The following is a 288,358-nucleotide window of genomic DNA, read 5'->3' as shown; positions in this document are numbered from 1 at the left end:
AAGGATATTCCATGCAAGAAATTGCTAAGAAACTGAAGATTTCCTACAACGGTGTATACTACTCCCTTCAGAGGAGAGCACAAACAGGCTCTAACCAGAGTAGAAAGAGAAGTGGGAGGCCGCGCTGCACAACTGAGCAACAAGACAAGTACATTAGAGTCTCTAGTTTGAGAAATCAATTCCTCACATGTCCTCAACTGGCAGCTTCATTAAATAGTACCCGCAAAACTCCAGTGTCAATGTCTACAGTGAAGAAGCGACTCTGGGATGCTGGCCTTCAGGGCAGAGTGGCAAAGAAAAAGCCATATCTGAGACTGGCTAATAAAAGGAAAAGATTAATATGGGTAAAAGAACCCAGACATTGGACAGAGGAAGATTGGAAAAAAGTGTTATGGACAAACAAATCGAAGTTTGAGGTTTTTGGATCAAACATAAGAACATTTGTGAGACGCTGAACTACTGAAAAGATGCTGGAAGAGTGCCTGACGCCATCTCTCAAGCATGGTGGAGGTAATGTGATGGTCTGGGGTTGCTTTGGTGCTGGTAAAGTGGGAGATTTGTACAAGGTAAAAGGGATTTTGAATAAGGAAGGCTATCACTCCATTTTGCAACACCATGCCATACCCTGTGGACAGCGCTTGATTGGAGCCAATTTCATCCTACAACAGGACAATGACCCAAAGCACACCTCCAAATTATGCATGAACTATTTAGGGAAGAAGCTGGCAGCTGGTATTCTATCTGTAATGGAGTGGCCAGCCCAGTCACCAGATCTCAACCCTATTTAGCTGTTGTGGGAGCAACTTGACCATATGATACGCAAAAAGTGCCCATCAAGCCAATCCAAACAGCTAGAGTGCCAAAGGTCTACAAAGCTGTAATTGCTGCAAAGGGAGCATTCTGTGACAAAAGCAAAGTTTGAAGGAGAAAATGATTAGCTCAAGTAAAAATCATTATTTCTAACCTTGTCAATGACTGGACTATATTTTTGAATCATTATGCAACTCATTTGATAAATAAAAGTATGATTTTCTATGGGAAAGATAAAATTCTCTGGGTGACCCCAAACTTTTGAATGTGTGTGTGTGTGTGTGTGTGTGTGTATATATATATATATATATATATATATATATACACACACACGCAAAAAAATGTATTTATTTTCTGAAAATGAGAAATGGTAAGAAACAATGCATTGCTTTGAGACCTCAAATAATGCAAAGAAAACAAGTTCATAATCATTTAGAAAGAACGACACTAATGTTTTAACTCAGGAAGAGTTCAGAAATCAATATTTTGTGGAATAACCATGCTTTTTAATCACAGCTTTCATGCGTCTAGACATGATTTCCACCAGTCTTTCACACTGCTTTTGGGTGATCTTATGCCACTACTGCCAGTAGAATGAGGTGTACTCTGATTGGAATTCAACTGACACTGGAATCGACATGTAGAGAAGCTGACGTTTATAAAACTGTGCAGTGGTTTCTTCATTTTTGCCAGAGCTATATATATATTCAGTACAGATCAAAAGTTTGGACACACCTCATTCAAAGACTTTTCTTTATTTTCAGGACTCTGAAAATTGTAGATTCACATTGAAGGCATCAAAACTATGAATTAAAACATATGGAATGAAATACTTAAAAAAGTGTGAAACAACTGAAAATGTGTCTTATATTCTAGATTCTTCAAAGTAGCCACCTTTTGCTTTCATTACTGCTTTGCACTCTCTTGGCATTCTCTCGATGAGCTTCAAGAGGTAGTCACCAGAAATGGTCTTCCAACAGTCTTGAAGGAGTTCCCAGAGATGCTTAGCACTTGTTGTCCCTTTTGCCTTCACTCTGCGATCCAGCTCACCCCAAACCATCTCGATTGGGTTCAGGTCTGGTGACTGTGGAGACCAGGTCATCTGGCGTAACTCCCCATCACTCTCCTTAATAGTCAAATAGCCCTTACACAGCCTGGAGGTGTGTTTGGGGGTCATTGTTCTGTTGAAAAATAAATGCTGGTCCAACTAAACACAAACCGGATGGAATAGCATGCCGATGCAAGATGCTGTGGTAGACATGCTGGTTCTGTATGCCTTCAATTTTGAATAAATCCCCAACAGTGTCACCAGGAAAGCACCCCCACACCATCACACCTCCTCCTCCATGCTTCACGGTGGGAACCAGCCATGTAGAGTCCATCCGTTCACCTTTTCTACAAAGACACGTTGGTTGGATGCAAAGATCTCAAATTTGGACTCACCAGACCAAAGCACAGATTTCCACTGGTCTAATGTCCATGCCTTGTGTTCTTTAGCCCAAACAAGTCTCTTCTGCTTGTTGCCTGTCCTTAGCTGTGGTTTCCTAGCAGCTATTTTACCATGAAAGCCTGCTGCACAAAGTCTCCTCTTAACAGATGTTCTAGAGATGAGAAGGTGTGTCCAAGCGTTTGTTCTGTACTGTATATATAAGTTCAGACAGAAAGGGGCGCACTCCAAGGTTTTGGATGAAAGGAATCTTTAATCCATATTCAGATCAGGGATACAGGTGGTGGGGGAGGGTGAGGACGTGCAGCGCCAGACGACGGCAGGCCGTTTCGCAAACAAATTGCTTCTAAGGGACCCGTATTATTGATCAACAACTATGTTCTCAATCAACCCAAAAGACTCATAAATATCAAAGCTTAATATTTTTGGAAGTTGGAGTGGGTTTTTTTTAGATTTGGCTATCTTAGGAGGATATCTGTTTGTTCAGGTAACTATTGCGTGAGCAGCCACCACAGCCTCCCAGACACTGTTCTGAGAGGTGTACTGTTTTCCCTCCCTGTAGCTCTCACATTTTATGAGGGACCACAGGTTCTCTATGGGGTTCAGATCAGGTAAACAAGGGGGCCATGTCATTATTATTTCATCTTTTAGACCTTTACTGGCCAGCCATGCTGTGGAGTAGTTGCATGCATGTGATGGAGCATTGTCCTGCATTAAAATTATGTTTTTCTTGAATGATAACAACTTCTTCCTGTACCGCTGCTTGAACAAGTTGTCTTTCAGAAACTGGCAGTAGGTCTGGGAGTTGGGCTTCACTCCATCCTCAACCCGAAAAGGTCCCACAAGTTCATCTTTGATGTTACCAGCCCATACCAGTACCCCACCTCCACCTTGCTGGCGTCTGAGTTGGAGTGGAGCTCTCTGCCCTTTACTGATCAGCCTCTGGCCGATCCATCTGGCCCATCAAGAGTCACTCTCATTTCATCAGTCCATAAAACCTTTGAAAAATCAGTCTTAAGATATTTCTTGGCCCAGTCTTGACGTTTTATCTTATGTTTCTTGTTCAAAGGTGGTCATTTTTCAGTCTTCCTTACCTTGGCAATGTCCCTGAGTATGACACACCTTGTGCTTTTTGATACTCCAGTTACGTTGCAGCTCTAAAATATGGCCAAACTGGTGGCAAATAGCATCTTGGCAGCTTCACGCTTGATTTTCCTTAATTCATGGGCAGTTATTTTGCGCCTTTTTTGCCCAACACGCTTCTTGCGACCCTGTTGGCTATTTGCCATGAAACACTTGATTGTTCGGTGATCACGCTTCAAAGGTTTGGCAATTTCAAGACTGCTGCATCCCTCTGCAAGACATCTCACAATTTTGGACTTTTCAGAGCCTGTCAAATCTCTCTTCTGACCCATTTTGCCAAAGTAAAGGAAGTTGCCTAATAATTAAGCACACCTTATATAGGTTGTTGATGTCATTACACCACACCCCTCCTCATTACAGAGATGCACATCACCTGATTTACTTAATTGGTAGTTGGCTCTCAAGCCTATACAGCTTGGAGTAGGACAACATGTATAAAAATTATCATGTGATCAAAATACTCATTTGACTAATAATTCTGCACACAGTGTATATATATATATACACAGTATATATGGTGTAGTATATAGTGTATAGTAGAAGTCTGTGTGCATCAAATCTTGCCATGACTAAAAACGAAATTATTTGATATGCGTATTGTGTTGGCACTCCTGAAATTGTTCCAGAAAAATCAAGCATTTCTCCCATGAAATGATTGTAATTATATGTTTTGTTTTACACATTTCTTTCCTTTGTGGGTAATGGAACAACACAAAAAAAAACCAAAACATTAAAAAAAAGGAAAATTGGACATAAATTGATACAAAACCCCTAAAATGGGCAGGACAAAATTGTTGGCACCCTCAACTTAATATTTGGTTGTACACCCTTTGGAATAAATAACTGCAATCAGTCGCTTACTATAACCGTCCACAAGTTTCTTACTCCTCTCACCTGGAATCTCGGACTCTTCTTTTGCAAATTGCTCCAGGTCTCTCATATTTGAAGGCGTCTTCTCCCAACAGCAATTTTAAAATCTCTCCACAGGTGTCAATGGGATTTAGATCCAGATTCGTTGTGGTCACTTCAGAACTCTCCAGAGCTTTGTTTCCATCTATTATTCGGGTCTTGTTTCGTGCTGCACTACGTTTATATTCAACTGATGAACCATGATAAATGACCAATCTTGATATACAAGAACCCCATTTTGGGGAATATTGCTTTAATCTTAAAACTTTTTACAATTTACTATTTTTTATGTTGTATGCATTTTTTTATTTTTGTTTCTTGTTTTTTATTCTCACTAGACCCCATTGTTTTATTGGTTTCTTAATTTCCTTTTTATTCTTCCATTTATTTATTTTCATTTTCATGTTGCATATCACATTTTGGGTTGGTAAATATTCACTGTATAATAAAGTAATTTAACTTCTAGATGGGGCCATACATTTCTTATATTTGATACCTAAGATTGGTTATATTCATATATTTTATTCCCTGTGATTCCTCTCTACACTGAACCTAGGAGTATTTATTATATTTTTACACCTGATCCAGTCACCATCACTTTATATATATGAATCAATATACAATTTTCACATTATTCTATTGATATTTCCAATTCATATAAATTTTCTATTTTTATATATTATTTATTTAGCATATAATATTGTTATAATATTTTCTTAATGTTTATGTGGGAGCATTTCTTCTTCTATATTTATCTGTGTCTACACTTTTTCATACTAATTATGTATGCACTATTTATTGCATCTATGTAATTTTCGTTACAGTAAGGGCGGCGTCACACAGTGCGATCTATCGTGCGATCGCATGAGCGATCGTACCCGCCCCCCGTCGTTTGTGCGTCACGGGCAATTAGTTGCCCGTGGCACACAAAGTCGTGAACCCCCCGTCACACGTACTTACCTCCCGGACGACGTCGCTGTGGGCGGCGAACATCCTCTTCCTAAAGGGGGAGGGACGTTCGTCGTCACAGCGACGTCACACAGCGGCCAGCCAATAGAAGCGGAGGGGCGGAGATGAGCGGGACATAACATCCCGCCCATCTCTTTCCTTCCGCATTCCCGGCAGGACGCAGGTAAGCTGTGTTCGTCGTTTCCGGGGTGTCACACGTAGCGATGTGTGCTGCCGCAGGAACGATGAGCAACTGGAGCACAGAAGGAGGACCGACATTTTGAAAATGAACGACGTGTCAACGAGCAACGATAAGGTGAGTATTTTTGCTCGTTCACAGTCGTTCGTAGCTGTCACACACTATGATATGTCTAAATAATAATAATAATAATAATAATGTGCGTCACGGAATCTGTGACCCCCGACGACATATCGCCCGTGTGACGCCGGTCTTAGGCTATGTGCACACGGTGCGTTTTTCTCGGCGTTTTTGCGCGTTTTTCGGGTGCGTTTTTGGCCTCAAAACTGCATGACTTTGCTTCCCCAGCAAAGTCTATGAGTTTTCATTTTTGCTGTCCCCACACAGCGTTTTTTTTCAGCTGCGTTTTTGTGGTGACCACAAAAACGCAGCATGTCAATTATTCCCGCGTTTTTCACTGCGCTTTTCATCCATTGAGTTCAATGGGATGTTGAAAGACGCAATGAGAAACGCAAATAGCTGCGTTTTGGTGCGTTTCTAAGACCAAAAACGCAGCTATAAGCGCAGGAGGTGGGTAGTAAAGTGACGTGTACAGGAAGAGGATTCCTTCTGTCAGTATAGACAGAAGCATGAATCCTCCCGGTACCGTCACCGCCGCGTCCATCTCCCGTCCTGTGCATGTATGCTGCCGTGCGGCGCCATGTACAGGCAGGAGGTGGAAGCGGCTGCGAAAACAAAAGTTAACAGTAGAATAAAAAAAAAAAAAGTTATACTCACCTGTCTGCAGCCTCGCGGTGCCATGCCCGCTCCCAGCTCCTGTCACGGTATCGCCGCTCCCGCTCCGGCTGTGTGCAGTCTCCCCGGGGCAGGACCTTGCTTGCAGGACCTGGCGATGGATCACCTGATGCAGTCACCTGACGCATCAGGTGATCGAGTCTCGGGCTGACGCGGGCGCCCGGCCGGTATCAGCGGATGCGTCAGGAGACTTCATCCCTGATTACCGGCAGCTGCTGCAGCGATCGGACAGGATCAGACTCCCGCCCCATCGCTCCGGGAGCTGCCGGTAATTCAGCACATAAGTGAGTATTATTTTTTTTTTTTTTCTACTGATGCATCTGCTGATTGTATAATCGGCTTTTATACAATCAGCTGATGTGTGATGGGATTCACATCCTTTAACCTGACACATCATCTGATCGCTTTGCCTTCCAGCAAACCGATCAGATGATATTGGATCCGGATTGGACGGCGCGGGACCCTGACCCAGGATTACTGCGGAGGGGGGTTTATTTCAATAAAGATGGAGTCACTAATTGTGTTGTGTTTTATTTCTAATAAAAATATTTTTCTGTGTGTTGTGTTTTTTTTTTATCTTTACTAGAAATTCATGGTGGCCATGTCTAATATTGGCGTGACACCATGAATTTCGGGCTTAGGGCTAGCTGATAATATACAGCTAGCCCTAACTCCATTATTACCTGGCTAGCCACCCGGCATCAGGGCAGCCGGAAGAGTTGGATACAGCGCCAGAAGATGGCGCTTCTATGAAAGCGCCATTTTCTGGGGTGGCTGCGGGACTGCAATTCACAGCGGGGGTGCCCAGAAAGCATGGGCACCCTGCACTGTGGATTCCAATCCCCAGCTGCCTAGTTGTACCCGGCTGGACTCAAAAATGGGGCGAAGCTCACGTCATTTTTTTTTTTAAATTATTTCATGAAATTCATGAAATAATTTAAAAAAAAAGGGCTTCCCTATATTTTTGGTTCCCAGCCGGGTACAAATAGGCAGCTGGGGGTTGGGGGCAGCCCGTACCTGCCTGCTGTACCCGGCTAGCATACAAAAATATGGCGAAGCCCACGTCATTTTTTTTTTTTGGGGGGGCAGAGAAATCCTGCATACAGTCCTGGAAGGAGGATGCTGAGCCTTGTAGTTCGACAGCTGCTGTCTGCTCTCCTGCATACACTATTGGATGGAGGATGCTGAGCCTTGTAGTTCGACAGCTGCTGTCTGCTGTCCTGCATACACTATTGGATCGAGGATGCTGAGCCTTGTAGTTCTGCAGCTGTCTGCTCTTCTGCATACACTAGTGGAGAATGAAGAACACATTGAAGAAGGAAATGACATCAGACCTTTTTTTTTTTTGTTCACTGATAAAAAACGCATAAGGACGCAGTGAGCATAAACGCAGCAAAACGCAGCAAAAAAACGCACCAAATCGCGGCAAAACGCGTGCGTTTTTTGCCGCGTTTTTTCGACGCAGGTGCGTTTTTGTGCGTTTTTAGCGGCCAAAAACGCACAAAAACGCAGCGTCAAAAAAACGCAGCGTGTGCACATAGCCTTAGTCGTGACAGGTAGTTGTCCCACTATCTCACATTTATTTGTATCTCAGATTTCTCTTTTTCCTTTTATCCCCTTGTGAGTCTTCTTAGTGATATAAGCCGTTTAATGTCCATGGATCAGCAGTAAGAATGCAATAGTCTGAGTCTGGTATACATGTATACCTATCCCCCCTTCTATCCTGCAGTGTGCACTGGTGCCACTCAACCTGCCTCCGGTTTCCAAGTTGACGCATTTATCAGCCATAGTAGAAAAGATGTGATAACACACAATGGAGTTTTTATGAAAGCTTTATTAAGGATATCAAAAATCAACAACACAACAATGTGTGTATAGAGACGTACAAACAATGATAGGCTAAAAAAGAAGTAACCTCACTATGTGGAGATCCAGATATGAATCATACAGCTTGCATGAAAAATTATGGCATAATAAATAGTATCCCATAACACACGTGTGGCAGCCCTTGAGAAAGGCAGCCGAAACACGCGTCGGGTCCGCGATCCTGGATATTCCCCACCTGTCTAAACAACTACTGGGTATGTACTCACTGCTCTCCACTGGGTATGATGGTCCCTGTCCACCGTTAGTGGGTTTATTCACTGTGTACCAGTTTGACTAGACTTGTGGGGGTTTACTTGATAGCTTGCATCTCATAAGTATATTTACTCAATGAGTTATGGGATACTATTTATTATGCCATAATTTTTCATGCAAGCTGTATGATTCATATCTGGATCTCCACATAGTGAGGTTACTTCTTTTTTAGCCTATCATTGTTTGTACGTCTCTATACACACATTGTTGTGTTGTTGATTTTTGATATCCTTAATAAAGCTTTCATAAAAACTCCATTGTGTGTTATCACATCTTTTCTAGTATGATCAGGAGTTTGATCTTATAATGGTAAGAGATTGGGGGTGTTTTGTACCTAACAAGAACACTGTTTCTGAATATGTTGTATTGTAGTTCCCCCCTTTTCATGAAAACTGTTCTAATCTTAAAGCGTTTATCAGCCATGCCTCCTCCACCCATATTTCAACGCGTCTTTTGTGGGTGGGCTGGGGGGACATGAGACGCAGACTCCTGGAGTTCCGTTCTCGGCACAAGCGACATGAGAGCCGTCAACAGCTGCACTCTCATTGGTGAATTTGCATTACAAATAGGACATTATTACTGTAAAGGATCCAGGATGGGAACATTATATCAAGAATGGGTCCAGAATGAACAACATTATTACTGAAAGGGACCCAGGATGGGGGACATTATAGCAGAAAGGGGTCCAGGATGGGGGGACCTTATACCAGGAAGGAAACTAGGATGGAGGACATTATTACTGTAAGGGATCCAGGATGGAAACATTATATCAAGAATAGAGATGAGCGAACCGGTCCCGGTTCGGCTCGAGGTCGGTTCGCCGAACGGACGTCCCGTTCGAGTTCGGTTCGTCGAACGTTCGACGAACCGAACTCGAGCCAATAGGAAACAATGGCAGGCAATCACAAACACAGAAAAACACCTAGAAAACACCCTCAAAGGTGTCCAAAAGGTGACAAACAACTCAAACACATGGGAAAGTGACAAGGACATATACTCATGCGAAAACAAAACAGCTGGACAAGGAAAAAGAGGAGGACACACAGATATAGGCATGGCACGCCCTTCTAAAGTCATGTAAAACACCGCAAGGTGACTCCAAGCGGAGTCTCCCTTTTTTCCAAAAATTGGGCCCCACACACACCCACCCCTTCAGTGGCAGCAGTTGTGCCCCAGTTGTACACTTCACAGCTAGATTTGCATCAAGCACATTCAAAAATACGCCATTCTTATCTGTCCCCAGGATGACACCGGGGTAGGTAGCAAAGTCTTTCCTGATCCCAGCTCTGTTCATCTTGGCTTCTTTTAAAAACACATCAAGCAAGGGTTACTCCAAGCGGAGTCTCCCTTTTTTCCAAAAATTGGGCCCCACACACACCCACCCCTTCAGTGGCAGCAGTTGTGCCCCAGTTGTACACTTCACAGCTAGATTTGCATCAAGCACATTCAAAAATACGCCATTCTTATCCGTCCCCAGGATGACACCGGGGTAGGTAGCAAAGTCTTTCCTGATCCCAGCTCTGTTCATCTTGGCTTCTTTTAAAAACACATCAAGCAAGGGTTACTCCAAGCGGAGTCTCCCTTTTTTCCAAAAATTGGGCCACACACACACCCACCCCTTCAGTGGCAGCAGTTGTGCCCCAGTTGTACACTTCACAGCTACATTTGCATCAAGCACATTCAAAAATACGCCATAATTAACCGTCCCCAGGATGACTCTGGAGTAGGTAGATAAAGTCTTTGCTGAACCATGACTTGTTCATCTTGGCTCCTTTTAAAAAACACAGCAAGCAAGGGTTACTCCAAGCGGAGTCTCCCTTTTTTCCAAAAATTGGGCCACACACACACCCACCCCTTCAGTGGCAGCAGTTGTGCCCCAGTTGTACACTTCACAGCTACATTTGCATCAAGCACATTCAAAAATACGCCATTCTTATCCGTCCCCAGGATGACACCGGGGTAGGTAGCAAAGTCTTTCCTGATCCCAGCTCTGTTCATCTTGGCTTCTTTTAAAAACACATCAAGCAAGGGTTACTCCAAGCGGAGTCTCCCTTTTTTCCAAAAATTGGGCCCCACACACACCCACCCCTTCAGTGGCAGCAGTTGTGCCCCAGTTGTACACTTCACAGCTAGATTTGCATCAAGCACATTCAAAAATACGCCATTCTTATCCGTCCCCAGGATGACACCGGGGTAGGTAGCAAAGTCTTTCCTGATCCCAGCTCTGTTCATCTTGGCTTCTTTTAAAAACACATCAAGCAAGGGTTACTCCAAGCGGAGTCTCCCTTTTTTCCAAAAATTGGGCCACACACACCCACCCCTTCAGTGGCAGCAGTTGTGCCCCAGTTGTACACTTCACAGCTACATTTGCATCAAGCACATTCAAAAATACGCCATAATTAACCGTCCCCAGGATGACTCTGGAGTAGGTAGATAAAGTCTTTGCTGAACCATGACTTGTTCATCTTGGCTCCTTTTAAAAAACACAGCAAGCAAGGGTTACTCCAAGCGGAGTCTCCCTTTTTTCCAAAAATTGGGCCACACAGACACCCACCCCATCAGTGGCAGCACTTGTGCCCTAGTTGCAAACAGGATGTTTTGATTTGCATCAAGCACATTCCAAATCCACAAGCATTTACTCTCCCCAGGATGACACAGGGGTAGTAAATTCCTTCTGGATCCATGACTTGTTCATTTTGATGAACGTCAGTCTGTCCACATTGTCACTGGACAGACACGTGCGCTTATCTGTCAGCACACACCCAGCAGCACTGAAGACACATTCAGAGACAACGCTGGCAGCTGGACACGACAAAATCTCCAAGGCATAACTGGAGAGCTCTGGCCATTTTTCTAGATTTGAAGCCCAAAAGGAGCAAGGCTCCATTTGCAAAGTCATGGCATCGATGTTCATTTGGAGATACTCCTGTATCATCCTCTCCAGCCGTTGACTATGTGTCAGACTTGTTGTCTCTGGTGGCCTTGCAAAAGAGGGTCTAAAAAAATTATGAAAAGATTCCATAAAATTGCTGTTACCAGCACCAGATACGGTCCTACTGGTACGGGTAGACTGTTGAAGATGACGAGACCGTCCCATGTTTGTCAAGTTACAACTGGGAGATTCCCTCCCTGCATCTGCACGGTTGTTTGGTGGAAAAGCCGAGCTAAGATCGAGTAACAGCTTCTGCTGATACTCCTGCATACGTGCGTCCCTTTCTATGGCTGGAATTATGTCACAAAATTTGGACTTGTACCGGGGATCTAATAGTGTGGCAATCCAGTAGTCATCATCACTTCTAATTTTGACAATACGAGGGTCATGTTGGAGGTAGTGCAACAAAAAGGCACTCACGTGTCTTGCGCAGCCATGCGGACCAAGTCCACGCTGTGTTTGTGGCATAGAGGTGCTACCCGTTCTTTCTTCCTCTGACATCTCCCCCCAACCTCTTTCAACTGAAATTTGACCAAGGTCTCCCTCATCCGCTGAGTCTTCCATGTCCATGGACAGTTCGTCCTCCATTTCTTCATGTTCTCCTGCACCTTGCTCAACATTTCGCCTGCTACTATGCGCCCTTGTCGATCCCTGTCCCCCATGGTCCCATGCCTGCCGCATTGGTGATGATGAACGTCTGGACCTTGGTGATGTTGTTGTCCCTTGCGCATATGAATCCTCCTGTAGTTCCTCCCCTTCATGTTGTCCCACCCCCTGACTCCGAATAGTGTTTAGCGTGTGCTCCAGCATGTAAATGACTGGAATCGTCATGCTGATAATGGCATTGTCAGCGCTAAACATATTCGTCGCCATGTCGAAACTGTGCAGAAGGGTGCATAGGTCCTTGATCTGAGACCACTCCATCAGGGTGATCTGCCCCACCTCTGCATCTCGTTGGCCCAGGCTATACGTCATGACGTATTGCACCAGGGCTCTGCGGTGCTGCCACAGTCGCTGTAACATGTGGAGAGTTGAATTCCAGCGTGTCGCCACATCGCATTTCAGGCGATGAACCGGCAGGCCGAAAGACTTCTGGAGCGATGCAAGTCGCTCTGCTGCGGCGCTTGAACGGCGGAAGTGAGCAGACAGTTTTCGTGCCCTGTTCAGAAGGCCATCTAGGCCGGGATAGTGTGTTAAAAATTGCTGGACGACAAGGTTCAACACGTGAGCCATACAAGGTACGTGTGTCACCTTGCCCAGGCGAAGGGCCGCACCCAGGTTTGCAGCATTGTCGCACACGGCCTTACCAGGCTGCAGGTTGAGTGGAGACAACCATTTATTAAACTCGGACCGCAGAGCTGACCACAACTCCTCAGCTGTGTGACTCTTATTCCCAAGACATGTCAAGCTAAAGACCGCCTGATGCCGTTGCGCTCTGCTGCCAGCATAGTAATGAGGGGTGCGTGATTCCTTCTGCGCAGTGAGAACGCTGGTGGCCTGACCAGGCAGGCTTGGGGCGGAGGTGGAGGACCCAGATGAGGTGGAGGATGCAGAAGCAGTGGCGGAACTTGGACAGACAGAGGATTGACACACAAGTCGTGGGGACGGCAAGACTTGTGCAGCAGACCCTTCACCATCTATCACCATAGTTACCCAGTGCCCAGTCAGCGACATGTAACGTCCCTGTCCATGCTTACTGGTCCAAGTATCAGTGGTGAAATGCACCCGTTCACACACAGAGTTTCTCAAGGAAGCGCTGATGTTGTGTGCGACATGCTGGTGTAGCGCGGGCACACCTTTCTTAGAGAAGTAGTGGCGACTAGGCATCTGGTACTGGGGCACAGCGACAGACATAAGGTCTCTAAAATCCTGTGTGTCCACTAGGCGGAAAGGCAGCATTTCGGTAGCCAACAGCTTACAGAGGGATAGAGTCAACCTCTTAGCTTTGTCATGGGTCGCAGGAAGTGGCCTTTTATTTGACCACATCTGAGGGACAGAGATCTGGCTGCTGTGTGTAGACGGTGTTGAGTAGGGTGTCCCTGGAAAAATGCAGGTTTGTGAGGAAAGTGCAGGCGGAGACATGATGTTGCCTTCATCCAACGTTGGTGCTATCGATGTCTGAGAGAGCTGTACACACTCACTTGTTTCCCCTTCCAAACCAACTGACGACCTACCAAGCAAACTGCCTGTTGCGGTTACAGTGGTGGAAGTTGTGCGTGGAAAAACAGGTGTAACAGCTGTCCCCACAGTCCTAGAAGATGAAGAGCGCGCGGATGCACTGGAAGGGGCAGGCGGTGGATGGTTCGCTCCGCTAGGCCGCATTGCAGCACGGTGAGCTTCCCACCGGGACCTATGATATTTATTCATGTGACGATTCATGGAAGAAGTTGTCAAACTGCTGAGGTTTTGACCTCTACTAAGAGAACCATGACAAAGTTTACAGATCACATAATTTGGGCGATCTTTTTCTATGTCAAAAAAGGACCAGGCTAGGCAAGGCTTAGAGGCCATGCGACCTGTTGATCCACCCCGAATAATGCTCATAGGCAGAGTGGTGGCTGAGGATGCAGTTGTAGACGTGCTACCAGTGCTCCGACTCTGTCCAGGAAGGCGCAAGGTAACTTCGTCGTCGGTTGCATCCTCCTCCACCGCCTCTGTTGACCTCCTCGAGTGCCTGACTGGGGGTTGACAGTAGGTGGGATCTAGAACTTCATCATCAATTGTTGTGTTTGCACTCCCCTCCCCCTCAGACCGAGCCTCTTCTTGCCCTGACCGAATATTTAAGTTGTCATCCCAATCGGGTATCTGCGTCTCATCTTCATCAGTATGTTCCTCATTGTCTATAACCACAGGTGTTACAGTTTGTGACAAAGGGTCAACATTATGCTCAGAAACTTGGTCCTCACGGCCTGAATCAGAGTCACAAAGGTTCTGGGCATCACTGCAGACCATTTCCTGTTCTGTACTCACTGTAGCTTGGGAGCAGACCTCTGATTCCCAGGCTATAGTGTGACTGAACAGCTCTGCAGACTCAGCCATCTCAGTTCCACCATACTGTGCAGGGCTGATGGAGACTTCAGAGCTGGGAGAAATCAAGTGTGATTGGGATGACAACTCAGAGGACTGGTGTTTTTTGGATGCGGTACTTGAAGTGGCTGAGAGGGCACTTGTTGGACCACTTGAGATCCATTCAAGCATTTTCCTTTTTTGCCCATCATCTACCTTTCTTCCTGTTGTTCGTGTCCGTAAAAAAGGGAGCACATCGGATTGTCCACGGTAAGTAGTAGACATCTTACTTTTGCTGGTAGATGGTCTATCTTCAGCAGATGATAATGGAGCTTTGCCACCTTCCCCACGGACAAAACCTTTTTTGCCTTTTCCACCACGCCTCTTCCCCTTTCCACCAGCATCTGTCATTTTGCCACTCATGTTGATTGCGACAAGATTGTGGACTGAAAATGTGGTAGTAAAAATTGAGAGGTGGTGAAGATTGCAGTGGTGGTCTAGCTTTATTAACAGCAGAATAATAAAGAATAAATATCCCTGACAATGCAACTACGGCCCTTAAACTGGCAGCAAAAATTGCTAGTATAATGGCTTAGTTATAATGAGTTGGAGTGTGCAATGCAGGCAGACGCGCTCTGCAAATGTCTTTGCACTAGTGGGACTATAGCAAAATCCAATAGCCACGTATAGGAGGCCACTAGGTACACTGAGTGTTTGCTAGTATAATGGCTTAGTTATAATGAGTTGGAGTGTGCAATGCAGGCAGACGCGCTCTGCAAATGTCTTTGCACTAGTGTGACTATAGCAAAGTCCAATAGCCATGTATAGGATGCCACTAGGTACACTGAGTGTTTGCTAGTATAATGGCTTAGTTATAATGAGTTGGAGTGTGCAATGCAGGCAGACGCGCTCTGCAAATGTCTTTGCACTAGTGTGACTATAGCAAAGTCCAATAGCCACGTATAGGATGCCACTAGGTACACTGAGTGTTTGCTAGTATAATGGCTTAGTTATAATGAGTTGGAGTGTGCAATGCAGGCAGACGCGCTCTGCAAATGTCTTTGCACTAGTGTGACTATAGCAAAGTCCAATAGCCACGTATAGGATGTCACTAGGTACACTGAGTGTTTGCAAGTATAATGGCTTAGTTATAATGAGTTGGAGTGTGCAATGCAGGCAGATGCGCTCTGCAAATGTCTTTGCACTAGTGTGACTATAGCAAAGTCCAATAGCCACGTATAGGATGCCACTAGGTACACTGAGTGTTTGCTAGTATAATGGCTTAGTTATAATGAGTTGGAGTGTGCAATGCAGGCAGACGCGCTCTGCAAATGTCTTTGCACTAGTGTGACTATAGCAAAGTCCAATAGCCACGTATAGGATGCCACTAGGTACACTGAGTGTTTGCTAGTATAATGGCTTAGTTATAATGAGTTGGAGTGTGCAATGCAGGCAGACGCGCTCTGCAAATGTCTTTGCACTAGTGTGACTATAGCAAAGTCCAATAGCCACGTATAGGATGCCACTAGGTACACTGAGTGTTTGCAAGTATAATGGCTTAGTTATAATGAGTTGGAGTGTGCAATGCAGGCAGACGCGCTCTGCAAATGTCTTTGCACTAGTGTGACTATAGCAAAGTCCAATAGCCACGTATAGGATGCCACTAGGTACACTGAGTGTTTGCTAGTATAATGGCTTAGTTATAATGAGTTGGAGTGTGCAATGCAGGCAGACGCGCTCTGCAAATGTCTTTGCACTAGTGTGACTATAGCAAAGTCCAATAGCCACGTATAGGATTCCACTAGGTACACTGAGTGTTTGCTAGTATAATGGCTTAGTTATAATGAGTTGGAGTGTGCAATGCAGGCAGACGCGCTCTGCAAATGTCTTTGCACTAGTGTGACTATAGCAAAGTCCAATAGCCACGTATAGGATGCCACTAGGTACACTGAGTGTTTGCTAGTATAATGGCTTAGTTATAATGAGTTGGAGTGTGCAATGCAGGCAGACGCGCTCTGCAAATGTCTTTGCACTAGTGGGACTATAGCAAAGTCCAATAGCCACGTATAGGATGCCACTAGGTACACTGAGTGTTTGCTAGTATAATGGCTTAGTTATAATGAGTTGGAGTGTGCAATGCAGGCAGACGCGCTCTGCAAATGTCTTTGCACTAGTGTGACTATAGCAAAGTCCAATAGCCACGTATAGGATGCCACTAGGTACACTGAGTGTTTGCTAGTATAATGGCTTAGTTATAATGAGTTGGAGTGTGCAATGCAGGCAGACGCGCTCTGCAAATGTCTTTGCACTAGTGTGACTATAGCAAAGTCCAATAGCCACGTATAGGATGCCACTAGGTACACTGAGTGTTTGTTAGTATAATGGCTTAGTTATAATGAGTTGGAGTGTGCAATGCAGGCAGACGCGCTCTGCAAATGTCTTTGCACTAGTGTGACTATAGCAAAGTCCAATAGCCACGTATAGGATGCCACTAGGTACACTGAGTGTTTGCAAGTATAATGGCTTAGTTATAATGAGTTGGAGTGTGCAATGCAGGCAGACGCGCTCTGCAAATGTCTTTGCACTAGTGTGACTATAGCAAAGTCCAATAGCCACGTATAGGATGCCACTAGGTACACCGAGTGTTTGCAAGTATAATGGCTTAGTTATAATGAGTTGGAGTGTGCAATGCAGGCAGACGCGCTCTGCAAATGTCTTTGCACTAGTGTGACTATAGCAAAGTCCAATAGCCACGTATAGGATGCCACTAGGTACACTGAGTGTTTGCTAGTATAATGGCTTAGTTATAATGAGTTGGAGTGTGCAATGCAGGCAGACGCGCTCTGCAAATGTCTTTGCACTAGTGTGACTATAGCAAAGTCCAATAGCCACGTATAGGATGCCACTAGGTACACTGAGTGTTTGCAAGTATAATGGCTTAGTTATAATGAGTTGGAGTGTGCAATGCAGGCAGACGCGCTCTGCAAATGTCTTTGCACTAGTGTGACTATAGCAAAGTCCAATAGCCACGTATAGGATGCCACTAGGTACACTGAGTGTTTGCTAGTATAATGGCTTAGTTATAATGAGTTGGAGTATGCAGAGGACAGGAGGGTACAGTGCCAGGATTTTGGGGCTCTGGGTAGAGGAATGGAAGCCTGCCTTTCTATCCCTCCTAATAGGGAAATGCAGGGAGGAAATCCCTGACCTTGGCTACACAGACGCTGGCGCTGTTTTCAGGACCTGTCACCTTAACTCTGACCCTGCCGGTTTGAGCCCTTAAAGGGAACCTGTCAGCAGAAATGTCCCCTAAAACCTAACAGATTCCCCCTCTGCAGCTCCTGGGCTGCATTCTATAAAGGTCCCTGTTATGATTGTGCCCACTTTCTGACCAAAAAAAAGTGTTTATAAAGTTGTACCTTTTTGGCTTCTGATTCTGTAAATCTGTCACGGGGGCGGGCTGCCTGATGGCCGTTATTCTGCCCCCTGGTCCTGTATGCCGCCCCCATCGCTGATTTCAATACTTCTGGACGCCGCCCACTGCTCCAGCCATCCCCGCGCATGCCCAGTGCCCATCTCTCGGGGATGAGCACTGTGCCCAGCGTCACCGCTGGTGACGTGCACGCAGGGTTAAGATTATGGGCGGTGCTGTGATGTTTATTCCTAAGCAACCGCCCATAATCGCGGGACCGCGCTTTCCCCCTCGGTAATCTTCTCTCCGCGTCTCCTCCTGATCGGTGTAGTCACTGCTCCGCGCTCCTCCCATCTATTTCCTGCCTCGGGGCAAGATGGGAAGGAGGCGAAGTGAGGTCAGCAGCAGCGCGCTTGCGCAGAAAGAAGCAGGCCAAGGGGGAAAGCGCGGTCCCGCGATTATGGGCGGTTGCTTAGGAATAAACATCACAGCACCGCCCATAATCTTAACCCTGCGTGCACGTCACCAGCGGTACAGCTGATCAGCACAGCTGATCGCGCGACTCACTTCAGTTGCTGCATGGAGCTCACAGGAGCAGCAGTGTTCTACTGCCGTACCTGTCAGCTTCTGATGTATCAGAGCTGAAAGCGTCGTGGGACCTTGCGTGGATTATGGCGGACCTGGAGGTGTTTTTGAGGGATTAATAAAGTGGTGAAAGAGGGTGTTTTTTTGTCTTTCATTTCAAAGAAAGGATTTTTGGATGTGTGTGTTTATTGACTTTAACTTACAGGTTCATCATGGAAGGTATCTCGGGGAGATGCCTGCCATGATTAACCTAGGACTTAGTGGCAGCTATGGGCTGCTGCCATTAACTCCTTATTACCCCGTTTGCCACCGCACCAGGGCGGTTCGGGATGAGCCAGGTAGAGTCCCTGGACTGTCACATCTAATGGATGCGGCAATTCCGGGCGGCTGCTGGCTGATATTGTTAGGCTGGAGAGCTCCCCATAACGTGAAGCTCCCCATCCTGGGAATACCAGCCTTCAGCCGTGTGGCTTTACCCTGGCTAGAATCCAAATGGGGGGGTCCGCACATCATTTTTTTTTCATTTATTTTTTTTTACTGCTCGATATAGCCACGCCCACCGATGGCTGTGATTGGTTGCAGTGAGACAGCTGTCACTCAACATGGGGGCGTGTCTGACTGCAACCAATCATAGGCGCTGGTGGGCAGGGGAAGCAGGGAATACATAATGGATTAATGAGCATTTTCAAAAGAGAAGAAGCCACCACAGTGTGAACGCCGTGCAGTGCCGCACCGGTGATCGTAGATCGGTAAGTATGAGAGAGGGGGTGGGAGGGAGAAACCGACATGGACAGAGAGAGAGATGGAGACATAGAGAGAGAGACAGACCGACAGGCCGACCGACAGAGAGAGAAAGACGAAAGACCTGCCTTCGTTATGTTAAATAAAAACATGTGGATCGCAATAATAATGCAATGCAAGCGCACTGCTTTACATTTTGGTAGCGATTTACTACAACTCATTGATTTCAATGGGTGTAGGACGCAGCCAAAATGGCAAAAACAATTGACATGCTGCTTCTTTGAACACATGGTTTTTGCCCAAAATTATGCAAATTAAACGCAGCGTTTGGAAACGCAAAGTGCGGACAAGAAATTCACATTTTCCATAGACTTTGCTGGAAAATCAAAACGCATGCCTTTTGACATGAAAACGCTGCAGTTCAAAACGGACCTAAAAAGCAGCTGAAAAGCAGCTGGAAATGGAAAGTGCGCACATAGCCTAAGAGTATGTTCACACAGGGCATTTTTTCAGTGTTTTGTTTTGCGGCTTTTTTGCATGGTTTTATGCAAACCCATTGTAAAAAAAACGCTGCCTTCACAGTCTCAGCATAACCTGAGATTCCAGAAATCTCATGAACACACAAAATAAACACTTCTTTTTTTTTTCCTGACTGAAAAACCTCCTTGGTTTTTGCTGCGTTTTTGAAAGAATGAGCATGTCAATTCTTTCACAGTTTTTGCCGCGGTTTTGCTGCAGTTTTCCACCCATACAAATGAATAAGGAAGTGCAAAACTGTGGCAAAAGTGCAGGTTATTTCCTGCCACAAGATGAGGTTTTGCTGCAGAAAAAAATGCAGCAATAATTCCCTGTGTGAGCATACCCTAATAGTGCCAAATAATCCCATAAATATAAAATACAGTTTAAATAATACTTAGTACCCAAAATAACTAACATACTTAGCTAAAATAGTAGTGGAAAGGGTACGGTTCCACTTGCGTTTTTCACGGACGTGTGCAATCCGATAAAATATCGGGCAGTGTCCATCTGCGATTGATTTCTCATGCCTCATGGGCCTAAGAAATTAATCGCAGCATTCTGCGTTTGGCAGCTATTCTCGGCTCATGCACTCCCATACAAGTCTATGGGAGCGTGTCAAACATTGCACTGCACTCACGTCATCCAACTTGCAGTGCGATGTACGCAGAGACAGAATGCGGAGGAGAGGGGGAGAAAGTGCTCCCTCCATCTTCTCCGCACCTGTCATACGATCACAAAATCTCATCACAGTCGCATGACCCTCAGCTGAGGCACGCAGCATAGGGTCAATAGCATATCGCTTCCGATGCTCTAACATTGGAAGCTATACGTTAGTGGAACCGTACCCTAACTGATATTAACATGGGAACAACATATAATTGGCCAAAAATTCTGAGCCTCACATAAATTATGGTTTTCACAAAGTTTTCTGGTTCATTATTTTTAGATCTTTTAGTCAGAGTATGAATGGTTGCTGAAGAACAATTATAAATATTTAATACGTTTTTAAAATGTTATTGACAAATAGATAAAGTTTATGTAAAGATTCAATATTTACAGTGTTGACCCTAATTTTTCAAGCCTTTTTGCCTTCACCCTGGCATCTCGATAAGCTTTTGGGCCATATGCTTAGCCCCTTTCACATTGCATTCTGATCTCCATTCAGTGGTCCCGTCAGGGCTTCCGTCCGAACCCCCAGCAAACGGGATTTGGACGTATGCGCCGACGGGACCACTGACTATAATGGTGCAGATGGAGTCACCATGTGCTCTGTTGTGCACCATTTTTGAAAGTGTACACTTCTGGAGGCGGACACCCGGACGTAGTAGACTGCTTCTGGGTGTCCACCTGCAGAAAGCGTATACCGTGTTTTTCCAAAAATAAGACACTGTCTTATATTTGTTTTGCCCATTAAGAAAGCACTAGGGTTTATTTTTGGAGGAGGTCTTATTCTTGGAGAAACACGGTTGGGGGGTAAGTTTATCCCTCAAAAAAGCAGACCCCCCCCACTTCCCAGGAGACTCATACTTACCAGACCCTGACGTCTGCGTGGCTCCCAGGTCCTCCCTGTGATCTCTGGTGGGTGCTGCACGCTCTCCTCCCCTGCTTCTGGGTGACACACTCACACACAGCAGATTGCAGATCGCAGAACACACACACACATCACATCCAGCGTTACAGAATGCTTCCGGCCTCAGGGAATGATGGGAGGAAGTCATGTGTCCGCAAGTCCTGTAAGCAAGCATTGCGGCAGGTCCTTGCGCTCCACTGCACAGCCTCTCAGGATTCTGCCGGCGATAAGATATCAGTGTCGCTGGATGTGTCCGATCCAATGTGTGTGTGATTCAATGTTTGTGTGTGTGATCTGATTGTGTGTGTGATCTGATTGTGTGTGCGATCCGATATTTGTGTGTGTAATCCGATGTTTGTGCGTGATCCAATGTTTGTGTGTGAGATCTGATTGTGTGTGTGATCCGATGTTTGTGTGTGAGATCTGATTGTGTGTGTGATCCGATGTTTGTGTGTGAGATCTGATTGTGTGTGTGTGTGTGCTATCACTGCAGGTCCTCTGCTCGGCATTGGGTGAGTGTGATTGTGGGGTGTCCGCTGTCTATAATGAAGTGTCCTGCAATATCTGTAACTTTTTTAGCTGCATGGCCACTTCATTATTGAACCGCGACTAGGGCTTATTTTCGGGGGACGGCTTATATTTAAGCCTTGCACAGAAAAAAGGTGAAAATCCCTGCTAGGGCTTATTTTTGGGGAGGTCTTATTTTTGGAAAAACACGGTACTCCCGAAAATGGTACAAGACAGAGCACATGGTGACTGCATCTGCACTATTATAGTCAGTGGCACCGTCGGCGCATACGTCCAAATCCCGTTTTGCTGGGTGGTTCGGATAGAAGTCTCGACGGGACCAATGAACGGAGATCAGAACGTAATGTGAAAACGGTTTCTCATAACAAACTATTCTTGCCCTAACAGTGCTTGGTGTTTATCCCAATTTATATGTTTTTTTTTCGTCCACAGGCTTTTAATGTATTGATCCCAGGTTCTAAATGGTATTGAGATATGTGGAATTTCCTAATCATGGACCAAAAATGTAAATGTTTTGTTAACCGAGCCACTTAGTTATCACTAAGGATGAGCGGATCTGATGAGATTCTAATTTGCCAAATCACGCTGTTTTTTCCAGGGTGAATCTATTCACAGCTTATTCTTTGTGAATTGAATGTCCCTCAGTATGATCTTGGATATGTAGAGACCCCAGAGTATAAATAACATAAGATTTAGAAAAAATATTATTTTAAAATGCTAATAAAGTAACAAGAAGTTGCTGCTCCCCAGTTCTAAAACAGAGGCATCTGTGCTCTATTGGTGCTAACAGTGATGTCTTTAATTCCCATGTCAACAAATCTAGATTTATTACAAGATATTTTTTTCAGGCGGCTCAGTAACTCTGATGAAATTCCAACATAAACATATGTGGCAAATGCAGAATGTGGCAGCAACCCAACAGCTACAGATATCCAGCAGTACATACACAGCTGCTGTGGGCAATGTGGCTTAGGGCTGCAGGGGGGATTTCAAGAAGCTATAATTGTGGATTTTCATCTTATTTATACACATATATATTTAGAACAGTTAATAACAGGTACTTTTTCAGTAGTTCTCTTAAAGAGTACCTGTCACTTTTCTATTTTTGCCCAAATTATGATGCCTTTAATACAGGTTGTAATTCTCACAATATATAAAAATACATAGGAATAGGATAAATATTTTTTTTTATTTTTGCTATTAGATGTAAAAGAAGATGAGTGATATTCAGGCTGCTTCTTCTGAACCTAGCATGGATATTGTATTTAGAGTGTTTGTACCCAATGTATATAGCAATTACAACTACACCTCTTTACCGTCAAATCCCACAATCAAAAATCTTACAGATTAATGAGAATAGCACCGACTACTTGTAGCAGTATGTTAAAGTATGGAAAAATATAACATTAAAGGGGTATTACCAAAATATAAAGTTATCACCAACTGACCACTGGCACCACCATGATACGGATAATGGAGCTCAGCAGCTTCCTTCTTGAATGGAGTTTGGTGCACACGCTCTGCCTTCTGTCTATTAAACCATTGGAGAAAGCTGAGTGCTGTTTTCTGCTTTTTCCAGCAGTCTCATAAACAATGAATGGAGCAGAGACCAAGCATGCTCACCTCCACTCAATTCAAGACAGACATTTAGAGACCCAGCATGCTCACCTCCACTCCATTCAAGACAGACCTTTAGAGACCCAGCATGCTCACCTCCACTCCATTCAAGACAGACCTTTAGAGACCCAGCATGCTCACCTCCACTCCATTCAAGACAAGGCTTCAAGGACTGAGCATGCTCATCTTTACTCCATTCCAGACAGTGCTGAAGAGACCGAGCATGCTCACCTTTACTCTATTCAGGACAGGGCTGAAGAGACCGAGCATGCTCACCTTTACTCTATTCAGGACAGGGCTGAAGAGACCGAGCATGCTCACCTTTACTCTATTCAGGACAGGGCTGAAGAGACCGAGCATGCTCACCTTTACTCCATTCAAGACAAGGCTGCAGAGCCCTATTTTCAGTATTTGAGAACCCTCTCCTTGTGTTACCTGGAGTCCCAGTGGTTAGACCCCCAGTGATCAGCAAGTTATCCCTTTTCCTATGGATAGAGGATAACTTGTTATTTTTGGAATAACCTTTTAATATACATATAAATGTTATTAATCTGCACACTTACCACATTTTATATTGGCAAATATAAATGTCCTAAATGCCCATTCTCCTGTTGTACTTTTGCAAAACTCTGCCATGTTTGTGATTCAGTTTGCATTGTTCCAGCAAAATCTGGACTGTTGTCAAGAACATACACAATAAAAGTTCCACCTAGTTAGTAGTAAGGCTTTGTGCTTCCTAGCTATACTCTAAATGTGTCTGTAGGGTAAAATACGTTCAACATATGCCAAGACAATATGCTTTTGGTAAAAGTTAAATGGCATGCATTGACATATCTTAAATTTACTTTGTGGAAAAGTTACTAAATGAAGCAATTAAATAACATGAAAATACCCCATTACAACAGAGTGCATTTCAAACATCATACAATGAAGGCTAAACGGGTCCCTGAAACTTCACAAAGAGGGAACCACACTAAAGGGATACCCCATGAAGAAAAGTTTTCTGAGAATGTGATTTTAGGTATAATTATTTGAGAAGTTTTTATATCACAAATGTAAAATAAAAGCCACTACAATGTCACAATTGGTTACCGGCTATTATATTACAACCACATGTGTAGTTTCATACATTTACTAAGGTCACAAGAAGGGTGTTTCCAGTTCTGTGACATCTGATACTGACTGTACTGTTTTAGCTGTTAGCTCAATTGCCCTACCTGGACGCAATTTTGTCCACATTGTGTTACAAACATTAGCAGCTTATAATAAGTGGTAACAAACATTGCATGTCCTATTCATGGTATTTTTCATTGATAAAATAGGAAAACATGAACCATCCATTCAGTTAGCAACAGGGCTAGATGACATAAGGGTTCTGTGAAAACACTGGAAAGTTACAAATATTAAGGGAACAGAACTAACGTTGTAAAGGCGTGTATTATTTTTTGAAACATGAACATTTTCCTACATGCCTGGCTGTCTACCAGTTCACAAATAGCATACCTATACTACCTGTAGTAGTATTTTCTTTCAATTGTACACAATGTCTAACTATGGATTGGTGGAGGCCAAACTCTTTACAGAAGTTTTTTTAACCTTTTCCTGAAGAACATCAACAACTCTTTTGAAGTCCTTAGAAATATCCTTTGTGTGTGGCATGTCTGTGGATATCAGACTTTCATAGTGTCATGATGTGACTGTAGGTGTCACGCCAGGTACGAGAGGACTCCAGGGAAGCGGCGCAACACAGAGGGAACACCAGTACATAATATAACAAAAGGCCCTGGTGCTAGTGACAGGGGAGAGGGGTCACCTCCTGACACTCACCTGAGGCTGATCCCTGCACTCCAGAACGACACTAGATGGATCCTTGCCCCATGCACCATCATGTGCCTAGGCCCTCACTGGCCCTGAACTCACCCTGACTAGTGAAGGTCTGCGAGATGCTAGTCTCACCACTGAAATAAGACAACAAAAGGAAGGTATGACAAGCAGATAGGGAAAGACACAACACATAACACGCCAGAGCTTCTCCAGTAGAAACTTCTCAGCTGCAACAGAAGCGAACACCTCAGTTTCTCCAGAGACTGGCTCCTTCAAAGTGAACAGCATAGGTAAAAGCTATAGCCTGTATAGGGAGGAGTGAGGAGCAAATATTTATAGCAGAAGGGAGTGGCTGCTGCTGAGGTCACAACTACATGTTTGATCACTGCATGATAGTAATGAACCTTAACCCCTTCAGTACCAGATAGCATAAAATATGCTCCAACTCAGGGTAAACGATAAACAGGCACCAAAGCGGGTCTGCGATCAACAATACACTGTGACCTTCTGATCTCAGATCCCCCCCAAGATCACATCAGGCCATGACACACTTGTGGCAGACAGATCCTTGTTCTTTAAATAAAAAAAGGCTCACACCTCATTGTTATCCCATTGATTGCAATCACCAGACTCTAATCTCACCGTCAAATTATCTGCTAGTCCTAAAGGCTCACATACTTTTGCCGCTCATAACCATGTCATATTAGATCACTTTGCTCAATAAAAAAAATTACATCTATTATTTTTGACTATTTTCTCAATTATGGTTACGCTATTACCCAGCTTTTAAAAAATTGCTCTAGGTTAGAGGCTGAGAGGGAGGAAGAGGGGTCAGCAGCTAACTGCTGCATAGCAATCAATGGGTTGGCGAGAGCTTACTGAGATCTCAGGAGTAACCTCCTTAGCCTAATTAGGCTATGTGAGCACACAGCATTTTTTTTAGGCTGTGTTTTTGTGTGTTTTGGGCCGCAAAAAACGTGCCTGCGGCAAAAACGCATGCATTTTTACCGCGTTTTGGTGCGTTTTTGGCTGCGTTTTTGATCACTGCATTTTGCTGCATTTTTCCAATGCATTGCATGGGTGAAAAAAGTAGTAAAACGCAGGAAAAATTGACTTGTCTATTTTGTCTTTTTAACTCAAAAACGCAGCTAAAAAAAAAGTTTTGTGCAGACAGAAAAAATGAAAAGTCACAGACTTTGCTGGGGAAGCAAAGTCATGCAGTTTTGAGCCCAAAAACGCACACAAACGCACCCAAACAAACGCGCAAAAACACCACGAAAAACGCTCAGTGCGCACATAGCCTAACTTTACATACTCCGAGGCCATGGTAGTTGGTCTCATTGGCAACAAACTGTAACCTGTGTAATATGAAAGCTATCATTGCAGAAGAATGACAGCATATAGAAAAAGCAAATCAATTACAAACTTGCTTATTTTCATGTCTACCTAGCTATATGAATTTCAGAACATATTACACCTTGAAAGGGCAAAAGTTGTGTAAAAAAGAAAAAAACTGCATTCACAGGGGTGGCTGACATTGGTACTGATTTCTTTAGTGGCATAAATTTTCTGTTTCCTCCACTATCACATGATCCAAGGAAACCTCCATTGCGCTGGTTACTGACAGGGTGGACAGTAGCAGGTTAATCATCTGGGTCGATGCTGCCATTTCCTATGCCATGCGCAGCAGTTGACAAGAGTTTGTCCTTTGCTGCTGCGATCTGTATAGGCAATGACTGAGATGGCAAATTTATCAGTAAAATGAAGTGAGTGAGCTTTTTCATGCCTATGTTTGGAATTTTGTAAGTCAAGAGTAATAAAATTGCTACATTAAAGAAGTAATTAAATAAAAGTAAAAAATATATTATTACAATCGCATTTCAACAAAAAGCATAATAAAATAGAGGCCCAAAAGACAAACTATAAGTACATAAGTATTTAATTACAATACAATACATGTGCTTGAGGTATGAGGGGTTCAATAATAAACTGGTGGAAGAAGCAAACACTCCATGGGGTAGGTGACGTAAAAAACTTTCCTTGCCCTGGGAGCTGACAACCCACACAACGCCACTTTCATACATGTAGTTTGGAAGAAACCAGTGTATTGGGGTAGCACAGATGGTGGGAGCATTTACCTGTGTGCCGCTGCAATGGTTACTGCGATAGTTACATACTGCGCTCATGTCATCATGAATAGTAGGAAGGGAGGTTTTTGTTCTTTTTAAACACAGGTAACTGAAAAATCCCTTTAGTTCTTCACAAATAAGAGGGCTCAAAATCATATCACCTGAAGAACACCATTAATAAGAAGTATCCAATATAAGTAAAAGCCTAGTCAAATAATTATTCAAAGTGTACGCCAGTGTTTCCCAAACTCCAGTCCTCATGTCCCCCAACAAGTCATGTTTTCAGGATTTCCTTACTATTGAACAGGTGATGGAATCATTATCAAGTCATCACCTGTGCTATATTAAGGAAATCCTGAAAACATGACCTGTTGGGGGTCGTGAGGACTGGAGTTTGGGAACCACTGGTGTACGCTTATACTAGCGTATAGCTACAGTGTTTCCCCGAAGATAATCCCTAGCAGGAATTTTCAGTCTTTTCAGAGTAAGGCTTAAATATAAGCCCTACCCCGAAAATAAACCCTAGTCACGGTTCAATAATGAAGTGTCTATGCAACTAAAAAAGTTAAAGAATACTGCTGGACACTTCATTATAGAAAGCAGACACCCCAAAAGAGAAAAGATAGAACCCGCAACCATACTCACTAGACCTGAAGAGTACGTTGTGGAACACAAGGACCTGCGGTGGATTGCATTCAGGACCTGTGATGATACGTACACACTCATCCGGTGTTACCATACTGCTTTGGGGACCTGGAACGCAGTGGAACCCAAGGACCTGAGGTGGAACACGTCAAGGACCTGCCAACCTGTGGTGGATTGCATTGATGCATTCTACCACAGGTCCTTGGGTTCCACAGCATCCCAGGTCCCCCTGCCGGCCATAGGCAGTACAGTATTACCGGATGTCTGTGTGTATGTGATGTTACTGCGATCTGTTGTGTTTTTGAGTACCACCCGGAAGCAGGGGAGACCGCTGTGGAGCACACAAGGACCTGCTGGGAGTGCTTGCTCTGCATCGCAGGAAGATGACCAGAGGACCTGGGAGCGACACAGATGTCTGGTAAGTATGATTCTCCTGAGGGAGTGTCTGCCTTTTTCGAGGGGGTAAACGTACCTTTAACCCGTGTTTCCCCAAAAATAAGCCCTATTTCGTAAATAAGCCCTAGCGCATTTTTCAGAGCAAAAAAAAATATAAAACAGTGTTTTATTTTCAGTAAAGCATATATCTGTCTCTACATTATGCTGCTTTTACAGTAGGTGGCAAAAACCTGGTGATAGATTCCTTTTCAGCACCTGAAGCTAGAGATGGTTTATAATAAGGTAATTCCACATTTTACTTTATTTCAGCCTCAGGTCTGTTTCACTTGTTCTGCGATCATAGACTTTGCTTCTATCTGAAGAACCAGTCCAACCGGCAGGTCTCCTGATCCAAGCTAACCAACTCGTAAATGCTCCATGCAATTGGCCTTAGGATATGCTCACACTAGCATATAGCATCCGATGATTCTCTCATGAGAGAATCAGATGCGATATGTTAATGACACTGCTACGAGCGTGAACCGAGTGTCATTCACTGTGCTCTGATTCTCTCGCACACAAGAATTGGAGCTCAGGAGAGGGGAAGATGGAGAGATTAATTTCTCCATTTTCTCCATTGTCTGTCTTGGCATATATCGGACTACATGCAGATGATATCCGAGTGCAGTCTGATATTTTGCACGCACCCATAGACTTGAATTGTTGTTTGTCGTCTCATATACTTAGTCAATCACAGCATGCAGCGATTTTTTTCCTCATGCTAGCTCGACATGACAAAAAAACCTCTGGTCTGCTCCATAGTAAAACATTGGAGTGAGTGCTATCTGATAAAACATCGGATAGCACTCGTTCAAGTTATGTGCTAGTCACTGTATCGACCTACAAATCGTCCACTAATATTAAAAATTCACTGGCTGTGTGGACAGTACAATAAAATATAACCTTTATTATAAATAATAGTATTTAATAATAAAGGTTATATTTTATTGTACTGTCTACACAGCCAGTGAATTTTCAAGTTATATGCTACCCAGTTTCCCTGAAAATAAGACACTCATATTTTTTTTTTACTCAAAAAATGTGCTAGGGCTTAAATATTTGTACAGCAATAGAGACACACACACACACACACACACACAGCAACTCTGATTGGTTGCAGTCAGACAAGCTGTCACACAGGGTGGGGGCGCGTCTCACTGCAATCAATCAGAGGTGCGGTTAATGCCAGAGGGCAGGGGAAGCAGTGATTATGTATAAAGGATAATGACCGGCCTGGGAAATAACATTAGAGCCATGCAAGGACTCGGTAAGTATAACGTGTCTGCTCCAATTCCCCTATCCTTTCTACCACCATTTTAAAGCACGTGAGTCTAGTCCCCAGAGACTTATATGAGGACCAGCGTCCTGCCAGATATCCGGGAGCAATTCCAGGCACGAAACGGGGATTGATTTTCAACCCTGTTGGATCCGCCGATCCGGGGTATCTGCTAGATCACCCATCACTACTGTTGAATCGTCTTGTGAGGTCATTTTTACTGCACAATGAATGTATAAAAATAAAACCCCAAAACCAGCGGAATAGTGTTTTTTCACCATTTCAATGCATCTAGATTCCCCCCCCCCCTGCATTAATTTCAGTACATTATATGGTACACTAGATTGTGTAATTCAAAACTACAACTCGTCCAGCAAAACAAGCACAAAACATTGCCAGGTCATGAAGGGGTTACATAGGAATAAACAGTTGCCCTCTTAGGGCTTATGCGCATGTCACGTAATAGCATGCATTTACACTGCGTATTGCACTGCAGCGTAAATGCATGCGTCCTGCGTCCTCTGCACAATCTATGTAGATTGTGCATGATACGGGCGCACAATGCTTTATGAACGCAGCGACTTGGCTGCTAACATTTTGACCCAAATCCGTGCGTTCATAAAATGAGCATGTCAATTATTTGTGCGTTCTGGATGCAGCTCCCACTGTCTATGGTGGAGACAGCAGCCAGAGCGCATAAAATTCGCTTTTTTTTAACAAAAAAACTGCATTCATTATACAGTCTTTCTGCAGCGATTTGACGCGCACATGTGCTGTCAAATCGCTGCAGAAGATTATGCAGTTACGTGCGCATGAGCCCTAGGCTACTTTCACACATCAGGTTTTTTCCATCAGGCACAATCCGGAAAAAAACGGGTAAAACGGATCTGGTACCGCATCCGTTTTATCCCATATATTTGCATTGTTACCGGATTCTGCCTGATGGCTTTGCGTTGCATCCGTTTTTTTCCGGATGCGGCAAAATTAATTAAAGCGGCGGCTGGAGGCAACGTAAGGCTACTTTCACACATCCGGATTGAGCAGTGCGGCTCAATCCGGCTGTGAAAGCTATGCAACGGATGCATCCTTTGCATAAGTTTTTACATGCGGCCCGTCCGTTTTTTTCCGGTTGTGGCACGCTACTGAGCATGTACAGTGGAAGAAACCGCATACGGCGGCCGGATGCGTTTTTTGCCGCATTGCGCTGCATCCGGGGTCCATAGGCATGCATTGAAAAATGCGCCACAGCGGCCGGATGCGGCGCGATGCGTTTTTTTTTGCCGGAGCAGAAAACGTTGCAGGCAACGTTCCATCCGGCCGCAGCATCGCCTAAATCTGCCGCATGCGGCAAAAACCGGACCGAACGCAAGCCCATGCAGCACAATACGGCACTAATGTAACTCTATGCAAAAAAACCCGCAACCGGCGGAAAAAAAAACCGGTTGCAGTTTTTCTGCAGAGCGCCGTATTGTGCCGCAGAGCAAAAACCGGATGTGTGAAAGCAGCCTATCGTGCAACGTTTTTTTGTCCGGCAAAAAAACTGCATCGCGCCGCATCCGGCCGCTGCGGCGCATTTTTCAATGCATGCCTATGGACGCCGGATGCGAAAAAAACCGCATCCGGCCGCCACATGCGGTTTCTTCCACTGCGCATGCTCAGTAGCGTGCCGCAACCGTAAAAAAAACGGACGGGCCGCATGTAAAAATGTATGCAAAGGATGTGGTGTTTTCGTCGCATCCGTTGCATAGGTTTCACAGCCGGATTGAGCCGCAGTGCTCAAACCGGATGTGTGAAAGTAGCCTAAAGGCCCTGTCACACACACAGATAAATCTGCGGCAGATCTGTGGTTGCAGTGAAATTGTGGACAATCAGTGTCAGGTTTGTGGCTGTGTACAAATGGAACAATATGTCCATGATTTCACTGCAACCACAGATCTGCCAAAGATTTATCTCTGTGTGTGACGGGGCCTTAAGGCTACATTTCCAAGAAGAATTAAGAGGAACTAAGCAATGTAAAGTCCTAAGTTACTTCACAAAGATTAGAATGTTACTAAAGACGCTTTATGAGAGCGGACCGACATCCTTTAAAGCTATGTGCCCACGATGCGTCAAGGTAGTTGCAGTTCTAAACGCATTCTCTGGCAGAAATTGTCTGTGTCAAATTTGATTTTGACCACAAAAACGCTAAAAATACGCTTGCGTTTTTACCGCGTTTTAGCAGCATTTTTACCGCGATCTACATGCTTTTTCACTACTTAAAAACAGATGCGTTTTGACTACAAATACACTATTAAATAAAGTTTAAACATACAAACACTATTAAAAAAATGAAAAAAATTATAACAAATATCAATATTAAAATCATATAAAAAAAACGGCTTATTTTATTAAAATTCTAAGTCTACTTTCACACATCAGGTTTTTTCCATCAGGCACAATCCGGAAAAAAAACGGGTAAAACGCATCCGGTACCGCATCCGTTTTATCCCCATAGATTTGCATTGTTACCGGATTGTGCCTGATGGCTTTGCGTTGCATCTGTTTTTTTCCGGATGCGGCAAAATTAAGTAAAGCGGCGGCCGGAGGCAACGTATCTTGTAACGTTTTTTTTTCCGGCAAAAAACCTGCATTGCGCCGCATCCAGCTGCTGAGGCGCATTTTTCAATGCATGCCTATGGACGCCGGATGCGGAAAGAACGCATCTGGCCGCCGCATGCGGTTTCTTCCACTGCGCATGTTCAGTAGCGTGCCGCAACTGGAAAAAAACGGACGGGCCGCATGTAAAAACTTATTCAAAGGATGCGGTGTTTTCGCCACAGCCGTTGCATAGGTTTCACAGCCGGATTGAGCCGCAGTGCTCAAACCGGATGTGTGAAAGTAGCCTAACTGTGTGTAATATTTATGCATAAAATTACATTTATTTATTGATTTTCATACATTTAATTGTCAAACTATGTGTGTGTGTAAAGGAACATATCATGCCATTAATATTTTGTCAAAAACGCATGCATTTAATTGGTCCAAAACGCATGTTTTCTGCATCAAAAAAGCAGGTAAAACGCTAGAATTTTGAAGTAGATTGCGTTTTGCAACTTCTCATTGACTTCAATGTTAGCAAAACGCTGCCAAAATGGCAAAAACAATTGACATGCTGCTTCTTTAAACGCTGAGTTTTTGCCAAATTTTCTGCAACTAAACCGCTGCGTTTTTAACAGCATAGTGCGCACAAGAAATCCCTATTTCCCATAGACTTTGCTTGAAAATCAAAACACGTGCATTATGGCATTAAAACGCTGCCGTTCAAAACGCTGCGGAAACGCATGAAAAAAACGCAAAGTGCGCACACAGCCTAAGGGTCAGCATCCTGTCACTTTCCCACGCACTTTACAATATGACATTAATAATGTAGCTAAAAGTATAGACAGTTCTAGGCACACTGCCACTCCTGCGCACAGGCTGCTGCTGGTACTGCAGCTCTGCCTTACTCCGGTGAATAGAGGAGCAGTGCACAGTTTGTGGGGGAAAAGTGAAGCTTGTAATTAAAACATTATTAGGTGAATGGGCGGCTCTGGTGTGTCAGGAGGAGACCTGGGGCTGGAAGCAGCCGAGCCTGAGAACAGTGAGTGACGTGTGTGGAAACAATAGTGACTCCCGAGGACTGGCCCGCCCACTGCAGTGACGTCACAGCCAAGCATCAGTCACCCTCAGCTGTAGTGAGAACAAGGCGCGCTGTGTGCCCTCCGCGTGATACTGGAGGCTCACCAGCCTGTAACCAATCACAGCGCAGGGCGCCGTCCTAGCCAGCCAATCACCGGCAACTGATCACGCACTCGTCGCATGATATCTGTGTGTAGTGCTCGCTGCCTTTCTGTCAGGTTTGCTTTTCCCGCCTGACATGACGGCCTCGCATGTGTCCCCATAATCAATGCTCCCGCCATAAACCTTATCTGTCAGCCAGGGCGTGTACGGTATCAGACATTCTCTCTGGCATCCTGCCTGCAGGATATCCTCTTTCTAAAAGGTTCCTCTTAGTTAATATGTTGCAAAATAGTGAAGTAACTGGGCTCAGTAATATGTCAGCCTAATATGTAACCGACAAGTATAACATGGAAATAGCGCCACAAAGGAACAGGTCTCACATTGCGATCTGTACATATTAAAGGGAACTTTTCACCACTTTTTTGGTGTATAAGCTGCGGCCACCACCACAGAGCTCTTATATACAGCATTCTAACATGCTGTATATAAGAGGCCAGGCCGCTGTGAGAACATAAAAAACATTTCATAATACCTAAAGATCGTATGGTGGGCCATATGGGCGTCTCCATTCTCCGGTGCCGGCGCCGCCTCTTTCAGCCATATTCGTCCTTCTTCTGAAGCCGGGGTGCATGACGCGTCCAACGTCATCCACACTCGCCGGCATTCAGGTCCTGAGCAGGCGCACTTTGGTCTGCCCTGAGCAGGGCAGATCGAAGTATTGTAGTGCGCCAGCGCAGGATCGGCGAGTGTGTATGACGTAGACGCGTCATGCACACAGGCTTCAGAAGAAGGACGAAGATGGCCGAAAGAGCCGGCACCGGGGAACGGAGACGCCCATATGGCCCACCACACGACTGTTAGGTATTATAAAGTGTTTTTTATGTTCTCACAGCGGCCTGGCCTCTTATATACAGCATGTTAGAATGCAGTATATAAGAGCCCGGTGGTGGTGGCCGTAACTTATACGCTAAAAAAGTGGTGACAGGTTCCCTTTAAGTTTTTCCTCACAATACCTCTTGAGTCCTGCGTCCATATGTGTGTAGGCTCCTTTCACACATCAGTTTTTTGCCATCAGTCACAATCCGTTGGCTTGACGGATTCGTTGCAGATTGTGCAAAAACTGATGCAACAGATCCGTTTTTCGAAGGATCCGATTGGCTGACAATTTGATACTAAATAAAATAAATTAGAGCATGCTCAGTTAAAACGTAATCCGTCGCCAGATTCCGTCATTTGACGGATGACGACGGATCCTGCGCCCATAGGCTTCCATTCTACCAAACAACGGGTGGCGACGGATCCGTCGCTGTCTGATTTTTCAACATAGACAAAAAACGTTACTTTGTCCGTTGTCTCCGTTCAATGGACAAACAATTTTTGACGGATCCATCGACTGACGGATGAAACGTGAGGCCATCCATCGCAATCCATCGCTAATACAAGTTGATGAGAAAAAAACGGATCCAGCGGCATCAGTCGCTGGATCATTTTTTTTCAAAATTCGACATATTGTGACTAACAGCAAAAAACTGATGTGTGAAAGAGGTAAGGGACACCTGCAGCTCTCACATACCTGCCTCCTATCACTATGTGCACACAAAAACATTCGGGCTTGCCTCACACAGGAATTTAAGAGGATTTTAAGCAGATCTGCTAAAAAAAAAATAAAAAAAAAAAAATGCTTCAAATATTTTTTGAATACTCTTCCTATTGATGTGAATCCACTTTGCCGTCATATGGCGAGTTTTTGAGAGTTTTTTCTGAGAAGGTTTAGAAATCCTCACCGTGGAAACATAAGTGACTTGTTGCTTCTTTGAGGCGGATTTCACCTCAAACCTGCCTGAAAAAGTGCCACAAAACATGAGCATAATGCACAGCAATGTAAGAAAAGATATGGTAATTGCGTCAGGGATTGGAAACCGTGAAGTGACCTAAAAGAAGTAATATGTCAATTCTCCGCCCGCTCGCTAGTTATAGTTTGAACCACAGAAAAAAATATGGCGGTGCCGGAGGTGGTACAAAAACAGCAGCAAAACCGCTAGTGAAACCACTTTAGTAAAAAGACAGCTTCACTCAGGAAAGTCTTGTCAGGTCTTAAATGATGTGTGCCAATGGCCTAAGCTGAGGATCACGCTCCCCGTTGAGCACATCGAAGATTCTCCATCCAAGCCATAAACTATTACGCAGCCAACAGAGTCACTGTTGTTGTGAAGCCCCACAAGTGCAGTGTCGGTGCATTACCTTCAGGGACTCCACTCGGCTGGATCCTGTCACAGGTAGGAGATCTTCTATTTAGGATTGTCGTGACGCCACTCTCAGAATTGCGGTCAGTGGAGACCGCCACTGCAGATTAAGGGAGGCCTGGGGCTGATGGTGGGTGCAGTCAGTTGTAATAGCCTCCTGAGAGTGAGGCAAGCCCCAGGGCCCTGTGTAAGTGTGTGGAACCACAAGGCGCAGAATAACTCAACACAAGCAGAATGTCTTTCAGGGGTTTTACTCACAGAAGGTGGCAGAGTGAGTAACCCGGGCGTAGCTGGGATGAACCAGGCTGGAACCAGGTGTCCTTCAGGCTGACTGATGAGGGTGACTACCGACTCGCCTTCCTTAGCCCTTCTGTGGTTTGTGGTAACCCCGACTTTTAGTCCCTATGGGGGTCACCCAGGGAAGTAGCTGCTCCCCTCGTTTGTTTGCCGTTTGCTTGTCGCCTGGACCAGATCACTCCAGCTGCTTGCCTCCTGTGAACTATGGGCCCTAACTGTGGCTACGTGGCTGCGGCCTTTGGGGTGTTGTGGCGTGGGCTTTAAGGGCCCCACACCGGCAGGTTTAGCAAGGAAAGGTGGATCTATCCCCGCACCGGGATCTGCCGCCCGTTTGGGCCTGGTACTCCCTGACAGTCTCCGTACTTTCCACTACGCGGCTCTCTCTCCAGCTGTGTGTGGGGTTCGGGCAGCACTACCAGGTGACCGTTCTCCCCCGTCGGTAGTCACTGCGCGGACGCTGTTAGACTGCAACAGCCCCAGGGGTCTGCTCCTGACGTCTGCTCTCCCTGGACTGCACACTAAACTGACTCACTGTTCCCTCCTCTCCTGTTCTTGCCTACGCCACCTAGCAACCAGGCTCTCTACCACACCCCTTGAGTGGAGATGGAGGCTTCGCCCCCTCCACTCCTCAAGTGGAGGTGAAGGCTTTGCCCCCTCCTGGGATCCCCAGGGGTCCTCTCAAAGGTACATGTGTGAGACCTGATCACTATGCCCCTGTGTAGTCACACCTCGGTCAGCCTTCTGGATTACCTGTATTGTACTGTCCCCAGCATGGGTGCAGTACTCAGTGGTGCCTGACCAGGTCAGGGGCGCCACATTCCCCCTTAGTTATCACCAGCACGTCCTCGGGCTGCAAGACAACAGTTTAAAATGCATAAAACATTAAAACATGGTAAAACTTTTAAAACCACCAGGTACCATACATCACCACCCTCCACCCACAAGTCCGTTAACCCACCCAAAACCCTTTCAGGAGGCAGGTCACCGGTTTCTTTTGGTAACCAGGTCTGGGCCATCCACTTCCCCAGACCTTTCCTCCAATCTGCCTCTCCCGTTGGCCGCGCCTTCAGCCACTTCTGGCAGGATGTAGAGGCGGCTTTCATGGTCTAGTGGTCTTCAGGGCATACCTGGCCTGGTGGAGCCGCGCCTTCAGCCTCTTCTGGCAGGATGCAGAGGCGGCCTCCACAGTCGGTGCTGACCAGGTACCCTCTTTGTGGTGGAGAGCCAGGCCCCATAAACAGGCATGCTCCCTGGTTGCAGGCGAGCCAAGGCCCCATAAACGGACGTGCTCCCTGGTTGCAGGTGAGCCAAGCCCCTAAACAGGCTGGCTCTGGTGGTGGTACCTCTGGGGTAACTATTTACACTGCGAGAGTTTGTGGCTATAGCCAGTTCATAGCCTTAAGGTTTATGGGTTTCTCACACTAGTTCATGTGGGCACATGCTTAAACTTATAAACGTTGCAAAACTTTTCAAAACTTGTCAAACTGGTAACTTCTGTACTTCTTTCTTTACTTTACATAGATTCCTCCTCACCAGGGCTTGGGCCTGTAGGGCTGCGGCACCTGTTGCTTTCTCCATCTCTGTCTTTTCCTTCTTCTTCTGTATCTGTTTCTTTTTCTGTATCTGTTTCTTTTTCTGTTGAGACAGCAGGTTCACTGTAGGGATTGCTGGAACATGGTGTAACATCCAATGCATACCATCCTCTTTCTCCTTGGTGCATGGTGAATTCCACTGTATCTCCCATCCGTAGGTTCCTTCCTGGATGTCCTCTGGGCAAATGGGCTCTAACGTCTCTTCTGTTAACAAAGATGCCTTCCTTCATACCAGGAGCTACTATGAACCCATATCCACTCTTCAAGCTGAAGTCTTCCACAACTCCCCGACAAAGTGGGCCTCTGACCTGGGATTTGGCCCTTCTCAGGAACCGTTTCTCTTCCAAGTCTCTGGCCATGACTTCGTCTTTCTGCTCTGGAGACTGCGGTGCAGGGGAAAACCTTGTTCTGCTACGGCGCCGTGTCCTACGGGCTGGGTTCTGCTGGGTTGCGGTTTCACTGTTTGCAGGCTCCCAGGTGAGGTACCTGGACAGATCTTCTTTAGCAGAGGGTGTCGGGCTCTCTTCATCCCAGCGGGAATACGGCAGCATCTCTGGCGCGGGGCATGGATCCACTGCTGATGGCTCCGGGGTCAGCTCCTCAGCTTCCTGGCCTCCTCTCCCCCTTAGTTCTTCTGGGCACTCCTGTTGTGGCAGCGCCGGGGATGGGTGGTCATCAGCAGGCCCGGGCGGGGGACTCTTTGGCGTGGTTGCTGCAGAAGTCGCCTTGGGGGTGTGCGGAGGGAGCAGATACCGGTCCACCATCTCCTGTGGGAACTGGGCCTCTAGGTCAGCCTTCAGCTTCCAGTATTCGGGGTCCTCTCCTATCAGGGACTTCCTAGCAGGGACTTCCTTAGACTGGGGAGCGGTGTCTGCTCTGGCCTTGCAGGCCGGGGTAAACAGAGGTACATTCTTATCTTGGCGGGCCGCGCCTGACATGGCGGCGGCCTGGTCTTGGCGGGCCGCGCCCGACATGGCGGCGGCCTGGTCTTGGCGGGCCGCGCCCTGCATGGCGGCGGCCTGGTCTTGGCGGGCCGCGCCCGACATGGCGGCGGCCTGGTCTTGGCGGGCCGCGCCCGACATGGCGGCGGCCTGGTCTTGGCGGGCCGCGCCCTGCATGGCGGCGGCCTGGATCAGCGTCGCTGTCGCAGCTGGAGTCTTAGCGGGCATCGCTACTGTGGCCGGTTCTTGGCGGGCCGGGCAGGGCATCGCTGCGGCGGCCTGAATTGGCGTCGCAGCTGCGATGGGATCTGTGCAGGCTGGGCTGGGCGTCGCTGCAGCGATCGGAGCTTGGCGGGCCGCACCTGGCGTGGCTGCGGCCTGGTTCAGCACCTCGCCTGCGGCGTGGATAAGCGTCGCTGCTGCGGTGGGGTCTTGGCGGGCCGGGCCTAGCAAGGCGGCGGCCTGGGTCAGCGTCACACCCGCGGCATGGATGAGGGTCGCGGTGGCAGCCGGATCTTTGCGGGCCGGGCAAGGCATCGCTGCGGCGGCCTGGGCTTGACGGGCCGGGCAGGGCATCGCTGCTGCGGCCTGGTCCAGCGTCGCCTCGCCGGGCGCCTCTTCAGGGACCGCGGGCGTGGCAGCAGGGGTCGGGGCACTCGCGCTGGCAGGGGCAACACTGGACTCACCCATCGGTGGCACCATCGGGGTCTGAGTCGTCGCCGCTCGGTCTGGCACTCGTCGCGTGGCTCTCCCCTCGTAGGCCTGAACCGCTGCAGCCATCTCCAGAAGCTCCATGCGTTCCTCTCTGATCTGCTCTACGACCCGGGTCTCCAGTCGGTCGCAGAACTGGGCAAGCTCCCGATACCACCAGGCAGCGGAGCCTGGTTCTGGGTTCCTGCGTTCAGACGCCATTTCCTCTGCGCCTTCTTCTGCACGATTTCCCAGCAGCGGACTCGTCGCTGCCTCCAGTAGCAGGCTCTTCAGTTTCTGCTCTGCCTCTTCCAGCAGCAGGCTTCTGGCTCCCTTTCTGTCCCGACGTCTCTGAACGCCTCCGCTCTCTTCACTTGCGAGGTCAGGACTCTGCAGGGGATCTCTGGGTAGCCACACCTCTTCGTGGGCGGTAACCTCTCCCAGCGCGGGCTGCTGTTGTTTTTCAGCGCGCTTTTCATGGTGGCAATATGGCGGCGCTTCCAATTTTTCAAGCGGACCGCCCAGGCACATGGTCACCTGTCTGAACAGGTCTAGTCCTTATCCTGTTCGTGACGCCAGATGTGAAGCCCCACAAGTGCAGTGTCGGTGCATTACCTTCAGGGACTCCACTCGGCTGGATCCTGTCACAGGTAGGAGATCTTCTATTTAGGATTGTCGTGACGCCACTCTCAGAATTGCGGTCAGTGGAGACCGCCACTGCAGATTAAGGGAGGCCTGGGGCTGATGGTGGGTGCAGTCAGTTGTAATAGCCTCCTGAGAGTGAGGCAAGCCCCAGGGCCCTGTGTAAGTGTGTGGAACCACAAGGCGCAGAATAACTCAACACAAGCAGAATGTCTTTCAGGGGTTTTACTCACAGAAGGTGGCAGAGTGAGTAACCCGGGCGTAGCTGGGATGAACCAGGCTGGAACCAGGTGTCCTTCAGGCTGACTGATGAGGGTGACTACCGACTCGCCTTCCTTAGCCCTTCTGTGGTTTGTGGTAACCCCGACTTTTAGTCCCTATGGGGGTCACCCAGGGAAGTAGCTGCTCCCCTCGTTTGTTTGCCGTTTGCTTGTCGCCTGGACCAGATCACTCCAGCTGCTTGCCTCCTGTGAACTATGGGCCCTAACTGTGGCTACGTGGCTGCGGCCTTTGGGGTGTTGTGGCGTGGGCTTTAAGGGCCCCACACCGGCAGGTTTAGCAAGGAAAGGTGGATCTATCCCCGCACCGGGATCTGCCGCCCGTTTGGGCCTGGTACTCCCTGACAGTCTCCGTACTTTCCACTACGCGGCTCTCTCTCCAGCTGTGTGTGGGGTTCGGGCAGCACTACCAGGTGACCGTTCTCCCCCGTCGGTAGTCACTGCGCGGACGCTGTTAGACTGCAACAGCCCCAGGGGTCTGCTCCTGACGTCTGCTCTCCCTGGACTGCACACTAAACTGACTCACTGTTCCCTCCTCTCCTGTTCTTGCCTACGCCACCTAGCAACCAGGCTCTCTACCACACCCCTTGAGTGGAGATGGAGGCTTCGCCCCCTCCACTCCTCAAGTGGAGGTGAAGGCTTTGCCCCCTCCTGGGATCCCCAGGGGTCCTCTCAAAGGTACATGTGTGAGACCTGATCACTATGCGCCTGTGTAGTCACACCTCGGTCAGCCTTCTGGATTACCTGTATTGTACTGTCCCCAGCATGGGTGCAGTACTCAGTGGTGCCTGACCAGGTCAGGGGCGCCACATTGTCTCTGTCTGGCCTCTGCCCCAGCTATGTTCATCTTTTCACACGTACACAAGTACATGACAAACCAAGTCTTTGTGCATGTCCCCCCAAAAAATGACCTCTGATGTGTGGGAGGCCAGAGACAATTCACAGTGACCATGTGTAGCTTCCCTTCCCTGTGAAGGAGAACTAAATCTGAGTGTTATCCGGAACATTTCTTGGTAACCTTATGTAATAGGGAGGATTCCCACTCGTGCATTATTATGCCACAGATAAGGCAGCAACAAGGAAATCAGAAAATGAATGCATGACCTGGTAACTTAGGGCTGCTTCTCACTTGCGAGTTTCTCGCAGTAGAGCAATGCGAGAAAAACTCGCATTGGAATCGGACACATGTTAGTGAATGATTCAGCTCTCATCTGCGATTTTTTTTCTCAGTCCAAATCGGACCGAGAAAAAAATCGCAGCATGCTGCTTTTTTTGCGAGTTTCTACTGCGAGTTTCTCCAATGCAAGTCTATGGGAGCGTGTAAAAAATCGGATGTCACGGGACGGCACTCACACCATCTTAGTGACATCCGATTTTCTAAATACATTTCTCGCATGTTTCCTAAAACACTGGAAACGAGCGATGTCTCCCAATGTCTGTCAATCACTATTCCCTGTCAGTCGGTCTCTCCCTCTCGGTCTCTATTCTCTCTCTGTCGGTCCGTCACTATCTCTGTCCCTCTCTCAAAGTCTGTCGGTCATTTTCCCCTCCTCTCTCATACTCACCGTTCCCCGATCTCCGGCGCGGCGCTGCACGGCTTTCTCACTGCTCCGGCGGCTTTTCTGTTTTGAAAAAGCCGGCCGCTTATTAAACAATCTCGTATTCCCTGCTTTCCCCGCCCACCGGCGCCTATGATAGGTTGCAGTGAGACACGCCCCCACTCTGAGTGACAGGTGTCACACTGCACCCAATCACAGCAGCCGGTGGGCGGGTCTATACTGTGCAGTGAAATAAATAAATAATTTAAAAAAATGGCGTGCGGTCCCCCCCAATTTTAATACCAGCCAGATAAAGCCATACGGCTGAAGGCTGGTATTCTCAGGATGGGGAGCTCCACGTTATGGGGAGCCCCCCAGCCTAACAATATCAGCCAACAGCCGCCCAGAATTGCCGCATACATTATATGCGACAGTTCTGGGACTGTACCCGGCTCTTCCCGATTTACCCTGGTGCGTTGGCAAATCGGGGTAATAAGGAGTTATTGGCAGCCCATAGCTGCCAATAAGTCCTAGATTAATCATGTCAGGCGTCTATGAGACACCCTCCATGATTAATCTGTAAGTTACAGTAAATAAACACACACACCTGAAAAAATCCTTTATTAGAAATAAAAAACACAAACACATTCCCTCATTACCAATTTATTAACACCGACAAACCCTCCATGTCCGGCGTAATCCAGCATGCTCCAGCGTCGCTTCCAGCATGAAGGTGACAGGAGCTGCAGAAGACACCGCCGCTCCGGTCACCTCCAAGCAGCAACTGAGGTGAGTAGCGCGATCAGCTGAGGTGTCACTGAGGTTACCCGCTGTCACTGGATCCAGCGGTGACAGCGGGTAACCTCAGTGACACCTCAGCTGATCGCGCTACTCACCTCAGTTGCTGCTTGGAGGTGACCGGAGCGGCGGTGTCTTCTGCAGCTCCTGTCACCTTCATGCTGGAAGCGACGCTGGAGGTCCGTGGAGTACGCCGGACATGGAGGGTTTGTCGGGGTTAATAAATTGGTAATGAGGGAATGTGTTTGTGTTTTTTATTTCTAATAAAGGATTTTTTCAGGTGTGTGTGTTTATTTACTGTAACTTACAGATTAATCATGGAGGGTGTCTCATAGACGCCTGACATGATTAATCTAGGACTTATTGGCAGCTATGGGCTGCCAATAACTCCTTATTACCCCGATTTGCCAACGCACCAGGGTAAATCGGGAAGAGCCGGGTACAGTCCCAGAACTGTCACATATAATGTATGCGGCAATTCTGGGCGGCTGTTGGCTGATATTGTTAGGCTGGGGGGCTCCCCATAACGTGGAGCTCCCCATCCTGAGAATACCAGCCTTCAGCCGTATGGCTTTATCTGGCTGGTATTAAAATTGGGGGGGACCGCACGCCATTTTTTTTAATTATTTATTTATTTATTTCACTGCACAGTATAGACCCGCCCACCGGCTGCTGTGATTGGGTGCAGTGTGACACCTGTCACTCAGAGTGGGGGCGTGTCTCACTGTAACCAATCATAGGCGCTGGTGGGCGGGGAAAGCAGGGAATACGAAATTGTTTAATGGGCGGCCGGATTTTTCAAAACAGTAAAAGCCGCCGGAGCAGTGAGAATGCCGTGCAGCGCCGGGGATCGGGGATCGGTGAGTATATGAGAGAGGGCTGCTAACTTCAGTTACTCAGGAGATTAGCGGTCACCGGTGAGTCCTTCACAGGTGACCGCTAATCAGGGCGCGACACAGACAGAGCCGCAGCATGACAATGAAGTCGGGTGAAGTTCACCCGAGTTCATTCTGACAGTGCGGCTCTGTCTGTGTCTGCTGTCATCTGCCATTCAGCTCTGCTACATGGCTGTCTGTGTCTGCTGTCAGCGGCCATGTAGCAGCGCTGAATGGCAGATGACATAGTAAAAAATACGCATTACACACGCATTACACACGCATTACACATGCTAGTAAAATCTCAGAAATAGCATCGCACTTGCGTTGCACTCGCACCTAACGTGAACTAAAATCAGCCGAGTTTTTTTCAGCCCAGTCGGACCGATTTTACTCGCATAGATGTGTTTCCACCCTTAGAGGAAGGATTGCCAAGGAATTACATCTCCGCCACACCACCTGTCTATAAAATGTATTTAGTGTGAGGGCATAGTATGGTGGCGGCAGTGTGTAGAGAGGGAAAATATGTGAAGGGGGGTGCAGTATAGAGAGGTAGGAGCTTGGGGTGGACAGTAAGGAGATGTGGGCAACCACGTCATGCAACTCAGTTCACTAGTCAAACCTTAGGGGCACTTTGCACACTACGACATCGCAAGCCGATGCTTGCGATGCCGAGCGCGATAGTCCCCGCCCCCGTCGCAGCTGTGATATCATGGTGATAGTTGGCGTAGCGAACATTATCGCTACGCCAGCTTCACATGCACTCACCTGCCCTGCGACGTCGCTCTGGCCGGCGACCCGCCTCCTTATTAAGGGGGAGGGTCGTGTGGCGTCATAGCGACGTCACACGGCAGACGGCCAATAGAAGCGGAGGGGTGGAGCTGAGCGGGACGTAAACATCCCGCCCACCTCCTTCCTTCCGCATAGCTGGAGTGAGCCGCAGGACGCAGGTAGATGTTCCTCGCTCCTGCGGCTTCACACACAGTGATGTGTGATGCCGCTGGAACGAGGAACAACACCGTAACGGCGGTCATTTCCAAATTATGGAAATGACCAATGCTACACCGATGATACGATTATGACGATTTTGCACTCGTTAATCGTATAAAAAGGCTTTACACACTACGATATCGCCTGCGACGCCAGATGTGCGTCACTTTCAATTTGACCCCACCGACATCGCACCTGCGATGTCGTAGTGTGCAAAGTGCCCCTTAGGTCCATCAATACTGCACGCTGGGCCCTATCTGACTCACTACCAGGAAACTGTCACTGTTCCCTCCCTCTAGCAACCCCCCACCCTGGGCTAGACCCATACAATAACTCCATCTTTCCCTAATGTCAAGCATTACCCACTTCAACAATTTTAACGCAGGTCACAGTTAAAATTTCACATTACAACAACAATGGTGTCTTCACGGGTGAACATGGTCAGTATATCCATCTTCTTACATTTCCCCGTCCTTTAACGATAGTCGTCCTCGACCGACCATGTGGAAACCTGAAAGACACCAAGACACTTCTCAACACACAACATAATATTAACCAATATGAAATCTTCTTTCCTAGCTTATCCAGAGCACAGATCTGGTCCTACTTGGTTTAGGACCCTGAAACCGTAACTATCCAAATCCATTTTTGTCTTTAACCCGTTGACATTCCCTCTAGTTGATTTGGCCAATTTTAAAATACCCTCAAGCCAACAACTTGATACACCCAATTACCTTTAATGGTAGCCCTCTATGTCATGGGCACAGTTCATTTCCCCCCTTCCCCCCAATTAGTCCTTAGGACAGGGACACAGTCTTTTAATGGCAAAGTCCATCCTGGATCAGGCTCAGTCCTTACCGGCGGGTGTGTAACCCTCTCATGGCTGCAATCCCTCCATCGTTACCTATGTGGCACCTGTAGGGCAGCCAGCTGACTCTCACAGCCCCCTCTTTTATCCAGAGGAACTTGGCAAAAGTCGAGCCCCGGCGTATCACACTGACTGCAAACCACCCATGGGGCCCTTACATTTTAAGAAATGTCTTTCGAGGCAAGTGCACCGTTTCCACCATTCTTCGTTCCACAAAGACCCGATGACCGGTCTCGAACTCATGAATGAAGTTGGGTCCTTGCTGCAGATCATAGCTAATTACCTCTCCATTGGAAGCCAGTTCCTGGTGGTGTCCAGCAAGGGAACCTTCCAGCATTCCTTTGACTCAGGCACTAACCTGCCTTCTCTCCACTGCCAACATACTCTGGCCCCTTAAGTCACTGATGATTAGCCAGATCCTTGCTCGATCGTCTTCAGTTCATAGAAAGCCTAAGGGGGGCAGCCTGCGTCTCACTCAGTCCCCAACATGCTTGGTGAGCCATCCTGTACCGGGATTCTGTAGCAAGCCTATGTTTCCGTCTTGTAATTAGCCAACTGCAGATCTTCTATGCCCCCTCTGCTACTCGAGCTGAAGGGTCTGACTTGGCCATACTCTCTGGCAACAGCTGGCTGTCTGCTATGCGGGATTGGGTTTTCTCCGAATTCCAACAGGCAAATGTTGCCGACCTTCACTCCTCTAGGTGTTTTCTCATGATTCCACCTTTCACTGGGTGGAGTCTCCTTTGGGTCACCATCTCGTTTTAGCATTACCTCCTCCAGTTCTCCTGCGTCATACTGCACTAGGCAGGCCTTTTTCTTCCACTTTGCCCTACGGGGCAGACACTTCCCACTGTAAGCTAGCACTCCCAGACATGACACTCCATTTTGTAGGTGTACCCTCTCGATTGCTGGACAGATCTTTGTGCCCTTTCCTGTCTTTAACACCCACCATTAGTAGGACCTTCTTCCTGTGCTGTACCACATATTAAAATCCAGGCTTGACACCATCTTAGACCATGTAATGGTCACCATGCTCCATGCAACCTTGCCCGCATTATATCTTAAAGGGAACCTGTTACCAGATTTGTCCCATATTAACTATGGTAACTACCAGTAAATACCTATATACAGTATTCTAGAATGCTGTATATACTGTTGAAACCAGAATTTTACATACACTATCTAAAAAGACACATAAGCATGTTTTTCTAACTATCTGACATGAAATCAGAATAATCCATTCCTGTTTTAGGTCAATTAGGATTATCAAAATTATTTATATTTGCCAAATGCCATAATAATGAGAGAGAGAGAGAGAGAGAGAGAGAGAGAGAATGTTTTAAGGCATTTTTATTACTTTCTGCAAAGTCAAAAGTTTATATAAGCTAAGAGTGCTATGCCTTTAAACAATATGGGACAGCCTGTATGATGATGTCATGTCTTTGGAAGCTTCTGATAGGTTTATTGGCAAGATCTGAGTTAATTAGAGACACACCAATGGATGTATTGTAAAGCACACCTGAATCACACTGCTTCTTTGTGTAGCATCATGGGAAAGTCAAAAGAAATCAGTCAAGATCTCAGGAAGAGAATTGTGGACTTGCATAAGTTGGGTTCATCCTCGGGTGCAATTTCCAGAAACCTGAAGGTGAATCATTCATCTGTACAAACAATTATATGCAAGTACAAACAAGATGGGAATGTCCAGCCATCATACCGCTCAGGAAGGAGACGGGTTCTGTGTAACACAGATGAACAAGCTCTAGTCAGACATGTGCATATCAACCAAAAAACAAAAGCAAAAGATGCAGATGTGAAGATGCAGGCGGTAGCTCCCTATCTGATTCACTACCAAAAGCCATCACCGTTCCCTCACTCTAGCCCCTCCCACTCTAGCCTAGTCCCAAACGTTAACTTCATCTCTCCCTGTCGTCAAGCAATACACAATTCATCAATATTAAAACAGGTCACAGTTCACATTTCACTGTAATACTATTGTATGTTTTGAGGATTTCGATAGCGTTAGGGCAATGACAGCCAGAGACGAGTTTGTGGTACAAGATGTTTATGATATGTAACCACGGTAGATACACAACGGAAATACACAGTATAACAAACACATGAAAATACCTTTCCGAAACGGAGCGAAGGGGATTCCCGGGGCCACGCACCGGACTCCCCCAGGGAGACCACCAGAGCGAACCCCTATACAGGGACTGTCCGGCAATCAACCCCGGAAGGCCTAAATGCGCCGCAGCCGGGACACAAGGGGCAAGCGGTAAAGTCCAGAAGTGTCCGTACGGGATGAAAGTCCAAAATGGTGATGAACCGGAAGAAACCGGGCAGACGTGCTGACCAAAGACGGCAGACGGAGTCCGGGCACAGTTTGAAGAAACCGGGTATGGTCCAGAGTCGGTCGGTAGATTTTCAGGAGGATCCAAAGGTAATCAAGCAGCAGCAGCAGCAAAGCAGGAGCACACAGCAAGCAGTATACTCAGGCACTGGACTAGGCTTAGAGGCGGCCTTTTAAGCAGCTGGACAGGAAGTAGGGCAACAGAACATAAAACTCCATGTTAACCGAGGGCAAGCTCTTTCAAAAGAGGACTGGAAAACCCGGAAACCTGACATTACTCCCCCCCCCAGAAACGGCCTCAGGACGGGTCAGGGCCCGGCTTGTCCGGGTACCGTCGATGAAACTGAGCGATCTTCCGGGGTGCTCGAATGTTACCCACCGGTTCCCAGGAATCGTCCTCGGGGGCGTACCCCTGCCAACGTACCAGATACTGAAGCCGACGACGATGGAGCCGGGAGTCAATAATGTCCTCAACCACGAACTGCTCCTCGCCGTCGACCATCACAGGCGGAGGAGGAGGCACGACACGACCATGAAACGTATTGGGAGAGACGGATTTGAGGAGAGAAACATGAAAGACCGGGTGTACCTTTAGATGGTGCGGTAACCGCAGCCGACAGGCCACAGGGCTCACGATCCCGGTGATCTTGAACGGACCGATGAATTTTTGTCCCAGCTTCTGCGAAGGGACACCCAATCTCAGGTTCTTGGTGGACAACCATACAGAGTCCCCTACCTTATACATGGGTGCCGGTTTCCGGTGAGCGTCTGCCGACCTCTTGTAACGCTCCTGAGCTGTAGCCACAGTGTCCTTCAGAACCTCCAGATTTTGTCGTAGCTCTGTCAATCTGTCCTCCACCGCAGGCACTGAGACCGCAACCGGTGACCTAGGCAAAATAGTCGGATGGTAACCCAAGTTAGCAAAGAAGGGCGTTACCTTAGTGGAGCTGCTCTGAGTGTTGTTATACGAGAACTCCGCCAACGGAAGCATCTTCAGCCAATCGTCCTGCAGATGGCTGACATAACAGCGAAGGTATTGTTCCAGGGTTTGATTGGTCCGTTCGGTTTGCCCATTTGTCTGAGGATGGTATGCAGAAGACAAACAGACATCAATCTGGAGTGCCGTACAAAACCCCTTCCAGAACCTAGACGTGAACTGCACGCCCCGGTCAGAGATGATCTCGTCTGGTACCCCATGCAATCGGAATACGTTCTGGATAACCAGATCCACTGTCTCTGCGGCTGAGGGAAGACCGGCACACGGAATAAAGTGAGCAGCTTTAGTCAACCGATCCACCACCACTAAAATGGTATTGTGACCGTCTGAGACGGGCAACTCCACAATAAAATCCATTGAGATAGACCCCCAAGGGCGAGATGGCACGGGTAACGGTTGGAGGAGTCCTGTAGGAGCCACACGAGGGACCTTGCACCGGGCACAAACCACACATGAGTGGACATAGTCCTTTACATCCTTTAAACAGGTAGGCCACCAGAAAAAATGGTTCAGAAATTCCTGCGTCTTCTGTACCCCCCTATGACCAGCCAACACGGAGTCATGGAGCAACTTGAGAACCCGAAGTCTTACGGCCTCCGGGACATAAATGCGTCGCTCTCTCAACCACACACCATTCCGAAGAACAAGAGTTACATCATTCGGGGGGGCAGCAAGAAATACGTCACCATCATAGGCCAGCTTGATGTCCTTCCACAAGTCCTGGTCCTGGATTACTCCAACGAAATTGGCATCCGATAACACGGTCTGAGACGGGGTTCCAGGCACGGAGTCCACGGCGTGGATTCGGGACAAGGCATCGGCTTTCCCATTACGTGAACCTGGACGGTATGTAACGACAAAATTGAACTGGTTAAGGAATAGGCTCCAACGGGCTTGCCGTGGAGACAGGCACCTGGCAGACTTAAGAAATTCCAGATTACGATGATCTGTGAGTACTATCACTTGCTGCGCGGCTCCCTGTAAGTGGTGTCTCCATTCCTTGAAAGCGGAAATAATCGCTAACAATTCCTTGTCCGCAATGTCATAGTTCCTTTCTGCAGGGGACAACCGGCGGGAAAAGAAAGCACACGGATGTAAGAGACTCTTGTCCCCAGTCCTTTGAGAAAGGATGGCCCCTAATGCGTAGTCGGAAGCGTCGACTTCCACGATAAAGGGAAGTGCGGGATTCGGATGTACCAATATAGGCGCTGAGGTAAAACAAACCTTGAGACGATGGAAAGCTTCCTGGGCCTGGGCGGACCACACAAACTTCTGTCCTTTCTTGGTTAACAGAGTGATGGGACGAACGATCTCTGAAAAATTACGGATAAAACGTCGGTAAAAGTTGGCAAAACCGACAAAGCGTTGTACCTCTTTGATGTTCCCCGGTTCCGGCCAGTCTAGAATTGCTTGTATCTTGCCAGACTCCATGTTCAGTCCCTGAGGAGAGATGACATAACCTAAGAATTGTATTTGTGAGCAATGGAATTCGCATTTCTCCAGTTTGATGTACAGGTGGTTTTCCCTCAGCCGGGTAAGTACGGTCTTGACGTGTTCCTGGTGTTCCTGCAGGGAATCAGAAAAGATTAGGATATCGTCCAGATAAATCACCATGAATTGGTCCATGATATCCCTAAAAATATCGTTAACTAGATGTTGGAAAGTCGCGGGAGCGTTACAAAGTCCAAAAGGCATCACTAGGTACTCAAAATGTCCATACCGACATCGGAACGCGGTCTTCCACTCGTCTCCGGGACGTATACGGAGTAGATTGTATGCCCCACGGAGATCCAATTTGGTGAATATTTTTGCCTATTGGACCCTCTCCAATAGCTCAGGAATCAACGGTAACGGATACCGGTTCCGGATAGTTATTTTATTCAGTTCCCGGTAGTCAATACAGGGTCTCAGAGTCCCCTCTTTCTTTTTCACGAAAAAGATGGGTGCCCCTGCTGGTGAGGTAGACGGACGAATAAATCCCTTAGCTAGACTTTCATCAATGTATTCTTTTAGTGCTTCTAGCTCAGGTGCCGCCAACGGGTAGACATGACCAAACGGGATCTCCGCCCCTGGGAGTAAGTCTATGGGGCAATCATACGGTCTATGTGGGGGAAGCCGATCGGCTTTTCTTTTGTCGCATATATCCGCAAAGTCATTATACACCGGGGGTAGAACAGGTACCTGTACAGTGCCCTCCGCATTCGGTGTTACTGGAACCGGAACAGTTGGACTAATGGTCGGAATACTCTGCGGTGGGAAGGATATTTCCTTAGTTTCCCAATCGATGACCGGATTTGTAGACCGTAGCCACGGAATACCTAGAATAATCGGAAAATGAGAAGAAATTAACATGAAAACAAGGGTCTCCTGCTGACCTGGCTTCATGACGCATTCTAGCGGTACGGTTTCCCGATCAACTGGTCCAGAGATTAACGGAGATCCGTCAACCGTCTCCATGGTAACCGGTGAGGATCTTTGCTGAGTCCGGATACCGTGTTTCCTGGCAAAAGAGGAGTCCATGAAATTTCCCCCTGCCCCAGAATCTATCATTGCAGAGGTAGGTATTAGCTGTCCCTCCCACTGGATCTGAATGGGGAGCGAGCAATGGGTATATTTCCCTTCCGAGTCCTTCGGTGAGGTTGACATTACAGTCAAGGGAAATACCGCATCCAAGTGTCCGCTTGCCTCAGAGATATCGGACTCTGCGTCCGTGTTGTCACACTCTGCCATGGCTGCCAATACCTTATTTGGGCGATTCGGACGTTTCGGGCAGTCGATCAAGAAATGGTCCGATTGACCGCAATAGAAACACAAACGCTCACGGAGCCGGTGTTCGCGACGTTCATTGGTCTCTCGCTTTTGCAGAGAGTCCACTTGCATAGGAACGTCCTCGGCCTCCCGTGGCATCCTGAGAGCGGGTTCTCTGGAAGGAAATGCAAAGTTGTTCACACGGTTTACAGCTGCCCATTTTTCCTGTCTACGTTCCGTCAAGCGGGTATCAATACGCACACAGTGCTGGAGAAACAGTTCAAAATCCCCTGGAGATTCGGAACGGGCTAACTCGTCTTTGATGGTACCGGACAAACCCTTTCTGAAAACAGACAATAATGCATTGTTTCCCCAATCGGTGTCTACCACTAACCTCTTAAATTCAGTGGCGTATTCAACGACAGAACGCTTTCCCTGACGCAAGGAAAGGAGAGCCGATTCAGCGGTAGCACGGCGATTCGGATCATCAAACATCTGCGCCATTGCGGTCAGAAAGTCCTCCAGGTGATTTAAACGGATGTCCCGGTTCTCTATCATAGGATTAGCCCAAGCCAGTGCTCGTGAGGTTAATAACATAATTATACATAACACTTTGGACCGGTCAGAACGGTAATAATCAGCATGTACATCAAAAAACAGTATACATTGGTTCACAAATCCACGAAACTGACTACGGTCACCATTGAAACGGAATGGGGGTAACCTAGGCATACCGGCAGCTGATACGGACGTAGTGGGGCCGGCTTCCTGAGCCTCCACTCTGACTTGCAAATCCTGTATAGCCGGACCCAGTACCTGGTGATCATGGCCCAGCTGTGTCTCCACATCTCTAAGTTTAGTCTGCACCACCTCCATCTCCTGCTGCAAGGAGTTAATCATAGAAAAGAGCTGATCTACTCGTGTCTCAGTCATTGCCCCAGCGAAATCCTCTTAGTGGCCTGAGTATAATGTAATACTATTGTATGTTTTGAGGATTTCGATAGCGTTAGGGCAATGACAGCCAGAGACGAGTTTGTGGTACAAGATGTTTATGATATGTAACCACGGTAGATACACAACGGAAATACACAGTATAACAAACACATGAAAATACCTTTCCGAAACGGAGCGAAGGGGATTCCCGGGGCCACGCACCGGACTCCCCCAGGGAGACCACCAGAGCGAACCCCTATACAGGGACTGTCCGGCAATCAACCCCGGAAGGCCTAAATGCGCCGCAGCCGGGACACAAGGGGCAAGCGGTAAAGTCCAGAAGTGTCCGTACGGGATGAAAGTCCAAAATGGTGATGAACCGGAAGAAACCGGGCAGACGTGCTGACCAAAGACGGCAGACGGAGTCCGGGCACAGTTTGAAGAAACCGGGTATGGTCCAGAGTCGGTCGGTAGATTTTCAGGAGGATCCAAAGGTAATCAAGCAGCAGCAGCAGCAAAGCAGGAGCACACAGCAAGCAGTATACTCAGGCACTGGACTAGGCTTAGAGGCGGCCTTTTAAGCAGCTGGACAGGAAGTAGGGCAACAGAACATAAAACTCCATGTTAACCGAGGGCAAGCTCTTTCAAAAGAGGACTGGAAAACCCGGAAACCTGACATTCACATTACAACAACACTGGTGTCTTCAAGGGAGAACGTGGGTAGTATGTCCATCTTCTTCCATTGAGTCTAATCAGTACTGTGGTTCCTGTATGGTTGTCAGTCTGATGATGAATTTTAAAAACTAGTAGTATCTCCTTACCACTGTTATGGGCATACTGGAAGTTGCAGGTTTATGTAATTCAAATCTATATGCTTGGGGGTGATCTCACATTGTATTGATCACTGTACTTAGCTTGATACTGCATTCATGTACTGATGTTAGTTCTGATGATGTTGTTATGAACTGATGATGGTTGAGGTGCTGTATTCATGATGTTGATTATTGGTATGCATTCATGTATTGATGGTGGTTCTGGTGTTGTATTCATGTACCAATGATGGTTCTTGTGATATGTTCATGTACTAATATTTGTTCTGGTGATGCATTTTTGTGCTTATTGTTCTGGTGATGTATTTCTGTACTTTATGGTGGCTGTGGTAATGTATTTCGGTACTGATGATGGTGCATGTACTGTATTCAAGTACTGATATTTCTAGTGATGTAGTCATGTACTGACAGGGGTTCAGGTGCTGTAGTCATGTACTGATGGTGGTTCAGGTGCTGTATTCAAGTACTGATGGTGGTTCTACTGATGAATTCATATAATGACAGTTGTTTTGGTGATGTATTCATGTTCTTGTGGTGATTCTAGTGTTATATTCATGTACTGACAGTGCTTTTGGTGATGTATTCCTGCTCTGATGGTGTTCTCGTTGTGCACACCTGTAGAGATATATATTACAGTAAGTTGCGACAGCTATCAGTTATAGTGGCTATTATAATAGTTACACATAAGTTTGCCCTATTAAAAATACCCATTGATAGTCTTAAAATTATGCCAACGATGAAAGACGTTTTGCTCTGGTGACCACTGCCATTTTCACCTTAGAGGATATGTCTACAAACAAAATTGACATTAATCTTTTAGTGTACTTTACATAAAAGTTAATGAGCCAGTCATTAAGTCAATCTTTGTATGCACAGACGTAAACTTCATTAGCATGCAAGATGTGTGGGGAATACTGCTGAAAGGATCAGGTTCTAAAGCAACTGATACACAATAGATGACTGTTGGCTGAAAAATTGTTTGGCCGATCTTTTGGCCGTCAGTTATCTTGCCCAGTTTCCCGCTACACAGTAGCGCTCTGCCGGCTGAGAGCTCCCATGTTCTCTATGAAACAGCTGCTGCCAGACATATATTAGCGAGAACAAAAGGATCGACGGCCCAAAACCTGACATGCCAGATCCATAACTACCCCGATATTATCAGTTTGAGGTCCCCCTTACACAGTACTGTAGACTGTCAATATTGGGAGGGTCGGATGATATTAGTCTAATGAGTATCGGAGGCTTAAGGCATAGTTTAGAGGGTAAAAGATAAAGGGTCAGATCAGGGAATGTGGTAGAGTACCTACCTATTTTGCTTTCAGGACCAGGACCCCACTGATTGCTGAAAATAATGCTCTGACTTACATTATTCGGCAAGAAGTGCTGAGCTCTTGCACAGGGTGGTGTGTGCTCATGCAGGAACTCAGTGTTTCTTGCTGAGCAATTGGTGGGGTCTCTGGACCCAAACCCCCATATATCTGAAGCAGTGTGTGTGTTTAGTACTATTTGGCTCTTTTTCAAAATAAGAAAAAGGCAACTGCTTTATTCCGAATTGTATATATTTGTGGTTCTTCAGATATTTTGTTATACCATACCTGATGAAGAGACCTGAGATGTCTCGAAAGCTTGCTTTGTAACATCCTTTTATTTTATTTTAGTTAGCCACAACAAGATTATAATTTTGTTTCTCTCACTGAGAACAATCAATCATTTTTCAACTGGCTAAGGCCCCCTTCAAACGTCCATGAAAATCACACACGTGTTTCACGGACGTGTCAAAGGTGCGTTTTCCCCTCTGTGTGCCATGTTTATGGCACTACGTGTGTTCTCCGTGTGTTATCCATGATAACACACGGAGAACGAGAACTTTCAACTCACCTGTCCCTGGCGTCGCTGTCCATGGTGCTGATCTTTGGTCTCTGGTCCTGCCGACTCCCTGCTGCTGCAGCTTCCGGCCGCAGTGAAGTGAATATTAAATGAGCATAATGAGCGGTGGTCGGCAGCAAGTGACAGCAGCGGCAGAGACAGGAGGGCTGGAGAAGGTGAGTAAAGATTTATTTTTTTCTCTGACACGTGAGTTTTCTCTGGCGCGTCACACGGGACCGCATCCACACTACATCCGTGTGGTCCGTATGCGGGCCGTGTGACACCCGTGCTGCCGGAGAAAAATGGACATGCATCCGTGTGGAGCACACGGGCTCACATCTGCTCCACATGGAGGCACGGGCCAATGGCTGCACACATGCGTGCACATAAATCCATTGATTTTAATGGGTTTACGAGTGCCTGTGTCTCCGGTACATGCGGGTGTCCTAGTACGACCTAGTACGTACCAGAGACACGTGCGTGTGAAGGGGGCCTAACATGGTACCAAGACCTTTTCTCTTGTAACTTTTTTATTTCAAGAACAGCACCACATCTGTCTGCAGGTTGTATGTCGTATTGCAGCTCATCCCCATTCACATCTATGCCATCTACAACACACAAAGAGGTGTGGTTCGGGCATGTTTTTTTTTTATTGCTGGACAAGCCATGAAACATTTGGTACACTTGGCTTTGTTATTTAGGTCAAGTGACATAGTTTGACAATGTAATTGGAGAACTGATACAATGATCTTTGCAAGTGCTGGGTCAGAGTTAATGTACTGGAACGAAGCATAACATTTAACTTTTTCTCAAATTTGGGACTAATCCAAGGTCATTCCTATTGCTTTGTATAAACTTGGCATTCGGCACCGCAGTCAAAGTTTACCGTGTCTCCTGCATGTGAAACATGTACCTACGTGTCGTTGTACTGCGGCTTCAGTACGGGGAGACGCGCACAGCTATAATCACAGACGTAATTGCTCTTACACATCTCTCAGGAAAAAGCAGTATTGTTATGTTCATAATACTGATTACTCTCCACCCAAACAATAAGGTGCTCATGACCGAACTTGTTTCCTTAGTCTGCACCATATGTCACAATATGAAGTGAGGGCTGATCTTAGTATTGTAACAAAAGAAAAGAAGCGGCCATTTTATAGCCAAAGGATGGCGATCTGTTGTCAGAGATGATGTAGATTCGTACAGAAACGACCATACGACACAGGAACAGACTATAATGGACGGAGATAATAGATTGCTCCAAGGATTGGAGAAATATATACCTAAAAACCTGTCTTGTGCTTTAACTATGAACAATTTGGGGAAAGCAAACTTAGTATGATGTGCAAGGGAAAAAAAATTGATCTGCATCCAGAATATAACATATGGTGCAGTTTTTGATGGAAATGCTATGTCTTCTTCTAAAACCAGATTGTAAACCCATTTGCACCAGCCTGCACTTTTTGAGTCAGAAACCACTATTTTTTTTTCCATTAAATTGACAGAGGAGCTTATAACTTTTTTTCTCTCTCATTTGTTGAGCTCCTTTCAGCTGATTTATGTCCGTAGACCACATCAGTGTTGAGTTGAACTTTGATGTGGTCATAAAATAGGCAAATGAAAGTGTTACACACTCTCCATCTTAATGAGCTCACTGGCGGACGTAAATAAAATCATTCTTCAGACGCCGATAGACAGTAAAACACAGAAGCTGTAGAAGGAAATGTTGCTAAATTGGTAACGATTTAATTTAAAAAAGATTTGAAGCCCAAAATAGTTGTAATTAGGTCTAAAGATAAAGAATTGCCTGCTAAGGTGTCAATATCCTATAGATTCATCTCACAATCGCGAAAGTAATACAATCTATTCTAAACTATGCTGCCCGACTAATCCACCTGTCCCCCCCGCTACTCCCCGACCTCTCCTCTCTGCCAATCCCTTCACTGGCTTCCCATTGCCCAACGTCTCCAGTTCAAACCCCTAAACATGACTTACAAAGCCATCAGCAACCTGTCTCCTCCCTACATCTGTGACCTAGTCTCCCGGTACTTACCTGCACGTAACCTTCAATCCTCACAAGATCTCCTTCTCTGCTCCTCTCCCATCTCCACTTCCCACCATTGCTTCCAAGATTTCTCCCGTGCATCCCCCATACTCTGGAATGCTCTGCCACAACACATCAGACTCTCGCCTACTTTGACAAGCTTCTAAAGGAACTCTTCCGACAAGTCTACAACCTGCCGTAACCCTCAGTCTGATACAGCGCCACACGACCAGCTCTACCCTCACCTACTGTATATCCTCACCAATCCCCTGTAGACTGTGAGCCCTCACGGTCAGGGTCCTCTCTCCTCCTGCACCAGTCTGTGCCTTGTATTGTTTATGATTATTATACTTGTCCCTATTATGTATACCCCTTTCATATGTAAAGCGCCATAGAATAAATGGCGCTATAATAATAAATAATCATAATAATAATAATAATAGCAGAGGCGTTAGCAAAACTGTTAGGCACAATTATCACCATAGCTCCTACGCCTGATAATATATTGACGTAAAGCCAGTTTGTGTATTAGCGCGTAGAATTAGGTTTGCGTCACATTTGGAATTGTGGGTGCTCAAGAAGAGTTCAAACCCGTCACTAGATACAGAAAAAACTTGGCACACCAAAATGAATATAAGGACTTTATTATACAGGTAATCCAAAAAATTTAACGTTTCGACCCCTATATTTGGGTCTTCATAAGACACAATAGATTCTTGAGTAGGAATATGCCTTTAAGATTGTGACTGTCAAAATCACTGTGAGATCTATAGATAAATCAGATTGCTGTTCTGTATAGATATAATGGCGCAGAGTAGCAGAGCGTCTTTCAGGCCTCCGTCACACTCACGTGCCTCCGGTACGTGTGTGCCTTTTTTTTCACGTACCGGAGACACGGGCCCACGTGGTCCTATGTATTGTTATTGTTTTGGACACACATAAGTATTCTGGAACGGAATGTGTGTCCGTTCCGTACTTACGTGTGTCCGTTTTTGAAAACCGCTGACATGTCCGTGTTGCTCCGGCAGCACGGGTGTCACACGGCCCGCACCCGTACCACACGGATGTAGTGTGGATGCAGGCCCGTGTGACACGCACCAGAGAAAGACACGTGTCAGTGTAAAAATGATAAAAACACATACTCACCTCCACCATACCTGCAGTCTCTGCCGCGGCTGTCCCCTGCATCCGTCCCCCAGTGAATTTGAACAACGCTTCTCCTCCACTGGGGGCCGGACGCAGCATCAGCGGGGCGTGGCTTTGGCCGGACGCTGTCATTCAGCACCACAGACAGCGCCGGATGATGCAAGTAGGCGGGACTTTCCGTTCTCCGTGTGTTATTACGTATAACACACGGAGAACACGTACGTGCCACAAAAACGGCACACGGGGAACGAACCACCCCTTTAACACGTACGTGACAAAAATGTTACGTTTTGTCACATAAGTGTGGCAGAGGCCTAAGACAAACAACCCTTGGAGAAGTATACGTGTGTACATACCTTTACATAGGAGTAATAATTGGCTTTGGACTTCCTAAAGCTGCATTTACACTGCAAGACATTTGTTGTTAATAATATAACAAATAATATATAACAAATAATATAATAATAATATAACAAATAATAATTTGTTGTTTCATGATATGCTAAGGGTGCCTTACATGCTGCGACATCGCGAGCGATAGCACCCGCCCCCTTTGGGTTCCTGCACCGCAATACAAGCCACAAGGCAATCTGAGGCTAAAAGCTGACGCTGGCATGCTAGGCTTTGGTGTCGTATAGCACTGACGTTACAGTCATATGAAAAAGTTTGGGCACCCCTATTAATGTTAACCTTTTTTCTTTATAACAATTTGGGTTTTTGCAACAGCTATTTTAGTTTTATATATCTAATAACTGATGGACTCAGTAATATTTCTGGATTGAAATGAGGTTTATTGTACTAACAGAAAATGTGCAAACTGCATTTAAATAAAATTTGACAGGTGCATAAGTATGGGCACCTCAACATAAAAGTGACATTAATATTTTGTAGATCCTCCTTTTGCAAAAATCACAGCCTCTAGTCGCTTTCTGTAGCTTTTAATTGGTTCCTGGATCCTGGATGAAGGTATATTTGACCATTCCTGTTTACAAAACAATTCCAGTTCAGTTAAGTTTGATGGTCGCCGAGCATGGACAGCACGCTTCAAATCATCCCACAGATTTTCAATAATATTCAGGTCTGGGGACTGGGATAGCCATTCCAGAACATTGTAATTGTTCCTCTGCATGAATGCCTGAGTAGATTTGGAGCGGTGTTTTGGATCATTGTCTTGCTGAAATATCCATCCCCTGCGTAACTTCAACTTCGCCACTGGTTCTTGCACATTATTGTCAAGAATCTGCTGATACTGAGTTGAATCCATGCGGCCCTCAACTTTTTAACAAGATTCCCGGTGCCGGCATTGGCCACACAGCCCCAAAGCATGATGGAACCTCCACCAAATTTTACTGTGGGTAGCAAGTGCTTTTCTTGGAATGCCGTGTTTTTTTGCCTCCATGCATAACGCCTTTTTGTATGACCAAACAACTCAATCTTTGTTTCATCAGTCCACAGGACCTTCTTCCAAAATGTAACTGGCTTGTCCAAATGTGCTTTTGCATACCTCAGGCGACTCTGTTTGTGGCGTGCTTGCAGAAACGGCTTCTTTCGCATCACTCTCCCATACAGCTTCTCCTTGTGCAACGTGCGCTGTATTGTTGACCGATGCACATTGACACCATCTGCAGCAAGATGATGCTGCAGGTCTTTGGAGGTGGTCTGTGGATTGTCCTTGACTGTTCTCACCATTCTTCTTCTCTGCCTTTCTGATATTTTTCTTGGCCTGCCACTTCTGGGCTTAACAAGAACTGTACCTGTGTACTTCCATTTCCTTACTATGTTCCTTACAGTGGAAACTGACAGTTTAAATCTCTGAGACAACCTTTTGTATCCTTCCCCTGAACAACTATGTTGAATAATCTTTGTTTTCAGATCATTTGAGAGTTGTTTTGAGGAGCCCATGATGCCACTCTTCATAGGAGATTCAAATAGGAGAACAACTTGCAAGTTGCCACCTTAAATACCTTTTCTCATGATTGGATACACCTGCCTATGAAGTTCAAAGCTCAATGAGGTTACAAAACCAATTTAGTGCTTTAGTAAGTCAGTAAAAAGTAGTTAGGAGTGTTCAAATCAAGAAATTGATAAGGGTGCCCATACTTTTGTACTGGTCAAATTTTGTTTAAATGCGGATTGCACATTTTCTGTTAGTACAATAAACCTCATTTCAATCCAGAAATATTACTCAGTCCATCAGTTATTAGATATATGAAACTGAAAAAGCTGCTGCAAAAACCCAAATTGTTATAAAGAAAAAAGGTTAACATTAATAGGGGTGTCCAAACTTTTTCATATGACTGTATGTGTCACAATATCAGGAACGCAGATATCAGCTGCCAGCCTCTGCGCCTGCTACAGAGATTGACGCAGCGTATCACAGGAGTGGGGGAAGATGAGAAGATTGAGGTTTTTTTCCTTAATGCATTAGAAATCAGCGGCAGAATGGGAACAATTACACCAGGAAGGGTCTCAGAATGAAGGACACATATAACTGGAAGGGTTCCAGGGTGGGGGAATATATACCTGTAAGTGGCCCAGGATGGGGGACATGTATACCAGGAAGGGGTCCAGAATAGAGGACACATATAACTGGAAGGGGCCCAGGATGGAGGACATATATACCAGGAATGGGTCCAGGATGGGGGACAGATATACCAGGAAGGGTCCCAGAATGGAGCACACATATGACTGGAAGGGACCCAGGATAGTGGACATATATACCATGATGGGGGACATATATGCCAAAAAGGGGCCCAGAAAGGAGGACACATATAACTGCAAAGTGCCCTTGATGGAGGACATATATCCCGTGAAGGGACCAAGAATGGAGGACACATATTACTGGAAGGAGCCCAATATGGAGGACATCTATACCAGGAATGGGACCAGGATGGGGGACATATATACCAGGAAGGAACTTAGAATTGAGTATGTCACAAAAGTGAGTACACCCCTCAACATTTTTGTAAATATTTTATATCTTTTGGACAACACTGAAGATTTGACATTTTGATACAATGTAAAGTAGCCTGTGTCCAGGTTGTAAATGTAAAGTAGCCTGTGTCAAGGGTGTTTTCCACTTGCGGAGACGCTAGTGTTCTGTGTGACAGGGTGTAGCGTACGTGCCCACGAGCAGCAGATTTTCGCTGTGTTCTCCAGTTGAGAATAAATTGACATGCTGCTTGGGAAGCCACATTGTATGTCAGTTTACGCTGCGTAGAAAAGAAGCACAGTGGGCATGAGATTTCTATACATCCTAGCCACTGTGTACAATGCAGCATTTTAGATGCCGTGAATACAGGCTGTTAACACTGATCCTGTGCACAGACCCTATAGTGTAAATATGATGTGCCCTACACGCACTATTTCTCATGACTTCCGCTCCTCGCGAGCAGCACCCGCCCACCCACTTATTCCAGGAATGTAAGCGGAGGAGCACTGCAGCTGAGCGCAGCACTCTGCGGAGGGATATGACATTTAGCACTGTGTCTCTATATAAACAGAGCCCGGCTCCCGCGCCACGTCAGTCTGCTGCAGGTGTAATGAGGGAGAACACGTAGATAGAGCAGCTGGTTACAGGCGCTATTTTGAGCTTCCTTTTTTCCTCCGGTGTAGACAGTGCGGAGCCAGAGCCGGTTACACTCCAGCAGCGCGGAACAGAGCCAGCAGCCATGGCTGTATAGCGGCAGCAGCGGCCAGCGGCACCCCATCCCCAGGCCAGCAAAGGCAGCAGCACCCAGCGGCGCTGTCAGCCCCCGGCATCTGCACCACCATGGCGTAAGTACAAAGATTAGCTGTGTGTAATGGCGGCGTTGTGAGAATGTGTGCGAGTCTGTCCTAGACTTCACCTTAGAGCTGGATATTCTCTTGTTTCCTATGATTTGCTCCCCTGAGTCGTTACTGAATGAGTGTGTAGTGGCAGCTGCGCGAGTTCTCCCTGCGGAGGCCTCGGCCCCGGGAGGCGCCACATTACAGCAGACGTCTGTCGGCATCTGAGGTAAAATGGCGGCCGAGCCCCTGAGCGCGCAGATGGCAGAGCTGTAAAATGGCCGCCGCCCTCATGCGGGGCGTGGGCGGGGAGTTACCTTATATGGTCATGAAGGAAGCAGCTGACTGTCCGCTCGGTGTGCGCGGAGAGACCCCGTTATGGCCGTCCTGCGTGCTGTATGCAGCCAGTTATCTACAATGATGCCTTTCTCTTCTTCCCTGCAGGCTTCCCAAGGTATCCCGCAGCAGCCTTGCTGTATACCACAAAGAAAGCTCAAAATCTACTTTCTACCTGAAAGCTTTGCTACCTGATAAAGATGAGCCTGTTGAGCGAAGAGATGTTGTTGGGGGACTTTATGTCCCCCTTCAACCAGTCGTTTTTGGCGGCTGAGGAAAGTTTGGGTCTCTTGGATGACTGCATCGAGGTGCCCGGGTACCTCCCGTCGCATGGGTTGTCCAGCGATAAGGCTAAGAATGGCGTCTCCGATCTGCTGCTTCCCGACGAATCTCTTGGCAGTTTCCAGGGTAAGGAACGTGGTGATATATACAAATCAGTGCTGTCTGACCCCTATCTGGCTGAATAGGGTGACCCGCTTCCCCCGATAATTGCTAAATATTGCGACCTGGTACGATGAGACTGGACCCTCACTGATTATAAGAATGTCCCTGACTTGTCCCTTTATGGCCACGACTTTACCTGCTGCTACCATAATTCTAATTTACACATTACTGCTCACAATTCAGAACTGTATCATTAAGGTTTACATGGCCCATTATGTCCAGAAACTTCATGAGATGTGACGGGTGCTCTAGAATCATGTTTCCCATTATAAGGTGCCTGGACACCCGATTACTGCAGGCACCATGGATCGGCCTGCCTCCCCATTGTAGCAATGTATTATGAGCTGGCATATTGAGGATAATATACTGTTAGATCTGGACATTGAGCAGATTAGTTTGGCTGTGTCCCAACACCAGAGAAGGTGATGGGGTCTTCTGGCAATGCTTGCAGGGGCTGTACTAGTCTGGTCTCCAGCACTGCAGCTTGCTCAGATCTCCAAATGTATATCTCTTAAGCTGCTTTCACACATCAGTTTTTTGCCATACGGCACAATCCGGCAGAAACATGAGAATGCATCCAGCGTCTGACGCCGGATGCGTTTTCCCCCATAGACTTCTATTAGCGCCGGATGGTCTTGTGTTCCATCCGGCTTTCGCCGGCTTGTCCGGTGGCTGGATGGAACGTTGAGGTGAACGTTTGTCTCTGGTGAAAAATCGTATCCCACTGGATCCGGTGCTGTACAGCGTGTTTTATAATGGAAGCCTATTGGCGCCGGATCCGGAGTAATACGGCAAAAAACGGATTACAGCCGACGGATCTGCTTTATTTTTAAACTGAGCATGCGCAGTATCAAAACGGATCAGTCAAACGGATGGAAAGACTGATGCGACTGATCTGGGGTTTTTTCACCGGATCCGTCGCATCACTTTTTTTCGCCGGATCATGCCTGATGGCAAAAAACTGATGTGTGAAAGCAGCCTTAGAAACCTAAACCTGGCTAAAATTGTGTGGCCGAACCAATCTATGGTGCTTGTGACTTAAACAGCACAATCTGTTAGGTTGATGTAGATGTGCTTTTATTATCTACAGACTTAAATTTTCTTTGGTTTTCAGGGGATGCCTTCTCCGGCATGCATTGGATGGTGGAAAATATGGACCTGAAGGAGTTTGATTTCGATTCCCTGCTTGGGATGGAAGATCTAGATGCCGCCGTCTCTCCTGATGAGCTCATGGCCACGTTGGATGACTCGTGTGATCTCCTCGAGGACCCACCTCTCCCTGTGGTGTTGGGGCAATATGTGCCATCACCAGACACAATCTCTCTTGCAGAACAATCAATGGAGGCAGATCAGGTGGCCCCTGCGAGTCCACCTTTGCAACAGTCCCAGGTCTCCATCCCAGATCATTCCTTTATCTTAGATTTAGGTAGTGAGGTTGATGTTGCTGAGGAGGATAAAAAGGCCTCGGCTTCATTTATCCTTGATGCTGTAAAGAATGAAAAGGAAGAGTCCTCAGACTATGACAGTGGCATATGTATGAGCCCGTCATATTTGGGATCTCCTCAGCAAAGTCCCACATCTACTGAGTACCCGAGTAGTGTCCAGTCCTCTCCCGAATCCCCTATTTCTGAGAGACCCAAACCCTATGATCTTCCCTCAAAGGATAGAGAAGTCTCAGCAAAGGTAAAAACTGTAGGGCCCAAAGTAGACAAGAAACAGAAGAAAATGGAGCAGAACAAAACAGCAGCCACTCGCTACCGGCAGAAGAAGAGAGCAGAGCAAGATGCGATTTCTGCAGAGTGCAGAGAACTGGAATCAAAAAATGACATCCTCACTGAGAAGGCTGAATCCATAGCAAAAGAGATCCAGTATCTGAAAGACCTGATGGAAGAAGTCCGCAAGGCCAAAAGCAAACGAGCAAAAAGCTCCTGAGCCAGGAGAAAGTTGGGAGCGTTGTGTATGTTGTACATAGGTTATGTGTTGTGCATGAATGTCTACTGAATAAATTATTTTCTAGTTAATGTATGAGAAGTGTTTGTGGTATAATACACTCAATACAAAAAAATGCCACGGATCGCATCGATAATCACGAGCATTTGTTTTTGCATATCTTGCAAAATTTCACATGCTTGCAGTAAGTATTGACCCCCTTTATGTCCTATGAAGTAACGATGTCCTAAATTGTGAAGGGCTGCTGCGATGAATCTGTGGTGATCCCTTCACATGTCTGCTGATTTGAACAGCAGATATGACTCGTAGGTGGATCTGCAATCCACCCTCGCCTGTTAACCCCTTAAAGGGGTGGTTCACCCATATTTTTTATTGTCTAGATCGATATTATATTGAGAAACAATGTTTCTCTCAAATACCTTATGTTGTCAATAGTGCCTGTGAGAGGCGCTATTGCAGACCGCTGCTCCCCGTCCAGTGACGTACCCGTCCAATGCTGCCACGTCACATCCGTGCGGCCGGCTGCATTCTGAGCCCATCTGCTCCCTGCTCCTCCTGCCTCCTCCCTCACAGCGCGTCTCTTGCTTGCAGCATTTTGCGAGGAGGAGCAGGAGACGTGCCGTGCTGTGCGAGGAGGGGGGAGCAAATGGGCTGTGACAGCAGTGAAGCACCGCTCACAGCTCAGTCTGGAAGACTGTAGCCGGCCGCACGGATGTGACGTGGCAGCATTGGACGGGTACGTCACTGGACGGGGAGCAGCGGTCTGCAATAGCGCCTCTCACAGGCACTATTGCCAACAAAAGGTATTTGAGAGAAACCTTGTTTCTCAATATAATATCGATCTAGACAATAAAAAAATATGGGTGAACCACCCCTTTAACTCAAAATGTGACAGCACGTTTTAAAGTGCCTCAGCAAGTAACACTTCCCTGCTGCCATCGGAGGCTCTGTGATGCGATCACGGGGAGCGGATGGTAGCACAGGGTCCTGTGATGACTCCTTTCGCTATCATGACGATAGTTCCTGTTACAGCCGACAGAGCCGGCTGTAACAAGAACACAGTATTTCTCCTGATCAGTACGTTATCAAACTGCTGATCCTTAGTCCCCCAAGGCGTATTAGTAAAATGAAAACCATAAAACGCAACGCTATTTAAAGAGGGAACCTGTCAAGTGCAGTATGCACGCCGAAGCACAAGCCGTTCTGGGTGCATATTTCTAATCCCTGCCTAAGGCCTAAGCCACACGGCGAGAAAAACAGTGCGAGTGGAGTGCTATAAAACATCGCATTCCCCTCAGACCAATTCTAGCCTGTGTCAGCACACATGAGCGATTAATTTCTCAGCCCTAATTGGACTGAGAAAACAATCGCACTATGCTGTGATTGTAAGCTGAGACTTTCTCTCGCACCCATTCAAGTGAAGGGGACGAGAGAAAAATCGCACTGCACTCGCGGTACACCGGTGTACTGCTAGTGCAGTGCGAGAATGGCAATAGCCGGCTACGCAGGAGAGAGGGAGAGAGATCCCTCCCCTCCTGAGAGCCAGCCCGCCCCCCGCAGCTGAGGTCTGCTCGCATGAACGGACCTCAGTTGCAAGGACACACGCATGACACTCGGCTCTGGTGTACTGCCAGCATGAGCAGAGTGTCATGCAAGGGGATGGCAGTAGTCCCCGTGTGGCCCCAGCCTAACTGTCCCAGCATCTAGTAGCATAGATAAAGGGATCTTAAAGCATTTTTAAGGATCCTCTGATATGCTAATGAGGGCAGGTACTAGTTGCAAGGGTGTTGGTTCCTGTTCTAATTCTGCCCTCAGGAATGTGCTAACATGTTATTCAATGCCCAGTGTCCTCAGCAGTGACTTGCCTACCCGTCCATTTTTCATTGCTTCAGAACGCCGGACTTGGAGTCAGTGCACATGATCAGAATGCCCGACGCGCAAACTAGACCTCTTTGAACCCGAGACACGTATACCTGGCTTCATAGGATGCATTACTGTAAGTGCTGGAACTTCTGATGTGCATGGACCCTAAGCCCAGCGTCTGAGGCAGTGACAACGGATACAGGTATATGCATCACCGCTAATGGTGCTGGGAATTGAATAGCCCCTGGGTGCGTACTAACATGCTAAGAGGGCGGGTTGAGCGCAGGAACTCATGCCCTCGCGCCTAATTGCTGGCCTCAGTATATGACAGTGATGGTGAACCTATGGCACGCATGCCAGACTGGGCACGCAGAGCCCTTTCTGCCGGCATGCGTGCTGTCGCCACATTCAGCCACTTTGAGCTGTCGGTGTGATCGCGCCGGCAGTTCAAAGTTGTGTTGGAGCAGAGGAGACATTTCTCCTCCCTCTGACACGCCTCCTCTCCTAGGCCGCAGACTTGTTGCCTAGGAGACGGCGTCTTGTGGCCGCGCAGCAGCTGACTGAGGGCGCAGCGGAGGAGCAGGTGCTGGAAGGTGAGATGGGGACAGTACCAGCACGGATGGGGAAAACATGGATAGCACGGATGGGGGGGGGGGGGGGGGGGAACAGTGCCAGCACGGATGGGGGAAACATGGCTGCAAGGATGGGGGAGAAATATGCCAGGATGGGGTACATTTATCAGGAAGGGTGACATTTACCAGGATGGGGGGAAAACATGCCAGGATGGGGAACATTTAGCAGGAAGGGGAACATACCAGGAAAGGGGACATTTACCAGGATAAGGGAACATGCCAGGATGGGGGTACATTTGCCAGGATGGAGGAACATGCCAGAATGGGGGTATATTTACCAGGATGGGGGAACATGCCAGGATGGGGTATATTTACCAGGATGGGGGCACATGAAATACATTTACAATAATGGGGTACATTTACCAGGATGGCAGACATTTACTAGGAGTGGGGTACATGCCGGGATGAGGTACATTTACCAGGATGGGGGAACATGCCAGCGATGAAATGCATTTACCAGGATGGGGCCATGATGTGGACAAATATACCAGAATGTAGGAAATATATATCAGGATGGGGGACATGTTTACCAGGAGGTGGCCCAGGAAGGGGGACATAACTACACAATGAAAGGGGAGGGAAGCAATTCGTACGTCTTTATGGGATTTCAGGATGTTCAGACTTTGAAATGTGGATGTGGATTACAGGGTGACATCTGATTGCATTCCAGGCAAAATCTCTGTCTAATATGCTGCAATTTTTTCCAGAAAGATCAATGCAACTGCTGTGTCTGGAAAGGGCAGTGGCAGGGGCTCAGCTTCAATGTGTGGTAAGCATGCATGAGCATGATGCCCCCCCGCTGAAGAGAAGACTTCAAAGGTAAGATTAAAATCAATTTTCTTTGTCGCTCCATTGGGAGACCCAGACAATTGGGTGTATAGCTTCTGCCTCCGGAGGCCACACAAAGTATTACACTTTAAAAAGTGTAACCCCTCCCCTCTGCTATACACCCTCCCGTGCATCACGGGCTCCTCCTGTTTTTATGCTTTGTGCGAAGGAGGCACACATGCACGCATAGCTCCACAATTTAGTCAGCAGCAGCTGCTGACTATATCGGATGGAAGAAAAGTGGGCCCATATAGGGCCCCCGGCATGCTCCCTTCTCACCCCACTCTGGTCGGCGGTGCTGTTAAGGTTGAGGTACCCATTGCGGGTACATAGGCAGGAGCCAACATGCTGTTTTCCTTCCCCATCCCTGCAGGGCTCTGGGTGAAGTGGGATCCATAATCTGTCTCCAGACACTGAGACCGTGCTCCCTCCGCAGCCCCTGGGGAATCTGCTGGACAGGAGCTGGGTATCGTCAGGGACATGGCCCTGCTACTGTGAGGTACTCTGTGTCCCCTTGTGGACGGCGCATGGAGCGCTTGTGTCATAACACGCTGCAGCACTGCTGGGCGTGTTAGTGCGCCGGGACTACCGCGCTGACCGCGCTTGTTTGCCGGCCGCGCTTATAACTCTAGTCCCCGGCTTCTGCGGCCTAGTACCGCATATTCCCACCCCCGGGCCTGCCAGTCAGGGGAAGGGAGGGACGCTGCAAGGGCAATGTGCTCTGTGTCCCCGTTGGGACGGCGCATAAAGCACCTTGGGCCCAGACGCTGCAGCGACTGCGGCGTGCGTATGGGTCCGGGACTACCGCGCCGACCGTGCACTGCCGGCCGGCCGCGATTTTAACTTTAGTCCCCGGCTTTTGCGGCCTAGTATGGGATTCTCCCGCCCCCAGGCCTGCCAGTCAGGGAAAAGGGCGGGACGGTCGGTATGACGCCGACAGTGAGGGCTGGAGTACACTGAGCTGTCCTCCGCCCCCCTCACTACCCACGCTGGGGCACCAGATTCCCGCACTTTTTTGTGACTACGCCCACGCCTCCCTCCTCCTCAGAGAACGCCGTCAGCCATGTTTTTCAGCAACTTCTGGCTGCAGCTGAGGGAGACCCGGGGCAGAGAATCTGGTGGCCACAAGCCACATCCGCAGCCCCTGGGGGAATCTGCCGGACAGGAGATGGAGTATCGTCAGGGACATGGCCCTGCATCTACAGGTACTCTGTGTCCCCGTTGGGATGGTGCATGAAGCACCTTGGCTCAGACGCAGCTGCGACTGCGGTGTGGATTTTTTGTCCGGGACTACCGCGCCGACCGTGCCTGTTTGCCGGCCGCGGTTTTTACTTTAGTCCCCGGCTTTTGCGGCCTAGTGTTTTAAACTCCCGCCCCTGAGCCTGCCAGTCAGGGAGAAGGGCGGGACGGTCGGTATGATGCCGACAGTGAGGGCTGGAGCACACCTCGCTGTCCTCCGCCCCCCCTCACTGATCACTATAGGCCACCAGTTCCTGCACTTTTGTGACTACAGGGACAGAGCCCTGCATCATAACGTACTCTGTGTCCCCTGAGGGACGGTGCATGCAGCATCTGTGTTACAAACGCCGCAGCGGTTGCTGACTGGTTTGTGAGACTGGGACTACCGCGCCGACCGCGCCATGTCTGCCGGCCGCGTTTTTAAATTTAGTCCCTGGCTCTTACGGCCTAGTGCCATATACTCCCGTTCTCGGGCCTGCCAGTCAGGGGTAACGACGGGACGGCCGACTGGACGTCGGCAGGGAGGGCTGGAGCATACGTTGGTATCCTCCTTCCCCCTCACTGAGCACTGGGGGGCACCAGTTTTTCAGGTGCTGTCCCCCCCTTGGTGCCGCAGTGTGTATATACATATATATATATATATATATATATATATATATATATATATATAATGTATATGTGTTTATTTATATGGTATATGATCTCACTGTTCGGCAGCATTATTTGATTTTGGCTGTATACCCTCACTGATTACTCTGCGGACGACATGCTGTTGTCTGCTCTTAAAGAGTAAGGGTGCCAAGGCACTGGCTTATTTTACAACCGGTACCTCTTGTGCGGCTATATTACGGGCACTGCACAGATGACAGCGACAGAGTTTGCATGATGAAATCAGCAAATCTCTGAATAGCTTTCACATCACAGGACTCTGTCTATGGACAGGGGGTCCGCTAAGATACTGGAAGCCTTGCAGTCCAGACCGATACCACAGGGCCAGGGAGCTGTGAGTTCATCGCTCCCGGGTCCCTCTTAGTCGGTACAACATCCTGGGGTAACACCCAGATCCCACGGTGAGAACTCCGTCACGGACCGCGGCCTATGATAGGCTAAGCGGGCCCGCTGGGAACCTTCCCCGACTTCATCAGGAGTGCGTGTTTCGATCACTCTAACTCCAGAGGGGCCGTCCAGTAGCACAGAACTTGACGGACAAGCGCTTACTAAGCGCCTTATTGACACGCGTTACCCTTTTCCCCCCTGACGTGCTTAACGGTTGGGCTCAGTGTCACAGAGTGGATCCTCCAGTCTCTAGGCTGGCGGCTAGATCCGTAGTAGGGGCAGATGTCCATCTCTCACGAATGCTACTGACAGGCAAATAACGCTTATGATGAAATCCATCTATGAAGCCATAGTGGCATCTTTTGCTCCAGCCTTCGCAGCCGTGAGGGCACTCCAAGCTATCTCAGCTTCTCCGGCTGAGATTATTGCGGTTGCACATAACTCTGCCATGCAGGTTGTGTCCTTCACTTCTCAGGCGTAGGTTTTTTCGTTCTACGCCATGAACGCCGTTCCTGGACTCTGCGAGCCGTACAGCGGTAGCATCCACTAATTCAGTGGCAGTCTGCAGGGCCATGTGGCTACGTGAATGGAAGGCAGGCTCTGCTTCCAAGAAGTTCTTAACCGGTTTGCCATTTCATGGCGACCGTTTGTTTGGCGAGCAATTGGATGAAGTTACTAGACAGTCTCGTCCTTGCCGCAGTCCAAGACCGATGGGTGAGAGACATCCTGTCTCACGGTTACAGGATACAGCTCTGCTCTCGTCCGCCGACTCGTTTCTTCAGAACATCTCCGCTCCCCGAGCGAGCCGATGCACTTTTTCAGATGAACACTCTGAAGTCTCGATGTCACAAGGAGACTTCCTAGCATCAATTGACATCAAGGATGCTTATCTCCATGTGCCGATCACACCCGAGCTTCAACGCTTTCTGCGTTTCACCATCAGGGATGAACTCCTTCAGTTCGTGGCACTGCCATTCGGCCGGGCGACAGCCCCACGGGTCTTCACCAAGGTCATGGCAGCAGTGGTGGCGGTCCTACAGGGCCACTCGGTGATCACTTACCTAGACGATCCTCTAGTCAAGACACCCTCCTGGGTGGCATGTCAACACAACCTGACCATTGCTCTGGAGACTCTCCAGGGGTTCGGGTGGATCATCAAAATTCCAAGGTCAAAACTGACACCGACCCAATCACTGACTTATCTCGGGATGGAGTTTTATACTCTCTCAGCGATAGTGAAGCTTCCGCTGCATAGTCAGCGTTCACTACAGACAGGGGCGCAATCTCTCTTTCGGGCCCAGTCACCCCTTGAGGCGCCTCATGCACTGTCCCAGGAAGATGGTGACAGCAAGGGAGGCAGTTCCCTTGCGCAGTTTCGTCTGCGTCCGATTCTATCGGACACCGCAAATGGGACAGGAGGTCGACGTCCCTAGACAAGAACGTCTCTCTTTCCCTTGCAGCAAAACCTCTCTTCAGTGGTGTCTTCTTTCCACTTCCTGGGCGAAGGAAAAATCCTGGGGTCACGATGGACGCGAGTCTGTCAGGGTGGGGAGCGGTCTTCCTTCACCACTCGGCTCAGGGAACCTGGACTCCGACAGAGTCCTCCCCTCGGTTCAATGTTCTGGAGATAAGGGCAGTGGATCTAGCCCTAAAGGTGTTCCAGCGGTAGCTGGACGGCAGGCAGATCCGAATTCAATCGGACAACGCCAAGGCAGTTGCGTACAGGGCGGCACACGCAGTCGTCAAGCCTTCCGAGCAGTTCGGCGGATTCGGCTGTGGGCGGAAGCCACAGCCCCCAACATCTCCACAGTTCACATCCCGGGCGTAGAAAACTGGGAAGCAGATTTTTCTCAGTCGCCAGGGCATGGACGCAGGGGAATGGTCTTCACCCGCACGTGTTTCTAGAGATCTGTTGCCGTTGGGGAACGCCGGACGTCGATCTAATGGCGTCTCAGCACTACAACAAAGTCCCGGCATTCATGGCTCGGTCCAAGGATCACACAGCTCTGGCGGCAGACGCGCTAGTTCACGACTGGTCGCAGTTTCGACTGCCTTATGTATTTCCTCCTCTGGCACTACTGCCCAGAGTGTTACGCAAGATCAGGTCAGACTGTCGCCGCACCATCCTCGTTGCTCCAGACTGGCCGAGGTGATCGTGGTACCCGGATCTGTGGCACCTCACGGTGGGTCAACCGTGGGCACTCCCAGACCGACCAGACTTGCTGCCTCAAGGGCCATAATTCCTTCGGAATTCTACGGCTCTAATCCTCACTGTGTGGTGGCTCCTAGCGTCATCAGAGATATCTACAGATGTCATTGCCACCATGAGACAGACCAGGAAACCAACGTCCGCCAAGATCTATCACAGGACTTGGAGGATCTTCTTATCCTGGTGCTCTGATCAGGGTTTTACTCCCTGGCCGTTTGCCTTGCCCACTTTCTTTCGCAAAGGGTGGCCTTCCTAGTGGCAGTCACATCACTCAGAAGAGTATCTCAGCTGGCAGCGCTGTCATGCAAAGCCCCCTTCCTGGTGTTTCACCAGGATAGGGTGGTTCTACGTCCGGTCCCGGCCTTTCTCCCTAAGGTATCCCCGTCTCGTCTTACCCTCTTTGGGTCCGCATCCAGTTCACCAATGTGAAAAGGATTTGCATTTATTAGATCTGGTGAGAGCACTCCGGCTCTACATTTCTTGCACGGCGCCCCTGCGCCGGTCTGATGCGCTCTTGTCCTTATCGCGGACCAGAGTAAGGGATTTCAGGTTTTCAAGTCAACCTTGGCTCGGTGAATCAAGAAACCGATTCTTGAAGCATACCATTCTTTTGGGCTTCCGATTCCTGCAGGGCTGAAGGCCCATTCTACCAGAGCCGTCGGTGTCCTGAGCATTGCGACACCAGGCTACGGCTCGGCAGGTGTGTCAGGCGGCTACCTGGTCGAGTCTGCACACTTTCACGAAACACTGTCAGGTGCATGCCGATGATTCGGCAGATGCCAGCCTAGGTAGGCGAGTCCTTCAGGCGGCAGTTGCCCACCTGTAAGAGGGGGCCGTTTTTCGGATCTTTTTATCGAGGTATTCTGTTACCCACCCAGGGATTGCTTTTGGACATCCCAATTGTCTGGGTCTGCCAATGGAGCGACAAAGAAGAAGGGAATTTTGTTTACTTACCGTAAATTCCTTTTCTTCTAGCTCTTATTGGGAGACCCAGCACCCGCCCCTGTTCCCTTCGGGCTGGTTGTTCTTTTGTGTACACATGTTGTTCATGTTGAATTGTTCTTTTGGTTCATGGTTTCAGTTCTCCGAACATCCTTCGGATTGAATTTACCTTAGACCAATTTATAAGTTTCCTCCTTCCTGCTTTTGCACCAAAACTGAGGAGCCCGTGATGCACGGGAGGGTGTATAGCAGAGGGGAGGGGTTACACTTTTTAAAGTGTAATACTTTGTGTGGCCTCCGGAGGCAGAAGCTATACACCCAATTGTCTGGGTCTCCCAATAGGAGCTAGAAGAAAAGGAATTTACGGTAAGTAAACAAAATTCCCTTCATTTATATAATAGGATTGGTTGGCACTTTGGGAAAAAAATTGAGTTTAGGGCTACAGTTTGGGCACTCGGCCTGTGAAAGGTTCGCCATGACTGGTATGTGATAAAGGATCTTTATAAATACTTTTTATAAAGATCTCTATGCTGCTATAGCCTGGGACAGTTAGGTAGGGATTAGAAATATGCACTCCGAACTGCTCGTGGGTCTGGGTGCGTATAGCACCTGATGATAAGCTTCGCAAAAAGTGGAGTAAAAAGCAATAAAAAAGTAAAAATGGTATAGCTGAAAACCTCATCTTTAGAGTTGAGTGAGTATCTAACTATTTGTACTCTATACTCATAACGAGTACTGTCTAAGACTCGCGTGTGTGATGCAACTCAATGGGGAAAAACTCACAAAGTAACGAGTAACCCGAACGTTGTACTATTTGCTATTTACACGAATAGTGCGGCATTTGGGTTACTCATTACTTTGTGAGTTTTCCCCCATTGGCTTGCATTGTACACGCAATTTGGAATGAACACGCAAGTATTAGACAGTACTCGTTATGAGTATAGAGTATGAATAGTTAGGTACTCATTCAACTTTAGTCATTTTGCTCCGCAAAAAAACAAGTCACCCTACAGCTGTCAGTGGAAAAATAAAGCTACAGTTCTCAAAATACAGCCATGTAAAAACACTTGCTATCATACTGAACCAAAGAATAGGTGTATTTTCTCTTTTGCAACATGGTGAACAGCATAAAAAAATTAAATTCTCATTTGCTGTTTTGTGCTCGTTTTGCAGACCAAAAATCAGAATAGAAAGCAGTCAAAAAAATACTGTGCCTGAAAATAGTAACAATAAAAATATCAACATCCCGCAAAAATCAAAGCCTCGCACATTACTTTGTTGGTAGAAATAGAGAGATTACAGCTCTCAAGCCGATGCAAAACCACCTTCTTTTGTAAAAACGATTTTTAGTGTGATAGTTGCCAAATATAAAAAATGCTATCAATCTGGTATTGCTGTAATCGTACTGACCGGAGGAATAAAGCAGTTTAATCGTTTATACCGTACGGTGAATGGCATGACAAGTGTTTATTATGCATCTCAAAGATCACAGTAAGGGCGGCTTTGCACGTTGCGACTTCTCAAGCCGATGCTGCGATGTCGCACGCGATAGTCCCCGCCCCCGTCGCAGGTATTGTTTTTGCCATTTGCGTTTTGAACTGCAAAGCAGAGTTTTTGCCCAAATTTCTGCCTGAAAAAGGCTGCAGTTTGAACTGCATAGTGGGCACAAGAAACCTAAATTCCCATAGACTTTGCTTGAAAAGCAGAACACATCCATTTTGGCATTAAACGCTGCAGTTGAAAAAGCAGCAAAAAAGCAGGTAAAAAGCAACGTGGACACATAGCCTAAGTGTGCTTGACCACTCCTTGTACAGGTCTTAAAAGCCAGAACCCGCAGAACAGAAGCCGCACAAAGTCCCGAGTATCTCTGCTGCCTCATTAGTGAATTAATCCATCCGGGGTTTCATTTGAATCACGTATTCTATAGATTTAGAAAAAAAACCCAAAGTAAGTGCTCAGTGTAGACCACAGGATAAATGTGAACTAATCCAAAATGCTGTGTACCCCAAAATGCCACCAATAAAGCGCCTACTCAAGCCCCCCAAAAAACAAGTCCCCAATCAGGTTCATCATCTATTAACAGAAATATAGGGGACTTCCACATTACTGGTTGCACAAAGGGCTATGGCTTCCACCCCCCCAAAAGAACTCCACAACATCTATGCTCCCAAATGCCCCCCTCCCTTCTGCGCCTAAACTGAAATTAGCGTCCACATGTTTGGCATTATAGTAGTGAGGAAGACTACTTAATTTGCGGGGTGCAGGTCTCGAGAAGCTCAAGCTGGGCACAATGTACGGGCACTACAATGTCAGATTTCTATTTTCACTCTGAAACATCCATTGCTGCTTGTTTCTGGAAAACACCCATGGAGTCACACCTGTAGATGAATTCCTAGAGGGGTGTAATTTCCTAATTGGGGTCACTTGCGGGAGATTCTGCTGTTCTGGCACTTAGGACTCTACCTGTATATGGAGTCCGGAAACTATTCTATGAACCTGCACTCCAAGAGTCAAATAGCTCTCCTCTCCTGAATGTCACCGTGTGGCCAAACGGTACTGTACAGTCACATATGGGGAACTGTCATGTTCATGATGAGTTGTGTAACAATTATGCTGTCATTTTTACCTATTTTCCCCTAGGAAAATTAATGTGTGTTAAAAATTCAATTTTTCTTCACCTCCCAATGGTAAAACACTTTGTGAATCGTATGGGGTGTCAATATGCTCACTGCTCCACTAAATGATTTAATTAAGAGGTGTAGTTTGTAAAATCAATGTACTTTGGGCTCACGTATGGGGGTTCTGTTGTCCTGACACCTCAGGGAAGAAAATGCAAAGAAGATCCAGAAACCGCAGAGATATTCAAGCCATATTAAAACATCACATTTATTGGAGAAAAGGGGTTTATTATTTTTTTTTCTCAGGACTTACTTGAAACAGGTAGACCTGGATTAACATCATGATGTAATTTTTATAATCAACTAGAATTTATTTATTTAGGGTCATAGAAGCCTGCAAACATGTAAAACCCTTTAAAACTAGGAACTTTATTTAAATGTGGGGCGTTTCACGGCATCTCAAAGGGGAGCTTACACTGTTTCCTTCTGGAATACAGTGTTGTGGGGTTGTATCTTCTGCGATAACATAACAGATGCATATAACTGCACGTTTGGTGCATTTATGGATAATGGGAAGGGGTTAAACCTGATGGGGTGGAGTTTTGGCATTATGGCACATTATTTAAGGGGCTTGGATGTGATGACGGTCCCTTAGCATCACACCTGTAACGCTGCCTCCCTGCTTCTCCCCTCCTGCATGGACGTTCTCACTCACCGCCGCGGCCGGCTCCTTCTTCGCTGCCCGGCATGCCTGCTTGGGTGTCTCCTTCCCCCTCCCAGAGTCTATGCCCGCGTCACAGGACATCTAGAAGGGCTCCTAGGGAGTGCGCACTTGCTGATTCCCCTCTCTTAAAGGGCCAGCGCGCCACTCCTAGGATTTTAAGACAAGCTCCCACTAGGGGAGTAACCTGTTTCAACATCATCAGTTTAGTCTGTTGAGTTCTGTCTAGTTCAGTTGTCAGATCACCATGTCCATCCCATCCTGTCCTGTACCTGGTCCCAGCCTGTCCTGCCCGTTGGTATCTGGGTCCAGTCCTGTCCATGCCCGTACCTGTTACCAGCCCATCCTACCTGTTGGAACCTGTTCCAGTAATGTCTCTGCCTATACCTGGTCCCAGCCCGTCCTACTTGTTGGCACCTGTTCCAGTCCTGTCTCTGCCTATACCCAGCCCATTCCACCTGTTGGCACCTGGTTTCAATCCTGTCCCTGTCCGTTCCTGGCTACCAGGCTGTCCTGCCTGTCGCCACCTGGTTCCAGTCCTGTCCCTGCCCGTACCTGGCAACCGGCCTGTCCTGGCTGTTGTCACCTGGTTCCTGTCCTGCCTGTACCTGCTGCTTGTCCATCCTGCCTTGTTGGTATTAGTGACTTTGCCTGTCTGTCCTGCCCTGTTGGTGCTAAAGACTCTGCCTGCCCATCCTGCCTGTGTTGTCGGCCTTGAGCCACCCTGGTGGTCCCTGTCTGCACTTGAGAATCAGTCCTGTCGCTCCTGTGTCCACTCCTGTCCTGGGGATCAGCTGCCACAGTCCTGGTCCTCTACCCCACGCAGGTGTAGGCCTGGATTCTTCCTGTGGTCCAGTGGGTCCACTTTTAGCTCGCTGCAGCACCATCCTCAGCGACGAGCATTACAACACCATTTCACTATCATGATATCTGAATAGCACAAATACTGATCGGCCTCCTGATGAACCACAGGGGAAACGCATCGAAGCAGGAATACATGCTTTAATCATTGGAGCGATAAGTATCCATTTTGGGCATCCATGAATTATGATCCTCTGATGTCAAGCACTGTGGGAATGTTTTGGTTTGTAGGCACTGGCACTTTATTTTCACTGTATCTTTGAGGGTAAGTTAGGGCAGCTCAGGGATAGTTGATGGTGAGTGGAGGTGCCATATCGGCAGTCACATGAGGCAGGAAATATTTGTAGGGAGCATTCATGAATTTCCTCCTTTTTCCTCTGCACTAGATATACAGCTCTGGCAAAAATTAAGAGACCACTGTAAAATTGTCGATTTTTTTTTTTTTTTCCCTGCCGCCCATGACAGCACCACCTGAGAGATAGGTTCCGCCCACATCAGGACAGGAAACCCCCTGATAAAAAGGCGGCACCTCTCCTCCACATCAGTTTGGTTTCCTGTCCTGGTATGGACAACCCATTGCTGTCCCAGGTCCGACCCGGTGTGGAAGCCTGGTACTTACCAGAAGCCGGTGCTCGGGCCTGGATGCACCCCCCCCTCGGTCTCAGACCTCTGCAACGGTGAGGCGCGGGCCTGGAGCGAGAGCTCGGCCTGGCGTCGCTCCAGGGTTGTGTGCACTCACGGCGGCCGCTGGAAGGCTTGTCCCTGCTGTGCAGCACGCTGGAGTGAAGCAGGACGCTCCGGCCGGAAGTGACACGTGTACCCTGGTGACGTGCGCAGTGCGACCAGGAAGTGACTGGTGTGCGCATGCGCACTAGGATCCAAGATGGCGGCGCCCATGTAACGAGGGATCTCCGTTTAAAATGTGGCCGGCGCCTGGGACTGGTGAGTTTTCTCCTCCATTCTTCTATATTATGGCAGGAGATTCACCCCGCATCAAGGAGCAGCGCAAGGAGTCCCCACAGCGTGGCTCAGAACGCGGCTCAGCGGATCGTTCCAGGAATGCTGTATCCAGTCCGGGCAGCGTCCGGTCGGTGGGTCCCAAGAGGTCCAAGGGAGATAAGAATCCGCCTCCTGATCCGGTATTGCCAGGAGTCGTGGGGGTGAGTGATCTTCGTGGTCAGCCGTGTTACTAAGACCCCGTTTCCATGTCCCCTCTCTTGTTAGGTACAGAAAAAATGTACCTCCAAGCAGCGTCACAAGGAATGTGCAATATGCCAATCCTCCCTGTCTTCTGATTACAACAAAGCCCTATGTGCAGGCTGTACCCAACAGACCCTCCTCAAAGAAGGGCCAGGGTTCTCATCTGAATTACGTTCCATTATCAGAGCAGAAGTACAGGAGTCCCTTAAATCCCTTAAGGGGGGAAAGAGACGCAAGAAATCCCGTCATCCTAAGCTGTCTACTCCCGATACCTCGGCGGGTTCGGCTCATGACTCTCGGTCGTCAGGCTCCTCGGGATCCTCCCCCTCCGATTCTGACTCCTCCTCCTCTTCCGATGAAGGTGGTCCTCCTTGTTTCCCTACTGCGGACGTGGGACCCTTGGTGAAGGCGGTGCGTTCGACCATGGGAATGGTGGACCCCAGGGGACCCGAATCTACCCAGGATGTCATGTTTGGGGGCTTGGATTCCAAAAAAACGTAAGGGGTTTCCTATTCCCCAGAAGGTTCAGGGTCTCATAGCTGACCAGTGGAGAAAAGTGGACAAAAGATTGAATCTTAGCTCTTCCCTTAAAAGGAAGTACCCAGTGGATGAGGAGGAGTCTACCTCCTGGGATAGAACCCCGAAGATTGATTTCGCTATTGCCAAGGCTTCCCGCTCCACTACCTTGCCGTTTGAGGACTTTAGGTCCCTTAAAGATCAGCTGGATAGGAAGGCTGATGGGATTCTGAGAGGAACTTGGGAATCCACAGCAGGTGGCTTGCGCCCTACCGTGACCAGCGCCTGCGTTGCCCGGTCTTTGATGATGTGGCTTCAGCAATTGGAAGACCAGTTGAGAAATGACACTCCAAGGAAGGATATTATCTAGTCCTTGCCCTTAATACAGGGTGCTGCAGCCTTTATGGCAGATGCCTCGGTTGATTCCTTAAGACTTTTCGCCAGGTCGGCGGCGCTTTCCAATTCCGCGCGTCGGGCCCTCTGGCTGAAAAATTGGAAAGGTGATGTCCAATCCAAGGGACGGCTATGCAGCATGCCTTGTGAAGGTACCTATCTTTTTGGCTCTGGCCTGGATGACCTCCTCACTAAGGCATCCGATAAGAAACAGGGGTTTCCGGTTTTCCCGGTGACGTCCTCTCGCAGCCGGCCCTTTCGGAGACGTCAGTTTTTCACAAAGAAGTCCCAAAAACCGCAAGATCAGTGGAAGGACCATAGAAAGAATACCTCGGGCTTTCTCTTTGGCAAGCACTCCGATAATAAGAACAAACCCTCCCTCCCAATGACGCCAGTCATCAGTTAGGGGGCCGGCTGTCCCTCTTCCTCCATGCCTAGAAGACAATCTCCTCCAACAAATGGCTCCTTCAGATTGTGGCGGAAGGGTTAAAATTGGACTTCAGTTCACCCCCTCGTGGGTCTCTAATAATAACGTCCTTGCGGTCCCCAGAGCGGCAGATGGCCTTGGAAGTAGAAGTGCTGACTCTCCTCTCGAGGAAAGTCATTCAGGAGGTCCCCATAGGACAAGAAGGGGACAGCTTTTACTCCACTCTGTTTCTGGTTCGGAAGCCAGATTCCACCTTCCGCACCATCTTCAACCTGAGGAACTTGAATTTGCATCTGGTGCAGCGAGCCTTCAAAATGGAGACCATCAACTGTCAGGCTGTTGTATCCAGAGTGTTTTATGGCGGTCCTCGACTTAAAGGACGCCTATTATCACATCCCTATTTTCCGTCTCACCGGCGGTTTCTCAGGTTCGCACTACACGTCTCCGGGAGGCTGAGACACTTCCAATTCGCAGCGCTGCCATTCGGGCTTTCCATGGCCCCACGGATCTTCACCAAAGTCCTTGCGGAGGTCATGGCACATGTCAGGGAACAGGACATATTGATCGTTCCGTATCTGGACGACCTCCTGATAGTGTGTCAGTCGGAGTCTCTATGTGTGGCTCACGTGACCAGGGTCATCACCATCCTGGAAAGCCTGGGGTGGGTGGTGAATCAGCAGAAGTCCAGACTCCAGCCTCTCCAGTGTCAAGTCTTCCTGGGTCTCGTCTTGGACTCCACAAGCCAGTTGTGCCACCTGCCAGAGGACAAGGTCGCCAGGATCTTGTCCTTGCTCTCTTCCGTAAGGAGTTGCCCAAGCATGTCCTTACGGCAGGCTATGTCGCTGGTCGGGACTCTTACCTCTTGCATCCCAGGAGTGTGGTGGGCCCAACTGCGTTCCAGAATCCTCCAGATGGAGGTCCTTCAGTTTCAGAGACTGTTTGGAGGCTGTTTGGAGAAACAATTGGCCCTGTCTGCAGACACCTTGCACTCCCTGGGTTGGTAAACAAAGGAAAAAGGCGTGCACTCTACTCAGCAATTTAAGGTGCAAGTGTACGGGTGTAGCTCCCAATAAACATTAATTATAGATACACTGCACACTATGGGTTTTTTTGCAAGTGAAATATATTTATTTACATAGGAGAGATCATTAAGCTTATTGCGACCAATTCCTACGTTTCGGCTAATAATAGGAACGTAGGAGGGTTCCTACGTTCAGGAACCCTCACTCTAAAATATACAAAGGAGAGCAATACCTGAAGCGACTACGTGAACAAGGCTATTAGCCGAAACGTAGGAATTGGTCGCAATAAGCTTAATGATCTCTCCTATGTAAATAAATATATTTCACTTGCAAAAAAAAAACATAGTGTGCAGTGTATCTATAATTAATCTCCCTGGGTTGGTGGCAGGACCCCTCTCACCTCCGGACGGGGGTTCCTTGCCTTTCCCCAGTCACGGACACAATAGTCACGGATGCCAGCCGTTGGGGGTGGGGTGCCCATCTGCGCCAACAGGTGCTTCAGGGTCCCTGGGACGCTCAGTTGGTCAGACAGTCCTCCAACTACAGGGAGCTCATGGCGGTTCTCAAGGCACTAGAGGGGTTCCTCCCCTTTTTGAGAGGTCGCCATGTTCAGATCCTTTCGGACAACAGGATGACGGTGGCGTACGTCAACCATCAGGGCGGCACCAGATCCCCTTCTCTTCTGACTCTGACTATGCGCATCTTCCAGCTGGCCGAACAACATCTCTCCTCCGTGACAGCTCTTCATATCAAGGGGACGGACAACGAGGAGGCAGACTTCCTCAGCCGGCACTGTCTCCGTCAGGGGGAGTGGTCCTTAGACCCGGAGGTCTTTCGCAAGATCACGCTTCTATGGGGTGTCCCTGTTCAAGACCTGTTCGCTACCAAGGCGAATCGGAAAGTGGACAGGTTCTGCTCTCTCAACTCCCGAGGCGATCCTGTTGCCCTCGATGCGTTTCAGATGTCTTGGTCTCACGGCCTCCTGTACGCGTTTCCTCCTCTGATCCTGTTGCCTTCGGTTCTCCGGAAAATCCGGGACGACAGAGCGGAGGTTATTCTCATTGCCCCCTTCTGGCCGAAGCGGGCATGGTTTTACTGGCTGCGGACACTATCTCTGTTGGATACTTGGGTTCTCCCGGATGCCAATCATCTCCTTTCCCAGGGCCCAGTTCGTCACCCCCCCGACCCGGCTCTCCATTTGACGGCCTGGCGTTTGAGCGGCAGCTGCTAGCTCGATGGGGTTTTTCTTCTGGCTTGATAGACACTCTTCTTCACAGTAGAAAAGCGGTCACCACGGCCATTTACGGGAGGGTATGGAAGCGTTTTCTCCTTCAGTCCGGGACTCGGGCGGAGGACCCCCCTCCTATCTCGGCTATACTAGAATTCCTCCAGAGGGGGTTGGAATTGGGGCTCTCCACCAGTACACTCAAGGTGCAGGTGTCGGCCTTAGGGGCACTGTTTAATTGTAGTCTGGCACAGAATGAGTGGATTTGCAGGTTTATTAAATCTAAGTCCAGGTCTGTACCTGTTCAGGCTCCCAGGGTTCCCCCATGGGACCTCAATTTAGTGTTGAATGCCCTTACAGGGCCACCGTTTGAACCCTTAGGGGAGGTCCCTCTCAAACTGCTGTCACTTAAGGTTTTTCTCTTCGTCGGTCAGGCGGGTGGGGGATCTCCAAACCTTGTCCGTAGTTCACCCTTATACCCAGATTCTGGATGATAGGGTGGTGTTGCGGACTGATCCCTTCTACCTGCCCAAGGTTTCTTAACCCTTTCATCGGTCCCAAGAAATTGTGCTCCCTTCCTTCTGTGACCCCCCTCATAACGAGAAGGAGGCTAGGTTGCACACGTTGGATGTCCAGAGGGCCTTACTCACATACCTAGATAGGACTAGGGAATGGAGAAAGTCTCAGGTCCTGTTTTTCACATTTCAGGGGCAATCCAGGGGGCATGGGGCTTCTAAGGCTACCTTGGCCAGATGGGTCAGGGATGCCATCAGCTTGGCATACTCGGCTAAAGACACCACTCCTCCTCAGGGCATAAGGGCGCACTCCACTAGAGCAGTGTCTACGTCTTGGGCAGAGAGGGCAGATGCCTCTATTGACCAGATCTGTCGGGCGGCTACTTGGTCGTCTACTGGTACTTTCTTTCGCCACTATAGCCTGGACTTATCCTCCACAACTGACCTTTCCTTTGGGAGACGGGTCTTACAGGCGGTGGTCCCTCCCTAAGGTGGTGGTCTATATAAATCTCTCAGGTGGTGCTGTCATGGGCGGCAGGGAAAAATCTTAATTACTCACCGGTAATGGGATTTTCAATAGCCCATGACAGCACCCTTAGTTCTTCCCCCCCTATTCACTGGTTGTTGGCACCCTTCGGGGAGTGTTAGAGTTATTGGTGTTTTTCCTTGGGTTGTGGTATGATTAATCTGTTTGTTTGTGTTTTGTTGGTCCTCTCTGGCTCTGAAAACCTACTGATGTGGAGGAGAGGTGCCGCCTTTTTATCAGTGGGTTTCCTGTCCTGATGTGGGCGAAACCTATCTCTCAGGTGGTGCTGTCATGGGCTATTGAAAATCCCATTACCGGTGAGTAATTAAGATTTTCTCTTTATACGTATATTTTTGAGTGAAATGTAAATGGTTGTTTTATTCTATAAACTACTGACAACGTCTCCAAATTTCCAAGCAGTAAATTTTGTATTTATTTTCTGAAAATGAGAAATGGTCAAAATAACAAAAAATTGCATTGCCTTCAGACCTCAAATAATGCAAAGAAAACAAGTTCATAATTATTTAGAAACAACAATACTAAGAATGTTTTAACTCAGGAAGATTTCAGAAATCAATATTTTGTGGAATAACCATGATTTTTAATCACAGCTTTCATGCGTCTGGGCATGCTTTCACACTGCTTTTGGGTGACCTTATGCCACTCCTGGTGCAAAAATGTAAGCAGTTCTTCTTTGTTTGATGGCTTGTGACTATCCATCTTCCTCTTGATTACATTCCAGAGGTTTTCAATGGGGTTCAGGTCTAGAGATTGGGCTGGCCATGACAGGGTTTTGATGTGGTGGTCCTTCATCCACACATTGATTGACCTAGCTGTGTGGCATGGTGCATTGTCCTGCTGGAAAAAACAGTCCTCAGAGTTGGGGAACATTGCCTGAGCAGAAGGAAGCAACTGTTTTTCCTTGTATGCGGTTTGATTCATACGTCTTTCGCAAAGTTTTATCTGCTCAATTTCTAGAGTGAGGTAATGTGGTGAGATATTATAAGACACACGAGGATTGTAAGGAGAACTATTATTTTAACATTAAAAACAATATTTTCCTCCTAAATTTGGAGTGCGTCTTATAATCCAGTGCGTGTTATAAAACTAAAAATATGGTACTTCATTTTCTGGAAGAATTTTAAGAGTGCCAACACTTTCAACCATGATTGCATATATGTGTTATCAGCGCTCTATAATAATAAATTCTGACCTCGCTCTTAACTGCAAAACTGCTCAATGAATTGTCAGTGCTGTGGATCATTCTCTGGAGCATTAGTGGATATGCTGCTCCACATAGAGGAAAAGACACAGCGCTCCATGCACCGCAGCAAGAGCAGAGTAACAGGATTACAGACACGATAGCTGTCATTCAACCTTTGCCATCTTTCAGCTAAGTGTTGTGGTGGTATTACCTATCTTTCAATTAAGCACACCCTATATTTTGTCTTTTTGAGAAAAAGCTGGCCATTTCAGTGAAACGTGCCTTCAGGGACTAGTGTTCTGACATGTAGAATTAGGGTCTATTCAATCAGTTGACAAATTTACACAAAATGGTGTATTAACCTTTAGAACTTTTTTTTTTTTAACTGAAGGCCATTCTGGATATCGCAGTCTGTACTTGTATCTTCACATTGGGCTAAGTACATGATTTTGGTCTCCTAGTCCAGCGTTTGGGATTCTTGATGTCCGCCATCAGCTGCTCAAACAAGAACGGTAGGAGCATTGTGTACAGACAGCCCAGATTACTCTTCAGATTGCACCTTCTGTGAAAACTAGGATGATAATACAGAACTGGATATCCAGTGTTACGTCTCAGCCGTCAGAGAATTTCCTAACAGGTGTATGACAAACAAAGCCACATGACGCCTGTGCTGATCACTCTGGCAGAGAACGATTGTCTAAAGGACTCACATGAACAGGTGTCTCCCACGTACCACTCCAACCGTTCTTGGATACTACTATATTGTCTGCAGGACTCTTACTACAAATTGTCAAATAATTCCATTGAATACAGCTCTCAACATAATCAGTCATTGTGAACAAATACTGATAAAAGTAAAGTGACAATTAAAGCATGGTATACAGGGAAGCACAAGGCAGTAAGGCTATGTGCGCACGTTGCGTACATTCACTGCAGAATTTTCTGCAGCGATCTGAAGAGCACATGTGCGCTTTAAATCGCTGCAGAAATGTCCGCAGTGGGAAAAAAAAAAAAAAGCCGATTCCATGCACTCTGCCTGCAGCTCCTGCCATAGACAGAGCAGGGGCTGCCGGGAAAGCGCACGGAAGAAGTGACATGTCACTTCTTAGAACGCAACGCTTCGGCAGTAGCCGAAGCGCTGCGCTCTAAAACGCCATGTGCGCACGGCCCCTGCACAATCTCCATAGACTGTGCAGGGGACGCAGGACGCATGCAGTTACGCTGCGCTACAAAGCGCAGCGTAACTGCATGTATTTACGCAACGTGCGCACATAGCCTAACAGATAAAGGAAAACCCTGATTCTTGGCTGCACACAAAATGCACAACATTCAGTAGTGTAAATCTCTGTCATTTTTCTTTTTAAAAGGCATTTGGCCTCATCTTGTGCCATAGCGACTTGTTACTTACAGCAAGATGGAATTGCAGCTGTATAATGCTTAGGCCAAAAGACTACTGCTACTCCAGCAGGATACAGCTAAACCCCCACTAGGTGGAGGCATCACAGGTGCAGGAGGCGCCAATCACACTCACTTCCAAATATGGAGGAGGTGATGGCTGGATGGCCTGAGCATTATACAGCTGCAATTCCATCTTGCTGTAAGTAATGATATTCTTTTTTGCTTTTTTATATTATATATAGTGTAGGGACCTACAAGCATGAGGTTCCCGTGATGAGGGTTGTAGGCTTACGTCTTATGGCCATAACGCTAAAAAAACCCTCGTATTTTTTTGTACGGGATACAACCAGGCCCCTTTTTGTTAGGCCTTGCTATTAGAGTTTCTGTCCCTATGTAGAGCGCAGTGGGGGTATGGCTTGGCAGCCAGCCTGATCTAATAGTATGGGCGTCACCTAATAGGCTGTGGGTTTGTGACTGTGCGTCTGCTAGTGTGAACAGTGCTCTATGCAAGCCATTAGTGTGCAGTTTTACCATCCAGCCATCACCTCCTCCATATTTGGAAGTGAGTGTGATTGGACCCTCCTGCACCTGTGCAGCCTCCACCTAGTGGGGGTTTAGCTGTAGCCTGCTGGAGTAGCAGTAGTCTTTTGGCCTGAGCATTATACAGCTGCAATTCCATCTTGCTGTAAGTAATGATATTCTTTTTTTCTTTTTTACATAGCGACTTGTTAGTTGAAGGCTCTGTAGGGATATCCATCTTGTGCAAGCTTATATAGGTCCAGCAAGGTCTTCTCTGCCGTTATCATGATTGTATAAAGCAGGGGTCTCAAACTCGGCTGGGTGTATGGGCCGCACAGAGGAAAAAAAATAATTTGGGGGGCCGCATTCTTTGCAGGACAAAGTGACATTTTTATTGGTACCATATATAATATATATATATATATATATATATATATATATATATATATATATATATATATATATATATATATATATATATATATATATATATATTACATTTTTTTTTACACACCTTGGGATCACTGATTTTGAACATTTTCACTTGTTCATTATAGCAAACGTGCACATTCTTTGTTTAAATATAAACATTTTTTTTTTTACATTTTATTTCTTTCTTGTAAGTAATAGTCTTACAATTAGCACTATATAGAAATTTTGACCAACATCTTTTAGTAATGTTCCCCATATTGTTGTAACGTGCCCATCCTTGTCCCCTTGTAGTATTGTGCCCCATCCTAGTCCCCATCCCACAGTAATGTGCTGATCCTTGTCCCCATCCTAAAGTAATGTTCCCCATCCTTGTCCCCATTTTGTAGTAATGTATTCATCCTTGTCCCCCATCTTATAGTAATGTTCCCCATCCTTGTCCCCTTGTAGCACTGTCACCATCCTATAGTACTGTCCCCATTCTATAGTAATGTGCCCATCCTTTAGTAATGTGCCAGCCTTGTCCCAACCCTATAGTAATGTCCCCAGCATTATCCCTATTCTATAGTAATGTTTCCCATCCTTGTCCCCTTGTAGTAATGTCCCTATCCTACAATAATGTGCCCATCCTAGTCCCCATCCTATAGTAATGTCCCCAGCCTTGTCCCCATTCTATAGTCATGTGCCCATCCTAGTACCTATCCTATAGTAATGTCCCCATACTATAGTAATAATGTCCCCATCCAATAGTATTGTGCCTATCCTTGTAATGTCCCAATCCTATAGTAATGTCCCCAGCCTTATCCCCATCCTGTAGTAATGTGCGCACTTTGTCCCCATCCTGTAGTAATGGGTCAGCAGCTCGCCTCACCTTCCACAGACGCCAGAGTGAAGCTGAGGGGAGTGGTCTCCTGCCCCAGATCAACAGTGATTGGAGAGATTGGTCACAAGGCCGGTCTCTCCAATCAGAGCTTGTGGCGGATGAAACACAGGTCACCCAGCTCCAGCCAATGATCAGGGCTACAGCTGCACTGATCATGGCTGGATTTTAATGTTTCAGCGATTTTCAATGGCTGAAACATTAGTGGCTGTGATTGGCTGAGCAGTGTTCGTCAGCCAATCACAGCCTCCGTAGGTCCGGGGAGGAGACACCACCCCTTCTGAGGTTCCCTCCTCCCCGAATCTAAGGTATTTGTAACGATCGCAGACACCGGGGCCGCGAGCTCGCCATGATGTACTGGGTATGTCATGGGTCCTTAAGTACCAGGGAGCCATAACGTACCCAGTACGTCATAGGTCGCTAAGGGGTTAATGTGCCATCCTACACACACACACACACCATTCTTCTCACCTGTCCCACGCTCCCTCCGCTGCCACATCTCTGCTTCGTGCGGCCCCAGGCACGTGCCCCTGTTCACTATCGCGGCAGGTGCACTGTCTCCGTCAGTGATTTATGTCAGATGATTGTATTGCCGGAGCGAGAGCGCAGCGCCGGCAACACATTCATCTGACAAAGTGCAGACAGTGGCTGCGGCCCCTGCACCTGCCGCAATAGTGAACAGGGGCAGGGCCATGGGGCCGCATGAACTACCCTGAGGGGCCGCATGCGGCCCGCGGGACGCGTGTTTGAGACCCCTGGTATAAAGCCATCGGGTTGCTGATCTTCCTCATTGCCTTTTTCCTTCTATTCATCCGACTGTGATGTCCTTCTCCAGTGATTGCTCTCTTTGTATGATGTGTCGAAAGTAAGCAAGTCATAGCTTGGTGATCTTTGCTTCGAGTGACATGACTGGCTTGATTGGTTCCAAAATTGATTTATTTGTTCTTCTTGCCCTCCATGGTATTGATAAAACCCTTCTCCAGCACAGTTCAAAGGCGTTGATTCTTCTTTTGTCTTGTTCCTTTATTGTCGTGTCCTTGTGGAAAGAGAATTGTTCCTCGATTTCAAAACCTTTTCCAGAGATTTCCTTGTTGAGTTGCCCATATCTATTCTATTGACTTCCGATGTCGTCGCTGCATCTTGAGCGATCATAAACATTTCGTAGTTGTGTAAATTATTTACTTATATCATGTGGATCCAGAGTAATTCTATCTTTTCTTCTCTATGGATGCATAAAGCTAAATTATGAATAAAGTGACAACTGGCACATGTAATTCCACCTGAGGATAGATATAATATGATCACAGAAATACAATATATCATAAATATAATTATGAATGTATATTTGTATAAAATACTGCCATGGGGCTCTTGTGGAAGAAAACTGCAAACACAAATATAGATAGAAAAGAGAACAAACATATAATAAAATGGAACTACTAATGCAGTGGAAAAAAACAAACACAACTAACACATCATGGAAAAAAACTACCGTACCCTATTTTTTGGATTACAAGATGCACTGTTCCTCCCATTTGAGAGGCAAATGAGGGGGGCGTCTTATAATGCGAATGTAGATTGCCAGGAGGTGGAGAATGGGCACTGTGCTGACTGCGGTGAGGGCTGTGTGGAGCAAGGCGGTGCGGCGGGTGAGATGCTCTGTCGGCGGTGTGGGCTTCAAATAATGCACCTGGAGTCGGCGCGTGCGCAGATGGAGCTCTCGGCTTAAGATCTCATCTGCGTCCCATTGATCTCCCAGCAGTGGACTTAAGAAAAATGGTGCCCAAAGGTGGAGCGTGTGCAGATGAGATCTTGGCTTGTCATTGAGCTGAAAGATCAATCTGCGCACGCACCGACTCCAGGCACCATTTCTTTGAAGCCTGCAGTACCGCCCTGCTCCACACAGCCAGCACAAGCTCCACCGCAGCCAGCACAGCCCCCACCGCAGCGCCAGCAGCATCGCCCTACTCCAGCACCGCGCCTCCCTCCTGTAACCCTGCTTCACCACTGCTGCCGCCCCCACTCTGGTAAGACACCACCAGAGTATAAGACAGACCCCCCTTTTTTTTCTCCTTTTTTATTCCTAAATTTGGGGTGCGTCTTATAAAATGAAAAATACAGTAAATGTATAATGTGCAAAAAAAATAACTGGATAATATACAAGTGGGATGAGACCACTGATTGCATGAATAGAAATTTAATTTAGTGAGTCAAGACTTGGATGTGATGTCCACACTCCACTAAAAGACCTTTGATATCTGCTTGATGGTGGAAGGAAGTGGCTGGAATCAACGATACTGGAACCTCTTCAAAACAGTCGCCATTTATGTACTGTAAATAGAGGATAGTTCAGCACTACTAGTGTTTGCTGTTAACATATAGAGATAAATATCCTGGTTTAAGTCCTGAGTCAGTTACAACATAGCCACATATGGTGCTGAACAGGAGACAGACAACATAAAAATGGAGACAGAGAAAAAGCTCTGGTGGCACTCACCCTGTGGCTAAACAAATATTCCTCTATTACATAGACAGAAAAAAGAGCGATGGTATTTGTTTGCTACCAAGTGCTTCATATATACTGTGTATGTAACTGAGACTGCTCCATGTAGCATGGGCAGTGGCTATGTTACATTGCTAGCCACTGTCTCACTTATGAGATCTGTTGTTTCAGGAAAATACACATGTAAATAGCCACAGTCATCAATCAGACTCTGACCCTCTATTTTTTTTATTGAAGCCTCTATAGAGTGTGTGAGAAGATCATTATGAAGGGAGGAGAATCAGGGTCAGCTGTCACATCGCCTATTGTGATTGGTGGATCTTGTGTGATCAGCTGTGTTTAGAGGTGTTACCTGTCATTGTAATCCTGCCTCTGCTGATAAGGAGTCTGATGAAAATTCTTCCTGAAAGCACAGGAAATATGAGTCTGAAAAATCCCCGGTTGCCAGTCTGAAAATTGAAAGATTACTATTTGGTTTTGTTATTAATTTTTTTGATGTGAAAAAAATGTTTAAAGGGAACCTATCACCAGATTTGATGACTATAAGCTGCAGCCGCCACCACTGAGCTCTTATGTACAGCATTCCAGAATACTGTATATAAGAGCTCATGCTGATCTGAATAACGAAAAAAGGATTTCTCTATCGCTTCATTGGGGGACACAGGAAACCATGGGTGTATGCTTCTGGGACTAGGAGGTTGACACTATGCAAATAAGAAAGTTGGCTCCTCCCACATAGTATACACCCACTGACCGGAGCTGAGGAGATCAGTTTTTTCTTAGTGTCCGAGGAGGTTGGACACGCAGGGGCTGCTCTCAGCCCCTCAGGTTTGTATTGTTGTGTTTTATTAATGTTTTCCCTTTTGTTTTTCAGACACAGCTCGTTGGGCGACAGGGTGTAATCGCTCACCCTGCTCTCCCACATAGAAACCGGTCGCACAGAAGTGGGGTCCGTCCGCCACTACTGTTGTCTTCCGTGTCTGTCTGGCAGTGTACCTGGCCCCTCCAACACAGAAGAGTGTTCAAGGTGCATCCGCAGTGAGGAAAAGGCGACGTCGCTGATAAAGGCGGAGGGTCCTGCCCCCCTCCCCAAACTTTCTCGCTCCCGAGCCTGATTGTGGGGTAGGAGGACGAAGACCGTACCTAGGATGGAGAGGTACCCTTCCGGTCTCCCCTCGACTATGCCCGGGACGACCATCGAGATGTCTTCGCTCGCCTTCCAGGATGGATCCAGGATCACCTCAGGACAAGCCAGGACCTCAAGATAAGTACTCTGCACCCCCCCTCCTTCTTCCCCGTCCCGGGTTCTCGGGGAAGGGATCCCTTCTCCACTTGGGTCAGGGGGTCCTATATCTCCCTTAGAGCCCCCACCACAGGCCCCTCTGTAGCTTGCTTCCCCCGTAGCGTGGCCTCCCTGCGCTCCCTTGATCGGCCCCCCTGCCGTGGCGTCCATTACCCGGCGTCCCCTCCGGCGGCCTACCTTTAAAATTTAGCCCCCGGCTCCATTGCGGCCCGGCGTCCCCTCCGGCGGCCTACGTTTAAAATTTAGCCCCCGGCTCCATTGCGGCCCCCTCAGTGTCTGCGCGCCCTCCAGGCCACGCCCCCAGCCAGAATTCTGTCCGCGCGCGCGGGCTTTTCAAATCTCCCACCTCTATTTTCTCACGCGGTCTCAGTCCTCTTCCCGGCGTCTGACGTCATTTCCTGGTGCCAATCCCCGGCGCGCGCCATCCCTGCGCCTCCACTGACCTAGGCCCTTCCCACCGGGTAAGCGGCGCTGCCGCCGCCGCGAGGCCCGATACTCTCTGCCCGGGTAGGTCGACTCCGCAGCCGCCACAGGACCCCAGCCTCTGCCCGGGTAAGCGCTGCTAGCGCCGCCACCACGCCTGTGCCTCCGCCCGGGTAAGCGCTGCTAGCGCCGCCACCTCGCCTGTGCCTCCGCCCGGGTAAGCGCTGCTAGCGCCGCCACCAGGCCCGATCCACCAACCGAGTAAGCGCTCCTAGCGCCGCTGCGACCCTCCCTTCCCAGGTAATCAGTGCCACCACCGCCGCAAGTTTGCGACACAGCGCTCACCCGCAGGCAGTGTTGGCCCCAGCACACCCTCACTGGCAGTGATTAGTCCACGACTCCCCAGACTTCAGTGTCAGTCAGCGCTTCTTTGCAGGAATCAGTGTGCCACAATCTGAACTCACCACCAGGCATCAAGCTGTCATCTCTCTCAGGGCCCATTCTCTAGGGTACTGTTGTCTCTGAACATGCAGGCCCATTCACTGTGGTGCTGTTTGTGAAGAAGCAAGTTCATTCACTGTGGTACTGGTTGTGAGGAAGCAGGCCCATTCCCTATAGTACTGTTTGTGAAGTGGCAGGCCCATTCACTGTGATACTGTTTGTGAGGATGCAGGCCCATTCACTATGGTACTGTTTGTGAAGGGGCAGGTCCATTCACTATGGTACTGCTTTGTGAAGAAGCTGTATGTCGCACAATTTTATTGTCTCCTGTTTTTGTGATGTACACTCACAGACATTCTCCTCACATCTTACCTAGCACAGATGTGCTCCTGAATTCTGGGCGTTCACTGTCTGTTGGCCATTCTGTCTCCCAGGTATTATACGCCTGTAGCACTAATTACTGATCCTATGTGTCCAGCTGTATTATACGCCTGTGGCACTAATTACGGACGTCACTACAGCATTCTAAATCTTCCCCAGAGTATTGTTCTTTGCGCCCGGTTATCCGTCACGTTACTGATAGATTATGGCGCTCTACCCAGCAGTCAGAAGCTCATATCTCGCTACGCACGTTGATTACCCGGCGGTCCATGACATGGCCTTTTCCGTGAACGCTCCAGTGTCTCCGTGAACCTGTCAGTTTTCCAGTGTGTTCCATGTTTACGCCCTGTGTTTCCATGTACCTGTCCTCTGTCCTACGTGTCAGTGTCTCTGCGTGCTACCTGTCTGTTACAGTGCGCAGGTGCCTTTCTCTCTACACTAGTCTTCACCAGTGTGCAAGTTACACCAGTGTGCCAGTGTTTCTTTATGTACTAGCTTTCATCGGTGTGCTAGTGTTTCCTCGTACTTGTCCACTATCCAGTGGACCAGTGTTTCTCTCTGCACTGACCTACCCCTGTGTGTCAGCGTTTCCCTGTACCTGTCCACTATCCAGTGTGCCAATGTCTGCGTCCAGCCTGTGTGCTCCAATACACAGGTGCTTTGGGGATCCTGCCCGCTGTTCCGTGGGCCAGCGTTTCTACATGCATTTGTTTACTTTGGTGTACCAGGGTTTTTACAAGCCCTTACACTACTCAGTGTAACAGTGTTTCTATGCGCACCTGTCTACACCACTGTAACAGTGTTGTGTGAACCTTCCCACTGTTTAGGGTGTCAGGTCCCTACTTGCACCTGTCAGTTTCAGTGTGCTAAAGGTTTTTTCTATCAACCCGTCCACCATCCAGATTGAAAGTTCCATAGACCTGTCCACTTGCTTGTGTGCCAGTGTCTCTATATGTTGGTCCATCTCCCAGGGTGCCAGTATCCACTATCCAGTGTTTCTCTATCCACCTACCCACCATCCGGTGTGCTAGTATTTCCAAAACGTACCCTCTATATTGTGTGCCAGCGTTTCCATATGCCCCTGTCTACTACAGTGTGAGAGTGATTTAATGAGCCTGCCCACTAGCCTATGGGCCAGCACTTATCAGAACCAGAAGCTGAATACAGCAACAGGCTTGAGTGCCTTGTTCAGCTTTTCCGCTCATCTTTGATCCAGGTGAGAGCTCCATCCAACACTGCCCCATGATGCGGCACGCTAGCAGCTGTCACATTCAGTGCCAGTACTCAAGATCGATGATCCTGCCTGCTATCCAATGGGTTAGCGTTTCACCAGACCAGAAGCTGGATACCGTAACAGGTATGTGTTGCTCTGCTCACGACCCAGTGGGTCAAACAGACTACCTCACCTAGCGGGTCATGTATCTCCTGCATCTTCGACTGAGGCGAGGACTGTGGTCTCCATGGACCCCTAACGCGGTACGGCAGCATCTGTCATTGGGATGCTTCCCAGTGACCCGAGGTTTTCTCCTACTTCAAACCACTCATCCGGGTAAGCAGGAGGTAAGCCATGGTCCTCCGACCAGTGCATTGTCTTCTTTTTTCTGCAGCAGTTATTTTCTCACTTCTCAACGATCTGCAGCCATCTCCTACCTCACACCATACGTGTATCAAGATCTTGAGGTAAGGTAACACGCGACCATCCGGCTGGAGGGTCGTGTGATTTACTCCCTGCAGCAACCACGGACCCCAGGACTCCGCACAGCAGCAGCTCTCATTTAGTCGCTTCCCAGTGACCCGGGACCTCCTTCTACCTCGCACCATTCACCTAAGGTAGCCACGAGGTAAGGCTTTTCTCTCTGACCGTACGTTGACTGCGCCGTTTTTTTGAGGCAGCAGTCATTTTGTTTCTCAAATGAAGTAAGCAGGGTACGGCTCTGTCTCCTAACCGGTATGTTGTCTGCTTGACTTCCTGCCACTCTCCTCGGGTGGTACATAGTACTTCTAGTATCCGCCTATTGTTTCGCCTAGACCAGCCTTAGCCACGCCCTTTACTAGGATTCCGGCCAGGTACTGCAGATGTTTAAATCCATAGGTCCTTACTTACATTCTCTCTCTTCCAGATAGAGATCAGGTGTTCTCAGTCCCTTCACAGATGACAGATGAAGTTAAGAACCGGACACAGGATCGTCTAGCAAGTATCGATGCCACGGAGGACCAGTTTCACCAACGGACTTCTGGTATCCTGACGGCCCAGTCATTGGGCTAACATTTCCGGACCAGCTGTAGGTTCTAAGCATCGTCTTCTGGCCATTTTCCGTGACAGAATTCTTCAGAGAGCCCTGAATGCTCAGGCCACTGGGTGTTTCCACCTGAGCACTCAACGCTACAGCGAGTGGTCCCCATCTGATAGGCCAGTCTTCGCTAACACCTAGACAGGACCTGCTTCAGTTTCAGGCCAAGAGGGGTCTGCCTCTCTTTCCCTTTCTTGTTGCCATCCTAGATGGCTCGTGGAGATGTGCTAGATCTCTTCGAATTCTCTGCCATACAGAATTCCATGATTGCTCTCCACCGCTTGGGCTCAGACGCTCGTGGATTTATGCACTCTCAAGCTGAGTCTCTGCCAGACCATTTAACCTCTCCTATTTTCGGTCATTTCTTCCCCTTCGTGGTCACTTCTGGTTGCGACGTGATAACGCGTTTCCACGTCACTCTTCTGTTTTCCTTGCCTCCTTCCCAGGATAGGCGTCACTCCTCTGGTCGGCTAGTGCTTAGGCCAGTGTCATAATCCAAGCCTTTCCTTGCGAACCCCTTGGAAGGGTTTTTTCTTTCTCCCATCCCAGGTCATACATCCCAGGTCTTGTGCCTATTTTCAGTCACAGGAGCATCCCCCCATAGGGGGTTCTCCTTCCAGTATTCCACTTCAGTGGTCATCTAGTACCCGAATCCGGAGTTCGAGTTTTCCTAGTCACGTCATTGTAGATGCCCGGACTCTCTTCTCCTGTCTGTCATGTGAAAGTGGAGCTTGGTTATTGGATTTCCCTCGGCTCCTTAACCTTCTCTTTTTGTCTCCGGACTTCGCAAGTTTTTCTGGACTTCTTTACACAGGGGAATTATCTCCCATATTTTTTTCCCGCCTGCAGGCTGTTCCGTCCACTAGGGTCAGATCACTTCCCTCGGTCCTGTAGAATCAACAGGTCAAGTCCCCCTACGGCGGAGTTCCCTTACCCTCTCCTCGAGTAACTCGTCTCTTCTCTCAGCCCAACTCCCCTGCACACTTTCAGGCAGTTGGTGTTCCCCTTTAGTCATTCTACGGCAGTAAAGGGCCAAGGCTCGGTGGGCCTCCGCTTACCTGGCACCTACCCCTACTAGGTGCCTTAGCTCTTCTTCCATTCTCAAAGGTAGCACAAGGGTCAGGTCAGGTTTTTTTCTCTTGTCTTGACCTATTGCTGTCAGTCGCCTTAGATTCCTAGGTGCAGATTTCAGAGGATGCAACTTTTTTCCCTGATCATTCTAATCCCCGCACATGCGGTTTATACTAGATCTAAGTACTCTCTAGTACTCTTAACTCTTCCCCCTATACCTTGGCTCCTGCCGGGTAGGTATTCCTTACGGTGTCTAGGGACAGGTTCCGGTCACAGAATCTCGTCTCTGCTAACCCTGTTTTCGGGTCTTTCTCTTCCCACCCTTAAGGCCCTGTCACACACAGAGATAAATCTGTGGCAGATCTGTGGCAGATCTGTGGTTGCAGTGAAATTGTGGACAATCAGTGCCAGGTTTGTGGCTGTGTACAAATGGAACAATATGTCCATGATTTCACTGCAACCACAGATCTGCCAAAGATTTATCTCTGTGTGCGACGGGGCCTTTAGGGACTGCTTTAGGACGTCCCATGGTTTCCTGTGTCCCCCAATGAAGCGATAGAGAAAAGTAGATTTTGGGTACTCACCGTAAAATCTCTTTCTCGGAGCCTTCATTGGGGGACACAGCACCCGCCCTTTTCTAAGACTTCAATGGTTCCGGAATGTTCTGGATTTCAAGCTTCTCCTCGTACTGCTTTTACACAAACTGATCTCCTCAGCTCCGGTCAGTGGGTGTATACTATGTGGGAGGAGCCAACTTTCTTATTTGCATAGTGTAAGCCTCCTAGTCCCAGCAGCATACACCCATGGTTTCCTGTGTCCCCCAATGAAGGCTCCGAGAAAGAGATTTTACGGTGAGTACCCAAAATCTACTTTTTATAATACTCACCTACCGTGTTTTTCCAAAAATAAGACCTCCCCCAAAAATAAGCCCTAGCAGGGATTTTCGGCATTTTCGGAGAAAGGCTTAAATATAAGCCCTCCCCCGAAAATAAGCCCTAGTCCTGGATCAATAATGAAGTGTCCGTGCAGCTAAAAAAGATACAGATACTGCAGAACACTTCATTATACACAGCGGCACCCGGCAATTACACTCACCCGACACTGAGCGGCAGGACCTGCAGTGATCACACACCCGCACACATCAGCTCTCACACACACACACACACTTACACACACACAATCAGATCTCACACACACACACCAGATCTCACACACAAACATCGGATCGCACACACAGTCAGATCGCACACATAATCAGATCGCACACACAAACATCGGCTCACACGCAAACAACAAATCACACACACACACACAAACATCGGATCGCACACACATCGGATCGCATACACACTCACCTCATCCAGTGACACCGATCTCTTCTCGCCGGGAGAATCCTGAGAGGCAGTGCAGTGCAGCGCGACGAACAGGACCTGCGGCCGGACACGTGACTTGCTTCATTCTCTGCTGCCGTAAGTGCTGGATGTGATGTGTGTGTGTGTGTGTGTCTGCGATCGGCTGTGTTTTTCTGTGATCGGCTGTGTGTGTCTGCGTTCGGATGTGTGTATCTGTGATGGCTGTGCGTGCCTGCGATCTGCTGTGTGTATCTGTGATCAGCTGTGTGTGTCTGCGATCGGATGTGTGTATCTGTGATGGCTGTGTGTGATCTGCTGTGTATATCTGCGATCTGCTGTGTGTGTATCTGTGATCGGCTGTGTGTATCTGTGATCAGCTGTGTGTATCTGTGATGGTTGTGCATGCCTGAGATCTGCTGTGTGTGATCTGCTGTGTATATCTGCGATCTGCTGTGTGTGTATATCTGTGATCGGCTGTGTGTATCTGTGATCGGCTGTGTGTGCCTGTGGTCTGCTGTGTGTGATCTGCTGTGTATATCTGTGATCTGCTGTGTGTCTGTGTGGGATCTGCTGTGTGTGTCTGGGATCTTCTGTGTGTGTCAGCGTGTCAGCTAGCAGCAGGGTAGGACGGCGTGCAGCACCGACCGGAGATCACAGGAGGCCCTGGGAACCACGCAGACGTCCTGGTCTGGTGAGTATGAGTCTCCTGGGAAGTGGGGGGGGGGTCTGCTTTTTTGGGGGGTAAACTTACCCCCAACCGTGTTTCTCCAAGAATAAGACCTCCTCCAAAAATAAGCCCTAGGGCTTTTTTGGGGGGCAAAAAAAATATAAGACAGTGTCTTATTTTTGGAAAAACACGGTAGAGTGCGGTCCAGTCCGATGGGTGTCGCTGTTATATGGTCAAGAACCTCCTCTGTCTCGTCCGGCTCCTCCTCTCTGCTGCGATCTCCATCCTCCTTCTACCCAGCCCAGTGTGGATGATGCATCTATGTCATCCACACAAGCTAAGTAAAGAAGTTAAACAAAGGAGCGCATGTGAAGGATCCACGAGATATCGGTAAGGAGAATGTAGAAAAGTGCTCACCTGATGTGGTTCTGCAGCCCCTGCACAACCACGGTGTAGGACGAAAGTAAGGAGTTAATGCGCCAGGATGTTAGCCCGTAGTGACCATCCAGAGGATACCATCCACACAAGCTGACACTGCGGTCCTGCACAGGTGCATTTTGATCTACCCTGCTGAGGGCAGATCAGAGTACAGTAATGCGCTAGCGCGAGGAAAGATTAAAGACCGCCCGAGCATGCGCACTACAATACTTTGATCTGACCTGAGCAGGACCTCAATGCCAACTAGTGTGCATGACGTAGGACGCGTCATTCATACGGGTCTCAGAAGGAGGAGGGCTGTGATCGCAGCAGAGAAGGGCGCCGAACTGGACAAAGAAGGCACCGGACCAGAGAGCAGCGACACCCATTGAACCAGACCACCTCTTAGGTGAGTATAATAAAAGTGTGTTTTATATTATACAGAGCAGCCTGGGCTCTTATATACAGTATTCTAGAATGTTGTATAGAAGGGCTCACTGGTGATGGCTGCAGCTTATAGTCACCAAATCTGCTGACAGGTTCCCCATAAAAATACATGTAACACAAATACCAAACAATAAGTCATTGTCTGATAATACGAGCGGCGATCCAAAAGTAATGATAATCGGTTATTTCTATTGCACACAGAAATTAAAATAAAATGTTTTCTTCTCTCTTAGGTACCCACTAGTCCTGGAAAAAAAATCACTTAAATAGGCCAGGATTCCCGGGAGCTACATTCATTTGAATATGAACTGCCGAGGAGTGAACATCAAAATGGAAAAAAACTAGCTCAGAGCTGTCATCAAATACCTCTGTTTGAAAAAAATGACTACCAAAGACATACACAGCGACTTGGTGGAAACATTGGGGGACTCTTCTCCTCCATATTCCACAGTTGCACGCTGGGCCAAGGAATTTAAGCTGGGAAGAACATTGACGGAAGATGAACATCGTGAAGGACGCCCATCCACGTCCCTCAATGAAGAAAACGTGAAAAAAGTTGAAGAAGTTGAATTGGCAGATCGAAGAGTGACTATCCGGCATGTAGCTGAGGTCACAGGGATCTCATATGGCAGTATTCAAAGAATCCTTGCAAAAGAATTGCATATGAGAAAGGTCTCCACGCGTTGGGTGCCAAAAATGTTAACCGACGAGCAAAAGAAGAAACGAGTTGACATTTCAATAGCAAATCTCGAAAAGTTCCAAGCAGACAAGGAGAATTTTTTTTGTCACGTTTTTTGACCATGGACGAGACCTGGATCCACCACTTTGATCCCAAAACTAAGCAACAATCGATGACATGGAAACGAGCCAACGATCCGACGATCGTTGAAAGAAGAAATTCAAAGTGTCAAGCTCAGCAGGGAAGGTTATGGTGTCCGTTTTTTGGGACGCTGAAGGAATTATTATGGTGGACTATTTGGAGAAGGGAGCCACTATTACGGGCTCCTACTACGCATAACAAATAAGAAGATTGCGGGAGGCTATCAAGGAGAAAAGGAGCGGCAAACTGCGGGCTGGAGTGCTGTTTCACCAAGATAACGCGCCGGCTCACAAAGCTGCAGTTGCCATGGCAACCATTCAAGAAGCGGGCTTTGAACTGGTGGAACACCCCCCCCCCCCCCTATTCGCCAGATCTAGCCCCCAGTGACTTCTTTCTCTTTCCTCGCCTCAAAGAACACCTCCGGGGCAAGAAATTTGACGACAATAGCGACGTGATAACCGCTGTTGGGGATTTTTTTTGAGGGTCAAGATCAAGATTTTTTTTCGAAGGGAATTCTAAGTTTAGAAAAGAGATGGACTAAATGTATAGACTTGTTATGAGACTATGTAGAAATTTTTTTTTATTTTAATATATTTATTGTGTTTATTATTGATTATCATTACTTTTGGATCGCCTCTCGTACATTTACTTTAAGGGTTTAAGGTTAATAATAATTAGGATTGTTGATTACGCCTAGATTTTGTCTTCAATATGAATAAATACTTATACTAACATATGTTATTGTAAAAAGGCTTTTTAGATTACTGTGATGTTTTATATCTGGGAGGAGACGCTTTAGATCAGTTTACTAGGTGGTTCCCAGCCCTGCAGATACAATGTCACAAGATTTTCAGACAATAGAATCAGAAAACTAGCTACTTATTATTGGTTAAAGGGAACCTGTCATGTTATACATACAGTTCAATCTGTGGACAGCCCGGTACAGAGAAAGAGAAGCTGAGCAGAGTGATATATAGGTTTGCGGGAAAGATTCAGTATTGTGATGTTACACATAGTTTTGCAAAAACTTCGCCCACTGTCATGGCGACGTCAGGCTCTATTCACATTGCAGATTCTGACACTGTGCCCAATGGTTTCTCTGGTGTCTGGGATCAACACAGGAAGACTCGGGCGTTGACCTTCATGGGCAGTGTAGCAGCAGTTAATCTCTGTAATCTGCTTGTTAAGGTCCTTTGATCACATGTGGTGGGGTTGCCATGCTCCCCCCTCCTATTCATGCTGGATGAAATTTTCTACCTATGCCAGCTATAGATTATTCTGTGTTGGTCTGTGAGATTTAGTGTCCCAGACTTTCTGGTGAAAGTCTTGCTTTTTGCTTGGAGCGGTTGTGGAGTTTACCCCTGTTGTCTTGTTGCTTCCTTCCTGCTCTAGTTTTCCCCTTAATCTCTTATTGTCTTATACATCTGTGTTTGTGTGTGCTGTGTGACAGTTTTGGTTTCCTCTGCCAGTCTATTTCTGTGAGTTTCATCTCATTCCTGTGCCGTTCCTCCTTGGGGGAGGGGGTATCAGATCTGGACTGGTCAGGAGCAGTGCCAGGAAGGAGACTCGGGCATCTCCACCATCAGGAGTATCCCTGAAATTAGGGATAGCTTAGCGCCCCCTAGCTTGAGATTCAGAATAGGAGCCCCAGTTTCCTGCTATCCTATAGTCATCTTGACATGAGATGCCTGTTTGTGTATGTATATGTGTATGTATATGTGTATGTATGTATGTATGTATGTATATATATATATATATATATATATATATATATATATATATATATATATATATATATATATATATATATATATATATATATATAGGGGAAAGGTACTCCACTGTACCATAGCAAAATAAGGGGTGGACCCAGGTTTTTCTGGAGCCCAACCCAATTAGCACAAACTCATAAACATATTGGAGAGAGGAGGACAAGAGTTTTTATAGTGCAAAAAAATTACAAAATTTTATTAGACATAGTGGGGAAAGGTATCCAAACAGTCATTAAAAACAGATTAAAACATTAATGGCAGATTAACCCTACAAGGGACATGATACAAAAATTAAGATGTGTACATATATGGCATGTGGGTAAAGCGTACTCAATTGTACAGAAATAACACGTGGGTATTATCTAACAATCTGCCGAACACTTTGTAATCACCCTGCCGGACGAAAATTGTTTATAGTATGAAGCACATAACACATAGATTAAGTGTCTACATGTGAGACATGTGGGTATAACACACTCAATAGTACAAAGACAGCATATAGAACATATAGAAAATATCTAGTGATGTGCCACACGCTTTGTGATCATACAATCAGACAGGGTTACTGCAGTATTAAGCACGGCTATGACTGAATTGAAGACCCCACAAAAAGAGCCTGCACAAGTAAATACCAATACCAGTGGTGCCCTATATCAGTCCAACCGAGTAAGGAGGGGAGCTCTGCCACTAGAGGAGCCTCTGGAAGACCTACGTACGTTTCGATATTGAAAATAAATAATCTTCGTCTTGTACTATTGAGTGTGTTATACCCACATGTCTCACATGTAGACACTTAATCTATGTGTTATGTGCTTCATACTATAAACAATTTTCGTCCGGCAGGGTGATTACAAAGTGTTCGGCAGATTGTTAGATAATACCCACGTGTTATTTCTGTACAATTGAGTACGCTTTACCCACATGCCATATATGTACACATCTTAATTTTTGTATCATGTCCCTTGTAGGGTTAATCTGCCATTAATGTTTTAATCTGTTTTTAATGACTGTTTGGATACCTTTCCCCACTATGTCTAATAAAATTTTGTAATTTTTTTGCACTATAAAAACTCTTGTCCTCCTCTCTCCAATATATATATATATATATATATATATATATATATATATATATATATATATATATATATATATATATATATATATATATATATATATATATATATATATATATATATATATACATACACACAGTCCAGTGTGCGGTCCTACTGGTGATTAACAAAAAAATCTGCATGCACAGTATAGGAATGACTGTCATTGAATAGGACTGCCCTTTGGATTCATGTCTGCAAGCACCAGTGATCTTAGTAACCAAACTGTCCAAAACAATCAGGCAGTGCAGGGATTGGATTGTCAAGGAATGGAGTAAAGATATTTTTTTTCTGATGAAGCCGTCTTCAATCTGTTTAGGATATATAGAAGAATGATTGTTTGGAGAAGAAAAGGTAAGTCTTGTGTCATGCCAACAGTAAAGATTCCTGAGACCATACATACAGTATGTGGGGGCTTCTCATCCATGGAGGGGACTCACTTACAATTTGCCTAAGGACACAGCCTTGAATTATTGCGATCTAAATATCCTCCAAGAGCAGCTTTTCCCAACGATCCCAGAGCAGTTTGTTGATGATCAATGCTTTTTCCAGCATGATGGAGAACACGTCACAACAAGGCCAAAGTCATAACTAAGCGGCTCGGTAAATAAAACATTGACATTCATGACCAGGACACTCCCCAGATCTCAATCCCAGTGAGAACCTGTGGTCAATCCTCAAAAAGGGGGTGGACAAAACACCGAAATTGTGATAAACTCCTAGCGCTGATTAGACAACAATGGGTCATCGGTCTGGATTTTTCCCAGAAGCTGATATACAGCTACCAGGGCCAAGGGAAAAAGTCTTGAAAAATAAGGGTCAACACTGAAAATATGGAGTCCTGGCATAAACTTTATGAATTTGTCAATAGAAATGTAGAAAATTATGAAATGCTAATTCTACTTCCGTAACCATAAAAATATCGGGCTAAAAGAGACAAAACGCTGTATGGATTGCAAAAAACAAAATTTGTGTCAGTCTGAAAGCTTCTGGCCCCGACTACAAGACTAGGTCAATGGAGTCTACAATAGCTAAGTCTCTTTCCAGTTTAGTAACAGGTACTTTCGAAGGGTCATTGGGATAGTCTCCAACTAGGGCTTGCTGAGAGGAAAGTTCAATTCTCTGCTTTGCTTTAAAGTCTTTTTTTTTTTTGCTGGTGACACAAACGCCCTTTGGATTATTCCCAAAATATCCTGCTGATCCTGTTTGGTGACATGTCACACTGTATTACTCTTAAAGGAAACCTGATAGTAATTTCATACTGTCAGAAACACGGCCAGCATGAATCAGACATCCGCGATATTGTAGCCAAATATGTTATCATCTGAAACACTAGACCATATCGGAGAGAACATACTTTAAAAGGCCGAATGGGTGCCATGTCTTGGATGAAAAATCTAATTTGTGTACATAGGGAGAGGCTGACAGAAGCTTCTGTGAACGTGTCTGTAACTAGTCATCTGAGACGCATAATCTCTATTTTTCAAGGAATGTTTTCTCTGAACTGCCGCAGTGTTATATGTATTTCCCCAAAAATAAGGCACTGTCTTATACTATTTTTGGTCCCCAAAAATGCATTAGGGCTTATTTTCAGAATAGGGCTTATTCCCGGGGAAACACAGGTTGGGGGTAAGTTTACCCCCAGCCCAAAAAAAAAGCAGACACCCCCCCCCCTTCCCGGGAGAATCATACTTACCAGACCCCGGACGTCTGTGTTGCTCCCAGGTCCTCCTGCAATCTTTGGTGGGCGCTCCCAGCAGGTATGCTGCATGCTGTCCTCCCCTACTTCTAGCCGACACACTCTCATACATCAGAACACACACACACACACATCAGATCACACACACACAATAAACATCCAGTGATACCTGTTGCTTCCGGCCTACAGGGAGACCTGGGACGCAGTGCAGTGGAGTGCAAGGACCTGCGGTGGAACGCATCGGAACCTGCGGTGGAACGCTTCGATGCATTCCATCACAGGTCCTTGTGCTCCACTGTACTGCGTCCCAGGTTCCACTGTGTGATGTGTGGGTGTGCGTTCCACAGCGGGTCCTTGATTCATTCCAATGAAACTTCAGCTATACGTTTATTTTCTTTCAGCCTGCCACTTTAATGTTGTGGGTAAATATAATGGTACTTTTTCAATTTCTTTTCTCTTTAGATTTACACCAGTGTGGTAAATTCTATGTTTTTCGCTTTCAGTAATTGCCTTTCCATAGCAGTTCTTAGGCAGGCTTTGCACGTTGCGACATTGCACGTGCGATGTCGGTGGTGTCAAATCGAAAGTGACGCACATCCGGCGTCGCAGTCGATATCGCAACGTGCAAATCCTTTTTGATACGATGAACGAGCGCAAAAGCGTCGTTATCGTATCATCGCTGCAGCCTCCGACATTTCCATAATGCCGGTGCAGCGACAGGTGCGATGTTGTTCCTCGCTCCTGCGGCAGCACACATCGCTGTGTATGAATCCGCAGGAGCGAGGAACTTCACCTTACCTGCCGTCGGCTGCAATGAGAAGGACGGAGGTGGGCGGGATGTTTACATCCTGCTCATCTCCGCCCCTCCGCTTCAATTGGCCGCCTGCCGTGTGACGTCACTGTGATGCCGCACGACCCGCCCCCTAAGGAAGGAGGCGGGTCGCCGGCCAGAGGGACGTCGCACGGCAGGTATGTGCGTGTAAAGCTGCCGTAGCGATAATAATCGCTACGGCAACTTTCACTATATATCGAACGTGCGACGGGGGCGGGACTATCGCTGCAGCATCGGTAACACATTGTTACTGATGTCGCAGCGTGCAAAGCCCGCCTTACACATTGATATGAACAATTTATATGAGACAATGTCTATGAATGTTAATGGTACTAATTACCGGTATATGTTTTAACTTTAATTTCTATTGTATATAGGCACAGGCCAAAACGTTATGTTATGAATGACTGATGATCACCGATTAATAAACAGTACAAGAATTATTCTCTATTTATGAGTGTCGGAGTTTTTTCATATGGACTTTTTGTTTCTCCTGAGCACCAAGTCAGTGAGCTAAATCATAATTATTAGCGTTGTTTAAATTATAAGACCTGCAATGTTAAAACGACCATATTTACTGTGTTTTTGAGTCATTTACCGTATTTTTCGCTTTATAAGACGCACAAATTTTGTGAAGGAAAAGAGAATTTTTTTTTTTAATGTTAAATGGGGTCCATCTTATAATGCCAGTGTCCGTCTAACAAATCATATAGGGTATATGTCCCTCATAGCCCCCCCATCCTAAAATTATCCCCCCTTAATCTGGATATGGCCCCTTATATTGAATATAGCCCCCTTGTGCTGGGACATGTCCCACTGTGCTGCCCATGGCCCCTATAGATGGTACACCTCCCCTGTGTTAGATATGGCCCCCATGTGTGCTGCCCATGGCCACTATAGATGGCACATCTCCCCTGTGTTAGATATGCCCCCCATGTGTGCTGCCCATGGCCCCTATAGATGGTACACCTCCCCTGTGTTAGATATGTGTGCTGCCCATGGCCACTATAGATGGCACATCTCCCCTGTTTTTGATATGGCCCCCATGTGTGCTGCCCATGGCCCCTATAGATGGCACATCTCCCCTGTGTTAGATATGCCCCCCATGTGTGCTGCCCATGGCCACTATAGATGGCACATCTCCCCTGTGTTAGATATGCCCCGCATGTGTGCTGCCCATGGCCCCTATAGATGGTACACCTCCCCTGTGTTAGATATGGCCCCCATGTGTGCTGCCCATGGCCCCTATAGATGGCACATCTCCCCTGTGTTAGATATGCCCCCCATGTGTGCTGCCCATGGCCACTATAGATGGCACATCTCCCCTGTGTTAGATATGCCCCCCATGTGTGCTGCCCATGGCCCCTATAGATGGTACACCTCCCCTGTGTTAGATATGGCCCCCATGTGTGCTGCCCATGGCCACTATAGATGGCACATCTCCCCTGTGTTAGATATGCCCCCCATGAGTGCTGCCCATGGCCATTATAGATGGCACATCTCCCCTGTGTTAGATATGCCCCCCATCTGTGCTGCCCATGGCCACTGTAGATGGCACTTCTCCCCTGTGTTAGATATGCCCCCCATGCTGCTGCCCATAATAAAATAAAACACTCTTTCCTTACCTTCTCAGCGCTGTCCCTCCGTGTCTCCCTCCTCGCAGTTGAGCTCCGGCTTCCTTACTTCCTGGTTCTTGCTGCCGGTCATGTGATCAGCACGGCAGAGTGATATCATCTCTGCTGCCTTATCACAGACTGCAGCAGCAGGAGACCGGGGATCAGCGCTGGAGGTAAGTAAAGCTTTTTTTATTTTACTATGGGCAGCAGCACTGAGGCCATATCTAACACAGGGGGGATCATGTGCGATCAAAGGAGGGCGCAGGCAGATATAATATGCCCCGCTGCCCCAGACCCTCAGCGTGATGCAGTTTCAGCACCACACTGCTGGACAGCGGCTGTGCATATTATATGAGCAGGAGCAGGAGATCAAACGCTGCCGCTTGCAGCTGTCACCTGCCCCCAGCAGCGCTCCAGAGCGGACCCTGCAGTGTGTGTGTGTGTGTGTATGTATATATATATATATAATATATATATATATATAATATACATAATATACCCACCCTATATTCGGTTTATAAGACGCACCCCCTACTTTCCCCCAAAATTTGGGGGAACAAGGGTGCGCCTTATAAAGCGAAAAATACGACAGGCGGACTATGCTTTTGATGCCCACAGTAAAGGATTGTTCTGTGCATCTACAATTCCATTTTCCTCGGCAGCACATATTCAGTTTACACAGGATGAGGTGCTGCTGAGGAATTAGTTTTGCTCACTTGTAGGGTGATTAACAGCCTGCTGATATCACATGATTTTTGGGAAATGAGCGTTTCTAGTTCCTCATAATTGTGCAGTGTAAATATACCCTAAAATATGTACCATTGCTACAACACCGCCAATGTCTGTTTCCTGCTGTCCTTGGTTGGGCAGTGTGACTCTACTGTCAGGCTCCCTATAATGCTACAATCACTTGCACAACACTGCCCGTATTGCTGAATACATGATCTGCTAGAGACTGTTATGCGGGCGTCACACGAGACGAGCTATCGCGCGATGCATCGTCGGGGTCACGGTTTTCGTGACGCACATCCGGCATCGCTTGCGTTTTGTGTGACACCTCCGAGCGACGCAGAATCGGTCACAAATCGTGAGTCGTGTACTCGTCACTTATTTTTAATTTTTTTTATTTTTAATGGTGCCGGTTGTTCATCGTACCCGGGGCAGTACACATCGCTCCGTGTGACACCCCGGGAACGATGAACACAACTTACCTGCGTCCCGCGGCACCCGCCAGCAATGCGGAAGGAAGGAGGTGGGCGGGATGTTTACGCCCCACTCATCTCCGCCCCTCCGCTTCTATTGGCCGGCGGCTGTGTGACGTCGCTGTGACGCCGAACGTCCCTCCCCCTTCTGGAAGTGGATGTTCGCCGCCCACAGCGAGGTTGCTCAGCAGGTAAGTACGTGTGACGGGGGTTTAACGACTTTGTGCGCCACGGGCAACTAATTGCCCGTGACGCACAAACGACAGGGGCGGAGACGATTGATCGTGCAATCGCACGATAGATCGTACTGTGTGAAGCCTGCATAAAAGCCGGGACAAGAGATTTGCTTCTTTCTTAATAAAAGGTGTAATGTGTGCGTATCTAGGTCATGCCGACCAGAATGATTACTCACTGTGTGTCCTGCTATTAAATTACAGGGTAATTATCATTTAGCTTCAGTTATATTCACGCTGTGTGTTTTAGGCTAGGCTCATGTTTTTCACAAAACACTGTAAATCTGCAGATTTAGGCTTAGTCTGCAGGTTAATAGCGTTTTGAACCTGCGAGATGCCGGCACTTAGAATCCCACTATCGGGAGGAAAGGAACTTTATTCCTCAAGATAGCGTTCATTATAGGGGTGGCGCTGTTACAAAGTTAAGTCAATGCTCTGTGTCTAATGAGCGGCGGCTGTAATCGCAACGCCCATACTAACTCCACAGCATTAGACTAGGGGGTGCAGTTACAACCGTCGCTCACTATATATACACAGATCAGTGACTAAACTGGTGCAACACCGATGACTGGAAGCTGAATGCTGCCAGGAGGAATAAAGTTATTTTCCTCCGGGCACTGGGGCTCTAAGAGCCAGCACAGGGCAAGTTCAAAATGTTATTAACCTGCAGGTTACACCGATATTGGCAGGTTAATAGCGTTTTTTCATGGCAAATTTCCTCTAATGGCTGCCCTATACAAGTGTCATGCTGGAGAGTGTAGACCCACTGCAGCATGGACTGGGCTTACCCTGGAGGGGTGTGAGCAAGTGTCTATCGGGTCTTCACTAGAGCCTCTGATGGTGAGGATAGGCTGCACTGCTGGTAGTCGCCAGGTACCACTGCAGGTCAGTCCCTGGGACTGCAACAGCTGACCTAAGGATCAGAGACGTAGAAACGAGGTACAGGAGGGAGAAACAGAGACATAGTCATACGGTCCAAGGTCGGGGCAGGCAGTGCAGGTTCAGGTTCCAGAGCCGAGGTCCGGATCACAGAGATCAGACAGGCCGAGTATACAAGCTGGGTCAATAACTGGACAATCAATACAGAGGAATGCAGGAACGGGACACTAGCAGACGAACTGACTAGCAACTACGATTGGGCAAGGTCTGGTGAGAGAAGCAGTCCAATAAATCCACTACTGACAGCGGCTAGGGCTGAGCCAGAACAGTCACAGGAGGCCGGAGACTACACTCCTGCAGAGTCTGGCCACGCCTTACTGCAGCCGGGTGGAGACTCTCCAGCAACAGGATGATGTTGCAGTGCTGGATATGTTGCCAGGAGCAACTCACAAGACAATCTGATACTCGAGGGAGCAGAGCGGCATTTACCAGCCCCACGGGTCACAGGCGTAGGAACAAGTTTCTCCTTACTGGGGTCATGTTAATGTAGGAAGTAAAAGAGGATCAGCTCCACCCTTTCAGGGATCAGCCGGCGTTGCAGCATTAACATTTTAAAATTGTGAGATATATGCATATAAGATCGTTATATATTCACATACAGTACATCACAAAAGGGAGTAAATTCCTTTTATTTTTGTAAATATTATATCTTATCATGGGACAACACTGAAGATTTGACACTTTAATACAATGTACAATAGTCAGTATACAGACTATATCAGGGTAAATTCAGTGTGCCTTCTAAATACCAAACACACAGCCATTAATATCAAAATTGCTGAAAACAAACGTAAGCACACCCTAAGGGGTACTTTGCACACTACGACATTGCAGCTGCGATGTCGGTGGGGTCAAATCGAAAGTGACGCACATCCGGCATCGCTGTCGATCTTGGAGTGTGTAAATCGTTTTTGATATGATTAACGAGCGCAAAAGCGTCGAAATCGTATCATTGGTGTAGCGTCGGTCATTTCCATAATTTCGGAAGGACCGATGTTACGATGTTGTTTCTCGTTCCTGCGGCAGCACACATCGCTGTGTGTGAAGCCGCAGGAGAGAGGACCATCTCCTACCTGCATCCTGCGGCTCACGCCGGCTATGCGGAACGAAGGAGGTGGACGGGATGTTTATGTCCCGCTCATCTCCGCCCCTCCGCTTCTATTGGCTGCCTGCCGTGTGACGTCGCTGTGACGCTGCATGACCCGCCCCCTTAGTAAGGAGGCGGTTCACCGGCCAGAGCGACGTCGCAGGGCAGGTAAGTGCGTGTGAAGCTGCCATAGCGATAATGTTCGCTACGGCAGCTATAACACAATATCATATGTGCGACGGGCGGGGACTATTGTGCTCGGCATCGCAAGCATTGGCTTGCGATGTCGTAGTGTGCAAAGTACCCCTAAGTGAAAATGGCGAAATTGTGACCAACTAGCCACTTTCACTCCCTGGTGTCACACGACTCATTAGTGATACAAGGCCTCAGGTGTGAATGAGGAGCAGGGGTGTTACATGTGGTGTTATCTCTCACACACTCTCTCTTACTGGTCACTAGAAGTTCAATATGGCTCCTCATGACAAAGAATTCTCTGAGGATCTGAAAAAAAAGAATTGTTGCTCTACATAAAGATGTCCTAGGGCAGGGGTGGGGAACCTCCGGCCCGCGGGCCGCATGCGGCCCGCCATGACCTTTTATGCGGCCCCCGGGCACATTCCCGGGGGCTGCAGTGCTGGGGCCGCCAGCCCTTTAAATGACCACATGCACTGTTTGGGAGAACCAATGGGCTCTCCCGCTGTCCAGTAGCGTAATCAGCGATGTGTGCCCGCCCCTCTGTCCCCTCGTGCTGTGTGTGTGCCCGCCCCTCTGCCCTCCGGAGCGATCTGCCCGCCCCTCTTTCCCCTCGTGCGGTCTGCCCGCCCCTCTGCCCTCGAGCGATGTGCCCCCCTCTGCCCTCGGAGCGATGTGCCCGCCCCTATGTCCTGTCGTGTGGTGTGACCGCACTTTTCAACTTCAGAGCGATCTGTCCGCCCCTCTGCCCTCCGGCCTGCACTGTCTTCGGCGCTGTGTGCGTGCGCCTGCACTCTGCTCCTCGTCCAGTACTTTGTGTACCCTCCCCCCAGAGTTGTGTGCAACGATCAGTGCTGTGTCCCTCACCCCATGCTGTCTATCACCTCAGGTTTGTGGCTCCCCAGTAATGTCAGGGCTCTGCAGGTGCTGTGTGCAGAGCCCTGACTTTACTGGGGGGCAGTGCTGTGTGCCCTCCCAATGCTGTGCATCACCCCCAGTGTTGTGTTCCCCCAGTGATGTCTGTGCTCCCCTCAGTGATGTCTTTGCCCCCAGCTCCTCTTGTGATGTGTATGTCCCCCAGCCCTTCTTTTTTTCTGTATGCCCCCCAGCCCCTCTTGCGTTGTGTATGCCCCCCAGTCCCTCTTGTGTTGTGTATGCCCCCCAGTGTCTCCTGTTATGTGTATGCCCCCCAGCATCTCTTGCGTTGTGTATGCCCCCAGCGTCTCCTGTTATGTGTATGCTCCCAGCACCTCTTGCGTTGTGCATGCCCCCCAGCACCTCTTGCATTGTGTATGCCCCCCCAGCCCCTCTTGTGTTGTTTGCCTTCAGCGTCTCCTGTGACTTATACATCACATTGGAGATGCTGGGGGCATATACATCACAGGAGACACTGGGGACATACACAACACAGGAGGGGCTGTGGGCATTTACATCACAGGAGGGGCTAGGAGCATATATAGCTCCTCATGAGATGTATGTGCCTCCAGTGTCTCCTGTGATGTGTATATACAGCAGTCCCAGCATTTCCTTTCTGTTGTGTATACGTCAGTCCCAGCATTTTCAATGTGATGTATATGCCCCCAGCCCCTCCAGTGATGTATGTGCCTTCAGTGACTCCTGTAATGTATATAGAGCAGTCCCAGTGTCTCCTATGTGTTGTGTGTGCCTCCATTGTCTCCTATGTGTTGTGTGTGCCTCCAGTGTCTCCTATGTGTTGTGTGTGCCTTCAGTGTCTCCTATGTGTTGTGTGTGCCTCCAGCGTCTCCTATGTGTTGTGTGTGCCTCCAGCGTCTCCTATGTGTTGTGTGTGCCTCCAGCGTCTCCTATGTGTTGTGTGTGCCTCCAGCGTCTCCTATGTGTTGTGTGCCTCCAGCGTCTCCTATGTGTTGTGTGTGCCTCCAGCATCTCCTATGTGTTGTGTGTGCCTCCAGCGTCTCCTATGTGTTGTGTGTGCCTCCAGCGTCTGCTATGTGTTGTGTGTGCCTCCAGCGTCTGCTATGTGTTGTGTGTGCCTCCAGTGTCTCCTATGTGTTGTGTGTGCCTCCAGCGTCTCCTATGTGTTGTGTGTGCCTCCAGCGTCTCCTATGTGTTGTGTGTGCCTCCAGCGTCTCCTATGTGTTGTGTGTGCCTCCAGCGTCTCCTATGTGTTGTGTGTGCCTCCAGCGTCTCCTATGTGTTGTGTGTGCCTTCAGCGTCTCCTATGTGTTGTATATGATTTATCAAATATTATTATCACAAAGAGTTGACTGCGCTTCAGACCAAGACAGAAAAGCAGTTGTGAGAAGAAACATGATTAGTATCATCCAACATCACAGCCGCACCAAAGAGAAGCCGCTCCGGCCGCCACAGTAGGGGTGAGTTAATTGACCAAATATAGTCGGGTAATTTTCACATTGATAATTTTGTGCGGCCCCCGAAGTTTGGTAGAAATTTCCAAATGGCCCCCGGCTGAAAAAAGGTTCCCCACCCCTGTCCTAGGGTATAAGATGATTGCCAACACACAGAAACTGAGCTGCAGCATGGTGGCCAAGACCATACAGAGGTTTCACAAGACAGGTTTCACTCAAAACAGGCCTAACCATGGTGATCAAAGAAGTTAAGTGTACATGATCAGCGTCCTATCCAGAGGTTGTCTTTTCAAAATAGACATATGAGTGCTGCAAGCATTGCTGCAGAGGTTACAGGTGTTGGGGGGGTCAGCCTGTCAGTGCTCAAGCCATACACCACACACTCCATCACATTGGTCTGCATGGCTGTCATCCCAGATGGAAAACTCTTCTTAAGATGATGCACAAGAAAGCACCGCAAACAGTTTGCTGAAGACAAGCAGACTAAGGACATGGATTACTGGATCCATGTCCTGTGTTCTGATGAGACAAGATAAACTTCTTTTTTTCAGTGGGTGTCAAATGTGTGTGGCGGCAACCAGGTGAGGAGTACAAATAGAACTGCCTACAGTCAAACATGGTGGTATGAGTGTCATGGTTTGGGGTTGCATGAGTGCTGTCGGCTGTGGGGAGCTACAGTTTATTTAGGAAACCATGAGTGCCAACAGGTACTGTGACAAACTGAAGAAGAGCATGATCCCCTCCCTTTATAAACTGTGCTTCATGGCAGTTTTCCAACATAATGACCACAAATACACCTCAAAGACAACCACTGCCTTGCTAAAGAAACTGAGCGTTAAGGTGTTGGAATGGCCATGCATGTCTCCAGACATAAACCTTATTTTGCTTCAGTGTGTCCGCAAACAGAAGGTAGAGGAGCGCGAGGTCTCTGACATCCACCAGTTCCGTGATGTCGTCATAGCCATGAAAGAAGAATACATAGACAGCATAGCACAAATATATATGCCCCAACTATGTAGCAGTTTGCCACCATGGGCTAGCTAGGCAGGTCTCGATAGATGGAACCTGGTACTCCATTCAACTTCAGGAAAGTCAATTTTGACCTTTGACCAGATAGGTATCACACATGATGTAGCTTTCCAGACTACAGATTACATTGCTGAGTCTAGTGGGATGCAGATTTCTTGGTCAAAATCAATTCGGGACTCCTCAATGACTACAGCAAGAAGGATGAGTCCACAAACTGATGGAATGGGAATATCAGAACTTGTGTTCCAGGTCAAGTGTGGTAAAGTATTCTGGGATCCCGTGGATCTTAAAGGGAACCTGTCAGCAGAAATTTCCCCTAAAACCTCACAGATTCCCCCTCTGCAGCTCGTGGGCTGCATTCTAGAAAGGTCCCTGTTAGTATTGTGGCCCCTTTCTGACCAAAAAAAAGAGTTTATAAAGAGGTACCTTTTTGGCTTCGGATTCTATAAATCAGACACGGGGGCGGGCAGCCTGATGGCCGTTATTCTGCCCCCTGGTCCTGTACGCCGCCCCCATCGCTGATTTCCATACTTTTGGACGCCGCCCACTGCTCCAGCCATCCCCGCGCATGCCCAGTGCCAGTCTCACGGGACTGAGCACTGTGACTGCTGGTGACGTGTGCGCAGGCAAGTGATTATGGGCGGGACTGTGACTGTTATCAGCAAGTACCCGCCCATAATCTCGTGAGCGCGCAAACCTCTCCAGCGTCACACTGTGCTCAGTGTAGATGCTAGACTGTATGGGCTGCTTCCAGGTATGACATCCCTTTGTCACGTGATAGTATTTTGAACACGCCCCTATCACGTGACAAAGGGACGTCATCCCTGGAAGCAGCCCATACAGTCTAGCATCTACACTGAGCACAGTGTGACGCTAGAGAGGTTTGCGCGCTCACGAGATTATGGGCGAGTACTTGCTGATAACAGTCACAGTCCCGCCCATAATCACTTGCCTGCGCACACGTCACCAGCAGTCACAGTGCTCAGTCCCGTGAGACTGGCACTGGGCATGCGCGGGGATGGCTGGAGCAGTGGGCGGCGTCCAAAAGTATGGAAATCAGCGATGGGGGCGGCATACAGGACCAGGGGGCAGAATAACGGCCATCAGGCTGCCCGCCCCCGTGTCAGATTTATAGAATCCGAAGCCAAAAAGGTACCTCTTTATAAACTCTTTTTTTTGGTCAGAAAGGGGCCACAATACTAACAGGGACCTTTCTAGAATGCAGCCCACGAGCTGCAGAGGGGGAATCTGTTAGGTTTTAGCCGAAATTTCTGCTGACAGGTTCCCTTTAATGGTCTTTCTTCAGAATTTGCTGTTTAAAAAGTCATGGTGGAAATAAAGCGTGCCTCAGATTGCAAATTAGGGTATTGGAAGCTTGAAGGGAACCTGCCCTATACAAATGTATAGTCAAAAATATTACCATGAATGTGTATGGCAGGTTTTAGGCATGAGCCATCTACATTTGCTATATAGTTCAGAAGGAAAACCAAGGCATGTTTGCTATATGTGAGAGGGTAACTGTAGACCTGTTTGTACTTCTTATCTAGTAACCACCTACAATGGAAATATATATATTGAAATGCACCAATGAAGTGACCTTCTAAACTTCTAAAATATTGTGAAAAGGACGGGCAATGAGAAACCGCTTGTGAAACATTTCCTGGACGCTCTCCAACCTCCTGGGGAATTTGCAAATCCAAAGCGCATTCAAACAAGTTTGTGCTTCTCCCAGGTCAGGAATATACATCACTCTGTCGTAACTTTATAACATTCTCACCGCCTTTACACGCTTAGGATATGTGCACACATTGAGTATTTGTAGCAGATTTTTTTTTTTTGTACTATTATCATCGTCTCTTGGTAGGACATACGCATGTATCCTCTTCAGAGAGGAAGAAGACTTGAAGTCTAGGGCCACCTATTGGAGGTAACATCCTAAAAGTCAATATCGACCCTTTAATGATCCTTGTCATATGACTTAGGATAAAAGCCAAACCAGACACTCAGTTTAGGCTACTTTCACACATCCGGTGTTTTGCTCCGCGGCACAATACGGCGTTCTGCAGAAAAACCGCAACCGTTTTTTTTTACGCCGGTTGCGTTTTTTTTTGCATAGACTTACATTAGTGCCGTATTGTGCCGCATGGGCTTGCGTTCGGTCCGGTTTTTGCCGCATTCGGCAGATTTAGCCGATGCCGCGGCCGGATCGAACGTTCCCTGCAACGTTTTTTGCTCCGGCAAAAAACACCGCATCGCGCCGCATCCGGCCGCTGCGGCGCATTTTTCAATGCATACCTATGGAGGCCGGATGCGGCAAAAAACGCATACGGTCGCCGCGTGCGGTTTTTTCCACTGCGCATGCTCAATAGCATGCCGCAACCGGAAAAAAACGGACGGGCCGCATGTAAAAACTTATGCAAAGGATGCGGTGTTTTCGCCGCATCCGTTGCATAGTTTTCACAGCCGGATTGAGCCGCACTGCTCAAACCGGATGTGTGAAAGTAGCCTTAAAGACATGTTTAGGGGTGTTTGAGTATTTGAAGCAGATTTTTTTTTTCACTATTGTCATCATCTCTTGGTAGGAAATACCCATGTATCCACTTCTGAGAGGAAGAGTACTTGAACTCTAGGGCTACCTATTGGAAGTAACAAGCCTAAGGGGTACTTTGCACACTACGACATCGCAGGTGTCGCTGTCGACATCGAAGTATGTGAATCCTTTTTACTACGATTAACGAGCGCAAAAGCGTCGAAATCGTATGATCGGTGTAGCACCGGTCATTTCCATAATTTCGGAAGGACCGATGTTATGATGTTGTTCCTCGTTCCTGCGGCACCACACATCGCTGTGTGTGAAGCCGCAGGAGCGAGGAACATCGCCTTACCTGCGTCCTGGGGGCAGGATGTTTACGTCCTGCTCATCTCCGCCTCCCTGCTTCTATTGGCCGCCTGCCGTGTGATGTCGCTGTGACGCCGCACGACTCGCCCCCTTGGGAAGGAGGCGGTTCGCCGGCCAGAGCGACATCGCAGGGCAGGTAAGTGCATGTGAAGCTGCCGTAGCGATAATTTTCGCTGCGGCAGCTATCACAAGATATCGCAGCTGCGACGGGGGCGGGGACTATCGCGCTCGGCATCGCAACCATCGGCTTGCAATGTTGTAGTGTGGAAAGTACCCCTAAGAGTCAATGACGATCCTTTTCATATGACTTAGGATAAAAGCCAAACGAGACACTCCATTTGCAGACGTATTTGCCCCTCATCAGTGCAAAGCAGAAGATCTGAATTTCTGGGTGAGAGGCATCTGACAGTGACTCTTAAGGAGGAACGTTTCCACTTGTGGAAGGTGCCAAATCGACGGAAGGATGTTGTGAGACTGTGACCGGGGTTATCTATGACGGCCGGTATGTCTCGCCCAGGTTGTGCTCACTCCATGATAGAAAGTGAATCCACTATAGGGTTAATGCTGTTTCCCTACAGACTGAAGGAAGGGTTAAATAGAATCAGGAACGAGGGCAGGTGTGCCGGGTGTGAGGGAGTGAACAGAACTCCCTGAGTTTTCTGCTGGAGAGGACATGTATTGTGTTATGGACTTTTGTTTGGACATTAAAACCGTGTGCTGTGAACCTTAATGCCTGGATCCCGTGTCTTCTGCTGCGCAGCCGACCGTGCTACCTCACATATGGTGGAGAATCGGCGGGCATGACAGCCGGTGAGGTGTAGCATCCATCCCTGGTGACCCAGCTGCGCATGTCCTGGATTCGAGCGGCTATACTACAGCCCAAACCCGGCGACGCCATGGAGGACATACTAAAGCATTTGGCTCAGGCTAATGCACAGCAGCAACAGACCAATGCACACCTGCTCCAATCCTTGCAAGTGCAGGAAAAAAAACTCCAAGAACAGTTGGATCAGGCCAATGCACGTCAGCAGCAATCCTTGCAAGTGCAGGTCAAAATGCACCAAGAACAGATGGAGCAGGCCAATGCACGTCAGCAGCAATCCTTGCAAGTGCAGGACAAAAGGCACCAAGAACAGATGGAGCAGGCCAATGCACGTCAGCAGCAAGCCTTACAATTGCAGGAAAAAAGGCACCAAGAACAGATGGTTCTCCTGGCCAAGTCGATCCGTGCCGGACCGGCAGCAACAACCCCGGGACCGGGTGACGACGGCAGCGTCCGGAAAGCGGTGAGACAAGCGCTGCAAAAGATGACCCCGGGTGATGATGTGGAAGCGTTCCTGGCGGTGTTTGAGCGGGTGGCCGAGCGGGAAAAGCTGCCGACCCCGCAGTGGGCTGAGGTATTGTCGCCCTATCTGACGGGGGAACCCCAAAAAGCGTACCTGGACCTCTGTGCCGAGGACGCCATTGACTATGTGACCCTGAAAGCCGAAATACTGGCTCGGTTGGGGGTGAATACCTATGTACGGGCTCAGCGGGTAAATCAGTGGTTCTTTGAGGAAGCCAAACCCGTACGCTCCCAGGCCTATGACTTGTTGCATCTTGTAAAAAAGTGGTTGCAGCCTGACACTCTGAGCCCGGCGCAAATGGTGGAAAGGGTAGTAGTGGATCGTTTTGTGCGCACTTTACCCGTCACCGTTCAACGGTGGGTCGGACAGGGTGACCCGAGTACCCTGGACCAATTAGTGTCCCTGGTAGAGCGGCATGTGGCTACGCAGGACTGATACGGGACACTGAGACTTTGCGTACCGCCCGTCGGTCCGGCCCCTCCAAGCCTAGGGCCAAGGACCCACCACTGACAACGGTACAGGAGTCCCCTACCGTCCCGTCTGAGGCCGCGGCCGCCATTCCTGAGGTCCGGAAGGTTCTGTACCCTAAACGACAACCCGTCAAGGGGTTTTCCGTCCCCATTAGATGTTGGCGGTGCCAGCGGGTGGGACATATGGAAGCCCAGTGTCCACTCACCACGGAGCCCATGGATTGTGGGGTTACCCGGCGGGGTTCAATGTATGCTCAGGTGGTGTGTACCGCTGACCTGGTCTCCCCAGAGACAGAGCCCCACTTGTGCCAAATACAGGTGAATGGATGTCCGGTTACAGGATTGTTGGATTCCGGAAGCTTAGTGACCCTTGTGCGATCCACCTTGAGAGCTAAAGTAAAGGCCACAGGACGCACCGTGGGGGTGGTTTGCATACATGGGGACCGCCGCGACTATCCCACGGGGATTGTCACCATCACAGCACCTTGCGGTCAGGTGCAACATGAGGTGGGACTTCTTAACACTCTCCCTTATGACGTGATCCTAGGAAGGGATCTGCCCTATTTTTGGACTTTATGGAGGGGACCCCCTAAGTCCCCTCAGATATTGGTCGGTCCGGGACCTGAGCCCTACAATCCTGAATCCGGGACACCTGCCGTAGGGGTCACCATGATAGGGACAGAGTGTGAACCCGATAGGTCGCCCCTAGAGGTATTGGCAGGAGAGGCTGAGACGGGCGAGCCCATCCCGGAGTTGGAGGCGTCCCCGGATACGTTTGGGACAGCCCAACTCCAGGACCCTACGTTAATACATGCCCGGAGTCGGGCGACAGTAGTTGACGGGGTGGCACAGCTGCCCGGTGCCCAGGTAAGGTACCCCCATTTCGCTCTTAAGCAGGATTTACTCTACCGGGTAGATGAAATACGGGGCGTAGGGGTAGAACAGTTGGTGGTGCCCCAGCCGCATCGCCGGCGGGTCCTCGACTTGGCTCATAAACACCTGATGAGTGGTCACCTAGGGGTCAAGAAAACGCAGGAGCGAATATTGCAAAGGTTCTATTGGCCCGGGGTCTTTGGGGAGGTAAAACGGTTCTGCGAAACCTGCCCGGAGTGTCAGCTTACTGCACCCCTGACCCATTTTCGCAGTCCGTTGGTACCGTTACCCATTATAGAAGTCCCTTTTGAACGGATAGGGATGGATCTGGTGGGGCCCCTCGTAAAGTCCGCTCGAGGGCACCAACACATCCTAGTGATCGTTGACTATGCCACCCGGTATCCCGAGGCGATACCTCTCAGACATACTGCAGCAAAGCTTATAGCTCGGGAGTTGTTTGCTGTGTTCTGCCGGGTGGGGTTGCCCAAGGAGATCCTTACGGATCAGGGGACCCCATTCATGTCTAAAGTGACCAAAGAGCTATGCCGGCTACTCCAGATCAAGCAGTTGCGTACGTCTGTGTATCATCCTCAAACGGACGGTTTAGTCGAGCGTTTCAATAAAACCCTGAAAACCATGCTAAGAAGGGTGATTTCAAAAGACGGGAAAGACTGGGATATGATGCTTCCCTATTTGATGTTTGCCATCCGTGAGGTGCCACAGGCATCCACGGGGTTTTCGCCTTTTGAATTGTTATACGGGCGACATCCCCGGGGATTGTTGGACCTGGCAAAGGAAACATGGGAACAAGAGCCCACCCCCCATAAAAGTGTGATCGAACACATTTTAGGAATGCAGAACCGCATAAGCGCGGTCATGCCAATTGTGAAGGAGCATTTACAGGAGGCTCAGGCCGCGCAAAGCGGCCGCTACAATAAACAAGCCACCGTGCGGACCTTTAAACCCGGGGATCGGGTGTTGGTATTGATCCCCACGGCGGAGAGCAAATTCCTGGCTCAGTGGCAAGGCCCCTACGAGATAAAGGAAAGAGTCGGGGTGGTTAACTATAAAGTATTGCAGCCCGGTAGGCGGAAACCTGAACAAATATACCATGTCAACCTATTAAAACCTTGGCAGGAACGGGAAAGCCTGATGGCTGTTTTTTCCCCACCTCCCTCCTCTTCGGGTCGTTCACATCCGGCTCCAGCGACCTCCGGAGAGGACGAACCGGAAGTAAGGATTGGAGAAGCCCTCACCAAGCAACAGAGGCGAGAGGCCAGACGGTTGGTTCAGCAGAACCCCGATGTCTTCTCCGAGCTGCCCGGTAGGACCAGTCTGATACGACATGATATTGTCACCGAGCCCCACCTGAAGGTACGCCTGAAGTCATACCGGGTGCCGGAGGCTCGACGACAAGCCATATCGGAGGAAGTAAAGACAATGTTACGCCTGGGGGTCATCGAAAAATCCCGGAGTGAATGGGCTAGTCCGATTGTCCTAATACCAAAACCCGATGGCTCCTTAAGGTTCTGCAATGACTTTAGGAGATTGAACGAAATATCTAAGTTCGATCTCTACCCCATGCCCCGGGTGGATGAGCTGATTGATAGGCTGGGACAGGCGCGATATTTTACCACGCTCGACCTGACCAAAGGGTACTGGCAGGTGCCACTAACGGAGTCCGCCAAGGAGAAAACCGCTTTTGTTACGCCGGAGGGTCTCTTCCACTATGTTGTCTTGCCTTTTGGGTTACATGGCGCTCCGGCCACGTTCCAGAGGTTGATGGACTTAGTGCTGGAACCCCACCAGGCGTATGCATCAGCGTACCTGGATGACATCATTATTTACAGCTCCGATTGGCAGACCCACTTGGAACAGGTACAAGCGGTGGTGGACGCGCTTCGAACAGCCGGATTGACAGCCAATCCCAAGAAATGTGCATTGGGACTCACGGAAGCCCGCTACTTGGGCTACGTGATAGGCCAAGGAGTGATTAAGCCCCAAATTAACAAGGTTGAGGCGATCCAGAAGTGGCCTAGACCCCTGACCACGAAGCAGGTTAGGGCCTTCCTGGGTATCGTGGGGTACTACAGGAGGTTTGTAAAGGATTTTGCGGGACTATCAGCCCCCTTGACTGACCTTCTCAAAGGCAAGAAGTCCGTCATGGTGCGCTGGACTCCGCAGGCCGAGGTCTCCTTCCGGGCCCTGAAGGGGGTCCTGTGCGGACAGCCCATTCTTGTCAACCCTGATTTCCGGAAGGAGTTCATAGTACAGACTGACGCCTCGGAGGTCGGCCTGGGGGCAGTGCTGTCTCAGGTGGTTCAGGGGGAGGAACACCCCGTCACCTTCTTAAGTAGGAAGCTCACCCCTCCCGAGCGGAATTATAGCGTAGTGGAGAAGGAGTGCCTGGCGATCAAGTGGGCCTTGGAGTCCCTACGCTATTACCTGCTGGGACGGCAGTTTCGCTTGGTGACGGATCACTCTCCACTGGTCTGGATGAGGTCCGCCAAGGAACGGAATGCCCGGGTTACCCGGTGGTTCCTTTCTCTGCAGAACGTCCGGTTTACGGTTGAACACCGGGCCGGTAGGTTGCAGGGCAACGCCGATGCCTTGTCCCGCGGCCCGTGTTTGATGGCTGGAGTTCAACCCCACACGCTTGAACTGAGGGGGGGGGTATGTGAGACTGTGACCGGGATTATCTATGACGGCCGGTATGTCTCGCCCAGGTTGTGCTCACTCCATGATAGAAAGTGAATCCACTATAGGGTTAATGCTGTTTCCCTACAGACTGAAGGAAGGGTTAAATAGAATCAGGGAACGAGGGCAGGTGTGCCGGGTGTGAGGGAGTGAACAGAACTCCCTGAGTTTTCTGCTGGAGAGGACATGTATTGTGTTATGGACTTTTGTTTGGACATTAAAACCGTGTGCTGTGAACCTTAATGCCTGGATCCCGTGTCTTCTGCTGCGCAGCCGACCGTGCTACCTCACAATGTGTAGAGCGCTGCCACCCCCCAGGCCCTTGGGATACTCGGTTCCGGGTGGTGGATAATAGGGATCACCGTCACAGGTGGCTGTGCCCGGTTCCATTACCTCTGGCGGCGCTCGGTAACCGGGTTATTTGGTATGTCACTTGTGACGCCACTGGCGGGTTGCGGTAATAAGATGTCCCGCCGCTGCTGTGGTTTTAGGGACAGATGGTATAGCAGCAAGTGTGTTCGCACCCTCCGCCAGTAGGGGCTTAAGTCCCATGTAGGTGTGCTGCGCCTTGTGGTGCGCCAGTAATAAACACGACACAGTTCTTGCAGATTAACTGGTATTTACTCACTGGATGTTGCAAGTGTAGTTTGGTACGGCTGGTCAACCGACTTTCCTTTGTCCCGGTGCTGACATGAGTCCCAGTTGAGCCCTCTGTGCACATGCAGAGCTGATGGTCCCCTTGCCTGAAGCTGTTGGTGACCTGCGGCGCTCCGCTCCTTTGTCTTTCCGGGCCCAGTATGACAGGCCTCGCGGTCCCTTGTGGGGTAGGCTACTTCTCTGTGCCCTCTCCCGGGTCCTATATACAGTGCCTACAAGTAGTATTCAACCCCCTGCAGATTTAGCAGGTTTACACATTCGGAATTAACTTGGCATTGTGACATTTGGACTGTAGATCAGCCTGGAAGTGTGAAATGCACTGCAGCAAAAAAGAATGTTATTTCTTTTTTTTTTTTTTTTTAAATTGTGAAAAGTTTATTCAGAGGGTCATTTATTATTCAACCCCTCAAACCACCAGAATTCTGTTCGGTTCCCCAAAAGTATTAAGAAGTATTTCAGGCACAAAGAACAAGGAGCTTCACATGTTTGGATTAATTATCTCTTTTTCCAGCCTTTTCTGACTAATTAAGACCCTCCTCAAACTTGTGAACAGCACTCATACTTGGTCAACATGGGAAAGACAAAGGAGCATTCCAAGGCCATCAGAGACAAGATCGTGGAGGGTCACAAGGCTGGCAAGGGGTACAAAACCCTTTCCAAGGAGTTGGGCCTACCTGTCTCCACTGTTGGGAGCATCATCCGGAAGTGGAAGGCTTATGGAACTACTGTTAGCCTTCCACGGCCTGGACAGCCTTTGAAAGTTTCCACCCGTGCCGAGGCCAGGCTTGTCCGAAGAGTCAAGGCTAACCCAAGGACAACAAGGAAGGAGCTCCGGGAAGATCTCATGGCAGTGGGGACATTGGTTTCAGTCAATACCATAAGTAACGTACTCCACCGCAATGGTCTCCGTTCCAGACGAGCCCGTAAGGTACCTTTACTTTCAAAGCGTCATGTCAAGGCTCGTCTACAGTTTGCTCATGATCACTTGGAGGACTCTCTGGTCTCTGGTCTGATGAGACCAAGATCGAGATCTTTGGTTCCAACCACACACGTGATGTTTGGAGACTGGATGGCACTGCATACGACCCCAAGAATACCATCCCTACAGTTAAGCATGGTGGTGGCAGCATCATGCTGTGGGGCTGTTTCTCAGCCAAGGGGCCTGGCCATCTGGTCCGCATCCATGGGAAGATGGATAGCACGGCCTACCTGGAGATTTTGGCCAAGAACCTCCGCTCCTCCATCAAGGATCTTAAGATGGGTAGTCATTTCATCTTCCAACAAGACAACGACCCAAAGCACACAGCCAAGAAAACCAAGGCCTGGTTCAAGAGGGAAAAAATCAAGGTGTTGCAGTGGCCTTGTCAGTCTCCTGACCTTAACCCAATTGAAAACTTGTGGAAGGAGCTCAAGATTAAAGTCCACATGAGACACCCAAAGAACCTAGATAACTTGGAGAAGATCTGCATGGAGGAGTGGGTCAAGATAACTCCAGAGACCTGTGCCGGCCTGATCAGGTCTTATAAAAGACGATTATTAGCTGTAATTGCAAACAAGGGTTATTCCACAAAATATTAAACCTAGGGGTTGAATAATAATTGACCCACACTTTTATGTTGAAAATTTATTAAAATTTAACTGAGCAACATAACTTGTTGGTTTGTAAGATTTATGCATCTGTTAATAAATCCTGCTCTTGTTTGAAGTTTGCAGGCTCTAACTTATTTGCATCTTATCAAACCTGCTAAATCTGCAGGGGGTTGAATACTACTTGTAGGCACTGTATGAGGCTGTGTCCCTGAGCCTATGGGTGGTGTGGTACCCTGGAAGTCACCACACACGGCTGGATCAGCAGACCGCCTGCAGCTGTCGTCTACTCTGGGGTCCAGTACCCCCTCGTGCGTAGTGCCTGGGATCTGTCTACCCTCAGGCTACTACCTCCTAGTCGCCTTTTGGGGGTCTCCTCACAATCCTTACACCCCTCTCACTCACTGGCTCCTTTCAACTCACACTCCTTCAACTGTCGTTTTTCCTCTCTGCCAACTCTGCCTAGCAACACCTGTTGCTTCCCACAAGCCACACCCCTTTCCCAGGCTAACAGCTCAGGGGTAGGTTCTCACGCCTGACCACTGTTAACCCTCTACATGCTGCATCCAGGTCTCAGGGAATGTGCCCCTACCTGTGTGTGAGGTGTGGGTTGTCAGCATAGGGTGTTCCAGAAAGCCTTAGGATCCTGCAGATCACTGGGGTAGCAGATCCCAGGGTGCTGCAGATGCTTATTGGCCAAAGAGTACTTGAACTCTAGGGATACCTATTGGAAGTAACAAGCCTAAGAGTCAATATAGCCCCTATGACGATCCTTTCCATATGACTTAGGATAAAAGCCAAACCAGACACTCCATTTGCAGACATATTTGCCCCTCATCAGTGCAAAGCAGAAGATCTGAATTGCTGGGTGAGAGGCCTCTGACAGTGACTCTTAAGGGGGAACGTTTCCTCTTGTGGAAGGTGCCAAATCGCAGGAAGGATGCTCTTGTAGACTGTGAGCCCTCGCGGGCAGGGACCTCTATCCTCCTGTACCAGTCTGTGTCTTGTACTATTTATGATTATTGTACTTGTCCCTATTATGTACACCCCTTTCACATGTAAAGCACCATGGAATTGATGGCGCTATAATAATAATAAATAATAATAATAATAAATAATAATTATTGGCCAATGCTCCTCTTGGAATTTATGCAAATATCGTCTTCAGGAAAAGGGTTGGAACTCTAGCGAGATCTATGGGGGGGGGGGGTGTCAGCACTTGGCAGGAAAAAAGCAGCAGTGTTTTTGATGTGTTTTTATTTGCATTTATTTGAATGGGAGAAAAACATTGAAATAATTAAGATGCTGCGAATTTGAAAAAAACACATTGATGGGAACCGCAAGCGAAAAAAAACCAACCAGCATGGGATTTCAGAAATCATGATGTAAAACGCAGCATTTTTTTGTGCACACCCCCAAAAGATGCTATGAAAACACACTGTAAATACTCAATTTCTGCATAACCTCATACCTTCCTCTCCTGAATTCTAAACTGGAAAACAAGCTTATCGACCTCCCTCACTTATGAACAAAATGACAGTCTTAGGCTAAGTTCACATTTCCGTTGATTTGTATCAGTCACATGCGTCGCTTGACGCATGTGACTGATGCGCTGTTCAACGCTGTACAACGGATGACAAAGAACAGAATTCTTTGTCGGATTCCGTTGTGTGCGGGGGGCGGAGTTCGGGGGGAGCCGAGCGGGGCCGTGGCACTGAGGACGTCAGTGCCGCAGGGACTGCAGGACAGGTGAGTGAGTGAGAGAGTGTGTGAGTGTGAGTGTGTGTGTGTGTGTGTGTGTGTGTGTGAGTGTGTGTGTGTGTGTGTGTGTGTGTGTGTGTGTACACATGCTGAATGCGGGAGGGGGCGGAGCCGAGCGGGGGGCGGGGCCAGGCGCTGAGGATGTCAGTGGAAGTGCTGCGGTCTGCATGGCTGGGGACAGGTGAGTGTATGTGTGAGTGAGTGAGTGTGTGTATGTGCATGTATGTATGTATGTATGTGTGTGTGTGCACATGCAAAGTGCGGGAGGGGGCGGAGCCGAGCAGGGGGCGGGGCCAGACGAGGGTGTCAGTGGCAGTGCTTGTCTGCATGGCTGGGGACAGGTGTGTGTGTGTGTGTGTGTCTACATACATGTGCGGAGTGCGGGAGGGGGCGGGGCCGAGCGGGGAAGTGTCGGCCTCCCTGCACACGTAACCAGCCTAAATATCGGGTAACAGCAAAGCACCCGATGTTTACCTTGGTTACCCGATATTTACCTTGGTTACGGGCCTACACCGCTTAGCGCTGGCTCCTTGCACCGTAACCAGGGTAAATATCGGGTAACCAACCAAAGCTGGTGACGTGTGCAGGGAGCCAGAGAGCATGCGCAGCGAAATCCGACGGATCTCGCTGCTCAAAAAACGTTACATGCTGCGTTCCCCCCGCCCGGCGGTCAGTCGTTCCACGACTGATCAGTCGGGCGGAGGGTGCAACGCAGCATCATCAGTCACAATCCGCTGCTCATACAAGTCTATGGGAGCAGCGGAATCCGCTAAACGGATTCCGTTGTTTACAAGAGCAGCGGATTGTGACTGATAGATTTTAGCGGAAATGTGAACTTAGCCTCACATGCCTCTCAACCCGAAAAATAAGGAAGAAGGGCGCATACTGTGGATATAAAAAGGCTATACACGCCTGTTAAAAAGAAAAGTTTTTGTCATGTAAAAAATATTTTTTTTCTTGGTATGGTTTGTAGACTTTTGAAATCCACTGTATTTTGGTGCTGCCACTGACTGCAGAACTGAGATTTCACCATAATGAGTAGACGGAAGGAGGTGTGCGTGTGCTTAGGCAATATTGGAAATAACATGCAAAGTGTGTTCCTCATACGTCCATGTTCTCTCTGCGTGTAATACAGGAGGGATCATAATACATTTACTGGAAAGAACACCTCATGAGTACAAGCCTCCCCCGCCCCAGCTGGGATGTGACTGTGCCAGCCTTCCCCTTACACCCACACACATTATAATCACAGGCAAGTACACAGATTCCCTATAATTAATACCCTAGGAATGATCAATAACAGACTTACTTAAAGGGAACCTGTCACATTGTGTATGCAGTCTGATCTGGGGGCAGCATGGTATAGAGAAGAAGCTGAGCAGATGTGGCGGGATGTCACGGGGTATGTAATGATGGGACAGGTGACCCTAGGCTGGCCCTCAGACTAGGGTCCCTTTGCTGTCCCTTATCTCGGAGGTAGGTTTAATGGTAACCAGATCCGAGCCCCCCCTAACTCCTCTCCGAGCCCTGATCTTACTCCCCCTCGGGGCATGCCGAAAACACAAAGACAAAACCCTAGAAAATGACACGGACAAGGGAGAATGGAAACTCGTACACACAGCAATCAAAACACACAGGAGAGACAGTATGTGTTTTGGGAAGTAGGAAAAAAGAGGGGAAAGTAAGGAACAACAGGGGAACGCTCACACCGCTTAGATGTGCAACACGGATCACCATTAACAGGAAAATCACTAAGATTGGGAATCGCTGGAGCTTATGCTGAAGCTATCATCGGCACATAAAGGAAGGAAGCCGTGCTTTAAATAGAGAGGAGACAGCTGACCTGAGCTCTTAGGTCCTACTCACCAGTCTGCCAGAATTAACTCTTGCAGAGCTGAAGACCAGTGAACCAGAAACAGCCGATGCCCGACTCTGGCTGAATAATACAAAAACCTCAGGTTGATTGTCAGACTCTGTGGTGTGAACAGAGTCTGACAATGTCATGCCCGCAGGTGTGTGCAGAGCCAAACATCACATGATAGCAGAATGATATATAAATTTGATGAAAAGATTCAGCATAATTTTCTTCATTGAGATCATTGACATTTGTATGTATGAGTCCAGTGGGTGTGGCTACTATGACTGACAGCTATCTATGCATGCACATTACAGGGAAGACTGTCAATCACTTCTGAGGACCGCCCACCTGACTCACACATACAAACACCAGGGATGTCAATGAATAAAATATAAGTTTTACTGAAAGTTTTCCCCAAAATATCTACCAATGTGATCAGCTTCTCCTGCTCTATAAGATCGTACCTACAGGTCACATACCATTTTTCACATGTCGGGTTCCCTCTAATATGACATCAGATAAAAGCAGAATGTATAAAACACTGCAATATAGAAATGTGCGGTTTCTGGTGAGGACTAATCTGTCACGTGTCCCTTTGCAGACCCAGCGGTGTAATCTAGAGGAACGATTGGAACCATTTTTGCATCAATGGGTTGGGTTATTTTCTTGTATAAATTGAGCAGCACTTCTTTTACCAATGTTTTTCTCCCAGAGAGATCCATATTACTCCACTTGGTTATTCCCTTAGCACAAATAAAGGCAACTATACAGTTAGGTCCAGAAATATTTGGACAGTGACACAAGTTTTGTTATTTTAGCTGTTTACAAAAACATGTTCAGAAATACAATTATATATATAATATGGGCTGAAAGTGCACACTCCCAGCTGCAATATGAGAGTTTTCACATCCAAATCGGAGAAAGGGTTTAGGAATCATAGCTCTGTAATGCCTAGCCTCCTCTTTTTCAAGGGACCAAAAGTAATTGGACAAGGGACTCTAAGGGCTGCAATTAACTCTGAAGACGTCTCCCTCGTTAACCTGTAATCAATGAAGTAGTTAGAAGGTCTGGGGTTTATTACAGGTGTGTGGTTTTGCATTTGGAAGCTGTTGCTGTGACCAGACAACATGGGGTCTAAGGAACTCTCAATTGAGGTGAACCAGAACATCCTGAGGCTGAAAAAAATGAAAAAATCCATCAGAGAGATAGCAGACATGCTTGGAGTAGCAAAATCAACAGTCGGGTACATTCTGAGAAAAAAGGAATTGACTGGTGAGCTTGGGAACTCAAAAAGGCCTGGGCGTCCATGGATGACAACAGTGGTGGATGATCGCCGCATACTTTCTTTGGTGAAGGAGAACCCGTTCACAACATCAACTGAAGTCCAGAACACGCTCAGTGAAGTAGGTGTATCTGTCTCTAAGTCAACAGTAAAGAGAAGACTCCATGAAAGTAAATACAAAGGGTTCACATCTAGATGCAAACCATTCATCAATTCCAAAAATAGACAGGCCAGAGTTAAATTTGCTGAAAAACACCTCATGAAGCCAGCTCAGTTCTGGAAAAGTATTCTATGGACAGATGAGACAAAGATCAACCTGTACCAGAATGATGGGAAGAAAAAAGTTTGGAGAAGAAATGGAACGGCACATGATCCAAGGCACACCACATCCTCTGTAAAACATGGTGGAGGCAACGTGATGGCATGGGCATGCATGGCTTTCAATGGCACTGGGTCACTTGTGTTTATTGATGACATAACAGCAGACAAGAGTAGCCGGATGAATTCTGAAGTGTACCGGGATATACTTTCAGCCCAGATTCAGCCAAATGCCGCAAAGTTGATCGGACGGCGCTTCATAGTACAGATGGACAATGACCCCAAGCATACAGCCAAAGCTACCCAGGAGTTCATGAGTGCAAAAAAGTGGAACATTCTGCAATGGCCAAGTCAATCACCAGATCTTAACCCAATTGAGCATGCATTTCACTTGCTCAAATCCAGACTTAAGACGGAAAGACTCACAAACAAGCAAGACCTGAAGGCTGCGGCTGTAAAGGCCTGGCAAAGCATTAAGAAAGAGGAAACCCAGCGTTTGGTGATGTCCATGGGTTCCAGACTTAAGGCAGTGATTGCCTCCAAAGGATTCGCAACAAAATATTGAAAATAAAAATATTTTGTTTGGGTTTGGTTTATTTGTCCAATTACTTTTGACCTCCTAAAATGTGGAGTGTTTGTAAAGAAATGTGTACAATTCCTACAATTTCTATCAGATATTTTTGTTCAAACCTTCAAATTAAACGTTACAATCTGCACTTGAATTCTGTTGTAGAGGTTTCATTTCAAATCCAATGTGGTGGCATGCAGAGCCCAACTCGCGAAAATTGTGTCACTGTCCAAATATTTCTGGACCTAACTGTACATTTGCACTGGCGTCTATGTGTGTAGACCGGCTTCAGGAGCTGAGCCCGCTCCACACATGAAAACAGACGTCACACGTACGGAGACACGGGCACACGTAGACCCATTAAAATCAATGGGTTTGCATACACATGCATGTTCACCATGGACCGTGAGGAGCATACGTGTGTCCGTATGCTCCACATGTAGACATGACCGCTTTTCTCCGGCAGCACGGGTGTCACACGGACCGCACACTGATGTGATCCGTGTGACATCAATGTGACATGTACTGGAGAAAACCACGTTTCTGTGAAATAAAATGAATTTTTACATTCACCTTCTCCAGTGCTGCTGTTTCTGCCGCTGCTGTCACTTGTGTCCGACCCCAGCTCATTCTGCTCATGAATATTTACTGCACCGCGGACCCGGAAGCAGCAGTGCCGGAGACATCAGCACCATGTGCAGGTAAGTATAAAAATTCATGCTGTCAGTGTACTATTCGGATGTCACACAGATAGCAATAATATATTATTGCTATACGTGTGACATCCGCTCAGGTACTCAAAACAGAACAGAATTTTTGCCCGATTGTTTTATATGTAAATATTCGGCAGCTATTCCAGTATTATAGAAAATACGGCTCTGCAGATAGTTCATGTACTGCACACTGCATGCATGATATGTAAGATTACAGCTTTTATGAACAACCTTTTTGAACATAAGTTAAATTACTTGTGCTGCCATCATCTGGCAGAAAACTAGCAATGCACCACAATTCCACATAGAATCATAGAATGGTTGAGTTGGAAGATCTCCTGGGTCATAGTGTCCAACCCCCTGCTCAAAGCAAGATTTACTAAATCATCCCACACAGATGTCTGTCCAGACCCTTTTTGAAGATTTCCATTGAAGGGGACCTCACTACCCCTCATGGCAGTCTGTTCTGCTCATTGATCACCTTCAGTGTCAAAAAGTTTCTTCTAATATCTAATCTATGTCTCCTCTCATTCATTTTCATCCCATTGCTTCTAGTCTTCCCTTGTGTAAATGAGAATAGAACTGATCTCTCTCCAGTGTGGCAGCCCTTGAGATATTTATACACGGATATTAAGTGTCCTCTCAGCCTTCTTTTTTGAAAGCTAAACCTTCCCTGTAATCTTGTAACAGTTTCTCATGGGACATGGTTTGCAGTACAATCACCATTCTGGGCACTCTTGTCTGAACTTGATCCACTTTTTCAATGTCTTTGTTAAAATGTGGTGCCCAGACCTGGACACAGTGTTCCAGATGAGGTCTAACCAAAGAAGAGTAAAGGGGGATAATGACTTCATTTGATCTAGACTTTATACTTTAACTCTTAATACATGCCAGAATTGTGTTTGCTTTTTTTTTTGCTTCTGCATCACACTGTTGACTCCTGTGTATTCTGTGATCTATTAGTATAACAAGTCTTTTTCACACTTGCTGTTGCTTAGTTCTATTCCTCCCATTCTGTAGATTTTTCTTGTCCAGATGTTCAATTTTGTATTTCTCCCTGTTAAATGCCATTTTATTAATCTCTGCCCATTGTTCCAGCTTACCTAGAGCTTTCTGAATTCTTTCTCGGTCTTCTTGAGTGTTAGTTATCCCTGCCTGCTTTACATCATCTGGAAATTTGATTAGTTTACCTACAATTCCCTTATCTAGATTATTTATAAAAAAAAAATGTTGAACAGCACTGGTGACAAGACAGAGCAGAGGATTTAACCTAGAAAAAAATACAGATGTGCATCTAAAATTCAAGTCAATTTGAATTCTACTCAAATTTTACAAAAATCTGCATTTGCTTAAATATGTATTATCTGTAATTCCCTGCTGCTCGGATTCAGTTTTATAATATAAATCTTTATACTCATCTCTTTGATGTTGATGGCACCTGTCTGGTCTTCGGATTGCTGATCACACATGGGTTGTGACTTTGGCAGGCTCATGAGCAAAACCATATTGGGCCTAAGAAAACCGGAAACCTGGGCCTGGCGAGCAAGGCTCGGGGATTTCAGTGATGTCAATACTGAACTAGTGATGTGTCAGTCGCGAACGATCTGACACAAATATCCGTCTCCCTGCTGTGACTGACAGGAGCCGCATCCCCAGTGAGAGCCAATAAATTCTCTAAACGGCTCTTTTTGCCGCTGAAACCCCGTCTACCTGCCGCTAAACTCCGCCCACTCAACAATTTAATTGGTCCCTTGTAAGTGGGCGTGGTTTAGCCATGGGTGGGCAGGGTTTAATCGGCGCTACTATAATCTTAAATATGTGTTCACCTGGGGTGAACACATATTTAATAGGGAGCCAAGAACGATCCGACTCTTTTTGGTGAGCAGAGCCATGGGAACCGGATCACCAAAAAGAGCCGAACTGCCCATCACTAATCTGAAAATGCAACAAGGAGCGGATGGTAGAGTGAGGAGCGGCGGGGCTGGAAAGATGAGCTGTTGTTATAGGGATTTATTTACATACTAATTATGTTCACTATGCTTTAGGGTCTGGAGAGACTCAGGACTTTAAATTTGCGGCTAATAACTGCTCTGAAAATTAAATTTCCTGAGAAAAAAAAAGGCACGAACAAGTGAATTGGAATTTTGCCTGATCCACTCATTTCTAATTATAACAGGAATTTATCATCCTGGTGTCAACGGGGCACAAAATCTGTCACAAGTGATACTTGTGTGCTGCCTAAGCTTAGGAAAAGGGCGAGTGGCTGATCATTATCCAACTAGTGCACTATAAAGCATTGCAGAAAATTGGTACATCAGCCACAATTTAATCTTCTGCAGCGCACACAGCTTAATATGTGTCAGATTCATGCCCTCGCTCCAGTTGTGCACATGCTGAAATCCCAGAGGCATGGAGGTGCCATAAGAGCCCATAGGAGGTGATAAGGATAGGGGTGATAAGGGTCCATGTGACCCAGATCTGCTCATGTACACAGGGCCATGGATGAAAAATAGAATATAATGAAGGAATGACACCTACACTGCGCTACTGAGAAAAATATAGTAATATCATTGAATAATATGTACAAGGTTCAGGTCCTGTTTCATAAATACACAACTCATCAAAGAAACTGCAAAAGAAAGAAGGAAGGAAAAGTCGTGTAATTATGGAAATCACATCACAGGATGGATAGATATGATATGCAATATGCAAATATTGAAATAATTTAAATATTTTTAATAACTCAATTTATTATCAACTATGAGGGCCATGTGCAGAGATCCCCGCATTTACAGCCCCGGGTGCTATCAATCAGGTTATTAATGGTGTCCGAGGAATATTCTGCCTCTGAATGCACTTGGGCAAATCATCAAGATCCACTGCTGGCAACTGCCTTTGACGTAGCCGACCACAGAAAGTTGTTTTGACTTTTCAATGCATATACTAATTCTTTTAATCGATTTTTCAGACGGAAAAGACATTTTGCGCAAATACCCTTAACATTGGTTGAGTTACAAATATTCCTGCCAACATGCGATATTTACCCACAGTTGGACAAAGTCACAAATGTTTGTGCAACAATGTGTGCAACTTAATTTGCAATTTTACTTAGCTATTGCCACTTTTGAACACTGGCTGTGGTTACTTGTGTAAGAATGATGTAAGGCCTCAGCCATCCAGTTTTGGTTTTTGCATGTTAAGGAAATGGACCTTCCTCAGTGGTTTGGATCAGATTTTCAGAGTTTGGTCCCTGTGGCCGTTGTTATTATTAGTTTTTCTTGTATGTAAAAAAAAACAAAAACCTGATAAAGGTTTCTAAGGCTACTTTCACACATCAGTTTTTGGCATTAGGCACAATCCGGCATGTGCCTGATGCAACGGATCCGGCGCAGAATATGTAAAAACTGATGTGCCTGATCCTTTTTTTTTTTTACGGTTCCAATATACCTGATCCGTCAAAAAATGGATCCGGCGCATCTGTTTTTGCATCCTTTTCGTCCGTTTTTTTGCTGGATCCGTTTTTTGTTTTTTTTTTTAATACATTGGAGCATGCTCAGTTTACAAAAACGGATCCAGCGGCCGCATCCGTTTTTTAACGCATTACGCCGGATCCGGCGTCCATAGGCTTCCATTGTAAAACACGCCGTATTGCGCCGGACAAAAAAACATTACAAGATACGTTCCCTCCGGCCGCCGCTTTAGGCAATTATGACGGATCTGGCAAAAGCCGGATGCAACACAAGGCCATCAGGCACAATCCGCCGCTAATACAAATCAATGGGGATAAAACGGATCCGGCGCCGGCTCAGTTTTACCCATTTTTTTCCGGATTGTGCCTGATGGAAAAAAACTGATGTGTGAAATTAGCCTAACCTTTTCTAAGCAGTCAGTAAAAAAAGGGAGGCACTAGGATGCAACTAGGATACGATCAGTGATTGGCCCCCAGACTTTTATCTGTAACTCAGATGAAAATTGGACATGTCTCAGTCTTTTTGCAGACATTTGGTCCCCAACAAAACACAGACAAGTGAACAGCCTGTGAGAGAATAGAATCCACTTTGTTCTCATTGTGTCCGTCTTGTCTTATAACTAATGATGTCCGCCAACACTGATGGGCGGGGAAGTTTCACATTTCTATCACAACCTTACTGATTTTATTGGTGCATAGTTCAGAGGGCATTTTTCCTTTGTCTATGACCCTATATAAACTGGTCACATGTACTAATAAAGCAGAAATCTTCAGTACACCCTGTTAAGCATTGTGTGCTGTATTGATTTCCCAAGCGCTCGTAAAACAAATCTCATTAATTTGTAGTTGAAGAGGCATAGATGATGTGTATTTCACTCACACAGCCCTATAGATTATAAAGGGTATGTGAGCTGACAGTGCGAAACATAAGCACAACACACATGCAACACGGACATCTGAACAAGGCCCGAGCCAGAAACATCGATGACATCTTTTCACTATAAGAGGCTGATATAAAAAGTGAAAAGAATAAAAAAAAGAGCATTTTGATAAATCTAAAAATGTGTCAAATTAATTAAACACTGTACAAAACTGTTAGAGGGAGAAAACTCCACAAAACCATACTGTAAGGTGAAGGGTGGGTCCAAGAAATATTGGATCCCCACCCCAGGCACCAACTCAATATATTATACAATTCAAGAGGACAAGAGTTTTTTTAGGTGCAAAAAAAATACAAAAGTTTATTCAAACACACAGTGAGGATGAACATCCGGGACATCATTAAAACATATTAATAAAATATAGTGCACGGACAATCCCAATAAAGTAAATAATCAATAAATAATCAAACAACCTCAATCATGTTGGTTCATAATCATGTAGTCATGCACTGCGGGTCACGAAAGAAAATGCAAAGACTGCGTGTCAGGCAAACCATATTGAGTGCACAGATAAGCTACTGTAGTGTAAAATGGCATTTGGCACAGACACGCATGCAATGCCTAAGATTAGGGACAGGGTTGGATATCAAAAACATGACATGTAAATTGCTATAGAACGGCATGACCTGAGGCCAAATTATGGCCAAACTCGTATTGCATAAGAGCACATTACCCCCGGTCCCAAGGGGACCCCTGCGCAGGCCGAGTGTGGATAGCTTGAGGAGATGCCTCTTCCCTGACGAAGATTTAACCAAATCGAAACGTACGTAGGCTGGCTCTTCTGAGGCTCCTTTCCCACGGATCCCCCACTCGAACTATTCCACCACCTTAAGTGTATGGTTCAAGGATCGCTATCCACACTCGGCCTGCGCAGGGGTCCCCTTGGGACCGGGGGTAATGTGCTCTTATGCAATACGAGTTTGGCCATAATTTGGCCTCAGGTCATGCCGTTCTATAGCAATTTACATGTCATGTTTTTGATATCCAACCCTGTCCCTAATCTTAGGCATTGCATGCGTGTCTGTGCCAAATGCCATTTTACACTACAGTAGCTTATCTGTGCACTCAATATGGTTTGCCTGACACGCAGTCTTTGCATTTTCTTTCGTGACCCGCAGTGCATGACTACATGATTATGAACCAACATGATTGAGGTTGTTTGATTATTTATTGATTATTTACTTTATTGGGATTGTCCGTGCACTATATTTTATTAATATGTTTTAATGATGTCCCGGATGTTCATCCTCACTGTGTGTTTGAATAAACTTTTGTATTTTTTTTGCACCTAAAAAAACTCTTGTCCTCTTGAATTGTACTGTACAAAACTGACAAAATATTCCCCATGATAAATCCATTCCACCTCCTGTCTCTTTTCTTCCAATCTTCGTCCCTCGTCTCTCTCTATAATGACAATCTGTAGATTTCCCCCACTTTTTGTTCTGCACCAGTCGTTCCGCTGTGTTCCCAGGTTGATGAAACCAGGCAGAAGACTCAAAACAACAAAGGAAATCATCAGTCCATGGGGCGACAGCGAGTCTACGATTTTGTTCCAAAATATTCTTTCTGGAACTTTTGGAAGTCCTGGTCTGTAAACATGGACTTTTCTGGCAGTTTTTTCTCCTCTTCTCCGTGTCGGTCTCTTGCTTTCCGTCCCGAGTGCTGAGTCAGGATCTGTATTATACAATAAGACGGGTTGAATCCTGGCAGAAAGTCACGTGTACACCGAGCATTATAGATAAGACATGACAGAAGCAATATTACATTTTGACATGAGAAGCTGTAAATTATTTTAAAAAGGAAATTTCTAACATATAGCAATGATGGGCTATAAAATCAGAGCGCTGAGGGATCTGTTCCCCTTCAATAGAGCACAGCTGTACAAATATGGATGGCACCATGTCAGGTAAGGCTATGTTCACATTTCTGTTTTTTTGCATCAGTCACCTGCACGGCGTAACGCTTGTGACTGATGCGTTGTACAACGGGTGACAAAAAATGAGAAAGCAGATTCCGTTGATAAAGAGAGAACAATCAGCTGATCGTAATGAAAAGCCAGCCGCCGGAAGATCATTTCAGTTTAAAACCTGCGTGGGGGGGGAGGGGGGGTGTGGCGGTAGAGGAAATGATTTTACATGATTTCGGACGTTCTGCTGGGCATGCTCAGTAAAACGTGACGGATTCCTGCACTGGAATCCGTTGTGTGACGCAGGATACCTGCACCATAGACTTACATTATGCCTTCTGACTGATTCCAACGGAATCCTGCGGGGTGCGTTTTTTTGCCGCAACAAAAAACATTGCATGCTGCGTCCCTCCCGCCCGACGATCAGTTAGTAAACAACTGATGCAACGCAGGGTCATCAATCATAATCCGCCACTCATACAAGTCTATGGGAAACAACGGAATCCGCCAAACGAATTGCGTTGTTTATCAGAGCGGCGGATTGTGACTGATCCTAAACAATGGAAATGTGAACATAGCCTAAGGCAACAACATTGCATTTAAAGGGACTCTGACAGCACAAAATGTCTGATCAAACCAAGTACAGGCACTGGTGCATCATACCGTGACCAACTATTGAAGCACCCTTTCCCACCTGCTTCTTTTCTTTATCTCCTCTCTTCTCCATGAAGCCAGAACTGACAATCAAATAGAGGGGTGAGGGAACAAGCAGGTGGAAGGTGCACTTAAATATTTGGTCCCGCCCTGATGCACAGAGTGCCTGTACTCTGTACAGTCATTCTGTGCTGACGGAATGTTTTTAAGAAAATAAGGCTTAATTGCAATACCAGACACAGCCACCGAGCAAAGTGGCACTGTGGTGGGATATATTGTAAAGGGAACTCAGTGCACCAATAAGTGCCACAGCCCTTTTTTTGCTGATTAGTGGGAACTCCGTTTGTTCAACTGCTGGTGAATACATATTGATGGCCATGGCTTGTTGGATCTCAGGAAACCTCTTCAAAGGGGTTGTCCCCTGCTTTTACATTGATGGCCTATCCTTAAGATCTCCTATTGATCTGAATAAGAGGCGGATGTGCAGTACCCGGCCGCAGCTACTATCAGAAGACGGAGCAGTTCCGGAACTGAGCATTTCCAGCTGTCTGCTGCCGCCATTGGCACCGAGAACAGCTGACAGATCTAACATTGATTACCCATCCTAAGGATAAGCCATAAATGTAAAAGTAGCAGACAACCCCTTTAAAGGGAATTTGTCATTTTTCTTTAATGCCCTTGCTCCTTTGTGCCTCTGCTCCACCATTTTGTACACGGCCAGGAGGGGCAGGGAGATGGTGATGTATCACTGCAGGCAGCTGTGCCTGCCCAACTGTGCAGCAATCATAATGCTTCTTCCATTACTATTACTTCTCTAGGTAGATGTGAGCAGCTTCTCCCTCTAGTGTCAGGGGGAAATAACAATTATTTTCATATTTTCTACAGTATAAAAAGGTAAAAAAAATATTATAAAAATAAATGTAATTAAACATACAGTATTTTTTGCTTTATAAGACGCACTTTTGTTGCCCCAAATTTTGGGGGAAGTAGGGGGTGCGTCTTATAGTCTGAATATACGGATTATATACTACAGGGCCTAGGGGAGGTGGGGGCAGCTCTGGAGCGGTGCTGGAAGCTGAGGCAGGCTGGTGGAGGCTGCAGGAGGCAGCGGGAGATCTCCTGCTCCCGCTCATATAATATGCACTGCCGCTGTCCATCACCGTGGTGTTGAAACCGCACCACGGTGATGGGCTGGGGGAGCAGCGTATATTATATCTGCCTGTGCCCCCTTTGATGGCACATGCCCCCCCTGTGTTAGATATGGCCCCCATGTTGCTGCCCACAGTAAAATAAAAAACTCTTTACTCACCTCCTCCAGCGTGTCTCCCCGGTCTCCCTGCTGCCGCTGTGGTCAAGCACGCAGAGATGATGTCACTCTGCTGTACCGATCACATGACCGGCACCAAGAAGCAGGAAGAGCAGGAGATCAGCATCACGTAGGGAGACACCAGGAAGAGAGGGCTGGAGAAGGTAAGGAAAGAGTTTTTATTTTACTATGGGCAGCAGCATGGGGGCTATATCAAACACAGGGGGACGTGTGCCATCCATAGAGGGCCACGGGCAGCACAGGGGCACGTGTGCCATCCAAAGGAGACCTGTGCCAGCTGTAGGAGACGTGTGCCATCAATAGGAGACATGTGGCAGCAATAGGGGACGTGTGCCATCAATGGGGGACATGTGCCAGCACAAGGGGGCTATATTCAATATAAGGGGGCCATATCCAGATTGAGGGGGCTAATTTTAGGATGGGGGGCTATGAGGAACATATACCCTATATGATTTGTTAGACGGACACTGGCATTATAAGACGGACCCCATTTAACATTAAAAAAAAAATCTCTTTTCCTTCATTAAATTTGGGGGTGCGTCTTATAATCAGGTGCGTCTTATAAAGCGAAAAATACGGTATATACCAGGTATATTTAAGGGAGATGAGAGGCACCCCAAGTGTCACATCAGACCAGTCAACACCATTTACATCAGCGTGGTCTGTGTCCTAGATGACCTGCAAGGATTCCTGATCCTGACCACTCCACCAGGCACAGGTGTCATCTAGGCTGGATGAGTGACCAGTGGCCTCAGTGCTGTCTACTGATTGAAGTCAATTCATGCAGAGCGGAAATGATGGCTGCCAACAATGTTGGAGATGTCAAGGAGAGCGCTGTGCATCAGCCACTGTTGTCACCAGATGAGCCTTTGGTGGTGGTTATGTTACAGTGTGGGCAGGTGAGTCTAGTCATTACAAAGCTGCCCTACACTACACTGTGTGAATGGGATACAGTGACCCCTACTACTTGAATAACATCATTAATCCAGTCATTGTGCTTCTGCATGAAGAACACAGGCCTAATTTCATTTTCATGGATGACAATCCGTGTCATCGTTAGGGAACAGCTGCTGTAGATCAGGGGACCTCAAATGGAGCGACTGCACTTTTTGCAGACCTGAATCCCATAGAAAACCTATGGGATCGGCTGAGTCGCAATGTACTCGTAACTCTGAACCCCAGAACCTCAATGACCTGAGTGGGAAGCCATGCCTCTGCAAACAATAACTCCACTTGTGACCAGCAGGAGACGTCGTCAGATGTAATGTAATGTTCTTGGTGGGGGAGGGGGGGGGGTTTACACCCACCATTTTTGTTTCAATAAATTGTTTGAGATGAGGAAATCACCATTGCATGATTCTACATAAATGACCTACTTTCCTCATAAAATATCATAAAATATCCTGAATAGCCTGAACTTTTTACGTTTCCCATAAATTTCACACGAAAGTCAAATATCCCTGACTGTTTGTGAGTAGTGTATATAATGTCTATATATTCTACAAATACTTTTCTACAATGCTCTCACCTTGCTGCACGAGACTTTGCTGGTAACAGCTTGTGATCCAAGCATGTACTTGAGGTTCTGTGCAAGATTATCCTGTGCTGTGCTCTTCTTGTACTCCTCTGTAATAAAAGAATCCATCACACGCTGTTCAAATACATCTTACACATCCTTTGTCTCATTTGTTCTATAAGTGCAAACACGAGCCTTGATCTGGTGAATCTAAAAGCTGCAGGGAAAATATATGACTGACAGATATGTCCCAGAAGAAGGGAATTTTGTTTACTTACCGTAAATTCCTTTTCTTCTAGCTCCAATTGGGAGACCCAGACAATTGGGTGTATAGCTATTGCCTCTGGAGGCCACACAAAGTATTACACTTAAAAGTGTAAGGCCCCTCCCCTTCTGGCTATACACCCCCAGTGGGATCACTGGCTCACCAGTTTTAGTGCCAAAGCAAGAAGGAGGAAAGCCAATAACTGGTTTAAAGACCAATTCAATCCGAGGAAACATCGGAGAACTGAACCATACCACATGAACAACATGTGTACCCGAAAAAACAGAAAAACCCCGAGAAAACAGGGCGGGTGCTGGGTCTCCCAATTGGAGCTAGAAGAAAAGGAATTTACGGTAAGTAAACAAAATTCCCTTCTTCTTTGTCGCTCCATTGGGAGACCCAGACAATTGGGATGTCCAAAAGCAATCCCTGGGTGGGTAAAAGAATACCTCATGATAGGGCCGTCAAACGGCCCTCTCCTACAGGTGGCCAACCGCCGCCTGAATGACTTATCTACCTAGGCTGGCGTCTGCCGAAGCGTAGGTATGCATCTGATAATGCTTGGTAAAAGTAAGTAGACTCGACCAGGTGGGTGCCTGACACACCTGCTGAGCCGTAGCCTGGTGCCGTAATGCCCAGGATGCACCCACGGCTCTGGTAGAATGGGCCTTCGGCCTTGAGAGAACCAGAAGCCCAGTAGAACTGTAGGTTTCAAGAATTGGTTCCTCGATCCCCCGAGCAAGGGTGGATCTGGAAGCTTGCGACTGTTTACGCCGACCAGCGACAAGGACAAAGAGTGCATCCGGGTGGCGCAGGAGCGCCATGCGGGAAGTAGAACCTGAGTGCTCTCACCAGAACCAACAGATGCAAATCTTTCTGAAATTGATGGACTGGACGAGGACACAAAGAAGGTGAGGTGATATCCTGATTGATATGAAAATGGGATACCACCTTAGGGAGAAATTCCGGAACCGGACGCAGAACTACCCTGTCCTGGTGAAGGACCAGGAAGGGAGTTTGTATGAGAGCGTTGCTAGCTCGGAAACTCTCCTAAGAGACGAGACCGTTACTAGAAGGCCACTTCCCGTGAAAAACGGGAAGGGAGACATCCTTCAAAGGCTCGAAAGGCGGCATCTGGAGAGCAATTAGAACCTTGTTCAGATCTCAGGGCTCTAACGGCCGCTTGTACGGAGTGCTGAGAAGACAAACTCCCCGTAGGAACGTGCGTACCTGAGGAAGTCGTCGTTTCTGAAAAAATACAGATAGCGCTGAGACTTGTCCCTAAAGGGAACTGAGCGACAACCCATTTTCCTACCTAGATTGCAGGAAGGAAGGAAACATAGACGATGCAACCGGCCAGGGAGAAACACCCTGCGCCGAGCACCGAGATAAGAACATCTTCCACGTCCTGTGGTCAATCTTGGCGGACGTTGGTATGCTAGCCTGTCTCATGGTGGCAACCACGTCCAGAGGTAATCCTGACGACACTAGGTTCCAGGACTCAATGCCACACCATCCGGTTGAGGGCCGTAGAATTCAAATGGAAGAATGGCCCTTGAGACAGCCAGTCTGATTGGTCTGGTAGTGCCCCCGGTTAGCCTACCGTGAGGCACCACAGAACCGAGTACCACAACATCCTCGGCCAATTTGTAGCGACGAGGATGGCGCGGCCGCAGTCGGTCTTGATCTAGCGCAGTACTCTGGGCAACAATGCCAGAGGTGGCACCTAAGGGAGCTGGAACTGCGACCAATGCTGAACTAAGGCGTTTGCCGCCAGAGCTCGATGATTGTGAAACCGTGCCATGAAGCTGGCACATTGTTGTTGTGCCGTGACGCCATTAGATCGACGTCCGGCCTCTGTCAGCGGCGCCAGATCTCCTGAAACCCGTCCGGGTGAGGAGACCATACTCTTTCGGCCACACCTCAGCGACTTAGGAAGTCAGCTTCCTAGTTTCCACACTTGGGATGTGAATTGTGGATATGGTGGATGCCGTGTCATCCACCCACATCAGAACCTGCCGGACTTCCTGGAAGGCTTGCCGGTTGCGCGTTCTTCCTTGGTGGTTGATGTATGCCACCGCTGTGGAGCTGTCCGACTGAAGTCGGATATGCTTGCTTTCCAGCCGCTGTTGGAAGGTTTGTAGGGCAAGATACACTGCTCTGTGTTCAAGAACATTGATCTGAAGAGTGGACTCTTGCTGAGTCCACGTACCCTGAGCGCTGTAGTGGAGAAAAACTGCTCCCCACCCTGATAGACTCGCGTCTGTCGTAACTATCGCCCAGGACGGGGATAGGAAGAACCTTCTTTTTGACCCAGAGGTGAGAAGAAGCCACCACCGTAGAGATTCCTTGGCCGCCTGAGAAAGAACGACGACTCTGTTGAGGGACGTCGACTCCTTGTCCCATTGGCGGAGAATGTCCCATTGTAGTGGACGCAGTAAAACTGCGCGAAAGGAACTGCCTCCATTGCTACCATCTTACGTAGGAAGTGCATGAGGCGTCTCAATGTGTGCGACTGGTTCTTAAAGAAGAGCTTGCAGCCCGTAGTGAATGCTGTTTGTCTAGCGGCAGCTTCACTATCGCTGAGAGAGTAAGAAACTCTATGCCTAGATATGTTATAGATAGGGTCGGGGTCGGATCTGACTTTAAAAAGTTGATGATCCACCCAAAACTCTAGAGAGTCTCCAGCGCAACGTTCGGGCAGTGTTGGCATGTTTCCTAAGAGAGTGCCTTGACAAGTAGATCGTCTAAATACGGGACCACAGAGTGACCCTGAGAGTGCAGGACTGTGACTACTGCTGCCCTGACCTTGGCGAAGACCAGTTGGACTGTCGCTAGCCGGAAGGTAGAGCTACGAACAGAAGGTGTTCGTCTCCTATAACGAAGCGTAGAAACGCTAGTGCTCTGGATCAATCGGCACGTGTGGATAAGCATCCTTGATGCCTAACGATGCTAGGAAATATCCTTGGGACCTTGAGGCGATGACATGGCGGAGGGATTCCATCCGGAACCGCCTGGTGTCCACGAGCTTGCTGAGCATTTTTAGATCCAGAACGGGACGGAACGGCCCGTTGTTATAGGTACCGCAAAGAATTTGGGGTAAACCGTGACCTTGTTCCTGAAGAGGAACGGGGGTCATCACTCTTTCTGCCTATAGAGTGCACCCTGTTTGCAGAAGAGCAGCGGCCCGGCCGGGAGGTGGAGAAATTCTGAAGAATCGAGTTGGGGGACGAGAAGTGAGCTCTATCCTGTACCCGTGAGACAGAATGTCTCACACTCAATGGTCATTGACCTATGGCAGCTAAATATCGCCAAGGCGGGAGAGCCTGCTACCGACCGAGGCCGCAAGTCATGAGGAAGCCGCCTTGGAAGCGGGTTTTCAGACTGTCGCTTTTTTGGGCGAGACTGAGCCCGCTAAGAATCTTAGCTCCTCTGATCCTTTTGAGTCCACATTGGACGAGGAAAAATGGGACCTGCCCGAGCCTCGAAAAGGCCGAAAACCCCGACTGCCTCTTGCTCTGTTGGGGTTTGTTGTGTCCGGGCTGAGGAAAGGATGAATCCTTACCCCTGGACTGTTTAATGGTTACATCCAACGCTCACCAAACAGTCGGTCAGCAGAAAAAGGCAACTGGTTAGGCAACCTTTTTTGGAAGCAGATCTGCCTTCCATTCACTTAACGAGCAGACCAGGCTCTGCTTAAAAACACGGAGTAGCGGAGGCTACCGCCGCACGGTTCGCAGAGTCCAGGACAACCTGAATCGCGTAAGAAACAAATGCAGACATTTGAGAGGTTAAGGATGCCACCTGCGGCACAGATGTACGTGTAACCGTGTCAATCTGTGTAAGACAAGCTGAAATAGCTTGGAGTGCCCCAAGGGAGAGAATGCCGGAGCCAACGCCGACAGCCTCATAGATGGCTTTCGACCAGAGATCCATCTGTCTGTCAGTGGCATCTTTGAGTTTGCAGTTCCATCTCCCACTGCAACTATGGATCTAGCTACAAGCCTGGAGATTGGAGGATGCCGCTTGAGACACTGGGTCCAGTCCCTGACCAAGTCAGGGGACAGGGATAACGTGTATCCTAAGCCGTTTGGAGAAGCGCATATCTGGATAAGCGTGGTGTTCCTGGACTGCCTCTCTGAAGGCAGAGTGGTCCAGAAAAATACGTGAAGCTGACTCCTCCACTGGAGGAGCTGTGAGAAATAACCCACATTCTATAGATGGACGCTATAAGATTATTTACTATGGCGTCACAATCAGGTGTATCCAGATTGAGAGCGGTCTCAGGATCAGAATCCTGAGCCGCTACTTCCGCCTCATTACACAGCGAGTCCTTCTGTTAGGACCCTGATGAAACCGAGGCCGCTCATAGCGAGCCCACTTAGGCTGTCTGGGACTGACGTCCGTGCAGAGCCGTGACTCTGGGATGCGTGTGACATTCCCGGAGCTGTTAGTTATTCACACTGAGGGGGGCCATGGATCAATGATTCAACAGTGCCCATATTGTGAGAGACATGTCCGGACTGCTAGGCTTCTAGTATCATAGCCATAGTCTCAGAAAAACTGTCAGTAAATACTGCAGACACCGTCCTCATCCCCTGGCCATTAGTGCATATAATGGGAGTCTATGTAACCTGCCGGCCGTATAGCCGTACATGCTGTACCAGCTGTATAGAAAAACATGTGGTTCTGCACCTTTGTTTTACACAGAGAATATGCTGATAACTCCTCCGCATAATCCAGGAGGGTATATACAACGTGCGACCAAACAGTGCAATGTATATAGTACAAGCATATCTATAAGTGCACTTCTGCACTAGTGGGGTTAGCACCACAGGTGCTGCTTAACGCCTGTTACAGCGATTGTGTGACTATCAGAATGCCAGGGTCTTCCACACTTGTCTCTGTATCGTACAGAAACTGACACTAATGGCTGCCAGCGTCCTTGTAGAGAAGGAAGCCGTGGGCGTGCCTGAGAAAGTGCGGGAATCCGGATTCACAGTGCACACAGTGAGAGGGGTGGAGTATGCAAAACATACTCCAGCTCTCAGCGCTGCTCTATGCAGCGTCACGCCCCTACCCTGACTGTCAGGGCTGTGGGCGGTAACGAAGGGAGACTAGGCCCAGAAGCCGGGGACTCGAGTTAACAGCGCGGCCGCCGTAAAAGCGCGGGCCGCGCTGAAGTCCCCGGCGCACCACAAGTGCCAGCCGCGCCGCAGTTCCAGCGGCCGGCGCGACCGATTCATAGAAGTGGCCAGCGTCCCGCCCCTCTCCTGACTGGCAGGTCTGGGGGCGGGAACGAACGGAAGCAGGCCGCAAAAGCCGGGGACTCTAGTTATCAGCGCGGCCGCCGTAAAAGCGCGGGCCGCGCTGAAGTCCCCGGCGCACCACAAGTGCCAGCCGCGCCGCTGCCAGCGGCCGGCGCGACCGATTCCTGGAAGTGGCCAGCGTCCCGCCCCTCTCCTGACTGGCAGGTCTGGGGGCGGGAACGAACGGAAGCAGGCCGCAAAAGCCGGGGACTCTAGTTATCAGCGCGGCCGCCGTAAAAGCGCAGGCCGCGCTGAAGTCCCCGGCGCACTACAAGTGCCAGCCGCGCCGCAGTCCCAGCGGCCGGCGCGACCAGTTCCCATAAGTGAGCCTGCTTCAGCGAAGCTGAATGAGGCCATGGCACAGGCGCCGCAGCGCTGATGTCCCCCGGCGCACTACAACACCCAGCATGCTGCGGTGTGAGCGCCAAATGCACGGGGACACAGAGTACCTTGAGGAAGCAGGGCCATGTCCCTGATGTACTCCGCTCCATCCAGCATCTTCTCCAGGGGCTGTAGATGGAGCACGGTCTCAGTGCCTGGAGACCGGTAAATCCCACTTCACCCAGAGCCCTGTAAAAAGGGATGGGGAAGGAATCAGCATGTGGGCTCCTGCCGCCGTACCCGCAATGGGTACCTCAACCTTACAAACACCTCCGACATACAGTGGGGTGAGAAGGGAGCATGCTGGGGACACTATATGTGTCCTCTTTTCTTCCATCCGACATAGTCAGCAGCTGCTGCTGACTAAAAAGTGGAGCTATGCGTGGATGTGTTGCCTCCTTCGCACAAAGCACAAAACTGGTGAGCCAGTGATCCCACTGGGGGTGTATAGCCAGAAGGGGAGGGGCCTTACACTTTTAAGTGTAATACTTTGTGTGGCCTCCAGAGGCAATAGCTATACACCCAATTGTCTGGGTCTCCCAATGGAGCGACAAAGAAAGAACTGATTATGAGTAGGAGTTCCTGAAACATGAACTGTGACCGGGCTACTGGCTTTAGTATTAAAAGAGATGATTAAAGGCAGTCAGCAGGTTTTTGCTGCCTCATCTGTGCGCTGCATGATGTAGGCAACGAGAGACTGAATCCCAACAATGTATCACTTAGGTTACTGGCTGCAGCAGTTCTGGTATAATCAAAATTTTTAGCTTTAGTCAAGTAGCAGAGCTGAGAGAGCTGTACCCGCCACACCAGGCTCTCTATAGAGATTGTACATTGACAGTGAGGTGCCAATCAGAAGAGTGGGCATTTTGGACTGCTGTGCATGTAGCTTTGTGTTGAGCAATGATAAGGGTCCTGCTGCGTAAACAAAGATAACAAATAAACAGGACTTTCTTTATTAACCATTGCAGCATGCTGTCTTCAGCTTACATAGCAAAAACCTGCTGACAGGTTCCCTTTTAAGAAATTCACTTCTTAGGGGTAGACTAAATAAAGGCACCTACAGCACTCAACTGTGCTCTCCAGTCCTATAGACATTGCATGGAGCAGTGGAGCACATCTGTGACCACTGCTCCAGTCATACTCCTCACTGCAGTCATGTAATGAAGAGCAACATGGAGCTCTGGTCCTTCACTTTGGTGAATGTTGGGATCCAGACTGTGGATAGGTGATTAATGAAATTTATGGCACAAGCCCTTTAGACCACAGGTTTCTCTTACTGCACTCAACATAGACTGATCTGCCTTAACATTAAAACCACCAGTCAAATGTGGTGTAGGTTCTCCTCCTGCACAGACCACCGAGGACGTCCTGTGGTGTCTCGCAACAAGACAGTAACAGATGAGCCTTTAACTCCTGTAAGTTGTGAGAGGCGGCCTCCACAGATCAAATTTGTTTTCTCAGCACATCCACGGATGCTTAAAGGGAACCTGTCACTAGATTTGGGGCCCATAAGCTGCGGCCACCACAACCGGGCTCTTATATACAGCATTCTAACATGCTATATATAAGAGCCCGGCCGCTGTGTAGAACATAAAAATCACTTTATAATACTTACCTAAAAAGTCGCTGTGGTGGAGATGGGTCATATGGGTGTCTCCGTTCTCTGGTGCCGCCTCTTTTGGCCATCTTTGTTGTCCTTCTTCTGAAGCAGGGGTGCATGACGTCTCCTACGTCATCCACACTCGCCAGCATTGAGGTCCTGCGCAGTGCGCCTGCGTAGGACGTGTCATGCACACAGGCTTCAGGAAGACAAAGATGGGCGAAAGAGGAGATGCTGGCACCGAAGACGCCAATATGACCCAACTCCACCGCAGCGACCGTTTAGGTGAGTATTATAAAGTGATTTTTACGTTCTACACAGCGGCCTGGGCTCTTATATACAGCATTCTAACATGCTGTATATATGAGCCCACTGGTGGTGGCCGCAGCTTATAGGCTCCAAAACTGCTGACAGTTTAACCTGACTAAGATCTGCCACTAACACCTCATTTACATGTCAGTGGTTTCTTTTGTACAGAGAAAAAAAAAAACAGAACAATGTTCATCACTGGTCAGAATAAGCCAAACATTGAGCTCTCCACTAATTGAAGAAACGCATAGAAAAATTTCCACTAGTCCACAGCTGATTGGCTAGCAATAGATTTCCTCCTGGTATATAGCGCTGTGTGTGCATTCTATGTTTCTATACAGATTTTGTTTCACAACACACAAACAAAAGGAGATTAGTAGAGAATCTTGTGTCTATGTTTAGTGCTCACTCATCAGATCCAATTTCCATTTCCTCCTCTGCAAACTACAGACTAGAAATATACAATGCGGGTCCCATTCTGTGCAGTTGGTGCCGGGCTCAGGACTCTCACCCACTGCTGATCTGATCACCCTGTTCTTGGCGGACGCCCTCTGGTTCTGCGGCACTCCTTGCTGCTTCAGTCTCCTGCGCTGCTTCTTCATTCCTATCTTGTGACTACTCAATGTTGCCTGTTGATTTTTACCTCCTTTTTTCTTCTTGAACTTCGAGACGTTATTGTCTGAGAAATACAGAAACATAATGTCAGAGAGGAGACGAGAACAACCTGCAGGTTATGACCATAATGACCGCACTGATCCTCCTGCATACACCACTAGGGGGAGCGGGCGATCACAGACAGTACATTACTGGTATTCTGCCATATTATGTTATATAATAAGGGTAGAAATACCACAAAGCAATCGAAGAAGGAAAAGAGCGCACACAATGAAAGCATTCTGCACACCAATGACAACAATAGATCACTGAGCAAAATACAAGCCCTGTGTGGTTACATGACAGCACACAGAGGTCTGGAAGAAGGGGGAAATCTGAGATCTTTCCTTCTAAGCCCAGCAGCAGTGCTGACGTCATCACAGGGCGACATCACGTAGCAAGGCATGCCGGGAAATGCATCCTGCAAGGTCAGCGCCTCCGCTACACTTCTCACCGCTAGGATCGGAGCTCAGAAGCTCCAGGCCCTTCCTGATCAGCGCCGCGGACATGTTCCCTCCAGTGCTGCAGCTACACGTGTGACTTGACTTCCTACACCGATTACTTACCACTTCCTGCATCACGTGACGCACTTCCGTACACAAGCTACCACACGTGTGCTGTGGCGCTGCTATACACACAGCCGGCCACTAGATGGCGATAATAGCGGTCCAGAGTCCTATAACAGAACAGGCATGTGATGGGGCCGTGCTGCTAATACGTCTGCACGGGAGAAGGCATTTTCACTCGAACTACAAGAGGGCGCTACCAGCAAGAAATGGCTGCTGCAGCTGCTAGAGAGAGAGGTGCTAGAGGGGTAGAAGAAAGAGGAGTTCCATCAGGTCGGCGGCTGCACAGTGGCCTGTGGCTACACGGTCGTCTATGGCTGCACAATGGCATGAGGCTGCACGGTGGCCTGGGCTTTCTGGGGCTGCACGGTGGTCTATGAATCCTGGGGCTGTGGCTTCTGGGGCAGCACAATGCCATGTGGCTTCTTTGACTGCAAGGTGGCCTGGGATTCCTGGGGCTGCATGATGAACTGTGGCTTCTGGGGCTGCACGGTGACCTGGGGCTGCACGATGGCCAGTGGCTTCAGGGGCTGCACGATGGCCAGTGGCTTCAGGGGCTGCACGATGGCCAGTGGCTTCAGGGGCTGCACGATGGGCAGGGGCTGCACGATGGGCAGGGGCTGCACGATGGGCAGTGGCTTCAGGGGCTGCACGATGGGCAGTGGCTTCAGGGGCTGCACGATGGCCAGTGGCTTCAGGGGCTGCACGATGGCCAGTGGCTTCAGGAGCTGCATGGTGACCTGTGGCTTCTGGGGCTGCACAATGGCCAGTGGCTCCAGGGGCTGCACGGTGACCTGTGGCTTCTGGGGCTGCACAATGGCCAGTGGCTGCACGGTGGCCTGTGGCTTCTAGGGCTGCACGGTGACCTGGGGCTTCTGGATTTGGAGGTTGCATGTGCCATGTTTGTGCCTTATGGTTACATCCAGCAGTGTGATCACGGTCACATTCACTATCTTTAGTTACAACATAGCAATATGGTAGTGATGGGTCACCCGCCATTGATCCGCCCAGAGTCGGCACCCTCCCGGGGGCAACACACTCCCCACTGATAGTCTCTGGATGGCTGTCACTCGGGCGTTAAATGGCGGTATTCAGGTGCCTCGCCCACCCCGCCTGAAAAATGGTTAGGTCGCATTGGACTCCAATGATTTTACCACAGATATTGTTAGCGGTGATCACATATTTAATAGGGAACCGTTTGTCTCTTTATCATCAGCCAAATGATTCAGATCACTAAAAAGAGGCTGTCTACCTACACTACAATACGGTGATTTATGTCCAATAGAGCCAGGCCGATGTTCCATTACTGCTGGAAGAAAACTGTATACTTCTTGATGAGGCCGGTGTTGCCTTGTGTTCATAAAAATACCATGGATAGTACAGAAGTGCTGGAGGTGCTGAGGCCGGGTACATGGGCAGTAGTGTCTGCTTGTGGAGCGGGGATGTGGGATACTTTACTGCATGGGATTTGTCTATGCAAACCCTGAGTACAAACCATGCCGTTACCCACAGCTAGCTTACCTCATGACAGGCCCTCGTACACATTACATAGCCGTCAGCTGAGATCGGACAGCCATCAGCTCCAACCCCAGACATGGGAGTGTTAAGCTGAGCCCCTGTTTTCCCTATAAGAGTTGCTGTCAGTCTCTTCGAGAGGTGGCTAATCCCCCCACTGAACAAAAGGATCGGCCATCAGGCCCCTATACTTATTAGATGGATGTCTGAAACTGGCAGCTTAGTGACTAGTGCAGTGGTCCCTAACCTTTCTTACCTTGAGAGCCATATAAAGCTCTTAGGGAGGTTTGCAAGTCAAATTCAAAGTACACCTGATTTCTGGATCTTCATCTCTTGGCCAGAGCAGATGGTGGTTGTAAAGAGCTTCTGTAGCTTTGGAAAGTCCATCCTGCTTTACACCTTCAGCCATTCATGAGAATGAGCGCTGTGTAATGCTTAAGCTAGGGTGAATTGGCGACGTGTTGTGCGACACTGAAATCACAGTGACATCAGTAACAATTTCCTATGCTGCCGCGTTGTGACCTCCAACATACTGAGTCACAAATGTTTCCAAATGGTTGCATTTTCTGTCGCTCGTTGCATACAACATACCGTACTTAACATAGACGCCAATGCAGGTTGCATACAGCATGTGACTTTTCTGCAACTTGGCTGTTTTATTTACAGTAAAATCACATCTCTAAAATAATAGCACGACACCAGCTCACACACAAATTGCATAATGTTTTGTTGGGGTTTTTTTGTGTGAAGTACTGTTACACGGTGCATGCCACCTTGTAGTTACAGCATAAATTCTAAGGTGGATCCGTTGAAGCGCCGATCGGTACGAAACAGCCGTCATCCGGCTCAGTGCTCCTGACTGTACCCTCTCCTCCTGTTTCCACAAACACTGTGGCTGCTGTTTGTATAAGTCTGGATCAATAAAAGAAAACTTTCATGATTGAAGTGTGTCACTGTTCGTCTGTGTTCCTGGATTACAGCCTAAATCTCCCCATGGCGGCACTACATGGAGCGCGAATACTTTACTGCCAGGTTTTCCTAAAGACTATAGCTACAATGGCATGTAAAAGTTTGGGAACCCCTGGTCAAAATTACTGTTATTGTGAACAGTTAAGCAAGTTAAAGGGAATCTGTCACCAGATTTGGCGACTATAAGCTGCGGCCACCACCAGTGGGCTCTTATATACATCATTCTAACATGCTAGGGGCGATCTCTGGACTAAAATACAGCAAAAAACTTTTTAATTATTGATACAGATATATTCTTCTGATATTGGTAGTTGACTACAACTAGGACCATCCCATTATTAAATGACAGAGAAACACTGACGATAGTACTCTCTATGACAGTGCATGTACCTTTTCTTGTGGGCTCTTCTTTGGTGATACACTTTACCCACTATTATACAGGAGCACTGGGTACTTATAGATAGAGGAGGGTCAGCATAGAGATTGGTCAACGAGGAACGGGGGCGTCACGTAATTTTAGGACGCCGACCCCTGTAATTCAGGAAGGGTAAAAGTAGGGAGTATATCAATTCCCACCTTATCTTCTTACAGTACAGACAAAAAGTTTGGACACACCTTGTCATCTCTAGAACAACTGTTAAGAGGAGACTTTGTGCAGCAGGCCTTTATGGTAAAATAGCTGCTAGGAAACCACTGCTAAGGACAGGCAACAAGCAGAAGAGACTTGTTTGGGCTAAAGAACACAAGGAATGGACATTAGACTAGTGGAAATCTGTGCTTTGGTCTGATGAGTCCAAATTTGGGATCTTTAGATCCAACCACCGTGTCTTTATAGAAAAGGTGAACGGATGGACTCTACATGGCTGGTTCCCACCGTGAAGCTTGGAGGAGGAGGTGTGATGGTGTGGGGAGGCTTTGCTGGTGACACTGTTGGGGATTTATTCAAAATTGAAGGCATACAGAACCAGCATGGCTACCACAGCATCTTGCAGCGGCATGCTATTCCATCCGGTTTGCGTTTAGTTGGACCATCATTTATTTTTCAACAGGACAATGACTCCAAACACACCTCCAGGCTGTGTAAGGACTATTTGACTAAGAAGGAGAGTGATGGGGTGCTACACCAGATGACCTTGTCTCCACAATCACCAAACCTGAACCCAATTGAGATGGTTTGGGGTGAGCTGGACCGCAGAGTGAAAGCAAAAGGGCCAACAAGTGCTAAGCATCTATGGGAATTCCTTCAAGACTGTTGGAAAACCATTTCCAGTGACTACGTCTTGAAGCTCATCAAGAGAATGCCAAGAGTGTGCAAAGCAGTAATCAAAGCAAAAGGTGGCTACTTTTGAAGAACCTAGAATATAAGACATATTTTCAGTTGTTTCACACTTTTTTAAGTATTTCATTCCACATGTTTTAATTCATAGTTTTGATGCCTTCAATATGAATCTACAATTTTCAGAGTCCTGAAAATAAAGAAAACTCTTTGAATGAGAAGGTGTGTCCAAACTTTTGGTCTGTACTGTATATCAACATAAAATAAAAAAATTGTGTGTACTGTTTTTGAGGCATAAATGTTCAATAAAATTATTGTTTTTAAGGTAATGAAAAATTTGGTAGCTGCTTAGAAGAACCCATGGCTGCTGATTTTTGCCACAAGTTTAGAGGAAGCTGGGTTTTTATAAAGCTGTGAAATGTATATCACCTGGCCTTTACTAACGATGATAGTGAACTAGCCATAACCGTAACTTTCTGATTAAGGTCTGAATCCTTGGTCACAGTTTTCTGAGCAGAAAAATCTCCAAGGGTGCCCACACGTTTTGTAATTTTTTTTAAATGTAAAAGATGAAAATATTTTTGTTATTGATTAGACCAGAACAATTGTCCAAACATGACATTACCTAGGATATACAGGTAGCGGAGGGAATGCGCATTCCCTCCGCTACCTGTATATCCTAGGTAATGTCATGTTTGGACAATTGTTCTGGTCTAATCATGCGTATATGGTGTTTTTCACCACTGCTGCGTGAAATACACATTGACCGCAGTGTGAGAGTGTGTATGTGTGTGTGTGTGTGTGTGTATATATATATATATATATATATATATATATATATATATATATATATATATATATATATATATATATATATATATATATATATATATATATATATATATATAACTAGAAGGTGGCCCGATTCTACGCATCGGGTATTCTAGAATTTACGTATTGTGTAGTTCATGTATGATTTTTGTTATATATATATATATATATATATATATGTAGAGAGAGATGTTGTTGTGTGTAGTTACCAAGTGTTTGTGTAGGCGCTGTACATGTTCTGGGTGTTGTCTGGGTGTGGCGGGGGGTGAGAGCGGTGTTGTATGTGTGTTGCGTGTGTTGCGTTGTTTGTGGAGCGCTGTGTTTCTGTAGCGTTGTGTGTGTTGCGCGGTTTGTGTGTGTGTGGTGTGTTTTGGGGGGAGGTATGTTTTGTGCAATGTGTGTGTTGTGCGGTATGTGCGTATATTTGTGTGTGCCGCGGTGTTTGTGTGTTGGGTGTTGTGTGTGTGCAGCGTTGTCTGTGTGTGTGGGTGTCTGTGTAGGGCAGTTGTTTGTGGTGTGGTGTGGTGTGGTGTGGTGTGTGTGTGGTGTGGTGTGGTGTGGTGTGGGTGTGTGTGTGTGTGTGTGTGTGTATCAGCCTCTCTTCTCTCAGCCTACCTCTCCCAGCCTCCCTCAGCATCAGCCTCCCTCTCCCAGCCTCCCCAAGCATCAGCCTCCACCAGCATCAGCCTCTCTCCTTCCAGCCTCCCCCAGCATCAGCCTCCGCCAGCATCAGCCTCTCTCCTTCCAGCCTCCTCCAGCATCAGCCTCCCTCTCCCAGCCTTCCCCAGGATCAGCCTCTCTCCTCCCAGCCTCCGTCCTCTCAGCCTTCCCCAGCATCAGCTTTCCCCTCCCAGCCTCCCTCAGCATCAGCCTTCCCCAGCATCAGCCTCTCTCCTCCCAGCCTCAGCCTCTCTCCTTCCAGCCTCCCCCAGCATCAGCCTCTCTCCTTCCAGCTTCCCTCAGCATCAGCCTCCCCTTCCCAGCCTTCCCCAGGGTCAGCCTCTCTCCTCCCAGCCTCCTTCCTCCCAGCCTCCTTCCTCCCAGCCTCCTTCCTCCCAGCCTCCCCCTCCCAGCCTCCCTCAGCATCAGCCTTCCGCTCCCAGTCTCCCCCAGCATCAGCCTCCCCATGCATCAGCCTCCACCAGCATCAGCCTCTCTCCTTCCAGCCTCCCCCAGCATCAGCCTCCCCTTCCCAGCCTTCCCCAGGATCAGCCTCTCTCCTCCCAGCCTCCTTCCTCCCAGCCTCCCCCTCCCAGCCTCCCTCAGCATCAGCCTTCCGCTCCCAGTCTCCCCCAGCATCAGCCTCCCCAAGCATCAGCCTCCACCAGCATCAGCCTCTCTCCTTCCAGCCTCCCCCAGCATCAGCCTCTCTCCTTCCAGCCTCCCTCAGCATCAGCCTCCCGTTCCCAGCCTTCCCCAGGATCAGCCTCTCTCCTCCCAGCCTCCTTCCTCCCAGCCTCCCTCAGCATTAGCCTTCCCCTCCCAGTCTCCCCCAGCATCAGCCTCCCCAAGCATCAGCCTCCACCAGCATTAGCCTTCACCAGCATTAGCCTCTCTCCTTCCAGCCTCCCCCAGCATCAGCCTCCCCAAGCATCAGCCTCCACCAGCATCAGCCTCCCTCGTCCCAGCCTCCCCCTCCCAGCCTCCCCCAGCATCAGCCTCTCTCCTCCCAGCCTTCCCCATGATCAGCCTCTCTGCTCCCAGCCTCCTCCAGCACGCCGTGCTCCTCTGCCGACACTCACACACCCGATCGCATCCACTCACACACACCCGATCGCATCCACTCACACACACCCGATCGCATCCACTCACACACACAGACACTGACGATATCGCACATACGCGCTTATACTCACAACATCCGGAGGTATCACATGCTTCTGGCCATGTGATCCTCCCGCAGGTCCTGGAAGCTAACAGCACAGTACCGCCGCCGAGAAGCAAGCGATATCCCAGGATGTTGTGAGTATGTGGATGCGATGTGAGGTGTGTGTGAGGTGTGTGTGATCTGATTTGTGTGTGTGTGTATGTGTGTGCTGTTATGTGTGTGTGCTGTTATGTGTCTGTATTTTCCGCCGCTGCAGGACCTTGATGTGTGGATGCGATGTGATGTGTGTGTGAGGTGTGTGTGAAAGTGAGTGTGAGCCGGTGTACACTGGTAACTATGATACACATCGGGTAACTAAGGGACCTTAGTTACCCGATGTGTATAATGGTTACCAGCTTTCACGGCCTCCGTCAAGATCCCAGCATCGCAAGGTTATGTCTGGCGCTGCCGGGATCCTGACGCAGCCGGTGTAGAAGCAAGCGATATCCCAGCATGTTGTGATGTGTGAGAGTGAGTGTGAGAGTGAGTGTGAGAGTGAGTGTGATGTGTGTACTCACCTGGGAGTCGCGGCTCCGTGTCAGTTGGGCCAGAGCGAGCGTGCATTGCGTGAGGGGGGCGGGGCCTGCAGAGAGCCGGGGCGAGAGGCCAATCCGTGTGGGGGGGCGGGGCCATGGCGAGCCCAGCGGCCAATCAGCTTTGTGTCACCGTAAGGACACAATTTCGGAGCATGACAGACAGACAGACAGAATAAGGCAATTATATATATATAGATATATATATATATATATTGAATCATTTTATTTACTCTCACTACATTGTATATTGCGGTCCTTGTGTCTTTTTGCTGCGGTACTGATTCTCACCATCAACACGGATATATACTTATATGGTGTTTTTTCTTCTACTGCTGCTGCATGAAATACACATTGACCCCAATGTGAGAGTATGTGTATATATATATATGTATATATATATATATATATAATTATATACATTCATTGAACTATCTTATTTACTCTCACCATAATTGTATGGTGTGGTCTTTGTGTCTTTTTTACTGCGGAGTTGATTTCCACCACAAACACAGATATATATTTATATGGTGCATTCTATATGATATAATTTTTCCACATTGAGAAGTTAGATACTACCATTCCTGGCTTCTCTTATATATACTAGGTTTCTAGTTTATTTGTATATTATATCTTACATTAAGAGTTGCCCTGGTATACCATCTCTGTGAGTTTGTCTTCTCTTAAAGTTGTGGGTTACTATTGCCCTGCTTGGATATGACCTTATACTATCTTTGTATATAACTGGTACATTGCTACCAATTTTTGCACGGTCTGCGGTGATGTATACCGTTCTCTCCTTCCCATCACCTTTCCGCATGTTCTAAATCATAATATGAATATCAATAAAAAAAGTTCAAGCAAACAGAAAGACAGAACCCAAAAGTGAGATAACAAACCATGTGCACGAGTGGAAATGAGAAACAATAAATGCTAGCAAGGGTTATCTTCTACAATCTAACAAATGGAAACAAGATCGGTGTAGGTAAAATAGAAGACAGAGCAAATACAGTGCCTACAAGTAGTATTCACCCCCCTGCAGATTTAGCAGGTTTGATAAGATGCAAATAAGTTAGGGCCTGCAAACTTCAAACAAGAGCAGGATTTATTAACAGATGCATAAATCTTACAAACCAACAAGTTATGTTGCTCAGTTAAATTTTAATACATTTTCAACATAAAAGTGTGGGTCAATTATTATTCAACCCCTAGGTTTAATATTTTGTGGAATAACCCTTGTTTGCAATTACAGCTAATAATCGTCTTTTATAAGACCTGATCAGGCCGGCACAGGTCTCTGGAGTTATCTTGGCCCACTCCTCCATGCAGATCTTCTCCAAGTTATCTAAGTTCTTTGGGTGTCTCATGTGGACTTTAATCTTGAGCTCCTTCCACAAGTTTTCAATTGGGTTAAGGTCAGGAGACTGACTAGGCCACTGCAACACCTTGATTTTTTCCCTCTTGAACCAGGCCTTGGTTTTCTTGGCTGTGTGCTTTGGGTCGTTGTCTTGTTGGAAGATGAAATGACGACCCATCTTAAGATCCTTGATGGAGGAGCGGAGGTTCTTGGCCAAAATCTCCAGGTAGGCCGTGCTATCCATCTTCCCATGGATGCGGACCAGATGGCCAGGCCCCTTGGCTGAGAAACAGCCCTACAGCATGATACTGCCACCACCATGCTTGACTGTAGGGATGGTATTCTTGGGGTCGTATGCAGTGCCATCCAGTCTCCAAACGTCACGTGTGTGGTTGGCACCAAAGATCTCGATCTTGGTCTCATCAGACCAGAGAACCTTGAACCAGTCTGTCTCAGAGTCCTCCAAGTGATCATGAGCAAACTGTAGACGAGCCTTGACATGACGCTTTGAAAGTAAAGGTACCTTACGGGCTCGTCTGGAACGGAGACCATTGCGGTGGAGTATGTTACTTATGGTATTGACTGAAACCAATGTCCCCACTGCCATGAGATCTTCCCGGAGCTTCTTCCTTGTTGTCCTTGTGTTAGCCTTGACTCTTCGGACAAGCCTGGCCTCGGCACGGGTGGAAACATTCAAAGGCTGTCCAGGCCGTGGAAGGCTAACAGTAGTTCCATAAGCCTTCAACTTCCGGATGATGCTCCCAACAGTGGAGACAGGTAGGCCCAACTCTTTGGAAAGGGTTTTGTACCCCTTGCCAGCCTTGTGACCCTCCACGATCTTGTCTCTGATGGCCTTGGAATGCTCCTTTGTCTTTCCCATGTTGACCAAGTATGAGTGCTGTTCACAAGTTTGGGGAGGGTCTTAATTAGTCAGAAAAGGCTGGAAAAAGAGATAATTAATCCAAACATGTGAAGCTCATTGTTCTTTGTGCCTGAAATACTTCTTAATACTTTAGGGGAACCAAACAGAATTCTTGTGGATTGAGGGGTTGAATAATAAATGACCCTCTGAATAAACTTTTCACAATGTAAAAAAAAAAATAAAGAAATAACATTCTTTTTTTGCTGCAGTGCATTTCACACTTCCAGGCTGATCTACAGTCCAAATGTCACAATGCCAAGTTAATTCCGAATGTGTAAACCTGCTAAATCTGCAGGGGGTTGAATACTACTTGTAGGCAATGTACAACCCTGATCTCTGTCCAAACAGCAATGGGGTTGGAACTCCTTAGAAGAAATCCACATAGGAAATAAATATAGGCAATGAAATGCTGAAAATGGAGAGTATATAACGCAACACCCAGAATGTGATTGGAAAGAGACAATGAATAATAGAAAACAGGTGATCACCGCACAACATAAGAAAAGAAGCAAATGTGATGGTAAATTAGAATGAAGTACTGGGCCAGGAATTGACCAAGATGTGGCTGAACAGGAAGGGAATCAGACCACAAAGTAGAAGGTCACCGGCTCAAACCCTAAGACATGATGTAACTTTCAAATAAAACTTACAGGGACATTAGCGCCTCAGAATAAAGGAGTTGTGTAACTGGTTGGGTACTTGCTGAATAAAGGATAGGTCTTTAGGTAATACCTTTTGACATATTTGCCAAATCAGAAAAGGTGGGGAGCTTCCCTTTAACCCTTCAGGTCCTATATTGATCCGGTCATCATCATCATTCAGGATACCTGGATCCTGCCAGGACTCCCTGACCTTTTTAACCCCTGTTTAATTTATTTATATGAAATAAATATATATTTTAAACTTCAAACAACTTTACATTTGTTTCCTTTTCTAATTTAATTCAATCTTATTTTTGACCCCTAGCATATTACCGTATTTTTCGGACCATAAGACGCACTGGACCATAAGACGCACCCTGGTTTTAGAGGAGGAAAATAGGAAAATAGAATTTTAAGCAAAAAATGTGGTCATGGCACATTGTTATGGGGCGAGGATCTGCTGCCTACACTATTATGGGGGTAATGATCCCAAATTCTCTACTAAGGTACTGATCCTCCTGCCTTGTATATGTACCCCATCCTGGTATATGCCCTTACCCTGCTATATACTGGCATCCAGCTAGATACCCTCATCCTGCTATATACTGCCATCCTGCTATATGCCCCCATCCTGATATATACTGCCATCTGGGATATGCCCTTATCCTGCTATATACCCCCATCCATCCTGCTATATACCCCCATCCATCCTGCTATATACCCCATCCATCCTGCTATATAGCCCCATCCATCCTGCTATATACCCTATATACCCTCATCCTGCTATATGGCCCCATCCTGCTATATGGCCTGTATCCTGTATCACACAAAAAAAATGTTTATACTTATCTTTCCTTGCTCCATGCAGCATTGCTCCTCCCCCTGTCTGTGCCGGTAGCAGTGCCACTGATCTGTGTGGAGCCGTCACCGGTCACGTCCCTGCAGCACCGCTCGTCCTCCTGTCTGCTGATCAGCTGATCTGCGTGACTAGCGGTGCGCACAGCGATGACGTCATCGCTGTGCTCACCGCTCTCTACACAGATCAGCTGACTGGCAAACGGGAGGACATCGCGACGCTGCAGGGGAACGGTGAGTATACCGTACTTATTCACTGCCATCCGCGTTGATGATGATGCGCGGGGAGCAGTGAATACAGCCGTACATGATCACTCCAGGCTGTAGTTGCCAGGGGTGATCATGCGGGCCAGCTGTTAATTATGTGGCACCCCCGCCCATCACACCGCCCACCTGTGAGTGCCGGCTTCAGCGCTGAGAGATGATGGGCGGGAGGATGGGCGTGCATATGTAATGAGCGGGCCCACGTGGTCACGGCAGACGCTGCTGCAGCCTGCTCGTGCCGCCGATGACCCGCTGCACCGCAGCACCCTTATTCCTGGCTGCAGCCCTATATTCAGACCATAAGATGCACACCCCACTTTCCCCCAACATTTGGGGGGGGGGGAAGTGCGTCTTATGGTCCGAAAAATACGGTAATTGATGTAGATTTGTCTACCTAGTGTACTCAACTAACCCCTGCCAGGTAGCGCGGTAGTTGTAATTTTTTAATTTATTAATGATGTAACTTTCATCTGCTGCTCTAAGTTTTCTTGGTTGACCACTGCTCCAATGTTCCTCTGTCTTGCGCATTTCCTACAGTGTTCAAAATAATAGCAGTCCAATATGACTAACCAGATTGTTCACTGTTTTTGGTCTAAATTATATTACCACATGTCACATATCAGTTGGTGCAGTAGATTCTTAGAAACCCCCAGGCTCGGCATTCATGATCTGCAGGTTTTTTTAATCTGTGTACTGAATAATTGAAAGGGGGGGGGGGTGTTTCAAAATAATAGCAGTGAGGAGTTACATTAGTGTGGTCAATCATTCTGTGAAGAAACAGGTGTGAATCAGGTGGCACTTATCTAAGGGTGAAGCCAGCACATGTTGTACATGCATTTTTCCTTCAAAACCTGAGAAATATGGGTCGTTTGAGACATTTTTCAGAAGAACAGCGTACTTTGATTAAAAAGTTGATTGGAGACTGTAAAACTTCTAAAGAAGTGCAGAAAATGATCGGCTGTTCAGCTGCAATGATCTCTAATACTTTAAAATGGAAAGCAAAAACAGAGACATGGAAGAAAACGGAAGACAATCATTCGAATGGATGGAAGAATAGCCAGAATGGCAAAGGCTCAGCCATTGATCGGCTCCAGAATTATCAAAGACATCTCGGGTTACCTGTGAGTGATGTGAAAGCTATAAGATGCCTGTGTGAGGCTAATCTATTAGCAAGAAGTCCCTGCAAAGTCACACTGTTAAGAAAAAGACGTACTAATGTGGATACAATTTACCAAAGAACACATCAACTGGCCTAAAGAGAAAAGGAGAAACATTATGTGGACTGATGAAAGTAAAATTGTTCTTTTTGGGTCTAAGGGCCCGCTGCACACTACGACATCGCAAGCCGATGCTGCAATGCCGAGCGTGATAGTCCCCGCCCCTGTCGCAGCTGCGATATCTTGTGATAGTTGCCGTAGCGAATATTATCGCTACGGCAGCTTCACATGCACTCACCTGCCCTGCGACGTCGCTCTGGCCGGCGACCCGCCTCCTTCCTAAGGGGGCGGGTCGTGTGGCGTCACAGCGACATCACACGGAAGACGGCCAATAGAAGCGGAGGGGCGGAGATGAGCGGGACGTAAACATCCCGCCCACCTCTTTCCTTCCGCATTGCAGATGGAACGCAGGTAAGAGATGTTCCTCGCTCCTGCAACTTCATACACAGCGATGTGTGCTGCCGCAGGAACGAGGAACATCGTACCGTCGCTGCAGCCAAAATAATGAAACTGACCGACACTACACCGATCATACGATACCGACGCTTTTGCGCTCGGTAATCGTAGTTAAAATGATTTACACACTACGATGTCGAGAGCGACGCCGGAAGTGCGTCACTTTTGATTTGACCCCACCGAATCGCACCTGCTTATGTCGTAATGTGCAAAGCGCCCCTAAGGGCCGCAGACAGTTCGTCAGATGACCACCAAACTCTGAGTTCAAGCCATAGTACACTCTGAAGACCGTGAAGCATGGTGGCGCAAGCATCATGATATCGACATGTTTCTCTTACTATGGTGTCGGACTCAATTACTGCATACAAGGGATCATGGACCAGTTTGCATATATCCAAATACTTGAAGAGGTCATGTTGCTTTACGCTGAAGAGGAAATGTCCTTGAAATGGGTGTTTTAACACTAGAACTACTGAGGTAGTCATTTTGACTACTTTGCACCATGTATTTCTATATAGGTGTCACGAGTCCAGTAGTTCTAGTGTTAACAAGACTACGACTTTAAGTACATCAGTAAACAAGCAAAATCTTGGTTCCAGTCCAACAAAATTGAGGTTATGGAGTGGCCAGCCCCATCCCCGAACCTTAATCCAATAGAACACTTGTAGGGTGACATAAAAAACGCCATTTCTGAGGCAGAGCCAACAAAAGCGAATAAATTGTGGATGTAGTCACAGCATCCTGGGCTGGAATAACAGGTGATGGGGCCAGAAATTGTCTGACTCTATGCAACACAGAGGTGAAGCAGTTTTAAAAATAAAAAAAAACTGGTTATACAGCTAAATATTAGATTAGTGAGTGACAGGAATGCTAAATCCTAAATAAAAGGAGTACATGTTTTGAGTATGTAAAGACAAATGCAGACACTGCTATTTTTTGATATTTACTGTAAAGTTGTTAAAAATTCTATATATTTCTCTGCATATTTTGATTTAGAAAACAGTGAGCAACGTTCCCAATGCATGGAAATAAAAACTATTATAAAGATTTTGGGCTTAACTCATGTTTTTGAACATACTGCTATTATTTTGAACACAACTATATGTACTCAAATCTGAGAAATACATGAAGACACTTATCTATCCCAAAGGATATCAGGGAGCCGTCTGACTGGCTCCAAATGTTTTCTGCAGCAGGACACCGACTGGTGATCCTCAGGTGACAACGACCCCAAACATACAGCCAATGTCATTAAGAACAGGGAGCCCTGGAAGTTATGATACGGCCGCCAAAGAGCTCTGATCTCAATATCTTTGAGTGTGTCTGGGATGACATGACGAGACAGAAGAATTTGCACAAGCCTCATACACAGATGATCTGTGGTTGGTTCTGCAGGATTGTTTGGACCTTCCTACTGACTACCCTCAAAACTTGTGTACAAAGTGCACCAAGAAGAACTGATGCTGCTTTGAATGCAAAGAGCCATCACATCTTTTGTTAATTGTTTATAATAAACTATTATCATTTTGTAAAGATCTCACACTGCTGGGAATGCCGGGTCATTCACTCCTATTGGGGTGAGGTTATAGCGACTCTTTCCACCATACTTCAAAAAACGGTTACTATGAGCCCAATTCTGTGTTTATTCGGTGTGGTAGATGTACACTCCTGGTCCCAAGATGAGAATCTATTAATAAAAAAGGTCCTGTTTTTGGCCCGGAAGGGCATTATACTAAATTGGATGAGCACTCATCCCCCAACTAGAGCCTCTTGGATTGCATTGGTAAATGCTATAATTACGTTAGAACAATTTGTATTTAAGACGAGAGGTTCTTTAAACAAATTTGACAAAATATGGGGCAGATGGTTGGGTTCGCCCTTGACCGCGGGATCACCCAGTTCCCTGACTGATAACCTACAGTCATTACTGTCGCAGTAATAATTGATACTACTCCAGTGATGGGGAAAGAGAAATATGTAATCCATAAAACTTCGTATCAGCAATGTGACGTGGTCCCTGACACTTAGGCTGTACATTCCTTGTCAATATGGGCTTTTTGCCCCAGGTTGGATATGTCTCGCGAGCTGACACCTTTGAAATATCTACTGTACCAATGCCATGCTGAAAGTAATAGATGTTGACCTGATTGTTGATGTGTTATCAATCTAGCTATTAACCGAGTTACTCATATTCTTATTGTACAAATTGCTGAATTGACTTTTGTTGTAATGATATACTTAACCTTCAAAAAAACGAGTTTAAAAAAAAAAAAGATCTCACACTGCTCAGTACAAGCTGCAGCTGTCAGTCAGGCCAGATAGGCAGACGATGAATACACTTGGTCTCCAATAACCGGATTCTTAAAACGCTCATCTGAAAATCAGGATTATACTATATAGTCACTTTGACGTGGATTTTCACAGTAGCTACACCAGCCTCATCAAGTGTAAAATATCTGTATAATAATGTATGTAGTTTGTATTTTAAAATCTTGTGACACATTCGCTTTGGTATGCTACATTATTTTTGCTAAGTAAATAGTTTAAGATTTTATTGAACCAGGTACTTACATAGTAATAAGGATGGTTAAATATGTCTACAAAGTATGCATGTGTAATATTGCTTTGCCGTCAGCTTGCAGACGCGGGAGTCACACTAATGGTGCACACTATGGTATAGGACGGCTACACAATATATGTTGAAAATATTTGTCTCTCTGCTTAGAATAATAGCATTATAGAAGGAAAATATTGATTTACACACAATGTACATTCACTGCTGTAATTATGTATATTACTTGTTCAGATGTAACATCATAAGGATGAAGAAGGGAATAAAAATTAGCCACTGTTATATAGTATCAGTATATAAATCATGTCTGTCCTCCTGATCGGTTTAGTCTGTACTGTTGCAGCCACATTTTAGAAAATCATGCCTATATTCTCCACTTTAATTCTCATCCCTTGCTAGTGGAGCAGCAGACAAACGGTTAACCACGTGTACTCTTCATTCACATTACAGGTTAAAAGCCTCTGTGAAGTGCACAGATTTACCGCTTTCTGTGCTGCAGGTTTTCAGCAAGTATTTCACATCAATCTGTGAAATTCTATCCAATGTCTCAGCCTTTTATGTTACAATCATCATTGGACATAGAAAACAAGAGTCCTGCTGTCTGCATTCAGCATCACAATTCACAAGACGACCCACAACGTAGGCCCGACGAAGTAAAAGTTACATAATATTAGGAAACTTAAAATTCTTCTTCTGAATTGCATGTGTATAATTTAACTCTCCAGGGTCCTCTTCTTCCCCTCAGCACTGGCCTCACGCCCACGTTTGGTTATATACTCTCTGTAGTTACGAGTCAATAATGTATACAGGAGTGGATTCACGCAACTATTAGCGTAGGTTAAGCAGGTAACTCCAAAGTTTACGTAAATCTGAGAGGATGTTGCCAGTCCTAAAACCTCATAGTGATAAGATTTTGCCAGCTGCCAAGCCCAGAAAGGAACGAAACAAGCCCAGTATACACTGATGATTGCAAATATGCGGAACATAACACACTGGTTGAGTTTCCGGCTTGACCGTCGAAGTTCTTGTCCTGAGATTCGGTATGCCCTCACAAGGCAGCTATAGAGACATAGTATGATCAGGCCAGGGCCGAGGATGCTTGTAAAGAAAAGGACTGTTAGGTAATGCCGGAATGACTCAGGTGTCCATGTAGGAAAGCAAATTTGCTTGCCTGAGCCATACTGGCTGTCCTGTAGCTGCATCATGCACATCATAGGCAATGTTAGGAAAAATGATATAAGCCAGATTGTCAAGCTGGTCATCTTTCGACAGCACTGGGATATGCGGGCCTTTAAAGGTTGGACAATCACCTGATATCTCTCCAAGCTCATTGCAGTGAGAGTGTAGATGCTGGCATGCATGGTGAACAAGTCCATACTTAGAAGAAGTCTGCAACCAATGTCTCCAAAGTACCAGTCCCTGGCCAGGTATGTGCTCACCACAAAAGGAATGGTTGACAGATACAAAAGATCCGCCAAAGCAAGGTTCACCACGTGGACACACATAGAGCCTACGGGTCTCTGTGATAATATAGTAATCACCAATACGTATATGTTTCCAGCCATCCCCAGGAGAAACATGACAGCAAGTACCACAGTCAACGTGGATGTGACCAGGACCTCTTCAGCGGAGCCTGGAGATTCCATAGACATGTTGGCTTCGTCTTGTGCATCCATTCTCCTATCCATACATGAAATAGAATAGACTCAATGGGATCTTGTCTCAAGTGTCTAAAGAATTCTTCATAAATAATGAAAATTAATTAGAAGCTCCATACATTATCTCAGCTAAATGATCTCCTGGAAGGCTTGATGTGGATCACTTCTAGTGTTAAAACCCGACACGATGATTTTTACCAGAAAATCGATCTCCGTTCTTGTTCCCATAACTGTTCCTTTCATTCCTCATGTGCATCAGACGGCGTGGGTATAAAACCAAAAGCTTCCTTCACATAGAGGTGTATAGAGTGAGCCAGTAGTGTGAATTACGCAGCCCCTTGTTGCCTCCCTGTTCTCCACCCCTTCACTACTTTTCCTCACCGATTTAATCTGTCTGTGGGCTCAGGCTAAACAGCCCAATTCTTTTGATCTATTTTCACATTCATTTCTATACTTAATGGATTTTGCATGAGTTTCAGAATAACCGGTGGTAAATTTTAATGCAATAGAGGGAGACTGCATCTGTTACATTTTCTTGGAATGGTTTAATAGGCAGAACAAACAGCTGCCTGGCACAGAGCTAGACAATGATTTACCACACAATAAAACAGACTTAGGTTCAACAACATGCTGAAACATGGCGCATGGATAAAAAAGCAGTCCAGTGTGTATATGGCTGGAATGGCCGTGAGCAGCCGGAGGATTTCTTGTGATTCTGACAGTCTTGTGTTAGGAACGGTGTTTAAACTGAGCTTCAACTAGAAGAAAAGATAACAAAAGTTAGGATCAATTCAGGGAAGGACAAATATACCGAAATATGTTTAAAAAAATGAAGTTTCAACATTTAAAGTCACATAAAAATGGAATACATAGATGACGGACCTCTGTATGCAGGGATCACTGGGAATGACAGCTTTTAAATGATAACATTACAGGGATTTTTTGAAACCTTAATATTGATCACCTGTTTTTGGGATGTCATCAATATCAAAAAAGATGGGATCCGCTTTCCAGCACCTAAGTGATCCACTGATTGAAAGAGACGCAGTGCAACAATAGTGGCAAAGCAACACACGCGCTCGCTGCCTGGGAGTAATCCTAGACTCTAATCTCTCTTTCAAGCCACACATCCAAGCCCTCTTCACCCCCTGCCACCTCCAAATCAAAAATATTTACCGGATCCGTACATTCCTTTACCAAGAAGCTGCAAAAACCCTAGTACATGCCCTTATTATCTTTCGCCTGGATTATCGCAACCTCCTGCTCTGTGGCCTCCCTTCTAACAGTCTCTCACCCCTACAATCTATTCTAAACTATGCTGCCCGCCTAATCCACCTGTCCCCCCGCTACTCCCCGACCTCTCCTCTCTGCCAATCCCTTCACTGGCTTCCCATTGCCCAACGACTCCAGTTCAAAACTCTAACCATGACCTACAGAGCCTTCCACAACTTGTCTCCTCCCTACATCTCTGACCTAGTCTCCCGGTACTTACCTGCACGTAACCTTCGATCCTCACAAGATCTCCTTCTCTGCTCTCCTCCCATCTCCTCTTCCCACCATCGCATCCAAGATTTCTCGCGTGCGTCCCCCATACTCTGGAATGCTCTGCCACAACACATCAGACTCCCGCCTACCTTGACAAGCTTCAAAAGGAACCTGAAGACCCACCATTTCCGACAAGCCTACAACCTGCCGTAACCCTCAGTCTGATATAGCCCGCACAACCAGCTCTACCCTCACCTACTGTGTCCCTACCCATCCCTTGTACTGTGAGCCCTCGCGGACAGGGACCTCTCTTCTCCTGTACCAGTCTGTGCCTTGTATTGTTTATGATTATTGTACTTGTACCTATTATGTATACCCCTTTCACATGTAAAGCGCCATGGAATTGATGGCGCTACAATAATAAATAATAATAATAATAATTGTGTAAAGACAAAGCTCACTTCTTTGCATTTGCATGGTAGGTAACTTAAAGAACCATTCATATACACTACTCTGCCAGTTTCTGTGTGCTGCGGTACTTCTAGCCAGATGATCTGTGTTGGTTCTAAAAGCTGGACATCCACTGATTTGATACTGATGACAGAGTTCATCAATATGCAAGTTATGGACACACCCTTAAGTGGCTGTTACCTGCAATTAGTTCAGAGCTTATATCAGAAATGCCTTCTATCCAAAACCCTGTGGTGACACTCCAGTTCATACTGTCTTTGTCTTGTTAGTTTTCTGTTGAAAGTCCTCTAATAGGGATGTCTCAAATTCCAATCTTCAGAAGCGTCTCACTTCCCTGCCTCCTTCCCTCCCGCTTGCTGGGTGTTGTTTGTGACGAGTCAACATCCGGCCACTTGTGCAAGGGTGAACTAATAATGCCCTGAAATGGGAGATGAGGGATACAAAAAGGGCCTGCTTCTGGCACCGGTGTGATTCTACAGGACCTCAGCCTAGGGACCATGGTTGCAGGTGGTGGATTACAGTAGTACTGCTCTGTCCAACACTGAGCCCATGAATTCATTTAGAGAATCCAGTCACACGGCCACAAACCTCTCTGTCCTTGGTAGTTTTCCTAAGCTTGCGGCTACCTCCTCTCAGTGTATGCCCACCAAAAGTGGGGTGCTGCTAGATAGGGTAGTTGGTCCTGGATCCCACAAAGTCACAAGCCAGCGGAAAGGTGAGTCTCTGTCACATGCACCATTTTGTGTCCTTGATGGGAATATACTATGCTCTTGACTGTTTGTGACCCAATAAACTCTTACCACAGCATGATACCCTCACTCTTTGTTGTCTGTGTAGTGTTCTGCCCACAAGAAAAGAACACAGGCGTTTAGTGGCATGAGTCACTTTCTAAAGACAGCAAAGCCAGCGGACGAGAGTACCCATGATCCTCATGTCTGCATATTGTCTACTCCTGATGATTGGCAGATCAGGTTGTCAGCATGGTTGAACTGCTGTCATTAACTGTTCTCTCTACCATTCTGCAGAATCAGCTTTGCTTCTGGAGCATAAAAAAGTGCAGGTACACTGAAGCTGACAAAATCCATCCAGCTTCAGAGCAGCACTTGCAAGCTGCATAGCAAACAGCTTTCAAGTGCATGCTCCTTGTCTAGGAAACCGACCAAGTTAGCAACCAACTGTACACTACAGAATTATAAATCCCCTCGTTCTTGAGAAAAGTTAGTATTTTTAACCCTGTAGCGCAAAATGTCCACCAGCCCATGGTCACCATGTGTGGAGGTAGATTAGTAGTTGAGCTCTCCTTATACGCAGTAGATTAAGTTACAAAGCTGACATCTGTCTCTAACAACAGTGGCCGAAGCTGAGCTCTAATTACTGCTATTAACCATTTAAATGCCGCTGTTAATCTCTGACAGCACATGTAAGTGGAGAGGCAAGTGCACTGGCTTACATCGCACAACGTGATTGCGGGGCACCAATAGGTTACAAAGTTAGTTTCTTGTTTTTGCCAGCTTGATAATCCTGTGAAGCTCAGTCACAGGCTGACCTTCATAGGAGATCTCTATTTTCACCACTATATACTACAATACTATGGTGTAGAGTATAAGTGATCAGACGATCCCAGGTTCGAGTTCTATGTATAGTAAAAATGTATGGTATCATCTAAAGGGTGCTTTACACGCTGCGACATCGCTAACGATATAACGTCGGGGTCACGTCGTTAGTGACGCACATCCGGCACCGTTAGCGACATCGCAGCGTGTGACACCAAGGAGCGACGATCAACGAACACAAAAACGTCAAAAATCGTTGATCGTTGACACGTTGCTCCTTTCCTTAATATCGTTGCTGCTGCAGGTACGATGTTGTTCATCGTTCCTGCGACACCACACATCGCTACGTGTGACACCGCAGGAACGACGAACATCTCCTACCTGCGTCCACCGGAAAAGAAGGAAGGAGGTGGGCGGGATCTTCCGCCCGCTCATCTCCGCCCCTCCGCTTCTATTGGACTGCTGCCGTGTGACGTCGCTGTGATGCCGCACAAACCGCCCCCTTGGTAAGGAGGCGGTTCGCCGGCCAGAGCGACGTCGCATGGAACGTAAGTCCGTGTGACGGGTGTAAGCGATGTTGTGTGCCACGGGCAGCGATTTGCCCATGTCGCACAACCGACGGGGGCGAGTACGCTCGCTAGCGATATCGATACTGAAAGCACAGCGTGTAAAGTACCCTTAACCAAATCATAGTGAAGGCAGTCATGATGACCTCAAGAGACACATTATATCACAATTGCTGCAGGGTTTGTAGTTCTAAAACATGAATACGATTGTATCACTAGAGTTTGACAAGGATAAGTCCAGGTATCCTATTTACTCAATGATTTTAGACATCGCTCACAGTGTATTTGTTCAATGGGATTACTGTATGCTTGATCTGTTTGTTTGTTTTTCTTGTGGCAGTCAGTTTTTTCTATTGCAAATAGAGGATGTGGACTTGAACTCTGACGCCACCTATTGAATGTAGAAATCCTGAAATATTGTCCCTTTAACAAGCCTTGTAACATGACCTAGTATAAAAAGCCCAATCAGACACTCCATGGCTGGGTGAGAGGATCTGACTGTGGGTCTATAGAAAGTGAATATGTCTGGCTCACTGTGTGTAGAGATTAGGTGCCCAGAAAAAACAGGAATCAATCAAAAGAGGAATAGATTCAATAAATTGATTCAGCATTCAAAAGACCTTTTCATGTCATCAATCATTTCAGTGTGCCAGAACTATTCCTCTTTTGACTGACTGTGGGTCTGTCAGGAGTAATTAATAGGGTTGGCTCATCACAGCCAGTAACATAACCCCTTACCAACATGTAATGTACATTTCGTCATGACGGCTCCTTGACTTTCCCGACAGATGATAGCTGTGATATTCAGCCACCATCTGGACTCTAACAGTGATGGTAGCTACAGCACACAAGCAGAGGAATGACCTGGTGCCCCACGACGCCCATGCTGCAAGGCAGCTTTTTTTTGTTCTCACTTCACAGTTTAAGCACACGAGGAAGGTGAGTCTTTCAGCTCCTTTCACTTGGTGTTGGTGCTGTGTGTTGGACATTGCTCATGTGATGCTGTGTCCATGGGGCGGTATGGCCTGAAGCCATGGGGACTTTACCAGAGCAGTTTGATTCCCAGCTAGTGCACCTCCGCACTATTTCCCACATAAAGTCCATTCCATGTTGAACAACCATCAGTCAAGCCTATGGGGTTAAACTTCAGTGCTGGAGAGGGAGAATGGGGTTAATGCCGTGCTGCTCCCAAATGAACAAACTGTTGATATATTAAAATATTCTTCTTTTATTTCATAAGTCTACACGTTTCAGGGATCAATGTCCCCTTCTTCAGAACAAAGGAAGAAAATCAACAATACCTAGGTAGGTATTGTTGATTTTCTTATTTTTCTTTTTCCTTTGTCCTGAAGAAGGGGAGTCTCCGGCACTGAAGGTTAACCCATATGGGGTTGCGGCAGCCACCATTATCTCAAGCTTTCATACGGGTTGTCACTTTCACAACCTCAATAGGTGAGCGTTATTTCATGCAAATACAAATACAAAGAAGGAATTCCAGCACCTGCAGTCCAATCTTCAATTTAAATAAAACATCCTTTTATTGGAAACATGTTTAAATACACATGTATAATAGAAAATCCTTACGCGTTTCAGGTCATGGTGACCCTTACTCATACCCAAACCTATTACCTATGAGTAAAGGTCACCATGACCTGAAACGCGTAAGGATTTTCTATTATACATGTATATTTAAACATGTTTCCAATAAAAGGATGTTTTATTTAAATTGAAGATTGGACTGCAGGTGCTGGAATTCCTTCTTTGTATTTGTATTTTCCTGTGGAGGTGGACTGCCCTCCTTCTTTCTTTGCATGCACCTGGATGAAAAGGTCTTATTGTGAATGGCAGGCTGAAAAAGTTTTTGTTCAGTTATTTCATACACACTTCACTGTTATACCTGATAAGACCCTATTTTGTGCTTTTTATCCTCAGCTTTATAAGCATATGGGGTTGGCGCAAGAGAGGAAATACTGCAAAGTATCTGGTGCACTTGCAGCCTCATTTACATAAAGATTCAAGCTTGATTTGCTCAGTGGTTGAAAAATCTATTAGCGCTAGATATGGGAGGAAGGTTTGAATGTGTGCTTAACTACCCTAAATTAGGCGATATTGAAGCGCCTGACAGGTATTACCTATAGTGGAGACCTAGAAATCCTCAGTCACATATGCTTTGTAGCTTGTATTCCTAATGGCAGTCACAACACTATGGGAGATGCAATGTATAACACCTCCCAACATCACCTGGCCAAAGACTTTTTTGCCCATTCACAATTTTGATGCATAGACTACAATCACACTGGTAGGTTTACAGCTTTATTTCATTTTCTCTATACAGTAACTCATATATGCAATTGCCTGTATAGAAGAGATTAAAAGAGATGATAGATTCTTTACCTGCAAATTCTCGCACAGTCATGGGTATACTGATAACTTTCTTGAAGACGCTGAGCCAGTTTTCCCGGTCTTGCTCACTCTCACAGGTAAACAGGTAGGTGCGATCAGGAGTACTAATAGATATGCCATAATTCCATATATTGCTGTAGGAGTTTGGGACAATTTCAGCCTTCACCTGATAGCCGTGCTCAGTGCTGCCTAAAAACACCTCACCTTTAGCAAAAGCATCCTGAAATAAGAAGATGCAGAGAACCTCGTTATGAATAATCTGTTTTTATTGAATTTTCACAACAAAACATAAACAGCCTTGTAAAAAAAATAGTAAGAAAGTAGTAAAAGAGAAGAGAGAAGATTAAATAGACAATTTGCTTGTGTGGTCCCACTCCAGGTCCACCCACTCTATATCCTCCATTACAGATAGTGACTAATCAAGGTCTTATTATTTACTCTACATTAACATTGCTTCCCAATTCGAATTCACTATCTTACTCTAATTTGAAACTTTGCTATTTTCCTATTGTTCGGTCTGGGGAGGATCATAAACATTGCCCCCTTGTTAACAGAATGTCTTCTGCCTGGCGAGGACAAGAGTGAAGATCGAAAAGAAAAGTGTACGTGATAGTAGGGGGTAAGCTTTGCGTCCACGGTGTAGGGTAATGAAGTTCCAGAGGGGATTTGATTACCGAATATGTGTATGAGGCAGAACAGGGAGTAGTGAGATGTTCTAGTGTAAGAGGAAAAAGTACCAAGAGAAGGAAGGAAGGGAGAAGAAATAGAACAAAGAAGAAAATTATGCAATAGATAGAGGAGAAAGGGAGAGGGAAGAGACAAACGCCCAAAAAAAAAGAAAAAAGGAGGGGGGGGGAGGAGTGCATGGTTTAGAGGGGGCTATATGAAAAAGGGGAGATTAGGGGAGAGGGGTAGAGAGAGGGGGAGGGAGAGGTGATGGGGTTAAGGGTAGATGTGACTTGCCCTTAGATTCTCCTTTACTGAGCCAGTAACCTCGAGAAATCCTGAGTTTCCTTAAACATGATCCAAGGTTGCCAAATCCAGGTGTAGGTGTCAGTAGTGTCATTGGCGATTGCAGAAAGTTCTTCCATTAGGGCTATGTGTGAGAATTCTTTAAACCAGTCCCCGACAGGTGGCGTCTCCGACCTCTGCCAGTATCTGGGAATTACTGGTCTAGCTGCAATCAGGCAAAACCTGAGGAGATCTCTTTTTTGTGCCCCGATGGAGCCTGGCAGCATGGAGAGAATCGCCACCTGAGGGGTAGGTCTGACCTGGGTTCCTGTAATTCTCGTGTAGGCCCCAAATACCGCATCCCAGAAGGGTTTGAGTTTATCGCATTCCCACCATATGTGGGACATTGTCCCCTTTTCAATTCCACAGCACCAGCATTCATCCGGGACTGAAGGAAATAGCTTGTGAATTTTGGTAGGGCAAAGGTACCACCGTGCCAGAATCTTGTAATTCTTTTCCTGAGCAAATCCTGCCTCCGACATTTTATGTGTAAAGAGGAAAGCTTTTTGTCTGTCCCCCTTGGAAAACGTAGTTCCCAATTCCCTTTCCCATGCCTGGACATAGTCCGGGCCCGGGTGATCAGGCTGTCCGTTAAGGTGTTTATATATCACTGAGATCAGATGGGGGGTGGTGAATCCCTTAGGAACAAACCTTCAAACGCTGTTGGCAACGTCAGGTGAGGGTGTTGGCCCTCGGCCCTCCATTTCCCCAAAAAGGATCGCAGCTGTCCATACTGCAACCATGAGAGTTTCATGGGAGGGTCCCTTGCCTCTAACTGTTCTCGCGTGGGGATATGTGTGTCCTGTAGTAAGTGTGCCACTCGAAGATCAGAGTTTTGGTGCCAGCGAAGGAACCTCTCCACACCCAATGCGGGAGGAAACTCCGGGTTGTTGAAGATAGGGGTCAATGGGCTGAGGGGTTTAGTCAGCCTGCTGTTTGTTCTCAACCTATCCCACAACGTCAATGTTGCCTTCACCAAAACCCCCTTGGGTTCAATATGTATCTTGTCCCGTTGTCCCACCCATGAGAGGTTCTTCAGAGGTGTCTGTGTGCAATTTTGCTCCAGTTCCACCCACTGTTTTGCGCCTGTCTGGAAGTGCCAGTCAAACAATCTGACCAACACCGGCGCCTGGTGATAAAGTCATAGATTTAGCAAACCCGCCCCCCCCCCCTCTTGCTTGTTGCTTGTGTCTAGTAAGGGTGAGGAACTTTATTCTGGGTTTTGCTTGTTTCCATATAAATTTTATAAGAGTGGATTTCATGGTTTTAAAAAAGCTTATTGGAGGGTTGATGGGTACAGCCTGGAATACATATAAGAATCTTGGAAGGATGTCCATTTTAAAGGTGTTAATTCTTCCAAACCAAGATAGAGGTTTTTTGTTATATGTGTTGAGGTCTCTAAGGGTCTTATCTAATAGGGTTTGGTAATTTAGTGTGTACAGTTTACTGAGGTCGGAAGGTATCTGAATTCCCAGGTACTTTAATGAGTGTGCCTGCCACTTGAATGGGAAGTTGTTTTGGGATCTTTGGACTTCCGACGCTGGCAATGAGATGTTTAGGGCTTCGGTTTTTTTGTAGTTGACCTTGAAGTTACTGAGGTCCCCATAACGTTCAAATTCCATCATAATTGAGGGGAAGGTGATATGGGGTTCTGAGATATATAGCAACAAGTCATCTGCATAAAGGGCCGTTTTGTATTGTTTCCCACCCACGCTCAGACCCCGTATACTGGGGTTCTTCCTGATAGCCACTGCCAAATGTTCCATAATAATGGCATAGATCAATGGGGATAGCGGGCATCCCTGTCTAGTACCATTGTGGATCTGGAATGGGGTTGAGAGGGAGCCGTTAGCTTTAATCCGTGCTGTAGGGCCATTGTAGAGGGCCATTATTTTAGTTAAGAAACCTCCCCTCAGTCCAATCTGTTTAAGGGCCACCTCCATAAAACCCCAGTGTACGCGGTCAAAGGCCTTCTCGGCATCTATTGATAACAGGTCCATTCCACCCGGGCACGCCCCCGCCCCGGCGATTAACGAGATAGTCTTGCACACGTTGTCCCTCGCCTTGCGTCCCTGTATAAATCCCACCTGGTCTGAGTGTATTATGTCTGGAAGTATCGGTGACAGTCTATTGGCTAGTAGTTTTGCAAAGATTTTGATGTCTACGTTAATCAACGAGATTGGACGATAGTTTGAGACCATCGTGGGGTCTTTCTCTGGTTTAGGTATTACGACTACGTGGGCCTCCAATGATTGTGGGGCAAACCCGTTGGTATATGTGACTGAGTTAAACACCTTTGTCATAAAGGGCGTAAGTTTGTCTCTAAAAATTTAAAAAAATAATGGGGAAAACCCGTCCAGTCCAGGGATCTTTCCGCTAGGTGTATTATTGATAGCTTCCTCTACCTCCGCCTCAGTGAACTGTTCCTCAAGCTGTGCTGATACTTCATCCCCTATTACCGGGAGGGCTGTGTCTGCCATGTATTCTTCTACCCGCCTTTGAAATTCCTGGGGATCCAGATCTGATAATTTTCCTTTGATATTGTACAAGTTGGAGTAAAATGTTTTCATTATGTCTAGGATTTCTACAGGGTTGTGTTCCTCTGTCCCATTTGGGTGCCTTATTCGGGGGATGTATTGGGTCTGTATACGGGGATGTAGCAGGCGTGACATTGGGCGACCACATTTACCCGAATAGTTGTAAAGGGTCTTTTTGAACTGATTCTTGAATCTAAGGTAACTGAGGTTTAAAATGGATTTCAGTTCATCTCTGCATTTAGTGAGGAGAACCTCGTTATTGTGGATCCAGGTTATTTAGTAAAAGGAAATCTGCCAGCAGGTTTTTGCTATGTAAGCTAAAGACAGCATGTGGCAAGGGTTAATGCAGAGAGTTCAGGAATGCCTGTATTGTCAAGGTCCGATCTGTTGTTTGTTTGCTATGTTTGTTTTAGGAACAGGACTTATCATTGCTCACTTTACCCTGTCATGCATGTCTTATTGACACCTCACTGTCAGTGTACAATCTCTATGGAGAACCTGATGTGGAGGGTACAGCTCTCTCAGCTCTGCTACATGGCTAAATCTAACAATTCTGATTATGTCAGAACGGCTGCAGCCAGTAATCTAAGTGATACATCGTTATATTCAGTGTCTCTTTGCCTTCATTATGCTGCTATCAGATGAGGTAGCAAAAACCTGCTGACAGATTCCCTTTAAGAGCAGCAAGTCTCTAGTTTAATCCTCTTACTGGAAACACTCAGCATACAAACAGCTGTTGCTGTTTTTTAAAGGGAAATTATGTTTTAGTAAACATTATAAATGGAATAGAAAGAATATAAAAAATACTCCCTGGACATAGTAAGAAATGCAGACCCATCACTGTACATATGTATATTGTACATATTAAACAGCAGAAAAGGGACTATAGTTTATTACAATTCTATGGTGCCTGGAATCCACCTAAAAAGTGCTGCAAAACTGCTGCAAAAAATGAACATAGTGCACGTTCCGTTTTTTGTCACTTCTTTTAACCGCTTCAACCTTCCGAATCTATGCAGCAGGTAAAAGTAGCAGCATGTTCAGGAGGCGGCTTCCGCTAGAGGGCAGCTCACCATTGTAGTTGACGGCACAGAGAAAACCACTGGAGGTGGTAGCATCATAAAAAACGTCAGCCAGCGAAGAAGTCTCTTCTGGAAAAAGACTGCCAGCGTTGACCTTAAGTGGCCACACCCAGAATAACTTGTTGGCTCTTACACCAAAAAAAGGAAGTAGTGTACACATGGGCTATGTGAACACAGAGTTTTTTGGAGCAGAAATTGAGTGGAAAGTCTCCAAATCCTTTACAAAACTTGTAGGTTCTGCTCAATTTCTGCTTATTTTCTGCTCAAAAAACTTAGCAAAAAGACTCTGTGTGCATATACCCTAAGGATATCTTTTAGACATCAGTCATCGACCAAGTTTTCTCTAGTGGAGGCGCTTCTTGAAAGTGCTGGTGTCTTCCACTCTATACTGTCAAGTATAGAGAACAGGCAGTTTCTGAGCGGGACCAGTCTTATGAATGAGTCTGTCACTTCTTTTAACCACTTCAACGTTCCCAAACCCTAACGTTTTTAAAAGAAGTGACATAATATAGAACATGTGCACAACAATATCATTTGGACATTGCTGTGCATTATTTATCTTAAGGGGCGCTTTGCAGCACTTTTTCAGGTGAATTCCGAGCAGAATCTGCCCGAAAAAGATGCCATGTAAATACCCTCAGGGTAAGTGCACACAAAGTCTTTTTGCAAAGTTCTCGGAGCAGAAATTGATCTTCCGGTCAGTTTTTTCCTCCAAAAACTCCTAAAAAAAAAAACAAAACCCCTTCAGTGTGAACACAGCCAAAGGCAATAGGGCAGCATTGAACCCAAGTCGGAGATACTACCTCTAACGGGTGAAAACCTGGAAAATTGGTTACTCTCCAGATGTGATTAGTTTGAAAATTAATAAGATGTAGAAACTTGGCACTCAAGATAATTGTGAATAGTGGTCTTTTATTGAGAAGAACTTGTAGGACCAGCACAAGCGGTCAAAGACCTTCATCAGTGTGCGTGCAGGGGGTTCTCAGAAGGTATAGCAAATTGGCAACTGGCGTAGTCAGGTATGGCGCGGTGTCCACTGCTGTCTATGTGGCAATGCAATGCCGAAATGTCTGTGCTTGTGTTGGTCCTACAAGTTCCTCTCAATAAAAGACCACTATTCACATTTATCCTGAGCGCCAAGTTTCTACATCTACTTGAGACGGTTTTAGACCCTACTTGAGCACCACCCCAGAAGTGCCGTGTGTGTATCAACTCACTAGTTTGAAAATTAAGGCACCATGTGCATTTCAGGCATTGTCCATATCACTTTTTATAATGGAAGCCACGTTATTTACTGGTTCCATCAAGGTGTGAGTAACTTTATTCTTAGAACAAAGTCTTTGACTTTTCGCCGCGCCTGCGCATTACAGTACTTTGCGCTGCCCTCAGCAGAGCAAAGAGAAATGCTTGTACGCAGGACCGCATTGATTGCATCTGTGTGGATGATGTAGGACGCATCATCCACACGGAGCAGGGAAGGAAGACGGTGATGGAAGGAAGAGAGGAGGCGCCGGACTGAGATCAGTGACGCCCATCAGACCGGACCGCCCCACAGGCGAGTATAATAAAGATGTTTTTTATGTTATAGAGAGCGGCCTGGGCTCTTATATACAGTATTCTGGAATGCTATATATAAGGGCTCACTGGTGGTGGCCGCAGGTTACAGGGGACAAATCTGGTGACAGGTTCCCTTTAAGCAGCTTTAGTTCTCTGGAGATCCAGCTAAGGCTGCCAGAACATGCTTTTTATTCCCTTCTATGAGCTTGAATATATTCCAAGAAGAAAGACGACAACTCCTACAGGCGCTGCACGTGGTTGTCAGATCCAGAGGAAACATTCAATGCGCTTGATTAAAGCGGAAGGTATTTTATTAGTTCTTCTGTACAGAAGAAAGTACCCCCCACTTTAATTAACCTCTTTGGATGTTTTCTGTGAGTTTGGCAATCAGGAGCAGTTGTCGTCTTTCTTCTTGGAATATACTTAATCTAATTGTAGGGCATGGTAAAACAAGTCCAAGCCTTAGATGTCAGATCTCAGAAGGAACTATTGAAACTCAGAAACTGACATCACAGTGTTTGACTGGTGAGAACATTTCTTCTCTAGTCTCTGACATTAAACATTAAGCTCTGACTGTTTTCCTCTCCTCCACTGGGCAGAGACGTGCATCCCTCAATAACACAATCTTACACATAATATTATATCCAAATCTCTGAACATGAGGATTTACCAAGGGGTCTTTGTAGTACATTAATCTCCGGTGATCTAGGGTGAACCATCTCTTTTTAAAAGCATCTGTGGGCTATAAAGAAAGAAATACATGGGGTTTTAAATGTATAAAATGTACAATCATTTCATATTCACAATTTACTTTTTGCTCTAAACAGTGACAATACAACATATTCAAATTGCCTCATCAGTGAGGAAGAGGACAGGAACTCTAGTGTCATCTATCTGATGTAGCAATCCTAAAAGTCAATATCAACACTTTAACGAGATTTGACACATGACTTAGGATATGAAGCCAAACTAGACACCCCATTTGCAGACATGGTGATTCAAGGTGTTTGCCCCTCATCAGTGCAAAGTAGTAAAAGTGGTTCAGCTGAGTGAGAGGCCTCTGACGGGAGTCTAAAGCTGGTGTCACACACAGCGACAACGACAACGACGTCGCTGCTACGTCACCATTTTCTGTGACATTGCAGCGACGTCCCGTCGCTGTCGCTGTGTGTGACATCCAGCAACGACCTGGCCCCTGCTGTGAGGTCGCCGGTCGTTGCTGAATGTCCAGCTTCATTTTTTGGTCGTCACTCTCCCGCTGTGACACACACATCGCTGTGTGTGACAGTGAGAGAGCGACGAAATGAAGCGAGCAGGAGCCGGCACTGGCAGCTGCGGTAAGCTGTAACCAGCGTAAACATCGGGTAACCAAGGGAAGACCTTTCCCTGGTTACCCGATGTTTACGCTGGTTACCAGCCTCCGCTCTTGCTGCCAGTGCCGGCTCCTGCTCTGTGCACATGTGGCTGCAGTATGCATCGGGTAATTAACCCAATGTATACTGTAGCAAGGAGAGCAAGGAGCCAGCGCTAAGCAGTGCGCGCGGCTCCTTGCTCTCTGCACTGTGACATGTAGCTGCAGCACACATCGGGTTAATTAACCCGATGTGTGCTGCAGGAGAGCAAGGAGCCAGCGCTAAGCGCGGCTCCCTGCTCTCTGCACATGTAGCACAGCGACGTTATGATCGCTGCTGCGTCGCTGTGTTTGACAGCTAAGCAGCGATCATAACAGCGACTTACAAGGTCGCTGTTACGTCACCGAAAATGGTGACGTAACAGCGACGTCGTTGTCGCTGTCGTTTAGTGTGAACCCAGCTTAAGGGTTTTCCCTTGTGCAGAGTGCAAGGTTGGCATAGGGTGACTTATGCAATGGTCTTCTGGAATACATTAAAAGGTAGAGAAAAAAGCAAAAAGAAAGACCAGCTCACCTGTGCACGTGCACGGATCCAATAACCCAATCAAAAAAAGGAAAAATAATGGAATTCAGCATTGTAATGCTATGTGCAAGCGATCAGGACCCGCTGTGTCCTGGACACAGCGGATCTGGACCTGCGGCGCCACGAGTCTCCCCTGCAGGAGACCAGAGCTACTCATGCCCATGATCCGGGCTCGAACAGTTGCGGTCTCTTGCTGTGTTTTCCCTGCAGAGCACACTCGCATCTCCGTACCAAGAATTGACATGCTTGCGGCTCGGGAAGCCGCACCGCAGGTCAGTTTATGCTGCGGGCAGTACACACACAGTGGGCATGGGATTTCTAGAAATCCGACCACTGTACTCGTACTGTACAATGCAGCTTTTCGGACGCAGCTGAAACACGCTACATCCAAAACGCTGCGAACCCTGATCGTGGGCACACATCATAAAAACCGTACTTTAATTGAAGATACATTAAAATGACATCTTGGATAAGATACAGACAGAGGTCAAAATGGTTTACGTGTTTCAGGGTATTCACCCCTTAATCATAACCTCAGGTAGGAAGATCGATCTTGTGCAAACCTAGATAGATCCACCAGGGTTACTGATCTTCTTCTTCGCCTTGTTCCTTCTATTCTTCTAACCATGATGTCCTTCTCCAGTTATTACTCTCTTCATATGATGTGTCCAAAGTAGGTAAGCTGTAGCTTGGTGATCCTTCCTTTGAGTGACATGTCTGGTTTGATTTATTCCAAAATTGATTTGTTTGTTCTTCTTTCCATCCATGGTAGTGATAATGTTCTTTTCCAGCTCCACATTTCGAAGGCGTCAATTCTTCTTCTGCTATCAAGTACGAAGTCTCCATAACATGTAAAGTGCAAAGTCTCCATACATTGCAGTATTGACTGAATAAGCTCACAGTGGTGAATAACATTATAAGATTTTATCCACATGTTCCATCACAACAGTCTCTAGAGCCAAAATTAGACTGCCATAACCGGCTATGTTATATGTGGGGTAGTGGTATTTTTACATTATGAGGACACCTTACATCATGAGGACATCTGTCCATGTCACTGCCAAGACTACCGCCTATTATATACGATTGTGGTTGTTAAGGAATCGGCAAAGCAGCAAAGAGGAGCAGGGAGTATGTTTTCTGCCAGGGATCAGCTACTGACAGTGAAATCTGTCAGCATCCATTTTCCAAACAATAAAGTATAGGGAAAGCTGACTGGAATAATCTTTGTTTCTGCCATGACAGCTGCCTACATCCACATTAAAATGGCAGGATGAGTCCAAATATAAGTGTGGACAGATTTAGTCCTACTGAATATACATAGCAATCCCATCCACAGAGTACATACACTTGGTATGGAAAGTATTCAGACCCCTTTACATTTTTCACTCATTAATGTACACTCTGCACCCCATCTTGACAGAAAAAAAACAGTAATGTAGACATTTTTGCAAATTTATTAAACAAGACAAACTGAAATATCACATGATCATAAGTATTCAGACCCTTTGATCAAACACTCTTATTTAAGTCATATGCTGTCCATCTCCTTGTGATCCTCCTTCATTGGAGTCCAGCTGTGTTTTTTTAAAATGATAGGACTTGATTTGGAAAGGCGCACACCTGTCTATATAAGACCTCACAGCTCACACTGCATCTCAGACCAAATGAGAATCTTGAGATCAAAGGAACTGCACAAGGAGCTCAGAGACAGAATTGTGGCAAGGCACAGATCTGGCCAAGGTTATAAAAGACTTTCTGCAGTGCTCAATGTTACTAAGAGCACAGTGGCCTCCATAATCCTTAAATGAAAGAAGTTTGGGACCACGAGAACTCTTCCCAGACCTGGCCATCCAGCCAAACCGCGCAATCATGGGAGAAGAGTCTTGGTGAGAGAAGTAAAGAAGAACCCCAAGATCACTATGGCTGAGCTCCAGAGATGCAGTAGGGAGATGGGAGAAAGTTCCACAAAGTCAACTGTCACTGCAGCCCTCCACCAGTCACCTTTATGGCAGAGTGGTCCAACGGAAGCCTCTCCTCAGTGCAAGACATATGAAAGCCTGCATAGAGTTTGCAAAAAAACACATGAAGGATTCCCAGACTATGAGAAAAAAGATTCTCTGGTCTGATGAGATGAAGATAGAACTTTTTGGTGATAATTCTAGGTGGAACGTGTGGAGAAAACCAGGCACTGGTCATCACCTGCCCAATACAATCCCAACAGTGAAACATGGTGGTGGCAGCGACATATTATGGGGGTGTTTTTCAGCTGCAGGGACAGGATGACTGGTTGCAATTGAAGGAAAGATGAATGCGGCCAAGTACAGAGATATCCTGGATGTAAACCTCTTCCAGAGTGCTCTGGACCTCAGACTTGGCCGAAGGTTCACCTTAAAACAAGACAATGACCCTAAGCATACAGCTAAAATTACAAAGGAGTGGCTTCAGAACAACTCGGTGACCATTCTTGATCGGCTCAGCCAGAGCCCTGACCTAAACCCAGTTGAGCATTTCTGGAGAGATTTTGAATGATACCATTCATTTTACTGTATAGTGTACTTTTCCAAGTGGGGTGAAATTGCAAAAAAGTGCAATCCTGCAATTGTTTTTGTTTATTTACCAAGTTCAATATATGATGAGGCTGATCTGGCAACATGATTCCCCAGGTTGGTACGAGTATGTAGATATCAGACATGTATAGTTTTTTAATTATGTGATGAAAAAAATTCAGCAATAATTTTCTTTTACTTGTGTTGCCATTATCCAAGATCATTAATGTTTTCACTTTTTGGAATCTCAGCTGTGTGATGACTTAATTCTTACGCCCTGAGCTGATGTTTTTATGGATACCATTTTTGGGTAGATTTGCTGTGTTGATTGCCTCTTATTGCAATGTTGAGGCAACAAAAAAAAGCGTAATTCCGACATTTTGTTTTTTGTTATGCTGTTTACTGATCTGATTAATTTATTTGATATTTTGATAGATTGTACACATCTGAAAGCAGTGATATCAAATATATGTATATCTATTTTTTTGTTTTATTTTCAAAAGGGCAAAAAGAGAGTGATTTGAACTTGTGGGGTTTTTTTATTTTTTTCATGTTTTTGAAAACCTTTTTCACTTTTTATTGTATTTAGTAATCTTCTTAGGTGACTTGAAGCTGCAATCGTCTGATTGCATTAGCTATACAGAGTAGTGCATCAGCACTGCTCTGTACATCAGAAATGATGCTCTCCTATGAATGTTGTCTTGCAGCTGGCATTCACAGGAGGATTGTCATGACATACACAGGGGACATCAGCTGACCCCTGACTGTCATGTCAATCCATCGTCGATCCGGGATCACATCATGGTCTCACCGATGGGTGTGGGAAATCCTGCTGTCAGAGATTGACAATGGAATTTAACTGGTTTGCAGCCTCAACTAATAAATTAACTTTCGTTTAGACCACGTTGGCATTATCAGAGAGTTTTCACTGCTGGTGTGTACTTCTTTAGCAATCATAATCAGGCAGCAACACTCAGGGAAAAAAACACAACACCACCGTAGCTTAGAACAGGCTACTCTTGTGTGAGACATATAATGACAGACAGCCTGATCTCACTGCAGAGCAATTACAGGTACTGTAGTTGTGAGCACAGCCAACCTGAGTGTCATTACTGACACCTTTGAGCTTTCATCTCCTGATCTCCTGTCAGTCTTTGTGGGAGGAGGGTCAGCATAGTTTATTTTAACTTTATCACATTACAAACCCTTCTATCAACTCTCTTCTTATAATGCAACCATCTAAGCTGTATTACCCCTCCCCCACATAGACTATCAAGAGATGAAAGCTCAAAGGTGTGAGTAATGATACTCATGTCTGCTGTGCTCACACCAAATTGTAACCACTCTACAGTGAGATCAGTCTGTCTGTCTGTCATTACATCTCACACAGAAGTAGCCTGCTCTAAGCTAATTGTGGGTGTATTCTATTTTCCCCTGTGTGTTTCTGCCTGCTTATGATTGGTCAATGTCATGCAGTGGGAAGATGTACACGCCCCTTGTGAAAACTCTCCAACGTCCACTTGGAGGTAACGAAAATCAAGCTTTTAGGTGGCAAATACATTGATTGCCAATTTTTCTGCTACAAGGAGGTAAAACTTTGCAATACTTTTTAAAATTGTGCTGAAGCTCATAAAATATAAAAAAATCAATCATTAAACAATTCATTATTATAACATGCAACACTACCAAATGCATTGCAATTGTTACCAATTTGATTGGACATTTTGTTAAAAATACATATGGCATTAGACTTGAGGTGAAAAGTCGTCTTCAATTGACCCCAAATGAGAAAAATTAACATCTTTTCTAGTGTCAATTTTAGTGTTCAGCAAAGATCCCAGTAATCAGATCCCAAGTGACGTTTAAAGAAATGTAATGTTACCAAATTATTTTCACTTACCTTTGGTCCAGTTTTTTCCATATATCCTTCCTTTAAGAAATTCCGAGGCAAACGACTTAAAATCTAGGTAATAAGAAATATACAGGAAATTTCACTAGATAACAGTTACATCGGATTATCTCTAAATAAAGACTATCTCTAAGTAAATCAAGGCTTTATGGAGCAAAAAATAAGCAGCATTTTTCAGCCTTTTTAGAGTATGCGTATAATATAAGCCCTACTCCAAAAATAAGCCCTAGTTGCGTACCGTACTATAATAGAACCCTGAAATAGGACTCGGGCAGCCCTTTCGGCATATGTAACTTTTATTGGTGTACGTTGCCCTGTTATGTTGCTGTAATACCAGGAAGTTCATAGCCACATGCAGACTAATTAATGGAAAATAATATTCACCCCTTCCTCCACGCACCCCTCTACGCTGGAACGTTTTAATGAAAAATGAATATTCACCCTCTTCCCCCGCCCATCCCTCTGCATCGGCGTCAGTGATTGAAAAAGTGTGTTAATGAAAAATGAATATTCACCCCTTTCCCCGCCCATATTCGCGCCCACTCTTCTGTGCTGGTTTCAGGGATTCAGTCAGACTACCGTATTACTGATTATGGATCACATCGCAATCCTTGAACTGGCTGGCGGCTCTCCTCACCTGAGCGTGACGATTGCATAGAAATACACGCTGACAACCTTGGTAAGACAAGCCGCCGGCCGGTCCGAGGATTGCAATGCGATCCTTTAGCAGTAATTCGACAGACTGACTGAAAGGTTTGGCGGGAATATGGGTGTGGAAAGGGGTAAATATTCATTTGCAATTAACACTCTTTCCAAGCAGTGATGCCAGCGCACATGGATGGTCAGGGGAAGGGGGTTAATATTCATTTTCTATTAATGGGTGACCCAATCACTGACACCAATATAAAAAATAAGCCATCCCTTGAAAATAAGCCCCAGAGCATTTTTTTAAGCCAAATATAATATGACTTTGTCTTATTTTCACAGAAACACGGTATTGAGGTTGTGGTGTGCTTTGATGATAGGGATCCTAAATCTCCCCCCCCCCCCCCCCGAAAACAACTGAGAGACTGCATCTTCTAAACTATAAGGCTATGTGCACACAGCGTGCATGATGCCAGCGAAGCTGCAGAGTTTTTCCATGCAAAGCTGCTTCAGGAAAATGCTGGCGGTCATTTTCCTGAGGCAGATTAACAGTTGCTTTGCCGTCATTCTTGCAGCAGCTCCTTGACCGGCATTACTTCCAAACGGAAGCAGCCCGAAGAAGCAACTTCGTTTAGACATTACTGGGCACTAGGTTCCCATTATGGGATAAGTAAACAGTAGTTACTTTTCTACAGTGTTCTGGAGGAGCCCGCACCCGGCTTCGCCAATGCTATTTTTCTGTGCACCTTTTCACTGAAATAAATCCAAGTTTTTTATGGACGTCGGAGTGAAGCCGCTCATTCTTTTTTTTCTTTGGATTGCATTGGACATTCGCTGTCTTTGGAGCGTGCACCTCCTGATACTTGGTGTTCTACTATGGACTTGAGCTGCTTTCCTATTGCCACTGGACTGTTGAAGGTAAAACCCCAGTTGTGCGAGATCATTTCGTACTTTGGCTTCCTGATGTGTGTAAATATAGACGCTTGTCCCTTCCAGTCCCTCCACCCCCATATCATACCGCATATCTTACACTTATTTACCTCTTTGTCATTTGCTGTGGGAAAAGCAACTTTCATGTAGTGAAATTGAGCAGCTCGGATGGCATTAAACCAGCTGACGATTTCCTATTAGAAAAATAAATTATAGAGGTTCTTAAAGGGACTCTGTCAGCAGGTTTCTGCAATGTAAGCTGAAGACAGCATGCTTCAATATATAACACAGAGAATTCAGCCCTGCCTCTCTTATCTCAAAGTCTTTTTTTATTTAAATGCAATGTTAGCTTAAGCTTCTCATCTTTATCATTAGTGGGTCTCAGCAGTTGAGCTCTAGTCTTAATCCACCCCCTTCTGTGGTTAGCAGCTTCTGTCTATGGAAATGTACATTGAAAGCCTGGTGTGAGCGGGGACAGCTGCATGCAACATATTAAATCTTTCACTGTGTCAGAGCGGCTGCACACAGAAATATAAGTGATAGATCGTTGAACTCAGGGCCTCTTTTCCTACATAATGCTGCTCTCAGATGAGGTAGCAAAAATCTGCTGACAGATTCCCTTTAAATCTAACATTACTGCACTTCCTCAGCATTAAGCATAAACTTAAATCTGCAACATGTATAGTAACCAAAGGTTAATCTGTAGGAAGAGTCATGGTCGCAGCTAACAGCTTTCACTCAGTGTCTTTCTTCTTCTCCAAAGAGGTACAGTAAGGGGTACTTTGCATGCGACGACATCGCTACTGCGATATGGTCGGGGTCAAATCGAAAGTGACGCACATCTGGCGCCGGTAATGACGTCGCAACATGTAAAGCCTAGATGCGCTGATAAACAATCACAAAAGCGTCGAAAATCGGTGATCTGTGTAGCGTCGGTCATTTTCATAATGTCGCAGCAATAGGAGATATGATGTTGTTCCTAGTTCCTGTGGCAGCACACATCGCTGTCTATGAAGCTGCAGGAGCGAGGAACATCTCCTTACCTGCCTCCACTGGCTATGCGGAAGGAAAGAGGTGGGTGGGATGTTTCCGTCCCGCTCATCTCCGCCCCTCCGCTTCTATTGGCCGCCTGCCGTGTGCTATCGCTGTGACGCCGCATGACACGCCCCCTTAGGAAGGACGCGGGTCGCCGGCCAGAGCGACGTCGCAGGGCAGGTAAGTGCGTGTGAAGCTGCCATAGCGATAATGTTCGCTACGGCAGCTATCACAAGATATCGCATGTGCGACAGGGGCAGGTACTATCGCACTCGGCATCGCTAGCTGATGCTAGCGATGTCGCAACGTGCAAAGTACCCCTAAAACTACAATTTTTTTGTTTTCACGCCTAGATCTTGTCTTGGCTCCTCCCAAATGGGATTGTATGACCTAGGTTCTCTTTAATACATAAATACATATATACATATTCTTTTTTATACTCATTATTCTATTTTATTTTTTCTCCACGTGACTATGAAGCAGTCATCTTGCCTGAGCTGTTGGTGACAGCATTTAGAGATATGCTTTACAGCAGCCACATGGACTATAGGCTGCAGGAGTCTGGAGCGGACTCACTGACTTCTATTGGAGAGTTTTCTAGGAAGTGAGGGAGAGGAGGTGAGCTGTGACCAACATCTATTGTGAATTGTATAGGTGATATCTTTTATTGTATTACCGTTTGGCATAATAATGAGATGACAAATGAAAAGTGATTTCTGCAAAGCAGGAATTTTAAGCCTAATTGTCAGACTGCACTACTGAAGTTACTGAAGCCACAGGTAATGTAGCTTCAGAGTGCAGTTTAGCAAGCAACCACTAGGGGTCAGCAGAGTAGTCAGTAATCAGAGTCAGCCGAAACAGGTCAAAGACAGAAGCCCGTGGAGAGGCAAATTGTGGTCAGAAGCTAGCAAAGGAGCCGAAGAGAAGCGTATAAACCAAAAGGGAGAGACGAATGCTGGAGTCAGGAGCGAGAATACAGGTCAATGGCTGGGAAATCCAAATACAGATAAGGGAGGAGGACAAACAGGTTAGGACAGGAGAAAACAGCAGACAGGCACAGGTAGTCAGGCAACAGGAGAACAGACGAACGAGGGAGGGTACAAGTCAGGACTCAGTAGCAGGGAGGCAGGACAGATCGGCAACACTCACCAGAGCCAGTATACAAGCTGCAAGGCAGAAATATCACTGGCGCTGATCCATAGGTGCAGCTGCGAGATATAGTGTCCTGGGATCCAGAACGAGGCAAGGGAAGTTAACCCGTGACATGACCAGGCCGGAGCTGGGTGAAACCACAGCAGGGAAAAGCCAACCTGGATCATGATACTAATGTCAGCTTTAAGGGGTTGTCCACTTTCTTTTATCAAATGTGTTGAGGCATTTCCTAATATTTAGGTATTACATGTACACCTCATTTATGAAGCCGCAGCCTTCCTCATAGACTACACAGTTCTGCTGTTCTCAGCATGACACTAGATGGAGACGTATGTGACAAGACTCGTCCATCAGCATTCTCCAAGTGAAAAAACTTTGTGAAAAACAAGTGAAAAAATTTTCCCATTTGCAATGTTTTTCGACTGGAAGTGGCTGATGGACAACATTCATATATGCTTAACAGGTATCAGTCAGCAGGATTTCATCCTCCAAAACTATTTATATGTGTATGTAGCTCCTGGAAAGACAAGTTCACCAGTACCTTTAAAAGGCTAGTTCGTTCCTCCGTTACCGAGAAATCGTAGTTTTGGGTTATTATGCAAATGAGGATAAAGTGCTTTTGACATGTGGAAGCTTTTTCCAAGCTTCTGCTCTTGCCAGCTATATTCTCTGTTGTTTACTACTTACCTGACAGTCACTATGCTGTGTGACTTCCAACAAAGGAGCTTTCAGTCAAGTAGGAGGAGGCGGTGCTCGACAGTGAATAGAGCTGGAGTGACAGAGGCTCGTGAAGAGCTTCTTCATGCCCAAAGAACTTTAACCTCATTTGTGTATCCATTCAAACTCTGATTTCTCAGTAATGGAGGAACAGACAAGCCCTGTAAAGGTACTGCTAGCCTTTACTTTGAAAGAGCTAAATATAAACAGTTTGGGGGTGAAATCCTCTGGGCAGTTTCCTTTAATGGGGAGAGGGGTGAAAGCCACTGCCTGAGAGCTTTGGCAGCTTCTTATGTGGGAGAAGAACTAAATGATCAGGTGTTTGAATTCATACTGTCTGATGCTTGTCGGCCATGAAAGTTTCGGTGAAGAGTTGGAAGACCAATATATACTGTAGATAAATGGACAGTCCCATATAAAACATTAGCTTTAGTAAATGTTCTAATCTCTTAAGTATCTAAAATAATATGGAACACAAAATCTATATACCAGATCAACCCCAGTTGCTGGCCCCCTGGGGTTGGGTGTACGAATGTTACCAGCACAATAAGCACTTCTAGTTTACCTGCCCATCATTGTGGTACACAAATAAATTCCTTGCTTTGTTGTCTTTGACATATGTAATTTGTAAACCATGGTTGTGTTTCATCTTTTCTGGTTGAAAGGTGGCATTAATACTGTCAATTTTAATTACAGCTTTTGGTTCCTTTGCCTAAAATACAAAAGATAGTTGAGTTAAACAGTGATAGTAGGTTCTGACACAATATACACAAATTGTTGTTTTCTATAGAAGCAGCGTTGTAGGTATAGGGCTCATATCGGTCACAGTTGCAACCAGGCTCCAAAAGCAGGGGGTCCCACAACCCTCCTCATCTGAGTAGCATGGTTGCGTTGCACTGACTCTTGGCTGCTGCAGTCTACTTCTAAATATTTCCCCTAACCCAGGGTTTCCCAACTCCAGTCCTCAAGAGCCACCAACAGTGCAAGTTTTTAGGATTTCCTTAGTATTGCACAGATGATAATTTAATCACTTGCACAGGTGATGATTCCAGCACCTGTACAATGCTAAGAAAATCCTGAAAACATGCACTGTTGGTGGGCCTTGAGGACTGGAGTTGGGGAACACTGCCCCAACCCAAATGACACAGCAATGAAGCTAAAACCATGAGTGATGGCCAGTGGCTATGAAATTGTCATTCTGCATGGCGACAGCAATGGAGAGAGCTGAGGAGTGGGGAAAAAGGTCCAGTTTATATACATATACCAGGAGCTGCACCCATTTTGTTTTCTACCCAACCAGCTATCTAAGCCTTTGTCCTCTTTCCAATGACCTATCACATCTGCATAGGGAAGGGAAAAACTGGTTTTCCCTGGTATCCTATTAGCTACTTACCTATATCTAAAGAGGGACACGGAATAGGTATCCACTTTTACATCACTTTTAGGGCTATGTTTAGCATATACAAGCATCCTCCTGGTATATTAAGTAAACCTATACCTCTGAAATATGCCAGAGTATAACAAATAGTGGCTTACATCATCTATTGGGATACACTTGTTGTGGTGGCCAACTATACAGGAAAGTGTAGCAGATTATGCTTTCTTAAAGGGAACCTGTCACCAGATTTGGGGACTTTAAGGCCTAGGACACACGGTGAGAAAAACAGTGAGTGGAATGTGATAAAAAATCGCATTCCACTCAGACCAATATTAGTCTATGGGGCAGCACACATGAGCGATTATTTTCTCAGCCCTAATCGGACTGAGAAAACAGTCGCAGCATGCTGTGGGTGGAATGCGAGCTTGTTTCACTCGCACCCATAGAAGTCTATGGGGTGAGAAAAACATTGCACTGCACTCGCGTTACACCGGTGTAATGCGAGAGCAGTGCGATTCTCGCATCAGCCAGCAACGGAGGAGATAGAGAGATAAATCCCTCCCTCTCCTCTGTGCCGTCAGCCCTCCCCTCCGCAGCACCGGCCATCCTTTCTGCCGCACCAGCCCTCCATTCCGCAACTGTAGTCTGATCGCACGATCGGACCACAGTCACATGACCCTTGCATGACACTCAGCTCCCACTGTGATGCGAGCGTGAGCTGAGTGTCATGCGAGGACTCGCACATATCCTCGTGTGGGCTCAGCATAAGCTGCGGCGACCACCATTGAGCTATATAGTATACCATGTATTCCAGCCTGGGAGATGTGAAGAGAACACACTTTTGGCAGCTATCAAGCCCGGGGAGGTCTATATAGAGCTAATCATCAACTATGGAAGGAGATATACCCTAAGCATATTCTGAAGGTACACACCAAATATGATGTGAATATAAAATAAATGTATTAAATATGATTTTTGTTGTTTGGTTTGGTTTGAAGGGTAGACTGAGCTGAATTGTTAGACTAACATTTTGTCACAGATGTGGTTTACAAATATAACAATTAACTAGTTAATCTAACTATTTCACCCATGAAAAATGTAACTATGTCCTTTTAAGCCTTGTTCAGACCTGGAAGATTTGCTGATGTGTGGATTCCTCAACAAAGAAAAGCAGATGTATCTGCTATGGATTTAGAAGCAGGTTTTTAAATACAAAAGATTAAAATAATTTAACATGGTTACTATGTGTGTTTCTACAGTGTGTAAGAAAGCCAGGTAAGACTGAATTAACTCCTAGCACTGCAGGACTTGACTAGATACACCTCGCTAACTTTGACTAAGGACTAGAGTTGAGCGCGGTTCGTGGTTCGTGGTTCTCCAGTTCGCGGCTCGAGTGATTTTGGGGCATGTTCTAGATCGAACTAGAACTCGAGCTTTTTGCAAAAGCTCGGTAGTTCTAGAAACGTTCGAGAACGGTTCTAGCAGCCAAAAAACAGCTAAATCATAGCTTGGTTTCTGCTGTAATAGTGTAAGTCACTCTGTGAATCAAACTATTATCACATTTCAGTGTATAGTGTGCGTGAACAGCGCCTTCAGATCACTGCTGTTTCTATAATGGCGATCGCCATTTTTTTTTTTTTTTTTTCTTGTCTTCCTTCCCTAAGCGCGCGCGTCTTGTGGGGCGGGCCAGCATGTCAGCCAATCCCAGACACACACACAGCTAAGTGGACTTTGAGCCAGAGAAGCAACGGCATGTGTGATAGGATCTGCATGTCACATGTCCCTGCATTATAAAACCGGACATTTTCTTCACGGACGCCATTATCTGCCTTCTGCGTCTTTGGTGTCAGACATCACTGTCGCAGCTCCGTCTTCCTGAGTCCTATAGCCGATACAGCTGTATGCGCTGCATACACAGCGTTAGACAGCTTAGGGAGAGCACTTTATAGCAGTCCTTTTAAGGGCTCCAACCGGCAGGGTCAGAGAGCCATAGGTGACAGGTCCTGCAAACAGCAACAGCGTCTGTGTAGCCCAGGTCAGGGATTTCCTACCTGCATTTCACCATTAGGAGGGAATAGAAAGGCAGTCTTCCATTCCTCTACCCAGAGCACCACAATCCTGCCACTGTACCCTCTTGTCCTCTGCACACTCCAACTGATAACTAAGCCATTATACTAGCAAACACTCAGTGTACCTAGTGGCATCCTATACGTGGCTATTGGACTTTGCTATAGTCCCACTAGTGCAAAGACATTTGCAGAGCGCGTCTGCCTGCGTTGCACACTACAACTCATTCTAACCAAGCCATTATACTAGCAAACACTCAGTGTACCTAGTGGCATCCTATACGTGGCTATTGGACTTTGCTATAGTCCCACTAGTGCAAAGACATTTGCAGAGCGCGTCTGCCTGCGTTGCACACTACAACTCATTCTAACCAAGCCATTATACTAGCAAACACTCAGTGTACCTAGTGGCATCCTATACGTGGCTATTGGACTTTGCTATAGTCCCACTAGTGCAAAGACATTTGCAGAGCGCGTCTGCCTGCGTTGCACACTACAACTCATTCTAACCAAGCCATTATACTAGCAAACACTCAGTGTACCTAGTGGCATCCTATACGTGGCTATTGGACTTTGCTATAGTCCCACTAGTGCAAAGACATTTGCAGAGCGCGTCTGCCTGCGTTGCACACTACAACTCATTCTAACCAAGCCATTATACTAGCAAACACTCAGTGTACCTAGTGGCATCCTATACGTGGCTATTGGACTTTGCTATAGTCCCACTAGTGCAAAGACATTTGCAGAGCGCGTCTGCCTGCGTTGCACACTACAACTCATTCTAACCAAGCCATTATACTAGCAAACACTCAGTGTACCTAGTGGCATCCTATACGTGGCTATTGGACTTTGCTATAGTCCCACTAGTGCAAAGACATTTGCAGAGCGCGTCTGCCTGCGTTGCACACTACAACTCATTCTAACCAAGCCATTATACTAGCAAACACTCAGTGTACCTAGTGGCATCCTATACGTGGCTATTGGACTTTGCTATAGTCCCACTAGTGCAAAGACATTTGCAGAGCGCGTCTGCCTGCGTTGCACACTACAACTCATTCTAACCAAGCCATTATACTAGCAAACACTCAGTGTACCTAGTGGCATCCTATACGTGGCTATTGGACTTTGCTATAGTCCCACTAGTGCAAAGACATTTGCAGAGCGCGTCTGCCTGCGTTGCACACTACAACTCATTCTAACCAAGCCATTATACTAGCAAACACTCAGTGTACCTAGTGGCATCCTATACGTGGCTATTGGACTTTGCTATAGTCCCACTAGTGCAAAGACATTTGCAGAGCGCGTCTGCCTGCGTTGCACACTACAACTCATTCTAACCAAGCCATTATACTAGCAAACACTCAGTGTACCTAGTGGCATCCTATACGTGGCTATTGGACTTTGCTATAGTCCCACTAGTGCAAAGACATTTGCAGAGCGCGTCTGCCTGCGTTGCACACTACAACTCATTCTAACCAAGCCATTATACTAGCAAACACTCAGTGTACCTAGTGGCATCCTATACGTGGCTATTGGACTTTGCTATAGTCCCACTAGTGCAAAGACATTTGCAGAGCGCGTCTGCCTGCGTTGCACACTACAACTCATTCTAACCAAGCCATTATACTAGCAAACACTCAGTGTACCTAGTGGCATCCTATACGTGGCTATTGGACTTTGCTATAGTCCCACTAGTGCAAAGACATTTGCAGAGCGCGTCTGCCTGCGTTGCACACTACAACTCATTCTAACCAAGCCATTATACTAGCAAACACTCAGTGTACCTAGTGGCATCCTATACGTGGCTATTGGACTTTGCTATAGTCCCACTAGTGCAAAGACATTTGCAGAGCGCGTCTGCCTGCGTTGCACACTACAACTCATTCTAACCAAGCCATTATACTAGCAAACACTCAGTGTACCTAGTGGCATCCTATACGTGGCTATTGGACTTTGCTATAGTCCCACTAGTGCAAAGACATTTGCAGAGCGCGTCTGCCTGCGTTGCACACTACAACTCATTCTAACCAAGCCATTATACTAGCAAACACTCAGTGTACCTAGTGGCATCCTATACGTGGCTATTGGACTTTGCTATAGTCCCACTAGTGCAAAGACATTTGCAGAGCGCGTCTGCCTGCGTTGCACACTACAACTCATTCTAACCAAGCCATTATACTAGCAAACACTCAGTGTACCTAGTGGCATCCTATACGTGGCTATTGGACTTTGCTATAGTCCCACTAGTGCAAAGACATTTGCAGAGCGCGTCTGCCTGCGTTGCACACTACAACTCATTCTAACCAAGCCATTATACTAGCAAACACTCAGTGTACCTAGTGGCATCCTATACGTGGCTATTGGACTTTGCTATAGTCCCACTAGTGCAAAGACATTTGCAGAGCGCGTCTGCCTGCGTTGCACACTACAACTCATTCTAACCAAGCCATTATACTAGCAAACACTCAGTGTACCTAGTGGCATCCTATACGTGGCTATTGGACTTTGCTATAGTCCCACTAGTGCAAAGACATTTGCAGCACGTCTGCCTGCGTTGCACACTCCAACTAATTATAACTAAGTTGCATTGTCAGGGATATTTATTCTTTATTATTCTGCTGTTAATAAAGCTAGACCACCACTGCAATCTTCACCACCTCTCAATTTTTACTACCACATTTTCAGTCCACAATCTTGTCGCAATCAACATGAGTGGCAAAATGACAGATGCTGGTGGAAAGGGGAAGAGGCGTGGTGGAAAAGGCAAAAAAGGTTTTGTCCGTGGGGAAGGTGGCAAAGCTCCATTATCATCTGCTGAAGATAGACCATCTACCAGCAAAAGTAAGATGTCTACTACTTACCGTGGACAATCCGATGTGCTCCCTTTTTTACGGACACGAACAACAGGAAGAAAGGTAGATGATGGGCAAAAAAGGAAAATGCTTGAATGGATCTCAAGTGGTCCAACAAGTGCCCTCTCAGCCACTTCAAGTACCGCATCCAAAAAACACCAGTCCTCTGAGTTGTCATCCCAATCACACTTGATTTCTCCCAGCTCTGAAGTCTCCATCAGCCCTGCACAGTATGGTGGAACTGAGATGGCTGAGTCTGCAGAGCTGTTCAGTCACACTATAGCCTGGGAATCAGAGGTCTGCTCCCAAGCTACAGTGAGTACAGAACAGGAAATGGTCTGCAGTGATGCCCAGAACCTTTGTGACTCAGATTCAGGCCGTGAGGACCAAGTTTCTGAGCATAATGTTGACCCTTTGTCACAAACTGTAACACCTGTGGTTATAGACAATGAGGAACATACTGATGAAGATGAGACGCAGATACCCGATTGGGATGACAACTTAAATATTCCGTCAGGGCAAGAAGAGGCTCGGTCTGAGGGGGAGGGGAGTGCAAACACAACAATTGATGATGACGTTCTAGATCCCACCTACTGTCAACCCCCAGTCAGGCACTCGAGGAGGTCAACAGAGGCGGTGGAGGAGGATGCAACCGACGACGAAGTTACCTTGCGCCTTCCTGGACAGAGTCGGAGCACTGGTAGCACGTCTACAACTGCATCCTCAGCCACCACTCTGCCTATGAGCATTATTCGGGGTGGATCAACAGGTCGCATGGCCTCTAAGCCTTGCCTAGCCTGGTCCTTTTTTCACATCGAAAAAGATCGCCCAACTCATGTGATATGTAACATTTGTCATGATTCTCTTAGTAGAGGTCAAAAGCTCAGCAGTTTGACAACTTCTTCCATGAATCGTCACATGAATAAATATCATAAGTCCCGGTGGGAAGCTCACCGTGCTGCAATGCGGCCTAGCGGAGCGAACCATCCACCGCCCGCCCCTTCCACTGCATCCGCGCGCTCTTCATCTTCTAGGACTGTGGGGACAGCTGCCACACCTGTTTTTCCACGCAAAACTTCCACCACTGTAACCGCAACAGGCAGTTTGCTTGTAAGGTCGTCAGTTGGTTTGGAAGGGGAAACAAGTGAGTGTGTACAGCTCTCTCAGACATCGATAGCACCAACGTTGGATGAAGGCAACATCATGTCTCCGCCTGCACTTTCCTCACAAACCTGCATTTTTCCAGGGACACCCTACTCAACACCGTCTACACACAGCAGCCAGATCTCTGTCCCTCAGATGTGGTCAAATAAAAGGCCACTTCCTCCGACCCATGACAAAGCTAAGAGGTTGACTCTATCCCTCTGTAAGCTGTTGGCTACCGAAATGCTGCCTTTCCGCCTAGTGGACACACAGGATTTTAGAGACCTTATGTCTGTCGCTGTGCCCCAGTACCAGATGCCTAGTCGCCACTACTTCTCTAAGAAAGGTGTGCCCGCGCTACACCAGCATGTCGCACACAACATCACCGCTTCCTTGAGAAACTCTGTGTGTGAACGGGTGCATTTCACCACCGATACTTGGACCAGTAAGCATGGACAGGGACGTTACATGTCGCTGACTGGGCACTGGGTAACTATGGTGATAGATGGTGAAGGGTCTGCTGCACAAGTCTTGCCGTCCCCACGACTTGTGTGTCAATCCTCTGTCTGTCCAAGTTCCGCCACTGCTTCTGCATCCTCCACCTCATCTGGGTCCTCCACCTCCGCCCCAAGCCTGCCTGGTCAGGCCACCAGCGTTCTCACTGCGCAGAAGGAATCACGCACCCCTCATTACTATGCTGGCAGCAGAGCGCAACGGCATCAGGCGGTCTTTAGCTTGACATGTCTTGGTAATAAGAGTCACACAGCTGAGGAGTTGTGGTCAGCTTTGCGGTCCGAGTTTAATAAATGGTTGTCTCCACTCAAACTGCAGCCTGGTAAGGCCGTGTGCGACAATGCTGCAAACCTGGGTGCGGCACTTCGCCTGGGCAAGGTGACACACGTACCTTGTATGGCTCACGTGTTGAACCTTGTCGTGCAGCAATTTTTAACACACTATCCCGGCCTAGATGGCCTTCTGAACAGGGCACGAAAACTGTCAGCTCACTTCCGCCGTTCAAGCGCCGCAGCAGAGCGACTTGCATCGCTCCAGAAGTCTTTCGGCCTGCCGGTTCATCGCCTGAAATGCGATGTGGCGACACGCTGGAATTCAACTCTCCACATGTTACAGCGACTGTGGCAGCACCGCAGAGCCCTGGTGCAATACGTCATGACGTATAGCCTGGGCCAACGAGATGCAGAGGTGGGGCAGATCACCCTGATGGAGTGGTCTCAGATCAAGGACCTATGCACCCTTCTGCACAGTTTCGACATGGCGACGAATATGTTTAGCTCTGACAATGCCATTATCAGCATGACGATTCCAGTCATTTACATGCTGGAGCACACGCTAAACACTATTCGGAGTCAGGGGGTGGGACAACATGAAGGGGAGGAACTACAGGAGGATTCATATGCGCAAGGGACAACAACATCACGAAGGTCCAGACGTTCATCATCACCAACGCAGCAGGCATGGGACCATGGGGGACAGGGATCGACAAGGGCGCATAGTAGCAGGCGAAATGTTGAGCAAGGTGCAGGAGAACATGAAGAAATGGAGGACGAACTGTCCATGGACATGGAAGACTCAGCGGATGAGGGAGACCTTGGTCAAATTTCAGTTGAAAGAGGTTGGGGTCAGATGTCAGAGGAAGAAAGAACGGGTAGCACCTCTATGCCACAAACACAGCATGGACTTGGTCCGCATGGCTGCGCAAGACACATGAGTGCCTTTTTGTTGCACTACCTCCAACATGACAGTCGTATTGTCAAAATTAGAAGTGATGATGACTACTGGATTGCCACACTATTAGATCCCCGGTACAAGTCCAAATTTTGTGACATAATTCCAGCCATAGAAAGGGACGCACGTATGCAGGAGTATCAGCAGAAGCTGTTACTAGATCTTAGCTCGGCTTTTCCACCAAACAACCGTGCAGGTGCAGGGAGTGAATCTCCCAGTTGTAACTTGACAAACATGGGACGGTCTCGTCATCTTCAACAGTCTACCCGTACCAGTAGGACCTTTTCTGGTGCCGGTAACAGCAATTTTATGGAATCTTTTCATAATTTTTTTAGACCCTCTTTTGCAAGGCCACCAGAGACAACAAGTCTGACACATAGTCAACGGCTGGAGAGGATGATACAGGAGTATCTCCAAATGAACATCGATGCCATGACTGTGCAACTGGAGCCTTGCTCCTTTTGGGCTTCAAACCTACAAAAATGGCCAGAGCTCGCAACTTACGCCTTGGAGATTTTGTCGTGTCCAGCTGCCAGCGTTGTCTCTGAACGTGTATTCAGTGCTGCTGGGTGTGTGCTGACAGATAAGCGCACGCGTCTGTCCAGTGACAATGTGGACAGACTGACGTTCATCAAAATGAACAAGTCATGGATCCAGAAGGAATTTACTACCCCTGTGTCATCCTGGGGAGAGTAAATGCTTGTGGATTTGGAATGTGCTTGATGCAAATCAAAACATCCTGTTTGCAACTAGGGCCCAAGTGCTGCCACTGATGGGGTGGGTGTCTGTGTGGCCCAATTTTTGGAAAAAAGGGAGACTCCGCTTGGAGTAACCCTTGCTTGCTGTGTTTTTAAAAGAAGCCAAGATGAACAAGTCATGGGTCAGCAAAGACTTTGCTACCTACCCCGGTGTCATCCTGGGGACGGTTAAGAATAGCGTATTTTTGAATGTGCTTGATGCAAATCAAAACATCCTGTTTGCAACTAGGGCCCAAGTGCTGCCACTGATGGGGTGGGTGTCTGTGTGGCCCAATTTTTGGAAAAAAGGGAGACTCCGCTTGGAGTAACCCTTGCTTACATTGTTTTTAAAAGAAGCCAAGATGAACAAGTCATGGGTCAGCAAAGACTTTGCTACCTACCCCGGTGTCATCCTGGGGACGGCTAAGAATAGCGTATTTTTGAATGTGCTTGATGCAAATCAAAACATCCTGTTTGCAACTAGGGCCCAAGTGCTGCCACTGATGTGGTGGGTGTCTGTGTGGCCCAATTTTTGGAAAAAAGGGAGACTCCGCTTGGAGTAACCCTTGCTTGCTGTGTTTTTAAAAGAAGCCAAGATGAACAGAGCTGGGATCAGGAAAGACTTTGCTACCTACCCCGGTGTCATCCTGGGGACGGATAAGAATGGCGTATTTTTGAATGTGCTTGATGCAAATCTAGCTGTGAAGTGTACAACTGGGGCACAACTGCTGCCACTGAATGGGTGGGTGTGTGTGGGGCCCAATTTTTGGAAAAAAGGGGAGACTCCGCTTGGAGTAACCCTTGCTTACATTGTTTTTAAAAGAAGCCAAGATGAACAAGTCATGGGTCAGCAAAGACTTTGCTACCTACCCCAGTGTCATCCTGGGGACGGCTAAGAATAGCGTATTTTTGAATGTGCTTGATGCAAATCAAAACATCCTGTTTGCAACTAGGGCCCAAGTGCTGCCACTGATGGGGTGGGTGTCTGTGTGGCCCAATTTTTGGAAAAAAGGGAGACTCCGCTTGGAGTAACCCTTGCTTGCTGTGTTTTTAAAAGAAGCCAAGATGAACAGAGCTGGGATCAGGAAAGACTTTGCTACCTACCCCGGTGTCATCCTGGGGACGGATAAGAATGGCGTATTTTTGAATGTGCTTGATGCAAATCTAGCTGTGAAGTGTACAACTGGGGCACAACTGCTGCCACTGAATGGGTGGGTGTGTGTGGGGCCCAATTTTTGGAAAAAAGGGGAGACTCCGCTTGGAGTAACCCTTGCTTACATTGTTTTTAAAAGAAGCCAAGATGAACAAGTCATGGGTCAGCAAAGACTTTGCTACCTACCCCAGTGTCATCCTGGGGACGGCTAAGAATAGCGTATTTTTGAATGTGCTTGATGCAAATCAAAACATCCTGTTTGCAACTAGGGCCCAAGTGCTGCCACTGATGGGGTGGGTGTCTGTGTGGCCCAATTTTTGGAAAAAAGGGAGACTCCGCTTGGAGTAACCCTTGCTTGCTGTGTTTTTAAAAGAAGCCAAGATGAACAGAGCTGGGATCAGGAAAGACTTTGCTACCTACCCCGGTGTCATCCTGGGGACGGATAAGAATGGCGTATTTTTGAATGTGCTTGATGCAAATCAAAACATCCTGTTTGCAACTAGGGCCCAAGTGCTGCCACTGATGGGGTGGGTGTCTGTGTGGCCCAATTTTTGGAAAAAAGGGAGACTCCGCTTGGAGTAACCCTTGCTTACATTGTTTTTAAAAGAAGCCAAGATGAACAAGTCATGGGTCAGCAAAGACTTTGCTACCTACCCCGGTGTCATCCTGAGGACGGCTAAGAATAGCGTATTTTTGAATGTGCTTGATGCAAATCAAAACATCCTGTTTGCAACTAGGGCCCAAGTGCTGCCACTGATGTGGTGGGTGTCTGTGTGGCCCAATTTTTGGAAAAAAGGGAGACTCCGCTTGGAGTAACCCTTGCTTGCTGTGTTTTTAAAAGAAGCCAAGATGAACAGAGCTGGGATCAGGAAAGACTTTGCTACCTACCCCGGTGTCATCCTGGGGACGGATAAGAATGGCGTATTTTTGAATGTGCTTGATGCAAATCTAGCTGTGAAGTGTACAACTGGGGCACAACTGCTGCCACTGAATGGGTGGGTGTGTGTGGGGCCCAATTTTTGGAAAAAAGGGGAGACTCCGCTTGGAGTAACCCTTGCTTACATTGTTTTTAAAAGAAGCCAAGATGAACAAGTCATGGGTCAGCAAAGACTTTGCTACCTACCCCAGTGTCATCCTGGGGACGGCTAAGAATAGCGTATTTTTGAATGTGCTTGATGCAAATCAAAACATCCTGTTTGCAACTAGGGCCCAAGTGCTGCCACTGATGGGGTGGGTGTCTGTGTGGCCCAATTTTTGGAAAAAAGGGAGACTCCGCTTGGAGTAACCCTTGCTTGCTGTGTTTTTAAAAGAAGCCAAGATGAACAGAGCTGGGATCAGGAAAGACTTTGCTACCTACCCCGGTGTCATCCTGGGGACGGATAAGAATGGCGTATTTTTGAATGTGCTTGATGCAAATCTAGCTGTGAAGTGTACAACTGGGGCACAACTGCTGCCACTGAATGGGTGGGTGTGTGTGGGGCCCAATTTTTGGAAAAAAGGGGAGACTCCGCTTGGAGTAACCCTTGCTTACATTGTTTTTAAAAGAAGCCAAGATGAACAAGTCATGGGTCAGCAAAGACTTTGCTACCTACCCCAGTGTCATCCTGGGGACGGCTAAGAATAGCGTATTTTTGAATGTGCTTGATGCAAATCAAAACATCCTGTTTGCAACTAGGGCCCAAGTGCTGCCACTGATGGGGTGGGTGTCTGTGTGGCCCAATTTTTGGAAAAAAGGGAGACTCCGCTTGGAGTAACCCTTGCTTGCTGTGTTTTTAAAAGAAGCCAAGATGAACAGAGCTGGGATCAGGAAAGACTTTGCTACCTACCCCGGTGTCATCCTGGGGACGGATAAGAATGGCGTATTTTTGAATGTGCTTGATGCAAATCAAAACATCCTGTTTGCAACTAGGGCCCAAGTGCTGCCACTGATGGGGTGGGTGTCTGTGTGGCCCAATTTTTGGAAAAAAGGGAGACTCCGCTTGGAGTAACCCTTGCTTACATTGTTTTTAAAAGAAGCCAAGATGAACAAGTCATGGGTCAGCAAAGACTTTGCTACCTACCCCGGTGTCATCCTGGGGACGGCTAAGAATAGCGTATTTTTGAATGTGCTTGATGCAAATCAAAACATCCTGTTTGCAACTAGGGCCCAAGTGCTGCCACTGATGTGGTGGGTGTCTGTGTGGCCCAATTTTTGGAAAAAAGGGAGACTCCGCTTGGAGTAACCCTTGCTTGCTGTGTTTTTAAAAGAAGCCAAGATGAACAGAGCTGGGATCAGGAAAGACTTTGCTACCTACCCCGGTGTCATCCTGTGGACGGCTAAGAATAGCGTATTTTTGAATGTGCTTGATGCAAATCAAAACATCCTGTTTGCAACTAGGGCCCAAGTGCTGCCACTGATGGGGTGGGTGTCTGTGTGGCCCAATTTTTGGAAAAAAGGGAGACTCCGCTTGGAGTAACCCTTGCTTGCTGTGTTTTTAAAAGAAGCCAAGATGAACAGAGCTGGGATCAGGAAAGACTTTGCTACCTACCCCGGTGTCATCCTGGGGACGGTTAAGAATAGCGTATTTTTGAATGTGCTTGATGCAAATCAAAACATCCTGTTTGCAACTAGGGCCCAAGTGCTGCCACTGATGGGGTGGGTGTCTGTGTGGCCCAATTTTTGGAAAAAAGGGAGACTCCGCTTGGAGTAACCCTTGCTTGCTGTGTTTTTAAAAGAAGCCAAGATGAACAGAGCTGGGATCAGGAAAGACTTTGCTACCTACCCCGGTGTCATCCTGGGGACGGATAAGAATGGCGTATTTTTGAATGTGCTTGATGCAAATCTAGCTGTGAAGTGTACAACTGGGGCACAACTGCTGCCACTGAAGGGGTGGGTGTGTGGGGCCCAATTTTTGGAAAAAAGGGAGACTCCGCTTGGAGTCACCTTGCGGTGTTTTACATGACTTTAGAAGGGCGTGCCATGCCTATATCTGTGTGTCCTCCTCTTTTTCCTTGTCCAGCTGTTTTGTTTTCGCATGAGTACATGTCCTTGTCACTTTCCCATGTGTTTGTGTTGTGTTGTGAGTTGTTTGTCACCTTTTGGACACCTTTGAGGGTGTTTTCTAGGTGTTTTACTGTGTTTGTGATTGCCTGCCATTGTTTCCTATGGGCTCGAGTTCGGTTCGTCGAACGTTCGACGAGCCGAACTCGAGCCAGACCCCCCGTTCGGCGAACCGCCTCGAGCCAAACCGGGACCGGTTCGCTCATCTCTACTAAGGACCAGGACAAATGTTAACCTTGACTGTCAGTCAGCTGGGGAAAGCTGAGTAGAGTGGATTATGTTGGAGCTGGGGACAGACAAACCGGAATCTCTCTAAAAGGGGTCTGCACAGGGCCGTGTGCATCAAACTGTAAGTATCAGAGGTTTCTATGGACAATAGCCATTTTGTTTGGCCAAACTGGGACTAGCTCAGCTGTGTATGAGTAGCCAGGGTCTGTTTAGTTTAGTTAGTGCCTGGACAAGGCTAGAGATTTTGTGTTTATGGTTTTGTTTTTTGGTGCTGGGCAATCTGTGGAGGTAAACATGTCATTGTTTTGACACAAGAATCCACTGCCTGTGTGAACACTGCCTACTGCTGAGCGCGAATCCCTATATTGGTGTTTGGATGCGGGCATGAAATCCCAAAGAGCACAGGTGATTGCAATCTAAAGACTGAATGACCTGAGTACAGCATTGTAAACACAGTTTGGAAGCATGGAGGAGATTGATAAAGGTAAGGTGTCACTTTTTTTATTTTAGTATTAATAATTGTGATTATGAAATCAAGTATTTTTTTAATACAAAATTAAATTCACTGTTTATTTGGTTTTTATTTCATTCTAGTTTTACTGAAGCACTGGGGGCTGCCATGTTGGATTTGCTGTAAGTAATGACAGTTGCTCACCTCAAGTACGGTGGCCCATGTGCATAACAGTCAGTTGTCAGACCACGACCCTATTCTCTAACACAGAGACCACTTCTGCTGTGAGCTGGACATGCCCCCATTGGCTGTCCAGATCACAGCAGTGGGAGGAGATCTCCACCATCTTTGTGGAGCTCACAGTGTGCATGCAGCAGAGCATTGCAAGCGGGCGTGCAGCAGAGCATTGCTGGTACGGGACGTGCAGAGCGCTATGTGTGGAGCACTATGCAGCTGGCCTTAGTGACACTTTAGATATATTAGGATCCCTTTGCGGTCACCAACAAAATAACTCTGCATTGTGATCCTAAACTTCATCTTCCCTTATCTTAAACACTCAGATTGGGAGGGGAAGTGTGACATCACACACAGGAAAGCAGACTCCACCCACTTTTGCTGCAGCTGTAATGTGAGCTAGTTCTACAGTAGCTCTACAGTAGGATTTCAGCAGCTGCTCCCCCTAATGTTTAAAAGTGGAAAATATCAAACTTTTTTTTTTATATATATATTTTGCTCAATTAAAAACAAATATTAATATGTAACAAAACATTAACACTTTACATTTTTTCAGTTATTGACATTTTTTATTTTGGACAACACCTTCCCTTTAAGCATTTGGTCCAAGCCTTATGCAGTTGCAGCAGCAGACCTAACAAGGAAACTAATAAACTACTGATCCAGCTTTTTCAAAAACAACAGCAGGAGTTAAATTCGTCTAATCTCTAATTCTGATTATTCTGTTTTTATTCATACTTACATCTGACTTTATGAAATATTTTAAGGTTCCATCCAACTCTGTCAGGACAAACTTTCTTGCTAAATACTGTCCATTATCTCTTCCTCGCTTGAATAAGGTTCCTTCCTTCACTCCTGTAATGAAGAATATTTCTTCTGTCATCTACTGTCCAAACTACTTTCCTCAGGCATTAGGTCCATTCCCTTGTATTGTGCTGTGATGTAGCAAGTGACACCTAGCAAACGTTGGCCATGTAAGACCCAAAGTCACCATGTAACCCCTACCTAAAACATTTTATTAAGGGGTTATTCCCAGAATTACATTATTTTTCGTAAAGCACAGTAAATGCAAACTTGTTAGCATACAGTGCCTACAAGTAGTATTCAACCCCCTGCAGATTTAGCAGGTTTGATAAGATGCAAATAAGTTAGGGCCTGCAAACTTCAAACAAGAGCAGGATTTATTAACAGATGCATAAATCTTACAAACCAACAAGTTATGTTGCTCAGTTAAATTTTTAATAAATTTTCAACATAAAAGTGTGGGTCAATTATTATTCAACCCCTAGGTTTAATATTTTGTGGAATAACCCTTGTTTGCAATTACAGCTAATAATCGTCTTTTATAAGACCTGATCAGGCCGGCACAGGTCTCTGGAGTTATCTTGGCCCACTCCTCCATGCAGATCTTCTCCAAGTTATCTAGGTTCTTTGGGTGTCTCATGTGGACTTTAATCTTGAGCTCCTTCCACAAGTTTTCAATTGGGTTAAGGTCAGGAGACTGACTAGGCCACTGCAACACCTTGATTTTTTCCCTCTTGAACCAGGCCTTGGTTTTCTTGGCTGTGTGCTTTGGGTCGTTGTCTTGTTGGAAGATGAAATGACGACCCATCTTAAGATCCTTGATGGAGGAGCGGAGGTTCTTGGCCAAAATCTCCAGGTAGGCCGTGCTATCCATCTTCCCATGGATGCGGACCAGATGGCCAGGCCCCTTGGCTGAGAAACAGACCCACAGCATGATGCTGCCACCACCATGCTTGACTGTAGGGATGGTATTCTTGGGGTCGTATGCAGTGCCATCCAGTCTCCAAACGTCACGTGTGTGGTTGGCACCAAAGATCTCGATCTTGGTCTCATCAGACCAGAGAACCTTGAACCAGTCTGTCTCAGAGTCCTCCAAGTGATCATGAGCAAACTGTAGACGAGCCTTGACATGACGCTTTGAAAGTAAAGGTACCTTACGGGCTCGTCTGGAACGGGGACCATTGCGGTGGAGTACGTTACTTATGGTATTGACTGAAACCAATGTCCCCACTGCCATGAGATCTTCCCGGAGCTCCTTCCTTGTTGTCCTTGGGTTAGCCTTGACTCTTCGGACAAGCCTGGCCTCGGCACGGGTGGAAACTTTCAAAGGCTGTCCAGGCCGTGGAAGGCTAACAGTAGTTCCATAAGCCTTCCACTTTCGGATGATGCTCCCAACAGTGGAGACAGGTAGGCCCAACTCCTTGGAAAGGGTTTTGTACCCCTTGCCAGCCTTGTGACCCTCCACGATCTTGTCTCTGATGGCCTTGGAATGCTCCTTTGTTTTTCCCATGTTGACCAAGTATGAGTGCTGTTCACAAGTTTGGGGAGGGTCTTAATTTGTCAGAAAAGGCTTGAAAAAGAGATAATTAATCCAAACATGTGAAGCTCATTGTTCTTTGTGCCTGAAATACTTCTTAATACTTTAGTGGAACCAAACAGAATTCTGGTGGATTGAGGGGTTGAATAATAAATGACCCTCTGAATAAACTTTTCACAATTTAAAAAAAAAAATAAAAAAAGAAATGGAGTGGAGAAGGTCGCTGTGATATTAAACTGAAGAGGTTGCTATGGGAAATGTAGTTCCACAAAGGTTTGTTTCTGCATATAAGGGTCAGGTTCCCTTTAATAATGCCTGTGTGCTGTGCAGGTCTGGAGAATCACCGACCTCCACCTGTGGGTGTGTCCAGTCTGATTTAGGAGACTCAGTGTGTGTTCTGCAGAGTGTGAGAGCAGAGCAGGGAGCTCTGGATGTATCAGCCTGTGTGGAGGTTGAAAACAGGGTTCTGGAATTGAGCCTGAGGTTAGTGTAGCCAGGCTGCAGGCCTGAACCACTCCTGGAGGAGAGACAGACAGGGGTCTGCAGAGTGGAGGGACCTGGGTGCTGGAAGGAACCTCGGCTAGAGGTGTATGCTGGCAGGTTCCAGAGAGTGGGGAAAGTTGCTAAACTTCCACTATGGACTTGTAATAGACTGGATGCCCACGGTACGTGGGTTGTTTATGTTTAAGAGCAGTTTATGCTGGGAGTGTTTTAAATAAACTGCTGGAATTTTTATAAAGAGACTGTAGATGTGTTGCTGAAGTTACCTCACACCGCTACAAGCGAGGTGAACCCCCAGGTTGCTGGGTGCAACCTTACACCTTTAATCCAAAACCATTAAAAGCATCGCATGAAAAAAATTGTATGACACCAGGTAAAAAACAGAGAAAAATAAATGCTAGCAGCAGACATGTTTCAAACTTTGTGTCCTTATTCATTGCATCGGTATAACACATAGACTCAGAGTTTTATCTCATGTCCTGTTTGGCCCATAAATCAGGGGTTTAATGAGAAAACTGTACAATGCCAATATACAACATCAAAAAATAAATGTAACAAGAGATATACATATATACAAAAATAATATGAAAATTAACAAAACACACAAAAAAAGAAAGGAAAAACAATACAGTCATTATTCATAATCAGAATAATAAACCTTTTCCGTTTTAGGTCAATTTGAATTACAAAAATTATCTATATTTGCCAAATGCCAAAATAATGAGAGACAATGTTTCAAGGCATTTTTATTATTTTCTGCAAAGTCAAAAGTGTACATACACTTTTATGCCTTTAAACAATATGGGACATCCCATATGATGATGTCATGTCTTTGGAAGCTTCTATAGATTTATAAGCAACATTTGAGTTAATTAGAGACACTTCTGTGGATGTATTGTAATGCACAACTAAAACACACTGGGAAAGTCAAAAGATCTCAGGAAAAGAATTGTGGACTAGCACAAGTCTGGTTCATCCTTAGGTGCAATTTCCAGATACCTGAAGGTGCCTCGTTCATCTGTATAAACAATTATATACAAGTACAAACAAGATGAGAATGTCCAGCCATCATACCGCTAAGGAAGGAGACGGGTTCTGTGTACTAGAGATGAACGTGCTTTGTTCAGTCATGTGCATATCAACCCAAGAACAACAGCAAAGGAACTTGTGAAGATGCTGGTGGAAGCTGGTAAAATTGTGTCATTATACAGAGTGAACCGAGTACTGTATCAACACATGGTCTGAAATGCCACTCTGCCAGGAAGAAGCCATTACTCCAAAAGAAATACAAAAAAGCCAGATTAATGTTTGCAAATGCACACAGGAATAAAGACCTTACTTTTTGGAGACATGTCCTGTGGTCAGACAAAACTAAAATTGAACTGTTTGGCCATAATGACCATCGTTACTTTTGGAGGAAAAAGGGAGAAGCTTTGACTCCTAATAACACCATCCCAACTGTGTCACACGGGGGCGGCAGCATCACGTTGTGGGGTTATTTTGCTTCAGGAGGGACTGGTGCACTTCACAAAATAGATAGCATCATGAGGAAAGAACATTTTGTGGCAATACTGAAGCAACATTTCAAGACATCAACCAGGAACTTAAAGCTTTGGCGAAAATAGGTCTTCCAAATGGACAATGACCCAAAGCATACTGCCAACTGGTTACAAAGTAGCTTAAGGATATCAAAGTCAATGTTTTGGAGTGGCCATCACAAAACCCTGATCGCAATCCTATTAAAAATTATGTGCAAAGCTGAAAAGGAAGGTGCGAGCAAGATGCAAGATGACCTACAAACATGGCTCAGTTACACCAGTTCTGTCAGGAGGAATGGGCTCAAATTCCTACCAACTATTGTGAGAAGTGTGTGGAAGGCGATCTAAAACGTTTGACCTAAGTCATATAGTTTAAGGGCAATGGTACCAAATACTAATGAAATGTACAGTATGTAAACTTTTGATTTTGCAGAAAGTAATAAAAATGCTTTAAAATACTTTCCCTCTCTCATTATTCTGGCATTTGGCAAATATAAATAATTTTGGTTCCTTATTGATCTAAAACAGGAAAGGTTTATTCTGATTTCATGTCAGATGGTGAAAAAAACATGCAGATCTCTCTATATAGAGAGCGGAGGGAAAAACATACAGATGTGTCTGTATAGAGAGCGGTGGGAAAACATGTAGAAGTGTCTTTTTAGATAGTGGATGGAAACTTCTGGTTTCAACTGTGTAAATAAATATATATATACTGTACATACTGTATGTATATACACATACATAAGAGCAGATATTGATAATTCCACTATGTATACAGGACAGGAGACATATGCACAGCACATAAAGAGATGCTGTATATATTATAGGAGCTGTGACTGCTGTATATACATTATAGATGGCCGTGACTGCTGTATATATATTTTATAGGACACACTGAGGCTGCTTAATACAATAAATAGGTTACATATTGGTTGTCACCCAGGGCCCTGAGATGGGGGAAAATGAAAGGCTGTAGCATCAAGTGCACAGAGGAGCAGAATCCATCTTGTTACCAGTTAGAATGGAAAAGGAGAGATCGACCTCAGCCCACAAGATGTCCTGGCCCTGGTAGTGACAGCGATGTGGCGGGGCAGTGAGTGTGTGTATACCCAAATGTGCGCACTCACAGTGCGAAGCAAGTGAAAGTTTAAAGGGCCGACAGCCCACTTTGTAGTTTGGTGCTACAGCCCAGCAGGCATTTGCCCGGAGTGGCAGATTGCTAGTCTTGACTTTCTGTGAAGGCCCTGATGCTGATGGTGTGCTATATAGACAAACAGGATCTATTCTCTTTGTGATGTGCATGGAAGATATCATAGTTCCTGGTCTGCAACGAAACTAGAGCGAGGGTCAGAAAAAAGCAACAGATCTATGCCAGATACGAGGCATAAAATTACTGGCATTGGTGCTTTGCCTGACACACTGTACATACATATGACAACTTAAAAAATAAAAATAATCTAAAATGATATGTGGACTTTAACTGTGGAGAAAAGCTCTTTGACAATGCTGTAATGTTATGCCACAGTCCAAAATAAATGCTCACCTGTTTCTTTGCTATCAGGTGAACCATCAGCACCTTCATTTTTCATAAACTGTTTGCGCTCATATTTAGCTCGGATCCACTGTTCTCGCAAGACACTGCAAGCGACAGAGAGAGTAAAAAGAACTTAGCAGGAGTTAACTATGCAGGAGAAGAATGCGCCATATTATGAGAAGCACAGGGAAGTAGATACATTTTAGTCACTGGTGAGTGCCTACAACCAGCATTACTGATAGGGATCACAAAAGCAAACAAGGAATGTTCAATCACAACAACCACATTCAGATTCCAGAATGTTGTACAGAAAATGAACAAGTGTGGATCAACAAACATGGAGGCGTCGGAGCAGGACATTCCACTCTCTTGCTTCTTATGTGGGAAGTATTAGCTCAGAAAAATAATACCAATGACATTAAGTGGCCAAAAAAGGTTATTCATCCAGTGAAAATGTAATACAGAGCTACAACAACTACCAAACATCGTATATCACAAAAATACCAGCAATGTGCTCAACAGTGCCATAATGTAAAAAAACAAAAACATTCATCACATTACTGCTATACAGTGCCCAAATTACATTGACATACTATCACAAGGAGTTTTGGACAATCTTCGTTGACTGTCATGGAGACATTGAGCTGTGTTCAGATTGCAGATTCTGACACTTCGCCCGATGGTTTCTCTGGTGTTTGGGATCGACCTGCTGTGTGCTGAATCATAGGCAGGCTAGCAAGAGTTAATCTCTGCTGGTCTGCTTGCTCCTTTAATCACTTGATGTGGGGAGATCTATCACATCTGATTCCTCCTATTTATTCTGGTGGAATCCTTCTACCTATGCCAGCTATAGTTTATTCTGTGTTGGTCTGTGAGGTGTGCTGTCCCAGACTCTCTGGCGAAAGTTGTACCTATTGCTTGGAGCTGTTGCAAAGTTTATACCTGTTGTTTTATACTTCCTTCCTGCTCTTGTTTTTCCCCCTGAATCTCTTATTGTTTTTACCTTTGTGTGTGCATACTGTGTGACAGAGTTTTGGTTTACCCTTGTCTGTCTTTATATGTGGGTTTCTACACACTCCTGTCTCATCCCTCCCTGGGGGTGGGGGAATCAGATCAGGACTGGTCAGAAGCAGGGCCAGGAAGGGGACTCAGGCATCTCCACCATTAGGAAAATCCCTGAGATTAAGGACAGCACAGAGTCCCCTAGTTTGAGGGACAGTTTACATGGTCCGATTCCCAGCTATCCCCACGTCATCATGACACATACAGTGCAGTGTAAATCATACCATCTACATATATAGTTGCCAACAGTACAAAATTTATTAAAACTGTACATAATTCTCCAAGCAAATTCGGGCATGTCCTGGTCTGAAGAGGGGTGGGATATTCATATCATCCACATAAAAGTAGGCCAGAAGGGATTATCCACTGCTTGGACAACCTCATCTTAAATGCCAAAGCCCCCAAGTTCAATAAGAAAAGCTTTGAATCACCTTCAGCATCAGATCATTCCAGCAATGTTGGTGCTCGCTCTCCCAGTGTTCGCGTGACATTGTTATGTCACGTAATCGCTGTAGCCAATTGGATTGCCTGGGATAGACATCACTAGCACGTCACGCTACTGGAGGTGAGTTGATAAGTGCGCTTTAATTACCCAAATAACAGCCGTGGAAACTAACTCATCAGCCCAAAGGTGGTGAAGGCACTTGTCCTACGTATGTTATGCGCACAGATTATGTGTGGTGATTTAGGTTAGTCACATTCACTTAGAGCAGAACTGCAATACCAGAAGAAACCTGTGGACAGGTGTGGTGCTGCAATTGGATAGAATAAGCCATGTCTCTTTAATCATCGGCAACAGTATTATTTATCTATCTGTGGATACATTCACCAATCTGTAGAGCTTTGAAAACCAGCAGAGAAAGTAGTATTCCCATCTCCAAGATCCTATCCCAATATGTAGTAGGTATAATAATAATAATAATAATAATAATAATAATAATAATATTAGCAAATATCTCCAATTAGAAATGTAGTATAGTTCTCCTGATATAGCCATGTGTCTTACCTCATGTGCAGGGCATTGCAGTTTATGTATCCATGGTTACAACCACAAGCATCTAACCAACTAACTGTCACGATATGAGTGGACGTAACCAAGGATACCTAAGCTGCAATGCCCTGCACATGAGGTAAGAGACTTTCTATATCAGGAGAACTATACTACATTTCTAATTGGAGATTTTTGCTAAAATTATTAATATTATTATTACACCTACTATATGTTAGGATAGTATCTTGGAGAGGGGAAATACCCCTTTAATTATATATACATATGTAAAAGTACTCTACTTATCTTGCAGTTAAAAAAGGCATAATAGGTAACTGTGTGTAACTATATTGCAATATTCATTATATTATTTTTTTATACTTGACAACTCTCCTAGACCATCCCACAAGTGTTGAACAGCAGCACTGAAAGTGAAATAATAAGACAAAATTTATATACATTCACACATATACACACACACACACACACACACACACACACACACACACACACACAGAGTAAAGTGTATGTATATATAACTGTAACGTGGCCAGGGGCGGCAGCCATGGGCAGGGTACTCATTCTTTGCGGCCTGAACATGGGGGTCCTGGCTAGGTGTGTCTCTCCGTGGTGGTTGTTACCCGGACAATACACCTCCGCAGACTGTTGGTTGCCATTGGATACGGCAGGCCATGACCAGATGATTCACAATGAATTAGAGAGACCAAAGTCCAAAAATATACCTTTACTGAACTTGATAACTACTATAAACATCAGATAGAAGGCACAGGTTCTGCTTGTATGGTTCACTTGCTAAGAGCATGCATGGACACATTTAATTTACTTCCTCTATTCCCATTCACTTGTATCTCACTACGGTCCAATCAACAATTCTGAGGGATCTCGTTTCCCCTTGTGAGGCCTCCTTTCAAGAGTTTGTGTCGGTACGACTCCTCACCGTTGCATACAAAGTCCATTCTAAGAGGATCACAGACTCCGGGTTGAGATACACCCTCAATCCCCCATAGAGGACCATTGTGCACTAGTACCTTTCACTAATATCTGTCACGCTCCCCGGGTCCCCTGCCTTGCTTCCCGGCTCCCCTGCCTCACTCCCCGGCTCACCTGCCACGCTCCCCGGCTTCCCTGTCTCGCTCCCCGGCTCCTCTATCAGGCGTTCCCCGCTCCACAGCCTCCAGCCCCCATCACCTGCGCTCCCCAGGCGGCTCGGTCCCCGCTCCCGGCGCCCGTCGGCAGCTCTGCTCCAGGCCGGCTCCCCTGCCTCCTGTTCACCGCTCCCTGCCCTGGCTTCTGGCACCCGGGCCTCGCGCATGCGCATTAGGGCGCGCGCGCGGTCATTGACCCTTTCTTAAAGGGCCAGTGTCCTCCAACAGGATATTGAAGGATCAGGTACTGGGTATATAGGGGGATCCTTTCCAAGTGGGCGGGGCCTGTTCTTCGTGTTTTCTAAGCTAGGAGTCAGGTCTCCTTGTGTCTGTGATATACTCACCTATCTCTCTCCTAGAGCCGATCCTGCCGCGCCAACCGGTCCTGACGATACCCGAACCCCGAACCTCCCATCCCGTCAGCTCCTGCCATCTCCGATCCCTGTGGTGACCCGTCTTCTCGCTCCATTGGTTCCGGACTCTGCCTGACGACATCTCGGCCTCCGAACCTGAGCTCCGTCACCCGGACTACCATCAGAGACCCCGTGGTCCCAGGGACTTCTTTACTCCACTCCTCTAAACGGACTGTCCTGCTAGTGCTCCGGCTACCGGGCACCTTGCCCTCGGTGAGGTGTTCAGCCCAGTGGATCCACCTCCTGGGTCTGCCCATCCACCTGGCCCTAACAATATCCTTCTGATACCAGGCTCTCTCAGTCCCTTCTTCTTCACACAAGTCTCCCGTTTCACCTGGGTCTCTTTCCGTTTTGTTCACTCGGTCTCCCTGGCCCAAGTTCTGGTCTATTGGTCTTTCCAGTCTATCCGTCTCTGTAATCTTTCACCTTTCTCTTCCAAGTTCCTCGGTACAGCTTAGTGTGACGGTACCTTAACCCTTAACTCTATCTGTGCCAAACTAAATACACATCAACCATCAAACACAATTAGAAACAGTACATTACGTTACAAAACATCACACTGTCCTCAAAGGGGTGTGCACAGCACGTCTACCTCCTTGTGTGTGTGTGTGTGTGTGTGTGTGTGTGTGTTATACATACATACACATAAGGAATTGGAAGTGCTGCCCGCACCCCTTTGAGGACAGTGTGATATTTTGCAATGATATATTGATATTTCTTCATGTAATGTACAGTTGATAAATATATATACACAGTGCTTTGCAAAAGTATTCACCCCTTGCATTTTTACCTATTTTGATACATTACAACTTTTGTTTAAATATTTCTGTAATCTGATTTGTGCGTGATGCATCATCACTAAATAGTCTTTGCCATAAAGCCCCTCAAAATTCCTGGTACAAGCAATTACCTTCATAAGCCATATGCTTAGTGAAAGGAAGCCCACATGCTTTCTATTTAAGTATCTCACATGGTCTCTCAGTATATTTACACCTTTTCTGAAAGGCCACAAAGGCTGCAGTACCATTAACCAAGAGGCACCACTAACCAAACAACACCATGAAGACCAAGGAGATCTCCAAACAGCACTATGAAGACCAAGGAGATCTCCAAACAACACCATGAAGACCGAGGACATCTCCAAACAACACCATGAAGACAAAGGAGATCTCCAAACAACACCATGAAGAACAAGGAGATCTTCAAACAGCGCCATGAAGACTAAGGAGATCTCAAAACAACACCATAAAGACCAAGGAGATCTTCAAACAACAAAGACAAAACTGTTGAGAAGTACAAGTCAAGGTTGGGTCTTAAAAAAATATCCCAATCTCTGATGATTCCCCTGGAGCACCATCAAATCTATTATCATCAAATGGAAAGAACATGGTACCACAACAAATCTACCAAGAGATTGCCACCCACCAAGCCTGCCAAGAGATTGCCACCCAGCAAGGAGGGCATTAATTAGAGAGGCAGCACTGAGACCAAAGGTAACCCTGAAGGAGCTGCAGAGTTCACAAGCAAAGACTGGAGTATCTTTCCATATATCCACAATAAGCCATACACTCCATAGAGGTGGCCTTTATGGAAGAGTGGCTAGAGAAAAAAGCCTTTACTTATAGCCAAAAATTGGAAGGTTATTTTTGATTTTTCCAAAAGACATGTGGGAGACTCCCCAAATGTATGGAAGGAGGTGCTGTGGTCACATGAAACCAAAATTGAAGTTTTTGGCCAACAAGGTAACCGCTATGTCTGGTCCCAAACCAACACAGCTCATCACCCCAAAAACACCATGGTGGCAGCATCATGATGTGGGGATGTTATTCGGCAGCAGGGACAGAGAAAATGGTCCAAGTCGAGGGGAATATGGATGGTGCGAAATACAGGGATATTCTTGAGCAAAACCTGTTTCAGTTTGTCAGCAATTTAAGACTGGGACGGAGATTCACCTTCCAACAAGACAATGACCCAAAGCAAACTGCTAAAGGAACACTCGAGTGGTGTAAGGGAAAATGTGCAAATGTATTGGAGTGGCCTAATCAAAGCAAAGACCTTAATCCAATTGAGAATCTGTGACCAGACTTGAACATTGCTGTTCACCAGAGGAACCCATCAAATTTGAAGGAGCTGCAGCAGTTTTGCCTTGAGGATTAAAATAAGCAAAAAAAAAAAAAAGAATGGAAAAAAAAACAAAAAAAAGCCACATGTGCATATAGCCTTAGCATTGCCACGTTACAATTTTAATGTCAGAGAAGCCATGTAGCCCTAATATAAGACTTATATTACTAATCACAGCAACATACAGTATCTCTGAATATAAAAGTAAAGAGCAGGTGAACATTTCACCAAACAATTATTATTTAATTAATGTGGAAATACCATTTAACAGTCTGACCATCAATATACTGCGGTACTATTCCATGAAGAGCTCATATAACTCGTCTTAAAAACAAATAAAAATAAAAAATATAACAATTTTCATTGTAACCAGATAAATAAGGTGGAGAAAATAAAAGAAGATGCAGAGATATCATGGTAAGTGTACTTACTGGCAGTCGGTATGTGTGGGTCTGTAGTAATGGATGGGAACATGAGCCTCATATTTAGCTTTAGCTGCATCATTTCCATGCTGGTCAAGAAACTAAAAAGAAAAGAATCAAAACAGGTAAGAAACGAGAAATATGAGGAATTATGCATATTATGTAAGAAAACAATGTTATCTTCAGGTATAGTGAAGCTGATAGTGTAGGTGAGCGGCCACACGTCTTTAGATGCCCTTAGGCCATGTTCACACGTTGAGTATTTGGTGAGTTTTTTACCTCAACGAGGTGAAAAATACTCATTCAACTTTCAAAAATGTTCATGGAGATTGTTTACTCACTCATTGATTTGACCAGCCAGAAGGAGGAGTGGAGATTAAAGTCCTAAATAGGATTAATCGCGTTCCAAGGCAATACATAGTTCAGTAGCAGCTGGAGCAGTGGAACGAGTACATATTCATGATTATCAAAAAAGTTTTGCTTGGATATTTTGATTAAATTTTCCTTAAACAGTTGCCACAGGTGATAGACAGTCATGTGGTTTCTGGCAATAGAAGGTCACAGCGCTTGGCTGCACAAAATGCTCCCTGACTTTCTATTGTTCCTGCTGTCAGTATTCATTGTAATAGGTAGCTTTCCTGCTGGATTTTCATCTCTCCCCCTTTAGGACCCAGCAGGAGCTCACCTTTCACCTTGTCTTTTGTGGCTTAAATACTCACTTCTTCCTGGACTTGTGCTGGTGATATTCATTCTATCTCAGGTTGCAAGCAGGCGACTTGCTCTCATGTGTAGTATCGTTGCTGAAGCTTTGCTGAACTCCTGCCTGAGTCATCTGTAGATAAGTAATTCATGCACTTTCCCCCATGTGTCCCCCTTTGTGTCTTCCTTTAGCATTAGTGGGGTTTTACTAAGAGCTCATCCCACCTGTTCCCTATTCAGGGCCCAGCACTAGGGATACCTAGGGTCAGGTAAATGGCTTGGGACATAAGTGCAGAACCTATCTAGGGTAGTGAGGGACCCCAGGGACCAGCAGTAGGTTTGTTCAGGGGTCACTGTATCCCCTTCCCTAGACACAGGGTTTCCTTTCCCTTTCGCCACTCGCTTGGTACTTCCCTGTACCTAGCGTCACAATAGTATCAACATAATTGTTTATGCATTATTTTAAAAATTCATGTATTAAAAATAAATACTTATGGAATTTGAAAGTTGACGCCCCTGAACAGTCCAGATGATCTGCCTGTGATAACAGTGCACAATGTAACTATGTAACAATCGCTATTCAACCATATCATTCACGATTCTTGTCCCGTATAAAGACTTGTCTGACAACATTCACTAGTCGTGAGTTAAAATCACATCGTTATAGGTTTAAAAGATTATCTGGTCATTAAACAAAACTTTACAGTTCTTATCGTGTAATTCATTTGGATTTTTGCTACACTATTATATGCACAGGATACTACGTATAGCACGTGTAAATCAAGCTGCATACAAGGTTATCTTGGAAAAACAGTTGCTTCCTTCTGCTCAGGCAATGTTCCCCAACTCTGAGGACTGTTTTTTCCAGCAGGACAATGCACAATGCCACACAGCTAGGTCAATCAATGTGTGGATGAAGAACCACCACATCAAAACCCTGTCATGGCCAGCCCAATCTCTAGACCTGAACCCCATTGAAAACCTCTGGAATGTAATCAAGAGGAAGATGGATAGTCACAAGCCATCAAACAAAGAATAACTGCTTAAATTTTGTACCAGGAGTGGCGTAAGGTCACCCAGAAGCAGCGTGAAAGACTGGTGGAAAGCATGCCAAGACGTATGAAAGCTGTGATTAAAATCATGGCTATTCCACAAAATATTGATTTCTGAACTGTTCCTGAGTTAAAACATTAGTATTGTTGTTTCTAAATGATTATGAACTTGTTTTCTTTGCATTATTTGAGGTCTGAAAGAAATTGATTTTTGATATTTTGACCATTTCTCATTTTCAGAAAACAAATACAAAATTATATTGCTTGGAAATTTGGAAACATGTGAGTAGGTTACAGAATTAAAAAAAAACAATTTACATGTTACGCTATACCTATAAAGAGAAGAATCAGAAAAGCTGACAATTTTGAAGTCGTCCCTTAATTTTTTGCCAGAGCTGTGTATATATATATATATATATATATATATATATATATATATATATATATATACACATACAGTGCCTTGCAAAAGTATTCGGCCCCCTTGAATTTTTCAATCTTTTCCCAAGATTCAGGCTTCAAACATAAAGATAAAAATGTTAACGTTATGGTGAAGAATCAACAACAAGTGGGACACAATTGTGAAGTTGAACGAAATGTATTGCTTATTTTAAACTTTTATAAAAAATAAATAACTGAAAATTGGGGCGTGCAATATTATTCATCCCCTTTACTTTCAGTGCAGCAAACTCACTCCAGAAGTTCATTGAGGATCTCTGAATGATCCAATGTTGTCCTAAATGACTGATGATGATAAATATAATCCACCTGTGTGTAATCAAGTCTCCGTATAAATGCACCTGCTCTGTGATAGTCTCAGTGTTCTGTTTACAGTGCAGATAGCATCATGAACACCAATGAACACAGCAGGCAGGTCCGTGATACTGTTGTGGAGAAGTTTAAAGCTGGATTTGGTTACAAAAAGATTTCCAAAACTATAAACATCCCAAGCAGCACTGTGCAAGTGATCATATTGAAATGGAAGGAGTATTATACCACTGCAAATCTACCAAGACCCGGCCGTACATCCAAACTCTCATCTCAAACAAGGAGAAGACTGATCAGCGATGCAGCCAAGAGGCCCATGATCGCTCTGGATGAACTGCAGAGATCTACAGCTGAGGTGGGAGAGTCTGTCCATAGGACAACAATCAGTCGTACACTGCACAAATCTGGCCTTTATGGAAGAGTAGCAATGAGAAAGCCATTCTCAAAGATATCCATAAAAAGTGTTTAAAGTTTGCCACAAGCCACCTGGGAGACACACCAAACATGTGGAAGAAAGTGCTCTGGTCAGATGAAACCAAAATCAAACTATTTGGGCACAATGCCAAACGATATGTTTGGCATAAAAGCAACACAGCTCATCACCGTGAACACACCATCCCCACTGTCAAACATGGTGGTGACAGCATCATGGTTTGGGCCTGCTTTTCTTCAGCAGGGACGGTTAAAATTGATGGGAAGATGGATGGAGCCAAATACAGGACCATTCATGAAGAAAACCTGTTGGAGTCTGCAAAAGACCTGAGACTGGGACGGAGATTTGTCTTCCAACAAGACAATGATCCCAAACATAAAGCAAAATCTACAATGGAATGGTTCACAAAGAAACGTATCCAGGTGTTAGAATGGCCAAGTCACAGTCCAGACCTGAATCCAATCGAGTATTTGTGGAAAGAGCTGAAAACTGCTGTTCACAAACACTCTCCATCCAACCTCACTTAGCTAGAGCTGCTTACAAAGGAAGAATGGGCAAGAATTATAGTCTCTCGATGTGCAAAACTGCATACCCCAAGTGACTTGCAGCTGTAATCGCAGCAAAAGGTGGTGCTACAAAGTATTAACTTAAAGGGGCCAAATAATATTTAACGCCCCAATTTTCAGTTATTTTTTTTTTTTTTAAAAGTTTAAAATAAGCAATACATTTCGTTAAACTTCACAATTGTGTCCCACTTCTCGTTGATTCTTCACCATAACATTAAAATTTTTATGTTTGAAGTCTGAAATGTGGGAAAAGGTTGAAAAATTCAAGGGGGGCCGAATACTTTTGCAAGGCACTGTATATTCACATATATTTTATTCATATATAATGTGTGGTTAAAAATATAATTTGATTTCACTTTAACAAAAATGTTCTCAAAATGCACACAATGCGATATATATGAAATGTTGTGCATAAAAGGTTTTCCTCTGCAGCATAAATAAATGCTGATCTGTTTCATATTTTTTTAACATTAAAGTCACTGGAAGGATGACAAAAGCAAGACATAAACAACCAAGGTCCTCCATCATATCCAATTTTAATTGACCGAGACCCAGTCTACAAAAGTTTGATCACTAATAAATGGGTGACAACAGGGGCAAGCTAGGCTGGAGGGCAGAGGGACCTATGCTCCCAGGCCATACACCAGACAGTGGATAAAGGCCGCTGGGGACCGGCACTGTTGTATATGTGTAGGCCGGCAGCAACACAGTGATTTAGACATGCCCACATTGTACCATCTGCCGAGAGGAGCAGTGTGGGTAGCAGGGGCGTAACTACCGCGGTCGCAGAGGTCGCGAGTGCGACTGGGCCCGGCAGCTTTTAGGGGCCCGCTCTGCAGATCAGCAAGCAGCTCCTTTCTGTGAGAGGAACTGCGCTGATCTGGCGCAGACCACGCGGCCGCTGTATGACCCGGTGCCTCCACCGCTGACAGCGGGCCCCCCTGCCCGTTGTCATCGGCGGCAGCACCGGGCCCGTCATCACGCAGAGCAACAATGGAGCGTGGAGTGGCCCGTGCATCTCCACGCTCCTTCATTCTCCCTCTGTGCCTGCGCGGTGACGTCACTCCTGTGCGTCCGCTGTGTTCAGAGCACAGAGCCCAGGGCGGGAGGACGCCGACCGCAGCTGCAGGGGAGCGGAGGAGAGATGAGGATGGAGCAGCGGGGAACAAGGACACGTGAGGACAGCAGTGGGAGAACAAGGAGAGAGGTAAAAACGTGTTTTGTTTTATTTGTTTTTTTAATCAGTGCATGGCAGGGGAAGCATGGGGGAGGCTGCCAGCAGTATATAGGGAGCATGGGGGAGGCTGCCAGCAGTATATAGGGAGCATGGGGGAGGCTGCCAGCAGTATATAGGGAGCATGGGGGAGGCTGCCAGCAGTATATAGGGAGCATGGGGGAGGCTGCCAGCAGTATATAGGGAGCATGGGGGAGGCTGCCAGCAGTATATAGGGAGCATGGGGGAGGCTGCCAGCAGTATATAGGAAGCATGGGGGAGGCTGCCAGCAGTATATAGGGAGCATGGGGGAAGCTGCCAGCAGTATATAGGGAGCATGGGGGAAGCTGCCAGCAGTATATAGGGAGCATGGGGGAGGCTGCCAGCAGTATATAGGGAGCATGGGGGAAGCTGCCAGCAGTATATAGGGAGCATGGGGGAGGCTGCCAGCAGTATATAGGGAGCATGGGGGAGGCTGCCAGCAGTATATAGGGAGCATGGAGGAGGCTGCCAGCAGTATACAGGGAGCATGGGGGAGGTTGCCAGCAGTATATAGGGAGCATGGGGGAGGCTGCCAGCAGTATACAGGGAGCATCGGGGAAGCTGCCAGCAGTAAACAGGGAGCATGGAAAGGCTGACAGCAGTATACAGAGAGCATGGGGGAGCTGCCAGCAGTATACAGGGAGCATGGGGGAGCTGCCAGCAGTATTATAGTATTTGGAGAACTTTATACAACAGGGGACAAAGATACAAGCATGGGATGGGAACGTTTTGTGCTGAGGGAAAAGGGCTGTTTACCTCAGCACCCGGCTTTCCCATGCTGTGCTATACATCTCTCAGCACCCAGCTTTCCCATGCTCTCATGTGCATATAGCAGAGCATGGGGAAGCTGGGTGCCGATGACAAGATGGATATCAGAACATAGGGAAGCTGGGTGCTGAGGGAAAGAGCCAAGTGTCAGCATCATTATCCCATACCCCAAGTGTCAGTGTACATAGAGGGGGGGGGCAGATCCGAACTTTGCACCGGGGCCCATCACACTCTAGTTACGCCACTGGTGGGTAGGACTAAAGAAGGCAGAAGCAGGCTCTGATTTACTTGCCTTGTGTGAAATCAGTGGCCCCGTTACCAACCTGTCCAGGAGCTGCAGACGAGTTTTAGCAATGATGTGGTAGAGGATATTCCCCAATCACTACATCTTACTGGTTACAAGGGTGCTGGGGTCCACCCAATCTGGGTCCACCTCTCCCATGATGAACAATGCAGTGCACCAATAGTTTAAGTGATGCCTGCGGGAGAATAGCCAATCAGGAGAGGGAGCGAAGCCTGTTCAGCACAGTGGAGGGAAAAATAAAACATGAGCAAACAGAAAACAGTTCAGGAAGCAGGTGAAGGACCAGAGCAAACAGAGGAATTCAAGAGTTGAACAAACAAGAAGAAAAAGCAGAGAGGAAGAAATAGAGAGCAGCGCAAACAGGAAAAAGTAGAGAGGAAGAAGCAGCGAGCAGAGTAAACAGAAAAAAGGAGCAGAGACCAAGAACAAAGAGCAGATCAAATAGGAGGAAGGAGCAATTAGCAGAGCGAGCAGAAGAATGAGAGAGCAGAGCAAACAGTAACAAAAAGCAGAGAACAGAGTAAACAGACCAAGAGCAGAGAACAGAGCAAACTTAAGTAAGGAGTAGAGAGTAGAGCGATAAGAGGAATCATAGAGCAGAACAATAAGGAGCAGAGTAAACAGAAGAATCATAGAGCAAGGAATTCAGAGCAGAGCAAACAAAAGGAAACTTAGCGAGAACAGGATCATAATCGTTACTATTTTATGTAGGAGATAGAAGTGGATATTTATATTTTGTGTGGGGAGGACACAAAGGAGGACAAAGCTACTTTAAGACAAATTCCCACTTTGCAGATTTTGTTTGGATTTGTGGTGTAAACCCACTGTTATTGGTGCAGTGTGTTTTGCTCACTAACAGGGTGGTGTGTATATTTAGATTCTAAGTGGTGATAATATATTACTCACAAAAAATAGGGATATTTGTCTATTGGTGAAATTTCAGGATGATCCTAAAATGCCCTCTAACCTTTTCTGGTGACCTTAATGTCACCTTCTCTAAACTCTTGAATGCACATGTTCAACTGTTCAGCGTGTCCCTACTTTTTGCACAACTTGCTGTTCTCTAACAAGGAGGTTAACCCCTTCAGCCCCGGGGCACTTTCCGTTTTTGCGTTTTTGTTTTTTGCTCCCCTTCTTCCGAGAGCCGTAACTTTTTTATTTTTCCGTCAATCTTGCCATATGAGGGCTTGTTTTTTGCGGGACAAGTTGTACGTTTAAATAAAACCATACGTTTTACCATATGGTGTACTGGAAAACAGCAAAAAAATTCCAAATGCGGAAAAATTGCAAAAAAAGTGTGATGGCACAATAGTTTTTGGGATGTTTTATTCACGGTGTTCACTATATGGTAAAACTGATGTGTGGGTATGATGCCTGAGGTCGGTGCGAGTTTGTAGACACCAAACATGTATAGGTTTACTTGTATCTAAGGGGTTAAAAAAAATTCACAAGTTTGTCCAATAAAAGTGGCGCACGTTTTGCGCCATTTTCCGAAACACGTAGCGTTCTTATTTTTTGGGATCTATGGCTCAGTGATGGCTTATTTTTTGCATCTCGAGCTGACGTTTCTAATGGTACCATTTTTGCGCAGATGCTACATTTTGATCGCCTGTTATTGCATTTTGCATAAAACTTGCGGCGACCAAAAAACGTAATTTTGGCGTTTGGAATTTTTTTGCCACTACGCCATTTACCAATCAGATTAATTGATTTTATATTTTGATAGATCGGGCATTTCTGAACGCGGCGATACCAAATATGTGTATATTTATTTATTTTTTTAACCCTTTAATTTTCAATGGGGGGAAAGGGGGGTGATTTGAACTTTTAAGTTTTTTTATTTTTTTTATTTTTTAAAACTTTTTTTTATTTATTTTTTTTATTTTACTAGTCCCCCTAGGGGGCTATAGCGATCAGCAATCCGATCACTATTATCTATCTGCTGATCACAGCTATACAGCTGTAAACAGCAGATACAGTCACTTTCTTTTTCCCTCTGTTCCGTGCCGAGGGAAAACGAAAGTGAAACATCATAGCTGCAGGCGTCATCACATGACCCTGTGCTACGATGGCAACCACCAATAGTCACGTGATCACGCATGTGACTTCCGGTGGGGGCGGCAGTAAGTAAAAAACATGGCCGCGCGCATTTAGATCTTGCTGCAGACTTTGGCAGCAAGATTTAAGGGGTTAATGGCCGCGGGTGGAAGCGATTCCACCCGTGGCTAGCAGGCACACATGTCAGCTGTTGAAAACAACTGATATGTGTGCCGACCGCCGCCTGCCCGCGGCAGGGGGCGGGGCTTAACGGGACACGCTCCATGACGGATATATCCGTCCATGGTCGTGAAGGGGTTAATGGTAAAATTCCCAACAGGTGTTTGATCCATGAATCACCTAATAAATTTCAGTTTTCAATTAGAATTGGTATTTAAACAGTCCACCTCATCATGCTGCTCACATTTTGACATCATGAGACCAAGACAACAGCTAAAAATCAATCAAGAGTACCTCGCCAATGCACGGCTTTAAGCAGGATGTTCTCAGACAGACATAGCCACTAAGCTTAGAGTGTCACCTAGTGTCATCAGCAGGTTGCAACAGAGATACAGAGAGACTGGAAGAGCCACAGAAAGGCAGAGAAGTGGACGTCTTTGGCCACATCCCACACTGATGACCGCTTCATTGTGAACAATGCCTTTTGGATCCAGATGATGAATGCCACACAATTCCAGGCATATTTATGGGAGGTGGGAGGCACCCAAATGTCATGTCAGACCATTCAAAACCATTTACATTAGTGTGGTCTGCGTGCTTGAAGGGTACCTGACCACACAACCAGGCACAGGCATCATCATCTTACTAAATGAGGGGCCAGTGGGCCTTAGAGCTGTTCACTGATGAAACTCGATTCACGCTGAGCAGAAATGATGGCCACCAACATGTTGGAGACGTCAAGAAGAGCGCCATGCATCAGTCACTGTTGTCACCAGACGAGCCTTTGCAGGTCGTGATGTTACAGTGTGGGCAAGTGAGACCTCAATACAGAACTGCCCTACACTTTGCAAATGATATAGTGAAAAGCCCCTGCTACTTGAAAATCATCATCAATCCAGTCATTGTGCCTCTGCATGAACACCACATGTTTAATTTCATCTTTATGGATGACAATGCTCCAGCTCATCGAGGTCACATCATTAGGGAACGACTGCTGGAAAGTGGGGTACCTCAAATGGAGTGGTCGGCACTTTCTCCAGACCCAAAACCTATAGAAAACCTATGAGATCAGCTGAGCCACCGTGTAGAGGCTCGTAACTCTGTATCTCAGAACCTCAATGACCTGAGGGCCACTTTTCAAGAAGAGTGGGATGCCATACCTCAGCAGACAATAACTTCATGTATGGGAAGTCGTTGTCAAGCTATAACTGATGCTCAAGGCCACATAACAAGTTACTGAGACATTGACATTTTTTTGTGGAATACCTACCACTGTTGTTTCAATAAATTATTTGAGATGAGGAAGTCACCATTGCTGCTCCTACTTAAATGTCCTATTTTCATGGTAACATATCACTGTAGCGTGAACGTTTTACATAAATTTTACCCGAAGGCCAAATATCCCTAACTTTTTGTGAGTAGTGTATATGGTCATGGTGTTGCCTCATTATTTTTAAAGTATAGTAGTATTATTGGTCTTGGTATGGTTGGTGTTGTTCAGTAACACTATGTAGTATGTGTTGTTTAATAATTGTATGACTATTTTTTTAGGAGAATTACTAAGAAGATGTAGAGATGTTTATAGATTTGTACTATTTAATTATTTTTTGTGGGGCAGTAATTGTATCACTAAATTACTATGAGGCACTTAGATACAGGTAAAATATATCTTTGTACCGTGTTAGCCAGTAGAGATAAAAAATTGTTTAAAAGAACTGAAGTCCTCAGTGGTTGATACCTTTTAATGGCTAACTGAAAAGATGGTAATAATAGCAAGCTTTCCAGACTACTCAGGTCTCTTCATCAAGCTCAATATAACACAAAATCTGAAGAGTCACATATTTATACACAACAGGACCTCAGTTTTTATTTGGAACATTTTACATATAATTTTGGATCACAATTATCCTGTGCTCTATGCTACGCACTTACATCAGGGTTTCAATCTAAATTATTATTATTATTTATAGCGCCATTTATTCCATGGCGCTTTACAGTGAAAGAGGGTATACGTACAACAATCATTAACAGTACAAAACAGACTGGTATAGGAGGAGAGAGGACCCTGCCCACGAGGGCTCACAGTCTACAGTGAAGTCACCAAATGGCGTGAATCAGATGACATCCTCGAGAGATCCCTTCACTATAATGAGGCAGCAGAGTAACTCTGGACTCCATCTGGCTTCTGTTCAGCATTGTCTTTTTCAGAAGTTAAACAAAATGGTTGACCATGCTTTTATGAACGTTAAAAAGATGGACACTGCTGGATTAAAGGCATACACAGTCCAAAATGACTCCCTCTAACTTATTATAGTGATTTTTTTTCATTGGGAGTTCTGTCTGAATCACGTATGTCAGAGATTTACACATTAACTCTGGTGTGAGCACTCAGCGTAGAGCGCAGAATAAATGTGAGCTGAGCCCTACTGTGATCTTTGGGAGGCATAATAAACAAATCAATAACAGGTCAAAAATTGCTTCGACGCCCATGTTGCGGGATAAATGTTAGACAGCTTTCTTCGGGTCAGTGTGATTACAGAGATACCAGATTGATATAATTGTTTTTATGTTTGGCTACAATCACAAACTAAAAAAAATTTTTCGGTTTTCTTTTTTTGTTTTTACAAAAAAATGTTTTGCATCGCCATATTTTGAGAGCTATCATTTTTCTAGATTTCTGCTGACTGAGTCATGAGAGGGCTTGTTTTTTGCGGGATGAATTCATGATTTTATTTGTACTATTTTCAGCATTTTTGGATAGTTTTTATTCTAAATTTTTGGGATGCAAAATAAATATGAAACAGAAATTCAGAAATTGTTTTATTGTTTTTTACATTGCTCACTGTGTGGTAAAATTCATAAGATAGATTTATTCTTTGGATTAGTATGATTAAAACGATACCACATTTATATCATTTTTTACTGTTTTGCTATTTTTACACAAAAAAACAATTTTATAGAAAAAATAATCGCACTACTCTTAAAGATGTAGTTTTTTATTTGTCCACTGACAGAGCTGTATGGCGGCTTGTTTTACAATACCATTTTTACTTACATGTGACTTTTTGATTGCGATTGCGTATTGTTACACTTTTTTTGAGCTGTATGATGAAAAAGCATCCTTTTTTTGTCACATTCTTTCTTTTTTTTTTTTACAATATTCACAGACAGGATTAAATAGTGTGCCCCCCCCCCCACCTGGTAAAAATTACTGTTATTGTGAACAGTTAAGTTGAAGATGAAATGATCTCTAAAAGGCATAAAGTTAAAGATGACACATTTCCTTTATATTTAGTAAGAAAAAAAATATGAAAAATAAATATATAAATAAATATATATATACACTCCAGTTCAAACGTTTAGGGTCACTTAGATATTTCTTATTTTTTAAAGAAAAGCACTTTTTTTTCAATGAAGCTAACATTAAATTAAATAGAAATACACTCTATACATTGTGACTATTCTAGATGCAAACGTCTGGTTTTGTATGCAATATCTACATAGGTGTATAGAGGCCCATTTCCAACAACCACCACTCCAGTGTTCTAATGTTAGATTGTGTTTGCTAGCTGTATTAGAAGGCTAATGGATGTTTAGAAATCCCTTCAAAACCTTTGTGCAAATATGTTAGCACAGCTGAAAACAGTTTTGCTGATTAGAGAAGCTATAAAACTACCCTTCCTTTGAGGTAGTTGACATTCTGTAGCATTACATTTGTTGGCTCCATTAAACTATCAAAATGGCCAGAAAAGGGAACTTTCATGTGAAACTCGACAGTCTATTCTTGTTCTTAGAAATGAAGGCTATTCCATGCAAAAAATTGCTAAGAAACTGATGATTTCCTTCAACTGTGTGTACTACTCCCTTCAGAGGAGAGCCCAAACAGGCCATAAACAGAGTAGAAAAAGAAGTGGGAGGCCGCGCTGCACAACTGAGCAACAAGACAAGTACATTAGAGTCTCTAGTTTGAGAAATCGACGCCTCACAGGTCCTCTACTGGCAGCTTCATTAAATAGTACCCACAAAACGCCAGTGTCAATGTCTAGAATGAAGAGGCGACTCCGGAATGCTGGCCTTCAAGGCAGAGTGGCAAAGAAAAAGCCATATCTAAGACTGGCTAATAAAAGGAAAAGAGTAATATGGGCAAAAGAACACAGACATTGGACAGAGGAAGATTGGAAAAAAGTGTTATGGACAGACGAAATGAAGTTTGAGGTGTTTGGATCACACAGAAGAACATTTGTGAGACGCAGAACTACTGAAAAGATGCTGGAAGAGTGCCTGACGCCATCTGTCAAGCATGGTGGAGGTAATGTGATGGTCTGGGGTTTCTTTGGTGCTGGTAAAGTGGGAGAATTGTACAATGTAAAAGGGATTTTGAATAAGGAAGGCTATCACTCCCTTTTGGAACGCCATGCCATACCCTGTGGACAGCGCTTGATTGGAGCCAATTTCATCCTACAACAGGACAATGACCCAAAGCACACCTCCAAATTATGCATGAACTGTTTAGGGAAGAAGCAGGCAGCTGGTATTCTATCTGTAATGGAGTGGCCAGCCCAGTCACCAGATCTCAACCCTATTGAGCTGTTGTGGGAATAGCTTTACCGTGTAGTACGCAAAAAGTGCCCATCAAGCCAACCCAACGTGTGGGAGGAGCTTCTGGAAGCATGGGGTGAAATATATCCAGATTAACTCAGCAAATTAACAGCTAGAATGCCAAAGGTCTGCAAAGCTGGAATTGCTGAAAAGGGAGGATTCTGTGACGAAAGCAAAGTTTGAGGGAGAAAATTATTATTTTAAATAAAAATCATTATTTCTAACCTAGTTAATGTCATACAGTGCTGGCCCAAAGTATTGGCACCCCTGCAATTCTGTCAGATAATACTCAGTTTCTTCTTGAAAATGATTGCAATCACAAATTCTTTGGTATTATTATCTTCATTTAATTTTTCTTCAATGAAAAAAAAAAAATTGTCAAAAGCCAAATTGGATATAATTCCACACCAAACATAAAAAAGGGGTGGACAAAAGTATTGGCACTGATTGAAAAACCATGTGATGCTTCTCTAATTTGTGTCATTAACGGCACCTGTAACTTACATGTGGCACCTAAGAGGTGTTGGCAATAACTAAATCACACTTGCAGCCAGTTGACATGGATTAAAGTTGACTCAACCTCTGTCCTGTGTCCTTGTGTGTACCACATTGAGCATGGAGAAAAGAAAGAAGACCAAAGAACTGTCTGAGGACTTGAGAATCCAAATTGTGAGGAAGCATGAGCAATCTCAAGGCTACAAGTCCATCTCCAAAGACCTGAAAGTTCCTGTGTCTACGGTGTGCAGTGTCATCAAGAAGTTTAAAGCCCATGGCACTGTGGCTAACCTCCCTAGACGTGGAAGGAAAAGAAAAATTGACGAGAGATTTCAACGCAAGATTGTGCGGATGGTGGATAAAGAACCTCGACTACCATCCAAACAAGTTCAAGCTGCCCTGCAGTCCGAGGGTACAAAAGTGTCAACCCGTACTATCCGTCGGCGTCTGAATGAAAAGGGACTGTATGGTAGGATACCCAGGAAGACCTCACTTTTTACCCCGAGACATAAAAAAGCCAGGCTGGAGTTTGCCAAAACTTACCTGAGAAAGCCTAAAACGTTTTGGAAGAATGTTCTCTGGTCAGATGAGACAAAAGTAGAGCTTTTTGGGAAAAGCCATCAACATAGAGTTTACAGGAAAAAAAAAGAGGCATTCAAAGAAAAGAACACGGTCCCTACAGTCAAACATGGCGGAGGTTCCCTGATGTTTTGGGGTTGCTTTGCTGCCTCTGGCACTGGACTGCTTGACCGTGTGCATGGCATTATGAAGTCTGAAGACTACCAACAAATTTTGCAGCATAATGTAGGGCCCAGTGTGAGAAAGCTGGGTGTTCTTCAGAGGTCATGCGTCTTCCAGCAGGACAATGACCCAAAACACACTTCAAAAAGCACTAGAAAATGGTTTCATAGAAAGCACTGGAGACTACTAAAGTGGCCAGCAATGAGTCCAGACCTGAATCCCATAGAACACCCGTGGAGAGATCTCAAAATGGCAGTTTGGAGAAGGCACCCTTCAAATCTCAGGGACCTGGAGCAGTTTGCCAAAGAAGAATGGTCTAAAATTCCAGCAGAGCATTGTAAGAAACTCATTGATGGTTACCGGAAGCGGTTGTTCGCAGGTATTTTTGCTAAAGGTTGTGCAACCAAGTATTAGGCTAAGGGTGCCAATACTTTTGTCTGGCCCATTTTTGGAGTTTTGTGTGAAATGATCAATGATTTGATTTTTGTTTCATTCTCTTTTGTGTTTTTTCATTGCAAGCAAAATAAATGAAGATAATAATACCAAAGAATTTGTGATTGCAATCATTTTCAAGAAGAAACTGAGTATTATCTGACAGAATTGTAGGGGTGCCAATACTTTTGGCCAGCACTGTCTTTTTTATTCATTATGCAACTCATTTGATTAATAAAAGTATGATTTTTCATGGAAAAGACAAAATTGTCTGGGTGACCCCAAACTTTTGAACTGTAGTGTATATATATTTTACCTTTTAAAAATTACAAAAAAGTAAAATGAGTTGATGCAAAAGCTTTGGTACCCTTGGAGATTTGTGCGCTCAGATAACTTTGACCAAGGTTTCAGACCTTAAAGGAGTTGTCTGACATTAGCTTAACAAAAATGTTTGAGTTTATCTGTGCTGTATTGTCATATAAATCACACCTACATTGTTATTTTTAGTTTTCTAACTTTTGTTCCTCTTGAATTATCCCTTTATTCTCTGCAGCTCTTGTTTACATTCAGATCCAGCAAACTGACCACTTCCTGTGCAAAACCTCAGTCAGAGCTGTCACCGCCCACCCCAGTGTCCAGCCCCTCCCCAGTGTCCAGCCTCGCCCCCAGCACACACATTCCCTGTCAGTATTCTTCCCCAGCACCTGACCTGGTATCACTACAGCATTGCAAATAACAGCCCCACATCGGGCTCTGCACCGCACACGCACACATATGGCTCTGCACCGCACACATATGGCTCTGTACCGCACACATATAGCTCTGTACCGCACACGCACACATATGGCTCTGCACCGCACACGTATGCTCTGCACCGCACACATATGGCTCTGTACCGCACACAACTGGCTCTGCACCGCACACGCACACATATGGCTCTGTACCGCACACGCACACGTATGGCTCTGCACCGCACATGCACACATATGGCTCTGCACCGCACATGCACACATATGGCTCTGCACTGCACACATATGGCTCTGCACCGCACACGCACACATATGGCTCTGCACACGCACACATATGGCTCTGCACCGCACACGCACACATATGGCTCTGCACACGCACACATATGGCTCTGCACCGCACACATATGGCTCTGTACCGCACACGCACACATATGGCTCTGCACCGCACACGCACACATATGGCTCTGCACACGCACACATATGGCTCTGCACCGCACATGCACACATATGGCTCTGCACCGCACACGCACACATATGGCTCTGCACACGCACACATATGGCTCTGCACACGCACACATATGGCTCTGCAACGCACACGCACACATATGGCTCTGCACACGCACACATATGGCTCTGCACACGCACACATATGGCTCTGCACACGCACACATATGGCTCTGTACCGCACACGCACACATATGGCTCTGCACCGCACACGCACACATATGGCTCTGCACACGCACACATATGGCTCTGCACCGCACACGTACACATATTGCTCTGTACCGCACATGCACACATATGGCTCTGCACCGCACACGCACACATATGGCTCTGCACACGCACACATATGGCTCTGCACACGCACACATATGGCTCTGCACACGCACACATATGGCTCTGCAACGCACACGCACACATATGGCTCTGCACACGCACACATATGGCTCTGCACACGCACACATATGGCTCTGCACACGCACACATATGGCTCTGTACCGCACACGCACACATATGGCTCTGCACCGCACACGCACACATATGGCTCTGCACACGCACACATATGGCTCTGCACCGCACACGTACACATATTGCTCTGTATCGCACACGCACACATATGGCTCTGCACCGCACACGCACACATATGGCTCTGCACACGCACACATATGGCTCTGCACACGCACACATATGGCTCTGCACCGCACACGCACACATATGGCTCTGCACACGCACACATATGGCTCTGCACACGCACACATATGGCTCTACATACGCACACATATGGCTCTGCACACGCACACATATGGCTCTGCACCGCACACGCACACATATGGCTCTGCACACACACACATATGGCTCTGCACCGCACACGCACACATATGGCTCTGCACACGCACACATATGGCTCTGCACACGCATGTGGCGCCCCAGGACCTGGTCGCCACAACAGCATTGCCCTCCCAAAGGGTTAATGCTGAGCCTGGAGGTAATTGGGAGATCTATTGGCCAGTAAGTTAACACCCAACACAGTTCTCCCTCCGGCCAGCAGAGGGAGCTCTGAACCTGGAACTTCAGGGAGCATTCCTTAAGTCTGGCTGAAGGGAGGAAGTAGTAGTTAGTCTGGAGACAGGAGTGAAAGAGGACAGACGGAGAGTAGTGCTGCCTTGTAGAACTGGGGCCTAGAGCTGGGATAGCTTGGCCCAGTGAAGCAAGAAGTGCAGAGAGGCACAGAGGAGACTCGGACATCGGAGTCTGTGGTTGCCAGGGCATAAAATCCATCCCTGGTAGCTGAATCCGGAGGGCAGGAGAGCTGCAAGCCCCCTGGCCCAGAAGCAAACTGAGGGTACAGCTGCATCCCAAGGGCCTGGTGTGGACTCCAGCAGAGAAGCACCAGAGAGGGCCTGCGCAGTCTACCCCACAGAAAAAGGGACGAACCACCAGTCCCAGCAGCAAGAGGGCAATTGCTAACCCAAAGTGCAGTGTCCTAAACAGCAAAGAAAGATTAAGGAGTAGGCCTCATACTCAACTGGCCAAAGATCACCCCAGGCACTTCCAGGCCGGCCGGACCATCTTTACCATCTGTGACGGTCTCCCTGGACTAAACTTCTGCCGAGTAAAAGAGGAGAAGGTAAAGAGACTACTGTTTGTGCCTGTTTCTTTCATTGCTTGTCGGCCCTGCACCGTGCTAGTCACACAACACTATAGACTTCCACAAGCACCAACTGTGTCCCGGGGCACCGCTCCACCTGTGGGGAGCAGTACCACCATTGCTGCCACTTCATCACCCCGGAGGCCTTACACAGCAGCGGCGGCTTAATAGCCGCATACCACAGGTGGCGTCACGAACACAAACTTAAAGTCATCAGCCACATATTATACTGACACCCACCAGGGCCACGGAGTCGGGCCCAGCCACCACTGACTACCACGGGACTAGTCCGGCCTGGCACCGGGTGTCCCATAGCCCTGGGGTGGGCGAGTCACGCACACATATGGCTCTGCACCGCACACGCACACATATGGCTCTGCACACGCACACATATGGCTCTGCACCGCACACGCACACATATGGCTCTGCACACACACACATATGGCTCTGCACACACACACATATGGCTCTGCACCGCACACGCACACATATGGCTCTGCACACGCACACATATGGCTCTGCACCGCACACATATGGCTCTGTATCGCACACGCACACATATGGCTCTGCACCGCACACATATGGCTCTGCACACGCACACATATGGCTCTGCACCGCACACGCACACATATGGCTCTGTACCGCACACGCACACATATGGCTCTGCACATGCACACATATGGCTCTGCACCGCACACACACACATATGGCTCTGCACATGCACACATATGGCTCTGCACACGCACACATATGGCTCTGCACCCCGCCAATAGGGAACACATATATGGAATACATACTTAGCCCTCCTCGGTCCCCGCCGCTCCTGCACGTTCACCAGCTGTCTGTGCTCTGGACATATCAGCACAGTAGTGACATCACCGCTGTGTTGAAGAGAGCACAGACAGCGGGAGGGACAGTGATGAGAAGCAGCGCTGCGCTGCTTCTCATCAGCACTTTCAAATGTACCGGCATCTGTGATCTGTGATGCCGGTATATTTGAATGTGTGATCCTGAGCAGGGGTCCGGTGCTGGTGCTGACACCACGGCAGCCGCCGCCAGGCCCCGCCCCCAGGTCACAGACCCCACAGCAGTGCAGGGGGAGGTTACTGGAGAGTAAAAGAGGTGCGGGGGAATGTGTGGGAGGGTGCAGGGAAGGGGGCGGGGACTCACGCACTGTACAGCCCAGCAGGGAGGCGACATGCTGTTCCACATTTGCATGTCAACATGGCCCTGCCCATGTTGACATGAAATGACCGGAAGCAGCAAAATCGCGGCAGGAGCGGTCACATGACCGCTCTGAGCTGGGGGAGAGGGGCTGACAGCAGGACAGGAAAGTGGTCTCTATCTACTTACCTGCCCCAATGTAGCCAAATAGGGAAATAAAAAAAAAAAGTCAAAGAAGCCGGATAACCCCTTTAATTAGCCTGTTAGAGTTATGGCTTGTTCACTATCATCATTAGGAAAGGCTAGGTTATACAAATTTCACAGCTTTATGACAGCTCCTCTAACCCTGTGCAAAAAAACAGCAGTCATGGGTCCTTTTAAGCTGCTGCCTAGCCCTCTGAAAATGAAAATGGTGGAGCTCACAAAGCAGGAGAAGGCTATAAGAAGATAGCAAAGAGTTTTCAATTGCCCTTTCTTCACCTCATAATGTAATTAAGAAATGGTAGTCAACAGAAACAGTGGAGGTCAAGATAAGGTCTGGAAGACCAAACAAAACTTCTGTGACAGCTTCTTGTAGGATTGTAAATCAGAGCCCGCAGTTGATTACAAAAAACCTTCAGGATGATTTAGCAGACTCTGGAGTTCTGATACATTGTCCTACTTTTCAGAGACACAAGCACAAATATGGCCTTCATGGAAGAGTCATCAGAAGAAAACCTCTTCTGCGTCCTCACCATAAAATTCAGCATCAGTGGTATGCAGAAGAACTCTGTGGCCACAATGATCAAAGGTATGTGTAGAGATAAAAGGACACAGAATTTCAGGAAAAGAACATATCGTCAACCATTAAGCATGGGGATGGATCAATCATGCTCTGTGGTTGTATTGCAGCCAGTGGCAGAGGGAACATTTCATGGGTAGAGGGAAGAATGGATTCAATGAAATTTCAACAAATCCTCGATGTAAACATAACACCATCTGTAAAAAAGCTGAGGTTGAAAAAAAGGATGGCTTCTACAAATGGATAATGATAATAACGCACAAGTCAAAGTCCACAATAGACAACCTCAAAAGGTAAAAGATGAAGGTTTTACATTGGTCCTAACAGACCCCTGATCTGAACATCATTGAAAATTTGGTGTAATGCAAAAACCTTAGCGGAATAAAGCATTTACAAACATAGGAACATGTTACGTTATGTAGAGAAGTAATGCACAATCCCTTTAAGCTAAGATTTTATAGGCAGTTTAAACAGTGTTTTTAAACTAACAGGCAGCATGAGTTTTCCCAAAATCAACAAAAAAACAATAATCCAGATTGCCTGAACTGTTATTTTCTGCACAAAAAATATAGTAAAAAAACACAGTGTGAAAATACAAAACAGTGTTGGTAACAATGTAACATTGCTTAAAAAAACATATACGGTACTTACCTCTCGTACTGCTGCTGCTCCAGTAATGGCGGCGGAATTCCTGGTGGTCACATTACTAAGTCACATGACAGCTATAGCCTATCAGTGAGCATTGATGGACTGTAGCCTCCATAGTTTCGTCAGATGGAAGCTGCAGCTAATCATTGGCAGCTGTCACAACATAATAATGTCATATGACCGCCGGGAATCACAGAGTGGACATCCCATGAGTGTCACTGGTCTGGGAGATTTATAATGCTTAGTAAACCTTTCTTATTATATGGTGCTCACTTAGTCATTAGGGAGGTGCAGGGAGCCATTACAGTCACCCCTCACTATTAGTCCCCGCACTTTGATTGACAGCTCCCTGCACTGCCCTAATGACCAGTAGTGACTTCAGTGAGAATAAAACTTCATTATCTCCCTCTGTAGTAAGCTAGTCAGGCAGTATAAACCATTTTCAAATTTACGCACCTCATACTCCATAATACAGTTAGGTCCAGAAATATTTGGACAGTGACACAATTTTGGCGAGTTGGGCTCTGCATGCCACCACATTGGATTTGAAATGAAACCTCTACAACAGAATTCAAGTGCAGATTGTAACGTTTAATTTGAAGGTTTGAACAAAAATATCTGATAGAAATTGTAGGAATTGTACACATTTCTTTACAAACACTCCACATTTTAGGAGGTCAAAAGTAATTGGACAAATAAACCAAACCCAAACAAAATATTTTTATTTTCAATATTTTGTTGCGAATCCTTTGGAGGCAATCACTGCCTTAAGTCTGGAACCCATGGACATCACCAAACGCTGGGTTTCCTCCTTCTTAATGCTTTGCCAGGCCTTTACCGCCGCAGCCTTCAGGTCTTGCTTGTTTGTGGGTCTTTCCGTCTTAAGTCTGGATTTGAGCAAGTGAAATGCATGCTCAATTGGGTTAAGATCTGGTGATTGACTTGGCCATTGCAGAATGTTACACTTTTTTGCACTCATGAACTCCTGGGTAGCTTTGGCTGTATGCTTGGGGTCATTGTCCATCTGTACTATGAAGCGCCGTCCGATCAACTTTGTGGCATTTGGCTGAATCTGGGCTGAAAGTATATCCCGGTACACTTCAGAATTCATCCGGCTACTCTTGTCTGCTGTTATGTCATCAATAAACACAAGTGACCCAGTGCCATTGAAAGCCATGCATGCCCATGCCATCACGTTGCCTCCACCATGTTTTACAGAGGATGTGGTGTGCCTTGGATCATGTGCCGTTCCCTTTCTTCTCCAAACTTTTTTCTTCCCATCATTCTGGTACAGGTTGATCTTGGTCTCATCTGTCCATAGAATACTTTTCCAGAACTGAGCTGGCTTCATGAGGTGTTTTTCAGCAAATTTAACTCTGGCCTGTCTATTTTTGGAATTGATGAATGGTTTGCATCTAGATGTGAACCCTTTGTATTTACTTTCATGGAGTCTTCTCTTTACTGTTGACTTAGAGACAGATACACCTACTTCACTGAGAGTGTTCTGGACTTCAGTTGATGTTGTGAACGGGTTCTTCTTCACCAAAGAAAGTATGCGGCGATCATCCACCACTGTTGTCATCCGTGGACGCCCAGGCCTTTTTGAGTTCCCAAGCTCACCAGTCAATTCCCTTCTTCTCAGAATGTACCCGACTGTTGATTTTGCTACTCCAAGCATGTCTGCTATCTCTCTGATGGATTTTTTCTTTTTTTTCAGCCTCAGGATGTTCTGCTTCACCTCAATTGAGAGTTCCTTAGACCGCATGTTGTCTGGTCACAGCAACAGCTTCCAAATGCAAAACCACACACCTGTAATCAACCCCAGACCTTTTAACTACTTCATTGATTACAGGTTAACGAGGGAGACGCCTTCAGAGTTAATTGCAGCCCTTAGAGTCCCTTGTCCAATTACTTTTGGTCCCTTGAAAAAGAGGAGGCTATGCATTACAGAGCTATGATTCCTAAACCCTTTCTCCGATTTGGATGTGAAAACTCTCATATTGCAGCTGGGAGTGTGCACTTTCAGCCCATATTATATATATAATTGTATTTCTGAACATGCTTTTGTAAACAGCTAAAATAACAAAACTTGTGTCACTGTCCAAATATTTCTGGCCCTGACTGTATAAATAATCTCTCATCCTCCAATATATTTATTTTTTATTACATGGGCACATATCCAAGCAACGTACATACAATTTTGATCATTTTTATGGTGTATTTGAATTATTTATTTTGCAATTAGCCTATATTATAAGAATGCATATGACTCATGGTCTTTATAATATTCTCATCCTCAATCCAGTTACTTATAGTCCAAATTCATATGTAGTAGATGCTGTGCTAAATAGGTAATTAGCAAATAACTATTTCAAAATTCTGCCACCTTAATATGCCGGCCACTAGATATCTTCCTTGTCTAACTTGCTGTTGACATTTGTAATCTGTATATTATATTGACATATTACAGGAATTTGGCTCCTTCATGGATTCTAAGCTTTGCTCTTCTGCCACCGCACATAGGCATGAAAGAGAAGTAGGCTTTCACTTTGGGCAAGCAAGCCATTGGACAATGGCAAGAGCAGTGCATGTTAGAGAGTGGCTGTTACAACACATATAGTGCTGGCTAAGTGCATATAAAGAGAAACAACCCACTGAAAGAGACTGAATAGCAAGACACTAAGCATCCGAATCGGAACAGTTCCTGGACAAATTAACAGTGTTAAAGGGAATATGTCACCAGGTTTTGCCACCTAATCTGCGAACAGCATAATGTAGGTTCAGAGATCCTGATTCCAGCAATGTATCACTTAATGGGCTGCTTAGTGTAGTTTTGATAAAATCACTGTGTAATCAGCAGGAGATTATCATTAGAGGACTACTTGGTGTGCTGCAGATAATCCAGCATATTCATGAGCTCCGTATAACGACTAGAACTGCAGCAGAGAAAAGATTGATTTTGTCAACATGACAGCAAACAGCTCAGTAAGTGACACATCACTGGAATCAGGGTCTTTGCCCCTACATTATGCTTCTCTCAGATGGGGAAGCAAAAACCTTTTGACAGATTCCCCATAATAGAAGTACATATGTTTTTTAAAATGTATGTAACATGGCAGCCACATCCAGCCTTTGTTAAAACAAGACACAAACACACTTGGCTTGATAAAGGTCAGATGTAGGAGAAACATAGTCTATTATGTAATATATAAAGCTGAGTGTATGTATGTGTAGTGGGAGAAAGACATAGAGAGAGATAGAGAGTGAATGGGAGAGTGAGAGAGTGGAAGAGAGGGAGAGTGGGAGACAGAGAGAGTGGGAAAGTGGGAAAGAGGGAGAGAGAGAGTGGGAGACAGAGAGAATGGGAGAGAGGGAGAGTGGAAGAGAGGGAGAGTGTTGAGAGAGGGAGAGTGGGAGACAGAGAGAATGGGAGAGAGGGAGAGTGGAAGAGAGGGGGAGTGTTGAGAGAGGGAGAGTGGGAGACAGAGAGAGTGGGAAAGAGGGAGAGAGAGAATGGGAGAGAGGGAGAGTGTGAGAGAGGAAGAGTGGGAAAGAGGGAGAGTGTGAGAGAGGGAGAGTGGGAGAGAGGGAGAGTGTTGATAGATGGAGAGTGGGAGACAGAAAGAGTGGGAAAGAGGGAGAGAGAGAGTGGGAGACAAAGAGAGTGGGAGAGAGGGAGAGAGGAATAGTGGGAGAAAGAGTGGGAGAGAGGGACAGTGGGAGAGAGGGACAGTGGGAGAGAGGAAGAGTGGGAGTGAGGAAGAGTGGGAGAAAGAGAGGAAGAGTGGGAGTGAGGAAGAGTGGGAGTGAGGGGGAGTGGGGGAGAGAGAGCGGGAGAAAGAGAGTGGGAGTGAGGGAGAGTGGGAGAGAGAGAGAGAGAGACTTAGTTACTATCCTGGGCAACACTGGGTACTACAGCTAGTATTATATATATTTATTATTTGTATTGGATCCTCTGGAGGCTTGGAGTTCTTCTAATTAGATTAGGTTTCTCTTTGTGGAAAAAGGATCGCACCACAAAAATCAAGAAGCGCCACAGATAATGCATGAGAACTAACCATGTGACAAGTAGTAGATGAACTTGTTGTGGGGGATGAGGTCGGCAAGGCAATGCTTTTCTACAGGTTTTATGTGTAAGGACAGGCAGACTTTAAAGCTTAAAGGGGTTGTCCAAAATCAAGAAGAACAAATAAAAAAACTAAACAATCGCAGGATGTCATGAAAGCAGCATTACTTTAAATATCAATTTTTCATAGCCTTGTTTATAATCAAGATAAAAGGGAGGATTTTAGACATGGTTATAAAGTAAGAAAGGGATCTGTTACCTGAATCTGCTCTTCATCCCATTTGGCCATAGTCAGAGATTTCACCTTACTGATTTCAGAGATGTTTCGATGAATACCACAACAGGTCACACACACAAAGACACCCAGGGTATAGGAGGCCCACTGTGGGTCTTAAAGTAAAGAAAATGTGATAGTTATCAAAGCTGTGCTCCACAGTGGCCACATCAGGCCTATTCACAATTCCAAATATTAATAGTATTATAATTACATCCAGGTCTGTTTTTTGCTTTTTAGAATATGCATATGGGATATTTTAAAACATAGAAATTTAATATAACACTAGGCCACAGAGATATGGAAGTGAGATTTGCTGACTTTGTGTTAGTGAGCCATACGGAAAGAAAACAGATGTTGAATAAAGATGTGTTAATGGGTAGAGATGAGCAAACCCGAGGTACCGAACATGGAATTTACAAAAAGAAACAATACAGAGTTCAGGTTCGGATGCTTTACGTATGCAAACCACTGTCACGAGCCCAATTAGTGACTTCCATTGGGGTTCAGGTAAAGTCCGTGTCACAAACCAAACGTTATCTAAAGTCTGGATGAAGCCGCCGAACCGCACTTCAACGGGTCTATTCATGAGGCCTGTTATCAATGGCCACTAATTAAATGTTTTTCAGTTCTGGATTAAAGTTATCTGGAACTATATATTTTTGTATTATTGGCCTAAGAACTAACATGTAATATAGAATAAACGTGGCACTCAAAATGGTGGTGAATTCAAAAACATTTTAATGGCAATCCCCAAAAAACAAGAAAAATTGACGTTTTGGTCCTAAATTGTGGACATTCATCAGAATGCAAGCTGATTGCCTGGTGATGTGAGCAGACAAAAGTGGCAATGCTATGGTGACAACAGTCACAAGGATGTAGCGCTTGATTTCCAAGTTTATTCTACATTATTTTTTTTTAATTAAATGTTTTTATTAAAGTTTTACAAGTTACAACCAAACAAACATTGGAGGCTACCCAACCTCTACCCCCCCCCCCCCAACAAACATTAAACAGTCTTGTAGAAAGGAGAGATAATGTCAAATCTGCAGCTCCACACATTCCTAGACAAAAGTTCTTAAGTACCATTATTAGATTTATCAATTAATCTAATTAGACTTTTGTTTTTCTTTATGAGTTTTTGCTTTGTTTGGCATTGTACACTGTTAAATGTCATTTTTGATGAAGAATCTAACCTGTTCCCATGCTACTCTCTTCTCCCCAAACCTCCGTCATCATTATAGATAAGTTCTGCAGAAATTTCTCGCCCATTTCCCTTTATTATCAATTTAGAGTAAGCCCAATCTAAACCTAATCAGTTCCCTCGAAGCCAACCCTGACCCATCTCTCCATCGTGCCCATATTTTTTCAAATTTGATGACGCCATTTCTTTTCCGGTATATACTTTTCTCCACATTTATCACCCAATTAACTTTTTTGCCATATTCAGATATTGTAAGACTGTGGTCAGAGATCCAGTGTTGATCGATTAGTTTCCTGGCAATATATAATAGTCTAGATACGGCCACTTTGCCCTCCTCCTCCAAAGGTAAATCCTCCACGTATCCCAGAATTCATACAAAGGGAGTTAAGCTCGTCTCTATTATATATACTCTATTGATTATTTCTGTCACCTCTCTCGAGGAATGTTCAATATCAGGACACGACCACATCATATGTAATAGATCTGCGGAACATATTTTGCATCGCGGGCAGAAGGGATCAGTTCTAACTCCAATATCAAACAGGAATCTAGGAGTGCGATATACTTGGTAAATAACGTCTTGTATGACCTCTTTAATGTTGTGTTCAAATCTTATGTATTTTTAGGGGCATTTTTATCAAAACTGTTTGAAATAAAGATTTAATTTGTTGCCCATAGCATCCAATCACAGAGGAGCTTTCATTTTGTCAAAGCGGTTTTAAAAATGAAAGCTGCTGTCTGGTTACCATAAGCAAGAAGGACCATCTTTCTTTTGTTTTTCTTTTAGACCACTTTGATAAACGAAGCCCTTAGTCCTATATTAATATTTAGTCAATCCTGCCTTTTGGCACCAACTATACCGGTATTACGGAAATGGGAATGAGTATTTATTGTGCTGGGGTGATCAGGAAGTGAATAATATACTCTAAAAAATATTTTATATTTATCCTTTTAAAAGACTTCTCGGACTCACCATACTACTTTACACACACACACACACACACACACACACACACACACACACACACACACACACACACACTTATTTATAACATATAGGTAACCACAATATAGTAAGGACTGGACTGGAGTATCTGGGTTATGCCCTGTTCTCACCCTACTAGGCCCTACCTGGCCACAGGGATTTTATGCACCCTAGGGTTTGAGTGATGCCCCGTTCCACAATGGCCAGCTCTAAATACCCTCCTTTTCCCCTACTGGTCTACACAGGTGCATTGTTATTCAAATTCACCTTACTAAGCCTAGATGAAGGTCTATCCCCCCCTAGGCAGTACTTCAGTGGGTACTTAGCTATGTGTGCAATATTAGGTTCACTGATAATCTACACCACCACCTAATTAAATATGTACATTTGGAGGTATCACACTTAATATATTACAGTAGAAACTCCCAATCTGGAGCCTATTGCAAGCACTTGATATACTCAATAGACCCCACTATTCACATATCCTTAGCTGGTATACTGCAACATTTTCTTCAACCATTAGTATATAGAAAATAGAGAGAGAATCATTATTTCACCGTCTATTTTGAAGTACCTTGCTTTAATTGGTGAACCCAGAGTTGGAGGAAACTCGTTGAGTGAGATGAGTAAATACATTTATGAATGAATCAAATGCCCATATCTGATCTCTAAACTTTATATTGGCTAAAGATATGTGAATAGTGGGGTCTATTGAGTATAGTACGTGATTGCAATAGGCTCCAGATTGGGAGTTTCTGCTGTAATATATTAAGTGTGATACCTCCAAAAGTACATATTTATTAAGGTGGCGGCGTAGATTATCAGTGAACGTAATATTGCACACATAGTTAAGTACCCACTGAGGTACTGCCTAGGTGGGGGATAGACCTTCATCTAGGCTTAGTAAGGTGAATTTGAGTAACACCGCACCTGTATAGACCAGTAGGGGAACATGAGGGTATTTAGGGCTAGCCGTCGTGGATTGGGGGCACCACTTGAACTCTAGGGTGCATAAAATCCCTGTGGCCAGGTAGGGCCTAGTAGGATGAGAACAGGGCATAACCCAGATACTTCACTCCTTACTATATAGAGTATATTTTTTCGGTGATTTAGTATTTTTCAGAATACACTACGGATATCTCATAATTGGTGATTAAGTGATCAGGAAGTTGAGCAATATTTCAGCCGCTTGCCATTAGATATAGTCAGGTACAATAGGACAATTACTTGTCACAGACTTGGAACAATGCAAACTGTTTGGCAAAGAAGACTAAAGTTTGTATTAATGTTGACTTCCCATAATTAGGCCAAGGCACCCAGGTGACATAATTGTTACATTATTGCATAATTGTGCCAAAATATTACAATAAACTATAAAGAGGAAATAAAATTATTAAAAGTCTAGGTTGAAAAAAAGACCTAGGTCCATCTAGTTCAACCTTCCTTCACCAATACAGTCCATAAATTTAGAGATATTTTTATCTGGCTTTTCTCAGGATTGTGCTAAAACCGATATTAAATTTACAAAGCTGCAGGACAATGCTAAGGTTTATGGCCAGGACAATACTAAAATGCACCCTGAGAGTTACCCGGAATCTAGTGTCCCCCTCCCATTATTTCCTCGTTTCTTAACATGTCCAGACCACCTTTCCTTTCATGTTCTCTCACCTGTTTCTCCACAGTCTGCACATTTTGTATTTCCTCCCTTTCTTGACAAAATCTTGACTGATTTCTTGTTCCAGTCCTGTTCTCCAGACATCGTAATGTAAGGAATATACTACACAAGTTCAGATTAAAGTGTCACTCTGTAACATGGAGAATTTCCGGGACTAGATGTGACGGCCATGCACCGTGTAGATGCCCAAGTACAAGCTCGTAAACCAAAGTTTATCTACGTCCGGGTGCCAACAAGCCAATCTGTGTCCTCACAGGGCGAGGTGACTAGTACTGTCTGCAAGATCCAACCTCTCCTACCTACAGACTGCTGGAAAGGGGGAGGGAGTTTTTAATTAGTAAACCAGTTTTTCAACATTTCAGTCTTACAAGGCACTTGAAGGAGGCCAGACTGTATTCGCTAGGACTTGTACACACACACGCACGGCTCGCACACCTATAATGTGATACATTAATGTCATAATGTGTTCTTTTATTATTACTAATAAGCAGTATGCTAATACACACCTATAATATACAAGTACAGTTGAAACCAGAAGTTTACATAAACTATCTAAAAAGACACATGTGCATGTTTGTCTCACTATCTGACATGAAATCAAAATCAGCTTCTGAGGTTTATTGGCAACATCTGAGTTAATTAGAGACACACCTGTGGATGTATTGTAATGCACACCTAAAACACCCTGCTGCTATGTGAAGCATCATGGGAAAGTCAAAAGAAATCAGCCGAGAAAATTGTGGACTTGCACAAGTCTGGTTCATCCTTGGGTGCAATTTCCTCATACCTGAAAGTGCCTAATTCATCTGTACAAACAATTATACGCAAGTACAAACAAGATAGGACTGTCCAGCCATCATACCGCTCAGGAAGGAGAAGGGTTTGAATGTGCTTTGGTCAAACATGTGCATATCAACCCAAGAACAAAAGCAAAAGACTTTGTGAAGATGCTGGCGGAAGCTGGTAAGATTGTGTCATTATCCACAGTGGAACGAGTACTGTATCAACATGGGCTGAAAGGCCACTCTGCCCAAAGAAGCCATTACTCCAAAAGAAACATAAAAAAAACCAGATTAATGTTTGAAAATGCACACTGGAACAAAGTCCTTAATTTTTGGAGACATGTCCTGTGGTATGACGAAACTAAAATTGAACTGTTTGGTCATAATGACCATCATTACGTTTGGAGGAAAAAGGGAGATGCTTAGAAGCCTAAGAACACCATCCCAAATGTGCAACACGGGGGTGGCAGCATCACGTTGTGGGGTAGTTTTGCTGCATGAGGGACTGGGGCACAACCCCATGCCGTTTTTTTAAATAATTTATTTAAATAATTTTAAATAAGCCACATGGGGTCCCTCTGATTTTGCTATATAGCCAGGATAACGCACACAGCTGGGAGCTGCAGCCTGTTGCTGTCTGCTTTATCTTCGCTGAGTACCAAAATAGGGGAGACCCTATGCCATTTTTTCAAATAATTTATTTGTTTTTTAACTCCACTTCGGGGACTCAAACAGCAAGTGTGATGGCAACCAATCACAGATGCCGGCAGTCTGGCTGTAACCAATCACAGACGCTGTCACAGAGGTTGGGTGGGGAAGCAGTAAACATGCATGAGATTTAATGAGCTGACCCGGAAGCAGTGTGACAGCTGCACAGAGACTCGGTTAGTATAACCGTGTTGCTTTAATAGCCATTTTGCTTCCTTTTTATCTGTGTGGCCGAACCTGAACAGTAACACAGACTTTCCTGAGAAGTCCATGTTTGGGGTCTGACACTAGGTTTCCAGTAAGCATCCCGAACTTTACAGTTCGAGTTCACCCATCACTACTGCTGTGTAATGACCTCAATGCTGCTACTGTGTTTGTGCCACACAAAAATAGTGGAGCAGGATCTCCTCTTTTGTCTGTGTACTGTGTATGGAAGACATCACAGCAGCTAGTCTCCACCCATTAGTTCAAGGAAAACAGAAATAACAAAGCTTATACTCACCTCCGGCGCCATTCCAGCGGTGTTGTCATTCGCTCTCCTGGGGCTCACGTGACATTGTTACGTTATGCTGTATGGGGGAAAAAGCGCAATAGGGTCTTACCCGGTATGAGGGTAGAGAGACAGAAAGACATACACTCACCTGGTAGGGTTGTGCCAGTCACAACCTCCTATGATCGCATGTGAGTGTTTTTATGTGGTTTAGCAGCGGCCCTGGAAAGCAGGTTATCATATAAATCAAATAGAAAAATGGTTTTAAATGCCACGCTAAACACCACAGATGCTGTAGATAAAGAGATTTCCTTTATTTCACAGTTCTACGCATTTCGGAGACATCTCCGTCTCCTTCCTCAGGAAAAGAAATCATATTACAAACAACAGGCCAACAGGACCTATATATAGGAATTCAAGTGGCTACTTGTATTCCTATATATAGGTCCTGTTGGCCTGTTGTTTGTAATATGATTTCTTTTCCTGAGGAAGGAGACTGAGATGTCTCTGAAACGCATAGAACTGTGAAATAAAGGAAATCTCTTTATCCACAGCATCTGTGGTTTTTAGAGCGGCATTTAAAACCGGTTTTCTATTTGATTTATATTGTTACATTATGTGAGCTCCTTGTCCAATCAGCGCCGGCCTCAATGTCTCCATCTTCTCACGAATTGACCATAAAGAGGACATTATAGCTAGAGCTGGCCACTTACTTCCTATTGAATTTCAAATCATCAGAAGATTTGGATAGTGAAGCCGGAGCTGATTGGGCACCGTCACGATTCCCACGTATACCCCGTTCAGTTGGGCAGTCACATGATCAAATATATGCGACTTTCCAACCTGTGGTCACATTTTGACTAGTCTCATAGTAGAACGAAGGCAATTTTTACAAAAAAGGTAAATTGCAAAGTTGCTTCTTTTTACAAATACCTTGCAATTTTACCCATTTCGGACATTGATAAAAAAAAACACCTTTTCTCTCCAGATTCCAAACACACTGAGCTTTATTTTGCCTCTCCTGATCCAGCTGTGTCTCTGCCGCTTCTGTAGACTCTGAAGAAGCTGACCTCTGTCTGTGAAACGGTCGTAGAGGCTGGAGCCTGACTGCATCTGACCTAGGTCACCCCACATGGGTAATGGCAATTTAGCCTTGGATTTTGCAACTTAGCTTGTGTTTACTCTTTATATGTATAGGCGACTGTGGAATGTGAGAGCGTTTGTCATGTATTATTATTTGTAACTATTGGTAATTTATGGAGTGACACATGACAATGCTATTCACTTTCCACTGGATATATGTATGCTCTGTGTTGGAATATCTATAGTAAAATCCGGTAACCAGTGTTTGTTTCAGCAATTCTTTCCTTTTCATCAATTTAACATTTTGGACAGTAATTTGCCTGGAAAACTCACTATACTTTGTATCAATATAGTCGGAGATGAAAAGTGTATCTACATGTGCGGTGTATAATCGGCTGCTTACTGATGTTTTGCACTGATTTATGAATTGAATATTGACATTGTGGTATCGAATTTTGGTTGGACATGATACCTATACGAAGTGATACAGCATTATACATAGATTGTATCATTGGAGCAAACTATTTGACTTAAGCCCACTTTACACGCTTCAATATATCTCACAATCCGTCGTTGGGGTCAAGTTGTAAGTGACGCACATCCGGCATTGTTTGTGAGGTATCTGCGTGTGACATCTACGTGCGATCAGGATTGAACGCAAAACCGTTGATCGCAAACACATCGTATCTTTGTCTAGAATTGAACGTTTTGTTGCATGAACCTAGTCAATTGTAACGTGTGACATCTCTCATACGATTTTGGTGTCTGATGCTATGTGCGCAGGTGTGCGCTCTGCACCGCAGCTTAAAAAAGGTCCGCTTCAGAGCGCAGCTGAAAAGCTGCGTTCTGAAGCGCCTCACAATGTCTGTCATTCACTAATCTCTGTCAGTCGGTCACTATCTCTGTCCCTCACTCTCTGTCCATGTCAGTCTATCCCCCTCTCTCATATACTCACCGATCCCCGATCCCCGGCGCTGCACGGCGTTCACACTGCTCCAGCGGCTTTTACTGTTTTGAAAAAGCCGGCCGCCCATTAAACAATCTCGTATTCCCTGCTTTCCCCGCCCACCGGCGCCTATGATTGGTTACAGTGAGACACGCCCCCACGCTGAGTGACAGGTGTCACACTGCACCCAATCACAGCAGCCGGTGGGCGTGTCTATACTGTGTTGTGAAATAAATAATTAAATAATTTAAAAAAACGGCGTGCGGTCCCCCCCAATTTTAAAACCAGCCAGATAAAGCCATACGGCTGAAGGCTGGTATTCTCAGGATGGGGAGCTCCACGTTATGGGGAGCCCCCCAGCCTAACAATATCAGCCAACAGCCGCCCAGAATTGTTGCACACATTAGATGCGACAGTTCTGGGACTGTATCCGGCTTTTCCCGATTTGCCCTGGTGCGTTGGCAAATCGGGGTAATAAGGAGTTATTGGCAGCCCATAGCTGCCAATAAGTCCTAGATTAATCATGTCAGGCGTCTATGAGACACCTTCCATGATTAATCTGTAAGTGACAGTAAATAAACACACACACCCGAAAAAATCCTTTATTAGAAATAAAAAACACAAACATATACCCTGGTTAACCACTTTAATCAGCCCCAAAAAGCCCTCCATGTCCGGCGTAATCCAGGATGCTCCAGCGTCACATCCAGCGCTGCTGCATGGAGGTGACCGGAGCTGCAGCAGACACAGCCGCTCCGGTCACCTCCACACAGCAACTGAAGACAGCCGCGCGACCAGCTGAGCTGTCACTGAGGTTACCCGCTGTCACTGGATCCAGCGGTGGCCGCGGGTAACCTTACTGACAGCTCAGCTGATCGCGTGGCTGTCTTCAGTTGCTGTGTGGAGGTGACCGGAGCGGCGGTGTATTCTGCAGCTCCGGTCACCTCCATGCAGCAGCGCTGGAAGCGACGCAGGAGCATCCTGGATTACGCCGGACATGGAGGGCTTTTTGGGGCTGATTAAAGTGGTTAACCAGGGTATATGTTTGTGTTTTTTATTTCTAATAAAGGATTTTTTTTCGGGTGTGTGTGTTTATTTACTGTCACTTACAGATTAATCATGGAGGGTGTCTCATAGACGCCTGACATGATTAATCTAGGACTTATTGGCAGCTATGGGCTGCCAATAACTCCTTATTACCCCGATTTGCCAACGCACCAGGGCAAATCGGGAAGAGCCGGGTACAGTCCCAGAACTGTCGCATCTAATGTATGCGGCAATTCTGGGCGGCTGTTGGCTGATATTGTTAGGCTGGGGGGCTCCCCATAACGTGGAGCTCCCCATCCTGAGAATACCAGCCTTCAGCCGTATGGCTTTATCTGGCTGGTTTTAAAATTGAGGGGGACCGCACGCCGTTTTTTTAAATTATTTAATTATTTATTTCACAACACAGTATAGACACGCCCACCGGCTGCTGTGATTGGGTGCAGTGTGACACCTGTCACTCAGCGTGGGGGCGTGTCTCACTGTAACCAATCATAGGCGCCGGTGGGCGGGGAAAGCAGGGAATACGAAATTGTTTAATGGGCGGCCGGCTTTTTCAAAACAGTAAAAGCCGCTGGAGCAGTGTGAACGCCGTGCAGCGCCGGGGATCGGGGATTGGTGAGTATGAGAGAGGGCTTCTAACTTCAGTCACTTAGGAGATTAGTGGTCACCGGTGAGTCCTTCACAGGTGACCGCTAATCAGGACGCGACACAGACAGAGCCGCAGCATGACCATGAAGTCGGGTGAAGTTCACCCGAGTTCATTCTGACAGTGCGGCTCTGTCTGTGTCTGCTGTCATCTGCCATTCAGCTCTGCTACATGGCTGTCTGTGTCTGCTGTCAGCGGCCATGTAGCAGAGCTGAATGGCAGATGACATAGTAAAAACGCATCCCTACACATTACACACGCTTGGCAAGTCAATAAATAAAAAAAAAAAAAAGGTGCCCAATGCATACGTCACAGAACACATGATCTAAAGGATCGCACACAAAATTGATCAATTTAATATAGACTACTAACGCACGTGTGACAGCAAATGAACGACCTACGTGCAATCTCTTAAGATCCCGTATGCAACCTGGGCGTGTCACATCGCAAATGCGATTGTACAACTAATTGCAACGTGTAAAGCAGGCTTTAGGGGCACTTTGCACACTACGACATCGCAAGCCGATGCTGCGATGCCAAGCGCGATAGTCCCCGCCCCCGTCGCAACTGCGATATCCTTGTGATAACTGCCGTAGCGAACATTATCGCTACGGCAGCTTCACATGGACTCACCTGTCCTGCGACCGTCGCTCTAGCCGGCGACCCGCCTCCTTATTAAGGGGGCGGGTTGTGCGGCGTCACTGCGACGTCACACAGCAGGCGGCCAATCGGAGCGGAGGTGCGGAGATGAGTGGGATGTAAATGTGAAGCCCCGCTAGTATGTGTCGGTGCAGTACCTTCAGGGACTCCACGTGGATGGAACAGTCTGGTCACAGGTAGGGAACCTTCTTTTAGGATTGTCGTGACGCCACTCTCAGTATTGCGGTCAGCGGGGACCGCCACTGCAGATTAAGGGATGCCTGGGGCTGATGGTGAGTGCAGTCAGTATATTAGCCCCCTGAGAGTGAGGCAAGCCCCAGGCCCCGGTGTATGTGTGTGGGACCACAGGTCGCAGAATGACTCAAACACAGTCCAAGAAGTCTTTCAACGTGTTTACTCACTGTTTGGAGGTCACGGTGAGATGCCCGGGCGACACTGTGATAACCAGGTGGAACCAGGAATTCCAGGAGGCCGTTCTGAGGGTAGCTGTCCACTCGCCTTCCTTGCACTCTTTCTGTTTTAGGAGGATCCTTTGCTTGAAGCGTGGTAGGACCCCTCCAGGGAAGCTGTTACCACCCTGCTCCCCTCTCTCTGGCTCGTCTGCCGGCAGCGTGGCCTTGGTGGGATGGCTTCTGGCCCTGTCCCCTTATGGGCCCGGAGATTGCTGCTTGGCTCAAGCGCTGTGTAGTTGTGGTGAGGGCATGAAGTACCCCCGCCTGTAGGTTAAGCAGCTCTGGATGATCTGCTGCCTGTACTGGGGATCTAGTTCCCCTTGTGTGCTCGGATACCGGGATCTCCGTACTCAGCCACCCTTCTCTCTCTGGATGGTTTTCAGGCCGACCCACGGTACTCCTTTCTCCCCCGCTTTCAGCTACTGCACTCCTCAGGACCTGTCTCACACTCTAGAGCTCCTCTGCCCTGCTTCCTCACACTTCAACTTCTTCCTCCAGACTCCCCTCTTCCTCTCTCTCTCTGCCCTGCTTCCTAGCAACCAGCCCCTGAACACACCCCCAGCTGGGAATTGAAAGTTAACTCCTTCTGGCTACTCAAGGGTCCCCTCTGGTGATGTGGGAGGCCTGATCACTATATGTTTGTGTGTGCACCTCATCCTGGCCTTTGGAGATTACCTGGAAGCATTGCTCCCGCATGGGTGCAATACTCTGTGGTGCCTGACCAGGTCAGGGGCGCCACATTCCCCCTTAGTTATCATCAGCACGTCCTCGGGCTGCAAAGACAAGAGAAAGAAAAAAGGTAATTACAAACTTTTCCCACACAGGGGCAATTATTTACATTTAAACATACCAGGTACCATTCCACCACCAACCACCCACATGTCCGAACCCCACCCAAAAACCTCCAGGAGGTAGGTCGCCGGTCCTTTTGGTGACCAGGGCTGGGCCATCACATTCCCCAGACCTTTCCTCCAATCTTCCTCTCCTGAGGAGAGTGGTGTAAGGTAGGCCCCATAAACAGGCGTACCCGCTTCCGAGTGTTGGAGGGCAGGCCCCATAAACAGGCGTGCCCCCTTGTTGGTGCAGAGCCATGCCCCTCAACAGGCAGACTCTGTGGTTGATACCAAGGAGGTAACTTTTTACAATGCAAAAGTTTGTGGTTAAATCCAGTTCATAACCAGTGGTCTAACATTTTAAGGAGGTCTCACAATAGTCCTTGTGGGCACATTTCGCTTAAACGTTACCTAACTGTAAACAGGTTAAACATTACATTTCATACTGTCACTTTGAACTAGACTGTACTTTCTCTATAGCGTAATGGGAGCTGACCAAAGTTGCTGCGGGTTGATCTACGCAGTACTATACTGTCATCTGTCTGAGGTTGTGTCCTCCCACCCGATGTACGTGTCTCAATGTGAATAATGGGTGTACTAGGTATTGATACCAGTGCATGGTCTTCTGCTTCAGCTACATTTGGCTTTTCCAGGTTCTGAACAGGTTCTTCTGGGTCTCTTACTTCTCCAGATTGAGGGAATGTAATAACCGGAATAACTACTGCTCCATTGTATTGAGGCCAACTTGCTGGAAAATCTCCAAGTACAGTATGGATCATCTTTTCTTTTGGTTCTTGAACTGGCAAAGGGTTGGGAATTTCTTCAGGGATTCTTAGTTGTTCAGGACATTTCTTTAAGCGATCTCTAGAAACGACAGCTGTTGTTTTTCCTCCATCTTTGCTGATAAGGCATGTCTTTTCATTGCTAAGCGTCGATGGTAACACAGTATAGGGTTCTTCTTCCCAGTGATTGTCAAGTTTATGACGTCTTCTCTTCCTTTTGAGAACTATATCTCCTGGCATCAAGGGAACAGCAGGTGCTTTTCGATTGTAGGCCTTTTCTTGTTTCTCACGCTGCTGAGTCAGGCTTCGCTCCACACACTCTTGTACTTTCTTGTATTGGGCTTGGCGGTTGGAATCCCAATCAGCACCTTGTAGATGGTCTTCAGGGGTCTCAACTCCCATTTCCAGATCTACTGGCAATCTCCCTGGTCTGGCCCTCATCAGGTATGCCGGTGTGCAGTTCGTGGAACTCACAGGGATGTTGTTATACATGTCCACTAGATCGGGCAGTTTTTCCGGCCACTGACTTCGTTCTTCTAGTGGGAGAGTCTTCAGAAGGTCGAGAATGATGTGGTTCATCTTCTCACACATGCCATTGGTCTGAGGATGGTAAGGCGTAGTACGGATCTTCTGGCAGCCGTATAGGTTACAAAACTCCTTAAACACTTCAGCTTCAAAGGCTGGTCCTTGGTCAGTGAGCACTTGTTCTGGATAGCCATGTGGTCGACAGAAGTGTGTCTGGAAAGCTTTGGCTGCAGTTTGACCTGTCAAGTCCTTGACTGGTACTACCACCAGGAATCTGGAGTAGTGGTCAACCATAGTGAGAGCGTAGTTGTAGCCTTGTCTGCTGGGTGCCAACTTTACATGGTCCAGGGCCACGATCTCCAAAGGCCGTTTAGTTTGGATTGGCTGGAGTGGTGCTCTCTGGCTGTGCTGGTCTTTTCTTCTAAGATTGCAGGGCCCGCAGTTTCGACACCACTTCTCTAGGGCAGATCTCATGCCCACCCAGTAGAATCTTACTTTAAGTAGGGCCTCCAGTTTCTTCCAACCAAAGTGGCCTGCACCATTGTGATAGGCTTCTAGCACCATCCTCGTATCCTTCTGTGGTACAATCACTTGCCACACCTTCTCATGCGTCCTCGGGTCAATGATGCTCCTGTAAAGTTTGTCTTGATAGATGAATAATCGACCCCTCTCCTTCCATAGGTACTGTGCCTCAGGTGGGGCTCCTTTGTCAAGGCTGGCGCCCGGCTGGCTGATCAGTTTCTTTACCAAGCCTACCGCTGGATCATTTTCCTGGGTCTCCTTCCAGTTGTAGTGAGGTAGTGGGTTCAGGGTCACCTCTTGGCGGTTAGCACGCGACTGCCGACACTGTTTTGCTCCATGGCGATGGAACGCTGGCAGCTCAATCTCTTCAAGATCATCTTCATCTTCACCCTCGTCTGCTAGGTGAGGCATCCTGGACAGAGCATCTGCGTTGCCGTTCTTGCGGCCAGCTCGATACTTGACAGTAAAGTCATAATTCGCCAGTCGGGCTACCCAACGCTGCTCCATGGCACCCAATTTAGCAGTATCCAAGTGGGTCAGGGGGTTGTTGTCCGTGAAGACAGTGAATTTGGTGGCTGCCAGGTAGTGCTTGAACCGCTCTGTGATAGCCCATACCATGGCCAGGAACTCTAGCTTGAATGAGCTATAATTCTCCGGGTTTCTTTCAGTAGGCCTGAGCTTCCTGCTGGCGTAAGCAATCACACGCTCTTTGCCTCCCTGCACCTGTGAAAGCACTGCTCCCAGTCCCACATTACTGGCATCGGTGTACAGTACGAATGGCAGACCGTAGTCAGGGTAGGCTAGGATCTCTTCACCCGTCAAGGCCCCTTTCATTTGTCTGAAGGAGTGTTCTTCTGCTTCTCCCCAGTGAAATGGCGGGCCGGAGATCTTTCCTTTCTTCTTTGGGTGGCCTACCAGGAGCTCTTGCAAAGGCGCTGCCATTTTCGTGTAGCCCTTGATGAACCTCCTGTAGTAGCCTACCAAGCCAAGGAACTGACGTATCTCCCGGACGGTAGTAGGTGTGGGCCATTCCTGGATGACTGTGACCTTCTCTGGGTCCGGTGCTACTCCTTCTGCACTGACCACGTGACCTAGGTACTGGACCTTTGGCTTCAGTAAATGGCACTTGGATGGTTTCAGCTTCATTCCATATCGGGATAGTGCTTCAAAGACTTCAGCCAGGTGTTTCAGGTGGTCCTCGTAGGTCTTGGAGTACACGATGACATCATCCAGTTAGAGCAGGACGGTTTCAAAGTTGAGGTGCCCTAGGCAGCATTCCATAAGCCTCTGGAAGGTCCCGGGGGCATTGCAGAGTCCAAATGGCATGCTGTTGAACTCACAGAGGCCCATTGGGGTGGTGAAGGCCGTCTTCTCCCGATCTTCTTCTGCTACAGATACTTGCCAGTAGCCACTAGTAAGATCTAGGGTAGAAAAGTAGTTAGAGGTTTTCAAGGCAGCGAGGGATTCCTCTATCCTTGGCAAAGGGTAGGCATCCTTGTGTGTTATCTGATTTATCCGTCTGTAATCCACACACATCCTCATCGTGCCATCCTTCTTCCTCACCAGGACCAGGGGAGCCGCCCAGGGGCTACAACTGTCCCTTATGACTCCTGCCTCCTTCATGTCCTTCAGCATGTCCTTTGTGCGCTGGTAATGGGCTGGTGGAATAGGCCTATGTCTTTCCTTAATGGGAGGATGACTGCCTGTGGGTATGTGATGTTGCACCCCTTTGATCCTACCAAAGTCTAGTGGGTTCTTACTAAAGACCTGCTCGTATTCCTGCACGACCCTGTAAACCCCATGTTTCTGGTAGACGGGTGTAGAGTCAGTTCCCACGTGTAGTTTCTGGCACCAGTCCTCCAACTGCTTTTGGGAGGTCTCATCCTCTGTTGAGTCAGCTTGTGTCAGGGGACCTACAGGTGTTATGGCGTCATCTGAGCATGTAAACAGTTTGGCTATGGTAGCGTACCTTGGTAGTCTGGCTTCCTCCTCCCCACAGTTCAACACTCGTACAGGCACTCGTCCCTTGTGTACATCAACTACCCCCCTGGCTGTCAGAATCGTGGGCCAGTGGTCTGAATGAGTGGGCTCTAGTACAGCCTGGTAATCTTGTCCTCTGAGACCTACCGCTGCTCTACACCACATCATCATTTCACTCCGTGGGGGTATCACAATGGGGTTTGCATCCATCACCCGTACACTACCAATCTCACCGCCAGTCTGTTTTACCTGTTGCTTCCTCAGAATGATTCGGATCTCCTTTTGCAAGGCTCTTTGCGACCTGCCCTCAGCACCTTCAACAATCTGGTGAAGCAACAACAACACTTCCTCTAGGCAATTTTCTATGACATTAGTGCCTAAAATCATTTGCGGGTTCCTTTCTCTAATATCAGTGTCCACAACAATCAGTCCTTGTCCCTTCATTTCCTGCCTTCCCACCTTTATGGTTACCTCTTTGACCCCGATCTGGTCTATAGGTTGTCCGTTGGCAGCATAGATGGTGAGGGAGGGGTCCGGTGGTCGGAGATCGTCGTCCGACCAAAACCTCCGATAAAGGACATACGGAATCGTGGTGACCTGAGAGCCGGTGTCCAATAACGCCGGGGTAGGGATCCCGTCCAGGACGATGGACAGGACAGGACGTCCACCCACGTACTGATCACAGCAGCGACTTGGGCCTGATCTTCTTAATCCTGAGGACTGGCCCCCGGCCCCAGGTTTGGCTCGTTTAAAGGACAGGCCCTTGCATAGTGTCCTGCCTCCTGGCAACGACGACAGATGGGTTGTCCAGATGAGTCATAGCGATCACTGCTCCTGCCTCGGGTTGGGGGACCTCTTCTCCTCCGCATCCAAGGGACATCCTCTGGGTTGTCAGCTAGCAGGATCCGATGAGGGACTTTGGTCTCTGAGGGCAACTGCATTGCTTTCAGGATTTGTGCGACATCCTTAGTGAGCTGTTGCACCTGGGAGGATAGTGTATTTATAGTCTCTGCTGGCGCGTTGAGTCCTTTTGCAGTTACCAGGGACTGCGAGGAGGATTCCGCTCCTGCAGCCGTGGAACTGGCAGGCCATGCTGGTGCGACGGGGTCTGTGTCCACAGGAGGTTGGAGTGCTTTCACTGCCCTGTCTTTCAGAATGGCAAAGTCCACGTCAGGGTGTTCCAGGGACCACAGCTTCATCTGCTTCCCATCCTCAGGAGAGCGCAGGCCCCGCAAGAATTGTTCCTTCATCATCCGGTTTCCTTCCTGATCACTGACAGGGTCCACCAGCTTGAGAGCCCGCAGTGCAGCCTGCAGCCTGAGGGCATAGGCTCTTATGCTATCTTGGGGCTTCTGCCGGCAGTTATAGAAGTCCGTCCTCAGCTCTCCCTCTGTGCGGTGTTCAAAAGCAGCTGCTAGTTTGGCAAAGATGGTCTCAACAGAGCTCCGGTCATCATTGGTCCAGGACTCAGCTTCCAATTCTGCTGCCTCAGTCAATTGTCCCAGCACCACAGCGGCCCTCTGCTTACCAGTCATCGCGTGCATGTCTAGCAGGGTGTTGATCTTCTTCTTAAACCCGGTCAGCGTGTCTATTTTACCGGCGTATTGGGGCAGCCATTGCGCTCCTGGGACATACAGCAAGGAAACTGGCATTATGGGGGAGATTTCAGCCGGCGCGGCTGCGACCGCGGCACCGGCACCAGGCGCTGCTGCGTCCAGCGCGACGGGGGCTGGCATCGCTTGGGCTGCGTCGCCCTGACCAGGGGCATTACCTCCTGCAGCGTCCATTTTTCTTCAAAAATCTCCGCGCCCCCTTTCCACTTCCTGGGTCAGAACGCTCTCCGAATTGTGGGGGTTCTGGGGCGGCCACACCTCTTCGTGGGCGGTGCTCTTCTCCCTCGCGCGGGCTGCAGCGCGCGCTTTTGAAGATGGCAATATGGCGGCGGTTCAATTTTTGCGGTCGGACCTCTGAGGCACACGGTCACCTGTCTGAACAGGTCTAGTCCTTATCCTGTTCGTGACGCCAGAAGTTGTGAAGCCCCGCTAGTATGTGTCGGTGCAGTACCTTCAGGGACTCCACGTGGATGGAACAGTCTGGTCACAGGTAGGGAACCTTCTTTTAGGATTGTCGTGACGCCACTCTCAGTATTGCGGTCAGCGGGGACCGCCACTGCAGATTAAGGGATGCCTGGGGCTGATGGTGAGTGCAGTCAGTATATTAGCCCCCTGAGAGTGAGGCAAGCCCCAGGCCCCGGTGTATGTGTGTGGGACCACAGGTCGCAGAATGACTCAAACACAGTCCAAGAAGTCTTTCAACGTGTTTACTCACTGTTTGGAGGTCACGGTGAGATGCCCGGGCGACACTGTGATAACCAGGTGGAACCAGGAATTCCAGGAGGCCGTTCTGAGGGTAGCTGTCCACTCGCCTTCCTTGCACTCTTTCTGTTTTAGGAGGATCCTTTGCTTGAAGCGTGGTAGGACCCCTCCAGGGAAGCTGTTACCACCCTGCTCCCCTCTCTCTGGCTCGTCTGCCGGCAGCGTGGCCTTGGTGGGATGGCTTCTGGCCCTGTCCCCTTATGGGCCCGGAGATTGCTGCTTGGCTCAAGCGCTGTGTAGTTGTGGTGAGGGCATGAAGTACCCCCGCCTGTAGGTTAAGCAGCTCTGGATGATCTGCTGCCTGTACTGGGGATCTAGTTCCCCTTGTGTGCTCGGATACCGGGATCTCCGTACTCAGCCACCCTTCTCTCTCTGGATGGTTTTCAGGCCGACCCACGGTACTCCTTTCTCCCCCGCTTTCACCTACTGCACTCCTCAGGACCTGTCTCACACTCTAGAGCTCCTCTGCCCTGCTTCCTTACACTTCAACTTCTTCCTCCAGACTCCCCTCTTCCTCTCTCTCTCTGCCCTGCTTCCTAGCAACCAGCCCCTGAACACACCCCCAGCTGGGAATTGAAAGTTAACTCCTTCTGGCTACTCAAGGGTCCCCTCTGGTGATGTGGGAGGCCTGATCACTATATGTTTGTGTGTGCACCTCATCCTGGCCTTTGGAGATTACCTGGAAGCATTGCTCCCGCATGGGTGCAATACTCTGTGGTGCCTGACCAGGTCAGGGGCGCCACATAAACATCCCGCCCACCTCCTTCCTTACGCATATTCTACGGAAGCCGCGGTGACGCCGGTAGGAGATGTTCCTCGCTCCTGCGGCTTCACACACAGCGATGTGTGTTGCCGCAGGAGCAAGGAACAACATTGGACCGTCGCGTCAGCGTAATTAAGGATTACGCCGACGCTGCACCTATGATACGATTACGACGCTTTTGCGCTCGTTAATCGTATCATCGAGCCTTTACACACTACGATGTCGCATGCGATGCCGGAAGTACGTCATTTTCAATTTGACCCCACCAACATCGCACCTGCGATGTCGTAGTGTGCAAAGCCCGCCTTAATGTACAGCCATATGGGTCACTTGCTTAAAAGGCCCCATTTTCCTGTATTCGTGTATTTTACCATTGAATTGAATAATTGTAAAAAATCCTTCTGTTTTTTTTCCAAACATTTTATTGATTTTCCAAATTTTATAAAAACCATAACAAAATGAGTATGATTACAAGGGAAGGACAATCAATTGACAGAGTATGTATATAGAAGAAGAAAAAGAGGGGTACAACCCCCTCTTGCTAGTCCAGATTATTCTTCCATGAAAAATGACATATAATGAAACCGAACTAGAAAGTCAAAATAAACCACATGTAATATAGTCCCTTAAACCCCTGTGTCATTCTTTAATAATTCCAAAATCAATGTGTCTTAATACTTCCTTGACGTCTCGCCTCCTCCTTCCTCTCGAGCCCCCGCTAAGTGAGCCTCAGGTTGCCCAAGCTATCCTGGATTTCATTCAGGAGATACCACTCCGTGTGTATGAAAGGTGTCACCAAGTTATTTATTTCTCCCCGTGTGAAGTGGTGTTCAATAAAATGTTTCCATCTCCCAAAGAACGCGGCTGTCTTTTGATCCTTATCCCTTTCCGCTTCCAATTTTTCCAACCTCAGAAGAGTATGCAATTCCCCAATAGCCTCCTTTGTCGATAGACCCTCCCTCTGTATCCAGTGTCTTAAGATACACCTTTTAGCTATCATGGCCAAGTCATGTATGTTTGCAAACGTCCTTTTATCCCGAGTATTTGATCCCCCTTTAACTCCACCCTCAAAGAAATGGAGAATCCACACCATTATTTCTGGTCTGCAATATATCCCCCATGTTGATTGGGCCAACATTCTTACTCGATTCCAGAACCTCTGCACTTCCTTACATTCCCAGAGTCCATGTAGCATATCTGATTTCTCTGCTTGACATTTTGGACAACGTGCATCTCTACCCGGAATATTGAAACCTACAAAAGCCCTATGTAAAATCCTAAACTGGGTGTCTCTCCAACCCTCGTTGGTGATGTGTTTCCGCATTTGGACCCACCCTTTCAATATATTTCTCACCACTTCTTGACCTTTCAATTGTTTCACCCATGCTAATAAGGTACAACTATCCTCCCGAGATATTAATACCTCCCTAAGTGTTCGGTAAATTTGGGATACATTTACATTTGTAACCTCACATTCCAGGAGCTCATCAATCGGACTTTTGTTCAGTTCCCTTCCAATCTCGCCAAGATCTCTGATTACTCCAAATTCAATTGCTCAAACTGGATAATGTGAATGTTATTGAGGTCATATTTATCAAGCACTTCCCTTCCTGTCATCCACCGTCTCTCCTCCACATTCATAACATCTTGCATTCTCTTGATGCCCTTCTCTTTCCATCCCAAAAATAACTTGTTGTCTCGTCCGTGAGGATAGTTTGGGGATGCCCAGGGATTTAAATACTTAGACACCTTCCAGGAAAGTCCCAGTTTCTTTCTAACTAGTCTCCAGGTTAACATTGTGTCTCGGAATATGATAGAGTTTCTTATGTGACCCTCAGTCCTAGACAATGGGGCGTGGAGAATGGACTTCAGGTCCCATGGTGTTGCGTATTTGTTCTCCATGTCATGATCTGAGTGTCTACTTGTTCCTCTCAACCAGTCGATCACGTGTCTCATAATACACACCAGGTTATACCCCCTAACGCCCAGGAAATTGATTCCTCCCTCCTCCACTGACTTCATTAATGTGCGTAATTTTATTCTGGGTTTCCTTCCCCTCCACACAAAATCCGCATATGCTGCATTGAGTCTGTTAAAATCTTTTAGTTTTAATAGTAGCGGAATTGTCTGAAAGGGATACAGCAGCCTAGGAAAGCTCATCATTTTTATCAAGTGGCATCTTGCCAGCAATGGTAAGGGTAAGCCTTTCCATCCCCTTAGTTGTGTTATGATTTTTCTGATCAGCAGGCCATAATTCATTTTATAAATTGTTTCCACCGTTCTCCCTATCTGTGTACCGCCCCGGGGCTCGGCCGGCTGCCGAGCCGCTCGGATCCGTGCTCGTCGGTGGGTGGCTCGAGCTCCTCACGGACCCGGGGGTCACGTCGCTCTGAAAGGGGGTTGGCGCTACACGTAGGGACTTCGGTGGGGAGGTCCACGGCCGGCGCCGCGGTGGTTTGCAGGGGGTTTAAGTTCGTGACGCCACCCACGGGTTGTGGTGAATGGATGGACACCACCGCTGCCGTTGCGCAGCTTAGTGTTGACCCCCTCCGTGGGTAGGGGGATGATGGTCCCGGGAGCCCGAGGGAGGTGCTGAGGCGAGGGGATGGATGAGTGCTAGGGTGTCGCTGCGGTGCAGCGCGGTGCGCGGCCCGAAGGCACTGGTGTACTCACTATGACAAACAGGCTGGAGTCTCTGGTAAACCAAACAAGATGGTGAACGGTGCCCGCAGCCCGCTGCAGTTTTCCCCTTATCAGGTTGGTGGTTTCCGCCTTTCTCCTGCACCTCACTTATTTAGAAATCACGACTCCTATGCCTGAGCAACGGTAATGCGCTCCCCGGTTTGATGTGTCGGGAGAGCCCTCTTTGCCCGCAGACGCTGCAACTTCAGGGCGGTTACCACTGCAGGGGACCATACCGACCGACGGTCTGACAATCAATTGGGCTCCCCTTCCAGGTGCAGTATTTCCCTGGGTTGTAAACCTCCAGCGGGAACGGTGGCGGGGGCAGCGTACTCAGCACCTCTTCCTCCATGAGTTGTACTACCTCGGGCTCGCTGGTCACGGTACTGGCGGGCTCCAGCTCCCAGCTGATGAGGGACGACATCGGGGTCTGCGTGGCTTTATCTCGGCGCTGCATGGCTGCGGTGGCCCTCTGCTCACGGGCCCACACCACGGCAACCATCCTTCACACCTCCGCTTTCCAGTCAAGCACCTGCTGCAAACTTTGCGCCCTCACCTTCACGCAGAATCGACCCAGCTCCCGCTCCAACCAGGCAGCGGTTCTGGCGGGGAGCTCGCCCGGGCCGCAGTCTTCATCCTCAAAGGCTACTCCACCTCTGCTCCTTCTGGGTCCCGTCGCTCCAGCAGCAGGCGCCTCTCCGCTCCCGTCCGGGAACGCCGACATCTTTCCATCTGTTCCCCCCATGGTCTTTTCGGGGCACTCTGCTTACCTTCTGCATCGCTCTGCTCTCAGGGGGCGGGGCTTCACTTTCACACCCTTTTGCTTGGAGAAGACGGCTTGGGCGGGAAACTTCGCGCCACAGGATGGTGACAAGATGGCGGATTCTGCAATTTTTCAACGGGGACTCCGCTGACGATAACTTCAAGGCGCACTTCCACAGGTAAGTGGATGGATTTAATCCTGTTTGTGACACCAGAAGAGTCGATGTCTACCGCCCCAGGGCTCGGCCGGCTGCCGAGCCGCTCGGATCTGTGCTTGTCGGTGGGTGGCTCGTGATCCTCACGGACCCGGGGGTCACGTCGCTCTGAAAGGGGGTTGGGGCTACACATAGGGACTTTGGTGGGGAGGTCCACGGCCGGAGCCGCGGTGGTTTGCAGGGGGTTTAAGTTCGTGACGCCACCCAACAGGTTGTGGTGAATGGATGGACACCACTGCTGTCGTTGACTAGGCTCTCGGGAACGGTGTTGCGCAGCTTGGTGTTGACCCCCTCCGTGGGTAGGGGATGATGGTCCCGGGGGCCCGAGGGAGGTGCTGAGGCGAGGGGATGGATGCGTGCTAAGGTGTCGGTGCGGTGCAGCGCGGTGCGCGGCCCGAAGGCACTGGTGTACTCACTATGACAAACACGCTAGAGTCTCTGGTAAACCAAACAAGATGGTGAACGCTGCCTGCAGCCGGCTGCAGTTTTCCCCTTATCAGGTTGGTGGTTTCCGCCTTTCTCCTGCACCTCTTTTATGTACAAATCACGACTCCTATGCCTGAGCAACGGTAGTCCGCTCCCCGGTTTGATATGTGTCGGGAGAGCCCTTTTTGCCCGCAGACGCTGGCCCCTTGGGTCTCCATGCCTGGGCGGTGGTGTTACCCTAATGGTTTGGCTGTTGTCTTCAGTCGGGTCTTAGGTGGGATAGGTCCTAAAGTCCAGTCCTCAATCAGTTGATTTGACTCAGCCCGGTTGTTTCTGGGCCTCGTACTGGGTCTGAGTACCCCTCCTGGTGCTCCGGTTTCCAATCGGCTCCCCGGTTCGGTACCGGCGGGACACCATCTGTCCCCGGTCCCTACGGTTCCACCATCTGCCTCCTTGCCAGAGGTGACTGGGCTCCAACCTAGACACCTGGTGTAGACTATGGCAGACCTAGGCACAGGTCTGCCCTTGAACTTCACTCCACTCCACTTCACTGTCAAAGCTAATCTGCTGTTTTTCCCCGCCTCAGGGCTTGTGAACTCCTCAGTGGGCGGAGCCAACCGCCTGGCTCCGCCTCCCCTGGTGTGCACATCAAACCCGGAGGGGGGTGACAAGGGTTTTGAGTTTGGCTGCTGTCACCTTACTAAGGGGGGGCATGTGTGTATAGGACTACCTGTGACAACCTGGCTAGTCCAGGGTGTCACATCTGCACTCCCAGGAATTTGATTGATGTCTGTGCTATAGGAATCCCACATATACAACCATCTCTCAGATTTCTTCCAACAGTCCCGTGGCCTCCCCTCAAGAACAAGATCTCTCACTTCTTTTTGTTTAACTTAAAGCCTGAGAATGATCAAAATTTTTCAATCATGTCAAGGGTTTGGGGTAAGTCCACGCCTGGGTTTCCCATATACAGTATCACATCATCAGCGAAAAGCGCTATCTCCATTTCTGCCCCCCTTATTTTAATCCCTTTGAAGCTGTTAAGACCCTGGAGAACTCTAGATAATGGCTCAATTGCCAGGTTAAATAGTATGTGGGATAGCGGGCAGCCCTGCCTCGTCCCTGTCATCAGGGGGAACACTTCCGACAGGAAGCCCGGGGTATGTATCCTTGCTCCCGAGTTGGCATATTAAACTTCTGATGTAAAGTCTCATTTTACCGGAAATTCCTATGGCCTCCATCACCTTATCTAGCCAGTTCCAATTAACATTATCGAACGCTTTCTCAGCGTCGAGTGTAACTAAAGCAGGTTTGGCCCCTCCCTCGGTACGCCCCAATCTAACCGCATCTACCACTAAAATCGTCTTCCTGATGTTGGTAACCGCATTTCTCCCTTTGATAAACCCTACCTGATGTTCGGAGATTATCCTAGGCAAAATCAGTGCTAGTCTATCGGCCATGATTTTGGACATTATTTTTTAAATCCTGATTAATGAGCGATATAGGTCTGTAACTAGATTGATCATCTAGGACGGTCTTTGTTACCCTTCGGGAGTAATTTAATGTATGCTATGTATTTCTAGGGATTTCTGTTCCTCCCAGGATTGCATTAAAAACTGAGGTTAAGTCCGGTGCAATCAGATCCTTAAGTGCTTTATCAAATTCGCTATTAAAACCGTCAGGTCCTGGCGCTTTATTGATGTTAAGCTCCCCGATTGTTCTTGTTACCTGCTCCACTGAAATGTCCGCATTTAGGGCTCCCAGCTCTTCCTCTGTTAAGTTAGGCATTTGAGCTTGTCTTAACCAATCGTCCTCGTCAGTGAAATCATTGTTTCCTGACCCATATAGCTTTCTATAATATTCCCCCAGCACCTTGTTGATATCTTTGGGATCTATGGTTACCCCCCCCCCCTTTGTTTTTATTTTGGAGATTACCGTTGTTTTTCTGCTACCCCTTGCCAAATTTGCCAACATTCTCCCTGCCTTATTGCCGAATCTATGAAGATCAGCTTCCTTGTGACCAAAAGAGTTGTTCCTTTATTTTGGCCCACTTGTCAAAGCCCCTCTTTGCCTCCAACCATCTGTCCCTTGCCAAACTAGACCTATCTACCAGATAATTTGTATATGCTAGCTGCACTGCTTCACTATGGGAGTTATATTTCTCGTTCGTCCTCCGTTTGATCATGGCCGCATATCCCACCAAACGCCCCCTCAGAACCGCTTTTGCCGTTTCCTAGAACAATACTGGAGTCTCCCTGTGTTCCTTGTTGTCCTCTGTGAACTCTTCCCACCACTCTCGCAGTATCTTGTGAAAATTATCCTGTCTGAGGAGGAACGACGGGAATCTCCATATAATGTCAGAACCTCTCCTGAAATTCTCTCTGATGTCCACTCTCACCGGACTGTGATCAGAGATCACCATATTCTCAAAAACGCAGTTTTTTGCTCCATTCACAAGATCCCGAGACATCCAAATCTGATCTATGCGCGACCAACTGTCATGTGGGTAGGAGAAGTGTGTATATTCCCTATCGTGTGGGTGGGTTAGCCTCCATATTTCTGTTAGCCCTATATCTTCTAATGATACATCCCTGTTTACCATTCTCCTGTCCCCGGGACCCTTCTCCCTTACCCTCTCCCCTCTCCTTCTGTCTTCAGCCGAATTCGGCACTGTGTTGAAGTCTCCCGCCACTATGTTGGGTGCCTCATCTGATAGTATGATGGCTTTCATATTATCATGAAACGTAATCTGATGCAAGTTTGGACCATATATATTGTAAATACTGAGTGTGCCCGCTGGACTATTAATTGTTAGATGTTGCCACCTTCCCTGATCATCCTCTTCATGAGCCACTACTTCATGGCTGAGCTGTTTGTTTATCAAAATCAATGTGCCCGCCTTCCTACCTTGCGCCGCTGCCCCATACACTGAACCTACCCAGAATTTCTTCATGCGAAAAAAGTCCTCCCTCCCCAAATGGGTTTCTTGTAGTAGAGCGATATCTGTTTTTAATCTTTTCAGGTGCCTTAGTATAATTGCTCGCTTGTTGGGTGATCTTAGGCCCTTAACATTCCATGTTGTTAATTGTACCATTTTTGCCTAAGTAGACCACTCTTACCATTTCCACCCCTCAAGACCCCAGCAACAGTGGAGACGAGACGGCTAACTCTAAGCTCACAGATGGCTCCTCCAGAATGACACTTCCTTTACCCAACTTGTAAATATAACCCAGAACAAAATCCTTCTGTTTTTAATGCACTTGACACTTTAATAAAGTTTTTTGTATGCACTTTGCTTAAAAAACATTTGGTGAAATGACTCATATTTTTTGTGAAGAAAAATGCCTTTGGTCGAGTCTAGCCGGTGTTGTAAAACATTAGTCTACAGTTATTTAATAATAATAATCATTTTGACAGTGCTGCAGCCAATCACTGATCTCAGCAGGTCATATGGTATATAGTGGCAGATCCACTGATTATGTCAAAAGCGTTGCATCAGGAGCAGTGGCGGAAACAGAGCAAGATGTGGGGAAGATGAGTTAAGTAGTCTGTTTGCAATAGACAGTGCAACACTAAGGCTGTAGAAGGTAAATGGGGCACAGTTTTTAACCCCTTAACAACCAATGACGTATATGGTACATCATGAGTGGGTGTCAGTTACCCGCATCATGATGTACCATGTATGCAATGCATTAAAACTGTCACTGCGTGAAAATACACAGTGACAGCTCCATGCCAACAGCGGTCACTGTCAGTGGACTGCCACGGCGAGACATGTAGGGACCCATTTCAGCGGTCCCCGCTCTCTGATCACTGTAATCGGTCAGTCAATCTCACTGACCGATCACAGCAAGATTGTGCAGGAGATGCTGAAATATCAGCACTTCCCGCACGATCACTGCAGGAGCTCGGCACAGCTGACGGCCGAACTCCTGCAGTAACGCCCACGGCCGGAGTGTAAACCGCCTCTAGTCGATTAACTATCCAGATGCCGCGATCAAAAGCAATTGCGGCATTTAGGAGGTTGTGGGAGGAAGGGGCTCCTTCTCACCCTCATCATTACCCCCGTGAAAAAATCATGGGGACTGATGGTTGTCAAAGCCCCCGGAGGTCAAACAATGACCTCCCAGTGTGCCACATATGATGGCCTGTTAAGACCTAGATCAAGAAGACAAATATAAATAAAAATTGAATCACTGAAAATGGCATCTTATCCCTCAAAAAACAAGCTGTCACTCAACTTCCATCAGTGGAAAAAAATAAAAAAAAGCTATAGCTGTCAGAATAAAGCGATGCAAAACAATACTTTTTCTCTAAAGTTGTTTTTATTGTGTAAAAATGAGAAAACAAAAAAAATATATACAAATGTGGTATCACTGTAATCACACTGAGCGGAAGAATAAAGGTGTCTTATCAATTTTACCATGCAGTTAACGGCAATAAAAAAACAAACAAAAAAAATATGCAATTTTTGAATTGCTGGTTTTTGTTCATTCTGCCTTCCAAAAATCAGAATAGAAAGTGATGAAAAAGTATTATGTACTCGAAAATGGTACCAATAAAAATGTCATCAACCCGCAAAAAAACAAGCCCTTGTATGACTCTGTTGGAAGAAAGATCGAAACATTATAGCTCTTAAAATAGAGTAATGCAACTATAAAAAACAAAAACTAAATATTTTTTTTAGCATGCCTGTTTTTTTTAGACATGCATAAAAGTGCAGTCGACCACCTCTTTTGTGCACATCTTAAAAGCCAGACACCGTCGAACAGAAGCCACACAGAGCCCACAGTAGATCTGCTACCTCATTAGTGAAGATCCATGGAAGGTTTAATCTGAATCACGTATTTTGTAGATTTAGCTGGAAACCTCGAATGTAAGCGCTCAGCATAGAGCACAGGATAAGTGTGAATTGATCCAAAATGTTCTGTACCCCAAAATGTCACCAATAAAAGCTTCTACTCAATCCACAAAAAACAATTCACCACTCAGGATAGTCATCTGTTAGCAGTATATGGGCCTTTCACATTACTGGTAGCACAAAGGCTCTGGAAGCACACTATGGCTCCTCGTCCCCCAAAAGAAATCCAACAAAATCTGCGCTCCAAATCCAAATGCCCTCATCCCTCCTAAGCCCAACAGTGCACCTAAACCGCAATTAGCATCCATATCTCTGGCATTTCTGAAGCAATGAAACCTGCTTAATTTATGGGGTGTGTGCCTCCATAAGCTTAAGCTGGGCACAATATATGGGCACTACAATGTACTGGGCACTATAATGGCAGATTTCCATTTTTACGCCGCAACATCTATTGCTGCTTGTTTCTGGAAAACACCCATGGAGTCAAAATCATCACTACACCTGTAAATGAATTCATAAAGGGGAAAAATTTCAAATTTTGGTCACTTGAGGGGGGATTCTGCTCTTCTGGCATTTAGGGACTCTAAATATGGAGTCCACAAACTATTCTAGGAAACTTTGCCCTCCAAAAGTCAAATAGCGCTTCTCTCCTGAGTGTCATCATGTGCCGAAATGTACTGTGCAGTCACTTATGAGGAATTGTCATGTTCACAAAAATTGTGTGACAATTATGTAGTCATTTTTAACTATTCCAACTTCTGAAAATGAAAAAACATGAAAAAACATTTTAGATGAAAAATGTAATTATTTTTTCTTTACTGCCCAATGATTAACATTTTCAGAAATGTATGGGGTGTCAATATACTCACTGCATCACTAGATGATTTCATTAAGAGTAATTTGTAAAATGAGGTCACTTATGTGAGGTTTTACTGTCCTGAGACTTCAGGGAATCTGTCAATGTGACATGCGCTCCGTCCATTCTGACCTTTTCACTGTGGCTGAAAAGTAGTTTCTGACTACTTAATGGAGTATTGCTGTATCCAGGAGAAATTGCCTAACAAATTTTGTGGTACATTTTCTTCTGTAACTTGTCATGGGTGTGTCACGGGTAACAGACAGTCATGTGGTGTCCAACAATAGAAAGTCACAGTGTTTGGCTCCACAAACTGCTCCCTGAGCTTCTATTATTCCTGCTTGATGTATTTGCTATCCTGCTTTTCATCTCTTTCCCTTTAGTACCCTGCAGAGTTCTTAATTCTTTCAACTGGTTTTCATCAGCACTTCCTTAGTGTCTATATTTACCCTTATTTTCACATACTCAGTACTTGTGATAAGTCCTCAACCCTTTACATGTCTTCAGTGCAATCAGTCAACTCACACTCTTCTGGTGTAAGGGTACCTTCACACTTAGCGATGCAGCAGCGATCCGACCAGCGATCTGACCTGGTCAGGATCGCTGCTGCATCGCTACATGGTCGCTGGTGAGCTGTCAAACAGGCAGATCTCACCAGCGACCAGTGAACAGCCCCCAGCCAGCAGCGACGTGCAAGCGACGCTGCGCTTGCACGGAGCTGCCGTCTGGAAGCTGCGGAGACTGGTAACTAAGGTAAACATCGGGTATGGTTACCCGATGTTTACATTAGTTACCAGCGCACAGCTGTGTGTGCAGGGAGCAGGGAGCCGCGCACACTGAGCGCTGGCTCCTTGCTCTCCTACCATAGCTACAGTACACATCGGGTTAATTAACCCGATGTGTAATGCAGCTACATGTTCAGAGAGCAGGGAGCCGCGCACACTGCTTAGCGCTGGCTCCTTGCTCTCCTAGCTGCTGTACACATCGGGTTAATTAACCCGATGTGTACAGCAGCTACATGTGCAGAGAGCCGGAGCCGGCAGCACAGGCAGCGTGAGAGCTGCAGAGTCTCGTAACTAAGGTAAATATCGGGTAACCACCTTGGTTACCCGATGTTTATCTTGGATACAGCTTACCTCAGCTGTCAGATGCCGGCTCCTGCTCCCTGCTCGCTTCATTTGTCGCTCTCTCGCTGTCACACACAGCGATCTGTGTGTCACAGCGGGAGAGCGGCTTTGAAGAAAACGAACCAGGGCTGTGTGTAACGAGCAGCGATCTCGCAGCAGGGGCCAGATCGCTGCTCATTGTCACACACAGCGAGATCGCTAATGAGGTCACTGCTGCGTCACAAAAAGCGTGACTCAGCAGCGATCTCGGCAGCGAGCTCGCTGTGTGTGAAGCACCCCTAACCTAGTTGCTGTTTACAGTTCCTCTTCCTGAGGCATCTGGAGATAAGTTCTTTTCTTCCCTTGTTTGTTATTCCCGTGTGTCCTTTAGCGTTCAGTGGGGTTGACAAACAACTTATCCCATCCGCTCGCTACCTAGGGCCCAGATACAGGGTCAGGTATCCGGCTCGGCACATAGGTGCGGAACCTATCTAGGGTGGTTAGGGAATCCAGGGTCCAGCGGTAGTTTTGGTAAAGGGGTCACCATCTCCCCCTTCTCTAGACACAGGGTTTTCCTTCCCTTTCTCCGTATGCTGGGTACTTCCCTGTACCTAGCGTGACGTTACCCTTGTGAAAATTAAAAATGTGGGCCTTCAGCATCGTTTTTGTTGAAAAAAAACATATTTCATTTTCATAACCCAATATTATAAAATTCTGTAAAGCACCAATGAATTCAACATGCTAACCACACCCTTAGATAAATTCCTTGAGGGGTGTAGTTTGAAAAATAGGGTCACTTGTGAGGGAGCTCCATTATTTAGGCACATTAAGGGCTCCCCAAACGAGACATGGGTCCGCTATCTATTCCAGAAAATTTTGCACTCCAAAAATCAAATAGCACCCTTTCCCTTTTGAGACCTGCCGAGAGCCCAAACAAGAGTTTATGACCACATATGGGGTATAATTGTACTCAGGAGAAATTGCACAACAAATTATGTGCTCCATTTTCTCTTGTTACCCTTATGAAAAATTTGTGGCTAAAACAACATTTTTGGTATTTTTTTCTTTTTTAATTTTCATGGTCCAATGTTTTAAAATTCTGTAAAGCACTTGGGTGTTCAAGGCACTCATCACACATCTGGATAAATTACTCGAGGGGTCCAGTTTTGAAAGTGGGGTTACTTGTTGGGGGTTTCCACTGTTTAGGTACAACAGGGGCTCTGCAATCTTGACATGGCGTTCGCTAACGATTCAAGTCAATTTTGCACTCCAAAATTCAGATGGTGCTCCTTCCTTTCTGAGCCTTGCCGTGCGCTCATACAGCAGTTTTCCACCACCAATGTGGTAACTGCACAAGAAATTTTCCTATCTATTTTCTCCTGTTAACCTTGTGAAAATTAAAAATTTGGGGCTAAAACAAAATTGTGTGAAAAATGTGATATGTTATTTTCATTGCTCAACGCTATAAAATTTTGTAAAGCACTCGGGGTGCAAGGTGCTCACCACAAATCTAGATAAATTCCTTGAGGACGGAAGTTTCCAAAATGTGGTCACTTGTGGGGAGCTCCACTATTTAGCCACCTCAGGGGGTATCCAAATGTGACATGGCATCCGCTAACTATTCCAATTTTGTGTTCTAAAAGTCAAATAGTGCTCCTTCCATTCTGAACCCTGCTGTGTGCCCAAACAGTAGCTTTCCACCACATATGCGGTATCACTGTACTCAGAAGAAATTTCACAACAAATTGTACATTGCATTGTCTCCTGTTGCCCTTGTAAAAATGAAATATTTTGGGCTAAAGTAACATTTTTGTGGGCAAAAGTAAAATCTTAATTTTTTCTTCCCACATTGCTTTTCTTCCTGTGAGCACCTGAAAGGTTAATAAATTCTCGGATATGGTTTTGAGCAGTGTAAGGGGTGCAGCTTTTAGAATGGTGTCACTTTTAGGTATTTTCTGTCACCTAGGCCTCTCATAGTCACTTCAAATGTGATGTTGTCCCTAAAATAATGGTTTTATAAATTTGTTATTGGAATAATGAGAAATGTCTGATACTTTCAATCCTTCTAACGTAAAAAAAATGCTTCAAAAATGGCACTGATGTAAGGTAGACAAGTGGGAAATCTTATTTATTAACTATATTGTGTGACATAACTCTCTGGTTTAAAGGGAACCTGTCATCAGATTTGGTGACTATAAGCTGCAGCCACCACCAGTGGGCTCTTATATACAGCATTCCAGAATCTAATATATAAAGCTGAGTGTGAGTGTGAGGGTGAGTGTGTGTGTGTGTGTGTGTGTGTGTCCACTAAAGTAATTCGCACCATTGCATTTACAATCATGAAATTTTGCACAGCTGCCTCATTTGACTCAGGGAACCTCATATGTTTTGAAGGGAAAATTTAACCCCGCGATTTACAGTTATTCATCAAAAAACCTGCTTACATTTACGTCAATGGAGCTGGAAGCTACAGGTTATTAATAGGCGCTGTGATTTATTGCTTTTGGCAACGAAGGACATTCTTAGTATAAGAAGCTTATGTGTGAGGTAATATGATTTAGGTGGAGCGAGGGATAGAGAGAGAGAGAGAGAAAGAGAGAGATAGACAGAGAGATAGAGAGGCAGACAGGGAGAGAGATACAGAGAGACAGACAGAAACAGACAGGATGAGAGAGAGAGACAAACAGAGGCAGACAGCAAGAGAGACTGACAGACAGACAGAGAGGCAGAAAGGGAGACAGAGAGAAACGGATAGAGACAGATAAAGTGATAGCGGTACAGAGAAACAGGGAGAGATAGAGATAGACAGACAGGATGAGAGAGAAACAGAGAGGGAGAAATGGAGAAAGACAGATAGAGATACAGTGATAGAGAGACAGACAGAGAGAGACACAGACAGACAGAGAGGGAGAGAGACACTTAGTTAAGGTGCTTTCACATCAGCGGTATTTCGCCACTTTGCCGGATCCGTCACAACTCCAGTACAGTGCAATACAGTTCAATGGCATCGCGGCAAGCTCCGGTCACATGGCAGCATATGACCGGAGCTTGCCGCGATGCCATTGAACTATATTGCACTGTACTGGAGTTGTGACGGATCCGGCAAAGTGATGAAATACCGCTGATGTGAAAGCACCCTTACTATCCAGGGCAACGCTGGGTACTACAGCTAGTACTGTATATAAGAGCCCAGGCTGCACTGTAATTTTTAACATAAAAAAACACTTATAATACTCACCTAAGGGGAGGTCTGGTTTGATGGGTGTTGCTGCTCTCCTGTCCAGCGCCTCCTGTTTGGCGATCGCCATGATACTTTTTCTGAGGCCCATGTGCATGACGTGTCCTATGTCATCCACACTAACCGGCATTAAGGTCAGTGTCTTTAACCTTTCCTAGCACCTGCATATTACAGTACTTTGATCTGCTTTCAGCTGGACAGATCATAGTGTGCCTGCACAGGACTGCAATGTCAGCCTGTGTGGATGATGTAGATGCGGCATCCACACTGGGCTGGGTAGAAGTAGGACGGAGTTCACAGCAGAGGAGGAATCGACCGGAGAGCAGCGACACCCATCAGACCGGACCGCCCTGCAGGTGAGTATTATAAAAGTGCTTTTTACGTTATACAGAGTGGCCTGGTCACTTATATACAGTATTCTAGAATGTTGTATGTAAGAGATCACTGGTGGTGGCCGCAGCTCATATGGGATAAATCTGGTGACATGTTTCCCTTTAAGGGCAAAAAAATTATAGTTCAAAAATTGTTAAATGTTCCCATTTTTTATATTTTCATAAACACAAAAAATATAGAGCAAAATTTACCACTATCATGAATACGTCACAAATAAACATTCTCAGAATCACCGGGATCCGTTGAAGCGTTCTGCAGTTATAACCACATATAGTGACACCGGTCAGGATTGTAAAATTGGTGGTGAGGCAGGTGAGAACAGGCTGGGGGAAGAAGCACAGCTGCAAAACATATTGTTAGACAAAAATACATATATTTAAGCAAAAAAAAAGTGTCAACAACCCCTTAACCTCATAACGACGGCCGTACAACTTTAGACGTCGGAAAAACAGGGTACTTATTCTGTCCGACGCTTTAAGTCGTCAGGCCAAAAAAGGTAAATAGCGCCCCCCAGCGATGGAAAATCTCCGGGATTTCAGCTACCGGGGTAGCTGAGACCCTGGAGATCATGATTCAGGCCGATTTTTCTGGTCCCCGCTCACGTGATCACTGGTATCACTGTAATGTGATCATCGGTATACGGTATATACAGGTGATCACATTACAGTAAATGACAGCGCCGGTAAAACATGATTTATCTCCAATCTAGCATGATCAAACATCTCAGATGGGAGATAAACTTCCCCCCCCCGGTCCCCTCCGGTGCCCCAGTGTCGCCGATGTGCCCCCCCGACACCCAACCCCCTCCCTAACATCCAAGATGGCGGCGCGCACATTAACGCACCGCCTGCATTTACCCTTCTGCTCTGATTTCTGTCGCATGTGCCATGACACATGTGACAGAAAACTACTCCCCGGGTCCAGCTAAGCCACCCCCCATAACACCCCGGTGTGTCCCTGGTATTTTTACCTTTTTGCAGTGCTGATCCCCCCCATCACTCCTCCTTCACAATAGACGCTGGTCGCATGCGCAGAGCGCGGCTGTCAGCTGAGCTCAGCTTCCTGTGTTCAGTGTGGAGCTGCACTGGCTGCACGGACTCTGTAGCTGTGACCCGGGGAGGGTAGGTGCAGATTCTTTGCACCCACACTCCTCACACGGGGGGTCTGCACTCCTAGAAAATGGGGGATATGTTCCCTGAACATGCCCCCCATATTCTAGAAGGTCCAGAGTCGTGTGGGACTTCCAAAATGGATTACTGCGGACCGGATTTTTTTTTTCTTTACAATAAATTGGTGAAAGAGGGAATGTTTTGGGGAGTGTTTTTTCAAATAAATATTTTTTTTTGTCGTCTATTTTATTTTTTTATTACTGACAGTTGGTGATGTCGGGTATCTGATAGACGCCATGACATCACCAACTGCTGGGCTTGATGTCAGGTGACATTACACATCTGGTATCAACCCCATTTATTACCCCGTTTGCCACCGCACCAGGGCACGGGATGAGCCGGGGCGAAGCGCCAGGATTGGTGCATCTAATGGATGCGCCACTTCTGGGGTGGCTGCGGCCTGCTATTTTTAGGCTGGGAGGGGCCAATAACTATGGACCTTCCCACCCTGAGAATATCAGACCACAGCTGTCCGCTTTACCTTGGCTGGTGAACCAATTTGGGGGGGACCCCATTTTTTTTTTTAATTATTTATTTATAAATAATTATAAAAAAGAGCCTGGGGTGCCCTCCAAATTGGATCCCCAACCAAGGTAAAGCGGACAGCTGTGGTTTGCAGGCTGCAGCAGTCTTTTGGCTATCAAAAATGGAGACCCCACGTCGTTTTTTTTTTTTATTAATTTTTTTTTTTGCTAAATACAAGGCTAGGCACCCTTTAGTGCCACATGAAAGTCACTAAAGGGTGCCAGCTTAGAATATGTAGGGGGGTGGGACATTATATATGTGTTTGACATCTGTCTATCTATCTATCCTTCCATCCTTTCTAGCTTTTTAGGCTGTGTGCTCACGATTAGAGATTCAAGCATTTTGAACGCTGGATTTTCGCTGCGTCCATAATGCTGCGTTGTACAGTAGAAGCGCAGTGGAAGGATTTTTAGAAATCTCCTGCGCACTGTGCTTATTTTCTCCACAGCATAAACTGACATCTGGCGCTGCAGCATGTCAATTTATGCTGCAGAGACAAGTGTTCTCTGCGGATAGAATAGAGCTAAAGTCAGCAGCAGCACGAACCTGGATCGTGGTCACGAGCAGCTGGGTTCTCCCGTGGACAACACACATCTCCACAGACTCAGTGTCGTGGGATCGTGGGCATATAGCCTAAAAGTGAGAAATTTGCTGCTAGAGCAACATTTTTGTGATGCCCCTGGGGGTTCAAAATGCTCACTATACCCCTGAATAAAATACTTGAGGGGTCTAGTTTCCAAATTGGGGTCACTTGTGGGGGGTTTCTACTATATACTACTGCAAGTGTGACATGGTGCCCGCAATTTATTTCAGCTTTTCCAAAATTCAAATGGTGCTCCTTCCATTCCAAGCCCTACCGTTTGTCCAAACAGAGGTTTTTGGCCACATGTGGGGTATCCCTGCGCTCATAAGAAATTGGATAACAAACTGGGGTCCATTTTTTGGTGTTTCCTCTTGAAAAAGTGAGAAATTTGGTGCTAAAGCAACATGTTTGTGAAAAAAATAAAAAATTTCAATATGATGACCTAAGGTTATCAAATTCTGTGAAGTAACTATTGGTTCATACTGCTCACTATACCACTGGGTAAAATCCTTGAGAGGTCTAGTTTCCAGAATGGGGTCTCTTGTGGGGGAGCTTCACTGTTTAGGCACTGCAGGGGCTCTCCAAATGCGACATACCCGAGTACTTTGGGGGTGCAGTTTTTAGAATGGGGTCACTTTTGGGTATTTTCTGTCACCTAGGCCCCCCAAAGTCACTTCAAATGTGATGTGGTCCCTAAAAAAAAGATTTTGTAAATTTTGTTGAAAAAATGGGAAATTGCTGATGGACTTTGAATCCTTATAACTTCCTAACCCCAAAAAATTTTGTTTAAAAAATTGCACTGATGTAAAGTAGACAAGTGGGAAATGTTATTTATTAACTATTTTATGTGACATAACTCTCTCGTTTAACGGTATAAAAATTCAAAAGTTGAATTAATTGAATTAATTAATTTTCAAAATTTTCACCAAATTTCCATTTTTTTCACAAAGAAACGCAAAAAATATTCTCCAAAATTTAGTACTGACATGAAGTCCAATATGTTACGAAAAAACAGTCTCAGTATCACCGGGATCTGTTGAAGCGTTCCAGAGTTATAACCTCATAAAGTGACATTGGTCAGAATTGCAAAATTTGGTCTGGTCATTAAGGCGGGCTTTGCACATTGCGACATCGCAAGCCGATGCTGCGATGTCGCACGCGATAGTCCCCGCCCCCGTCGCAGGTACAATATCTTATGAAAGCTGGCGTAGCGAAAATTATCGCTACGTCGGCTTCACATGCACTCACCTGCCCTGCGACCGTCGCTCTGGCCGGCGACCCGCCTCCTTATTAAGGGGGCGGGTCGTGCAGCGTCACTGCGACGTCACACGGCAGGCGGCCAATAGGAGCGGAGGGGCGGAGATGAGCAGGATGTAAACATCCCGCCCACCTCCTTCCTTCCGCATAACCTACGGAAGCCGCGGTGACGCCGGTAGGAGATGTTCCTCGCTCCTGCGACTTCACACACAGCGATGTGTGCTGCCGCTGGAGCAAGGAACAACATCGGACCGTCGCGTCAGCGTAATTATGAATTACGCCGACGCTGCACCGATGATACGATTACGACGCTTTTGCGCTCATTAATTGTATCATCGAACCTTTACACACTACGACGTCGCATGCGATGCTGGAAGTACGTCATTTTCAATTTGACCCCACCGACATCGCACCTGCGATGTCGTAGTGTGCAAAGCCCGCCTAAGGCTACTTTCACACTTGCGTTGGACGGCTTCCGTAGCATTGCGTTGTGTGACGGATGCGTTGCATATAGTGGCACAACGGATGCTACGGATCGTACAAAACGGAAGCATTTTTTTAATTTTTTTTTCTTCTTTACAGTTTTACCGGCAGCAGACTATTGTGAACGATCAGCTGATCGCTCTCAATAGCCGGCAGCCGGGCGCTCAGCGGAACGCTCTCACATGCCAGCGGCCGGGCATGCCGGAGGGCGGGCGCTCAACTGAACGTTCGGCCACCGAGAGACAAAATAAAGTTTGTGATTAAAAGAAAAAAAAAAAAAAGAGCATGCGCAGTGAAATCCTACGGATTGCGCTGCTCAAAAAAAGTTACATGCTGCGTTTCTTCCGCCCGACGCATTGTCAAAATAACGACGCTGCGTCATCCAGCGGATGCAACGCTGACACTTGCATTACAGTGCATCGTCCATACAAGTCTATGGAGAATAGCGCAGTGCGTTAACGGACTGCGCTATTCTCCATAGTGACGGACTGCGCTGAACGCAAGTGTGAAAGTACCCTAAGGTGAAAATTAGCTCAGTCACTAAGGCGGGCTTTACACGTTGCGACATCACAAGCCGATGGTGGGATGTCGCACGCGATAGTCCCCTCCCCCTTCACAGGTACGATATCGTGTGATAGCTAGCGTAGCGAAAATTATCGCTACGCCAGCTTCACATGCACTCACCTGCCCTGCGACCATCGCTCTGGCCGGCGACCCGCCTCCTTCCTAAGGGGGCGGGGCGTGCGGCATCATAGCGACGTCACACGGCAGGCGGCCAATAGCGGAGGAGGGGTGGAGATGAACAGGATGTAAACATCCCGCCGACCTCCTTCCTTCCGCAGAGCCGCCGGCGGCAGGTAAGGTGAAGTTCCTCGCTCCTGCGCCGTAACACACAGCGATGTGTGCTGCTGCAGGAACGAGGAACAGCATCGTACCATCGCTGCAGCAAAATTATGGAAAAGTCGGAGCTTGCAACGATGATACGATAACATAACGACGCTTTTGCGCTCGTTTATCGTATCATCTAGGATTTACACACTACGACATCGCAAGTGATGCCGGATGTGCGTCACTTTCGATTTGACCCCACTGACATCGCACCTGCGATGTCGTAGTGTGCAAAGCCGCCCTAAGGTGTTAAATTGGCCATTACGGTCGCTGAGCGTCACATACTCCATGTGCTGTGCCGAAATGATGGACACAGGTCCCTACAACTTGGTGTCACATGTGTATCAAGGAGACACAGTGTGCAGGGCAGGCGGCTCCGCCCCCGCCACTGGCAGCGGCCTCTGTGCGCTGTTGTCATTTTACCGCAACAGAATCTACAATGAAATATGAACGCGGTTACTGACGTCATCAAAGAGCGCCCGGAACACTGAAGCTGCGCATGCGCTCTCGCTTCCTTAGACCAGGGACACTGCATGCTTGTGAGTGTTGGAGTTTCTGCACGGTGCCGATAAGTGTACGCTATAGACGGGATCTTCTGACGACTGCACCACCCGACGAGCGACGGTGACCGACTGCAGGTACTGGCTGAGAGGTTATCGTCTTGTCAGTGACTTCTGTTATGTGGGAGATTCATCCAAACAGAAGGGCAGCAGCTTCCTGTTACCTGCTCAGCATAGAGCTCACTGCAGAGCAAAAGCTCCCTGTCCTGCCCAGAATCCGCCGCAGATATGATCGGGGGATGGATTTTCCACTCACTATACTGCACCTGTGTGACCGGACTCAGGCCATGTTCACACCTTGCTTTTTGCGCTGTTTGTGGGGGTTTTGTGTATTTTTTTGTTCTTTTTTTTTATAGGCTCTGTGCACACAGTTTTTTTTTTTCATGCTTTCTTCCTAGCATATTTTAATACTGCAAGGAAAAAAAATCATCCCAGCAAAGTCTATGAGAATAGTGACACGCGGCAGTTGTTTTAGCTATTCAATAGTTAAGAAAAGAAGCATAAAAAAAGTGTTGTGTTTTTTTTTTCCTAGCAGGTTTTTTCCTGCCAAAACATGCTGTTTTTGTGCAGCTAAGGCCCCCGTCACACATCAGTTTTTTGCCCTCAGGCACAATCTGTTAAATTTTGGAAAAAAAACGGATCCGGCGTTTGCTGCTGATCCGTTTTTTTCTCATTGACTTGTATTAGGGATGGATTGCCTCATGTTTCATCAATTGTTCGACGTATCCTTCAAAAAATGTCCGTCTGTCAGACGGAGACGACGTGCACAGTAACTTTTGTGTACGCCATAAAAACGGACAGCGACTGCTCCATCGCCATCCATCGTTTGGTAGAATGGAAGCCTATGGGTGCAGGATCCGTCATCATCCGTCAAATGATGGAATCCGGTGACGGATTCCGTTTTTTTTAACTGAGCATGCTCCAATTTAGCCCCCAGTTAGTCGGATCCGTCGAAAAATGAATCCATCGCATCAGTTTAGCCACAATCTGCGACTGATCCGTTGAGAAAATGGATTGTGGCTGGTGGCAAAAAACTGATGTGTGAAAAGAGCCTAAATCTGCTACATGCGCACATAGACTTATTATTATGCAGAATAAAACCTGTTTTTAGCAGTACTGGCAAAAGCCAAGAGTTTTTAGAAATCTCATGCATGTAATTGCTTTTTTTAATTTTTTTTTTTGTTTTTTAATGACTGAATTGGAAAACTGCGGCTTTTTTTTTTTTTGTTTTAAATGTAATTCATGTCCATTCTTTCAGTGATTTTGCAACGTTTTACATCATAAAAAGCAATGAGGTGGAGCAAAAATGCAACCATACGTTTGCAGTCACTAAGGCCATGTTCACACATTGAGTATTTGGTGAGTTGTTTTTTTTTTACTTCAGTATTTGAAGTGGAAGAATCAGAGGAAAAGTATAATAGAAATACGGGCACCACTGCTGTATTTTTTACCCACTCCTGGTTTTAGCTCACAAATATTGAGGTAAAATACTCACCAAATACTCAATATGTGCACGAGGCCTTTTGCTGCCAAGAGAACAGGTTTTGCCTGCAGAAAAAAACGCAGTGTGTGAACATAGCCTAACACAATCTGGTTTCTGTAGGCAACCGCAAATATTTATCAACCCCCTTCTCGACCTTTGACGTACATTAACGTCATAGGCCATGTCCCTTGCCTTTGATACCCGGCTCTCTACAGCACAAGCGATCTGAAGATTGCAGCCTAGTAAATACAATAAAAAGTGTAAAGGAAGATTTAAAAAATATTGAAAAAATACTAAAGCTCAGTATCATCCCCCTTATGCCCCATTGAAAATCAAGCAAAATACACATTTGATATTGCCACATTCAGAAATGTCCGATGTATCAAAATATAAAATAAATTAATCCAATCAGAAAACATCTTAACAAAAAAAAGTTCAAAAGTCTAGAATTAGACTTGAATAATAAAAACACTATACATATTTGGTATCTACACACTTGTTCTGACCTGGAGAATCATCATGCCAGGTCAGTTTTATCATATAGCGAACATGGTAAAAAAAAGAAAAAAATTCTGACATTGTAGGTTTTTTTTGTTTTGCAATTTGATCACACTTGGAAATGTTTTCCTGCTTTCCAGGACAATATGGGGCAGAATGATGTTATTTAAAAGTAAAAAGCATCCTGCAAAGAAACGAAATCATCATATGGCTATGTTGACTGATGAATGAAAAGGTTATGGCTCTTGGAAGAAGGGGAGGAAAAGGTTAAGAAATGGGAAGATTGTGAAGGGGTTAAACTTGCCACAATTTTTTTTCTAATATATAAAGCTATGAATGTATCTGTATAAGGCTACTTTCACACTTCAGTCTTTTTCCATCAGTCACAATCTGTTGCCTTGAGAAAATACGGTATCCTGCAAAAAATTTTGCATGATTCAGTTTTTTCCCCATAGACTTGTATTAACGACGGATTGTGACTGATGGCCTTGCATTGCATCCGCCGCGCGACGGATCAGTCGTAAGCAAGTGACACTATAACATTTTTTTGGAGTGTCAAAAAAACGCACTGCGCAAGATTCCGTCACAATCCGCCAAGAGGTATAATGGATGTCTATGGTGCAGGAGTCCACCGTAATCCGTCACACAATGGAATCCAGTGCTGGATTCTGTCATGCTCTACTGAGCATGCCCAGCATATCTGGCACTCCCATTGGACTGTCCTAAAAACAAACGGATGTGTCATAAAAAACATCCGTTGTGCGACCTAACGGACCAGTTATCACAGGATTCCTGTGAACGGAATGCTATGAAATAACACATCCATTGCATCCGTTGACAGCTAAAAAACGACAGATCCTTCGTTCTGTCGCAAGGACGGACCTGGTGGATTGGAAATGACTGAAATGTGAAAGTAGCCTAAAACAGACGTTACAGAAGATCTAAGGCTGCTTTCACACTGTTTTTTTTAACACGCGTCATGAACGTTTTTTTGCTGCAAAAGCGGATCCTGCTTTTACAGCAAAAAAACGCATGCAAACGCATGTGTTATTTTGCAGAATCCTGTCACTTTAAGTTTATGGGCGGGCATTGGAGTCATGTGATCGGGAGTCGGTGGAACTGAACTTGATAGACTGGGAGCCGGCTCGTAACCAAGGTAAACATCGGGTAACTTGCTTGGATACCCGATATTTATCTTTGTTACGAGTGTCTGCAGATGCTAGGAGCCGGGCTCCCTGCACACGTAACCAACGTAAACATCGGGTAACTAAGAGAAGCGCTTTCTTTGGTTACCCGATATCTATCTTGGTTACGAGTGTCTGCAGCTCTCAGGTGGGGGAGAGGGAGATGGAGGGGGAGAGACAGAGAGGGAGGGGGAGAGAGAGACTGATCACTGAGGCTGGTTTCTGGGCATGCCCAGTAGAGCAAGCAGGATCCTGTCTATCAGCATGCCAGCGTTCACATGCGTTTGCGTGCTGTTTAGTCAGGATCCAGCAATTTGCAGTATTTGGACGCAGCTCAAAAACACTACAAGTAGCGTTTTTGAAAAATGTTAAACTGCAACTCGCTGGATCCTCACTATAACGCACGCAAACGCAGGTGAACGCATGTTGACGTGAGTCCATTGCAAATGCATTGAAATGAAAACGCATTTGCACTGGATCCGCTTTTGCGTTAAAACGTTCAGGACGCATGTTAAAAAAACGTAGTGTGAAAGCAGCCTAAGTCCTTGTTATCGTTGGGGCTTCCACTGCAGAAACTGCACAGCACACCACCTCCACAGAAACCCTATAATCAGTGGGGCCCATTATGTAACTGATCTGCTCTTTTGTTATCGGGGTTGACCACGTTTGGGACTTTTTTTTTTTTTTCCTCCTTTTTTTTTTTTTTTTATTTCAGTACAATCATCTTTGCAATTGGGTTGCTTTAAAAATTTTGTCTTTATATGCTCTTTGCACATTCAACTTTGATGTGGTTTGTGATGATAAATCATTAGAAAGGGTCTCAAAAAAGACAGTTACAACCTCCCTGTCAGACTGTCATAGCGGACTTACTGATGGATTCTCAGTTAACTCATTCTGCAACCAGTGATGGATAGCGTAACACACTGAGGATGTAGAAGGCAAGTGGTGCAAAAATCTGTTATGAAACCCAATTGCAGGAGGACTTACAGGGAACCTGTCAGGTCCAATATGCACCCAGGACCAGGAGCAGTTCTGGGTGTATATTGCTAATCCCTGTCTAACCGTCCCTGTATACACTAGCATAGATAAAGAGATCTTTAGAAAAAAGTGCTTCTAAAGATCCTTTATGATATGCTAATGAGGCCAGCGACTAGTTGCAAGAGTGTGATTTTCCCCGGCTAGTTGTCCCCTTAGCATGTAAGGACGCTCCTGTGGTCGTGCTAACATGCTACTGAATGTGCAGTGTCAGAGAATGGTCGCGATCATCTCTCTGACGCCATCACGTCCGAGTCCTGGATTTTGGCTTAGTGCGCATGATCCCGGACTTTCAGTGATGCGCACTACATGGGTCTGAAGCCAGGACTCGTACACCCGACTTCATAGCGTGCATGACCCCTGGCAGGTTCACTGGAATATGACAGAATTGCCACCACGCAGGTTGAGGACCTGGGTTTAGTTTTCCAAATAAATTTAATTTGTAAATAATTGTGTTGCTGTGATGTCCAGTAAAAGAATCTCAAGGATTCTGTTCAATTAAAAAAAAAAAAAATTGCCTTTTAATAATACATTTTTCTGTTGTTTTTAAATCTTCATTTTACCTTTTTGTTGCTGAAATAGGAGAATGGGAAGAAAGAAGCAGAAGAAAACGGCTGTTGCTAGAAGAGAACTTGTATTTGATGAGGAGAAGAGAAGGTGAGTGGTGAAATACAGCATGAGATGAGCAGGAAGGTAACGCACACGTGAGTGAGGCATTGAATGTGCACCTTTATTAGGAAAAAAGCTGAATGAACCTTCACCAATAATCCACCAGCCCAGCATCAGCCTCGAGTCCAGCAGGTCGGATGCTCCGGCAGGGTCCACTCGAGTAATGTGTATAATGGACGTCACTGATGGGACAGTTCGGCCCTCTGCCCACACACAGCCAGCTATAAACAAAGCATTTCGGGGGACGGAAGGGCATTTTTTTTCCTTTGTTTTATTTTAAATACTACACACACACATTCTGAAAATGTTGTTTTTCTCCCAGAGACTCCCAAGTGGCTCTCCCTGGGATCCTGCTCTCATTATTCACTGATGCAATGGGACACATTGTGTCGGATGAACAACATGTCTGAGCACTTGAGCATACTCGAGCACCTCAATGTTCGATCGAGAATTGAGCAGTGTCATTACTTATTGTTTTATTTTTCGTAATTTCCATTTTTTTCACCATTATTTAAAAAGCCCTAATAAAGCACCGCTCCAGCTTTTTGTTTTTGGGTGGGGTGGGGTTTTCAGTACTGGAGTGGTGCTTTTAATCTAAGTCCCCTGCATTAGCCTTAAGGGTACTTTACACGCTGCGATATCGGTACCGATATCGCTAGCTAGTGTACCCGCCCCCGTTGGTTGTGCGTCACGGGCAAATTGCTGCCTGTGGCGCACAGCATCGCTAACACCCGTCACACGGACTTACCTTCCCCGTGACGTCGCTGTGGCCGGCGAACTACCTGCTTTCTAAGGGGGTGGTTCGTGCGGCGTCACAGTGACGTCACACGGCAGCCGTCCAATAGCAGAGGAGGGGCGGAGATGAGCGGCCAGAACATGCCGCCCACCTCCTTCCTTCCTCATTGCCGGTGGACACCACAGAAATGACGAACATATCCTTACCTGCGTCCACCGGCAATGAGGAAGGAAGGTTTTCCGCGGGTACAGAGTCCCATGGGCACATAGCCTCATACTCACACTCCAGTGTTTTCACCTTTTTACAACGGTGCTCCAATCCCGCAGTGCCATCTGCTCCAATCGCGCAGTGCCATCTGGTGCCTGTAACTTCTCACTGTCCATAAGTTACATGACAAGCGCTCATTGTAAGTCTATGAGGCCAAAACAAAGTTCTCATAGACTTGTATTAGGTTGTGACCTCTGGTGCGCTCCATGAAGAATAAGTTGTTGGCTGGTCACAAACTGCAGAAGACAGACGGGAGCGGCGGTGATAGAAGGTGAAGATGTCGGAGGGTATAAGCGTTGGGGCTAGCAGACATAGATTTAAAGCACCACTCCAGCAGTAACATTTTTAAAAAAAAAATGCTGGAGTTTTGCTTTAAAGGATCTTCCCATTTAGTACAGGCGCCTTTTCACACATTGACTTTTTTTTTTTTTTTTTTTCAAATCATCAGCAAACGATTAGTGGTTGGAAGAATCATTGCCAATGATCTAGTGGACAAATTAAATCAGGAGGATTGTACTAGTGATACAGAGGCGTTCCTGGTCAGGAGGGCAGTGCTGTCATTGTCCAGTTAGTTATGACTTGCTGTGATTTTATATATTATTTTTTTGTTTATAGAACTCCTTATAGTCAGTGCGGTCCATACAGGGCTCTTGTTTTCCATCATATAATGGATCCGTCACTGCATTGAGTTCTGTTTTTCTGCTGTTATAACATAACCTGTCCTATAACCCAGATATGACCCCAGCCTGACACAGCAGGACAGGGATCGAGTTCACTATTTCTTTTAAAGGGAACCTGTCACCAGATTTTTCCCTATTAACCAATAGGGCTGGGCTGCATTCTATGAAGGTGCACCTTGTTCCTGGCCCCCTTTTCAGACCTCCCCTTTTTCAGACCCCAGAACAACTTTATAAAATATTACCTTTTTGTATGCAAATTAGTTTGGTTGGCCAGATTGGCGGGCTCTATTTCTCCTTCTGTCTCCCCTCCTGCCGCTGTTCGCCATCCCCAGTCTTGATTTGCATGGATGACGACGGCCCCGTCATCCGCCACGCTGATGCCGAAGTCTTGCGCAGGCGCAGTTAGCAGAGGCCACTATCGCAGGCCTGAGCATAAAGTTTTCCTCGCGCGAGCGCCGGTGATGTATTTGCGCAGGCTCGAGATTATGGGCGGGTACTAGGATGACGCTGGTGAGGTCATGCACAGTGCCGCCCATAATCTCGAGCCTGCGCAAATACATCACCAATGCACGAGAGGGATAGTTTCTGCTCAGGCCTGTGATAGTGGCCTCTGCGTGAGACTTTGGCATCAGCGTGGAGGATGACGGGGCCGTCGTCATCCATGCAAATCAAGACTGGGGACAGCGAACAGCGGCAGGACGGGGGACAGAAGGCGAAATAGAGCCCGCCCATCTGGCCAACCAAACTAATTTGCATACGAAAAGGTAATATTTTATAAAGTTGATTTGGAGGTCTGAAAAGGGGGCCAGCAACAAGGTGCACCTTCATAGAATGCAGCCCAGGAGCTGCAGAAGGGGATATTTTTGGTTTAATAGGGAAATAAATGGTGACAGGTTCTTTTTTAATTACTTTTTGTTTTTAAAAGGGAAGTTACAAAGTGAAAACTTCGTATTGTCATGAAAGCTTATGTGATCATTTCCAGGAACCCTCAGAAATTCCACGCTGATTTTTTGTTTTCGCAGAGAATATTTGACTGGATTTCACAAACGCAAAGTGCAAAGGAGAAAAGCTGCGGTGGAGGAGATCAAGCGCAAAATTAAAGACGAGCAAAAGAGATTGAAAGAAGAGGTAGAAAGGACATTAACTCAATGCTGCCATAACTGGTATTATTTCCAAGAAGGCAGCGCTGAGCCATCACAGGAGGAATGACAAAATGATCTCTGTCTGCTTGGCAGGGCACAAGGCTTTGCTTTTCTATAGAATTAAAGGGGTTTCCATTCCTGGGCTAGTATGATTGCTCATTTGCACTCATGTGCTGACCAGATTCTTTTCCTACCCCTCTCAAATGTTCATTTCCAATCTCGCCACACAGAATTTGTATATGGCAGGATGAAGTATTAACGGGAATCTGTCAGCAGGGTTTTGGTATGTAAGCTGAATCCAGCATGCTGCAAGGGTTAACACAAAGTTCAGGCATGCCTGTTTTGTCACAGTCCGATCTTTTGTTAATTTTCTCTATTTGTTTAAGCACAAGGACCCTTATTTTTGCATGACTAGAAGCTCATGTGCATGTCAGTCTGACACACCTTCTCCTGTGATTGACACCTCACTGTTGATGTACAATCTCCATGTAGAGCCCGGTGGGGGCGGACACAGCTCACTCAGCTCTGCTACATGACTAAACCTAAAAATTCAGATTGTGTCAGAATGGCTGCAGCCAGTAATCTAAGTGATACATTGTTG

The 288,358-nt window shown here is 46.5% G+C and overlaps 5 protein-coding genes across 7 annotated transcripts in view; 2 read left to right on the top strand and 3 right to left on the bottom strand.

Moving 5' to 3' along the window:
* Window positions 1-61,553: 61,553 nt before the first annotated feature.
* On the top strand, window positions 61,554-64,610 carry ATF4 (activating transcription factor 4). Its single transcript, XM_075321844.1, has 3 exons — window positions 61,554-61,814; window positions 62,250-62,549; window positions 63,700-64,610. Exons 2-3 carry the CDS (start codon window positions 62,342-62,344, stop codon window positions 64,515-64,517), a joined length of 1,026 nt encoding a protein of 341 aa, XP_075177959.1. The 5' UTR covers window positions 61,554-61,814; window positions 62,250-62,341; the 3' UTR covers window positions 64,518-64,610.
* Window positions 64,611-136,635: 72,025 nt separating this feature from the next.
* RPS19BP1 (ribosomal protein S19 binding protein 1) lies at window positions 136,636-149,852 on the bottom strand. Of its 2 annotated transcripts, none has more exons than XM_075320870.1 (4): window positions 149,750-149,852; window positions 149,153-149,320; window positions 140,790-140,887; window positions 136,636-137,048 (listed from the first exon to the last, which is right to left on the bottom strand). In XM_075320870.1, exons 1-4 carry the CDS (start codon window positions 149,802-149,804, stop codon window positions 136,914-136,916), a joined length of 456 nt encoding a protein of 151 aa, XP_075176985.1. In that variant the 5' UTR covers window positions 149,805-149,852; the 3' UTR covers window positions 136,636-136,913. The 2 variants fall into 2 exon arrangements, with proteins under 2 accessions (XP_075176985.1, XP_075176986.1); XM_075320871.1 differs by lacking the exon at window positions 149,750-149,852 and adding an exon at window positions 149,524-149,580.
* A 15,295-nt stretch (window positions 149,853-165,147) lies between these two features.
* Window positions 165,148-167,157, bottom strand: LOC142249881 (urotensin-2 receptor-like). Its single transcript, XM_075321843.1, has one exon. It carries the CDS (start codon window positions 166,822-166,824, stop codon window positions 165,850-165,852), a length of 975 nt encoding a protein of 324 aa, XP_075177958.1. The 5' UTR covers window positions 166,825-167,157; the 3' UTR covers window positions 165,148-165,849.
* A 176-nt stretch (window positions 167,158-167,333) lies between these two features.
* LOC142249880 (arf-GAP with dual PH domain-containing protein 1-like) lies at window positions 167,334-245,748 on the bottom strand. Its single transcript, XM_075321842.1, has 11 exons — window positions 245,459-245,748; window positions 241,587-241,717; window positions 217,451-217,542; window positions 211,279-211,373; window positions 206,098-206,210; window positions 190,896-191,042; window positions 187,537-187,620; window positions 185,843-185,905; window positions 180,130-180,201; window positions 173,264-173,492; window positions 167,334-167,552 (listed from the first exon to the last, which is right to left on the bottom strand). Exons 1-11 carry the CDS (start codon window positions 245,547-245,549, stop codon window positions 167,524-167,526), a joined length of 1,146 nt encoding a protein of 381 aa, XP_075177957.1. The 5' UTR covers window positions 245,550-245,748; the 3' UTR covers window positions 167,334-167,523.
* Window positions 245,749-280,007: 34,259 nt separating this feature from the next.
* NOL12 (nucleolar protein 12) overlaps window positions 280,008-288,358 on the top strand; it is a 96,717-nt gene continuing 88,366 nt past the window's right edge. The window contains exons 1-3 of one of the 2 annotated variants that reach the window (XM_075320869.1): window positions 280,008-280,141; window positions 284,849-284,920; window positions 287,638-287,743. In XM_075320869.1, coding sequence (XP_075176984.1) covers window positions 284,850-284,920; window positions 287,638-287,743 — 177 coding nt within the window. In that variant the 5' untranslated portion in view covers window positions 280,008-280,141; window position 284,849. Of the gene's footprint in view, window positions 280,142-284,845; window positions 284,921-287,637; window positions 287,744-288,358 lie in introns of both variants that reach the window. The other variant, XM_075320868.1, reaches the window with a different exon arrangement.

Source organism: Anomaloglossus baeobatrachus, chromosome 8, assembly GCF_048569485.1.
Source record: "Anomaloglossus baeobatrachus isolate aAnoBae1 chromosome 8, aAnoBae1.hap1, whole genome shotgun sequence".
In the NCBI taxonomy this organism is placed as follows: domain Eukaryota; kingdom Metazoa; phylum Chordata; class Amphibia; order Anura; family Aromobatidae; genus Anomaloglossus; species Anomaloglossus baeobatrachus.
The sequence above is the reverse complement of the archived record's forward strand: the minus strand, read 5'-3'. Positions and strand labels throughout refer to the sequence as shown.

Bases quoted from the DNA above. Each gene is read 5' to 3' on its own strand.
- LOC142249881 (XM_075321843.1), bottom strand. From the start codon at position 166,824: ATGGATAGGAGAATGGATGCACAAGACGAAGCCAACATGTCTATGGAA.
- ATF4 (XM_075321844.1), top strand. From the start codon at position 62,342: ATGAGCCTGTTGAGCGAAGAGATGTTGTTGGGGGACTTTATGTCCCCC. The intron at 62,550-63,699 runs GTAAGGAACGTG...TTTGGTTTTCAG, and splicing joins ATCTCTTGGCAGTTTCCAGG to GGGATGCCTTCTCCGGCATG.
- LOC142249880 (XM_075321842.1), bottom strand. From the start codon at position 245,549: ATGTCTGGAGAACAGGACTGGAACAAGAAATCAGTCAAGATTTTGTCA. The intron at 187,621-190,895 runs GTAAACTAGAAG...TTTTTCTAATAG, and splicing joins TGTACCACAATGATGGGCAG to GAAATCGTCAGCTGGTTTAA. The intron at 185,906-187,536 runs GTAAATAAGTGT...CTTATTACCTAG, and splicing joins CCACAGCAAATGACAAAGAG to ATTTTAAGTCGTTTGCCTCG.
- RPS19BP1 (XM_075320870.1), bottom strand. From the start codon at position 149,804: ATGTCCGCGGCGCTGATCAGGAAGGGCCTGGAGCTTCTGAGCTCCGAT. The intron at 140,888-149,152 runs GTGAGAGTCCTG...CTTTTATTACAG, and splicing joins GGTGATCAGATCAGCAGTGG to AGGAGTACAAGAAGAGCACA. The intron at 137,049-140,789 runs GTGAGAGCATTG...TGTATAATACAG, and splicing joins GCAAAGTCTCGTGCAGCAAG to ATCCTGACTCAGCACTCGGG.